The sequence below is a fragment of the Cervus elaphus genome, chromosome 13, assembly GCF_910594005.1.
Source record: "Cervus elaphus chromosome 13, mCerEla1.1, whole genome shotgun sequence".
Classification (NCBI taxonomy): domain Eukaryota; kingdom Metazoa; phylum Chordata; class Mammalia; order Artiodactyla; family Cervidae; genus Cervus; species Cervus elaphus.
In genome coordinates, this window is record NC_057827.1 from 10,214,406 (window position 1) to 10,426,355 (window position 211,950).

Here is a 211,950-nt window from a genome sequence, read left to right on the forward strand (position 1 = left end):
CAGGACTGCACTTTCTCTTGAGGCTCTAGGGGAGAATCTTTCCCTGCCTCTTTGTGTTTTCTGGCCATTGCTGTGAATCCTGGGTATTCATTGACTTGTAGCTACATCACTTCAATCTCCTTCTCTGTTATCACATGATGTTTTCCCTCTGTGTCTGTTGCTGCTGCTGCTGCTAAGTCACTTCAGTCGTGTCTGACTCTGTGGGACCCCATAGATGGCAGCCCACCAGGCTCCCCTGTCCCTGGGATTCTCCAGGCAAGAACACTGGATTGGGTTGCCATTTCCTTCTCCATCCCTGTGTGTCTATCTGTATCCAGTTTCCCTCTTTTTAAGTATACCAGTCACTGGATTAGGGCCCAGTCTCATCCAGTATGACCTCTTGTTGTTGTTGTCTGTTGTTTAGTCACTAAGTCATATCCCATTCTTTGAGACCCCATGGACTGTAGCCCGCCAGGCTCCTCTGTCCGTGGGGATTCTCCAGGCAAGAATCCTGGAGTGGGTTGCCATTTCCTCCTCCAGGGGATCTTCCCAACCCAGGGGTCAAAACTTAGTCTCCTGCATTACTAGGTGGAGCCTTTATCGCTGAGCCACCAGGAGAGACCCAGTATGAGCTCATCTTAGCTTAATTATATCAGCAGGGACCCTATCTGCAAATAAGGTTGCATTCACAGGTCTGGGTAGGCGTGAATTTTTGGGAGGGACACTATAAGTCAGTACCTTTATTATTTCCCTTTAGGTGTTTACATGTAATGTGATATGTAAAAAACTTAAATCTTAGTGGTTTTTTAAAGAGAAGTGATTAGCTTCATGTGTGTGTATATATATGTGTGTGTGTGTGTGTGTGTGTGTGTGTGTGTGATCTATGAGAACACAAGTATATTCTCAAGATTTTTTAAAGATACTTTAAAAAGAAATTCTTTCCTGTTTAAAATTGTTGTGGTATGAATAATTCTGTCTTTTAGAGAGGAGGCAGTAAATTCAAGTTTTCATGTCATTACAAGCATGCCTCATTTTACTGTGCTTCACTTTGTATTTTGCAGATGCTGCATTTTTTACAGGTTCAAGGTTTGTGGCAACCCTGTGTCATCCAAGTCTTTTGGTGCCATTTTCCCAAAAATATTTGCTCACTTTGTGACATTATTGTAATTGCAATATTTCACACCTTCTCATTATTATATTTGTTACAAATATAAAGCTGCTAACAGATGAGGAGTTGCTGCTTATGGATGAGCAAAAAAAGTGGTTTCTTAAGATAAAATCTGCTCCCAGTGAAGATTCTCTTAAGATTGCTGAAATGACAACAAAAGATTTAAAAATATTTTATAAGCTTAGTTGATAAAGCAGTGGCTTTAACATTTTCAGCATTGCTGAAGGCTCAGATGATGGTTAGTATTTTTTTAGCAATAAATATTTCTTTATTACAGTATGTAGGCATAATGCCATTGCACACTTACAGACTACAATATAGTGTAAATGTAACTAGTTTATATGCACTGAGAAGCCAAAAAGTCAGTGTGATTCCCCTTACAGTGATACTTGCTTTACTGTGATAATTTGGAACTGAGTCCAGAGTATCTCCAAGGTCTGCCTGTGAGGAATTTGTATACTGAGAGTGTAACTGTATTCTGCTGGTGAGTCTGTCCGTAAGGCAGTCTGAAATGTCATCCTTAAAACATTTTTAAATGATCCTTTTATAGATAAATATAAGGAGACTGAACCTACCAGACATTAAAATATAGTTTAGTGTTAGTCACTCAGTCCTATCTGACTCTTTGCAACCCCATGGGCTGTATGTAGCCTGCCAGGCTCATCTCTCCATGGGATTCTCCAGGCAAGAATGCTGGAGTGGTTTGCCATTTCCTCCTCCAGGGTGTCTTCCCAACCCAGGGACAGATCCAGGGTCTGTTGCAAACAGTTTCTTTACCATCTAAGCCACCAGGGAAGCCTAAAATATATTTTAAGGCTGTGTTAATAAAACAGATTAGTACTCATTCAGGTAGAAATAGAAAAATCAGTGGAACTAAATAGAGGATGGCTTAATCATTATAACAATGAGATGCTAATATTAACCAAAGAGAAATGCAGAGGTCAAAAAGTTTGGTAACAGAGTTGGGGGTATTCATTGGGGCGGCGGCTTCTATTTGAAAGAATGTATCTTCTGCTTATAAAAGCAAAAGACCAGAAATATCTGGTTAAATGTCAAAATATACATACTCATAGTATATGTGCTAAGTTACATGTATACTTCTGGAAAGAATGGGCCATATTCATGTTTACAGAAATGAAACGCCTACAATAAAAAACATCAGAGTCTCATTTGTTTAAGGAAAGAAGTCAGGGAAGGAGTAATGCACACACTTAACATATTTATATATGCTTTTGTAACAATATGTAACAAAATTTTGTAAAATATGTAACAGCATATAAGAAAATACTAATAGCAGTTGCCCTGGGAAACAGATGTGGAGTAGAAAGCTTGACTTCTCATTGTATATCTTGTTTTACTCTTACTTTTTAACTGAATACTTTTTTTTTTTTCGTTAAAATTACTTTTTTTTAAAGAAAAGAAACCTGATTCTTTATTGTTTCTAGGTGTACATAAATGCTAAATGCACTAAAAGCCATGCTTATATAGATGTGTTTTTTACCTGTGTTTCTGTATAAGATTAATAAGGAACCGTCAACCCCTTGTTATGTGTAAAATGAGAAAAAGGCAATCTCATGTGTATGCTGAGTGTTGGGATTTCAGAGATGCTACATGTATAACTAAACTTTAGGTGTAAGTCAGTCTGTCCTACCCTCACTGAAGCCCTAGTATTGGTGAAGATGACTGATGCTGCAATGTGATAACTTTCCTGGCTGTTCAGAGTATCCAGAGCTGTCCTGAGTTAGTCCATAAGGGAAAACACAAAACTAGTGATACTCACACAATGAGTTCCTAGTCTGTAACTCCACCTCTTCTCCAAGTAAATACATATGTGTGTTCAAGTGAGCACCATTTATTTAATCTAAATTTATAAATCAATAAATTATGAATCTATTGTTTTAACTTAAAATAGATGCAGCAAAATACATACATATATGACTTGAATTTTCACAAATAGCATGTTTATGAAACCAGTACCTGAATCAAGAAACATTACTGGCACTCAGGAGTCCCCCTGGGAACCCTCTCTAGTCATACTCACCGGTAGCCTTTTATGTAAATGGATCATAGAGTATATGTTCTTTTATATATGGCTTCTTCAATGATATTTGGAAGCATGTTCTAATTTATTTTTTAAATAATTGCCAAGTAGTTGCATTTCAACTGTTACTAGTAACAAAATACTTATAATTCCTTAAAATTGTATATGGCACTCCCAGTGTGCTAGGATGATGAAATTGATAGTGGTTGAAACAAAATAGAGACTGAAACAGGTTATACAGGACCTTGTGTAATTGGCCCCAACCTGTTTCTCTAGCCTCACCTATGGTTCTCCCCCAACCCAGTCTTAGGAACACCACCTTTTGCCTTATAAATTTGTGAAGCCCCATCTTTTTGCCTTTTGTTGTGGGTTTTTACAATTTTATTTTTTGGTTAAGCCTCATCTTAAATGTTGGACCTGTGAAAACTCCTCCACCTGTTTTGAACCATTAGATCCTACCTGCTTTGTATTCTCTTCACTGTGTTCTTTCCTATATCATAGCATTTGTCACATTATGTTTTAATAGTTTTTTAACAGCCTCCATTTGCCATGTTCTTTTTACATTGTCCCTTGTGAATAGCATCATGTCTGCCCCATTATAATAAACAAAACCACAAGTGTTGAATAAATGAGAAGAGATCCTCTCCAAGGACTTGATAGTCTCCTGGGGCAGACAGGTGAGCAAAAACTTAGAATCTTTAACTTGAACATCAGTTACACTTTCCATACACCAGCTGCTGTTCCAAGTGCTCAGATTATCCTCATAATAATAGGCAGGTACTATTATGATCCCTGTTTTGCAGATGAGATTAATTTGGTAAGGTGACAGAGTCAAGATAATGCATTTAGTCAGTCTAGTTCCAACCTCCTCTCCATAACTGACTGACTGTCTTCAAGCAGGGGGTGATGCACTGTTAATATTAGCATTGCTGCTGTGAGCGTGGTGAGTGGTATGAAGAGAAGCCCTGCTGGCAGGCTAGCTTAGGGCCAATTCATTCACGACCTTGTGTGCTGTGCTAAGGAGTTTTGACTGTTTTGTGGGCAGTGGAGAGCCCATGTGGTTTTCAAGTCAGTGACTGGTTTTGTGTTTTAAGAAAGTGACTTAAATAGCACTATAGTACCAGTGGCTAGGCAGACAAGTAGAAAAGACTGGAAAGAGTCCTGGGAACATCCCGCTGGCGTCAGGGACAAGGAGAATGGAGGAGGAGGAGTAAAGCCTTCTTGCTGAATTTCAGCATCAGGCCCCTCCGTCCACAGATTCATTAAAACTCGAATAAAGAGCAGTGCGCCATGCAGGGACTGACTTACAGTCCAAGAAAGACAAGGTGTTAGCCAGTCTTTGGCCTGAGGGACCCTAGACCCACCTGAGGACAGGATGCCACACTGCAGGGGGATTAATTAGGGACGTCTGAGTGTTGACAGCCAACCCCCACCCCCACCATTACACTTTTCCCCAGAAAATTAGAGGAAATGTCCATGGAGTCTGACCAACCTAAGAGAAAAGTTCTAAAGATACAGTGTTGTTCAGTCACTAAGTCATATCCAACCCTTCGCAACCCCATGAACTGCAGCATGCCAGGCTCCCCTGTCCTTCACCATCGCCCAGAGTTTGCTCAAATTTGTGTCCATTGAGTCCATGATACTATAACCATCTCATCCTCTGCCTCCTTCTTCTTTTGCCTTCCATCTTTCCCAGCATCAGGGTCTTTTCCAATGAATCAGCTCTTCACATCAGGTGACCAAAGTATTGGAGCTTCAGCTTTAGCATCATTCCTTCCAATGAATATTCAGGGTTAATTTCCTTTAGGACTGACTGGTTTGGGGGGCTTCCCCAAAGAAATTATTCCACCAAGCCTGCCAACTCTGAAATCCAGTCACAAACTTCACCCATGGGGAGAGTTTCTAGTTGGCATTTATGTGTCCAACTCTTAGAAAGGAGTGAATAGCCAAGGAACACAAGGCATTTGTGGAAAGTCTCTTTAACATTACAGAGCCTAAAACAAGACAGACTAAGCAAGGAGGAAATTAGTGATATCTTCAGAGATAAATGGTTATAAAGATATTAGAATATTCAGGAGGAGAAATAAACTTCTTATAAACAAATAATGCAATAGCAGAAATGAAAAACGCAATAGAAATGTAGTAAGTTGAGGAAATCTTCAAAAAGTATAACAGCAGGACAAAAAAAAAAAAAAACTTGGAAAATAGAAACAACAAAATTTTAAGACAGCTCACAAGATTGTATAACTGAATAGTAGAAGTTCTAGATAGAAAAGTAGGAGCAGAGAGGGGGAAGTACCAAAGAAGTCCAGGAAAAATTTCCAGAACTGAAAGACCAAGTCTTTAAACAATATACGAACATACAACTGGGAGAAAAAAAAAAGCAAACTAAATTTTATGAAGAAGGAAGAGGATTAGCCTGCGTTCTCACTTGCACTTGTGTAGTGGGAGATGCTCCTGCTGCTATTCCCGGAAATAGGGAAGTGGAACATCACAGATTGTGACGTGTGAAGTGGAACTCCACAAAGAGAAAGAGTTTTGCTCTTAACCGGGTGACTCAGGCACTGTCTTCAGCACGTGTTGACGCCCAGCAGACAGACAGAAATCCCGTGTTGAAAATTAGAAGATCCACATTACAGCAGGAGTCATTTGCATAGGGCATTAAGAAATTCACGGAAGAAGGTCTGACCTCCCTGAGACTGGAGAGAGGAGAGGAAAGAGGCCTGGGTGAAGAAGGAAAGTGGAAAGAATTCCAGGGACAGGAAAACAAGAAATACTTTGTGGAAACTCAGGTCAAGTAGGGCTTGAACAGGGAAGTTTATGTGGAGTTTAGTATCTGAGAAGACTCTGGGTGTTTTAACCATCAGGAAGCTCTCGGTCACTTGTGAGAGACCACGTGTGGACCCAGGCGTGCTCAGGAGAGGAGGTGGACACCACGAGGACAGTGGTTTTCAACTGATCTGTGTCCTCTGTCCCTCTGAACACTGGGATCTGTCGTGGTGTCTTTGAAATGCCTGTGTTGGCATGGATCTGAACGCCGTCCCCAGAGGCAATGTCTGGTCCTCGAGCCCCGGCAGGGGCTTGGACTTGAGTCTCACCTCCCTCCTCAGGTCCCAGCCAGCCCACTCGGACTGCTCAGGGGTGTGGGAATGTGATCTTAAACATGAGCTTTAATTGGTCTTTTATATCATTTGTGACACCATATAGAGTTATCTTGCTTTATATTAAAATACTCACTTGAAAATTGTGGTCGATAAAATGCCTTTTCTAACTGTATTATTAATCATAGCTCAGACTAGCAAACCAACTTGTAAGTTTTTCTGATTATTCTAAGGAAAGTGAAGCTGAACAAAGCAGATCAAAGCCATCACAGTTAACCTCCTAATTATTCGGCTCACTAGTATATTTTTTTAAGATATAGAAAAACAGGGGTCCCCTTCTAAATTTGCCATGACGTTAACCTTTCCAAGTAGATTGATTAAACTGTAGTGCGGTTACTCACCACATTGGGTAAAATACATATTTATATATATATACCATGGATTGCTTGCATTTTTTTTTCCTCTTTGGGATTTTTGCTATTTTTTTTTTTCAAGGTAGGTATAGTTTCCTAATACTTAGAGGAACTGAGAAATGGGATGTTATCAGGGTATGATTTCCTTACCAGTGAGAAAAGTTTAAGCATTTTTAGTCTGGTTTGAGACAAGCGTCTCCCTAATCATTGAAAGCTGCAGAGTTTAAAACATGGGTTTATATTATAGATATTGTCTAGGAGTGGGGATTGGGGTTGTCTGTGGCATTATGACAGCATATGCTTTTTTTAAAAAGTGCTTTAGACCTCCTGCCAGACACACTTCTCTCCAGAGGCCCACAGAGTGAACACGCCAGCAGCACATTTATGATTGCTTATGACTTTGTTTTTTAATTTCTTGAGCAAGTTTTCCTGCAGTCAAACTTTTTTTTTTAATTTGCTAAGAAGGGAAGTTTATTTTTCATTTCTAAATTGCTGACTTTTGTTTGTTGATGTCTATAAAAGATAAGAGTAGTATAGCCCACTATGGTAAAATAGAATTGAATTTTTGACTGCCAATTTTCCTGTAAATTGTCTTTTAAATTTTTTTTTCTGGTTTAGCTATTTTTTTTTTTCTTTCTGTAATAAAGTGGAAAGATTTCCCTTACTCACTAGATTGTTGACAAGTAAATCATTTTTGGTATCATGTAGCATTCTTTGTTTGAATATGGCACATGTCCTCTTGTGTGTTGCTTTTAATGTGTGAAATGAATGATTTTATGGTTATATGGAAGGGAAATGAGTGGTGGACTAGGAGACAAAATTGATTGGCAACCGCATTTCCCTATACAAATGAGTTTTATTACAAACTAATAGTGAAACCAGAGTAACATTAAGGAGTAATCACAGACAGCCCAATTCTCTGAAATGTCTGTTTGGGTAAAAAGTATGTCAGTATGAGCATGAGGATTTGGGAATGGACCTTGAACAGCACTGCACTTCCTGGATCAGCATGGAGAGTGAAGAAACCACTAAGATTCCATCAGAAGTAGTTCTTTTAACAGCATTGTAAAAAGTTAGTTAACAGGATTGTTTGTTTTGTTCTTTAATAGTCTGTTATGGAGGGTGGCTACAGGGCCATCTGCAGCAAAGGTATGTCATCCCAGTTGTTGTAGGTCAGTGGTGACATGCCCACTGTAGGAGGTTGGACTCACAAACACAGCAGCGGGATAAGTAGAATACATGACACGCGAACTCATGCCATCTGTGTTTTCCACCCGGGCTGTGCTACTTGATTTGTGAACCAGTGGATGAGAAAAAATCACTGTGGTATATGAAGAAAAGTGCCTTGGGACCATCCAAGATCAGGGTTTGAGGTTCCAAATGTATTCTGTGATTTATAAGCTAAAACTTTGGGTATGAGTTCTTTGGTCTGATCATGTGTAATCAGCAGATAATACATAAATGAACTTTATATTATAAACACAATCAGAACTTTGTTCCCTTTTAATAGCTGAAAAGTTGTTCCTTTTTAAAATGTAGCATAGTTTTAAAATGATTTTTCTCATCATAAATTACTTATTTGCCATGATAGTTTATTCTTCCATGATATTTCCTGCTTTCTCTTGGCTTGCAAATGGGTTGTTAGTAATTTGTACCTATGTCTCATAGTTACTTGGAAAACATACCTACTTTTTAAACTATACAAATCATTACCTTTTATGCTTTCAAGAAACATGTTTGAAAATTCCTTTATCATCAAAGCCAAGACTGAAGCCATAAGCCTAGACTCCATTATGTGCCAAATTTAGTTCACTTTTCCTTTTATTGCCCCATTTAGTTTTCTGGCCATTATTAATTTCATCTGAAGTCATTAATCAAAATGTTGTTCCCCCCCAAAGCTTCTAGGAAGCTTCTAGCTTCCTTTAGAATATATGACTTATACAAATTTTACTTTTGCCTTTTAGATGCCATTTTATTATCACCATTTTATTTGTTAGTTAGTCTTAACTCCGTTTCACACTGTATCCAATGAACTAGTCTCAATTTTGGTTCCTCTTGGGTAATGTTTCCAAGAGGGAAGTCTAGGGTACCTCTCAGCAGTTTTTCTAGGAAGAGGGATATATTTTCTGAGACCTCATATATTGTGTATCAGAATGTCTTTTGGTTACCATTCATTTTGTTGACTGGAATGACAACTTGTTTGGGAATAGTTTTTGTGTTGCAACTTATCTTAAACTGTTGCCATTTTGTTCTATTGTTTTCTATCTCTAGCTTCTGGAAGAGAAAGCTGAAACCATCCTCATTTGATTATTTTTAGGTTATCTGATTTTCTGATGGCTGTGTCCAAAATAATTTATTGTCCTTGAAATTCAAGAACATCCTGAGGTTCTCTCTAGGTCTGGCACTGTTTTGAGTATTCTTGCCTGAAACAAGATGAGTCTTACATACCATCCCAGATATGTTCTCTGGGTTCCCTTTTGCCGTGCCTTCATGGCAAGTGTTTACATTTCATTTTTAAATCATCATTTATTTGCAGATTGAGCTTCTGCTTTCTAATCTCCATGCTTACTTTCCTCTCTTAACACCCTCAACTTTGTTCTCTTTTCTGTGTATTCTGGTGGAATATCTCAACTCTACCCTTATTCACTGGAGATGGAAATGGCAACCCACTCCAATACTCTTGCCTGGAAAATGCCATGGACGGAGCCTGGTAGGCTACAGTCCATTGGGTCGGGAAGAGTCAGACACGACTGAGTGACTTCACTTTCACTCTTCACTTTCATGCATTGGAGAAGGAAATGGCAACCTACTCCAGTATTCTTGCCTGGAGAATCCCAGGAACAGAGGAACCTGGTGGGCTGCCGTCTATGGGGTCGCACAGAGTCGGACACGACTGAAGCGACTTAGCAGCAGCAGCCCTTCTTCATACCTGATTTGATTTTCTCCAATGTCAGTTCAACTCATCATCACCTCCAAAGCAGGTTTAAATTATGATTATTTTTCTACTTCCTTGTAATCTCCTTTCATCCATCTCTTCATATATTACCTGCATTCCAACTCCTTGTTTTATCTCATCCTGAGCACTCCTTGATGCCTTATGTTTTTATTTCCTGGAGAACTTATAAGACTTAACACTTAATAAGACTTAATAATTAAGTTATTATTAAGAACATTCTTTTCTACATTTTTGGTGCACTCAAATAGTAAAAATAGCTGTCATTTTCTGAGTGCTTAATTTTTACCACATAGTAGTAGTGTGAAGTTGCTCAGTCGTGTCCAACTCTTTGCAACACTGTGGACTGTAGACAGCCAGGCTCCTCTGACCATAGGGTTTTCCAGGCAAGAATACTGGAGTGGGTTGCCATTTCCTTCTCCAGGGGGTCTTCCTGACCCAGGGAGCAAACCCATGTCTCCCTCATTGCAGGCAATCTCTTTACCATCTGAGCCACCAGGGAAGCCCATACTATACTAAATACTTTCCAGACATTTTTTTCTCATTTAATCCTTAGGACACCCTTCAAGGAGTAATTATTAACCTTATTTTACTCATGAGGAAAAAAGCATTTAAAAATACTAAAAAGTCCAATGTCAGACAACCCAAAATTAATAAATTGAAGAGTCAAAGTTTAAACCCAGGATTCTCTGGCTCCAAAGCCCGTTTTCCTTACCTCACTATACTATCTTCTCTATAAACGACTTTCATATTTTAATAAAATATTCAAAAGAATAACACTCCCCTTTTTACTGGAGATTTTTTTTTCACTGCCACATTTTCTGTCTTCCAGTTCCGATCTATGTCTTCATTCAACCTTGTAATGAGAGATCACTGCAAATGCGGGTCCTCTTCCTGTCCCTACGCTCCAAGTTATGAGCAGTCTGTAGGCCAGTTACAGTGGTATTTGCCCCCTGGAGAGGTTGTGTAGTTGAACAGCAAGGGCACCGGGTTTGAAATAATGAAAAACCCAGATTCGAAGCCCACTTGTGCTATGTGGCAGCCGTGGACAAGTTACTTCGCCCCTGTTAGGGTGTCACCGTGCGTGTCGGAGGACGTGCCGCCCCAGGTGAAGTCCCTGCCACCGTCAGCACGTTGTTGACTGCGGTGGGTGGCGGCCTGCGGGCCCACCCGCCCCGGCCCAGCCCGGGCGCCGCGCACCCAGCGGCCATGAGCCATCCGTGTGCCAGGATGCACCGCCGCACTGGCCGCCTGGCCCGCGTCCCAGGATGCACCGCCGCACTGGCCGCCTGGCCCGCATCCCAGGATGCACCGCTGCACTGACCGTGTGGCTTGGCTTGGCGACGGAGCCCGGCCTCAGGCCAGAGAGAGAAAGCTGCGGAGCGGGTGTGGCTCGGGGCCCGGGGTGCCTCGAAGGCTGAGGTCAGTCCCGGTCCGGTCCCCGCGCAGGCCGTGTCGGGCCTTTGTGCGGACGCAGGCCGAGGCCATGCCCTGTCCGCCGGTGAGCCGTGTACCAGGCCCCTTGCCGCGCAGGTCGAGGCCAGGTCCAGCCCCGGCCTCCGGCAGGCCGCAGCCCTGTCCAGTCCTGGGCTGAGTCTCCGCCGTCTCGCTGCAGCCCGCCTGCCGGCTTTGCAAAGTCGGTTAGACTCGTCCCAGGACTCCAGTGCCAAGCGGGTTTCCCTCTTTGTCTTGCCCTCATGGGTTTTTGTGAATTGCTGGGTTGGCATCTTCTCACTCAGGTGACTAGGGGTCAAGTCCACATTTCTGCGGAGTTCAAGGTAAGGGAGTCCGGGAGACTGTCCGGAAGTGGACTCAAGGCCTAGACTCGATTCATAGACCGCTGTGCTCTCTGTATCCCTGGCCAGCACTTCTGAGGGGCCTTCGTTTTTCTCAGGTGAAAGTTTTTATCCCGGTGTGACTTTAAGGAAACTCTTAACAATACCCTTTTTTACTCTAAAATGCAACCAAATGTATCAAGGACCCAGTATGTGTTTACACCCGGTTGTGAGATTTGGGGGCTGGGACCTCAAAGATGAAAGAGGCACCCATCCTATTCCTCATAGTCATAGCTTATAGGCCTAAATCACCCTATGATCTTTGATGTTTATTCCAGTTTTTCTTTTACCCCATCAGAAAATGTGGGGTAAAAGAAATCATTTAAATTTAAATCAACTGAAATGAGGGGGGTGGTGGAATTTGAAACTGTAGAAAGGGTAAACTGATCCACTTAGGTTGGTTTGCCTACTGTGAATTGTGCCTTATCTTCCATTAATAGTTCAGTAAACAAATTTAGTAGGTCCAGACCAGCATTTTTTAAGATTAGAATAGACAATAGAGTACATTATAAATAGTATGGATAAGTATTGTTTTGTGAAACTTTGAGTTGAGCATACATGCTCAATTGTGTCTGACTCTTTGTGGCTCCATGGACTGTAGTCCACCAGGCTCCTCTGTCCATGGGACCTTTCAGGCAAGAATACTGGAGTGGGTTGCCATTTCCTCCTCAAGGGGATCTTCCCAACCCAGGGATTAAACCTGTTTCTCCTGAGTCTCTTGCATTGCAAGCAGACTCTACCCACTGAACCACTGGGGAAGGTTTCAGTTATGTATATTTAATAGGTATATTTGTACTAGGTTGTGATGTAAAGTATACTTATTGTGGATTACATCTTCAAAATTGTTACAGGTTTAGATCAAGACAAATATGTTACATGTATAGAAAGTAACTTTGCAGTAGTAATAATTTATCTTGATATCAATTATTTGCAAAGATTGAAACTATGAAAGAGTCAAATGGTATTTCTGCCCTAATTAGCTCCATGTTTTATAATTACTACACAGGGTATTAGCATGGCATGTGTTTGGGTATCTGATCCATCATGTTCATTGTAAATCATTGCTGATGTGTAAGGAATGGAATGGCAAAATTGCTCCAATATATGAGATCAGTCACTCTAGTTGTTGCTGATAACAGAAGCCACAAACCATCATTGTTATGGCAAAAATATGCATGATTTATAGGTTATGTCTGTTGTTGCTGTGTGTGACCATATGAAGATCTTTGCTTTACATTTTCTCTGCTAAAATTCAGTAATGAAGTTAAACAATCCAAGAGTTTTCTGGTCTGTCCTAATTATGATGTTACTTTTTCTGAAAACTTGATGCAGAGCATATCTGACGTCAAAGGGGTTTTGTTATTGAAAGATGTTTTTCTTTTCAGCTTTGATAAGAGATTTTTTTAAATTTTTAACTAAAATTTAAAGCTCTTAATGGTTGTTGTTGTTCAGTCACTAAGTCATGTCCAGCTCTTTGCAACCCCATGGACTGAAGCATGCCAGGCTTCCCTGTCCTTCACTATCTCCTGGAGTTTGTTCAGATTCTTGTCCATTCAGTCAGTGATGCTTGCTATAATAATTATTTTTGCATTTTATATTTGTGTTTATTTGTTGACTAGTTGATTTTGATTTTAAGGATTTAGATAACTTGAAGTTTGGACTATAGTTGTTGAAACTAATTTCCCAGTGTATGATTTATTCTCTGATGTGTCTGTCTGACATTTAATTTTAACTGGCTAATATTTTATTTTGCAAATGGACCTTGCAAAGAGTGTACCATCATCAAGCAATCTACTTTTTTTAACCATACTGATTGGTAACTACTATGATAGGAATTCCACAAACGTATGAATTAATGAACTCTATAAATTATTCATATAAACATTTGGTGATACATCTTATTAGTTTTTAGCAAAACAATTTTTATACCTGATTTATTTTAAGAGGAACTAACATTTGGCAGTTTTATTCCAGAGAAATGATAAGGCATCTATTTTAAAAAGAGATAAGTGAATGGAAGTCATCCTGTCCTATTGGACACTTTCAAACCGCACCCAACAGTGAAACAAGTAAAGTGATATCTAAATTTCTATTTCAAAACCAGCCTAACACAAAAGAGGTTAAGAAGGCAGGGGATTGTTTTTCCTCAGTTGAGATCTCAGTAGAAACTTGTGAGGGGCACTTTATAATCAGTTTGGTATGTGGTATTTTGCTCATATCCCTTTAGTCTCTTCTAAAGTGTTAGACTCCAGCATTCACTGTGTAGTTCAGTTGATCTGTTAATAGAGCAAATGACTGCTGACATTCAGGGAATGTGCTTGCCTTTTCCAGCAATAGCCAAAGTTTGAGATCCTTAAGTAGCTAGAAAGCAGGGACCATCGCTTGTTCCCTGTGCCTTGTTCACTGTGATTTCCTATTTTCAGGCACATAGGAGGTGCTCAATAAATAATTGTTGAAGGAATGAAAATACCATGGAAGGAGGAAGAGCAGCAGCAGAAGGTACATACAGCTTAAAACATAGGAGGAAAGAGTATTATCAGATCCTTAACTAGTATTTACTGAGGGTCTCCTATGAACCTAGTAGTGTTTCTGGGGTGAGATCTGGGCTCACGGGCTCTTTCCAGCTTAGGGGAGACAAGGAATATACTGATAAATTTGAGTTACAAGAGGATTTTTGTGCTGTACTGTTAAAGAATGGGACTGCACATAAAATGCGCCTGACAGTGTGACTTGGATGATAAGTGTAAAGAGAAAGGTTGATTCAAGCTGCTTTGAGAGGCAATGTTTCCCAGAGGAAATGGGTGGGGCTTGGATAAGGACGGATGGCAAGCGGGGCATGAGCATAGCCACTGGCTCACCCCAAGGGGAGATTGGTATTAGGGGACAGTGGGGAGCAAAGTGGGACAGGCTGCCTGGGGGTCATATTTTGGAGAAGAGGCTAGGAAATAGACAGTCATGGAAGTTAGATTTCATGTAACCAGCATAAAGAAGTTGTAAGTTCTGGAGCAAGGAAGTATTTTGTTGAAGGCTGTGTTTTTAGAGTGCTCTAAAGGAGGAGCTCTCCCTCAGAGACTAGAAGGGGACAGAACACAGACCCCAGGACTAGGATTTCAGTACTACTTTCAGTCACATCACAATGTTCTAGTCACTGTGGATGCTTTGGTGGCACAAAAGCAACCAATGAGGGGAAATGCATTTGTCCTAGCACTTCATTTTAGGAAGGTCTGGAAATGACCAAAGGGTGTCCACACCTGTTCAACAGCCACAAGCCCACACGTGCTCAGTCTCAGCCTCAAGCCTGGTCTGTGTTTCTAATGCCCTGTGGAGTAACAAAGTCAAATAAGGAGAGATAAGTGTGAATTCTTGTTCTTGGGAATGAATCTTAGTTGCTGACATCAAGAAATTTAGTCCAGCTTATGTTTTTCATAAAGGACTTCATCCTGCCTTTTAAAAACTTGCTCCCAAGAGTTCACAAACTGAAGAGAGTTGCCCATCCTTGGTGGGCTCAGGTTGCCAAGCACATCTTCTCTTGGTTCTTTGTTGGCACATGGTGTGTAGGGTATGGGATAAGAGGGAGAATGCAAGTGAGAGGGAAAAGATAGACAGGAAGCTCCTTGAGCTCAGAGGTCTCACCTTCATCTTTGTGTTTCAAGCAACTTATTCAATTACATGTATTGAATGAATGATGACTGGATAGATAAGGGACATTTTGTTTCCTGATTGTCTGGTACGCATAACATGGTGTCAATGGCCCAGATATTTATTCAAACACTCATCTCCTTCCTACCTCTTTCTTCACACCTGTTTGGTGCTGGTGCAACTCATAAGGTATATGGAATGCTTGGCACAATGTTGGATTAAGGGAGTGTAGATGTTAAAGCTACTAATTCAAGCCTTCACAGACTGGAACAATCATGGGGTTAATGATTTTGAGGATGAAAAGTTTATCTGCTAACTCCAGTCTGTTTCCTGATGCCATACTGTGCAGTCTGAGCTCCTCATTTAAAATCCATGGCTTATGCTTGCATGCACAAAGGCTACGTAGTAGTAAATTTTGAAGTCTGTCGCCTCTATGGTCCCACTGTATGCCTGGGTAGAGCATATAGATATACTTGTACCACATGTACATGTGTCCATTTCCCTCTGCACTCTTTATTATAGCGTTAGTGAACAATACTGCTCATCTCTGTGAGTATGCATCTGTATCAGTTTGGGAAGTCACTGTGTATTTTTATTCTTGAGATCCTTAGATCCTTCAAAACACATAATGTTTTATGTCTGGCACATAGTATGAACTCAGTAAATGCATGCTAAGTGAGATAATGAACAAATACTCTGTTCAGAGAATGGTCATGGGTGCTACTTGAAAACTTTATACAATCCTTATACTCAAGATTTAATTGGAGAGACTAAGTCTATGTGCAAAATCTAAAGTCTATTATTAGGAATAAACATAGGAATAAAGCATATAGATTAAATATATTAATAATATTGGTTATTATAATCATAGCTAAAATTTACAAAGTGCTTACTATGTGCCAGGTACTCTCCTAAGAGCTTTGATGGATATTAACTAATTTAATGTTTTCCTAACTCTGTAAGATATTGCTGTTATCATCCCCATTTTGCAGTCGAGAAACCGGAGAAACTGAAACTTAAGTGACTTGCCTGGAGTCACACAGTCAGCAAGAAAAAGATCACAAAATGAGCACAAAGAGGCACTGGGGTTCAGCAGCAAAAACTTTCTGGAGGAGACCAGTTGAGGTGTGGCCTGCCCCATCACCGAGGCACAGACCATCTGGTTGGCCCTCACCAGGGGTGGTAAATGAGGCTGTGGAGAGCCTGCTCACATAGCCAGATAACTGTTTCTTGAAAGAGATTCTCTCCTTTGAGGAGAAAAGCAGATAAACGCTACTAAACTTACATTTTCTACTCTAGAAAATTAAGTTAAGGTTTGGTCTCAAATATAACACGCAGCTTAGAATATCAGAAGCTGCCCTGCTTCCCTTTCCTCCATGTCCCACCACATGCAGCTGGGTACCCTCTAGTCCTTGCTAGCAGAGCTGTGGCACCCTATCTAGAGGTCTGCTTCCCACTAGGGCCCAGAGTCCGTTTTCCTGTGTCCTGCTTCCTCTGTGTTCCTCTTCTGAGTTCCTAAGTAGCCCTCCAAAGTCCTGATTGGATTTGCCTGCTTTTATCCCCTACCCCTTTTTTACCCTGTGAACTATTCTTTACACTCTTTCTTACTTCAGTAACATTTAATGACAAAATTGCTTTGTGTATAAAAACTCATCTGTTTTTTAACACATGTCTTATTACTCCCCTCAAAACCTCTCCACTCTTATCAGGCTTACTTGCTTACATTTTATTGTCAGAGGTAACATTCACTTTTTAAAATGTAATGAATCATTAATATTTTAATAAATGATTTAATATCTATTAATGGGGATTCAAATATATAAAACTGATTTACTGCCTTGAGTCCTATAGTTTTCTAATAAAATGAAACAATATTTTCTGGAAGTGACACCCACACATGCATCTTGCTCTGTCTTTCTTCCTTTGTATTCCCTGTTTTCTGTCAGCAAGGAACTGATATATTTATCATGAGGCACAAGTGAGAAAGAGGAAAAAGAAAAGCTTTACTTTAGGAGTCCTCGAAGGACCATGTTTGTGTTTATCTTCCTCAGAGAAACTCCTCAGAGGAACTCAGGCTAATGATTCCCCCAAGTCACAACCAGCAAACCTCCAGAATTCCTCACTTCTACCCTTCTTGCTGTTGTCCTCTGTTGTACAGGTTTTTCACCTGTCTCTAAAGAACGAGGAACTATACCTTGTCCTTGACTCAAGAAATATAGCAGAATGTGAGATTCTTTTGATGATTGAGAAGCTATGAGCTATGTATAAATACTTCATCTTTGATTTGTACATATGTCTTATCAGTAGATGACATATATTTAGTTATACAATTGACAAACAAACAAAAAAACATGTGGTCCTACAGTACTGTTTTGGCTTATTTAATTCTGAGAAAGGGAATCCAGAGTGGAGTTCAGAAGTATCCTTCTCCCCAGATATCTACAGAGTGAAACTGAGTGTTGGTTGCCCACAAGTTGGGGTGTTAACTATTGACATGTATTGAACAGCTCAGCACGGTGCTAAGCTCCAGGGATATAAGGATGTGTGAGGCATGTTCCAGAGGAATTCCCAATGTAGTGGGGACTGCATACATGCTCGGTCGAGTCCAGCTCTCTTGCAACCCCACAGATTGTAGTCTGCCAGGCTCCTCTGTCCACGGGATTATCCCAGCAAGAATACTGGAGTGGATTGCTATGTCTTCCTTCAGGTGGTCTTCCCAACCCAGGGATCCAACCTGCATCTCCTGTGTCTCTTGCACGCAGGCAGATTCTTTACCGTTGAGCCACTAGGGAAGCCCATGTAGTGGGGAAGCAGATACAAAACCAGCTAAGTTGTAATAGTAGAGTGCTGTAATATAGTTATAAACACACAACAGGGTGAGCTGAGAGCTGTGGGACTTGGCAAGGGAGTCAGGCTTCCATCAGGTAAGAGAGAGCAGAAAGCAGCCAGTGGACAGGCATGGAAGTTGCCTGCTTCTTTTGCCTGGAAAGTAGTGGGAAAGGGCAAGAGGAGATTCTAAAGGACTGGTTGTCTCCTGTGACAAATCTAGACAGAGTATTAAAAAGCAGGGACATCACTTTGCTAACAAAGGTTCATACGGTCAAAGCTCTGGTTTTTCCAGTAGTCATGTACAAATGTGAGAGTTGAACCATAAAGAAGGCTGAGCATCGAAAAATTGATGCTTTCAAATTGTGGTGCTAGAGAAGACTCTGAGAGTCCCTTGGACAGCAAGGAGATCCAACCAGTCCATCCTAAAGGAAATCAGTCCTGAGTATTCATTGGAAGGACTGATGCTGAAGCTCTAATACTTTGGCCACCTGATGCAAAGAGCCAACTCATTGGAAGAGATCCTGATTCTGGGGAAGATTGAGGGCAAGAGGAGAAGGGGGCAACAGAGGATGAGATAGTTGGAAGACATCACCTACTCAACGGACATGAGTTTGAGCAAACTCCAGGAGATAGTGAAGGACAGGGAAGCATGGTATGCTGCAGTTCACAGGGTTGCAAAGAGTCAGAGACAGCTTAGCGACTGAACAACAGACTAGAAAAGTACAGTGTGGGGTAATTCTGCATAGTCTCCTGGAAAGATCTGATAAGATCTGAACCACAGTCTGTGCATTTAGTGCCCACTCTGCTGAAAGATCACTGCCTGCCAAATGAGCTTTAAAATTTATGAACCCTTTAATAGAAAAAATCTGAGAAGAGAAAACCAGACTAGGAGAATTGCATAAGCAAGTGTTGAGTGAGAGGGCCTTGACCAGTTTTCCTTGTTTGAACTAAATTCATTAGGGAAATTTGAGAAACTGTAAAGTTTCAGAGAACTTCAAACTGGCATTTTCCCCTTCTCTGCTTCTAGTCAACTTTTATTTTGCTGTCAGCTATTAAGCTGACAGAAGAAGAAAGCTGTCTTTCAGCGGTTGGAGTCAGCCAATGAGGAGAGCCTCAAACCAGGTTTTCAGGGAGGCGGCACTGCCCAGACCTCCTGGGAGGCGAGGTTCGGCTTGTGAGATGGACAGGAATCAACTTGTTGAAGCTTTTTTACTTGTCAGAGCACCTTTAAATAATCCACGCTTGCAGCTGTTTCATCTTCCCAAAGGAAAGTGAAAATGGTCCCAAAAGGTGTAACATCTCAAGCTCTGTAAAATGAGGGCCACCTGCCTTTACAATGGAAGTGTCTGAAGCAGGCAAACAACATTTACATCATACCACTAAGTTTGTCTTTCCTAGTCTGTGATGATTGTTCTTTGAGACACAAAACAAAGCGAATCACATCCAACTATTCTAAAAAAAAAAAAAGATGACCTGATTTTTTGAGTCACATTATGGTTCAGAAAGGGGATTTTTTTCAATTGCTAGGAAACAGGTGGAAAAATTGCATTTCTGAGAGTGATGCTCCTCAGTTAGTTTTGTGGTGTGGTGGTGGTGGTCGTAGTGGTGGTGATTTAGCTAGCAAAATCCATGCCCACGTTTCAGGCTTCTGGAGAGTAACGCGCTGTCAGACCAGCTCAGAGGACTGTGTAGGGCTGTCAGCAGTGTTTTGGGTCTCTCTCTGCCACTAAACCCCTTCCTTTTAATACAAAGAACAAGAGTATCCTGAGTAGTAGTTGACGAATGACTGTGTGCGCTGAAATGCAATAATGATGAAGCAATTGATGCATTTGTAATTCACTGTCTCAATGGATTCCACTCTTCTCCTCCCCAAGTGGTGAAACAGGAAACAGCATCGCATCAGGAATAACCTGAAGGTGTCCTCCAGGAGCCGAGCCCCACGTCACTGATTGCCCTCAGTCAGAAATCTTGACCTGCAACTTTAGAGGGTGGGTCTCTGAAAGTATTTCAGAGCTTACACAGCAGTGAGGTGTGTTGCTCTCTGATGAGAACGAAGCTGGCTGGAGCACTGGGAGTCTGGCTCTGACTCTCCTCACAAACCAGGGGCATCTTTGTGCACTGAAGTTTCAGAAAGGTAGGCACCATCTTGTGGATGTTGTTATTATTTGAGCACCTTCAAAACCAAGTTAGCCTTGACCCTGTGTATGTGTGTGTGCGTGAGAGAGAGAGAGAGAGAAATGATCAAAATGTTTGTTTTTTGGCCTGAGGCGGGAGAGAGACAGAAAACAGAGGTTCAAAGCCATTTGCTTGATAAGTTTGTAGTAGTGGAGAGTAAACGGTGAATTCAAACTTCTACTTCTAGCTTGTATTTCTTGCTCTTTGGCAAGTTTAAACTGATTCATTGAAGGCACAGGAAGAATTGTTCAGAGAGTGAAATCACACGAGGCCGAACGCTCTGTCAGAGTAGCTTGATTTATTTGGAAAGCCTTGACTCAAGCTGTAATGAAAAGAGTGCCTATGGATCTCCAGGCAACACGGAGAAGGCCATTTCAGACTACTTAAGAATGTCATAAATTTGGAACAAGGCAGAGCTTGCTCATCTCACAGTGACAAGCTTTTTTAAGCTTGTTCCATCTTGAGGGAGATAATGTCATGTCTAGAAGACATTAGCTGATTAATTCTAAAACTTCCAGCTTTGTGCAGAAAAACAAAACAAAAGCAAAACTTTATTTTTTCTAACCCATGTTTAGTGAGGATGTTCTTTTGAGCAATTTTATTTCCTGAAAAGCCTTATACAGAGCAAGGGAAAGAAATTTGGGAAACTTTCTGGGTGATGATTCATTCAGTAATCTGTAATATACAAGGTCTTTCTCCACTACAAGTGAGGGTTCAGACTTTAAACAACACCTTTCATTTCCCTCCCCTACAAGCCTTTTTTAAAAAGGAGGTTTCCACTTAAAATGTCATCAGTAAAAGGGACAAATTCTTAAAGAGGAAAATAGATTCAGATAATAATTGTATAGTCTATTAAAAAATTTCTGTCATTTCTAAAAGCAATCACCTTAATTTACATAAGTTTGAAGATAATTCTGGGTTTAGTGGTAAACTGCACTAATTGAGTCCTTATTGTGTATTTATGCATTTCACATTTAATTCGATGAGACAAGACTCATGCCATTTTCAGATAAGGAAGTTTAGTCTCAGTGAGATTTATAGCAGCATAGTAGGCAAGTGAGAGAGCCAGAACTCTGTTGCCTTTCTGCACACAGGAATATATGTATGGTTGGAGCCCTCTGTATTCCTATCCTTTTCCATCAGCTCTTTATGAGTCCTTGTCACCTGGAGGAGTTTCTGAATCCATAATAAAATGCAAATTTTGATATCTGATAGAGCAAAGGACCAAGTGTCAATCTATATTTGCTTCTGCTCTGGGGGTGAAGTCATGATGAAGTTGACTGAACATAGACTGGAAAGGCAGACAGACCTAGATTTGAATCCCTGCTATGTGACCTAGGCAAATTAGTGAAATTCCTCAAACCTCAGTTTCCTTATTTTTAAGCTGATTATAGTAATGTCCATCACATAGCCTTGTTATAAGGACTAGAGAGACAAATAATGAAAGTGCCATCTGCATGATTGAAAAATGGTAGACTTTCGATCAATAATAGTCATTTCTCCAGTAACTTGTTGATGCTTTGACATGGTGGATCCTGTTCTGGGCATGGGGATATCAGCAGTGACAACAGAGGCAACACCCTGCCCTCATGGAGCTAACTGATGCTTATTTATTATATCATTGTGTGACTGACTTTCTGTGAAAATCACATTATGATTATGGTGGATACAGTCTGGCTTTGACGTAGCCTCTGAAGCAGGGTGATGAAAGTCCTGTGCAAAGATTCCCCTAAAACATAGTAAAATCAGGCAAAAAGCGAAAACATCAGATACTTCTTTTACAGAAGTCAGTTTGTTCTGCTAATCATTTCAGAGTTAGAGGTCAGGAAGGATGTGCTTTTATGCAAACATTTACACACGCGCGTGCATGCACACACACACACACACAGAATTCATCTGAGTTTTCCTGGGCCCAGAAAGCCACAGTGGAAGCATTACTGACAGGATAGGTGTGGGAGGAGGGTCTGGCTCCAAGAACTCATGGAACAGAGTGTAGTGTGGCAACCATTCATTTGCTTTAGATCCCAGGCCATCTACTCAAGAGCCCTGGGCTTTCCAGGGCCTCCCCAGTGTGAATTTAGGGACAAAGCCTGAACTGGAGATAATATACCTTTATAAAGACAGATTGGGGGCAAGAGCAATTGACTTACTTACCAGCTAAAAGCCTGGAGTTAAGTATGCCACTTGGCATCAAGAATGGTATTTTGGTATCTGTCCCTAACTTTGAATCCCAATGAACTGCAGATCATATCAGAGAGATACTAGAGGGACACAGGGAAGCTCCTTCTGAAATCCAGTGCAACTGTATTCTTCCTTTTCCTGTCAACACCTGCATACCCCATACCAGTGACCTTGTTGGTCTTACACACCCTGAGTTTTTTTATGTAGTTGGTAGACCCAGAATGACTGAACAACTCTGTGTCAGCCCAGACCAGAGAGTCGGCATTATGAAAGAAGGCTTTCTAAAGTGGCAAGACTTACTTTTGTAGGTCCAGTGCAACAATCAGTCTCCTCATTTTATGGGTCATGTTGCCTTAAGATTGTGTCTTGTAGCAAGGATTTTAAAGGGTGAAAATATAAACTAAGTTAAAAGCCTAATTAAGTTAAGGCATAGGTAATAAACCCTCAAACAGCAGGTGGATGGAGAGATTAAGAATCTTTGAGGAACTAAAAAGCCTCTTGATGAAAGTGAAAGAGGAGAGTGAAAAAGTTGGCTTAAAGCTCAACATTCAGAAAACCAAGATCATGGCATCTGATCCCATCACTTCATGGGAAACAGTGGAAACAGTGGATGACTTTATTTTGGGGGGCTCCAAAATCACTGCAGATGGTGATTGCAGCCATGAAACTAAAAGACGCTTACTCCTTGGAAGGAAAGGTATGACCAACCTAGACAGCATATTAAAAAGCAGAGACATTACTTTGCCAGCAAAGGTCCATCTAGTCAAGGCTATGGTTTTTCCAGTGGTCATGTATGGATGTGAGAGTTGGACTGTGAAGAAAGCTGAGCACCGAAAATGGATGCTTTTGAACTATGGTGTTGGAGAAGACTCTTGAGAGTCCCTTGGACTGCAAGGAGATCCAACCAGTCCATCCTAAAGGAGATCAGTCCTGGGTGTTCATTGGAAGGACTGATGCTGAAGCTGAAACTCCAATACTTTGGCCACCTCATGCGAAGAGTTGACTCATTGGAAAAGACCCTGATTCTGGGAGGGATTGGGGGCAGGAGGAGAAGGGGATGACAGAGGATGAGATGGCTGGATGGCATCACCAACTCGATGGGCATGAGTTTGAGTGAACTCCGGGAGTTGGTGATGGACAGGGAGGCCTGGCGTGCTGCGATTCATGGGGTCGTGAAGAGTCAGACACGACTGAGCGACTGAGCTGAGCTGAACTGAACTGAACCTTATATAATACTGTAATAGCCAGAATTCTCTCCAGGGATTTCTGTGGGGGACAGATTTTTTATTGTAAGTGGACTGCAGCAATCACTGTGTTTTGAAACAGTTAAATTATTTTGAAATTTCATTGTTATCAGACCTTAAAGTCTGCGGAAACCCATTAACAAATGGAAGAGAGCTGTGTAAGAGGGAGTGTGACCTTGAGATACATTTCTCCTTTCCCAGGTAGGAGGATTTAGAATTTCCCAGACAGTGAGTGTTTATATGCTGCTCAAATAGAAAATGTTTTGGTTCATTTTATTTACTTATTTTACTTTACAGCATTGTATTGGTTTTGCCATGCATTGACTTGAATCGGTTCATTTTAAAAACCATTTTCTCTTTATTTATTTATTTTTTGCCCACATGGTCCCTGGCAAGTCTTTGGAGAGCAGTTGTGCAGTGTTCTAAGGAGTGTGAACTGCACTGAGCTGATTCCTAGCTGGCATTTAGTGTACAGAAATTCCAACTCAATGAAAATGTTCCCTTTTTTCCCTGAATTATATCTTCAGGAAATACCAGGAAACTGAGATGCTTAACCAGAATTTCCAAATCCCTCTGCTCAGGATTGATATACACAAACATACCCCACACAGACACACACACACATGCACACACATGACATAGACACAGACACACACACATCCACACACATTCGTGTGCATAATATAAAAACAAAATCAAAAGATACATACTTTGTGTGTGCAGCAAAAGTTTAGTTCTCATGTCATAGAGTGCAATGGATTGGGCCTTCTGCCCTCTGAAACATGTGATGTGTGGTCACTGGGCCTGGAGAAAGGAGAAATGGAAGCAGTTTTCTAGCTTTTTAAAAAACTGAGATATAATTTACATATTAGTTTCAGATGGTGTTACATAATAATTTAATCTTTGTATATATTGTGAAATAATTACCAAATACAATTCTCATTAATGGGAAGACTGTAAAATTCACAGCTAATACATATATTTAGGTTATTTGAAAAGATAAAATATTACATTGAGGGATTTGAAATCATTTTTACTTACATTTCCATGTTCTAAAATGAAGTAATTAGGAAGGGAAAATCATATGCCACAATCCACTTGTTCTTTATAGAGTCCTTGCGTTCAAACACAAGGCCCATTTCTTTCGTTTGGTTTCATTGGCCAGACATACTTTAGCAGATAGTCAATAAGTACTCACTGGTTAGACTGACAGGCTGAACAATAATTATTTAAAGATTCAAGCAAAAATTCTAAGAGCCTTTTCTTCAATAATGAAGATTACTTAACATCATTTAATAACTAAATTGGCTTCAATTTCTTCACCTCAAATTTTGTTTTCTCGCTTGACATCTGATTAAAACTTTAAAGCTGTAAAATATGCTGATGCTGAACAAATCTCACTGTACAGATGAGCAGTTTTCACGTGTGATGTTCCCATCACAGGCTCACTGTCACTTCTGACCTTAGATCAGCATTACAGACTTGTAATGAGCTCCTCCTGTTCCATTAGCTGTAAGTGGCTTTCCCTTGCTTGTTTCCAGTGTATCTGCTTTCTGTGAATTCTGGTCTACAACCACCTGTGGAAGAGAAAAACTTCAGAACTTTGCTAGATGATGACTGTAAAATAATATTCAGGTTGGACTTTCCTAATTTTTTTCACAGGTTACATTTTAGTGGTGGTTTTCAAACCTTTTTGTTTGTTTGTTTTTTGATGATCACTGATGGTAAATACTTTTAGATCTCCACTTTGAATGCACACACACATTAATTGGAAAATGTTTCCGAAACAATATTTGATATGTATTGATGTTTTCTCTTTTATTCCATTCCACTCTATAACCTTTCTGGTCTGACCTAATAATTTTGTAGCTGGTGCGTGCATCACTCATGTCTGACTCTTTGCCACCCTATAGACTGTAGCCTGCCTGGCTTCTCTGTCCATGAGATTCTCCAGGCAAGAATACTGGAGTGGGTTGCCATGCCCTCCTCAAAGGGATCTTCCTGGCCCAGGGATCAAACCTGAGTCTACTGTGTCTCCTGCGTTGCAAGCAGATTCTTTACCACTGAGCCGCCAGGAAAGCCTTTGTAACTGGTAGTGGTTCTCAATACTAGCTGAAAGGGAGAATTAACTATGGAATTTAAAAAAATATATTAAAGTCAAAATCACACTAGACCAATTAAAAAGACTAGAAATTCCAAAAATAGACCTCTGTTTTACATATCAGATGCAATACATTAACTCCAATACATATTAGACCCTTGATTTATAACATTATAGATACTATAAGGAAAGAATGACAATTTGAATATCTATATGGAGAAAATCTTGTTTCTAAACTCAAAATATATAAAGATCTAAGTGTTAATATGGATGTGACAGGTACAACAATAAACTTTTGGATCTGTGCTCTTCGGTACAGTAGGAATTGAATATCATATGATGATTTTGTTTACTTTGCAAACATCTTTTTCCTTTTGGTCATCCTTAAGACGTTTGTAATTAAATTTCACCAACATGAATGACACAGGGGAACTTGAAACCCCTTCTTACAGCACGTGGAACCAGCAGCCTGCCCCGTGGGTCAGCCCAGCCCCAGTTCCGCCACTGTTCTCTGGGTTCCCAAGTGCTCCTGCTTTACAGAATCAGGTTACTGTGTGTTTGCAGAAAAAAAAAATTGAGGAAATACTCAATAAATTTTGGTTTAGAAAAGAAGGAATTTTAAAAAGGCTTAGAAACCTGTAGATCCCACCCCATGATCAGTAGAGTAGCAGCAGGTTGAATTGGCACATGTTGGACCTTCCCCAGCCAGGGAAGGGGAATTGGTGCTACACCTGATGTGGCACTGACTTGGGACCATGGTATGTGTCAGCGTGGTGTTTTCTTTGATTCGCAGCAGCTAATGGCAGAAATCAAAGAGACAAATGATAATCATATAAATATATATTGGAAAGAAATTTAAGGATGCCCTTTTCAAAAGAATGTATATTTGAAAAGTGTGGAAACCTAGGGAAATTTTTATTTTTAAATAATATGTTACATTTTCATATAATGTACCCAGGATGTTTTTCCCTCCAGGTACTTTTGCAGGCAAAAGATCCGTAAATTTAAAGTCATGGTTTTAATCATTAATTCTCCCAGAAGTGTAATTAGTAGATGAGATATTTTCCCTGTATTCTAGACTTTGCAAATACACCGCGTGTCTCTCTTTGTCCCCGTCTTGCTGTCTCTGTCTTTCCCCCATCTACTTAAAATCTGGGTGTTATATGCATTTTTTTTCATTAAGGGACTTCTTGCATTAGATAGCCCTGGACAGGAATGAGTAGTTCTTTTCAGTTTTGAGATCTTACAAGTTATTTTCTTTTGGTGAGTAAGTAGCAGCAGCTGGTGGCCATAGACAGTGAAGTTGCCCTGGCTGAGGAAGGGACATGACCTATCCCTTTTGCTCAAAGGAGGAAACAGTAACTATGCCAGCAGGTGCCCAGTTTCCCAATCTCATGTCAGCACTACTTGCTAGGTGGAAATCTCCCGTCTTTTGTTCTTTTTTAATGATTTCTGAGTCAAAGGAGAGAGCTACTGGGAACATGTAATTGAGATTTTTTTTCTGCACTTCTTCACTGCATCCCTATCCTCTGCTGTAGGCCCTCACACCCATACATGCCACCCTTATCTAAAGACTATGGGAATCTTTGTCATCTTGTTCTTTTCCAAGGGATGCTTCCTTCTGCAGAGGCAGCAGAAAATCTTTCATAAACAAATATTTTAAATATTAAAATTGGGGGCTTGCTTCATCATGTTGCCCTGATAACACCGAAGTGAAAGTCGCTTAGTCAAGTCCAACTCTTTGCAACCCCATGGGCTATAGCCTGCCAGGTTCCTCTGTCTGCAGAATTCTCCAGGCCAGAATACTGGAGTGGATAGCTGTTCCCTTCTCCGGGGGGATCTTCCCAACCCAGGGATGGAACCCAGGTCTCCCACATTGCAGGCGGATTCTTTACCTTCTGAGCCACTAGGGAAGCCTTCCCTGGTGAGCCACTAAGTCCTTCCCTAAAAGTAACTTGCCTCCTCTTTGTCAGTGAGTAAGATAGATGTTCCAAATTCCTTCCTTTTAAAAAAATTGTTTATTTATTTTTGGCTGTAGTGAGTCTTCATTGCTACACACAGATTTTCTCTAGTTGTGGTGTTTGAGCTTCTCAATTGCAGTGTTTGGGCTTTCTCTTATTGCAGAGCAGGACTCTGTGGCTTGCGGTCTTCAGTAGTTGTGGCACATGGGCTTAGTTGCTCCATGGTATGTAGGATCTTCCTGGACCAAGGATCGAACAAGTATCCCCTGCATTGCAAGGTGGATTCTTAACCATTGGACCACCTGGGAAACCCCCAAATTCCTTCTTGATCAAGATGTGGCTGTGCACCCTTCTATAGGTTTCACTTTCTGTCATAGAAGATTCCTTTGTTGATACTGCACAGGACAAGTACCATGATGTAAGAAATCCTGCTGATACTGAGAAAATTAATTACCCACCCTGTCAAGGAAATGAATTATCCCTCAGAAAAGCTTTTCCCGACTAACACTTGGTCAAGTAACCTCAATACTGATCAAGGTATTGTAGGAAATCAGTGAATGATGACTGGCTGTGGTGCCACCTGGAAGTCCACAGTACTGTTGAGGAGGAAATGTAAATAGCGACCACAGTACCAACACCTGCAGTTTACTGGGCACTTACTATATACCAAGCATTATGATTTAGTGATTTAGACACATGGCCTCATTAATCCTGACCTAGATTTTACAGACATAAAAATTGTTATACCTGTTTTACAGATGAGATCATATAGCTTTAAAGGGGTGAGGATGTGTGTTCAGATTCCCAAACACTTATTCTTGACAGGCCAGTAGGCCTTGGGTTCCTACACGTCCTGTCCTGAAATTCTGTCCCAGTGTGTTGTGGGGGAGGTCTGGGCATCCCCCTTGTGATCTTTGGGGAGGTCGGAACCAGGTGACACTACCCAGTACAGCCTCTCCAGGGCTTGTGTCCAGGCTGTCTGTTTAGCATAGTTTGTGTCTGCTATGTGGGCTTCCTTTACTGAAAGAAAAATACGAAATCAATTATCTTTTCTCAGTTGTGAGAGATGTGAACTTCATGGCAGGAAGGCAGCTTTGAAGGACAGGAGGTGTCCCATTCCTCTCCCTTGGAGAATCTTTTTAAACTTAGCATTTAATTTTGCTATTTAAGATTTAAGGATTCTTGCCCCTACCCAATAAGGTCAGGATAAGAAGATAGTATCATTATATAACATTGATTCTGTACTTCACTGTATTCAGATATTTTTACATACCTAATCACTCTTAATCCACAACAGGTTCTTGTAGAATTAGCACCATTTAATTGTAATTCAGATGAAGATTCAGAGAGGCTGAGTTGTCCAAGACCATTTAGCTATTAAGTGACAGATTGAACCCAGGCCTTCTGACTCTAGATCAAAGGTTCTTTCTTTTCAGCTATTTGAAAGACAGTGAGCTACTTGAAGTGGTGTACATAGCACTGCATTCCTTTTTTTTTTTTTTAATTCTTTGATTGCAGGTTTGTGATTTGTATGGTAGTCTTCCTGACCTGAGACTAAGTGAGGCAGGAGCTTCTGCAGACTCTGCACCCAGCCAATCCTCCAGTTTCTCCAATGGGAAAACTTGAGACAGAATGAGGGCCTCGCCTTGGGCTCCTCTGAGTCACTAGCAGCAACAGTGCTCTCAACTCCCTTGCTTTTGCCTACATCACTCATTTGTGCCTGGGACTAATAACAGGGTAATTTGTGAAGCAAGATGTGTGACTCACCAGACAAGGGAGGAGAGCCTGTGAGGAAGGACTCGGAGGAGAACAGCAACGTACTTGACAGCAGCTGGAAAGGATGTGCTGACATGATGCTAATTGCGTTAAGATTTCTTTCCATTGCAACACCATTTTCTGGTTACCCAGCTATTAATTTGTATTTTAGGCTTCTAAAGTTAGCTTTAGCTAAAAGGGGCAGGGCAGGGGGAAGAGAGGAAGGGAATTCTACCTTTGAAGGCAAAATTATCAAATCTGTATTGTTTTCTCATAGATTTCTTCTCAATCATCTTGGACCCCTTTTCTTTGAACCCTAGGATTTGCATTTTTCTGAAGCTTACCTATTGTGTAATGTTGCTTTATATCCTTCTGATTTCAGCCGTACCTGTTTTTGTGTGAGCTCCTATCCGTGTTACCAGTCTGAACACACTTCATCAGTAACTTGCCTTTCTCTGTACTGAGCTGGCCTTTGGCAGTTTTTGTCAGTTAATGACTAGGTCAGAGATGAACCAGAGACCAGGTAAAAGTGAAGAGGCATCCAGGAGAATTACTTTTTGGTGACTACTGCCTCCTTAAATGCCTTTTGCTGTGTTATCTTTATTATCTCCAGAATCTAAAGTCAGTTTATAGGTCTCAAGAATCTGTCTTCCTGTTAACAAATAAGCACATTTAAAAATTTTAGTTACCTGTTTGTGTGTATAGAAAGGCTGTGATAAGTTTTACCTAGGTAACAAACTTGCCTTATTTCAAATCAGCTATTAGTTTTTGTGTTTGAAACATTAACTTAAAACTTAGCCCCTTAAAAAAAATAAGGTGAAATAAATCACCTTAATAACATCCTTTAGTCATGGGAAGCTGGGTGCCTACTGGGAAAGCAATAATTTACAAATCTAAATACCCAGAATTTTGCTGTTTTAGCATATCAATTATTGTTTTCATGTTTCATCTAGATTTTGTCTTTATAAACATGCTCACACATATATGTATATGATTAAAATAGCATGTTATATAGATCATATACTATCATGTGCTCATAGTATAGATGTAATTTTGAATTTTCTTTTTTTAAATATGTTATAACACTTTTCATGTTTATAAATTTCATGTGTGTGTTAGTCACTCAGTCGTGTCGACTCTTTGCAACCCTTGAACTGTAGCCCACCAGGCTCCTCAGTCCATGGGATTCTCCAGGCAAGAGTACTGGAGTGGGTTGCCATTTCATTCTCCAATAAATTTCACAACTTTTAGCATTAATTGAGTATTATTACATAAAATTAACATTTTAAAATGTATTTAAACATTTCAGATTTTAAAAATTCATTATTTACTAACACTAAAGTGTTCTTTATTAACTAGGGTTTAAATTTTTTTATTCAGATAGCACATATTTCTAGATAGGCTTAAACATTTTAGTGTCTCCTAAAATTTATTATTCCATTCCAGGACAGTGGTATCATTTATGTTGCCACCAGTAACATAGGAATGTAATGGTTTTATATTTACATGTAAATGGTGTATATAAAACATTTACAGCATCATTAGCACTGAGTGTTATTTTTAAATTTGTCTTCTAATTTAGTAGGTGTCATGTATAGAATTTAGGAAGTGAAAGTTCATTTAGTTCCTCTCTTTAGAAGGGCAATATGGTATTTAATAGCTTAACTCCAATTTACAATTTAACAGGCATATAATACAGTCATTTACAAATATTTGCTCACTTTATCATTTTAAAAACTTCATCAATGTAGTACTATTATTATTTTGGTTTTGTAAATAAGGAAATTGTCATTAGTTGTCCAAGGGCACATAGCTAGTTAAAGTGTCAGAACCTAGACTGTCTGTCTTCAAAGTCCATGTGATTGACCACTGTGTTATACTGGCTCTGTCATTATCTATTGAAAACTTACTGTTTCTACAGTTTCTGTAGGCCAACTTACAGATACTATTGTGAGCAAAACAACTGTAGTCCTTGCTCTAGTAGACCTTGAAGTCTGGGGAGGGTAACGGACTCTTGTCAAATCAACATATATATAATTACAAACTTGATACATGTTACGAAGAAAAAGAATGCAGTAATGGAAGAATCTAACAGGAATGTTTCTTTTAGCTGTAGGAATGATGGGGTCAGGGGTCATGGAAAAGTTTGATAAAGATCTTACAGGCACTCAAATTGAGACTTGAAGGATAAGGAGGAGAGAGTACTGTGAAGATGGATGAACCAAGCATTCTAGGTAGAAGGAGAAGTCTATGCACATGCCCTGAGGCAGGAAAAGAGTTGGCTTCCTTTGGCTCTAAGGGCCATAAAGTCAACCAGCTTGCTTGTGGGATCAGAAAGTGAGGGGAAGAGGAGCAGAAGAGAGCCTAGAAAAGCAGACTGGGGGTCCAGTGGTCCAGGGCTGTGCGACAAGTTTCTCCCTCATAGAAGTGAGTGTGCATACTGGGGAAGAGTGTGAGAGTGTGCCCTGAGAGAGTGCGCACTGGGGAAGAGTGTGAGAGTGTGCACTGGGGAAGAGTGTGCACTGAGAGAGTGTGCCCTGGGGAAGAGTGTGAGAGTGTGCACTGAGAGTGTGCACTGAGAGAGTGTGCCCTGGGGAAGAGTGTGAGAGTGTGCACTGGGGAAGAGTGTGAGAGTGTGCACTAGAGAGTGTGCATTGAGAGAGTGTGCACTGGGGAAGAGTGTGAGAGTGTGCACTGAGAGAGTGTGCATTGAGAGAGTGTGCACTGGGGAAGAGTGTGAGAGTGTGCACTGAGAGAGTGTGCACTGAGAGAGTGTGCACTGGGGAAGAGTGTGAGAGTGTGCACTAGAGAGTGTGCATTGAGAGAGTGTGCACTGGGGAAGAGTGTGAGAGTGTGCACTGAGAGAGTGTGCACTGGGGAAGAGTGTGAGAGTGTGCCCTGGGGAAGAGTGTGAGAGTGTGCACTAGAGAGTGTGCATTGAGAGAGTGTGCACTGGGGAAGAGTGTGAGAGTGTGCACTGAGAGAGTGTGCACTGAGAGAGTGTGCCCTGGGGAAGAGTGTGAGAGTGTGCACTAGAGAGTGTGCATTGAGAGAGTGTGCACTGGGGAAGAGTGTGAGAGTGTGCACTGAGAGAGTGTGCACTGGGGAAGAGTGTGAGAGTGCGCACTGGGGAAGAGTGTGAGAGTGTGCACTAGAGAGTGTGCATTGAGAGAGTGTGCACTGGGGAAGAGTGTGAGAGTGTGCACTGAGAGAGTGTGCACTGAGAGAGTGTGCCCTGGGGAAGAGTGTGAGAGTGTGCACTAGAGAGTGTGCATTGAGAGAGTGTGCACTGGGGAAGAGTGTGAGAGTGTGCACTGAGAGAGTGTGCACTGGGGAAGAGTGTGAGAGTGCGCACTGGGGAAGAGTGTGAGAGTGTGCACTAGAGAGTGTGCACTGGGGAAGAGTGTGAGAGTGTGCACTGAGAGAGTGTGCACTGGGGAAGAGTGTGAGAGTGTGCCCAGGGGAAGAGAGTGAGAGTGTGCACTGAGTGTGCACTAGGGAAGAGTGAGAGTGTGCACTGAGAGAGTGTGCACTGGGGAAGAGTGTGAGAGTGTGCACTAGAGAGTGTGCACTGGGGAAGAGTGTGAGAGTGTGCACTGAGAGAGTGTGCATTGGGGAAGAGTGTGAGAGTGTGCACTGAGAGTGTGCACTGAGAGAGTGTGCCCAGGGGAAGAGTGTGAGAGTGTGCACTGGGGAAGAGTGTGAGAGTGTGCACTGAGAGAGTGTGCATTGGGGAAGAGTGTGAGAGTGTGCCCAGGGGAAGAGAGTGAGAGTGTGCACTGAGTGTGCACTAGGGAAGAGTGAGAGTGTGCACTGAGAGAGTGTGCACTGGGGAAGAGTGTGAGAGTGTGCACTGAGAGAGTGTGCCCAGGGGAAGAGTGTGAGAGTGTGCCCAGGGGAAGAGTGTGAGAGTGTACACTGAGAGAGTGTGCACTGGGGAAGAGTGTGAGAGTGTGCACTGGGGAAGAGTGTGAGAGTGTGCACTGAGAGTGTGCACTGAGAGAGTGTGCACTGGGGAAGAGTGTGAGAGTGTGCATTGAGAGAGTGTGCCCAGGGGAAGAGTGTGAGAGTGTACACTGAGAGAGTGTGCACTGAGAGAGTGTGCCCTGGGGAAGAGTGTGAGAGTGTGCACTAGAGAGTGTGCATTGAGAGAGTGTGCACTGGGGAAGAGTGTGAGAGTGTGCACTAGAGAGTGTGCATTGAGAGAGTGTGCCCAGGGGAAGAGTGTGAGAGTGTACACTGAGAGAGTGTGCACTGAGAGAGTGTGCCCTGGGGAAGACTGTGAGAGTGTGCACTGAGAGTGTGCACTGAGAGAGTGTGCACTGGGGAAGAGTGTGAGAGTGTGCACTAGAGAGTGTGCATTGAGAGAGTGTGCCCAGGGGAAGAGTGTGAGAGTGTACACTGAGAGAGTGTGCACTGAGAGAGTGTGCCCTGGGGAAGAGTGTGAGAGTGTGCACTAGAGAGTGTGCATTGAGAGAGTGTGCACTGGGGAAGAGTGTGAGAGTGTGCACTGAGAGTGTGCACTGAGAGAGTGTGCCCTGGGGAAGAGTGTGAGAGTGTACACTGGGGAAGAGTGTGAGAGTGTACACTGAGAGAGTGTGCACTGAGAGAGTGTGCCCTGGGGAAGAGTGTGAGAGTGTGCACTAGAGAGTGTGCATTGAGAGAGTGTGCACTGGGGAAGAGTGTGAGAGTGTGCACTAGAGAGTGTGCATTGAGAGAGTGTGCCCAGGGGAAGAGTGTGAGAGTGTACACTGAGAGAGTGTGCACTGAGAGAGTGTGCCCTGGGGAAGAGTGTGAGAGTGTGCACTGAGAGTGTGCACTGAGAGAGTGTGCACTGGGGAAGAGTGTGAGAGTGTGCACTAGAGAGTGTGCATTGAGAGAGTGTGCCCAGGGGAAGAGTGTGAGAGTGTACACTGAGAGAGTGTGCACTGAGAGAGTGTGCCCTGGGGAAGAGTGTGAGAGTGTGCACTAGAGAGTGTGCATTGAGAGAGTGTGCACTGGGGAAGAGTGTGAGAGTGTGCACTGAGAGTGTGCACTGAGAGAGTGTGCCCTGGGGAAGAGTGTGAGAGTGTACACTGGGGAAGAGTGTGAGAGTGTACACTGAGAGAGTGTGCACTGAGAGAGTGTGCACTGGGGAAGAGTGTGAGAGTGTGCACTGGGGAAGAGTGTGAGAGTGTGCACTGAGAGTGTGCACTGAGAGAGTGTGCACTGGGGAAGAGTGTGAGAGTGTGCATTGAGAGAGTGTGCCCAGGGGAAGAGTGTGAGAGTGTACACTGAGAGAGTGTGCACTGAGAGAGTGTGCCCTGGGGAAGAGTGTGAGAGTGTGCACTAGAGAGTGTGCATTGAGAGAGTGTGCACTGGGGAAGAGTGTGAGAGTGTGCACTAGAGAGTGTGCATTGAGAGAGTGTGCCCAGGGGAAGAGTGTGAGAGTGTACACTGAGAGAGTGTGCACTGAGAGAGTGTGCCCTGGGGAAGACTGTGAGAGTGTGCACTGAGAGTGTGCACTGAGAGAGTGTGCACTGGGGAAGAGGGTGAGAGTGTGCACTAGAGAGTGTGCATTGAGAGAGTGTGCCCAGGGGAAGAGTGTGAGAGTGTACACTGAGAGAGTGTGCACTGAGAGAGTGTGCCCTGGGGAAGAGTGTGAGAGTGTGCACTAGAGAGTGTGCATTGAGAGAGTGTGCACTGGGGAAGAGTGTGAGAGTGTGCACTGAGAGTGTGCACTGAGAGAGTGTGCCCTGGGGAAGAGTGTGAGAGTGTGCACTAGAGAGTGTGCACTGGGGAAGAGTGTGAGAGTGTGCACTGAGAGAGTGCACACTGGGGAAAGGCAGTGAGAACTGCCTGCAAACACAGCTGGAGTTGCTTTGGACAATAAGCCACAGGCAAAGCCATCTCCTCCTGGGGTTTCTTCTGCACACAACAGCAAGTGGTGACCCTTCCTGTACTTTTCTAGGAATTAAACATTACTGGTTCATTATTTGAGTTAGGAAGGGGCTATTTAAGTTCAGAACCTAGATCAAGGCATATTGTGCTGTTTTCTTACAGAGCCAAGACAAACATGGCCTGAAGAGAGCAACACCAGGGAAGAGCCTTGGCTTGAGAGAGAAAGTGACCCCTTACAGATGCCAAGTGCCTTGTTGGCATTTTAAGGGTTTATTAGCTCTGCTTGAAATTTTTCCATAATGTTTACTAACAGTGAAAAAGTATTGTCTTAAGTAGAAAGTGATAGCTGGCTCATGGAGACATTAACCTATGCTTTGGAATCAGTGGAAGCAAAAATGGAGAAGCACATCTTCCTGAAATCTCCAGTCTACTTTTAATCTCTAAGCAAACTCTATGTACAGCATCAGAAGGGGAAAATGAGAAGGCTCTTCTCATTTCAATTTCAGAGGCTTTTTGTTCAGTATAACTTTAGTTTTTGTTAATTGGTATTAGAGTAAGCACATAAAGTTTGTTAGACTTTTCCATCAAGTCACTAAGCATTAGAGAATGAAGGTTCGGCCAATAGGAAGAACTCTAAAGATTATAGGAATCACGGCTGTAGGAAGCAGTCACGACCCCTGGGCTGGGATAGAGTACACAAGGAAGTAGCCCCCCAGGCTGATGTGCAGACCCTGTTGAGAGAGCATCAGTTCAGTCAATTCAGTTGTGTCTGACTCTTTGCGACCCCCTTGACCATAGCACGCCAGGCCTCCCTGTCCATCACCAACTCCTGGAGTTGAAAGCGCATACAGAGTTGCTGATGGAACCAGAAACTTGTTCTGAGAACCCTCAGAACTTGCAAGAAATTTGCTCTCTAAGGTGCTGTCAACTGACGAGTGTTTCTTTGCAGATACGTGGCCACAGAACTCCTCGGGAAGGTGCTGATGCGTTCTGCTGGCTGCCGGGGGCTCCTGGAGCCTTCACTGGAAGCACACCCTAGCCAAAAATAAAACTCTCTGATCCTGCAGTGTCTCTCCACCACTCCCTACTTACAAAGCTCCTGGGCCAGCTGGCAAAGGGAAATAGGTAAAGGGACTAAAGGGGTCAGAATCATTTCACAGAGCAGGCAAACAGCATCAGAATTCAGTGACTTACATGAGATAGAAGTTTGTTTCTCTTGCACATAACAGTCCAGATATGGGTAGACTGGGGCTAATGTGCTGATTGGCTTCAAAGGTTGCTCCAGGTCTGCTATCCCCATTCCAACTGTCGGGCAGGAGAGAAACCAGGGCATGCAGCTTGGTCTTTGGGAAGATTACCCAAATCAGTTCTGTTCCTGTGTCGTTGACTGAGACATGGTCATGCATAACCACATCTAGCCATGCTAAAGGGAGGTTGGGAAATGTTGTCTTGCATGGCAGGGCAGCCACGTGTCCAGGTTAAATTTGGGGGTTAGGGTGGGGGTCTGTAGCTAAAAGTCAGTATGCATGGATACCTAGGACATCCTGATACCCCCTCAATGGCGTCTTCAAGGTGATACCATGTTTTTGCTACAGATCCTCAGAAAGTTTCCTTTTAGTCTCTAAATCTATTATGAATTTCTTCAAGGCTTTAAATTGATACAACTGTAAAATTCAATATGAGAGAATTAAAATTGTTTTTTTCTTGTTATAAGTTAATTCTTTACCTAAAGTATAGGGCTTTTTTTCCTTCTCTTCAGTTTTCTAAAGTTATAAGCCCAGATATTTATTAACTTTTTATGCACTAACTTAGTCATGATAAATATCCTTCAGAGTTAAGTTGCTCTGTCCTTTGCATTGTCTTATTCATCTAAAAAGGCACAACTTAAAATGCTTTTAGAATAGGAATTTACAGTTGGCACAGTTCACAGGAAGCAACTAGGTGCTTGTATTTTTCTTTATGTTTTATCTTAAAGGCATAAACCAGTTGTTTTGACTGAGTTAGTAGAGTTATTTCCAAAGGAAAAAAATAAACTGAAGGTAAATAAACATGTTTGCCTGACCTTCTGCACCAAATTTTAAAAGTTGTTTTGCAACTAATAAAAATGAAGTTGTACATAGTTAAATTAGATATCATTTTTGACCATAGTATAAACCCTCCATTGATTCATTCAGTAGATACTTACATTGTGTCTACTGTGTGGCAAGCTCTGGGTATACAGCAGTGAATGAGTTGGGCAAGATTCTTGCTCTTCTGGAGCTGACTTTTCTTCACCAGAAAACCCTGGTCCCACTTAATCCAGCTGGTCACCCAGTCTCAAAAACTCTCACCAACTCTCATATCCTCCAACCATAATAGTACTCAAAGACCAAGAATATTGATTCAAGAGGGTCTCTCTTTCACTCACATTGCTCAGGAATTTACCTTTACTTCAGTTAAACTTATTTTCTTAACTTCCTATTTCTCATCACCATCCTCTATCTGAGCAATTTTTTCTGTTCTGTAGAGACGCTTTCTTTCATTCCCCTCACATCCAAGAGATATTCTGTAGAGCTATCTCCTCAACTGATGCGGTATTTATAGTTGGGATTGGATTGATAGATAGCGGAACCTATCCAAAACCTCAGCCTGATTTAGAGTTCTTACCTCAGCAATAGTTTGAATAACACATTTTTTCAGAACTTTACAAAAATGTTGCTTCAAATAGTGATAAACTTGTAACCCAGATGATTTTATTTCTTCAAGTCCTAAGGTCAGATTTAATAGTGTGTGTCTAAGAAAGTGGCTTAGCAGGCTACTTTCACCCTGCTGGGTTCTGTATCCATGAGGTCAGAAAATAATGAGTCATAAAACCCTACATGCATTAGATGGTTTTCCTGCAAACTACTGACAGCTGGAGTTGAAAATAGGGTGTAAAATTTCCACAGTATTAGTGGGAAAACACAGCTGGGTTAAGATGCCACCTCCATTACTTCCCCAAGTAAAAGGAAATAACTCCAGGTACTTTACTTGCAAATATTTCCTATTTTAAAAAATAGCTTCAGATTTTTTTATATAGGTAAAAATTGAAGTTCCTTCAGATATTCTTTTTATGTAAATAGGGATTTCAGTACTTAGAGAATGTACAAAGGATGGGAAAATGGAGTTTGAGTAGCTGATGAGAAAAAAAGGGGACTGAGAATGGCCAAGGAGTAAATGAATACATTTGCTTCCCAGAGGACTCTAAGCAGAGGCGGAAGAGTTGTCAACACTCTTGGAGATTTTCAGTTGCCAGAAAAGCCTAGATTTCAGCCAAATTAATAAAGATGGGAAGTGGGCTATGAGTTTGATATGATATTTAGTGAGCTTCTCAGAGTGTTCAAAAGTGAGTGAGTCATGGGTAGGGTCCCAGAATGAGATTCATTGTTGCAAATGCTTAGGACTTGCTTTTAAGCAGTAACTTGTGGGGTTTTAAAAACACAGGGATCTTTCCATTTCACTTTGTTTCTATCTAAGGATTGTTTAAATATTATGATACTTAGTTAACACAGCATCAGGTACCATTCCACTCTGTGTAGATAATATTTGTCATTCACCAAGCTTTTTAAGGCTGTCTCAGGGAGGCCAATAGTCTATGTTACGCTGAACAACCAAAAAATGTTTAAGTAATGACTGAGCGCCACTGTCAACTTTGAAGCATAGTATGCAAAACAGGAGCAAATATGGGAGAGAAAGAAAGGAAAGGGGACCAATGAGTGTCTATTGTGGGCAAGAGAGATGGTGGCTAACCAGAGGGAGAAATTGACGGATGCTACAAGCTACTTGCCCCTCCTCAGTTATTCAGGGGAGTTCCTGCTTCTCCATTTGGAAATCCTAAGAACAGGCACTGTTGCTAAGTTTATGGTTCAGACAGTTGAGTTGGAGCTGTCCCTTTCTCCTAAAAGAGGGTAAGGAAAATGCTAGGTGTATCAGTCATCACTCTTGATTATAAGCAGTGGAAGCCACCTGTTTTCTTATTACCTTAAAAAAAAGACTTCACTGAAAGTGACTCACAGCACCAAAGAAAGGGTGCTAGGTCAAACCTGGACCACGGTAGAAACCGGTGATCAGGAGGGCAGGAAGCCAAGAGGTGACAGCTGACTTCTCAGCAGCAGCAGCTGGGTAGAATGCCATCTGCTGCCACACTGCCGCTTGTCCCTGTCTGCTCCAGATTCCAAGTCCAGGGTAAAGCATCCATTTGGTCAAGCCCAGGCCATCCCAGGCCAACAGCCAGCAGATGGAGAATTGTCCACCTTGACTTTCATAGAGGGAAAGGCATGGCGCCAGCTCCACACACAGTAATGACTTCTCTGCTATCATGAGGGCTGGGTGTCCTGCTCGCTCCAGAATGGCATGTCTTAGAGTCAGGGAGGGCTGACTATGAAGGATGCCCGCAGTCCTGGAACAGGCCTCTGGCCCTAAGACAGCTGCTGAGAGGCTAAGAGACTGTGACTCGCTTCCTGCTGCTAGACTGAAACGACAGGAAGGAGGAGGAGAGTGCTTGTCGCAGTTTAACCCCAGATCGCATCTCGAGAGCAGGCATGGTAGAGAGGCTAACTGGAGGAACAGCCTGGATGAGTAAAGCCACTGCCCAGAGCTGGAATGTTGGCCTGTGGGCATCTATTGAACAATCTATACCAAGGGCTATCATCTGGGAGAACCACTTCTTAGAGGAGTTAGTTGATTTTTACTTTTTAAAGACTGAACGTTTTTCCTTACAGAAAGCTGTTAACTTTAAAATCATGCTGAAGTCTGAATCTGGATATAGTCTTTCCTTCATTTACTTCTGTTTCTGAGTTCATATACACAATTTTTTGTTTGTTTTATTTTGTTTTGGCTGCACTGTGCGGCTTGAGGGATCTTAGTTCCCTGACCAGGGATTAAATGTGCATCCTTGGCAATGAAATGTCAGAGTTCTAACCAGTGTACTGCCAGAGAAGTCCCCTTGGACACAGTCATGACTCAGGTGAATTTGGGACATAACTCTTAAACCCCTTAAATGAAATGATAGGAAGCTTTAACATGAAGTTCAGGCTGAGCCATGGATTAAAAGACATAAAGGTTTAAAGGGGATGAAGCTTAGAAGGGGAGTTTTTAACATTTTTTTCCTTTAGATGTAGCTCACATACCATACAATTCACTCATTTAAAGTGTGAAATTTAATGTTTTTTAGTATATTCTCAGAGTTATGCAATCAACACCACATCCAACTTATGAACAGTTTCATCACCCCAAAGAAACTCTGTACCCATTAGCAGTCACTCCCCATTTCCCCCCACACCTGTTTGTACACCCTACGAAACTACTAACCTGTCTGTTTCCATACATTTGCCTGTTCTGAACATTTCACATGAATAGAATCATACAATATATGCCTTTTGTGCCTTGTTCCTTTTATTGAGCATGTTTTCAAGAGCATCCATGTTATAGCATTATTGTTGCTGTTCATTCTCTAAGTCATGTCGGATTCTTTGCAATCCCATGGACTGCAGCACACCAGGCTTCCCTGTCCTTCACTAACTCCTGGAGTTTGCTCAAACTCACATCCATTGAGTCATGATGCCATCCAACTATCTTTTTGTCTGTCGCTCCCTTCTCCTCTTGCCCTCAGTCTTTCCCAGCATCAGGGTCTTTTCCGGTGAGTCAGCTCTTTGCATCAGGTGGCCAAAGTATTGGAGCTTCAGCTTCAGCATCAGTCCTTCCAGTGAATATTCAGGACTGCTTTTCTTGAGGATTGACTGGTTTGATCTCCTTGCTGTCCAAGGGACCGTCAAGAGTCTTCTGCAGCATCACAGTTCAAAAGCATCAGTTCTTTGGTGCTCAGCCTTCTTTATGGTCCAATTTTCACATCCATGTATGACTATTGGAAAAACCATAGCTTTGACTAGATGGACCTTTGTTGGCAAAGTAATATCTCTGATTTTTAATACACTGTGTAGGTTTGTCATAGCTTTTCTTCCAAGAAGCAAGTGTCTTTTAATTTCATGGCTGCAGTCACCATCTGCAGTGATTTTGGAGCCCAAGAAAATAAAATCTGTCACTGTTTCCACTTTTTCCCCATCTCTTTGCCATGAAGTGATGGAACTGGATGTCATGATCTTAGTTTTTTTCATGTTGCATTTCAAACCAGCTTTTTCACTCTCTTCTTTCACCCTCATAAAGAGTCTCTTTAGTTCCTCTTTACTTTCTGCCATATTCTAAATACAAGTCCCTTATCAGATCTATGATTTTCATATATTTCCTCCCACTCTGCGGATTTTCTTTTAACTTTTTTGATGGTATCCGTTGAGAACCAAAAGGTTTGTTTGAAAACCAAAATTTCAATGAGGCCAAATTTATCTGTTTTTTATTTTTGTGCTTTGGGTGTCATAAGCAAGAAAGCTTTGCTTAACCCAAGGTCATGAAGATTTACTCCTACACAACCTTATAAGAGTGTTATTATTTTAGCCCTTATATTTAGGTCTGTGCTTCCATTTTGAGTTAATTTTTGTGTATTGTGTGAAGAAAAGATTCTTAACTCTTTTGAAGCAGCAATAATTGATATTTGGTGGCAGTACATGAAGAAATAGTAAATAATGTAATTTTTTCTCAGTTTGAGCTACATTTTCCAGGGGATCACTTGCAACTCTGAGTTCTTTCTCTATATGTTTTTTGGTTGTTGGGTATTAAAGTTACTAGGCTTTCAACAAATCTCATTTTGTTGCTCGCATATTATTTAGCATGGCAACTCCTATATAACCATTGAAAGCTATTTTTTAGTTATGTTTCACACTAGACAAAATAATCTGTACTGCCTGGAGATGCATTTTAGGAGTTAGCAAACTATTCTGTATAAAGATTATTATAATAATACCAAAACAAACTCACTGCCACTGCTATTTGTTTCCTGAGTCATAGTTTATTAAATTTGGAGCCAATAATGTAATGAACTTGCTGAGGCAAACTTTTAGGAAGAAATAGGTTTGCCTTTGCAGGAGTAGCTCATTCTGATGCAATGAAGGACACAGGCCTGGAACGAGGTTTGTCTTTGATGAGAGAGACTCCTGTTGCCTGGTTTCATTTCTAAGATCTGTAGGAAGTTTGAACGTTAGTTGTAGTCTGACTCAAAGACTTGTGCTTGCTCTTGTTCTGAGCTGTATCTGACTGTGCACTTCATCATAGATTTCCTCTTGATTCCATATTTGGTCAGGTATGTCAGATGGCCCAGGCAACCAGTGCATTCAGTTCCCTGAATCCTTAGTTTGCTTGTGGAAGTGTGTTAATTCTTTCCTCCTAACAACTCTTTCATCAGTTCACACTGTCTCTTCCTGAGCCCAATCCAGGTCAGTCCTCACTCAGTTGTAAGCTCCCTAAAGTCCAGGATCACCCCTTTCCTTTCTGTAGCCTTCTAAACTAATGGAAAGTATTCAATAAATCTCCTTGATGACCTTTATTCCACCATATTTGCACAATTTTGTGACTGTATTAGTGGTGCTTATCCTCCTCCAGAGTAGAAGTTATAGTAAAATGATTAATACTTGAAAAAGAAAGCAGCCCTTCTCTTTCTCCACACAAGCCTTGAAGGTGTAGATGTGACTAGGTTCTTGCCACTTTGAATGTGCATGTCTCTGAGCAGTGGATGAGAAATGAAATAAAATAGGGAGTATCTCACCAGGGTTAGTTGTTTGGTTTTGGTATGGACTTTTCTGAAGGATATTGGAGTCCACACTCTGGAATTCCTCTTCATCTGAAGTCAGAAGTCTGTAACGTCAGTACTCCTCTCTCAACCTCGCCTCCGACAGAGTCTTCACGCTCTTTCGGGTGCTTAGTCTCCTTCCCACCAGACTTGTTCTTTGACCTCCAGCTGCTTGAATTTTCTGTTTTTCCCCTCGTTCTCACTTCTTTCTTGGCCTGTCTTTATGCTCTGCCCACTTTGGATCTCATGTGTAATCTTGTGAACAGCATTGTTATCAGCATGTTCAGCTCCCTGATGCCACTGCTCTTTGCAGCTTCCCATTTCTAACTGTATCTACTATCTCAAACTCAAAATTGCTCGAGTCTTCCAGTGCCCTGAAATGTGCATCGTAACACTGCCAGAGAGCAGCCATGTGTGTGCCTGGCTGCGGGTGGGAGGAGGGGTTCTGGGGGCTGAAAACCAGCTCTCACGTGCTGCGTCCAAGGGCTGAGTCTGCCCAGAGGGGACACTATCCTCTAGTCAGCACAAAGACACCACATGGGCTCACAGAGAACCTAGATGCCCAAGCAGCCTTCCTAAAGTATCTGATTATTTTATTCCTCTGCATAATCCTCTTCCTTGGTTCCATTAGCTAAAGCCCAAGCTCCTTAGCATGGATTGCAGACCCTCTGTGACCAAGTTTGAACTGTCTCACCAGGCTTTTCATGACAGTCACCGTATGGTTAATTACCCAAACTGGGGCACTCCTGAGAGGAAGGGGCACTGTTAGTAATTATGGCAGGACAACAAACTGAGGCTCTGGGCACCAGTGTGTGACCAAGCATCCCACACCTTGAATTCTTACATTGTGGCTGAACCACACTGCTGGTGGTGTTCCATGGGCACTGGGTTATATCAGTCAAGAGATTTTGATAGAGTTATTTTGACTACCCTATAGTGAATCTGAGGACATTTTTACTTCTTTCTCTGATTAACTATTGAATGATGAGGTCAAAACATCCTCAAGATCAAAATGTCAAGATTAAAATTGTCGTAGCACAAATGATGAGACTGGAGCGTCTGTATGTTCTGTGTTTCTAGTTACTTGATCAGTGTCCTTTCTTTCCTTAGAACTTCTATTTCCTCTTTCCCATTTTCCTCCTTTTCTGTGGTTTATTTCCATTTATTGTCCAAGGCTTCCCTGGTGGCTCAGAGGGTAAAGTGTCTGCCTGCAATGCGGGAGACCCGGGTTTGATCCCTGGGTCGGGAAGATCCCCTGGAGAAGGAAATAATAACCCAATCTAGTATTCTTGCCTGGAGAATCCCATGGACAGAGGATCCTAGTAGACTACAGTCCACGGGTTTGCAAAGAGTCAGACACGACTGGGCAACTTCACTTCACTTCACTTCATTGTGCAAGACATCCCGAGGGTCACCTGTCCCAGGCCTTGGCTGGGCTTAGTGCTGATCGTCGTGTTCCACAGCACTCGCTGTGTGTATGTCTTAGTCACTTAGTCGTGTCCGACTCTTTGTGACCCTGTGGACTGTAGCCCGCCAGGCTCCTGTGTCCATGGGGATTCTCCAGGCAAGAATACTGGAGTGCCTTGCCATTCCCTCCTCCAGGGGCTCTTCCCAACCCAGGGATTGAACCCAGGTCTCCTGCAATTCAGGCAGATTCTTTACCATCTGCGCCACCAGGGAAGCCCTCAGCACTCACTACAAACATGTTTTATTGTACCTAAAAAAAAGTGTGTCAGTCATTCAGGCCTGCCTTGCCCACAGAATATAAGGTCCTTAGGGGAGGAGCACTGGATTTTTAATCTTTGCATCCTCAGTGCCTAGCACAGGGCTTGACAAATAATGGGATCTCTAAATATTTGTTGACATGGAGTAATTTGAATTCTTCATTGTAATACAAAGTTAAATATACTTGTCCTTTGTCTCCTAGAGAAATTCTTAGGATACCTACTTGGAGATTTTATGAAGTTGGCCTTTGGCATATTGAAGTTGTAGAGGTTATTGTTAAATTAATTTTCATACAATAGAAATATATAAGAGGAAGATACATTCCCATAATATTAATGTATGTTGTGCCAAGAGCATGAACAGTGGTGTATTAAACTTCAGTTTGCCATGCCATGACCAAAACTGTTCTGAGAGTTTCTGCAGCATGATACCTGTTTAATACAATGAAGAACCATGACGTCCATTAAATAATAGTACTTTGTTCTCACCCTCTGTTGAGAACTCTCTAGTTTAGGTATTTTGAGTAAAGGTGTCAGTGTTGTCTCAGTTTTAAGTATTTGTTTTATAAGTCTAATATATTCTTTTTTCGTCTTTTAGAATGTTTCAGACATTTAAAGAATGGTTTTGGTTGGAAAGATTCTGGCTTCCTCCAACAATAAAATGGTCAGATCTTGAAGATCACGATGGACTCATCTTTGTGAAGCCCTCTCATTTATATATGACTATTCCATATGCTTTTGTCTTGATAATTATCAGACATTTTTTTCAAAAGTAAGTAATGTTTGTGTGTCTTTCCTCTCCATTCCCCTTTGCCCCACCTCTAGAGTAAAGAATTTTGGTAAGATCCTTAAAGAATCTTAATCTGTTGCTCAGAGGTCACCACTAATGGGCGCTCATGAAATCAGATGCACACTAAATGTTGTCTAGAAACTGAGCAAATGAGAATCAGAAATTCTGTTTCCACAAGTACGTGAGTTTTACAGTGAAGGAAATTGAGGTTGGGAAAGGTTGAGGATCACAGAGCTTATTAGAGTCAATGACGGTAAAGAACTTGGCTCATCTTCCATGTACCATGTGGTCTGACAACAGACATGCACGCCCGTGTCCTTTGTCGGCAGTATTAGGAGAGTACAGCTAGTGGATGCGTTATCGTTTTAGAATGCCTATAAAATAGCAGAAATGGCTCATTAAAGACCAAACAGTATTGTTCTATAGCATAGTTTAAAGGTTTTTTGAAAATTTTAATAGCAAGCCTTCATTCCAAAGGATAAGGAAATCAAAGAAAAAATATCAATTTGCTTTCTCAGAAAAAGTGAACTTTTCTTTTTCTTAATTTACTTTAAATAGATATTACTTCCAACCTTTTTATTAAAACCGTACTAGTGTCATGGTAACTGAAGATAAATGTTCATCTATAATTTTGGTAGTTGTCTCCGATTAATTTTTTTTGGAGCAAAAAGAATATTCAAATGTCAAGAGTTAAGACAAAATCCCCAATAGCTCAGTTGGTAAAGAATCTGCCTGCAATGCAGAAGACCCCGGTTCAATTCCTGGGTCAGGAAAATTCGCTGGAGAAGGAATAGGCTACCCACTCCAGTATTCTTGGGCGCTTCCCTTCTGGCTCAGCTGGTAAAAAATCCATCTGCAATGCAGGAGACCTAGGTTCGATCTCTGGGTTGGGAAGATCCCCTGGAGAAGGGAAAGGCTACCCACTCCAGTATTCTGGCCTGGAGAATTTCATGGACTGCATAGTCCATGGGGTTGCAAAGAGTCGGATTCGACTGAGTGATTTGCAGTTTCACTTCACTTTCACTTTCTTTCAAGACAAAATCTGATAAAGATCATTTTGTCCAAGACTAACTGTGGTGCAGATCGCACGTTTTTAACCATTTGCAGGGTTCTCATCTTGAGGGTTTGGTTTCATGGATTGTCCAAGAGGTTTCTGTACAAATAACAACTTTACTTTGGCCAGCAATGTGCTATTGATAGGGGGAGGAAAAGAAAGCTGCTTGATATCACTGAACTCTAGCTGAGAATGTTTAACAATGTTTTTCGTTTTTGACAGTTAATTCTGCTTTTACTCACATGTTTAGATTTGTCAAAGAATGCCTAAATTAGAATTGTGCTACTGCACTTGTAAATTAGCAAATTACTCTGCTGTCCTGAAATACTTGCTTTTCTTGAGTAGTGTCTGATGATCTTTGAATTTGACATCCAGGTTGTACACTTGCAGATTTCCTACTTTGGGGTGGACAGCTCCATTTTCAACGTTTGATCAGACAGTGAACTAGAAAAGTGTTTTTGCTTGCCAGAGCAGCATAGCTGTAGAAGACCAACTTGCTGTGTCCTGGTCTTGTCCTTTCCAACAATGATCAGAAAGGAATCAAATCTTCTTTTAATCCTTAGGGCCATTCTTACTTCTTCTCAAGGGGTTAAGTATAGTCTTTCCTACCTCCTTATAACTTTAACTCCCAATAACTCAGCCTTAGTTTTTTCCATCCCATGACACTAGAAAAAACTCTTTGTTGCTCCAGTGATCTCTTATCTCTTTTTTTCATATCTTTTCATATCTCTTTTAATGCAAAAGAAGGAAGGAAAATTTAACATGAGAGCAAGATCATGCTTTTTGAAGTAGAAATTAATATTTTTTCAAGGCTTCTATGTAGTTTGCATTAGATTAAACTGCTTAGATCATAAGATATTACTTACACCTTGCATTTGAATAGAAGCTTATAGTTTAGGAGATATATAAAATCATAAGTGGTATGATCTCAGTCAGGAAAGTGAGAGCTCAGTGAGCTGGCCAAGGTCACATGGCCAGTAGGCACGTGTAGGCAAAGAGTAGACTGGGATGAGCCCACGTGCTGTGATGCCAAATTCAGGGCTGATGGGCTTTTATTTTCCCTTGAACCAGGACTTCTAGGGCTTTCACAGTGAAGTACTCCTGATGGCAAAGACAGTAAATTAATATCCTTTGGAAATATAGAAGATAAGGCTTAAGGGGATGATAGCAAATGTGAACTTTCCTATCAAAACCTCATGTAAACTTGATACCATGTTTCAGCATATCCTGTGATATCACAAGAAAGCTTCTTTCTTTCGTCCTGCATTTATGTTTTTGCTATACCTCCTCATTCTAGGAAGTGACCCGGAGTTGTGATTTGTCTGGCTCATTTTTATCCTAGGCAGGAGCCATTCACAATGAGAAAGGGCCCATCCCAGAAAGGAGTAGAGAAATAGAGAGATGAAGAACAAATAAGTCAATCATTTGAAAGTTACTGACATTTGCTTTCTATTTAGAATTTCGTTTCCTTACAAGTTTTAATTTGTGCCTTATGTTTTGATTTTTTGAGGGGAGGGGTCTAGAATAGCAATTACTAACTAGTAGATCCAGATTCTTCTATACATTGTTCTTTGTGTCTTAAGTATGACTTAGAGGGGATCTAAGCTACTCAAATTTAATCACTTGTGAAATAAGCACATTATCTCAGAGTAAATTATGGCCCTGGAAGTGTCCAAGGCAAGGGTAAGGGTGGTAAAATCAGAAGGTAAACTTTTTTTCTTTTACTTTTATAATTTTGTTTATTTATTTTGTCTGTGCTGGGTCTTCATTGCTTTGAGGGCTTTTCTCTATTTGCTGCAAGCAGGGGCTACACTCTAGTTGCAGTGCACAGGCTTCTCATTTAGGTGGCTTCTCTTAACCCTAGGGAACTCAGGCTTCAGTAGTTGCAGTACACGTTGGGCTCAGTAGTTGTGACTTGTGGACTCTAGAGCACAGGTTCAGTAGTCATGGTAAATGGCCTTAGTTGTTCCGCGACATATGGGATCTTCCAGGATCAAGGATTGAACCTGTGTTTCCTGCAGTAGTAGGCAGATTCTTTACCACTGAGCCACCAGGGAAGCCCTTTTCTTTTACTTTTAATGATACAATGAATAGGTTTCTGGCCTCTGCCATTTCTACTGAGCAACAGGAGGACATTAAGGGTTCTTTAAAGAAGGGTAGGTGTAGCAGTTTACAGGAATTGAAAAAGGATTGTTAGTATCTTCAGTTGAAAGTCTCAAAATACATACATTGGACTTAAATGTTATCTGAGACTTGCATTGCTTCAGATCTTTATTCTTTCATATAAAACCCTCTGATTAAATTCTGATCACAGAGCCTTTCAATTCTTAGGAACTGGGAGTCAATGTTAATGGCAGTAGGCTATTGTTTCTGTCTAGGAGAAGTATTTAAACTTCACATGCTTAATAAATGCCTAGGCTTGCCTTCTTCTTTATTCCATAAGAGAATATTGAGAAAAAAAAAAGTATGTGTAGAGTAGTGCTCTGGGATTGCTCAGCTTTTGGCTCACAGGTAACTGTTGCAGTGCTAAGTGAAGAGGTGTCTGAAAGAGGCCATCTGAGGGCTCAGTTCTGCAATAGTAGCAAACCTGTGACTCATGCCCTGGTAATTAACCTAACTTTGAACCATTCTACATGGGAGTAGAAGCTCACATTCTCTTTTCTTCCTCTTAGATTTTCCCCTTCTATTCCATATCAATAAAATGAAAGTTCAGGCAAGTTCATGTCTAAGGTCCTTATAGAGCTAAGACCTGTCATTTCCTTCCTTTTTTAAGTTCAGTTTATCAAATATTTATGTGCTTCTTTATTCTCTCCTTTTTAAAAATAAGTTTTTAATTAAGAACCTATTCATATTTACGTATATTTACATAAGTATAAGTGAATATATAAGTAAAAGGTGAATTGATTGTCTAGATTCTTTTGAAAAGAAATATAATGCTAAAGTAGCAAACTGTGCTTACATATATACTTCCTCTGTTTTACGGAAAATGTTATTTCTGTTCTTGAAGCCTGGACATGTTAACAAACAGGACTATTATTTCTCTTTCTTCTTTAAATTTATGCTTTGACTGTAGACATTTTCCTCATATCAGCAAGTATGTTATAGATCTGTATTTTTATCCATTGTGTATGCTTATCTCCACATGACCCTCTAGAGGGAAATGTTATACTTTATTTGGCTTTGAAATGTATAGGCCATTTCCAGGAGAACTTAGGCCATCTGGAAGTTAGATTGGCTTATACACATTTTATGCTGGCTTCCTTGGTGGCTCAGATGATAAATGATCTGCCTTCAATGTGGGAGACCCAGGTTTGGTCCCTGGGTTGGGAAGATCCCCTAGAGAAGGGAATGGCAACCCACTCTAGTATGCTTGCCTGGAGAATCCCATGGACAAAGAAGCCTGGCTGACTGCAGTTTATTGGGTCGAAAAGTGTTGGACACGACTGCGCAGCTAACACCAAGGCTAACTAATACATTTTATCAGAGTATTTTAGTAAAATTTATTTTTTTTTTTAATTTTTGGCCATACCATGCAGCATGTGGGATCTTAGCTCCCTGATCAGGGACCAAACCTATGCCCCCTACATTGGGAACTCGGAGTCTTAACCGTTGGACTGCCAGGGAAATCCCTAGGAAAATTTTTATTCAACTCCATGGTTACAAAAATGAATTTAAGAGCTAAATGATCATTTATAACTAAAATTTCCAGCATTTAATTACATACAGAAACTTCTGAGTACTAGAATAGCCTGACCTAGCAGACAATGGAGCCTTTGTTAGAACTAAGGGAAAAATAGGGACATGTGATTTTTAATCAGCTTTATTGAGGTATGATTTACATATAAGAAAGTTCATCCAAAATTTGATGCATTTTGACAAATGTATACAGTCGTTTAACTATCACCACAATTATGATGTAGAAGATTTCAATTGGCTGAAAACATCCCCGTACCCTGTGTAGTTAATTCTCTTCCTACCTACTGCCTCCTTGCAATCACTAAAATGCTTTGTCAGTATAATTTTCCTTTTTCAAGGATTTCCTATAGATGGAATCATATAGATTATAGTCTTTTGTGTCTGATTTCTTTCATTTAGCATAATGCTTTTGAGGTTTTTTTTTCATGTCATTATATGTATCAGTGATTCTTTGTCATTGCTGAGTAGTCTTTCAACATGTTGCTATACTGAAATTTATTATCCTTTAACTAGTATGGAAATTTGGATTGTTTACAGCTTTGGCCTCTTATGAATAAAGCTTCCGTGAACATTTGAGTAGAAGAATTTGTGTAGGTATATGCTTTTATTTCTCCTGGTAAATAGCTAAAGTATTCTTCAAAAGGCATTGTTAATGTAAATATATATCTATACAATAGATTATTTGGCAATAAAAATGAATGAACTTCAAATGCATCCAGATACATTGATGGATCTCAAAAACATTACTCAATGGAAGAAGCCAGGCACAAGCAACCACATATTATATGATTCTATTACATTAAATATCCAGGAAAGGCAGTTATGAAGACAGAAAGTAGAGTAGTGATTACCTGTGACAGGATTAACAGGGAGCAGGGATTAAAGTAAATATATATGAGGTATTATATTGGAATTATGAAAATGTCCTAAAGCTGATTCATGGTAATAGTTGTACCACTTGGTAAATTTACAAAAAAAAAAAATCACTGAATATTATACTTGATATGATGAATTATAGGATATGTAAAAATGCATTAATAGTTATTTTTAAAAGATGTCAATAAAATGGAGCAGTAAATCAGATTAGGAGAAAATCTATACAAGACATTTTGTATATATTTGATGAGGGACTTAAAGTCAGAATGTGTAAAGAACTCATAACTTAATAACAAACAAAAAGACTTGATTTTTTTTAAATGGGCAAAAGTTGGAGCAGCAGTCTCACCAAAGGAGATACTAATAACAAGTAAACACATAAAAGATGTTCAATATCATTAGTCATTACCAAAATGCAAATTAAAACCACTATGCATTGGAAGTTAACAAAAATGTCAGAGTAAGGACCTCTGAAAATTTTCTCCTTCATAAAATCAGGAAACTAGCAAAGATTGTCAAATTAACTTTTCAGAATTCAGAATTAACCAGAGGCTTGCAGCAATCCAGAGAGTGTTATTTAAGAAAAACAGTTGACTGTCGGAAAGAGCAGCAAGCTTTGTGGCATTTTGACTTGCCCTATTTCTATCCTTAACTTTTCTCCTCTCTGATAGCCTTGAAAAACCAACAGCGCACAGTTTCAGTGGAAACCAGCAGCCTGGTAACCACTGAAGGAAGCAGAACAGAGTTGGAGCGCCCTCAAACCATCATTCCCAGAGAATTGTCCTTCTCTGACCTGTCTGCTGCTTCTTTGAACTGTCTTTATTTCCCTTTTCCCTTGGGAAGAGATGGGTTACTTGTCTGAAACAATTAGAGACAATTGATTAATTTTGGAACTGCCTACTGCTGCTGCTAAGTCACATCAGTTGTGTCCAACTCTGTGCGACCCCATAGATGGCAGCCCACCAGGCTCCCATCCCTGGGATTCTCCAGGCAAGAATACTGGAGTGGGTTGCCATTTCCTTCTCCAGTGCATGAAAGTGAAAAGTGAAAGTGAAGTGGAAAAGAAAAGATATACCCATTTGAATGCAGAGTTCCAAAGAATAGCAAGGAGAGATAGGAAAGCCTTCCTCAGTGATCAATGCGAAGAAATAGATTAAAACAATAGAATGGGAAAGACTACAGATCTCTTCAAGAAAATTAGAGGTACCAAGGGAACATCTCATGCAAAGATGGGCACAATAAAGGACAGAAATGGTATGGACCTAACAGAAGCAGAAGATATTAAGAAGAGGTGGCAAGAATACACAGAACTATGCAAAAAAGATCTTCATGACCCAGATAACCATGATGGTGTGATCACTCACCTAGAGCCAGATATTCTGGGATGTGAAGTCAAGTGAGCCTTAGGAAGCATCACTATGAACAAAGCTAGTAGAGGTGATAGAATTCCAGTTGAGCTGTTTCAAATCCTAAAAGATGATGCTGTGAAAGTGCTACACTCAATATGCCAGCAAATTTGGAAAACTCAGCAGTGACTATAGGACTGGAAAAGGTCAGTTTTCATTCCAATCCTAAAGAAAGGCAATACCAAAGAATGTTCAAACTACCACACAATTGTACTCATCTCATATGCTAGAAAGTAATGCTCAAAATTCCCCAAGCCAGCCTTCAACAGTACGTGAACCATGAACTTCCAGATGTTCAAGTTGCATTTAGAAAAGGCAGACGAACTAGAGATCAAATTGCCAATATCCATTGAATCATTAAAAACCAAGAGAGTTCCAGAAAAACATCTACTTCTGCTTTATTGACTATGCCAAAGCGTTTGACTGTGTGGATCACAACAAACTGTGGAAAATTCTTCAAGAGATGGGAATACCAGAACACCTTACCTGCCTCCTAAGAAATCTGTATATAGGTCAACAAGCAACAGTTAGAACCAGACATGGAACAACAGACTGGTTCCAAATTGGGAAAGGAGTACAACAAAGCTGTATATTGTCACCCTGCTTATTTAACTTCTATGCAGAGTACATCATGTGAAATGTCGGGCTGGATGAAGTCCAGGCTGTAATTGAGATTGCCAGGAGAAATATCAATAACCTCAGATATGCAGATGACACCACCCTTATGGCAGAAAGCAAAGAAGAACTAGAGAGCCTCTTGATGAAACTAAAAGAGGAGAATGAGAAAGTTGGCTTAAAGCTCAACATTCAGAAAACTAAGATCATGGCATCTTGTCCCATCACTTCATGGCAAATACATGGGGAAACAGTGGAAACAATGACAGACTTTATTTTCTTGGGATCCAAGCTATGACCAACCTAGAGAGCAGAGACATTACTTTGCCAAGAAAGATCTGTATAGTCAAAGCTATGGTTTTTCCACTAGTCATGTATGGCTGTGAGAGTTGGATTATAAAGAAAGCAGAGCACCAAAGAATTGATGCTTTTGAACTGTGGTGCTGGAGAAGACTCTTGAGAGTCCCTTGGACTGCAAGGAGATCCAACCAGTCTATCCTAAAGGAAATCAGTCCCAAATATTCATTGGAAGGACTGATGCTGAAACTGAAGCTCCAATACTTTGGCCACCTGATGGGAAGCTGACTCATTGGAAAAGACCCTGATGCTGGGAAAGATTGAAGGCAGGAGAAGAAGGGGACAACAGAGGATGAGATGGTTGAATGACATCACCGACTTTATGGACATGAGTTTGAGGAAGCTCCGGGACTTGGTGATGGCCAGGGAAGCCTGGTGTGCTGCAGTCCATGGGGTGGCAAAGAGTTGGACACAACTGAGTGATTGAACTGAACTGAACTGAGGGTAGTGGATAACTAGTGGGTCAAACAATAAACAAAAAGCTTTCCTTTTTAAAAGATAAGCTGGGAAATATGTCCATAGGGGATTTTGAAAAGCTCTGACATACTCTTGGAAGTTAGAAGGCCACTTGAATTTGTAGAGCTTTGGCATGCCCAGGGCCACCCACATGATAAAGAAAAGTATGATCAAGAGGTGAGTCCAAAGCTCTCACCTCTGGATGACCTTAAGGCTTTGTGCAAACAGGAAGTGAAGGCTAAGGCAAAGTTGTCCACTGCCTGGTTGAGTGTTGAACGTGTCCCCTGAAGTGTACATTATCCCCTTAGCAAACACTGGAAGATTTATTGGTTCCAGGCATTTAAGGACATCTCTGTCTAATCGTTAGTAGACCACTAAGCTAACCTAATAAAGACTTCAGTGCCCACACATAAAGAATATAAACTTTACAGATCAGTTTAAAAAAGTAAACAACAAATGGACAACAAAAAACAGCAAGAACAACAACAAACTCTGAAGAGGGGGATATTCTGATTTCCTGAGTTGCCACATTATATTAGTAAGCATGTCTACTTTTAAGCAAAAATTATGACATGCAAAAAAATAAGAAAGTATAGCTCATACACAGGAAAAAAAAAAAAAAAAACAAAACAGCAGTCAATAGAGTGTGTCCCTTACAAAGCCTGGATGTTAAACTTATTAGACAATACTTTAAGTCAACTATTTAAAAAATGTTCAAAGAACTAGAGAAAACCATGCTTAAAAACTAAGGAAAGATAATTGGGGAAAAAAATGATGAAAGTGTTAAAATACAACTGACTGAAGAGACTAGAAACTTACAAGTTCAAACTGGTATGAAAGTTAATACATACATGCTTACATATATAAATAAAAGATGGAAAAGGAAAAAAAAAGTCACTAAATTAAGAATATCAGTAAAGAGATAAAATTATAGATTATAAAAAGAAATCAAATAGAAATTTAGGACTTGATAAGTACAATAACTCATATTAAAAATTCACTGGAGGGCCTTTACAGCATTTTTGGGCAGGCAGAAGAAAGAGTCAGCAATCTAAGGAACAGAAAAAAAAAAAAAAAGAATGGAAAAATGAAGAACCTCAGAGACCTGTGAGCCCTGATCAAGCATAACAACATATGTATAATGGCAATTCCAGAAGAGGAGGAAATGAACAGGATAAAAAATATTTGAAGAAATAAGTGGCTAAAAATTTCTCCAAATCTGATGACAAACATTAATCTGTAATTTGAAAAGCTAACCAAACTCCAAGAAGAATAAGCTTAATTAAAGAGATTCATATCTAGATATATCATAAGCAAACTGTTGAAAGAATCTTGAAAGCAATGAGAGGGAAGCATATTATCATGTAACAGTGATCTTTGATGAGATTGAGTTGATTTCTCATCAGCAACTGTGGAAGCCAAAGGCAATAGGAGGAAAAATTACAAGAAAGAAAAAACTGTCAACCAAGCAAAATTATCCTTCAAAATGAGAGAAGATAAGACATTTCCAGATAAGCAAAAACTGGAAGAATTTGTTGCTAAGCAGACTTACCCTATGATAAATACTAAAGGGAGTCCTGGTCACTGTAAGCAAAGGATGCAGACAGTACTTGAATCCACGTGAAGAAATAAAGAGCACCAGTAAAGCACCCACACAAGAAATAAAAGAATAAATGCATTTTTTTGGTAACATGTTTTACTCCTGTCTGATTTGAAAGACAGCTGCATAAACTAATAATCATAAAAGTCTGTTGATGAGACCACAGTTTATAGGTCCGTAATTTATATGACAATAGCAGCAGAGAGAGGGGAGGTAATGGAGTTCTGTATAGTGCTTAAATTGTTTTATTATTAATCTGAATTAGGAGATTATAAATTCAGATGTTAATTGTAATCCCTATTTTTAAAAATAATAAAAAAGAATTAAAAGAATACACTAGAAAATATCTGTTTAACACAGAGAAGATAGTAATGAAAGGATAGAGAAACAAAAAAGTGGAAACTGTATAGAAAATAAATAGCAAAGTGGCAGGTATAAATCCTGTCTTATCAGTAATTAAGTGTAATTTACATTAAATGTAAATGAATTAAATACTCCAACTAAAAGATAGGAGGACTGGGTAGAAATGTTAATATATGATCCAACTATATAATTTCTATGAGAGACACATTTTAAGTTCAAAGACATAAATAGGTTGAAAGTGAAAGAATGAGAAAATATATATCATGCTAGCAATAACCAAAAGAGAGCTGGGATGACTATACTTGGTTGTTGTTTAGTGTCTAAGTCGTGTCCGTCTCTTTGCAACTCCATGGACTGTAGCCCTTCAGGCTCCTCTGTTCTTGGCTATACTAATACCAGGCAGTTTAACAGCCTTTAAATTGTTGCTGGAAACAAAGGATATTTTATACTATAAAAGGGTAAACATATCAAGATGATAGAACAATTGCAAACATATATGTACCTAGCAACATAGTCCCCAAAACATGAAGCAAACAGAATTGAAAGGAGAAATAAACAATTCAACAATAATAGCTGTAAACTTCAATACCCCATTTTCAATAATGAATAGAACAACTAGGCAGAAAATCAACAAAGAAATAGACTTGATCAACTGAATTTATAAATGAATTATTATGAATTATAAATGAACTAGACCAAACACACATCTATAGAGTGCATCACCAATAACAGCAGAATACAGATTCTTCTCATGTGCACAAGGAACATTCTCCAGAATAGACCATGTGTTAGGCCTTAAAACTAATCTCAATAAAAGTGAGAAGATTGTAATCATACAAGGTATGTTTTCTGACCACTATTAAATGAAATTAGAAGTCCAAAACAGAAGGAAATTGAGAAATTAGCAAATATATGGAAATTAAACAGTATACTTCTAAATAACCTATGGGTCAGAAGAGAAATCACAGGTAAATTAGAAAATACTGTAAGATGAATGAAAAAGAAAGCACCATACCAAAACTTATGGGATTCAGCAAAAGCAGTGCTTACTAGGACATTTAGCGCTATAACCACATATATTTAAAAAGAAAAAAGATCTCAAATCAGTAATCTAACCTTCTACCTTAATAAAGAAGGGAAAAAAGCAAACTGAATTTATAACAAGAAAGTTAAGAAATAATAGAAATTAGAATATAAAATCAATAAAAGCCAGTACACGCCCAGTAGAATTGCTAAAATTAAAAAGACTGGCAATACCAACTGTTGGCAGAGATATGGAATAACTGGAACTCTGGCACATTATTGATGGAAATGTAAAGTAGCATAGAGAGTTTGGAAAGCATTCACTAAGTTCTTTTAAGTGTATACTTGCCGTACAACCTATCAATCCCATTGCTAAATATTTTCCCAAGAGTCATGCCATTTTTCATTAGTTAGAACTTTCAATAGGGGACATAATAATTTCTTTAAAATAATATCACCAAAGAAAATAATAACAAAACATTTATCTCAATCTCTAGTAGTCTTAAAAATGAAACTGAATAGAATGGTTTATCCTGGTTCCTGGATCTTGTATATAAATATATTTGAGTTTACATAAAATGGATTTTAGAACTATGCAAGTACAGTTGACTCTTGAACAACAAAGGTTTGAACTTCAGGGTCCACTTGTAAGCAGATTTTTCACAGTAGTAAATACTACAGTGCTAAATCTACGGTTGGTTGAACCCATAGATGTGAAACCTTGAATAAGGAGGAAACACTTAAACCTAGGGGCTGACTATAAGCTATGTGAAAAGGATTTTCACTGCACTGTTAGCACCCCTCAACCCTGTGTGTTTAGTCAAATATATTTTGTATTTTAAGTTATTGCTTGTATAAAGATCTCAAATTTTGCTCTTTGAATTTCTGTAAGGCAGATATTGGCTTTAGGTAATCTAATGACTGATCTTTAATTTGGAATCTAAAGTTACAGCTTGACTTTCCTGGTGACATTGTAGATTCATTCTCAGATTTTGAACTTGAAAAGCAAGTGTTAGTTTCTCAGCCATGTCTGACTCTTTATTTTGTTTATATTTTCATAGGTTTATTGCTTCACCTCTAGCAAAAACATTTGGCATTAAAGAGGAAGTTCAAAAGAAGATTACACCAAATACTGTCTTAGAGAATTTTTTCAAACATTCCACAAGCAAACCATCTCAAGTAAGTACAAATTCTTTGTTTTGGGATTTAAAAATCTCCTTTCTTAATACTTCCATCATCTGTTGCTTACCTTATCTATGAAAAAAGTTCAGTTGAGCAGCAAATAATTTATTTCATTTGGATTTTTTTCCTCTGTTGATAAGTTACAAAGCATTCTTAGCATAATATAAAGTGACACAATAATAATATACAATATATTTATAATGATAGAAAGTAACAGATATTTAACTAGTGTTGAACACTGACAATTTGGGTATAAAGATCAAAATTTAATTTTCAATGGTAGGATATATACAAAGTATACCAATGAAAAGGGATCATTATTAAGGCAGAGTAGCCCATATCTGACACTTTTGATGACTGTGACACCATCAGTACACACGGCGCACATTACAAAAGTATCTCTTGGGGTGGCTTTCCTGAGCAGAACACTTTATTTTATCCAAGGCTTCAAAATACTCAGAAATACTCTGTGCTCCTGCCCACTCCCCAGAGATGGAATCCTTAGGAGAGTCACAATTTTCTTCTCTATACGAGAGGTACTTGATGAAATGTTACAGTGCACTGCATGTTTACACCACAGAAAAAGACTTTAACCTAAAGGTTATGTAAAAATAGTAGTGTCCAGGCAAGTCTAGTTTCATTATACCCCACATTTAAATGAGATGAAATAAAAACTTCTCTAAAACTGGCATATCCTCTCCGACAAATACAGACATCTCTCACTAGTAATTTTAAAAGTCAAAAATAATGTGCTACTGTGGTTTTAGGATAGATAGATTTTTAAGGTCCTGAACTTATCTGCTGAATTCACTTGCTTTTTCTATGACACTTTCTGTCACTGGTCAGGTGGGCTCCCTGCACAAATAAACATACTGAAATCTGGCCATATAGCACCAGGCATCATGTTCAGAATTATTCATGGCTAGCCAGCACTGTCTTTTAACTTGTCTGCCATCAGCTTCTGTATGTGCCTTTTTTTCCTAAAATGAGGACAGTCTGATAAGCCGTCTCTGTGTGTTCTTTATTTCTACCTGCTTGAAAAGACTGAAGTCATTCACCTAAATACTGCTGTTACCACTGGTGGTAATGCTTAAGCATCATTTTACATTTTTCAGAGGGGAAGTTATTTAGTTGTGTTTATGAAAAGTTAGGACTCTCTCAGAGAATCCTTATTATCCTTTGTTTCTATCTGAGAATAATTAATAGGATTATTATCTGAGAATAATTTTAAAATATGTAGAAAATTTGGCTCTTAGCAAGTTTCTCAGCTATGAAGATAAATTAGCCACCTGACAGTTAAAGAAAAATGAAGAAAAGCTGAAAGAGATTTAGAGATTAGGTCATCTTTCTTCTTTACAATTGAGATGAGGAAAGTAAGGTCAACAGAGGACCTGTCCAAGGTCATGCAGCTAATTAATGGCTGAATCCAGACCTGGACCCTGGCCCAGGACTCCCTGTCAAGTGCCGCTTCTACTATGCCTAAGTGATGTCTTTAACTGTGTACAGAATGTTGAAAATGTATTTCAGAGGCTGGAGCTATGTTTGTAAGTAATTATTCTAGCTCAGTTGACAATACAGCATGGCTTAATGTAGTTATAGTTTGGACATTTGCATCAGGTAATAGAGGAAATGTTATATATCAACCCCCAAGTGTTAGAAAGCTTCCTCTACTAAACTATGAAGATGAAGGGACATAATTAAGATATCTAATTTATATTGCTCATAGATTACAAAATCAAGGTAGTATTTGTATAACAGATCAAGATGACAACAAGTTGGCCAGTAAAATGCCCATAGAATAAAAGTACTAGAACCTGGGAAGATAGAATATAGTAGAAGAAGGCAAAGTAAATGACTTAGTAGTGATTTCAGATGTGGAAACAAAATGATACCACAATACTTCCACACATTAACTTGGCCAATGTCATACAGACAGCAGTTTTGCTTAATTAATAGCTGAGCTAAGAAAAGTTGCTGGGAAGACTAAAATAAAATGTGCTGGTTCAAGGAATGGGTGGGTATCACCTCTAACAAAGTATTCCAAATCTGTAATCACAGGGCACGCAGTGGTAATACAGGTGCTTAACATCTGACTTTATTAAAACAACTGAGGACACAAATCAAGGATGCTTCTTCAGCTGCTACAGACTGCACCAGAACAAACAAAAACAGTTCAGATACACAGTATCAATTCTATGCTGGTTAGCATAGAGGATATAACATGGTGTTGATGAGGTCCAAAAAGCTGTACCTGTGAACTGCCACTGGAGTTTTGTTCTGTCTCACACACTTTGTGACTGTGTATGTGCAGCTGTGTGTCCACTGTTTATATATCTGTATGTCTCTCTCTATGTGTATCTCAATGACAATTTCAAGGTGAAATTCAGAGAGAGAATCATGATAACTGATAGAGAATCATGAGAACATACCAATAGCTCTGGCCAACAGATCACTTTTCCTGCTGTTGGTAAAATGAAATAACAGCAGAACTTATTAACAAGGCCTTTTCCTCTGCAAGAATACAATGAGAACTGTTGCAGAACAAATGAATGTGTAGTTCTGAAAGGTGATCTAAAGAAAACGTGGTGCCTTAAGACTGACATAAAGCAGGTATTGTGGTCCATAGTTGGAGAAGAGTCCATAGGGGCATTCCAGTTTGCTAGTTTGTCTCAAACATGGATTCACACATTTTTAGAGCAAAAGGCTCTCTAGCTCTCCAGGCCAGTTTATTTTATGGGTGAGACATGTGAAAGACAAAGAGGTTGAGTGGCTCCTCCATGGTCCCAGAGAGTTGGTTTTTGCATCAAGTAGCCAGGCCTCGTGGCCCATTTCAGGCCACACTGCTTCTCTCCTAGGTTCTGCCCGAGAGCCTTTCCCTTCCATGGATACATTGTCTGTAGTGTCCAGGCTAAAAACACGAATTGTGAGAACAGACTGTGTGTGAAGGTGAGCAGATTAACCCCTCTGCCTCAGTGTCCCCTTCTGTGAACTGAGTGTGTTAACAGCAGTTACCTCATAGGACTCTCAATTCAGGGATTGAATTGAGTACTTAGGATACTGCCTGGTACACAGTCAAGGTCAGCTCTTGTTATTCATGGGCTATACCTATCATGTAGACTTCTAGAGGAGCATTCTCAAATATATCTTCCCAACATTAATTATCCCAAGGGAACATCAGTTGTTTCCTAAGTATGCTTGTTTGTATTCCCATAATATCTTACACAACTTTCTGTACCTAGTAGGTGTTCAATAAATGTTTGTTTTGTATATTAATAACAAAATACTACTAAAGACTTCTGTTTGCAAGAGGACTTCTATCCCAAAAATATTGTAGATATATGAGGCCAGTGTTGTCAGGACTTTGAATCAGATTCATCTGTGCTCCAAATCAGGAAAAAATGCTTCAAATCATGTTTGATCAGTATCTTCTAGATGCATTTATTCATCAGGTGTCTGTAGAAATGATGAGGTAGTAAAATTGGATTGTTCTCGGATCTCAGGAAATTCTACTGTGAGAACAGGAACTGTACTCATTGCTGAATCTCCAGTGCCTAGAATAGTGACTGGCACTAGTGAGTAGAGGCTCAGTAAACATTGGTGATGATTGAATGAATAAAACTTTTAAAGCAGTCAAGCTGGACCCAGAGCCCTTTCAGTCTCAGAAGGTACAGAATATAGTGCTGCTGCATTTCAGAATATGTTCTGCTGTGGACCAAGCAATAGGATTTAAATTATATCTTCTGTTTGGGGGAATCTATTCATGCTTGTAAGTTATTTTAGGAGTAGAGAAATATTTTTTTCTGAAATGATTTTCAGTGTATGGTCTTCTTTCTGGGTTCAGCCATAATCTCTAACATTGATGTAGCACATGATAGATGATTAGATAGAGCCCTGAGATCCTAAATCACTCCCACGAGACAGGATGCAACCACTCATTGTCAATGCCCCATTTTCCACAGCGGGTCAGAGCACACAGCTCAAGGCTGCAGAGCTAGGAAGTAGCAGAACTTGATCTGTTTTTAGTTCCCTGCCATTCCTACTGCATTCTGTTGCCTCAAAACCTGCCGTGTTCTCTCCTCCTGCAATAGGGCTGTGACAAGTTTGGTGCCACCTGGGAGAGTGTATCCAGACCTCCAAACTTGTCCCATCTGGAGTGCAAGGTCCTTGCTCTGGGGACCTCGCTGAGAGAGGTCAGGGATAACAGGGCAAAGTAAACACTGTCTCCACCTCCGCTTACTCCTGGTGCTTCATACTTGACACACTGCAAGAGGAAGACTTCAAAATGCAAACATTCTGTAACCTACAGATAAATTCCAGGCAAGGCCCTCCTTGCTGTGGCCCTGGCCACATCTTTCCTCCTCACTTCCCTGCAAGACCTCTTTCTGTCCCTTGAGTGCTCCCAGTTCCCCTTTGCTGTCATCCCCAGGTGACTGCACAGACTGCCAGGACACTTCCCTTCTTCATCTTCTCCTTCTTGGGACTTTTTTCAGGGTTTAGCATAAGTGTAACTTCCAGGAATTGCCTACATAAAGTTAGGTCCCATGGTACCCTGACCGTCCCCTGTTTCAGCACTCATAATTTATTAGAATTATTTGTTGCGTTTTCTGACTTCCTTACCAGACAGACTTTACCTAATGAAGGGGAGGCCCTGTAAATACTGATCTTGTTCATTTAGATCTTCAATGCCAAGCACAATGCCTGCAGGAAATATTCACTAATGAATACCTGCCATTTTAGGGCCATCAAAAACACAAAAACAAACCAAAACAACAAAGAACAGCGGGTGAAACCTTGGCCTATAAAATAATAGTATTAGAGATGACAGTTTACAGGGAAACAGTATAATATGTCTTGTCTATGTTTTGTTTTACTTTCTTTCTCTTCAGATTAAGTAATAGGCTTGCGGTTATCTCTGGGTCAGGAAGATCCCCTGGAGAAGGGAATGGCAACCACTCCAGTATTCTTGCCTGGAGAATTCCATGGACAGAGGAGCCTGGTGGGCTACAGTCCATAGGGTTGCAAAGAGTCAGACACGACTGAAGCGACTGAGCATGCATTAAGTTAGGAGTAAACTGAAATATTTCTTGTACTCAGCGTTGCAAAATGAAAGATCAAGAAGACTGGTGTCTTAAAAAAAATTACAGAGCTTATTTCCTTGTGGAAGTGGAAAGTACTGTAGGTTTAGCATATAAAACATGCCCATGTTGAAAGAACACAGCTTAAAATACCACCAGGAAGCAGAGCTAGTTCTGTCAGTCGTTTTGGGTTCTTGTTTGGCCCTGGGAGAACTTCAGATTTGTGATCTTTGAGCGAATCTATCATCTACATTGTTTTCAATTGTAAACCATAACCTGCAACTTCTGCCTTCCAGAAGAGAAGCAGTCATCATTATTATAATCTAAAATCCTTATTTTTTATAATTGGAATTATTTAAGGTTGGTTAAAAATATGCTGCTGTTGTTGTTTAGTTGCTAAGTCATGTCCGACTCTGTGCAACGCTGTAGGCTGTAGCCAGCCAGGCTCATCGTCCATGGTATCTCCAGGCAAGAACACTGGAGTGGGTTGCCATTTCCTTCTCCAAAATAGGCTGTGCATATGATTAAATGTGAAAGTTTTGGATCTATTAGAAAGACTGTATAAAGTAACAGAAAGGGCAGGAGTCTGAGTTCATATCCTCACTTTGCTACCAGTTTTAGGTCTTGGACAAGCTGTTAAAACTCTCGGAGTCCCATTTTTCTCACAGGAAAAAATACAGAGATTGGGTTTTATTGACATCTTAAACTATACTACTCTACATGGAACCTGCTGCTGCTGCTGCTAAGTTGCTTTAGTCATGTCTGACTCTGTGTGACCCCATAGATGGCAGCCCACCAGGCTCCACCGTCCCTGGGATTCTCCAGGCACCTAGGAGGCCCTAAATAAAATTGGCTGAAGAAGTGAGCCATGTATGGAACTTGAATGTATGGGTTGCTACCAACTTACGGAGAATTGGTCTTTCTTACCAACTGAGTTTTTTGGGAATTAACATTCTCTCTGTTTTGGGATGGATGTGTGTGATTCCATGAAAAAAAGGGGTAAATGCACTGGCCCAAGGTTTAATGCAGAATCTCTCTCGTCCCCAGTGCACAAATGCTTGTAACTCAGTCTCACTGTCTCTTGCTTGCCTGCCAGCCTGCTCTGCTCTTAGGCACTCACTCTTTTGTTTCATCCCCTTTCAGACTGATATTTATGGACTGGCAAAGAAGTGTAACTTGACAGAGCGCCAGGTTGAAAGATGGTTTAGGAGTCGGCAGAATCAAGATAGGCCTTGCAGGATGAAGAAATTCCAGGAAGCTTGGTAAGAAGGATAGTTAAAGCTTTTGAAATGGTACCGTTTTGTATGGAGCAGAACAGTCATCTCAGAAAGAATCCTGAGGTTGCAGCAGAAGAAGGGTTTGAAACTGCTTTATCACTTATCACATGAATCAAGAGTTTCATGCTAGCCACTCATCCACCTCTTGTGCTTCACTTTCCCTCTTTATCAAACAAGGTAAGACATGAACTGTCTCAGTTAAACAGGAGATATTATGTACTTATCTTGAAGTCCAGAAAAATCATAAAAATGTCTTAACTGGTATTTATCTTTTCTAGGGTAGCACTTGGCCTTAGCTCACCAGACTATCTCCTGTTTCCAATCACATTATAGATATTCTGTCACATTATAAGAGTAGAGAAGGTCTGAGAGGGTGCTGTCCTCTTCTCTCAGTACTGGTGGAGAGGACTTTCTTCTGTCTCAACTTGACTCTTACCCTACTCCTGCTTGTGGACTGGACAACCAGTTCCTCTGGGTTTCCCCACTGGTTTAGCAGGAGGTCTGGATGGACTGGGCACCACATAGAGTTTTTGCAGAGCTGGCTACTTCAGATACATTCCGAGGGCAGTGTGACTTTATCACACTTATTTTTGGCTTTATTAAAATTCTGCTTTTTCCTCTTCTTCAGAGTATTATAGTACTTTAGGTCACTCCCTTCGTGGCAAAAACTGACACCTGTGCCAAAAACAGGGTCTGCTGCTGCTGCTAAGTCACGTCAGTCGTGTCCGACTCTGTGTGACCCCACAGACAGCAGCCCACCAGGCTACTGTCCCTGGGATTCTCCAGGCAAGAACACTGGAGTGGGTTGCCATTTCCTTCTCCAGTGCATGAAAGTGAAAAGTGAAAGTGAAGTCGCTCAGTCGTGTCCGACTCTTCGAGACCCCATTAACTGCAGCCTTACCAGGCTCCTCTGTCCGTGGGATTCTCCAGGCGAGAGTACTGAAGTGGGGTGCCATTGCCTTCTCTGTTGTGACCCCATGGACTGCAGCCCAGCAGACTCCTTCGTCCATGGGATTTCCCAGGCAAGAGCACTGGAGTGGGTGCCATTGCCTTCTCCGTTGTGACCCCATGGACTACAGCCTACCAGGCTCCTCCGTCCATGGGATTTCCCAGGCAAGAGGACTGGAGTGGGTGCCATTGCCTTCTCTGGAAGAGGGTCTAGGTCATTGCTATCACTTTGTTCTTCTTCTTTATATCCAGACCAATAAATGTTAGTTGGGTTGTGTTTGATGCCACATTCTACACACCAATAGCATTCCTTCACTTTGCCTATTTCTTACGGTCCTCAGATTGCCTAATGACTTTCACCAGATATATTTGTTTTGATGGTGAAATAGATAGGGATTTGGTATAAGACTCTCAAAGAAATCAAGCCTGTGAGAGGCTAAACTTTAATGACTTACTTTAACTACCTATACATTCCTGAGTACAGTCATCCAGATGTAAGGCTGGTGATGTATATTTAGAAGCACAGATCAGTTCTTCATAGTGTCTTCAAGATGAACATTTTTTTTTTTCTGATCATGGGCTTCTATTGCCTTTCCCACAGCAGCTGGAGGTATATGACCTGGTTTGTTTTCTGTTTATCCCTGATTATTCTGATTATTCTGTTTATTGCGAGATTAGTTAATATTGTGTTGCCACTATGTCAGCTTGGCCCAGGTGAATCTCTCTTGACGATCACCACAAAACACTACAAAGTGGAACTGGTTTCACATTACATCTTTATTTTTCTGTTATCATTCATTCTCTCTAGCAAATGACTCTTATCTTAAATAAAAAGTCCCAAGCAGGGACTAAGTCTCTGCCTCAGAGCTGAATCATACTCCAGTGAAGGAGTATGGTAATTTCTTATAAATCATAATGCCTTACAGTTTATAAATAATCTTGGTTTGAGCCTCCCTGTCAGTCACAGTGTGGGGCAGTCAGGGAAAGCGGGACTGGCCTTGTTTGAGAAATGAGAAACTGCACATTCTCTAGTTTATGTACTTGCTCAAGGTCACCTGCTGCTGGGGGACCTGTTGCCCTCAGATATTCTGACTCCTGTGCAGCCCCTGCTACCTAATGCTGACCTCTCAGAAGCAGGGGCCCCACGTGTCAAGTAACTGGGTCGAAAGAGTCCAGCATTGGGAGTCTGACTGTCAGTGAGTCTGCCGAGAGTCAGCCACAAAGTTCAGGTTAGGGAAGGGAATTATGAGTTGCCATTATCAATCGTCAGGCAACGCAGAGGGTTGTGTGGACCATCTTCATGGTAAGTGGAACTACCCTAGATCCTGTGGGCATGTAGATTTTAACAGGGAAGTAGAAATGGAAGGTATGTCACTGGCCCAAAGCAACTAATCAGGGAGATAAGACTATCACTTACGAAACTGCAACATCTGTTGTTCCATTCTGTCCAATCGCACATGGTGTACACAGAGCCCACAGCTACACATAGTCTATATGTGGAACATAGTCTGTAGTCATGTTCAGGTGTCCTCTGGGCATTCAAAGGAGATGGTGTCAGCAGGGCTGGATACATTAGACAAAGGCTTTCTAGAGGTCAGGCGTAAGCTGGACCTTGAGGGATGGGTCAGATTTCCACAAGAAAAGAAAGCATGATTTGAGGGCAGCATATTTTAAGTAAGGCAAGACAGGAAGCAATACAGTATATTTAGGAGACTGAAGTGAACCCACAAATAAAACGTAAGCTTTACCTTGTTGTTTAGCAGTGTCATAAATTTCCTATGTCAGTGAACTGTTAAAAGTTATTATGGATCAAATAAATAAACTAAAGCAAAATGCCAAGCTCTTTAATTGTGTAGGGACTGCACTTTATTCCCTTACCTATGAGATGTACTACAGGAAACAGCAAGACATACCTAGCCCCAGGCATTTTGGAAATCTCAGGAAACTTATTCCCCAACACAGAACTCTTACAAATTACTCTCCAACAGGCCAACACTTCTCCACAATACCAGGATGGTTAATCTCTGAACACCTTAAGTTCAGTGTATTGTTTCCTAGATTACTTAAGGATGACCCCTAAGCCCTGTCTTACAGCATTCAGGATTTTAATCCATAGTGAATCCTTATTTTTAAGTCATATTCCATATTAACTGATCACTTTTCTTTTTAAAATAAGTATTTCCATTTAGCAATGAGAAATTTACTTAAAACACCAAGCAATTTCCAAATGGGCTTTCCTGGTGGCTCAGTGGTAAAGAATCCACCTGCCAATGCAGGAGACATAAGAGACACAGGTTCAGTCCTTGGGATGGAAAGATCCCCTGGAAGAGGAATAGCAACCTGCTCCAATATTCTTGCCTAGAAAGTTCCATAGATAAAGGAGTCTGGCAGGCTATAGTCCATGAGGTCACAAGGAATCCAACATGACTAAGCATGCACGCACACAATTTCCAAGTGCCTGGTGTGTCTCATGCTGGTGGGAGGCACTCTTCTCCTGCCAGTGGACCGCCACTTGCCCAGCTGGCCACTGGGCAGGTCCACTGCCTGCTCCATTCTGCCCTGCCACCGTGGAGAACCATGTCTGTCCTGTCTTATGTCACCTGAGTTCCCTCTGTCTGGCTCCTCCCTGATCTCACTCAGCAGCCTTCATCTTTCAACTTTGCCATCTGTGTCTAACCAGTCAAACTTTCTTCCAAGAGTTTTTTTTTCCCCCTCACAATTATGTTTGTTTCAGCCATTCCTGGAAAAAAGGACATTTTACTGCTTTAGGTTCATCTGAAGCAAGGAAAATTAATGAAGCACAATTAGTCAATTGCTTCACAATTAGTGAAGCATGGCAACTCCCAAGCTTTTTGGTTTCAGGACCCCTTTGTCCTCTTAAAAGCTATTACAGAACCCAAAGAGCATCTGCTTGTGTAAGTTATACCTACTGATGTTTCAGTTTAGTTCAGTCATTCAGTCATGTCCAACTCTTTGCGACCCGATGAACCGCAGCACCCCAGGCCTCCCTGTCGATCACCAACTCCCAGAGTCCACTCAAACCCATGTCCATCAAGTGGATGATGCCATCCAACCATCTCATCCTCTGTCATCCCCTTCTCATCCTGTCCCCAATCCCTCCCAGCATCAGGGTCTTTTCCAATGAGTCAGCTTTTTGGCCTCAGGTGGCCAAAGTATTGGAGTTTCAGCTTCAGCATCAGTCCTTCCAATGAATACCCAGGACTGATCTCCTTTAGGATGGACTGGTTGGATCTCCTTGCAGTCCAAGGCACTCTCAAGAGTCTTCTCCAATACTACAGTTCAAAAGCATCAATTCTTTGGCACTCAGCTTTCTTTATAGTCCAACTCTCACATCCATACATGACCACTGGAAAAACCATAGCCTTGACGAGACGGACCTTTGTTGACAAAGTAATGTCTCTCCTTTTTAATATGCTGTCTAGGTTGGTCATAACTTTCCTTCCAAGGAGTAAGCGTCTTTTAATTTCATGGCTGCAGTCACCATCTGCAGTGATTTTGGAGCCCAGAAAAATAAAGTCAGCCACTGTTTGCACTGTTTCTCCATCTGTCTGCCATGCGTGATGGGTCCAGATGCCATGATCTTAGTTTTCTGAATGTTGAGTTTTAAGCCAACTTTTTCACTTTCCTCTTTCACTTTCATCAAGAGGCTCTTTAGTTCTTCTTCACTTTCTGCCATAAGGGTGATGTCATCTGCATATCTGACTGAGGTTATGCAGGGCAATCTTGATTCCAGCTTGTGCTTCCTCCAGCCCAGCATTTCTCATGATATACTCTACATATAAGTTAAATAAGCAGGGTGACAGTATACAGCCTTGATGTACTCCTTTTCCTATTTGGAACCAGTCTGTTTTTCCATGTCCAGTTCTAACTGTTGCTTCCTGACCTGCATACAGGTTTCTCAAGAGGCAGGTCAGATGGTCTGGTATTCCCATCTCCTTCAGAATTTTCCACAGTTTATTGTGATCCACACAGTCAAAGGCTTTGGCATAGTCAATAAAGCAGAAATAGATGTTTTTCTGGAACTCTCTTGCTTTTTCGATGATCCATTGTATGTTGGCAATTTGACCTCTGGTTCCTCTGCTTTTTCTAAAACCAGCTTGAACATCTGGAAGTTCACGGTTTATGTATTGCTGAAGCCTGGCTAGGAGAATTTTAAGCATTACTTTACTAGCGTGTGAGATGAGTGCAATAGTGCGGTAGTTTGAGCATTCTTCGGCATTGCCTTTCTTTGGGATTGATGTTTACTGTACTAGAAATGGAAACTAAAATATAAGACTACACAAGCACATATGTCATCAGCTATCAGAGCAATGATATCATCACAGGACATGTAGCCTCTAGGAAATGCCACTGCACACTTGGGAGGAAATGAGAGTAAGAAATAAGACAAATAACTTTTCATTATCATTATGAAAGTGTTTTGATGTCAGAAATCCCTGACTTTGAGAACCCCTGGAATAGTGTAATAGACCTGATAGGGCTGGTCCAGGAGGATGTGAAACTTGGATTTTACTCTTGCATCTGATTGGGACAGATTTTATTTTCTTGGGCTCCAGTATCACTGTGGATGGTGACTGCAGCCATGAAATTAAAAGATGCTTGCTCCTTGGAAAGAAACCATGGCAAACCTAGACAGTACACTGTCGCTGCTTAAAAAGCAGTGACATCACTTTGCCAGTAAAGGTCCGTATAGTCAAAGCTGCATTTTTCCCATCTGTCATGTATGGATGTGAGAGTTGGACCATAAAGAGGACTGAACACCAAAGAACTGATGCTTTCGAATTGTGGTGCTGGAGAAGACCCTTGAGAGTCCCTTGGACTGCAAGGAGATCAAACAATTCAATCCTAAAAGAAATCAGCCTTGATTATTCATTGGAAGGACTGATGCTAATTCTTTGGCCATCTGATGCAGCAAGCTAACTCATTGGAAAAGACCCTGATGCTGGGAAAGATTGAAGACAAAAGGAGAAGCAAGAGGCAGAGGGTGAGGTGGTTGCAGGGTATCACCGACTCAATGGACATGAATTTGGGCAGACTCCAGGAGATAGTGGACAGGGAAGCCTGAGGTGCTGCAGTCCATAGAGTCGCAGGGTCCCATGACTCTATGACTTAGTGACTGAACAACAATACTGATTGTTACTATACAGTCTTGGGTGAATTATGTGATCTCTCTCAAGCTTAACATTCTTTAGTCTTCATCTCATCTACCTTCTAGTGTTGTTGTGAGAACCAAGCAACAACCCACAAAAGGAGTTACTTCATAAGCTTGTTGTAAAGAAGAAAATATGGCATCACACAAGTATGCTTAGCATGGTTCCTGAAACAGGATTAAGAGGTCAATACATGTTTGAGACGCAAATGCTTTGAGATGTGCCACCAAGCTTATGGCTTCCTTTGGGCCTGGCAGATCTCATCATCTCATTTTTGTACTTCCTGTTTGGCCAGAATAATTAAGGATCAAGGAAATGCTCTCTACATTTAAGCACACAGCTTTGCTGAACCAGCAATAAATGAAACAAGTGGGAACAATTCTCAACTGGCTCACTTTATGGTTCAACTTTCTGAGTAATTGAACCCTACATTTTTCCCTAATCTGTTGCCATGAAGGAAAACCATCATGTAGCTTAGAAGCAGTGACAGTTTTCCGGAAACACTACTGGATTCAGGGTTCAAAGACCTACATTACTGCCTTGACTGTGTCACTACTTGGCTGTGTGAACTGAGGAATGGCCTCCAGTTTAGTTCAGTTCAGTTGCTCATTCATGTCCAACTCTTTGTGACCCCATGGACTGCATCATGCCAGGCCTCCCAGTCCATCACCAATTCCCGGAGCCTACTCAAACTCATTCCATCACGTCGGTGATGCCACACAATCATCTCATCCTCTGTTGTCCCCTTCTCCTCCCGCCTTCAATCTGTCCCAGCATCAGGATCTTTTCCAATGAATTGGTTCTTCACATCAGGTGGCTAGAGTATTGTAGTTTCAGCTTTAGCATCAGTCCTTCCAATGAATATTCAGGACTGATTTCCTTTAGGATGGACTGGTTGGATCTCCTTGCAGTCCAGGTGACTCTCCAGAGTCTTCTTCAACACCGCAGTTCAAAAACATCAATTTTTCTGCACTCAGCTTTCTTTATAGTCCAACTCTCACATCCACACATGACCACTGGAAAAACCATAGCCTTGATGAGATGGACCTTTTTTGACAAAGTAATGTCTTTCCTTTTTAATATGCTGTCTATGTTGGTCATAACTTTCCTTCCAAGGAGTAAGCGTCTTTTAATTTCATGGCTGCAGTCACCATCTGCAGTGATTTTGGAGCCCAAAATAATAAAGTCAGCCACTGTTTGCACTGTTTCCCCATCTGTCTGCTATGCGTGATGGGACCAGATGCCATGATCTTAGTTTTCTGAATGTTGAGTTTTAAGCCAACTTTTTCACTTTCCTCTTTCACTTTCATCAAGAGGCTCTTTAGTTCTTCTTCACTTTCTGCCATAAGGGTGATGTCATCTGCATATCTGAGGTTATTGATATTTCTCCTGGCAATCTTGATTCCAGCTTGTGCTTCATCCAGCCCAGCAAAGTAGTAAATATAATCAAAACATCCCAGGTAGTTCAAATGGTAAAGAATCTGCCCGCAATGTGGGAGGCCTGGGTTTGATCCCTGGGTTGGGAAGATTCTCTGGAGGAGGGCATGGCAACACACTCCAGTATTCTTGCCTAGAGAATCCCATGGACAGAGGAGCCTGGTGGGTTAGAGTCCATGGACTTGCAAAGAGTTGGACATGACTAAATGACTAACACACACACACACACAAACATATACAAAAGTAGGAAGTCTGGCTTAATAAGCTGTGTATGCTATGTATTCATCACCAACTTTAATAATTATCAACTCAAGGCTATCATGTGTCATCTCTGCCCCCATCTGCTTCTCTGTTACCAGATTTTTTTTGTATGTGGATAATATTTTTCTTTCAATTTTATTGTGATATATTTGGCATACAGCACTGTATAAATTTAAAGTGACTTACCTTACGAATGTTGTGAAATGATTACCATAGTCAGTTTAGTTAACATCTGTCATCTCACATAGATACATAAAGGAAAAAGAAGAAACAATTTCCTTGTGATGAAAACTTTTTGAATTTATTTTCTTAGCAACTCTCAAATATACCATATAGCAGCGTAAATAGAGTCATCATGTTATACATTACATTCACAGTACCAATTTAATTAATAACTAGAAGTTTGTCCCTTTTGATCACCTTCATCCAGTTACTCTTGAAGATCACATTTGAAGCAAATATCAGACATTGTGTGATTCATTTGTAAGTATTTTAGTATGTGTCTCTAAGTGATAAGAACTGTTTTAGATATTGTGTGTGTGAGTGTGTGCGCTCAGTCATGTCAGACTCTGTGACTCCATGGACTGTCGCCCAACAGGCTCCTGTGTCCATCGGATTTCCCAGGCAAGAATATTGGAGTGGATTGCCATTTCCTCCTCCAGTTGATCTTCCCGACCCACGGGTCAAACCCGCATGTGTTGAGTCTCCTGCATTGACAGGCGTATTCTTTACCAGTATGCCACCTGGGAAGCCCATTTTAGAGATTGTCATACCTCAAAAATTTATTTAATAGCAGCAGATATTCAATCACTATTCAGGTTTCCTTGATTGTCTCATACTTTTCTTTGTAGTTTGTTTATTTGAATCAGGCTCTAAATAAGACCTGTGCATTACAATTGGTCTTTTAAGTGTCTCTTAATCTATATATATCCCTCTCCATACATGAGAAAAAATTCTTTTAACATGTGCTTTTCAGAAAGATAACTAAAGTCTGGCCACATAGAAACCTTTTCACTGGGAATTAAATTTGGATGAAGTGAGTAATTAGATAACAGTATTATCAAACAGGTCAGTTTTCATTCCAGTCCCAAAGAAAGGCAATGCCAAAGAATGTTCCAGCTACTACACAATTGCACTCATTTCACATGCTAGCAAAGTAATGCTCAAAATTCTCCAAGCCAGGCTTCAACAGTACGTGAACCGTGAACTTCCAGATGTTCAAGCTGGATTAGGAAAGGCAGAGGAACCAGAGATCAAATTGCCAACATCCACTGGATCATCGAAAAAGCAAGAGAGTTTCAGAAAAACATCTACTTATACTTTATTGACTATGCCAAAGCCTTTGACCGTGTGGATCACAGCAAACTGTGCAACATTCTTGAAGAGATGGGAATACCAGACCACCTGACCTGCCTCCTGAGAAATCTGTATGCAGGTCAAGAAGCAACAGTTAGAATCAGGCATGGAAAACAGACTGATACCAAATAGGAAAAGGAGTACGTCAAGGCTGTATATTGTCATTCTGATTATTTACCTTATATGCAGAGTACATCATGCAGAATGTCAGACTGGATGAAGCACAAACTGGAATTAAGATTGCCAGGTGAAGTATCAATAACCTCAAATATGCATATGATACCGCCCTTATGGCAGAAAATGAAGAGGAACTAAAAATCCTCTTAATGGAAGTGAAAGAGGGAGTGAAAAAGTTGGCTTAAAGCTCAACATTCAGAAAACTAAGATCATGGCATCCAGTCCCATCACTTCATGGCAAATAGATGGGGAAACAATGGAAACAGTGAGAGACTTTATTTTCTTGGACTCCAGAATCACTGCAGATGGTGACCACAGCCATGAAATTGAAAGACGCTTGCTTCTTGCAAGAAAAACTATGACTGACCTAGGCAGCATATTAAAAAACAGAGACATTACTTCGCTAACAAAGGTCCGTCTAGTTAAAGCTGTGGTTTTTTCAGTAGTCGTGTATGGATGTGAGAGTTGGACTATAAAGAAAGCTGAGCACCAAAGAATTGATGCTTTTGAACTGTGGTGTTGGAGAAGACTCTTGAGAGTCCCCTTGGACTGCAAGGAGAGTCAACCAGTCAATCCTAAAGATCAGTCCTGCATATTCATTGGAAGGATTGATGCTGAAGCTGAAGCTCCAATACTTTGGCCACCTGATGCAAAGAACTGATTCATTTGAAAAGACCCTGATGCTGGGAAAGATTGAAGGCAGAAGAAGAAGGGGACGACAGAGGATGAGATGGTTAGATGGCATCACCAACTCAATGGACATGAGTTTGTGCAAGCTCCAGGAGTTGGTGATGGACAGGGAGGCCTGGCGTGTTGCAGTCCATGGGTTTGCAAAGCGTTGGACATGACTGAGTGACTGTACTTAACTGAACTGATTATCAAACATCATTTATCATGTGTCAGGAAGTAGGCTAGGCATATTAGTGATAACAATAGCTTAACACTGGTTGCTTAGTTCATACCAGGCACTATACCATAATTTTTCATAAGTTATCTTCAGTATTTTTACATTTGGAGGTTAGTTTTGTTATTCCCATTTTATGGATGAAGAAATTAAGACTCCTTGAGTTAAGTGACATACCTGAACTTTTAGCCATCCAACAAGTGGCAGAATCAGGATATTCACTTAGATTTTTTTCTGACTCCAGAATGTGCATTCTTTCCAAACTGTTATACCAAATATTTTTCTCCTCAGATGTCAGTCACCTTAACAAGTGTTTTATTTCTTTTGGCAGCTGGCGATTTACATTTTACCTAATTATTACCATTGCTGGAATTGTATTTCTTTATGATGTAAGTTTTCTTTTTGATATATCTTTGACTGTAATTTGTCTTTAATTTTAAAAATTCCTGCTTATGAATCCCTTGAGATATACTTTCAATAAGGTAACCAGCTTTTAAACCTCTACTCACTCCAATCACTTGTTTATGAAGACTTTCATTACTTGCCCATCAGAAATCAAATCTCTCCTTATCATATTCCCTTTGCATTGTCTGTTACAGTAATTATTAAATGATTATCTCATTAATTGATGTATAAAATTAATAGTAAATTGTTAACAGAAAAAAAGATAACTAGCTTTTGGGGATGTCTCTAAAGATTCTTTTAAGATTTCTCTTAAGATATTTTGTTGCTATGTATATTTCAAGAGTTTTTATTGCTACAGAAGCAGTAATCTAATTGGTCCAGAAACAATTTCATTAGAAGAGGCACTTGTTTGAAATAAATAATTTCCTTTGAGAATCAGGACTATTATTGATCCCAGACTCACTAGAACTGTTGCATGTCACAGAGGTATTGTATAAGAACAAGTAGAAATACCTGCGGAAGCAGGAAGATACTGCTGGGGGAGCAGGAATGTGATGAAAGTATCTCACTGTGCATGTTTCCTCCCTATCAGCAACATCAGGAAGGGCTTAGGTTTCTGCTGAAATCAGCCTTTGACTCTGAACAAAGTTTCTCTTGGTTCCTTGCTTTTTTCAGAAACCTTGGGTATATGACCTGTGGGAAGTTTGGAATGGCTATCCCAGACAGGTAAGTCCCCCTGATATAGTCCCTCCCCTCCTCAGCAGCTTGCTCCCTGAGTTCGGCCTGAGTCCCTTCCTGCTCTCTGTCCACGTTCATGCAGTCCTTAGAGCTTTGTCTACTGGAGCTTACTCATTCGTGTTCGTTACTTACCCATCACTTGTCTAATTCCTTTACTTTGTTTATGGTTAATGTAATTATATATTTAAATTTACCATTTTACTGTTTATTTTCTACTTGTATCACTGGATACATTTCCTTTTTTGGTACTCTCTTATTACTTTTATAGGACAGTGAAGTTTTTAAAATTATTATTTTTTAATTTTTTTAATTAATTAATTTATTTATTTTACTTTACAATATTGTATTGGTTTTGCCATACATTGACTTGAATCCTCCATGGGTGTACAAGTGTTCCCCATCCTGAACCCCCATCCCACCTCCCTCCCCATCCCATCCCTCTGGGTCAACCCAGTGCACCAACCCCGAGTACCCTGTATCATGCATAGAACCTGGACTGGTGATCTGTTTCACATATGATAATTTACATGTTTCAAGGCCATTCTCCCATATCATCTTGCCCTCGCCCTCTCCCACAGAGTCCAAAAGACTGTTCAATACATCTGTGTCTCTCTTGCTGTCTCACATACAGGGTTATCGTTACCATGTTTCTAAATTCCATATATATGCGTTAGTATACTGTATTGGTGTTTTTCTTTCTGGCTTACTTCACTCTGTATAATAGACTCCAGTTTCATCTACCTCATTAGAACTGATTCAAATGTATTCTTTTTAATGGCTGAGTAATAGTCCATTGTGTATATATACCACAGCTTTCTTCTCCATTCATCTGCTGATGGACATCTAGGTTGCTTCCATGTCCTGGCTACTATAAACAGTGCTGCAGTGAACATTGGGGTTCAAATTATTACTTTATTTCTTCCCTTATATTAGCTTTTCAGTTATGCAGGCATTAGTGGTAAAGAACCTGCTTGTCAGTGAAGGAGATAAGAGACATGGGTTCAATTCCTGGGTTAGGACGATTCCCCTGGAGGAAGGCATGGCAACCTACTCCGGTATTCTTGCCTGGAGAATGCCATGGACAGAGGAGCCTGGCGGACTATAGTCCATAGCGTCTGAAACAGTCAAACACGACTGAAGTGACTTAGCATGCATGCACACATTCTTTCAGTAGTTTTCCCAGACATTACCTTTTGCACTCTTCAGTTATTAGAGTCTAATACAAACTGATGCTCTTACCTCTTTCCAGTCAGTGAAAGGCCATCAGACTGCGCCTGTGTCCTCCTTGAGACCTTTAAAGCCTGCGGGTCACGACTGTGACTGATCTGTAAATGTCAGTGTGCCCTCTCCTTGCTGGCCCTGGCGCCTTGCACTTCCGCACCTCCATCTGGCGCTACTATCCTCATGGCTGAAGGAGCCCCTTTGGCTTGCTTGTCTGGAAATATCATCATTTTACCCTATTTTAAAAAAGTTTTCCTGGGCATAGAATTCTAGGTTACTAGTTATTTTCTTTGAGCACTTTAAAGATGTCATTCCATTGTCTTCTGGATCCCCTCAGTTTCTTTAATTTAGTTGTCCATTTTATTTTTGCTTCTTTGAATGATATCTTTTTATTCCTCTGTTTTAAACATTTTGTATTTGTCTTTCAGCAGTATGATTGTGATAGGCATAAATGTCATCATCTTTGAATTTATCCTGCTTATTGTCCATAGTAATTCTTGAATATGTAGCTTGATGTCTTAAGTACATTTTGAAAAATTCTTAGTGGTTGCTTCTGTTCTTTTTTCTCTCTCCTCTCTTTCTGGAATTTCAATTTACAAGGGTGCTAATATGCTAGACTTTTACACTAGGTCCCAAGTCTCTTACATACATTTTCTCATATTTTCTATCCTCTGCCTCACTGCTTCAATCTATAGGAACACAGTTCGCCACAGATCTCTTGCATTTCTGCATGTCATATGAAGTGAACCACAGGCTGACTTCTGTTCATACTGTATTGTCTTTTGAAAGATGTTTGTATGGCAAACAAGCTTGGAAGATGGAGGCAGTCTCTCCTCTGGAACAGTGGATATACATATTATTGTCCATTATGAAAGATTTAGGTTCCCTATTTCGGGATTCCTCTCTGGTAACAAAACCCACTGCATGTGCAAATGTCACTTCAGTTCAGTTGCTCAGTCATGTCCAACTCTTTGCGACTCCATGGACTGCAGCACGCCAGTCCATCACCAACTCCCGGAGCTTACTCAAACTCATGTCCATCGACTCAGTGATGCCATCCAACCATCTCCTCCTCTGTCGTCCCCTTCTCCTCCTACTTTCAATCTTTCCCAGCATCAGGGTCTTTTCTAGTGAGTCAGTTCTTCACATCAGGTGGCCAAAGTATTGGAGCTTCAGCTTCAGCATCAGTCCTTCCAATGAATATTCAGGACTGATTTCCTTTAGGAAAGACTGGTTGGATCTCCTTGTAGTCCAAGGGACTCTAAAGAGTCTTCTCCACAGTTCAAAAGCATCAATTCTTTGGCACTCACCTTTCTTTATAGTCCAACTCTCACATCCATACATGACTACTGGAAAAACCATAGCTTTGACTAGATCGACCTTTATTGGCAAAGTAATGTCTCTGCTTTTTAATATGCTGTGTAGGTTGATCATAGCTTTTCTTCCAAGGAGCAAGCGTCTTTTAATTTCATGGCTGCAGTCACCATCTCCAGTGATTTTGGAGCCCCCAAGATAGCCTGTCACTGTTTCCATTGTTTCCCCATCTATTTGCCTTGAAGTGATTGGACTGGATGCCGTAATCTTAGTTTTCTGAATGTTGAGCTTTAAGCCAACTTTTTCACTCTCCTCTTTCACTTTCATCAAGAGGCTCTTTAGTTCTTCACTTTCTGCCATAAGGGTGGTGTCATCTGCATAGCTGAGGTTATTGATATTTCTCCTGGCAATCTTGATTCCAGCTTGTGCTTCATTCAGCCTGACATTTCGCCTGATGTACTCTGCATATAAGTTAAATAAGCAGGGTCACAATATACAGCCTTGACAATATACTCCTTTCCCAATTTAGAACCAGTCTTGTTCCATGTCCAGTTCTGTTACTTCTTGACCTGCATACACATTTCTCAGGAGGCAGGGAAGGTGGTCTGGTATTCCTATCTCTTCAAGAATTTTCCAGTTTGTTGTGATCCACACAGTCAAAGGCTTTGGCGTAGTCAATAAAGCAGAAGTAGATGTTTTTCTGGAACTGTCTTGCTTTTTTGATGATCCAGTGGATGTTGGCAATTTGATCTCTGGTTCCTCTACCTTTTCTAAATGCAACTTGAACCTGGAAGCTCTTGGTTCTTGTAGGGTTGAAGCCTGACTTAGAGAATTTTGAATATTATTTGGCTAATGTGTGAGAGAGTAGAAATGTGTGGTAGTTTGAGCATTCTTTGGCATTGCCTTTCTTTGGAAATGGAATGAAAACTAACCTTTTCCAGTCCTGTGGCCACTGCTGAGTTTTCCAAATTTGGTGGCATATTGAGTGCAGCACTTTCGCAGCATCATCTTTTAGGATTTGAAATAGCTCAACTGGAATTCCATCATCTCCAGTAGCTTTATTCGTAGTGATGTTTCCTAAGGCCCACTTGACTTCTCATTCCAGGGTGTCTGACTCTAGGTGAGTGATCACGCCATCGTGGTTATCTGGATCTTGAAGATCTTTTTTGTATAGTTCTGTGTATTCTTACCACCTCTTCTTAATATCTTCTCCTTCTGTTAGGTCCATACCATTTCTGTCTTTAATTGTGCCCATCTTTGCATGAACTGACCCTTTTGTTTAGCTATGGGAATTGGAATGGGAGAACTGGCCCAAATATTGTTAATCTGGCAACTATAGGACTGTGAAAAATAAACTATCCTTTATCTCTGACCCAGGAGTCTCATATATCCTACCAGCATTCATGAAACTGTGACAAGATAACTTGCAAGTAGGGTAAAATCACAGACACTTCACAGCTCTGGATATTTTCTACTTCATGTCCTCCGGATCACTAGTACATTTTTCAGCAGTGTCTAATCTGCTCTGAAACACATCCTTTGAGTTCTCAATTTTAGTTATGGTATTTTTCAGTTCTCAAATTTTCACTTAATTCTTTTTCATGGATTCCAGTTCTCTATTAAAAATTCTCACTAATTTTTAAAAATAACCTAAAAGACCTAGTTAATTTTAAAAGTCATAGCCTGATAAATCCAATATCTTGATCAAGTGTTTTCTTTCTTATTCCTGTCCCCTTTTGCTTGATAACTTTTGGTTGAATGATAGACATTGCATATGAAAAATTATACTTAGGAATGATATTATCTACCCCCTGAATGGACTTATTTTCGCTTCTGTTAAGCAGTTAGAGTTGAGACAGATCATCTTAAGTTTTATATGTTTTGAAGTGATTTTATGTGAATTCCAGTCTTTGTAAGGGCAGATATATTTATATATAACTCATCTGTATTTCTAGGGAATTCTCTTAGAGTGGTTTTAAATAAAAGGTTATAGTATTTACCAGGACTCCTTTTCCTTGGCTGGCCCTGAACATCAGTTTGCTTCCTCGCACTATAAGATTGCCGAAAGTCCTACTTAACTTCTGCTTAGAAATTTGAGCTGGTGTTTTCTAGAAACTCTCTTTTATTTATTTCAATTGAACTTTTTCTGTGTTTGAAATAACATTGTGTTTGAATATCTAGATATTTTCTTTTCACTATATTTTTAAGATAAAGGAATGTTTATACCTCAGAGAATATAGAGAGTATAGTCTCTGGGCTCAATAGTGCTTGTAAATCAGCAAACATGGACTTTATGCTATACATAGGTGTAGTTTTCTTTGAAATTATCCTGTGTAGCATCTGTAGTACTTCTTGAATTAAGGATGCACTAAAATAAAAGATTACATTTAACGCATTTTTCTTCTCTTTGAAATTTTGGCTCCATGGGATGCTTCAGGATGCTTTGGTTGTTCCTTGGTACCTTCAAACAGATATTATCTGTACTTTTCCATATTTTTGAAGTAGTTCTCACTAGGAGGGTTAGTCTCATACAGACAGAGTCTCAAAAGGACTCTCCTTTATGATGTTTGTTTGTCATAGAAGAAAGCAAAAGTTCTCTTTCTTTTATGGCCTTATCAAGGATGATGTGTTGATCAGAAAACTATTCCATTTAATGTATTAGCCTTACTCTTCACTTCTCAGGTGTGCCAGTTTATGCTGGTGCATAATAAATCATCACCAAAACTTAGTACTTTAAAACAACAACCATTTATTTGCTTATGCTATGGATTAGCAATTTGGGCTAGGCACAGCCAAGCAGTTCTTTTCCATCTGGTGTTAGCTGAGTTCATTAATGTATTTTCAGTTAGGGGAATAGGGGATTAGGGGATAGCACATGTGCCCTCATTTGTATTTTTGTCAGTGGACATCTTGATTCTCTACTTTGTGGCCTCCAGCAGGGTAGCTCAGGTTTCTTGTTGTTGTTTAGTTGCCCAGTCGTGTCCAACGTTTTGAGACCCCTTGGACTGCAGCACACCAGGCCTCCCTGTCCCTCACCATCTCCCAAAGTTTGCCCAAGGTCATGTCCATTGCATTGGTGATGCCATCCAGCCATCTCATCCTCTGATACCCTCTTCTCCTTCTGCCCTCAGTCTTTCCCAGCAACAGAGTCTTCTCCAATGAGTCGGCTGTTTGTATCAGATGACCGAAATACTGGATGCTTCAGGATCAGTCCTTCCAATGATTATTTGTGGTTGATTTCCTTTAAGATTAACTGGCTTGGTCTCCTTGCTCTCCAAGGGATTTTCAGAAGTCTTCTCTAGCACCAGAGTTCAAAGGCATCAATTCTTTGGCACTCTGTCTTCTGTATGGTCAAGTTCTCACAACCGTATATGACCACTGGGAAGACCATAGCATTGACTATGTGGCTTTTGATGGCAGAATAATGTCTCTGCTTTTCAACATACTGTCTAGGTTTCTCATAACTTTCCTGCCAAGAAGCAATTGTCTTCTGTTTTCATGGCTGTAGTCACCATTCTCAGTGATTTTAGAGCCTAAGAAGAGGAAATCTGTCACTTTTTCCACCTTTTCCCCTTCTATTTGCGATGAAGTAAGGGGGCCGGATGCTATGATCTTTGTTTTTTTAATATTTAGTTTTAAGCTGGCTTTTTCACTCTCCTCCTTCACCCTCATCAACAGGCTCTTTAGTTCCTCTTCACTTTATGCTATTAGAGTGGTATCATCCACATGTCTGAGGTTGTTGATATTTCTCCCACATACCTGATTCCAGTTTGTAATTCATCCAGCCCGGCATTTCTCATTATGGGCTAAACATATAGGTTAAGCAAACAGGGTGACAACAGACATCCCTGTCGTACTCCTTTCTAAATCTTGAACCAATCAGTTGTTCCATATAGGGTTCTAACTGTTTCTTCTTGACCAGCATACGGGTTTCTTAGGAGACAGGTAAGATGGTCTGGCATTCCCATCCCTTTAAGAGCTTTCTGCAGTTTATTGTGATCCACACAGTCAAAGGCTTTAGCCTCATGTTTCTTACTTGGTGCTTATGAGGTCTCTGATTGCATCATATTTGCTATGTCCCCTTGGCCAATGCCCAGAATTCAAATTCCTGGTCATGTTGGAGGCAACTTTACCAGGACATGAATATGAGGTGAGATTCATTGAGGGCATTAACATTACAACCCATCACACCAAGTAATATAATGTCTCAGCTTATTTAAAAGAAGCACACCACCCCTTGCCTTAAAGAAAACTCTAGCCGTAGGAATTTCATTCTATTTTTTAGGAGACATTTTTAGACTACCTAAATAATTGTATATATTTTACTACCGTCCCATTTGAGAATGGGCCAATTTGGGTCACCAGCTTGTCACCGGAAAAGAGGTTAGGACATCAGATTTGAGTAACTCAATAAACATAAAACCAAGGTATTTTGTTGAGCCAGCAAAAGAACTTTTCCATCTAATTTAACTCTCAGTCAACTAAAAGAATGCAGTTACACCTGTTGTAGTTTTATTAAATTTTAAACAAAACATTTAACTTGATTTCGGAATTCTTGTCCCCCTTTTTAGAAAGAAAATGCCTCAAAATATTGTCTCTAATTCCTTCTCAGAAGTTGAAATGTAAAACATTATTATTTGAGAGGAATTTGTGGTATATAAGCTTCCCTGGTGGCTCAGCTGGTATCAGAATCCAGCTGAGAATCCCCCTGCAATGTGGGAGAAATGGGTTCGATCCTTGGTTTGGGAAGATCCCCTGGAGAAGGGAAAGGCTACCCGCTCTAGTATTCTGGCCTGGAGAATTCCATGGACTGTATAGCCAAATAGGTATAAACAATATTTTTAATCCTGAAAATGAGTTGTTTATATGGTGGCATTAAAATAGTGAATACTCTTATTTTCCTCAGCCCTTGCTGCCATCCCAGTACTGGTACTACATTTTGGAGATGAGTTTTTATTGGTCTCTCTTATTTAGCCTTGGCTCTGATGTCAAGAGGAAGGTAAGTGTCTTATTTACAAAGATGCTTTATCCATTTTTTTCAAAAATGTTCATCCCCCTTCCCCAAATCTAATCTTTAAATTATATATTTTTGTGTTCTTAGTTCTTGTTGATAGGTTTTTTTTTTTTACTTTTATAGCACATAGAATAGTGCAAATATGCTCACTCTTTGGTTACTTGATAATTTGTAGTGAAATATAAAAACTTTAACTTTGAAGTTCTACTCTTGTTCGATGAGAAAAGGACTCTCCTTTATGATGTCTGTTTCTTTCTCTTGGTTTGGGAATTTAGTGTTCTTCAGTGCAAAGAAAAGTGCTAGTAGTTTTAATTCTACAACCATATCTTTTAGTTGATTATAGACTACTTTATTCTTTGATGTATTCAGTGACTTTGAAAACATTTTTTTTGCTCTGCACTCTCCGTTCAGTCACAGACTTTCTTGTGTGCGTGAGCGGTACAGGTCAAATGACAAATACTCTTGGCATGTACTTTATATGTTATACTCTACATAAAAGATCCATTTGTAGCAAAATTCGTATGATAAATAAAATTAAGTGGAATTCGTATTAAGGAGCTAAAACCAAGCTGGCTTGACTAAATGATGTTTAAGTGATGGTGTACATTATCTACCACTAAGGGGCACAGTCAGCTGCTCACCTGAAGATCTAAAAAGAAACGTACAGAATAAACCATAAGAACATAGTGTGGAAAATCTGACTGAAATGATTTCCTTTTCCAGAAAACTTGATCGCTATAGTTTAATTATTATTAACTTAGGTTAGGCTAAGAATACACCAAATTTTAATTGAGGCATTTTCTCAAGGGATAGAATTGAAAATAATCATTATTTAGAAGGTCTTTAATAGACAGACTCAGGTAGGATGACCCCGTAATCATCCTTTTCCCACTTTTGAGCCTTTGATTTTTTTCAATAGTTGCTTTCTCTTTATTATATACAGGTCCATAGCACCTTTCAAAAAATTAAATATAGATTTACATCATATATTTTAAAATATATTTTTTCAGAGACAAAAAATTGTTAAGAATTGGGTAAAGCACAGGCTCTGAAGTCACACTGCCTGAGTGTAGATCCTGTCTTCACCACTCACTAACATTTTGAGCTAGTTGATTATATTCACTAAACTTAATCTTCTCATATATAGAGTTAAAAATAGTTTCTATTTCCTCCAGTTGTTGTGAGGATTAAACAAGTTAATCCATATAAATCACCTTCTGGTATATAGAAAGTACTCAATAAATTAGGCTGTTATTGTTCCTTTTTTTTTTTTTTTTTTTTTTACTTTGGCTACAAGGAAACTGAAATTTTAAGTTTTTTTAAAAGCATTAAAAAAATTTTTTTAATGAGAAGTCAAGTGGGCCTTAGGAAGCATTACCATGAACAAAGCTAATGGAGGTGATGAAATTCAGGTTGAACTATTTCAAATTCTAAAAGGTGATGCTGTGAAAGTGCTGCACTCAATATGCCAGCAAATTTGGAAAACTCAGCAGTGGCCACAGGACTGGAAAAGGTCAGTTTTCATTCCAATCCTAAAGAAAGTCAATGGCGAAGAATGTTCAAACTACCGCACAATTGCACTCATTTTACGTGCTAGCAAAGTAATGCTCAAAATTCTCCAAGCCAGGCTTCAACAATATGTGAACCGGGAACTTCCAGATGTTCAAGCTGGTTTTAGAAAAGGCAGAGAAACCAGAGATCAAATTGCCAACATCCATTGGATCATAGAAAAAGCAAGAGAGTTCCAGAAAAACATCTACTTCTGCTTTATTGCCTACACCAAAGCCTTTGACTGTGTGGATCACAAGAAACTGGAAAATTCTTAAAGAGATAGGAATACCAGACTGCCTTACCTACTTCCTGAGAAATCTGTATGCAGGTCAAGAAGCAACAGTTAGAACCAGACATGGAACAACAGACTGGTTCCTAATTAGGAAAGGAGTATGTCAAGACTGTATATTGTCACCCTGCTTATTTAACTTCTGTGCAGAGTACATCATGCGAAATGTCAGGCTGGATGAAGCACAAGCTGGAATCAGGATTGCTGGAAGAAATATCAATAACCTCAGATATGCAGATGATACAACTCGAAAGGCAGAAAATGAAGAGGCTCTTTAGAGTCTCTTGATGAAAGTGAAAGAGGAGACTGAAAAAGCTGGCATAAAACTCAACTTTCAAAAAAACTAAGATCATGGCATCTGGTCCCATCACTTCGTTGCAAATAGACGGGGAAATGATGGAAACAGAGACTTTATTTTCTTGGGCTCCAAAATCACTGCAGATGGTGACTGCAGCCATGAAATTAAAAGATGCTTGCTCCAAGAAAAGCTATGATCAACCTAGGCAGCATTGCTGACTACATGACAAAGGTCCATGTAGTCAAAGCTATGGTTTTTCCAGCAGTCACGTGATGTGAGATTTCTTTCTATAAAGAAAGCTGAGCACTGAAGAATTGATGCTTTTGAACTGTGGTGTTGAAGACTCTTGAGATTCTCTTGGACTGTAGGGAGAACAAACCAGTCAATCCTAAAGGAGATCAGTCCTGAGTATTCATTGGAAGGACTGATGCTGAAGCTGAAGCTCCAATACTTTTGCCACCTGATGCAAAGAACTGACTTATTGGAAAAGACCCTGATGCTGGGAAAGATTGAAGGCAGGAGGAGAAGAGGATGACAGAGGATGAGATGGCAGGATGGCATCACCAACTCGATGGAAATGAGTTTGTGTAAACTCTGAGAATTGGTGATGAATAGGGAAGCCTGGTGTGCTGCAGTTCATGGGGTCACAAAGAGTCGGACACGACTGAGCTACTGAACTGAACTGAAAAACATTTTAATGAAGATATTCACATACCATACAACTCTTCTATCTAAAGTACATAATACAATGGCTTTTAGTATATTTGCGGGATTCTGCAGTCACACTACAGTCAATTCTATTTCCATCAGCTAAGATAGAAATTCTGTACCCTTTAGCAGTCGCTCCCCATTTCTTCTAACCTCTACAGACCCAGGCAGCTGCTAACCTACTTTTTGTTTCTATGCATTTGCCTCTTTTGGATATTTTATATAAATGTAGTTATACAATATTTGTGGGTTTTTGTATTAGGTTGATGCAAAAGTAATTGTGGTTTTGCATTGTTGAACTTTCCCATTTGATATTGGAATACATTCTTAAATAAATTGTGATAATATTATACATCATTGTAATGCACATTTCTCACTGGTTTTTTTGCTAATGACTTATTACTTGCTGTTTATTTTATATTTATTTTAGACTAAGGAAATGATGTTAGGCAAAAAGAAAATTTGAGCATTTTTCTTATTCGAGTTCAAAATGGGTCATAAAGCAGCAGAGACAGCTCGCAAGGTCAATGACACATTTGGCCCAGGAAACTGCTAATGAACCTTCAGTGCAGCGGTGGTTAAAGAAGAGGAGAGGAGAGGCAAAGGAGAGGAGAGCCTTGAAGATGAGGAGCGCAGTGGCCAGCCTTCAGAAGGTGACAAAGACCAACTGAAAGCAGTCGATGAAGCCGATCCTCTTACAACTACTTGAGAAGTTGCTGAAAAACTCGGTGTTGACCATTCTGTGGTCTTCTGGCATTTGAGGCAAATTGGAAAGGTGAAAAAGCTCGATAAATGGTGCCTCATGAACTGACTGAAAATTTTTTTTAAAAATCATTGTTTTCAAGTGTCGTCTTTTTTTATTTTACACAACAACAGTGAACCATTTATTGATCAGTTTGTGACAAGTTATAAAAAGTGGATTTTATATGACAACCAGAAATGACCAGCTCAGTGGTTGGACTGAGTAGAAGCCCCAGATCACTTCCCAAAGCCAAATTTGCCCCAAGAGAAGTCATGGTCACTGTTTGGTGGTCTTCTGCTTGTCTGATCTACAGCATTCTGAATCCGAACAAAACCATTACATCTGAGAAGTATGCTCAGCAACCTAATGAGATGCATCGAAAACTGCAATGCCTGCATCTGGCATTGGTCAACAGAAAGGGGCCAGTACTTCTCCATGACAAGGCCAAACTGAATGTCGCACAACCAACACTGCAAAAGATTAACAAATTCGGTTATAAAGTTTTGCCTCATCGACCATATTTTCCTGACCTCTCGCCAACTGACTACCACTTCTTCAAGCATCTCAACAACTTTTTGCAGGCAAAATGCTTCCGCAACCAGCAAGAGGCAGGAAATGCTTTTGAAGAGTTTGACAAATTGAAGCACAGATTTTTATGCTACAAGAATAAACAAACTTATTTTTCACTGGCAAAAATGTGTTGATTGTAATGGTTCCTATTTTGATTAATAAAGATGTGTTTGAGCCTAGTTATAATGATTTAAAATTCACAAAGTCTTCAGTTACATTTGCACCAACCTAATATCTGGCTTCTTTCACTTAGCATAATGTTTTCAAAGTTCATTCATGTTGTAGCATGCATCAGTATTTTATTCCTTTTTATTAATGAATAATATTCCATTATGTGGAAATATTACATTTTGTTTATCTATTTATCAACTGATAGATATCTGGGTTGTTTCTGACTTCTGGGCTATTATGAATAATGCTACTGTGAGCATTTATATGAAAATTTTTACATGAACATACATTTTTATTTTTCTCAGATATATACCTGGGGTGGAATTGCTGTAGTATATAGTAGTCCTATGTATAACCTTTAGGGGAATTGTCAGACTATTCAACAAAGCAAGCATACCATTTTACATTCCTACCAGCAGTGTATAATAGTTCCAACTTCTCCACCTTCTAGCCAGTGCTTATTTTTGTTTGTTGCTTTGTTTAGTATTAGCAAAATACTTCGATATTTCGCTAATGTAGTTATTCCACTTTTATTTGTTACTTATTTCATATGCAGTAACACTTATTTTAATAGTTGTGTAATTTTATTGCATCTGTCTTGGAATTAGGCAGGGAATTAACAATAAATGTAAATGTACATAGGAATATGCTTATGTATATATATGTCTTTGTCTATGTGTTTAAAGTGTACATATACCCAATGTAGAGCAGTGGGAAGAACAGCAGATATTAGGACTTAGATGGCAACTGTTCAGTGTTACCTCAAAGTTAAATGACTTCATCAATGAGGATAACACTTGTTCTGTCTCTATCGTAAGAGCTGTGTTTAAGGATGAAAGTGAAAGCATTTTACAAATTTCAAAATATGCAGATGTAAGTTGTTAGTTTTTTTTTTGTTTTTTTTTTTTTTTCTTTTAAAAATATGGAACGCTTCACGAATTTGCGTGTCATCCTTGCGCAGGGGCCATGCTAATCTTCTCTGTATCGTTCCAATTTTAGTATATGTGCTGCCGAAGCGAGCACAAGTTGTTAGTTTTTAAATTATTATTGTTATCTATTCAACTGATTGGAAAATAGCTGCATGTACTTAATGGTGTCATTTGCCCTCATTATGTAGGATTTTCTAGCGCATGTCATCCACCACCTGGCTGCTGTCAGTTTGATGAGCTTCTCTTGGTGTGCTAATTATATTCGCAGTGGGACCCTCGTGATGATTGTCCATGATGTGGCCGACATTTGGCTAGAGGTAAACGTTTGCCATTAAAAAACTAATAACAGTACCATGTCCTGGGTTAACTGTGACTCTTTACAGGAAGAACTCTGTGAGTGATTTAGCGGAGCTCTCAGTTCTGAAAACACCTGAAGTGTGGATATCTCTAGGTCCCCAGATCTTTCAAGCTCAAAGAAAGGAAAGCTTTCAGTTTTTAGTTTCTAATCTTTTTTCTCCCTGGTAGTCGAGAGAGAGGGGTTATTTTATGGGATTCTATTTATGCAACTTGTATGCAGATATTAGCTTAGGAAGTAAGCTGAGGTATCTGAAGAAAAAATGAATTCTCATCTTTTAAAAGGAAAACCTGGACTATGGCATTGTGGATTTTTAAAGCTGATTGTCTCCATATATTCACTTAAGCCAAAGCTAAATAGGCACTAAATGCTTGCACTGCCCTGCAGGGTTCCTCCTCCAGCTTTAAGGAGTGAGAACTAATGTTTATTTAAATGATATTTATTTTCTAAGGAAGCAGTGTTTCAGAGCAGGAGACTTTAAAACAAGAGTCTTCCTAATCTCGAGCCATACAAAATGTAAGAAACAAAGCAAAATTAGGATTGTTTTCTCTACATGTTTCTGTTGTGTATTGGTTCTGTTAACCCTGAGACAGTGGGTCCTGCTATACTTAGAGCCACATTGTTCATTATTTACATATACTCATTTATAATGAAAGTGAAAGTTGCTCAGTCGGGTTTCCGACTCTTTGTGACCCCATGGACTGTACAGTCCATGAAATTCTCCAGGCCAGAATACTGGAGTGGGTAGCCTTTTCCTTCTCCAGGGGATCTTCCCAACCCAGGGATCGAACCCAGGTCTCCCACATTGCAGGTGATTCTTTACCAGCTGAGCCACATGGGAAACCCAAGCTGGGGGAAATGATACTAACATATTGCATTCAGGATCACCTCTTAAAGGGCTAATAATTAAATGTACGTTAATATAGAAGAAATTAATTTAATAAGATCTTGTTCTTTTAGATCAGGATTCAGCAAGTTCAGTTCAGTTCAGTCGCTCAGTCGTATCTGACTCTTTGCGACCCCATGGACTGCAGCACACCAGGCCTCCCTACCTATAATTAACTTCCGGAGTCCACTCAGACTCATGTCCATTGATCAGTGATGCCATCCAACCATCTCATCTTCTGTAGTCCTCTTCTCCTCCTGCCTTCAATCTTTCCCAGCATCAGGGTCTTTTCAAATGAGTCAGCCCTTCACATCAGGTGGCCAAAGTATTGGAGTTTCAGCTTCAACATCAGTCTTCCAATGAATATTCAGGACTGATTTCCTTTAGGATGGACTGATTGTATCTCCTTGCAATCCAAGGGACTCTCAAGAGTCTTCTCCAACACCACAGTTCAAAAGCATCAATTCTTTGGTGCTCAGCTTTCTTTATAGTCCAATTCTCACATCCATACATCACTACTGGACAAACCATAGCCTTGCTGGATTCAGCAAACTTTTTGGCAAAAAGCCAGGTAGTAAATCTACCTTTGTGGACTTCATATGATCTCTTGTCACATTCTTCTTTTTCTGTTGTTTTTCCTTTTCTTTTATACTCCTTTAAAAATGTGAAAACCATTCTTAACTCAAGGGGCTGAGCAGCTTTAGTCCCTAGGCTGAGTTGTAATTTGCCAAACCCTGTTGCAGATGTAACCAGAAGTCATTTGAAGACATTTCAAAGCAACTGGCTACTGTTAAAATTGGCTAAGCACAGAATTGTGTTTCTTGTATTTAACCATAATTAGACATGTAAATCTAGTTCTAAGGGTAAAGATTATTATATGTGCTTCAGAGTAGCAAATGACTTAGCAGAAGGAGGATTATGCCAGTTCTTCCATGTGTTGCTCTCTAAATGTAGCCGTCTCTGTTATAATCACCTCCTCCTCCAATCATATCTCAGTAACCTTCCTGAAAATTAAGACCACATTGGCTGTGACTTTAAAACTTTATGCTACTCTGTTCTTCTAGCCCTCTAGTTCAACTGCCTTTGGTGTGTGTCCACCATAAAAACAGCTTCATTGAGTTACTAAAAGGGAGATTTAGGTGTTAGGACTGGGAATAAGCACCGTGTTGTTCCTGCCTACCCTGACATTGATATGACATAGGTTCCCTAGGTGACCTGGACAAACCACTTAATGCTTTGTTTTCTATCCTCAACTGTAACATGAGAAGTCATATTTATACCTTAGGATATATTATGATATATATATATATACATATATATGATATATCATATGAATATATATATATATATATATATTCATTACTGTTTGAAACTGTTCTGAGGTCCACAGGTAAAAAGAAGGATAATAAAATGTCAAACTCAAGTCCCTACATGGGTAAACTATGAGAACAGCTTCATGGTGTTAATGATCATGAATCATTCTTAATTTAAAAGTCATGATCTAACTTGAGGTTCAGTGAGCAAGGCCAGTACCTTCTATCAGCTGGTGGTAGAAACAACATTGAATAATAGTATAGGGCCTATTTTTGATGTTCTCCAGGAGTACCTATTCCATAGCTTCTTTGAATATTTTGTTTTAGTGTTCGTCCTCTCAGTTAAGTTCTAATTCAACTCACCCAGACAGAGTACAAATTTTCCCCCTGTTTAGACCTTCCAAAAGATGGAGACTGAACAAAAGAGTTATTGGGTCATTTCCTAGTTCTTTCTTTGCAAGGAAGAACAGCCTCAACATCTACAGTTTTTACTCATAGGCAGTCTTGTGCCTTCTTCATGTATCTTTATGATCCTCTTTTTCTACATGTTAAGCTTGGATCCAGGACCCAACACTTTAACAGTATCTTGACTGCAAAGGAGAGAGGTAACTGTCTGATATCCATCTTTGCACAGTCCAGGATAGGTGGCATGTACATGGGCCCAAAGAAGTGCTACTTTGCCAACTCAGGTGGCTCTCTTCCCATCTATGCACATCTCCAGCTTCCTGCCAGGCCTGGCTGTGGACCCTTCAAACAGCTCCCTATACTCCAAGCCCTGTAAGCTTCTGGCTTTCTCCCCATGCCCAAGTTGTGCCTCGCCGGCATGCCAGCCTTCCATTTCAGCAGCGAAGGCTACTTCCTTTTGGGCCTCTGCTAACACAATAGCCTGATCACATTCCTACCCCTTGGTAAATAGGGAAAAGTATGGAAAATGCAGTGTAAACCATTCCTGAAGTGTAATAAGCTGCTTCTCTTGTTCTAGATGGACCTTGACTTTCCTGGGAGATTTCAGTTCTAAAACTGGCAGGCCTAAGCCACACTTCTGCCCAGCTTCCACCCCCAACTTCAGACACTTTCCCATTCAGCCTTGAGCTACAATGGATAATGCAAGAGAATCCTCATTACATTAATACCACATTAAACAGCACTTTCTGTAATTCTTTTTATGCAACACAAATCATATGAACACTACAGACTAGCATGAAGTAAGCAGGAAAAATCAAGTGCTTGAAACTCTGCTTCAACCAGGTTAGGGCCCTAAGGGCTGCCTCTTAACTCCATTCTCTGTATCATCCGCCTGAAAGTAGCTGCCTTGATTGCAGCGTGCCCAGCCCAGCCCCGGGCTTCACTCATATCCCAGCCTTTCTTCACTCCAGCTCTCCTCCCAGTTAAATGGAGGAGTTCAATAAATGTCAAGCTAACGTACATGCTAAAAGTAGTTATGCTAATTTGTAGTGCTTATGTAATATTACACTTGTAATATTGTAATACAAGAGTAATATTACAGTCATTCTAACTAATTTTTTAAATGTTGTATTATGCAAGGTTCCAAACATATGACAAGGTAAAGAATATAATGGGCCCAATGGACCCACCATCAAGCTTTAATAGTTATTAATGTGGCCAATCTTATTTCATCTACTTCTTATCCATAACCCAACCCCCACCAAGATTTTGAAGCAAATCCCAGATATAATTTAACTTATAGATATTTAATTTTACATGACTATCACCCTATCTGAATGCAATTTCTTTCTGTTTTCTCAGTCTGCTAAGATGTTTTCTTATGCCGGATGGAAGCAAACCTGTAACACCCTGTTTTTCATCTTCTCCACCGTGTTTTTGATCAGTCGCCTCATTATTTTTCCCTTCTGGTGAGTAGACAAGGTGCTGTGCATGCCTTTGGTCACTATGCTGAGGTGCCCTTGCATGCTGTTCAGGTTGGGGCATTGCCCTTTTTTTCTCACACTGATCTCCAGCTATTTGTGCCAGGTTTAGCTGGACAGAAGAATGTGAAGGGGCCATTTGTATAGATAATTAAAACCACACCTTCCAGTGTGAAAGGCTTGCTACAAAGGAAGATAAAAGATGTGTGACCAATGGAAAGCAGCATCTCATACTTTGTGTCTGCTTTCATGAACATGGATCTTTTTTGTGATTAACAACTTTTCCAGTTATTCAGTGAAATGTCATTGGTCAATTATCAGTTCTTTAAAAGAGAGGCAAATTCTGTGTTAAAATTGCAATAGTTATAACCACCATTAATTGAATGCCAGGCATTGGATTAGGCCCTTATACATCTTGGCACTAGCTATACAGCAAACCATAAAGATGAGTGTCATCACTTCCACTTCACATTTGAGGAAACTGATGCTGATTTCATTCTTCATGATCTCTGGTCCTAACAGTGGTTTGGACCACTGGCTCTTGCTCAGTCTGTTGCTTTTGTTTAGCCAAGAGCTGGCAATGTAGAACTTACGTTGTGTCTCTCCTGACAGCCTTTCCTTCAGCAAGTGTAATTTCCCATGTGTCGATTGACAGAAACCAGAGGAAAAATGTGAGGAAGACTTTAAGGGTTTGGAAAGAACAGCTTAAAACTAACTGTAGTTTGGGGCTAGCCTAGGCGTTTCAGATACTCTCAACAGAAAAACTAGTGTTGTTGGAAGTCCTAGGTTCCAGGGAAAAGAGATGGAGACCCAGGATGGAGACACAAGATTCCTTGTGAGAGGAGAGCACACAGGAAGACTGCTTAGAGCGTTCAGTGGGTGCTGGCCACTCTGCGGAAGCCAGCTGCGTTCTTTAACACAGGACTGGGTGTCTTGCTTAGATACTTTTTCTAGATAGGAACATCAGAGTGCAGTGACGAATTTCATGGGTACAAGTCAGTCCTGGCTGCAGACTTATTACCTGTGTGATCTTGTACAGGTTAGATCAATTTTCTCTGCTTCAGTTTCTCATCTGTAAAATGTAAGGATTGTCACGAAGCTTAAGTGAGATAATAAATATTAAATAGCCTAGAACAGTGTCTGGAACATAGTAAAGACTCAGTAAATGCCAGCTGTTATTACTGAAATTACTAATGAGTCTCTGAGAATTTGAAGTTTAATCCAGAATCAAATTTTAGATGCATGTTTAAGATGCTCTTCTTGGTTTATGAATCATACTACCATCACTTTCACTTTGGCTGATCAAGTGTATTTGTAAAATTAGAATATTGTACAATATTGATAGGATAAGAATTGACTTGCAGATAGCAGTTAAGTTGTGGCTTTTTAGTGTCACTTTCATGGTGCTCTGAATCTAGCATATGCCCACTGCTTATTTTGTTTCAAAGGTACCATGTGTTCCAATTATTTATAGCTGTGTAACAAACCTTCTAAAAAGCTTAGTGGCTTAACACAGTAGTGAGCAAATTTTTTCTATAAAGGGCCATAGAATAACTGTTTTAGACTTTAAGAGCCATATATGGTCTCTGTTGCATGTTTTTCTTTGTTTTGTTCTATTTCTTTTACAATCCTTTAAAAATGTACCAAACCCAGCTTAGATCACTGGCTGTAGAAAAAAGCTCTACAGGCCAGACTTTATCAGTGAGCCATAGTTGACAGGCTTCTCTCTTAAAATAACACATTATTATTATCATTATTATTACCTTTTATGGATCTCGGAGTTAACTGACCTCATTTACATGGTTTTCACTCACGTGGTTACAGTCAGATGGTAACTGGACAGTAGGAGTTAGTGTTTTCTTGAAGGCTTCCTCAGGCACAGGGTTCAGGTGACACCCATGACATCAACTGGTTGATGTTGGTTGTTGGTTGAGACTGCTGCAGGCCTGTCAGCTGGATTGCATGCCCATGCCCCTTCACTGACCTGACCTCCTCCTAGGACAGCAGATGGATTTTAAGGGTGAGCAGTTCAAGAGAGAGCTTGGCAGATGCCGTGTTTCCTTTTGTAACTCAGCTTCAGATGTCATAGCATGTCGTGTCCAACCTCATTTTCTTCATTGGATCCAGGTCACTAAGCCCAGTTCATATTTAAGGGAAGTAAAATTAGCCTCCATTTCTTGTTGGGCGTACTTTCAAATAATTTATAAACATATTTTAAAAACACATACCATGGAAGTTCTCAGTCTAGAGAACCCTCTGAAAAGTTTCTAAGTATTGCTTTGTGATATTGGTTGATTTGTGATTCAGCAACAAAGGATCTCACCTAGAACTTTACTTTAATGTCTCAAAATCAACAGGCAAGCTTACCCTAGCCTCACAGACAGTTGAACATCAGGTTAGGGTTGAGTGATTGGGAGACGGTATGTTACTTTCCCACACACCCTCAACTTTAAAATCCTAGACATAAGAACTCATTCTCTTGCCAGCGTTTCTGGATTTCAAGGAGAATTAGTTACATGCATTTGGCATTTTCTTGATCTTGATATTTTGCTGAATTCAGCAGCTCACTGCAGAGGGCAGCCAATACCACGGTTTGCTGTCTTCAGAGAGTTGGGCTGCAAATAAACCAGTATTAGTAGACTTGAGTATAAAAATTTCTTGTGGGTGAAATTTTTTCTGTACTGATGTTGACTGATCCTCATTTGGAGGGTTAAAGAAAACCTCAACAAGCTATTGGAAGTTTGGGAGCTGGGTTTTTCATGGTTTTCAAAAGCATTGGTTGTAGTGTATTACTCTGGCTTAAATAGCTATCCCATCAGCTTGAACCTGTTACACAACCATCTTGTGGTGCCAAAGAGGAAAAGTCAGTTCCTTGTTGTTAGTCTGGCTCCAGACATCTGTCTAAAATTTGTAACTCTGCAGATTCACTTCTTAAGGACATTTTATTAGTCCAGATTTGTTGGGAATTTACCGTGGACCAAACAAGGTGCAGACAAGAGGCCCATTTCAAAAGTCAGACATTTTAGAGGTGCTGTGGGAGGCGGTTCGCCATCCAGTTGCTCTGTTCTTCCCAGTTGTTTTGTTGCACGTTTTGTGGTGAGATGAAGGACTGAGTGTGGAGAAGGCTGCTGGGTGGTGCCATCTGAAAGGGATCTGAAACCTGAGGAAGAGAACAGGAGTTTGACATCACATGTGTCTTTCTCTTTCTTCTCCTTTCCCCATTATTCCCTCAGCTTCATGAATTTCCTTATGTGTTTGTACAACTGTGTTGCCAGTTCTCCTCTCCTCCAGTTTTCAGGGAACTTATTTATAGCCATTTTTCAGTCAATGTCAGCAAGAGTTAACTGCTTTGATTTTCTAAGCATTGCTACTGTCAACATGAGGTAGACATTCCCGTTGGCACTGGCCAAACTGCTTTAATTTCTTGGTTACCCTATTTATTTGTGTTTTTCTTCAAAAGCGTTTAAGTTTCAGGCTTATGTTTTTCACTTTGTATTCCCATCTATTGTATTAAAATAATGGCTGCTATATTTGCGAATTATTGGATGTATCTCTCTACTTTATACAAATACCACCTGAAAATCATTCCCCAACCCAGGGATCCAACCCAGGTCTCCCGCATTGCAAGCGGATTCTTTACCAACTGAGCCACCAGGGAAGCCCATTCAGTGAAAAAGATCCTCCTAAGGTCAGATAAATGATTCCCCTGAATCCAGACAGTTTTTCTCCTTAAATAAAAAGACATTGATTTAGTCCAAGATGGTTGATCTGAAGGGAAGGAACATGTTTCAGCTGATGTTTACAGGTAGCAATGCTGGGTCATTCCTTCATTTCTTGAACTCATCATTAGATGTTCTGAGGAGCTCACAGATAGATGAGATGCAGTTCCTAGCCTGCAGGAGTTCATGATGGCAGTAGAAGAGATCTTTGTATCCACCACCTTATTCATATATTTGAGAAGTATTAATACTGACCTGTATTTTTTGAATATTCCAAAAATAAAATAATAAAACATTTCTTTCAAATCAAAACTACAGTAAGATATCTCCTCACACTGTTCAGAATGGCTTACCATCTTTAAAAAGTCTACAAATAACAATTGCTGGAGAGGATGAGGAAAAAAAGGAACCCTCCTATATTCCTCCACTGTCAGTGGGAATGTAAATTGGTGCAGCCACTAAGGAGAACAATATGGAAGCTTCTTAAAAAGCTAAAAATAGAGCTACCATGTAATCTTATAATCCCACTCCTGGGCATATAGGAAAAGACGAAAATTCTAATTCAAAAAAATACATGTACCTCAGTGTTCATAGCAATACTATTTATAATAGTCACAACATGAAAGCAATCTAATTTGTCCACTGACAAATTAATAGATAAAGAAGATGTGGTACATATATACAATGAAATATTACTTAGAAGTAAAAAGGAATGAAATAATACCACTGTAGCAATATGGATGGACTTAAAGAGATTATCATACTAAGTGAAATGTCAGAGAAAGAAAAATATCATATTATATCACTTATATGTAGAGTCTAAAAAATGATACAAATGAACTTACAAAGCAGAAATAGACTCACAAACATAGAAAATAAAGTTATGGTTACCTAAGGAGAAAGTGAGGGAGGGATAAATTAGCGATCTGAGGTTAACAGATACATACTACTATATTTAAAACAGGTAAAAGGCTAAGGCCTACAGAGGAATCGTATTCAATATCTTAAAATAACCTATAATGGAAAAAAATCTGAAAAAGAACAGATACATATATGTATATAGCTGAATGACTTTGCTATCCACTTGAAACTAACACAGCATTGTGAATTAACTATACTTCAATTTTAAAAATGGTTAAAAAATAAAACATTTCTAGCTGTGAAAAATAAACAACTTCCTCACCTCCAAGGATACGTATGCTAGTGGTAACTTTATTTCGCCACCACTGGTTCACGGGACCTTGGGCTTCATCTTTTGATGATCCAGGTCTCACTGGTATCAAAAAATGGTACCCTGAGAAGCCTCATATGAAAAAGAATTTTGTGGGCGATAAGACAGTATAAACCCTTGAAATGGCTGTTAAAGAGAGAGGACAGTTTTAACAAGACACAACAGAGCCAAAAGCCTCTAGCAGTGCTCTCAGGTGATGTCCATCAGAGGGAGACTAGAGTGAGGACAAGATAATCTTTTTCTTTCCTTTTAATGCCTGAGGCCTCAGTTCTAAACAGTCAGTCAGGGGCAAGCCAGGGTCTGCCAGTGTCCCAGTCAGCTTCCACGCCCGCTTGGAGTGTCAGTGTCCTTCCCTCAGTCACCAGAGGAGACGAGGGACTGCGCCAGGCCAGAGGGCTTTGTTGTAGCTGGGGCTGCTCCCTGGGATTGCCCTGCAGATGCCTATCTCAGAACTAGACTTTCCAGTCACACGGCTTCTGGAGGAGACAGCACAAGTCACCGGCAAGTGTTTGCTCAGAGTCTCCCTCGCGGGCGGGAGTCGGGGGGCGGTGGGGGGGAATGGGGCGGCAGGCGGGGGGATGGGGGGGGTTGCGGGCGGAGGTGGGGGAGCTTCTCCCACACCCCACCGGCTTGGCACTTCTGCTGCTGTTTGTAAACTTATGAAAGACAACTACCACAGTCCATAGAACTTTAGAATGAGGGGCTTTATTCATTATTTAGTGCAACCCCTTTATTTGTTTGTTTGTATGGAAATCACTTCAAGCTTGCAGAATAATTTCAAGCATATTACAGAGAACTCGTACCTGTTCCTTTTACCCAGATTTACCAATTAACATTTCCCTGGTTTGCTGTATTTATTTCTTTTTCTCTCTCAATACACACACACACATACACGCTCACGTGTGTGTGTATATGTGTATATATATATACACACACATTTTTTTCTGAACCATTTAAAGTTGAAATCATCATGCCCTTTTAATCCTAAATAGTTCAATGTGTGTTTCCTAAGGACAAGGACATTCTTCTACGGAATCTTCCATCAATTTTAAGAAAGGTAGCAATCTACCAGATTTGGCCAGGATCACATTTTGCATTCAGGTGTCATCTGCCTGAAATAGTCCTTCTTGTGCTAGGTACTTCTTGCCTTTCATGTCATAGACATTGTCGAAGAATTGCAACTTGGTTTATTTTTCACGTGAGAAGTTAAGATAGTTCTAGGATCGCACAGCTAGTTATGAAAGGATCAAGACTAGAAACAGGACATTTGAAACACAAAACAAGTATGTTTCCAACTAAGTTACTTAATTTGATAAGATAGACATGGCTGCCTTGCCTAAGTTTTAGAAAGTTTTCTTCAGCTATTTGGTCATTTTGAAATATAAGCTGTCTCTAAAATGTAAGATAGGCAATTAAACACCTATAGAACCAATATTTGTTATCCTGTAAAGGCTTAATACTTACACCCACAATTAGCAAGAAAAAAAGACCTTTAATTTTTATTAGAAAAAAACAATTTTTGGTGGTTGCCTTATCCAGCCCAACAAAACCAACTATTTATACCAACAATGTGATTTTTTCAAACCATGTAAACTTTAGCAATTGAAAGAGTAAAGATGGGTAACAAAACCCAAAACAGAGAAAAGGCCAAGCTTTGCCATCCATAGGCACCATGGTAGTGTGTCCATTTGGACAGGTTAAAGACTAGTGTACAGAGCAGAACTGAGGAGTATTCTCTGCAAAAGGGGAGATTCCATAGGCCCCACAAGGTAAATGTGCAAGTGTTTCTGTGTTCACAGATGTCTGCATACCTGATACATGTGTGTTCAGGACACATACTTGATACACATGTGTTTGGGCCACACAAAATTTAGACAGGCAGATATGTTTTGTTTTTTTCCTTCCTATTCTTCTTTTGGTAAAGGATGAGAAGAGTTAAGGCTGAGAGATTGGACTATCCTTTAGGTATCATTCTGGATCTCACCCCAAAAGATCTCCCATGATTTCCACTTTTTGTTTCAGTTCAGCTTGTTACCTGCTGACTATGTAAACCTGTGGAGCCTTAAAAAAATATTCATGGCCAGGTTCTAATTCAGACCAATCAAACTGGAATCTATAGACTGGACCCAAACACTGTGTTGCCCTCCATGTGTTATTAACTAGCCCTTTGCAGTCGGAAAGAGAGTGGTGGTGGAAAGTCATCTCATCATAGCGGTGGTCATAATAATGTTATAACTACCATTTTTGAGTGCTCACTGTATGCTAAGCTCTTCCCATTTGTCAACTCATTTAATCCTCATGACAACCTGATGAGGTGAGTTCTGTTTTATTACAGAAGAAACTGAAGCCCAGAGAAGCCAGTAACTTGCTGTAGATGAAACATCTACAAGGAAACCATGGTCCAAATGTAGCAGGCTCCAGCGCCCCTGCCATTGACTGACCTCTCCTCTCTGCAGTGGCTTCTCTGGAGCTGTTTGCATTAAATGGCAGACTCTTCCATTTCTAGAACTCTTAAGTTTGCAAAGCTTACTCTGTGTTTCTCTGGAGCCTCTCAGTCAGAGAGGTGGGGTTAGTTCTACCCAAGGAACAGGAGATTGTATAGTTTGCCAGGCAAAAAATAGCAGCCTCAGTCCCGGAGCCCAGCTCTGATGATGCTAGGCCAAGTATTGTTTTTGTTGTTCAATCGCTAAGTCGTGTCTGACTCTTTGAGACCCCATGGACTGCATACAACACACCAGGCTTCCCTATCCTTCACTATCTCCCGGAGTTTGCTCAAATTCCTGTCCGCTGAGTCGGTGGTACTATCTGAACATCTCATCCTCTGCCACCTCCTTCTCCTTTTGCCTTCAGTCTTTCCCAGCATCAGTGTCCTTTCCAATGAGTCAGCTTTTTGTATCAGGTGGTCAAAGTATTGGAACTTCAGCTTCAGCATCAGTCCTTCCAATGGATATTCAGGTTGATCTTCAGGATTGGCTTGTTTGATCTCCTTGCAGTCCAAGGAACTCTCAAGAGTCTTCTCCAGCACCACAATTCGAAAGCAGCAATTCTTCAGTGCTCAGCCTTCCTTATGATCCAGTTCTCACATCCATACATAACTATTGGAAAAGCCATAGCTTTGAGTATAAGGGCCTTTATTACTCTCCTTCCTAAAACCTGCAGAGCTTCCCAAAGCTCTTACAGGGAAGGCCACACCTCTGACCTTGGCTTTCTAGGCCAGTGGGAGATGACTGCATTCACCAATCCAGCTTCATCTTACACACCCAACCCACGTCACCCCTCCTCCTCCCCATCCCACCCCCTGCCCCCACCCACCTTGCCATACCGGTCTTCTTTTTAGCCCTTGAATTTTCCATAATGCCTCCACCTGAGAGCTTTGTACATGTCACTCTCTCCAACTCTGTCTCCCCTTCAGCTATAGAGAGAAGAGGGAAATCTCCCTTCAGTCAAAACCCTGGAATATTCTCCTTTATTCTTTTCTTTTTTTCTTTGCATGGACCACAGTTAGTTTAATTGTATGTTTAGGTAGTTGTTTACATTCTTGATAGGATGTATAAAGGAGGTATTTTTGAGTAGATTTCTTTGTTAATTTTGACATTGACAAATTCCCATTAGGGGGCCTTGTATGGGACCAGGTCCTGGAGTAGGTGATGGGAGAATACATGTGACATGAAGGCGTCATGGCCACTGCCTGTGGAAAGCTTGCTGACTAATGAGGAGTCAGCTCATATAAGAGCTTTCACTGTAAGGCAGAGTGAATCAGCCCAATGCTCTAAAGAAGCTCGTAGCAGAGGAGCCCTGAAGAAAGTTATAAGAGGTGATCAGGAGAGATTTTTTTGTAGATAAGTCCATGCTTTGACAGGTGAGCATTTCAGATGAAAAAAGGAAGTGCATTCTAGACTGAGAGAGTACAGAATAAGGCACACAGTTGCTTAAAGACCCAGCAAATCATAATAGCAAAGAGGCTTTATTTATATTATTTCCCTTAATCCCTGTGGATGCAGGCACCAAAATGTAAGCCCTACTAGGTCAGGAATTTCAGTCTGCTTTATTCATTCTGGCTCCCACAAAGTGTCTGGTATCATTTTGGTGCTTAATAAATATTTATTGAATGAATAAGGTAGGTACTCATTGCTTCCATTTTACAGTTTAGAATATACACAAAGAAGTGACTCAGCTTACATAGAGTCAGGATTTTAAGAAAATATTGAGGACATATTTTATAATGTTAGGGGTGAGAAAAACATTTTAAAGCATAATTGATAATATTGGTTACAGAAGTGTTTTAAAATTTATTTGTCAAGAAAATTATAAACAAAGTTGTAAAAATCAGACCATGTGATATTATTTAACATGATTAAAAAGTAATGCATTATCCTTAATATATAAAGAGCATTTAGGAGTCAGCAGAAAAAGTAAACATCCCCCCCCCCCCAAAATTGAACAGATACCACAAAGAAGCAGTTCACAAAGTACAAATAATAATAATAATTTAAAAAAACTCATATATATCTTCATTTCACAAGAAATAAATATGTAAATATATAAGCAGTATAATGTTGTTTTAGGTAAAGGCTGTCAGGCTACAATGTTGATCAAGATCCCAGGAAGCAGACACTCTCATATACTGGGTCTAAGAATATAAATTGGTGCAGTCTTGATGGAAAGCATTTAGCAATACACTCCAAAATATAAAATGAATATACTCTTTGATTCAGAATTTTAGCAACTTGGGAGGAAGTGAACAATTTAATCAAAATGTCTTCACAAGTAACATTCTCACAGTGTTCTTCATAATGTAGTGAAAATTTGGAAACAAATGTCTGTCAATAAGAGATTAGCTAAATAAATTATGATATCTGTAAATGGATTTCTGTGCAGTTGTTACATAGAATGGTATATAGTAGGGGCTGGCAATTTGTAGGCAAAATCCAGTTCAGTGAACTATTTTGCTAGTAAAGTTTTATTGGCACACAGCCACACCTATTAATTGATACATTGTTTATAGCTAGTTTCACACTGCACTGGTCACTTGAGCAGTTGCAACAGAGACCAAATGGCCCAGAGGCCTGAAATATTTATTATTTTTCCCTATTAAAAAATGTTTGCTGATCCCTAATTTATAAATATGTTCATTGGCATGGAAAGCTCTCTGTAACATGTTTGGTTGCTAAGTCATGTCCAACTCTTTTTGTGACCCTATGGACTGTAGCCCACCATGCTCCTCAGTCCATAGGATTTCCCAGCAAGAATACTGGAGTGGATTGCCATTTCCTTCTCCAGGGGATCTTCCCAACTTAGAGATCAAAACTCTGCCTCCTGCATTGGCAGGCAGATTCTTTACCCCTGAGCCATCAGGGAAGCCCAAAAGCAGGGTACAAACTCACAAGCATAGTGTGCTCCTATTATATAAGATCATATGGTAACAGGGAAGGGGAAAATACTTTATAAAAATGTGTTTTTAAGAAAGATGTTTTGAATTATGTTTACCAGACATAGCATGTACTGAGTTACCTGTGAGTTGTGAGATTTTAAGTGATTTTTACTTTAACCTCTTCATATTTTCTGTAATTCCTAAGTTTCTAAAAAAAATTATGTAAGTAAAATGGATAAATGACTATTATATTGAGTTCAGAGTTCATATCATTGCTTTTTGAATAAAAGTCTTGAATTAACAACTCACAAAAAAAGGAAATAGAACTACTAAGGGAACTGTCAAAGGTTGCAAATAATGCAAGCTGAAATTGTTTTATTTTTTAAATTAGCAAATTTTAAAGCCAATTGGTGCTGGCTGGAGTGTTTAATAAAACTCTTCTTTCATAAATTGCTTACGATTTTGGAAAATAATATGGCAAAGTCTTATTAGCTTTTAATATAACCTTGAACTTCTGTACTTTTACTGTATACTTTGGAGTAGTATTCTCATGTTTAGGAACATACATATCTAAAGAAATAACCTTTGATTTGGGAAATTGTTCAAACACCTGTTGCAGGAAGGGGGAAAATGGGCTGTTGTCTAACACTCAGAAATGAATTGTCCGAGGAGACACATGTGCTGACAAAGCAAGAGACTTTACTGGGAAGGGGTGCGCGGGCGGACAGCAGCAGGTGAGGGGATCCAGGAGGACTGCTCTGCCACGTGGCTTTCAGCCTCGGGTTTCATGATGATGGGGTTAGTTTCCAGGTTGTCTTTGGCCAGTCATCCTGACTCAGAATCCTTCCTGCTGGTGCACGCATCACTCAGCCAAGATGGATGCCAGAGAGGATTCGGGGAGGTGGTCAGACATGTGGTGTCTCCTTTTGACCTTTCCTGAACTCTTCTGCTTGGTGGTGGCTTATTAGTTCTGTGTTCTTTACCAGGACCTCCTGTCATAAAATAGCTCATGCAAATGGTGGCTCTGGTGCCTGGCCAAGGTGGGCAGGTTTAGTCAGTGTGCTTCCCCTAACAACTCCCCCCTGAGACTTCATACTCAAGATACTTCTTGGGAACTGGGGCAGAGGTCTCTTTCTTCTGTAACTTCTTCCTGCTGTGCATGAGCACAGACCCTGCCTAGCAGAGTAGAAGTCTCTCTTAACCTAAGTCAGGGTATTCTTTGCCTGAAACCAGCATTCATCCTTGTAGGAACAGCAATTTAGCCTGAAACTGTTGGCCTCTGTCAGAGATGAAACAGACAGGGACCAAACAGGAGGCCTAAACGGATGGTGGTCATCACTGGGCCCCAGAAACAGAAGGCAACATTTGGGGTGAGGGCTGCAGGGTGTGTGACTTTCTTCTGATTGGTTGGTGGTGAACACAGAGTGGTACTCCAGGAATCTTGTGTTCAGCCTGAAGTTACCATCCTCCACTTGGGCGGGGCCCTGTTCTGCAGAAGGACTCAAAGATATTGTTATGCATATTTCTTGAGTAGGAACCAGGACTCTGCCTCAAGGCTGTTCCACCGTTTTGATTGCTCCTCCTCTGTTTCTGTATCCCTCCCTTCCCTAATCAGCAACTGTTTGAATCTGCCTTTTGGGACTCAGGGAAGGTCAAGGAGGCTGAATGAAGCCTAGATCCTACAGACAAGAAATGGAGAACACAGAACAGATCTGTACTCTAGAGCCCCACAGAATTCTGCTTAGTTTTAATTCAGGGAATTGTGAAACTATGACTCTGATAACTTCCTGTCAAAATGGGGCATAGGACTGCCTCAGTTTGGAGAACAGTCACTGAACTGGAAGTATTTCTGAGTTCCAAGTCCTAGATCTGAGTTTTGTATGATTAAAATCTCAATCTCTTGGTCTCCCATTTTGGTGTAACAGACTCAACTAGAAGGAATTGGAGTGACAACGGGAATTTTAATAGACAGAATAAATCTCATTTCTTTTCAGAAGAATAAGCATGAAACCAGGTCTGGACCTGGCACTTTAGGGACACTTGTAGCCAGGTAGCCAGTTGCCTAGTTTTATAAAAAGTAAGGTTGCAGTTATTAGCTTCCTACAGACATTGTTCTGAGAATTAGTCTGAAATTACACCCATACTGTGACCTACTTATTTCCATGGATGTCTGAACCATAGCTACTCTATTTTGATTTTTAATTGTGATATTCTCCTTAATAGCCAAAGCAGATATTACAATTAACAATGTTAGTGTTTTTCTAGGTATAAGAAAATGCAAGGATTGGGATTCATAAAATCTTTTCCTGAAAATATCTATCTGAAGGACTGTTCTTCCAGTTTTTCACAGAGCACAGAGTGCCTCATTTTTTTATCTCCACCCTGAACTCCTTTTAGGGGTGTTAAACGTCAGCAGCTGCAGTGGCTATGATTTGATCTTCGCAGAGGTAGATGGCACATGCCAGTTGATAGGGCCCCTTCATGGTCATAAGCTTGACCATGATTTTGGGGGCACATCTCATGACCATTTTGTCCCACGGTACTGAGAATGCTGACAATTCCCAGGTCTGGCAGAGATTTCTCTGACAGGCCTTTCAATGTGCTATTACTGGACTAGGCCATAAAGCAGTATCCAAAATTCTCTGGACCACCTGTCTTACTAACCTCTTGGTCCAGGAAAACATTCCCTCTTATTGCTTCTTCCCATATCTAGAGTTACATTGTTATCATCATCAATCTCATATGAAACTATATATTATCAGAGGCTCAGTCACACACTTGGTAATGTAAGAAACAGCAATTCTGTAAAAAAGGCGAAATACAAATAACATAGCCAGCAGTGTTAGTAAAGTCATAAGTAAGAATTAAGCTAGAGCTTCCATTAGAAGCAGCCCAGTATATCCCAGGTCATCTGACTTAGTCTGTTCCATACAAATCCTTATCTTCCACGGAAATTATATATTGGCACTGTCTATAAGGTACATAACCCAGTTTCCTAGTGTTACTAGATTGATTATCCTTAGTATGACTTATTTGTTCCCAGCATAGAGGAGACTTTAAACCTAAATTATCATAGCCTGGTGTTATCTATATAAATCCATCCTGTAATTGTGGGAGATATTTTTCCTTTGCTGAAACTTTGCTTATTGCTCTGATTGAGCTTGAGTAATAGAAGAAAACTCAAATTTATGGCCAGGGTCAAAGCAGGCATTATTAGTTGGCCAGGTGAGGAGATCCCATCCAGTAGTATCAGTAGTGACCTGAACATGATTATAATTTTCCTTTTAAAGTAAATTTCCTCAGGGCCAACCAATTTGAGCCTTGGCTTGAAGAAATTCACCAAGGTAACCTAGAACTGGACACAGGTAATTGGCCACAATCCCAACAATTGGACTGATTTCTAAAAGTAGCATAGGATCAGGCCTAGGATAGAAAAGCTTTTGATTTATATGCAAAGGTCCAAGAAGTTGAGAAAACATTATAAATGGTTGTATGAATCAGGTGCAACATCCTGGGCAAACTGTCTCTCTCTGATGTTGTCTTCTTCTCATCCTGGTGTAGTGCAGTTTCTCCTCTGGGTGTCATTTTATGGTGAGATAAGGTCAGCTGTCCTCTCTATAGACTAGTCCAGTATAAGGGCCTTTGGAAGTGGAAATTAATCTAAGAGTCAGTTTACCTTCAATTTCACTGTGAATGAGCTAGTTAAGAGCACCTGATAAAAACGTCCTTCCATCCAGATTGGAGACAGTCCATTAAATTATGTCCTTTTCCAGTCCTGGTTGTAGGTTGTGAGGCATCTGTTCTTCGTCCAAAGATAGATTACTGAGATAAGCTTCAGAAACAAACTTAGGGTGTCTCTTAATAATTCAAGTAAATTTTGCATTAATATACCCTAACAGCAAAGAACTATCCAGGAAATGGATCTTAGTAGATACAGACCTTCATTAACAAACTGAGATTTAACATTTATTGAAACATCTTTTTCTCCCTAAAATCACCCTCATTTTTACCAGATATAACCAAATTAAGACTAGTTTGTTTGCGAAATAGTTCTGGTCTCAATAAACCTGACCTGATGATTTATATAACCATAATTGATCATAGACTTTTTGCTTTGCTGCAACTTTTATAGAGTCTCAGACTGAACTTTTAAAATAAAATCTTTCAGGGCTAGGAAAGTCATGCCAAAGGCTTATCACAGATTTTGCCTAACAAATCTGGGTGAAGTCTTCACTTTTCAAGGTCTCAAAAATTCCTTGAGATTTCTGTACTTGCTAGTGACATAACCTTCCTAACTTATCTGGTAAAGTTATTGGAAACCTAAGAGTTTCCATCTCTGGAGGGGTCAGATAGAAAAGATAATAATTTCCATTTGTTTATAATTTTACCAAATTAATGTCATAATTAGCTTGAGGTGAATATTTCCCCTACTCCTGGAAAACACTGATTCAAACCTGTAAATTTTTTCAGATAGAAACCATAAAAGTTATAAGCATATTCACCAGTTCAGTCCTTTTGTTAACCTTTGTAAAGTCATCAGGTTTCCCATTAGAATACCAGAACATGACAGAATTTTAGGAACTCCATATGAGTTCTGCTGCTGCTGCTGCTAAGTCGCTTCAGTCATGTCCTACTCTGTGCGACCCCATAGACAGCAGCCCACCAGGCTCCCCCGTCCCCGGGATTCTCCAGGCAAGAATACTGCAGTGGGTCGCCATTTCCTTCTCCAATGCATGAAAGTGAAAAGTGAAAGTGGAGTTGCTCAGTCATGTCCAACTCCCAGCGACCCCATGGACTGCACTCTACCAGATTCCTCCATCCATGGGATTTTCCAGGCAGGAGTACTGGAGTGGGGTGCCATTGCCTTCTCCGCACGTAAGTTCTAGGATATCTATATTAGTAACATTTATCATACAATACAACCTGAGAGGATTTATTATGCATTTGATAATAATTCCTTTGTAATTTAACCAACCAAATAAACACAACTAGTTTAATATATCTCTCTTTGGGATGTTTCAGGGGCCCTCTGAAGCATCCCAAAGTTAACTAGAGGTCAAAAGAACTTCAATAGAATTTGATTTAGGAAATTTTGTCCCCAAAAAATCAAAAGGGTTTAGAACAGTCAGTCAGATTTAGCCAATGCTGGTGGGTGTGTCACTTAGCTTGCATGTGTCACAATGGGTATAAATACCAAGGCTCAAAGTCTAGTGAAAGTGGATTCTGCCATCTTGGACTTCGTTGGTTCTAACCAGTTTTCCTGTGGCTAAGTCATTCCTAACAAAATCTACTTACCCAACTAATTGTAATCCAATCTTAGAAAATCCTTATCATGCATAACTCACTCATTTCACTTCTTTTTCATTTCTCACAACTTTTCTTACTAAAAACACTTCTCTGAAAGTTTTTTTCCACATTGTGTTTGTTCCTTTTCTTGTTAACAAGTTTGTTTAACAGACAGAATACAGTCTTATTTGACCTCTAGTAAATCTAGGTACAACAGAAGTGTTATAGTTACTGATGGTTCTAAAGACATGTCTATATAACCACTATTAATTTAATATTGAATATTTCCTAGTTCACATGAACCTGAAATTCATTTAGCTTAATTTGGAATTGTTTGCTTTGTAAGCACTTACATTTGTTTAAGCCATTTAAATAGAGCTCATTTACAAATTAATCTCAACAATATTATCCAGAGACAAAGACACATACTGAGACACACACATATCCAGACAACCACAACACAAGATTTGGCTTCATTTTCTAAACTTAGTCATGAATCAGATATTACAATATAAAATTCACTAGTTTATAAATAACAGTTGGGATAAATAACATATTTAAAAGCTTCTTCCCATTTGCCCTTCAGTCTTAAGAATTAGAGATGGTCTAGATTAGTGTCCCTGAGAGCCTGATCTCAAGGCAAGGAAGAGAAAACCAAGCTCTAACAAAACAGCATCAGGTCTAAAGAAAATGGCAGCCACACAAAGCAAAATGGCCATCATAAATCACAACACAGAACACATACACATACCCAACCATCCCAATCAGACACTCCCTTAAAGGCAAGATTATATTCTCTCAGAAAACCTCCTATAGAGACAGAACTTCAGATCCAAGTTCTAACAGAGTGAATGAAAGTAATCTCAAGTCTTCAAAGATTTCAAAGGGAGGAAAGGAAGCTAGGCTGAAGGAAGACGGGGTAGGAGGCGGGATGGGGGAGCAAAAGGGGTGACCTTATAGACGTCTCTTGCCACCTGCAGATACTCAGGTGTTATGGGACTTCTGGACCTCCAGAGAAGGGAGGACTAGAAATCGGCCCTACCAGAAACCAGGACAGACCAGAACAGAATCAGAATTCTAGTTCTCTCCCAAGCAGAGGTCATTGGCCTCTGATCCTCAGCTCAGTCTGAGGCCCTTTGAGCAGACTCCTGGGTCTAAGACTGGGGGACTAGAAAAAATGGTAGGATAGGAAGGGTTAAGGAGAGGGAAGGTGAGAGAGGTCAATAAAGTCTCTTGTTCCTTACCTGGTCTGGGCACCCTGGCCAGTTGTCTGCGTCAGGAGGAGACCAAGGACAAAAGGGTCCTGGTTGGAGCTGCTGGGTCTGGTCCATCAGCAGGCAAGCGGTCCCCAAGCACCCTGAGTGGTCAGCATGTCAGTCGTGGTGAAGAAGAGTCCCCACCAGAGTCACCATTTGTTGCAGGAAGGGGGACCCCTTCCAGGGCCCAGAAGCAGGCTCTTGTTTAACAGCCAGAAACGAATTGTCTGAGGAGACACATGTGCTGACAGAGCAAGAGGTTCTGTTGGGAAAGGGCCCCCGGGCGGAGAGCAGTCGGCTGAGGGAACCCGGGGGGCTGCTCTGCCCCATGGCTCGCGGTCTCAGGTTTTATGGTGATGGGATTAGTTTCTGGGTGGTCTCTGACCAATCATCCTGACTCAGAGTCCTTCCTGGTGGTGCGCACATCGCTCCGCCAGGATGGATGCCAGTGAGGAGGATTCTGGGATGTGATCAGGTACATGATGTCTCCTTTTCACCTTTCCCAGACTCTTCCGGTTGGTGGTGGCTTATTAGTTCCATGTTCCTTACCAGGACCTCCTGTCGTAGAACATCTCATGCGAATGGTGACTATGGTGCCTGGCCAGGGTGGGCGGATTCAGTCAGTGTGCTTCCCCTAACACGCCAAATTGTTCAAACAGTGTAAACTTTTTTTAAAAAAAAAACATAAAGTGGGGGTTTATTTAAGTAAGGATACGCTCTCAGGGAGAGTGAGCAGGCAGGTGAGGAGCTGCCACACTGGATTTCTTTGGTAAACTGGTTATGATGGGCATAGTAATGAAGGGGCAGGATATTCACTAAGGAGGAATTTGAGGGGGGCATCTTCCCCAATTTTCATGCCTGCTCCATTTTCCTGAGAGGAGGAGGGATTTTTGTCCTTATTTAGCTTAGATCAGAAGTGTCAGTGCATCATGGGTACTTCTTATCTATAAGGCTAATTTTATTTGTAATAAGATCATAATGAGCAAAAGGTTACATTTGGACACAGGAGATTCCCACCTTTTCCCACCTTTCTTTGTCTTCTGTTCAGACCCTTATCATCCAATTTCGTATCAGTCTGAGGATTTCTGCTTTGCTTTGTCTGCCTATGGATCCCTGCTGTTTACAAGCTGCGTGATTTCCTGCCACCTGGTCCCTGTCCCCATTTCTCTGCTCATATCTAGCTACCTGCATGCTATAAGATTTCCCCCTCAAGGAGTCTGGATTCTTAAAACCTTATAAGTAGCAGAGGGACTGATGGTCCATCTTCTGTAACTGCTTCAAGCTGACCATGGGCATTGTCCCTACCTGTGGGTCCAGATCTCCTTGCTGTTTGTCAGAGATAGGGTTCTAGGGATTGTGTGTAAACTGTTTTTGATTTAAAGCTAAATGAAACTGAACATAAGATCCCACAAGTGATACTTTTACCACAATGGCAAAGTCTCTACAGAATAATAATAAGTGCTGCTGAAGATGAGCAGCAACTGGCATTCTCATTCTTTGCTGATTGGGATGCAAAATAGCCATTTTGGAAAACAAGTTTTCAGTTTCTTGGAAAGTTAAGCATATGCTTGGCAGTGTGATACCCAGTAATCCCACCTGTATGTATTTACCCTTGAAAAATGAAAACTCACGTGCACACAAAAACATATATATTACATAAATATTTATAGCAGTTCTGTCCACAATTGTCAAAAACTGGAAAAAAATGCAAATGGTGACTAATGGGTATACCCACACAATGGAATACCACTCACTAGTTTACAAAAATAGTGCTATTGATACCCACAACAACATACATGACTCTCAGAGGCTCTGTGCTGAGTGAAAGAAGGCAATCTCAAAAGCTGACACACTGCATGATTCCATGTATATGGCCTTCTTGACAAGATGAAATTAAAGGGGTGGGGAATAGATAAGTGGTTGCCAAGTGCTAGGCCTTGGGGGTATGACTATAAAGGTTTGGGGGTTGATGGAACCACTCTCTCTCTGTACTGTGGTGGTGGTTACACAAATCTATGCTGTTATTGTAATTTGTAGAACTGCACACCCCCAAATAGTCAATTTTACTATATGTTAATTTAAAAATAAAATTTAAATATATGTAAGAAAAATTAGAAGGTAATGCACAAAATTGCAGTATTTTTTAAAATTGTAATTCTATGGGCAACTTTCTTATTTTTCCAATTTTGTATGAACAAACTATTTTTATAATTCAAGTAATATACTTACAAACATGTCTAAACAGCAATGTTTGCAGTTTGGGAAGACAACAGATAGCCTTCATACTGCAATTGTATCTGAAGGCACTGTGCATCCTGGTCATTGAGGGCAGTTCATATTGTGTCCAGGAGTCTGTTTATGAAATTAATAAAGTATTCAATTCACTTTAGCAAGTGGAAGTAAAATAATAGAATTTTTGCTTCTTTAAAAGTCTGTTTTATCCAGAAAATTTACTCACGTAGAATTTCCCATTTGCTTTTGATGCCAAATAAATGAGACTGTGTCCAAAAGGCAATAATAACCCTTGCACACATGCATTATCTCGTATTCTCCAATCCCAGGAAGGTGAGTGGGGTTAGTATATACAGTTCTCTTTGCAGAGAAGAAACTGAGGTAGAGGAACATTTGTGACTTTCCAAAAATGATATAAAAGGTAATATTACCATTTTTTTTTGAGTCTTTCCTGGACATTATTAGAAATAAAATAAATGTTGTATGCCTTGGGAGAAAAAATACTTGTTTCCTCACTGAAAATTCAGAAGTGCTTTGACCGTAATGAAACATTCTCATTTGTTTGGTTTTTCAGGATTTTATATTGCACGCTGATTCTGCCTCTGCACTACCTTCAACCTTTCTTTTCGTACATCTTCCTCAACCTACAGCTCATGGTCCTGCAAGTTCTTAATCTTTATTGGAGTTACTTCATCCTGAAGATGCTCAAAAGAAGTATATTCACGAAGGTAAGGGCCGTTCAGGTTTTATTGCTCTTAGCAAGTAGATTTCATTGCCGGAACAAAGGTGAGGCCCAGATGATGGAACATTCTACTTAATTTATACTTAACCAGAATTTTTTCTTGATTTGATCGTCTTGATGAGAATTTCTCCAAAATATTTTTAAAAATATTATAACAGAGATTGAGAATTTGTCTTTTCAAGTTCTTTATGTGTGACAGGCCCCTAATAAGTAATTTTGAACATACAAATGAATAAACAATTTTGGGAAAGAAGTCACAGCATTTTGGATGGCCAGTTACAAAATAATTTATGAATCTGTTTATGGTCATTAAGTAGATTTCCAAGGTGTTCTTAAGAAATTGCTTTTATTAGAGGACAAGGATTTTCTGGAAAATTTTTATTCAAGAATTGATTGCTGCTTCTTGAAGAAAGTCCTAACGAGTCTAAATTTGCTCCAGTTTGGGGCAGGCTAAATTATGGTGAGAGTTCAGTGCTGTTTCAGATCCTTAGTTCACCTTGGCTGATCGTCCAATTTGTGCATAATGCTCTCCCCCTGAACTTTCTTCTCTCTGAAATTTTGTCCATCATTTGCTGATACTCTTTTTCTGAAACTATTTTCTTCCCTAAGAAATGAATAATACATTTTAGACAATGGAAGGGAATTTTTTTGTTTGTTTGATTTAGAATTCTAGTTTTTAATTTCAGAACAGTGGAGGAGATGGCTTAAAGAAATGAATAAGACACAAATCGTTGCTTTTGGGGAAACAACCCAGAATCTAGTTGGGGAATATTCATCTACTAGCAACTATATTTGTTATATAGAATGTCCTGTGCTGAAGAGAGGTCCCAGAAACTTGTGAAAAACAAAAGAGAAATTGACTCAAGGTGACCAGGGAAAGTTTGGTACAGATGGAATTTGACTGGAATTTTTAAGGCAAGTTAAAGAAAAAATCAAGTCATAACTCCTTCCTTGCCTGGAAGTCATACATATGAGGGAATTTTAATTAAAAATCTTTCAAGGTGAAAGTTACAGCTGGCCCACTTTTGGGTGTTACCTAATCCCTGTATAACATAGCATTGTATCATGATCAGAATGAGTGACATATGTAACAGATGTGCTTATAGTTTATCTGATAAGCTCATTTTTAAAATGAAATCTCTGGTTAATTTATTTTCCTACTTTAGCACTTATGTCTCAAAGATCATTAAAAAGTTGACAAGTAAAGTTCAGGTTGCCATAAATGACCTCTAGGTCTTCTAAATCTAGACAAAGGTATTAGAAATTAGGCTTCATCTGGATTAATCCCAAATCAAATCTTGAATTTTTTTTTAACTAAATTGATGATTTGAACTTGTTTTCCTGAGAAAAGATTCTTTTCTTTAGCTGAAATGGCTTAGAAAATAAACCTCTCATTGAATAATTCTAGTTTATTAATGTTCTCAATAGTTTTTCTATGATCTCTGCAAAAATTACTTCATCCCTAAGTGTCAGGTACAGTTGAAGTAACTGAATTTGAGCAGTTAAGACAATCTGCATATCCAGGGGTTGGAAGGAAGGCAGGTCACTGAACTGAGCCTGCCCTGCCTTCAGGTCCAGCCTTCCTAGAGCTCCTGTCCCAGTCAGAAGCGGTTCCCTTTTTAACTGGTCATTGTTGTTGTTCAGTCCCTAAGTCATGTCAGACTCTTTGCAACACGATGGACTGTAGCCCGCCAGGCTCCTCTGTCCATGGGATTCTCCAGGCAAGAATACTGGAGTGGGTTGCCATTCCCATCTCTTGGGGATCTTCCTGACCCAGTGATCAAACCCACATCTCCTGGTGAGTGACAATAATTACAGGCTTGGAAGGGATCCAGGCAGAACAAAACTTGGAAACTAGAAAATACTCTTTTTTGGTTTCATCATGATTTTCATATTTCTGATCTCTAATGGGTAATACCAAGCCTGATTAAAAACCCTGTGGGTTGGGGAGCTGTGGACAGGAATTCCTGATTTCTCATGCCGTACTTTGGAAAAGCTGTTTCCAATTGCAGTTTGACAGCAGCAGTGGAGGCCCCCGCGGCCCTAATCCTTGCAGCCCTTATGACTTCAGCTGGCTTGCATGTGCACTCTGTTTTCCACAGCAGTGGCAAATCTGGCTGTGAAATCAGCTTCTTCCTCCAAAGCCATAAAGCCGCCTTTTAAAGAATGCTGTTTGAAAGCGTAGTTGCATTGCAAAGGGGAGGAAAGAGATAGAGGCAGGAGCTGAAATTTTTAGAGGACAGCTAACAAGTCAGTTTTCAATTCTGTTTAGTAAATAGTTAGCATTTAACACATAACACAATTGTTACTAAGGTGATTAATTCTTGATATTTATAAAATGGAATTGCAGAGGTTTGTAGGCCTCCAAAATATTTTTTAAAATCTTATAACAGACATTGAGAATTTGTCTTTTCAAGTTCTTTATGTCTGACAGGCCCCTAATAAGTAATTTTGAACATACAGATGAATAAACAATTTTGGAAAAGAAGGCACAGTATTTTGGATGGCAAGTTACAAAATAATTTATGAATCTGTTTATGGTCTCTATGAATTTGCATGGTAGACTGAAAAGATTAAAGTGATTATTCTTTAAAAAAATAGTGATTTTTTAAGAATAGGAATAACTTATTTTCCCTAAGCAATAGGATTTCTGCATGCTTATGATGAATTTGCTACTTTAGAATAACAATATTGTTGTAATTTCAGGAAACTAACATATAAACACCATGGTTAGCAGGCAGCTTGCTGTTAAGAATAAGAATTGGCATCGAAACTTAACTGGTTCCTATAAAATGGAGAATTTTGTGATGAACTACCAGCCCACACATCACATCGGGAAGTATGATGGGCTGACATATTCAGCTTACTCTCTTTGCAAACATGAGAAGTGCTTTCAGAGGAAATTAGAAGAAGCATAGCATGCTTTTGTTTGATATTACTTAGAACTTGATCATTCTTAAGTTTTTGTTTTCTTTCTTCTAAATATCATACCGGGTGCTGGCCAACTCAAGCATGTTTCTGTGACATCTTAGACTGGTACATCGCCAGAACATGGAGGTGGGACTGTAGCCTGCAGCTGTTACAGCCAGGCTGGAGAAGCCAGTGCCTTGGCAACTGGCCCTAGCCATCTGCTCTTGACAAGCAGTGTCTCTTAAGTTCACAGAATGACACTTCAACACATGCAGAACTATTTTAGTTAGGGAAAGGAACACTCTAATAAGGGAAACTGAGGAAACTGAGGCTCAACCAAATTCACACAGTAATTGCATGGTAAGGTCAAGACTAAAAGACCGTGAATCTTTTAACTTATAATTGTTGTTGTTCAGTTGCTAAGTCATGTGCGACTCTTTGCAACCCCATGGACTGCAGCATTCCAGGCTTCCCTATCCTTCACCATCTTCTGGAGCTTACTCTGATTCATGTCTGTTTGGTTGATGGTGCCATCCAACCATCTCATCCTCTGTCGTCCCCTTCTCCTCCTGCCTTCAATCTTTCCCAGCATCAGGGTCTTTTCCAATGAGTAAGCTCTTCGCATCAGGTAGCCAAAGTACTGGAGTTTCAGCTTCAGCATCAGTCCTTCCAATGAATATTCAGGACTGATTTCCTTTAGGATTGACTGGTTGGATCTCCTTGCAGTCCAAGGGACTCTCAAGAGTCTTCTCCAACACCACAGTTCAAAAGCATCAATTCTTTGGCACTCAGCTTTCTTTATGGTCCAACTTTCACATCAATTCATGACCACGTAACATCATACTTTTGACTATATGGACTTTTGTTGGCAAAGTGACGTCTCTGCTTTTTAATAGCTGTTGGTCATAGCTTTTCTTCCAAGGAGCAAGTGTCTTTTAATTTCATGGCTGCAGTCACCATCTGCACTGATTTTGAAGCCCAAGAAAATAAAGTCTGTCACTGTTTGCATTTTTTTCCTCATCTATTTGGCATGAAGTGATGGGACTAGATGCCATGATCTTTTTGAATGTTGAAATATTTTTAAAATTTTGTTTATTTTTTATTGAAGGATAATTGCTTTACAGAATTTTGTTGCTTTCTGTCAGACATCAATATTAACCAGCCATAGGTATATATATATATGTCCCCTCCCTCTTGAACCTCTGGAGCAGGACCAGATTAGAGTCTGAGCTGCCTCCACAGCAGGTCCAGAGACCAGTGTAGTGTTGGAGGGCATATAAGGGAGGCGAGCTGGACTGTGACTCCAAGTGAGGGAAAGGACACTGACAGCAGAGACACAGAAAAAATGTATTATTTTCATATTTTGAATGTTGAGTTTTAAGCCAGCTTTTTCACACTTCTTTCACCTTCATTAAGAGGCTGTTTAGTTCCTCTTCACTTTCTACCAAAAGGGTGGTGTCATCTGCATATCTGAGGTTATTGATATTTCTCCCAGCAGTCTTGATTCCAGCTTGTGCTTCATCTAGCTTGGCATTTCGCATGATGTATGCTGTGTATAAGTTAAATAAGCAAGGTGACAATATACAGCCTTGAGGTACTCCTTTCCCAATTTTGAACCAGTCCATTCTTTCATGTCCAGTTCTAACTCTTGCTTCTTGACCTGCATACAGGTTTCTCAGGAGGCAGGTCGGGTGGTCTGGTATTCCCATCTTTTTAAGAATTTTCCAGTTTGTTATGATTCACACAGTCAAAGGCTTTAGCATAGTAGATGAAGCAGATGTTTTTCTGGAATTTCCTTACTTTTTCTATGATCCAAAGGATGTTGGCAATTTGATCTCTGGTTCCTCTGCCTTTTCTAAACTCAACTTTTACATCTGGAATTTCACAGTTCAGGTACTGTTGAAGCCTAGCTTGAAAAATTTTTGAGCATTACCTTGCTAGCATGTGAAATGAGCACAATTGCAGTAGTTTGAACATTCTTTGGCATTGCCCTTATTTGGATTGGAATGAAAACTGATCTTTTCCAGTCCTGTGGCCACTGCTAAGTTTTCCAAATTTGCTGACATATTGAGTGCATCATTTTAGCAGCCTCATATTTTAGGATTTTTTTTTTTATCTTTTAGGATTTGAAATAGCTCAGCTGGAATTCCACCACTTCCACTAGCTCTGTTGGTAGTGGTGCTTCTTAAGGCCCACTTGACTTCACATTCGAGGATGTCTGGCTCTAGATGAATGACCACACCAGCATGGTTATCCAGGTCATTAAGACTTGCCACCTGGGAAGTCCTATAATACTTAACCTTTCCTAATTTTTCAGGGAAGAAGATTAATAACAAGAAAATTAATTTAAAACAGTTTAATAGAGTAAAAAATAGTACAGAAACAAACTGAATAATCAAAATAGTCGATTAAAACATAGGTCCTTCGATTTGTTTTTGAACTTTTTAAAAGCATAAAACAGTTTTGTAATTATTTTTTGAATGATTTTTAATCTTTACTTTTTACCTCCTAGTAAAGAAAGCATGTAGGGTAATAGCTAAGACTAATGGCTCTATGCAGATTTGTATCTTGAGCATTATTATTTCTCTTCATTGCCTCAGTTTCCTCACCTATAAAATGAGGCTGATAATATTAGTGCCTGCCTTGTAGGAGAAAGCCCTTAGAAGAATGTCTGGCACCCAGTGCCCATATGATAAATGTTAGCTGTCATTATCATTGTCACTGTTACAAGGCAGCACTATTCCTTGTGCTGAATCCCAGAGACCCTGTGAGTTTCAAGTGACCTGGCCGTTTACTTGCAGTCAAGGTCTCCCTTCCATTTGCTTAGATAAAGCTATACAGCTGATGTCAGAGGTCAGAGTCCTTGACTTTCTGCCAGTGGCTCCAGTGACAGTTTCCTAAGCTGTCTTCTGCCAGTTGACTTTCACAACTCACATTCTAGATAGTACTTTTGGACACATTCACTCAGATATCAGCATTTTAGGGAAGAAACACAAAATTTGTAACTTCAAAGAAGACTTCAGTTCTCTTTTCTTAGTCGGCAATAGTGGATGTAAAAACAGCTGAACAAGACATGATAAAAATATCACAAAGACTGACCACTGAGGTAGAGTGTTATAAAAATGCTATTGGTTTATATTTCCATATGTCTGGGTATTATGTAGATTAATTTGTTTAACAATCTATTCAAGGAGCAACAGTGGAATCTATGAAATTTGATAACAAAAATAATTTTTCAAAGTTACTGGACTCAAAGAATTTCAAACTTGAATGTTCTTCTATACTTGATGTTCAGTCCAGCCACAAATAGAGAATCGCATAGGATTTCGGAGCTGGAAGAGACTACTAAGTGTCTGCCAGGAAACCAGGATCCCCTCAGGGTGCTGCTGCTGCCACCCCCTGACGTCCATGTGGATGGTTGTCTCTGTTGTCTGGAGGAGGGGAGAGCTGAGTGAGGAACGCATGCAGTTCACCCAGGGCCACACAGGACTGGGGGTTCTTGAGGTTAATGCTGTTCTCTGCCTCCCCAGGAACAGTGTACATCTGTGTGTGTGTGTTTAGTGTGGTTATGGTCACTTCCCACAAACTTCATGATCTTGTCATTGACTTTGCTTGGTTACCTTGGCAAATAATTGGTTAATTCCAACTCTTCATAGAGGCTACTCTTCAGAAAATCTCACTGAGGGCAAATTCCCATTGGGAGATTTTCTGGCTTAAATCAATCATAAATCTCTTTTACACCTGAGTGTAGAGCTGTTTAAAGAAGTCAAAGATAATAAAAGAGAAAACATATCTTGAGTGAGGACCAGGCCCACGAGTAGACTGGCCTCTTCTAAGCTGCATGCCCCCAACGGAACCCCTGCTGCTTTGCCCTCTACTGAGAGGCCTCCACAATAGGCCCACATGTACAGCCAGGGCCCCGAGGTGGTTGCTTGGGAGAAGCCCCAACTTCACATTCACAGTGGAGGTGGAAGTGGCACACAACTGGAAGGAGAGGATCACCTGCCCAAAGGGTAATTGGAGGCGTGGAGGGAGGAAGGGACTTCCTAAGGCCATGCAAATCCAGACTGGAACTGCCAGCATCCTTCTCAAGGAACACCTCTTTTTCACGCTAGGATAGCATTATGCAGGCATTTTCTTACACTGGCACGGGTCAATATGTTTTCTTAAGGTATTTGGTGATTCTTCCATTGGTTTTTTTCTAAACTGTTGCTTATTTCTGTCAAAACAGTCACTGGGAGGCACACAGCAAGATGCCCACACCCAGTCACTGTGAGGCAGCCCCTCTTCCTGTGGCTGAGGACAGCAGTGTATCTTTTCAGCTCTTAATTCCAAGCACACTGACCTCTGAGGGAGAAAGATTATATTAGGATTTTTAAATAAGGAAAAACGAGATTTTATTTCTGTTTTCTTCAATCTACCCTCTGTTCCTTTGGAATCAGGCATGGAAAGTGGCTGGGTATTGGTAGCTGAGTGGGGCCTATTCCCTCTAGGAGATTTCAGCTGCTGAGTGTCTCTTTAAAAATGACAAACCTCCCTTTCCTGCAGTTGCCCATGAACTATGTAATTATATGGTGCTTTTCCATACTTACTTTATCAGATATTGGCTCCCTATGCATACTCTTAAGTTTCTTGTCTTATCTGTTTTCTAACAATGGTTATCAATATGCTGTTCTTGGAGGTACTGGACTACACAGGTTGTTTGATGGACAGGCGGTTGACTGAAGCTGTTGTGGAAGGAAGGCTCCAGTCCGGGTGAGAGCTGTCCCATGAAGTATTTTGAGGACAGCAATGGCTGCTTAAATCCTGCCTTTATTTCCTCTGTCCCAGATGTTGACATGATGCTCCCCTCATAGTGTATTGCTGAAGTTGGATAGGAAGGGGGGCTATGGGGGAAGACCCAAGTGAAAATAGAAGAAAGAAACTCCAACATCTCTTGTACTCATGTTTTTTAAAAATAATTTCACAAAATGGAATGGGTTTTTATATACTCCTAAAAAGAATAAATATTCTTCATTTTATTATTGGAGAAACAGATGCATAAGTACATGCACATAAACACACATACATACACAAGTGTTTTATATGGAACTTGAGTTTCGGTTTCTGTATCAGCCTACACAAGGGGACAAGCACAATTCATGGCTTTTAATAAATCTACACATTCACACCAGAATGTGAAAGTTTTATTAATGGGCTCTTGGGCCAGAGAGATTGGTAAGAGCACATGGGGGGAAGAGTGTGCCTGGCCGATCCTGTCCCTGTTATTCTCCCACAGTTTTCTGTGGCTATTACCCCTCCGTGCCCCTACTGCATAAGACTCAGGAGAGGGCTTTACGTAACACAAAAGGAACCTTATTCCTTAAAATTCATTTTGCTTGTAGATATGGATAAAACTAGTTCATTTTTAAAACATTTTCATTTTGATTTATCATGTGGGTTTTAGCGCTTGAATGATTTATGATGCAGATGGCTTTATCTGAGTTCTGTTTAGGGAATAGGAAGCATACCATCTGTGGAACTCTGACTTTCATTGGAGCTATTTTCTATTTTCTGCAATTAGTGTCTCCTTGCCACACGTGTCAGGCTCAGGAAATCTTAAAAGCAAGCAGCACCGGGTACATGCTCCCTTCCTATGGCTCTGAAGTGTATCTTGCAGGCCTGCCCTGAGTCCTATCATCTCCTCAACATTGCTCTGAGCAGCTCAGGCCTGTAGGTGTGCTTCTGTAATGTTTTAGTGTGAACCCGGAAACCGTGGTCAGGTCTTCTGAGGGAATGGGATTGGCTGTTCTTCCTTGTTGGCTGGGTTGGGCCCTTCAATCCCATCACTGGAGCACTATGTTGAGGCCTGGCCACAATGAGGTTGCAAGCTAAGGTGAGTACTGGTCCTACTCAGTAGCTTCACTAGGTGGCTACTTACATCATGATTTGATAGAAGCCAATCAACCTTTCTGCACCCCCAACAATCAATTTATCTACTACTTTGGGTGCAAGATGATATGAAGAGTGTGGAGAAAGTCCAGCCCCAGGGAGGCCCCAGGATCTCCGCTATCCCGAAAAAGAATAATGAGGGGGAGGTAAACTCAGTGAAGATGTAGAAGAGACCCAATCAGACTTTATCTCCTTTCTGTAGCCATTGTTTCTTCTCCATATCACGTGTTAGGATGAGTGTGTATGTGTGTGGATGCATATACAGAAGGCTTTAGGGGTTCTCTGGGATTCCACACGTGTGAGGGAGGGAATGGAGCTGAACTGGGCAGAGGGAGAAATTAAAATATGGTGCAATTGCTACCAAGGCCTCAGCCCACCCTCTAGAGCACCCTAGAGCTGAGTGGCCCTTCAGAGATATTACAGCTAAAGCAGTGGGACCAGACCTCTGTACCCCAGCATTAACCTGTCACTGGATGTGGGCTGCCCTCTGGAGGAGGGGCATGGCTATGGTCAAAGGAGCTCCCTTTAGCCATGGATAATACCAGATAAGAGCACAGCTAGAAGCTCTCACGGCTGGGAAATCAGAGCTGTGGTCCTGAATGGGCTTCTGGGCTGTGCATCATAGGGTCCATGTGGCCTCCAATCTCTGCCTGCCTTACTGCAAACCTAACACCAGCCCCCACAAAGAGAACTACATCTACCCTCTGTAGGGAGGCAGACTAGAGGTCAGCGGGTATGGGTTCCCAGACACTTAGATGTGAAGCCTCAAAGAAGTTATTTATTTTTCATCCTGTTTTCTTTCTTTTTTAATTGAAGTGTAGTTGATTACAATATTATATTAGTTTCAAATGTACAACAGAGTGATTCAATATTTTATAAATTATATTCCATTTAAAGCTGTAACCAAATAATGGCTATATTTATTTCCCCACGTTGTACAGTATATCTTTGTTGCTTACTTATTTTCTACATAGTAGTTTGTGTCTCTTAATCCCATTTCCTTATCTTGCCCCTTCCCACTTCCTTCTCCCCACTGGTAACTACTAGTTTTACCTCTGTGTCTATGAGTCCATTTCTGTTTTATTATATACATTCATTTGTTTCATCTTTTGGATTCCACTTGTAAGTGATAATGTAGAGTATTTGTCTTTCTCCATCTGACTTACTTCATTAAGGTCCATTCATGTTGTGAGTAGCAGAATTTCATTCTTTTTATGGCTGCATAATATTCCATTGTGTATATATACATCCACCACATTCTTCTTTATCCATTCTTCTGTTGATAAGCACTTAGGTTGCTTCCATGTCTTGGCTATTGTAAATAATGCTGCTATGAGCATTAGGCTGAATATATCTTTTCAAATTAGTGTGTTTGTTTTCTTCTGATATATCCCCAGTAGTGGAGTTGCTCAGTCATATGGTAATTCTGTTTTTAGTTTTTTTGAGCAAACTTCACACTGTTTTCCATAGTGGCTGCATAAATCTACAATCCCACAAACACTCTGTGTGTGTGTGTGCACGCACATGCACTCTGTTACTCAGTCATGTCTGACTCTTTGTGACCTTGTGGACTATTGCCAGCCAGGCTCCTCTGTCCATGGGATTCTCCAGGCAAGAATATTGGAGTGGCTTGCTGTTTTCTCCTCCAGGGGATCTTCCCTGACCCAGCAATCGAACCCATGTCTCCTGAGTCTCCTGCATTGGCAGGTGGGTTCTTTACCACTGAGCCACCCAGGAAGCCCCACAAAATTGTACTAGGATTTTAAATGGTAACTTTGCTGGGTAGGGTATCCTGGGTTGCAGGGTTTCCCTTTCAACGCTTTTAGTATATCATGCTACTGTCTTCTAGCTTGCTATGTTACTACAGAAAAATCAGCTGTTAGCCTTATCATATACAAAGGGTTCCCTTGTATCTCTTTGTTTTTCTCCTGTTGCCTTTAGAATTCGCTCTTTGACTCTTCCCATTGTAATTATGATCTTTCTTGGTGTGTGTCTGTTTGGGTTCATCTTATCTGGGACCGTCTGTGCTTCCTATACCTGGATATCTGTTTTCTTCTTCAGGTTTGGGATGTTTTCAGCCATAATTTCATTAAATACATGTTCAATCACCTTCTCTCTCTCTTCTCCTTCTAGGATACTTGATGTTATCCCAATGATCCCTTAAACTGTTTCCATTAAGAAAAATGGTTTTTTCTTTTTGCTGTTCTGATTGTGTGCTTTCCATTATTCTGTCTTCTAGTTGACTTATGTGTTCTTCTGTATCATCTGGTCTGCTGTTCATTCCTTTCAGTGTTTTGTTTTTTCATTTAAGTTATTGTATTCTTCAGTTCTGACTGGATTGTTTTTATACTTTCTAGTTCCTTGCTAAAAGTTTCACTGTGTTCATCTGTTCTTTTCCCTAATTCAGTTTGCATTCTTATTAGTAATGCTTTGAATTCTTTATCTAGTAAATTGTTTATTACTGTTTAATTAGTGTTGTTTTTTAAGGGGGATTCTCTTGCTCCTTCAGTTGAGGCAAATTCCTCTGTCTTATTTTGCTTGTCTTCTTCTCTCTATGAAATTAGGTAAAATAATTACCTATCGCAGTCTCAAAGGGGTGTCCTTATGTGGGAGCATCCCTATGCAGTCTGCATGTGCCCAGTGGCCTTGTTGGGAGAGCTGGGTTTGGCACGAACATAAGTCATGCCTTTCATCAGGGTGAACTGGCAGTTCCCACCTTGGAAGGAAGTGGGCCTGGAGAAGGAGGAGCTAGAACCAAAGTCATGTGAGAGGTAGCACTTCCACCTCTGCCTAGTGGGTGTCACCCCCTTGTTGGTGCTTTTGCCATTACTGTAAAAAAAGCCACAGATTCCCAAGCACAGAGTTTAGTTAAGGCATTTCAAAAGTACAGCTCTGCAATTTTATTGAAGCTGTGGTTGCAGATGTCATTCCCAGAGTATATGGAAGTGCTGTGGCAGAGATTATTCATAATTTTATCCTCTTAGCATATTTTTATCATTGTCAAAGTTTATTTTGTTAAGTAATCCTTGCAATAATTTGTGAGGCCTGTACACCAAGGCCAGCTGCTTACTGTCACTAATGGGTAAATCATGATTAATTCATGATTCATGTTTCAAGTTGTTGGAGCAGAAGCTCTGTCTAAGTGTGTGCTGTGTCCTGGCCCTGGCACCCTCAGCTCATAAGGGTAGCAGAGTTGGAGTAAGAGAGGCTGGGTACTCAACAAGGGTCATGGCAGGGGTTGTGGCGGCCTGGCTGCCATCAGAGATGAGATCTGCCTCTGTTTTATGTCTGCAATCGCCAGGATTGGCTGCCTGCTCCCTGTTCAGTTGCCACTTAAGATTTGAGCTGCCACAGCATCTCATCTTTGAGATTTTCCTTGGTTGTGGTTGCCCGTGCTCCCGTGTGGAGTTGCAACACAAGGCAAACAGGGCTGGGGTATTGGCTCAGCTTGTGCTGAGGGGCATACTAGGGTAGTCACAGAAAACCAGTCAGACAGCCATGTGGTCTCAGTCCACTCTTTCTACCCTGCCTTGGGAGCAAGCAAGTATTCCCACGCTTCTCATGAGCAGAGTCTAGCTTTCGCTCAGACCTTCTATTCGTGTTACCAGTCCTCCTACTAGAAAAGGGATTTCACCTTCCCTCTGTTGGACCCAGGGCTGAGGTGGCCAATATGTGCCTCAAACCACTCACTCCCCAGGAAGCACCTCCTCCCATGTCATCTCCTTTTCCTCTGAGTCCCTCCAGGGCCCAGGTCCAAATGCAATTGCTTCTCTTTCCTTCCTGCATGTGTCTTCCTTACAGTCTTGGTTGTACAAGAGGTTTACTGCCAATTTTCACTTAGATTTCAGTGAGAATTTTTCCACATGTAGGTGTATTTTTGATGTGTTCATGGGGAAAGGTGAGTTCTGTGTCCTCTTTCTCTGCCATCTTGATTTGAGTCTCCACCTTTCATTCTCTAATTCAAGTTGGTAACTGCCTACCTTCCTTACAGGGTTGTGGTAAGGATAAAATGGTGATCTAAATGAAATTCTCCCTCACAGCTCACAACCTTGTCATGGGAAAGGGGCTTGTGTAAGTCAGTGAAGCTATGAACCATGCTGTACAGGGCCACCCAAGACATACGAGTCACAGTGAAGAGTTACGACAAAACGTGGTCCACTGGGAGAGGGACGGGCTCCTCTGAGCGACTGAGTCACTCCAGTATTCTTCCTGCGAGAACCCCACAAACAGTATAAAAAGGCAAAAAGATTGGACACCAGAAGGTGATCTCCCCAGACTGGATGGTGTCTAATAGGCTACTGGGGAAGAGCAGAGGAAAATTACAAATAGCTCCAGGAAGAATGGAGCGGCTGGGCCAAAGCGGAAATGATGCTCAGTTATGGATGTGTTTGGTGATGAAAGTAAAGTCTGATGTTATAAAAAACAATATTGCATAGGAACCCGGAGTGTTAAATCCATGAATCAGGTAAACTGGATGTGATAAGCAGGACATGGCAAGAGTGAATATCAACATCTTAGGAGTCAGTGAAATAAAATGGACAGGAATGGGGGAATTTAATTCAAATGACCATTGTATCCTCTACTATGGGCAACAATCCCTTAAGAAAAAATGGAGTAGCCCTCTTAGTCAACAAAAAGTCCAAAATGCAGTATTACTTGCAATCTCAAAAACAAAGGAATGATCTCAGTTCGTTTCCAAGGCAAACTATTCAGTATACAGTATTCCAAGTCTATGCCCCAACCACTAATGCTGAAGAATCTGAAATTGACTGGTTATATGAAGTCCTACAAGACTTTATAGAAGTAACACCAAAAAAAGATGTCCTTTTCATCATAGGGGATTGGAATGCAAAAGTAGGAAGTCGAAAGATAATTAGAGTAACAGGCAAGTTTGGCCTTGGAGTACATAATGAAGTAGGGCAAAGGATAACAGAGTTTTGTTAAGAGAACAAACAGATTATAGCAAACTCCCTTTTCCAACAACCCAAGAGACCACTCTACACATTGACATCACCAGATAGTCAATACTGAAATCGTACTCTTCATTCATTCTTTCAGTCGCTCAGTCGTGTCCAACTCTTTGCGACCTCATGAATTGCAGCACGCCAAGCCTCCCTGTCCATCACCAGCTCCCAGAGCTTACTCAAACTCATGTCCATTGAGTTGGCGATGCCATCCAGCCGTCTCATCCTCTGTCATCCCCTTCTTCTCCTGCTCCCAATCCCTCCCAGCATCAGGGACTTTTCCAATGAGTCAACACTTCGCGTGAGGTAGCCAAAGTATTGGAGCTTCAGCTTCAGCATCAGTCCTTCCAGTGAACACCCAGGACTGATCTCCTTTAGGATTGACTGGTTGGATCTCCAACCAGTCTCCAGTCCAAGGGACTCTCAAGAGTCTTCTCCAACACCACAGTTCAAAAGCATCAATTTTTCGGCACTCAGCTTTCTTCACAGTCCAACTCTCACATCCATTCATGACCACTGGAAAAACCATAGCCTTGACTAGATGGACCTTTGTTGACAAAGTAATGTCTCTGCTTTTTAATATGCTATCTAGGTTGGTCATAACTTTCCTTCCAAGGAGTAAGTATCTTTTAACTTCATGGCTGCAACCACCATCTGCAGTGATTTTGGAGCCCAAAAAAATAAAGTCTGTCACTGTTTCCACTGTCTCCCCATCTATTTCCCATGAGGTGATGGGTCCAGATGCCATGATCTTAGTTTTCTGAATGTTGAGCTTTAAGCCAACTTTTTTACTCTCCTCTTTCACTTTCATCAAGAGGTTTTTTAGTTCCTCTTCCCTTTCTGCCATAAGGGTGGTGTCATCTGCATATCTGAGGTTATTGATATCTCTCCTGGCAATCTTGACTCCAGCTTGTGCTTTATCCAGCCCAGCGTTTCTCATGATGTATTTTGCATATAAGTTAAATAAGCAGGGTGACAATATACAGCCTTGACGTACTCCTTTTCCTATTTGGAACCAGTCTGTTGGTCCATGTCCAGTTCTAACTGTTGCTTCCTGACCTGCATACAGGTTTCTCAAGAAGACGGTCAGGTGGTCTGGTATTTCCATCTCTTTCAGAATTTTCCATAGTTTATTGTGATCCACACAATCAAAGGCTTTGGCATAGTCAATAAAACAGAAATAGATGTTTTTCTGGAACTCTCTTGCTTTCTCGATGATCCAGAAGATGTTGGCAATTTGATCTTTGGTTCCTCTGCCTTTTCTAAAACTAGCTTGAACATCTGGAAGTTCACGGTTCACATATTGCTGAAGCCTGGCTTGGAGACTTTTGAGCATTACTTTACTAGTGTGTGAGATGAGTGCAATTGTGCAGTAGTGTGACCTTTCTCTGGCATTGCCTTTCTTTGGGATTGGAATGAAAACTGACCTTTTCCAGTCCTGTGGCCACTGCTGAGTTTTCCAAATTTCCTGGCATATTGAGTGCAGTACCTTCACAGCATCATCTTTCAGGATTTGAAATAGCTCCACTGGAATTCCATCACCTCCACTAGCTTTGTTCATAGTGATGCTTTCTAAGGCCCACTTGACTTCACATTCCAGGATGTCCGGCTCTAGGTGAGTGGGAGTGATCACACCTTCATGATTATCTGGGTCATGAAGATCTTTTTTGTACAGTTTTTCTGTGTATTCTTGCCACCTCTTCTTAATGTCTTCTGCTTCTGTGAAGTCCATACCATTTCCGTCCTTTATCGAACCCTTCTTTGCATGGAATGTTCCCTGGGTATCTCTAGTTTTCTTGAAGAGATCTCTAGTCATTCCCATTCTGTTGTTTTCCTCTATTTCTTTGCACCGATTGCTGAGGAAGCCTTTCTTATCTCTCCTGGCTATTCTTTGGAACTCTGCATTCAAATGGGAATATATTTCCTTTTCTCCTTTACTTTTCACATCTCTTCTTTTCACAGCTATTTGTAAGGCCTCCTCAGACAGCCATTTTGCCTTTTTGCATTTCTTTTCCATGGGGATGGTCTTGATCCCTGTCTCCTGTACAATGTCACGAACCTCCGTCCTTAGTTCATCAGGCACTCTATCAGATCTAATCCCTTAAATCTATTTCTCACTTTCACTGTATATTCATAAGGAATTTGATTTAGGTCATACCCGAATGGTCTAGTGGTTTTTCCTACTTTCTTAAATTTAAGTATGAATTTGGCAATAAGGAGTTCATAATCTGAGCTACAGTCAGCTCCCAGTCTTGTTTTTGCTGACTGTATAGAGCTTCTCCATCTTTGGCTGCAAAGGATATAATCAGTCTGATTTCAGGGTTGACCATCTGGGATGTCCATGTGTAGAGTCTTCTCTTGTGTTGTTGAGGGTGTTTGCTATGACCAGTGCGTTCTCTTGGCAAAACTCTATTAGCCTTTGCCCTACTTCATTCCATACTCCAAGGCCAAATTTGGCTGTTACTCCAGGTGTTTCCTGACTTCCTACTTTTGCATTCCAGTCCCCTATAATGAAAAGGACATCTTTTTTGCCTGTTAGTTCTAAAAGGTCTTGTAGGTCTTCATAGAACTGTTCAACTTCAGCTTCTTCAGCTTTACTGGTTGGGGCATAGGCTTGGATTACCATGATATTGAATGGTTTGCCTTGGAAATGAACAGAGATCATTCTGTCATTTTTGAGATTGCATCCAAGTACTGCATTTTGGACTCTTTTGTTGACCATGATGGCTACTCCATTTCTTCTAAGGGATTCCTGCCCACAGTACTAGATATAATGGTCATCTGAGTTAAATTCACCCATTCCAGTCCATTTTAGTTCACTGATTCCTGGAATGTCAACATTCACTCTTGCCATGTCCTGTTTGACCACTTCCAATTTGCCTTGATTCATGGACCTAACATTCCAGGTTCCTATACAATATTGCTCTTGACAGCATCAGACCTTGCTTCTATCACCAGTCCCATCCACAACGGGGTATTGTTTTTGCTTTGGCTCCATCCCTTCATTCTTTCTGGAGTTATTTCTCCACTGATCTCTAGTAGCATATTGGCACCTACCAACCTGGGGAGTTCGTCTTTCAGTATCCTATCATTTTGCCTTTTCATACTGTTCATGGAGTTCTCAAGGCAAGAATACTGAAGTGGTTCGCCATTCCCTTCTCCAGTGGACCACAGTCTGTCAGACCTCTCCACCATGACCCATCTGTCATGGGTGGCCCCACATGACATGGCTTAGTTTCATTGAGTTAGACAAGACTGTGGTCCATGTGATCAGATTGGCTAGTTTTCTGTGATTATGGTTTCAGTGTATCTGCCCTTTGATGCCCTCTTGCAACACCTACCTCTTACTTGGGTTTCTTTTACCTTGGACGTGGGGTATTTCTTTATGGCTGCTCCAGCAAAGGGCAGCCACTGCTCCTTACCTTGAACGAGGAGTATCTCCTCATGGCCGCCCCTCCTGACCTTGACTGTGGAGTAGCTCCTCTCGGTCTTCCTGCACCCGGTGCAGCCGCTGCTCCTTGGACGTGGGGCTGCTCCTTGGACGTGGGGTTGCCCCTCTCAGCTGCAGCCCCTGACCTTGGGCATGGGGTAGCTCCTCTCGGCCACTGCCCCTGACCTCGGGTGTGTGGTAGTTCCTCTTGGCTGCCGCCCCTGACCTCGGACGTGGGCCAGCTCCTCTCGGACGTCCTCTCGCCTCCTTTATGGCGTTCCCCACTTCAGGACACCATAAAGAGGTATCCATCATGATTGACTATATTCTTCTCATCCAAAAATGGAGAAGCTCTATACAGTCAGCAAAAACAAGACCTGAAGCTTCCTGTGGCTCACATCATGAGCTCTTTATTGCAAAATTCAGGCTTAAATTGAAGGAAGTAGGGAAAAAACCACTAGACCATTCATGTATGACCTAAATCAAATCCCTTGTGATTATACAGTGGAAGTGACAAATAGATTCAAGGGATTAGATCTTATAGAGTGCCTGAAGACCTATGGATGGAGGTTCATAACTTTGGGTAAGAGGCGGTGACCAAAACTTTCCCCAAGAAAAAGAAATGAAAAAAGGCAAAGTGGTTATCTGAGGAGGCTTTACAAACAGCTGAGAAAAGAAGAGAAGCAAAAGGCAAAGGAGAAAGGGAAATATATACCCACATGAATGCAGAATTCCAGAGAATAGAAAGGAAAGATAAGAAAGCCTTCTTAAGTGAACAATACAAAGAAATAGCAGGAAGCAGTAGAATGGGATAAACTAGAGATCTCTTCAAGAAAAGTGGAGATATCAAGGAAACATTTCATGCAAGGATGGGTATGATAAAGAACATAAGAGAAGCAGAAGAGATTAAGAAGAGGTGGCAAGAATATACATCACTGTACAAAAAAGGTCTTAATGACCCAGACAGCCATGATAGTATGATCACTCACCTCAAACCAGACATCCTGGAGTGTAAAGTCAAGTGGGACTTAGGAAGCATTGCTATGAACAACCAATGGAATTCAAACTGAGCTATTTCAGATCCTAAAAGATGATGCTGTTAAAGTGCTGCACTCAACATGTCAGCAAATATGGAAAACTCAGCAGTGGCCACAGGACTGGAAAAGGTTGGTTTTTATTCCAGTCTCAAAGGGCAATGTCAAAGAATGTTCAAAGTACCACACAATTGTACTCATTTCACATGCTAGCAAGGTAATGCTCAAAATCCTTCAAGCTAGGTGTCAACAGTATGTGAACCAAGAAATTCCAGATATACAAGCTGAGTTTAGGAAAGGCACAAGAACCAGGGATCAAATTGCCAACATCCATTGGATCATAGAAAAAGCAAGGGAATTCCAGAAAAACATAAACTTCATTTACTATGCTAAAGCCTTTGTGTGGATCACAACAAACTCTGGAAAATTCTTAAAGATATGGAAATATCTGACCATCTTACCTGCCTCCTGAGAAACCTGTATGCATGTCAAAAGCAATAGTTAGGACCTTACATGGTACAGCAGACTAGTGCAAAATTTGGAAAGGAGTATGACAAGGCTGTATATTTTCACCCTGCTTATTTAACTTTTATTGTCACCCTGCTTATTTAATTTATATACATCATGCAAAATTCTGAGCTGAATGAAGCACAAGCTGGAATCAAGATTGCTGGGAGAAATATCAACAACCTCATATATGTAGATGATACCACTCTAATGGCAGAAAGTGAAGAGGAACTAAAGAGCCTCCTGATGAAGGTGAAAGAGGAGAGTGAAAAAGCTGGCTTAAAACTCAACATTCAATAATTAAGATCATGGCATTTGACCCCATCACTTCATGGGAAATAAAAGGGGGGAAAATGGATTTTATTTTCTTGGATTCTAAAATTACTGTGGATGGTGACTTCTGCCATGGAATTGAAAGATACTTGCTCCTTGGAAAGCGATGATAAACATAGACAATGTATTAAAAAGCAGAGACTTAACTTTGCCGGCAAAGATCTTTCTCTCATCTCCTATAGAGAAGGCGGCCCTCCTGGATCCCAGTCTTCACAGAAGGTCCTGTAAGTGCTGACTGCCTCTCTTCCCCATGTGTTCCAGAGGCGTCCTTGAAGTTAGAAGTCTGTCTCTGGCTCAGAGCTTCTCAGCAGTGAATACACTAGAGACATCCTGGGCCAGGTAATTGTTTGTTGTAGGGGCTGTCTGGTGCATTGTAGGATGTTTTAGCAGCATCCCTGGCCTCTACTCACCAGATGTTAGTGACACTCTCACCCATAGTTATGACAACCAAAAATGTCTCCAGATGGTCTCAAATGTTCCCAGGTAAAAATCTCCATGATTGGGAATCACCTCATATTTGCATATATATCCTTTTCCCCTTTCGGTAGAGGTAAACCATGTTTTCTCCCTCAAGCACAGAAACAGTTTTATTTACTTACTCCCTCCTGTTTTTTGTGTTATTGTTTTCATGCATTTTAATTGTATATAATAATTATATAAATTCAATATAGTTTTAATTATATGATTATATAAAAAGCAAGTATATGTAAATACTAGTTATATGTATTATAAACTCCATCTTATATTGCTTTTCTGCTTTGAACAGTTAATTATTTTAAAAATTTTAAAATTTTAATGTATTTTATATTTCCCTCCATATATGTAATTTCTGGCTCTCTTCATTCCTTTCTGTAAATATAAGTGTCCATTTGGTAGCAGTTTTGTTTTCTTTTTTCTGTTCTTTCTTCCACAGGAAGACACTCATTTCTTGTAGTACAGGTCTGCTGATGAATTATGTCAGTTTTTGTCTGAAAAAGTCTTCAATTTTTCCTTTTTTATCTACTTTTTCTTTTTTCCCCTTTCTTTTACTATTGTGAAGATGCTGCTTCATTGTCTTCTGGCTTACATACTTTCTGGTGAGATATTGCTGTCCTGCTAGCTTTATTACTCTGAATAATGTATCTTTTGACTGATTTTAAGATTTTCTCTTTAGCACTAGTTTTCATGATTAGGACATGTCTCGGTATGTTTTTATGCATGAGGTTTGTTGAGCTTCTTCAATCTGTGGGGTTTATAATTTTCATCAAATTTCAACAAGATTTTCAAAATTTCTTCTGTCATCCTTTTTCTGTCTTCTTCTGGGACTTCAATTACCACTTTACTGGCCCACAAATCATTGCTGTTCTATTCATTTTCAGCCTTTTTATTTTTGATCAGTTTCATTTTGAAAATTTTCTATTGCTACATCTTCAATTTTTAATCTTTTCTTTTACTGTGTCAAACCATAGTTAAGCCTATTCTCTGTGTTTTTAAATTTCAGATGTTCTATTTTTCATCTCTATAAATTACATTTTGATCTTTTTAATATCTTCCATTTCTGTCTTTATATTAATGTTTTTCTCTACCTCCTTGAATATGAGACATAATTTATAATAATTATCTTAGCATCTTTGTTTGCTAATTATGTCATCTCTAATAGCTCTGGGTCTGATTCTGTTAACTGAATTTTCTCTGTGTTATATGACATTTTCCAACTTCTTTGCAAACCTGGTAATTTTTTATTGGATTCCAGACATTTTGAATTTACTGTGTTAGATGCTGGATATTGTTGTATTCTTTCAAATCGTGTTTTGTGGGGTTTTTTTTTTTTTTTTTGGTAGCACAGCTAGTGTATTTTAGTTTTGCATGAAGTCACTTTACTTGTAATAAGTTTGATCCTTTTAAAGCCTGCTTTAGCTTTATGAAGATGAGAGTAGAACAGCCTTTAGTCTATGGCTTTTAAGTGGAGTCCTCCATAGTATTATCCTTACTGCCTGTGTACAAAGAGTTCTTTCCACTCTGGGTGGTGAGAAGACAACAAATGGCCACTCAGCGTGGGCTCCAGAGGTTGTTTTGCTGACTCCCTTCTGGTGGTCCTTGGCCTGGTCTCCAGTAGTTTCCTTACATACGCGCACTGATCAGTACTCAGCCAAAGGCTGGAGGGGGATCCCACTGCAGATTTGTGGAGCTCACTCTCTGTGTGACTCTTTTCTTACCAGCATTCTGCCCCATGAATTCTAGCGCCCTTGGCTTTGTTGAATGCTAGCCTCTGTTTCCTCTCCTCAGTGGCACCGCTGGGCTCCATTTGGCATTTTTGCTGTGCTTCAGCTTTTGGAAGCTTCCTCCAGGTGGTAACTGGGACAGTTGAGGGACTTCCCTCCTTCATTTCCCTTTTCTCAAGAATCACAGTCCCAAGCAGCTGATTGACCAGTGTCTAAAAACTGCTATTTTGCATATTTTATCCAGTTTTCTATTTGTTTAACATGATAGAATAATCTAGTCCCAATTTTTCCATAATAGCCAAAAGCAGAAGTCACGGTATTTTATTTTCTAAATAGCTATACTTAATGTGCTTCCTGAGATGTACTATTTTACTTTTCAAATAAGTACAACTATTTGGTGAATCCTTCCTTTTTCCTGATTAAAAGCTCAAGGTCAGTGCTATCCAATTAAAATATAATGTGAGACACATACATAATGTTAAGTTATCTAGTCATGTAATTGTAAAAATAATTAGTTAAAAATATATTCTATTTAACATTATACAAGCAAACTATTATCATTTCAATTTTGCCTAAGGTAGATTTTGTCTGGTATGTATTTTAATCAGGGGAAGATTATAAGTCTTATCTAAAGCTAATATAGTCATTCAGCAATCAGTACAAAAAAATCATTAATGATATATTTTTCATCCTTTTTTCATAATAAGTCCTTGAAATTCAGTGTGCGTTTTACACATATAGCATCTCTGAGTTTAGACTGACCACACTTAAGAAAGCACACGTGAATGGCTGGCTGCTGCATTGGGTGTTATATCTCCTGGCTTTAGACTAGCAATTATGCTTCTTGACCACTGCATATGCAACAGGAGGTGGGATATGTTCTCATGGGGTCCTTGGTGTTATATTCAATTGTAACATGCTGGCTATACCTCTTTCTTTCCACTCAAAAAATCTTTCCAGTTTGTGAGCAAGGAAGGAAGATAGATACTATTCTCAGGATCATTATTTTTAAAGCAGTTATTTGTCTTATTTTTCTTCCTTTTCTGCAGGAGCCTGCCTTTACTTCTTCTGTTTCCTTCTTTCCCCTCACTGCTCATCTCCACGTACCACTCTTATCTCTGTACCCGGTTCTCCCTCTCAAGTTCTGCCACTCCGAGTCTGACATTTCCTATCTTGCACACCTTGGGACCCCCTTCTCTTTAGCAAGGGTTATGAACTTCCAGGTCATTAATTGTTTCACTTTCTCTTTCTGGGGGTAATTTTGTCTGTGCTGCTTCTAAGTCCTGTACTCCCACGCTGCTTGTTTTTCCAATCTCCTCTTCCTGCTCCCTTCCTAGAAACAAGCTAGAGGACTATGGGAGCTCACTGGAATTTGTGATTTTTTTCTTTTTTATCCAGATTCTTCTTTAAATGAACACTGGTTTCTTCTAGGTATGGTCTGACTAATACAAGGTCACGAAGATCTGATGTTCTGTGAAAACTACAGTGCATCAATGCATAGTAGCTTTGCTTTGAGTTGCTGGTAGTTCACATTAGCTGTTAATTCACATTGAGCTTGAAATTGATTAAAACTCTAAGTGTTTTTCACATAAGCCAAGCCACATTTCGTCTCAGAATTGTCTGGTGATGATAGTGACTTTTGTGAAAGTTATATTCCTTCTTGTTAAACTTCATTTTGCTTGACCAACTTATCATTTGAGCCTTTTATTTAAAGAATGGGAAAGTATGACATTTGGTAACAGGTGCATAAATGTTTCAGAAGACCTTTTGTCCAAAAGGCCTATTAAAAGAATTCAGAACTATCCTGTGTAATCTAGTTCATGGGCGGGGGGGGGGGGGGGAGTTATTTTTTGGCTCAGGAGAAGACTGTAATCACATTTAAGATAAATGAAAAATAAGGTATCATTCTGGACCTCACTCCAAAAGCTCTCCCAGGATTTCCACTTTTTGTTTCAGTTCGGCTTGTTTCATGCTGACTCTGAAGTTGTAGTTACAACTTCACCAAACTGACCTGTGGAGCCTTAAGAAAAATATTGATGGCCAGGTCCTAATTTAGACCAATTATACTAGAATCTACAAGGACTGGACCCAAACACTGGAGATTTTGGTAGTCCTCTGCTTCCCTATCATCGTAAGTGATTCTACTCTGTCTCTCAGGTTGAGAGCCACTAGATCGAGTGGGGAAACCCAGCTGTGTGTGTCCTTTCCACTCTGCACAAATGTCCCTCGACATTTCTCCCATCGCTGAATCTGTTTTCTAAAAAACAAAGATAGCTGCATTCCCCCCCATGTCCTCAGCAAATACTCCCGTTGTGCAAAAAATTGACAAGAGTGGTAGACTTCATGTTACATAGCTCTTCTATGCTGAAAAATCCTTACAAATAAAATGTTTAAACAAGGCACCAAGCACTTTGAGATTATTTCCTTTGTAGAAAACCAGAGTTCTGTAAATAGTACATTTCTCTGGAGAATTAAAGACATGAGTCATTTTATAAGGTGACTTAATAATTATTTTTAAACAACCGTCTGTTACATAAAGTGAGACTTACTGGTAATTTTATATTGCCCTTCTGGACTAAAAAGACTCATGACTGTGAGTTAAGGAAATAAAAATTGTTTGCAATCTTGGAATTTTAAAATGTGAAAGACCCTTAGGCAGCCCTCTGCTTCAACTTCTTCTTTCTACAAAGAGCAGCAATCTAGAGAGGGTGACCTAAGCAGCCACCTGCTAACAACAGAGTGGTCCCTGACTGTCAGCCACAGCATCACCAAGAGCTAATGAGACAAGCAGCCTCTCAAGCCCCACTAGATACTTTCTGTATGAGAATCTGTATTTCATAAAGAACTTTAGGTGATTCATATGTACATTAAAGTTTGAGAAGCACTGGTCTAGAAATTTCATATTCCAGATAACTGACAGGAAATGTCCATGTATAGCCAAGTTTCAGAGAATCCAATTTAAATTTAATGCAGCTCCTTTGAGGAGAAAAAAGAAAAGGGAAAAACTCAATTGTTTTTTTTTCTGTAAACTTGTCAACTTGGATAATAAGAACTAATATAATAGAAAGGAATGTATTTTGATAGTAGTTTAGAAAATTAAATTCTTTTATTGAATACACTTTTTTTCATTCAGTTAAAGCTAAAAGTTTCTTTCAAAACAGCATAAAGTGCTTATTATAGTGTTCTTTGTTTCACTGCCAACTGTGGATTTCGATGTGGAGCCATTCAAAAAGCACTGGGACATTATGAGTCATTCATGACCTCCTGGGCTTTTGACATTACTGTAAAGCCACAGGTCCCGAGCACAGAGTTTAGTTAAGGCATTTCAGAAGCACAGCTCTGCAATTTTATTGAAGCCATGGCTGCAGATGTCATTCCCAGAGTGTATGGAAGTGCTGTGGAAGAGATTATTCATAATTTTATCCTTTTAGCATATTTTTTCTCATTGTCAAAGTTTATTTTGTTCAGTAATCCTTGCAATAAGTTTTGAGGCCTGCACACCAGGGACTAGCTGCTTACTTTCACTAATGGACAAATCATGATTAATTCCTAAAGGTGTATATATTCTGGAATCTTAAGATAGAAACAAAATTACACAGAAATAAAGCTAATAGTATAGACATCCTCAGGGCCTGACTTTAAATGTGTGCTCACTTTCTCTGGGTGAATATGAAAGTGGTAAGTTGTGTGTTAATGGAGTGGTGCTGTCTGTGTTACACATAAGACAGTCCAGAGTAGGGTGGTGGCTGTGGGTGGGAATAGGTACTTGTAAGATATGCAGAGTAGTGAAGGGTTTGGTGCCATGTCACATGAGGATAAACTGAAGAAAATGAGAATATTTAGCTTGAAGAGGGGTTAACTTCAATGTCTGAAGGAAGCACATAGACCCCTTTTAGATAGAGGCAGATTTTAGCACCATATGAAAAAGAAACAGTAATGAATTACTGAAAATGTACAAGCAGGAGAATGTACATCTTCTGCTCTGGTTGTTAAAAAAAAGGCATATCAACATCATGTAGAAATTAGATTGTGTGTGGGTGTGTGCTCAGTCGTGTCCAACTCTTTGCAGCCCCATAGACTGCAGCCCACCAGGCTCCTCTGTCCATGGGGCTTTCCAGGCAAGAATACTGGAGTGGGTTGCCATTTCCTCCTCCAGGGGATCTTCCTGATCTAGGGATCAAACCCACATCTTCTGCGTCTCTTGCATTAGCAGGTGGATTCTTTACCACTGAGCCACTTGGGAAGCCCCAGAAATTAGATAAGCTTAAAAGTCCCTCCAAATCTGGAGGCCTCTGGGCACCATTCTTTCTTACGCAATTGCCCCTCTACACCTGGAATTCTACCGCTCCAATCCAAGCCACTGACATTTCTCTCCTGGTCTATGACCACAGCCTCCTAAGTGTTCTACCTGTGGCCACCCTGGCTTCTTTCCAATTGTTTCCACACAGCAACAGAGAATACTGTTATATATAAACCAGTTTCCACAGAAAGCAGAAGATTTCTGAGGATACAGACCTTGTCTTTTGTATCATATATGTTCCTAATACTTCAAACAGTGCTACACTGCAGCTTCCATTGGGACATAGAAGTAACTTGGAACTTTTGAACATGACCTGTTAAATCCATGCCTACTCCCTGATTTCGTCTTAGGTCATGCATCATCTTTCTTATCACATTTTAGCTGTACTGCCTTTCTGATCTCTGAGCATGCCATTCATCTCAGGGCCTTTGTCTTCTTCATGAAATGCCTGCCCCATCTTCCCTGACTACTCCTCCTTAACCTTCCAATAGAGCCTTTGAGTTCCATTTCCTTAGCAAGATCTTCCTTCCCATCTAAGTGAGGTCCCCAATTTGTATTGTGGTATGTACTCTCTACTTCTTGATACTTGCAAATGTGTGGTTACATATTAATATGTGTTTGATTCCTTAGGGTTTGGCTCACTGAACATAGTGTAAGTTACTTGAAGACAGACTGTTATATCCCCAAAGTCTTACACAATGCACAGGGGCTCAAGATACATCTTTTGAATCAGTGGTTCTCACTTGGGGTGATTTTGCCCCTGCCAACACCTGCCAGGACATTCCCAGGTGGCTCAGTGGTAAAGAATCTGCCTGCCAATGCAGGAGCTGCAGGAGATATAGATTCAATTCCTGGGTCGGGAAGATCCCCTGGAGGAGAAAATAGCAACCCACTCCAGTATTCTTGCCTAGATAATCCCATGGACGGAGAAGCCTGGCAGGCTACAGTCCATGGGGTTGCAAAGTGTTGGATGTGACTGAGCACGCATGAAGACATTTTTGGTGGTCACAACTGGCATCTAGTGCAGAGAGACCAGAAATGCCTACTATTAACCCTCCTACAATGGGCATAACAGTCCCTATAGAATTAACTGGCTGACAATGTCAAGAGTACCCAGGCTGAAATCCCTGGAATGAATAGGTAAACTCCTCTCTCCTTTTGTTGATTTCATTTTGTAGTTGGTATTGATCCCAAATTGTCCCTTGCTTTCCGACCTGACAGTGTCATCCTATACAGGGAAAAGTTAGGTTTTTGTAAGAACAGTCAAACACACTATTTCTCGAGTGCCTAGCTTTCCATCGGAGAAGGCAATGGCACCCCACTCCGGTATTCTTGCCTGGAAAATCCCATGGGAGGAGGAGCCTGGTAGGCTGCAGTCCATGGGGTCACAAAGAGTCGGGCACGACTGAGTGACTTCACTTTCACTTTTCACTGTTATACGTTGGAGAAGGAAATGGCAACCTACTCCAGTATTCTTGCCTGGAGAATCCCAGGGATGGGGTCGCACAGAGTCGGACATGACTGAAGTGACTTAGCAGTAGCAGCAGCAGTAGCTTTCCATAATTAACTTCATCTGGAAAGTTCTAATGGATTGAGAGAATGAGATTGCCACTAATTGTTTAGGTGTGAGTAAAAGTCACTCAGTCGTGTCTGACTCTTTGCGACCCCATGGACTATACAGTCCAGGCCAGAATACTGGAGTGGGTAGCCTTTCCCTTCTCCAGGGGATCTTCCCAACCCGGGAATCAAACCCAGGTCTACCACATTGCAAAGAATCTCCCGATTCTTTACCAGCTGAGCCGCCAGGGAAGCTCAGTTGTTTAGATGTAACTGGGAGAAAAATGCTGGCTTTGGTGGTGCTACACCTTTCTGTTCCTTATTGGCTTTGTGCGAGGTGGGCTGGGAGGGGCACTCTGGGTGAGGCAGTGTGGACTGTGGTGGATGCTTGCTCCTTGTCCATTCTAATTCACCTAGTGACCAGTTCTCTCTCCTTACTGTTCTGCTCTTTCACCTTGCTGAATGTTGGGTCTACCCCAGCGGAATCATTCATGTTCTGGAGGCAGCCAATTCTCACCTCCTGCCCTGGGAACACACCTTTCTCTCTTAGGAGCTACATGGGTTCTCATCTTTAATTCAAGCCTCTGCATTTATGAGGAAGTCTTCCAAGGCTTCTACTTAAGGAAACATTTCATTCAGCTCTGTAGTCAGTCTAGGACACTGCTTCCCAGCTTCCTCACCTCAGGCACCAGAGAAATTAACATTTGAACAGCACACAGGGGGAAACTGACAGGACTACCCAAAGCAGGAGGAGCCTGGGGCTTTGCTAGTTGCCCCAAGGCCTGAGAGGGTCAGTATCTCAGCATATCTTTTAACCCTCTCCTGGAACATCAGTTGGGAAACACTAGTATATTGATAGAAAAGCCCCACTATACTATGACTGCCCAGCTATAAGCCACTTATGTATTTCCTTTTGAAATTTGGCTGGTGGGTGGGAGTTATCTAAAAGTAAATCATATTTCTCTATCCATAGAGAAAGGCAGGCTATTTTTAAATTTTCCTTATTCAGGAATCTTGCCAACAACAGCCATCTGGCTTCTCTGAGCCATGGAAGCAGCACTGTCCAGCGGGAGGTGTCTGCAGTGGCCATCACAAGTCTTGCAAGGTACTACTGCAGAACACTGTGGGTCAGCAGAGGTCTTTCAGGGCCCAAACCTGTGCAGCTGCGTCTCAGAGGGTCAGCTGTGCTGCCCAACTTGGCTGACCGCTCTGCCCTCCAATTCTGAGGTCCTAGGCAGGGACTTGCCAACAAAACAGTTCAGCTCAGCATCTGGATGTGACCGCAGAGATTAGATGTAACTTGTAAACCACTAAAACAGGAGCTCAGGGATCTGTGTCAAAGAGCCCCCCTGCGTGTGATAAGCTGGGAAACAAGGTCTCCCATGAAGGCCTGGACCGAGGATGACCTGGCAGTTTTGCCTGGAGCAGCTGTTTGGATGGGAGTGCCATGTGCTGAAACATGAAAGGCAGAGAAAAATGGTGGTGAAGGAACTTCCCTGGTGATCCAGTGCTTAAGATTCCACCTTTCCGCTGCAGGGGGCACAGGTTTAATGCCTGGTTAGGTAACTAAAATCCCGTGTGGTGCAGCCAAAAAAAAGAAAGATAGTGTAAGTGGAGCCTGGAGTATTACAGGCCTTAGGCAGCTGAGAGGAAATGGTCTGAAGTCTGAAAGGAGGTCTTTGCTAGGATACAAATTCGGGATTACCTGAATTCAGATGGTATTTAAGATTCTCATCTTGTGGGCTAGGTTCATTCATTCACTCACTCACCAAATATACACTGGGTGCTTGCTGAGTGCTGGACGGCATCACCTCAGAAAATCTAGAGGAGGAAGATGGCACAACCCAGTATATTTCACCCCCTCCTCTCTCCTCTCTTCCTCTGCAGAAGGAGCCACGGAAGCTGATGCCCTTCCACCCATGCTTTTAGATGCTTGTTATGTTTGGATATAGCCAGAATTAAAGTATTGCTTTTTTGTTGTTAAACTTTACATATATGGTATGATTTAGTTTATATAGTTGTACGACTTTTTTCTTGACTCATTATAACATGATTCATACTGACAAATGTTACTATGAAAGTGAAAGCTGCTCAGTCATGACTGACTCTTTGCAACTCCATGGACTATACAGTCCATGGAATTCTCCAGGCCAGAATACTGGAGTGGGTAGCCTTTCCCTTCTCCAGGGGATCTTCCCAACCCAGGAATCGAATCCATGTCTCCCGCACTGCAGGTGGATTATTTACCAGCTAAGTCACAAGGGAAGCCCAGGAATACCAGAGTGGGTAGCCTATCCCTTCTCCAGCAGATCTTCCCAACCCAGGAATCAAACCAGGGTCTCTTGCATTGCAGGCAGATTCTTTATCAGCTGAGCTATCAGAGAAGCCAGTGTTACAGTGGATCAGTGCGTTTGCCTCCTGTGCAGCATCCATCATGGAATAGTCTAAAATCTGCCTATCCTCCTGTTAACATTCTTCCATCTGTCTCCTGGTGAAACGTGCCAGAGTTTCTCTACAAGTAGAATACCTGAGTCAAGTTTACCAGATGCTTCCAATTTGCCAAACTAACTGTATGAGTTGCTCTTTTTTATTTATTTTTTTAATTGAAGAATAATTGCTTAACAGAATTTTGTTGCTGTTTTCTGTCAAACCTCACATGAATCAGCCATAGGTATACATATATCCCCTCTCTTTGAACCTCCCTCCCATCTCCCTCCCCATCCCACCCCTCTAGGTTGACACAGAGCCCCTGTTTGAGATTCCTGAGCCATACAGCAAATTCCCATTGGCTACCTATTTTACATATGGTAACGTGTTTCCATGTTACTCTTCCCATACATCTCACCCTCTCCTCCCCTCTCCCCGTGTCCATAAGTCTATTCTCTATGTCTGTTTCTTCATTGTTACCCTGTAAGTAAATTCTTCAGTACCATTTTTTCTAGATTTAATATATATGTGTTAGAATATGATACTTATCTTTCTCTTTCTGACTTACTTCACTCTGTATAATAGGTTCTAGGTTCATCCACCTTGTTAGAACTTACTGAAATGTGTTCCTTTTTATGACTGAGTATAATTCCATTGTGTGTATGTACCACAACTTCTTTATCCATTCATTTGTCTATGGACATCTAGGTTGTTTTCATGTTCTAGCTATTGTAAATAGTGCTGCAATGAACAATGGGATACATGTGTCTATTTCAGTTTTGGTTTCCTCAGGGTATATGCCTAGGAGTGGGATTGCTGGATCATTTGGTGGTTTTATTCCTAGTTTTTTAAGGAATCTCTGTACCATCTTCCATAGTGGCTGTATCAGTTTACATTTCCACCAACAGTGCAAGAGCATTCCCTTTTCTCCACACCCTCTACAGCATTTATTGCTTGTAGACTTTTTGATGATGGCCATTCTGACTGGTATGAGGTGATATCTCAATGCAGTTTTGATTTGCATTTCTCTAATAATGAGCGATCTTGACCATCTTTTCATGTGTTTGTTAGCCATCTGTATGTCTTTGGAGAAATGTCTGTTTAGGTCTTTTTCCCACTTTTTGATTGGATTGTTTGTTTTCTGGCATTGAGCTGTATGAGCTGCTTGTATATTTTGGAAATTAATCCTTTGTCTGTTGTTTCATTTGCTATTATTTTCTCCCATTCTGAGGGTTGTCTTTTCACCTTCCTTATAGTTTCCTTTGCTGTGCAAAAGCTTTTAAGTTTAATCAGGTCTCACTTGTTTACTTTTGTTTTTATTTCTGTTACTCTAGGAGGTGGGTCACAGAGGATCTTGCTTTGATTTATGTCATCAAGTGTTCTGCCTATGTTTTCCTCTAAGAGTTTTATAGTTTCTGGTCTTACTTTTAGGTTCTTAATCCATTTTGAGTTTATCTTTGTGTATGGTATTCAGTTCAGTTCAGTCACTCAGTCATGTCCGACTCTTTGGGGCCCCATGGACTACAGCACGCTAGGCCTCCTTGTCCATCACCAACTCCTGGAGTTTACTCAAACTCCTGTCCATAAAGTTGGTGATGCCATCAAACCAATTTATTCTCTGTCATCCCCTTATCCTTCTGCCTTCAATCTTTGCTAGCATCAGGGTCTTTTCCAATGAGCCAGCTCTTTGCATCAGGTGCCAAAGTATTGGAGTTTTCAGCTTCAGCTTCAGTCCTTCCAATGAATATTCAGGACTGATTTCCTTTAGGATGGACTGGTTGGATCTCCTTGCAGCCCAAGGGACTCTCAGGAGTCTTGTCCAACACCTCAGTTCAAAAGCAGCAATTCTTCAGCACTCAGCTTTCTTTATAGTCCAACTCTCACATCCATACATGACTACTGGAAAAATCATAGCTTAGACTAGATGGACGTTTGTTGACAAAGTAAAGTCCCTGCTTTTTAATATGCTGTCTAGGTTGGTCATAACTTTCCTTCCAAGGAGCAAGCGTCTTTCAATTTCATGGCTGTAGTCACCATCTGCAGTGATTTTGGAGCCCAAAAAAAAACAATGTTTCCATTGTTTCCCCATCTATTTCCCATGAAGTGATGGGACCAGATGCCATGATCTTAGTTTTAAGCCAACTTTTCCACTCTACTCTTTCACTTTCATCAAGAGGCACTTTAGTTCTTCTTTGCTTTCTGCCATGAGTGTGGTGTCATCTGCATATCTGAGGTTATTGATATTTCTCCTGGCAATCTTGATTCCAGCTTGTGCTTCATCCAGCCCAGTGTTTTTCATAATGTACTCTGCATATAAGTTAAATAAGCAGGGTGACAATATGCAGCCTTGACGTATTCCTTTCCCTATTTGGAAGCAGTCTGTTGTTCCATGTCCAGTTCTAACTGTTGCTTCCAGACCTGCATACAGATTTCTCAAGAGGCAAGTTAGGTGGTCTGGTATTCCCATGTCTTTAAGAATCTTCCAGAGTTTCTTGTTGTCTACACAGTCAAAGGCTTTGGCATAATCAATAAAGCAGAAATAGATGTTTTTCTGGAACTCTCTTCCTTTTTCTATGATCCAGCAGATATTGGCAATTTGATCTCTGGTTCCTCTGCCTTTTCTAAAACCAGCTTGAACATCTGGAAGTTCATGGTTCATGTACTGTTGAAGCCTAGCTTGGAGAATTTTGGGCATTAATTTACTGATGTGTGAGATGCATACTATTGTGTGGTACTTTGAACATTCTTTGGCGTTGCCTTTCTTTGGGAATGGAATGAAAACTGACCTTTTCCAGTCCTGTGGCCACTGCTGAGTTTTCCAAATTTGCTGGTGTATTGAATGCAGCACTTTCACAGCATCATCGTTTAGGATTTGAAATAGCTCCACTGGAATTCCATCACCTCCACTAGCTTTGTTCGTAGTGGTGCTTCCTAAGGCCCCCTTGACTTTGCATTCCAAGATGTCTGCCTCTAGGTGAGTGATCACACCATTGTGACTATCTGGGTTATGATGATATTTTTTGTACAGTTCTTCTGTGTATTCTTGCCACCTCTTCTTAATATCTTCTGCTTCTGTTAGGTCCACACTATTTTTCTCTTTTATTGTGCCCGTCTTTGCATGAAATGTTCCCTTGGTATCTCTAATTTTCTTGAAGAGATCTCTAGTCTTTCCCATTCTGTTGTTTTCCTCTATTTCTTTGCATTGATTGCTGCTGCTGCTGCTGCTGCTAAGTCACTTCAGTCGTGTCCAACTCTGTGCGACCCCATAGATGGCAGCCCACCAGACTCCACCGTCCCTGGGATTCTCCAGGCAAGAATACTGGAGTGGGTTGCCATTTCCTTCTCCAGTGCATGAAAGTGAAAAGTGAAAGTGAAGTTGCTCAGTCATGTTCGACCCTTCAAGACCCCATGGACTGCAGCCTACCAGGCTCCTCCATCCATGGGATTTTCCAGGCAAGAGAACTGGAGTGGGTTGCCATTGCCATTGCCTTCTCCAATTGATCACTGAGGAAGGCTTTTTTCTCTCTCCTTGCTGTTCTTTGAATTCTGCATTCAAATGGGTATATCTTTGCTTTTCTCCTTTGCCTTTTGCTTCTCTTCTTTTCTCAGCTATTTATAAGGCCTCTTCAGACAACCATTTTGCATTTTTGCATTTCTTTTCCTTGGGCATGGTCTTGGTCCCTGCCTCCTGTACAATGTCACAAACCTCCATCCATAGTTCTTCAGGCACTCTGTCTAACAGATCTAATCCCTTGAATCTGTCTGTCACTTTCACTGTATAATCATAAGGGATTTGATTTAGGCCATACCTAAATGGTTTATATGGTGTTAGGAAGTGTTGTATGGTGTGAGGAAGTGTTCTAATTTCATTCTTTTACATGTAGCTGTCCAGTTTTCCCAGCACCATTTATTGAAGAGGCTGTCTTTGCCCCATTGTATATTCTTGCCTCCTTTGTCAAAAATAAGGTACCCATAGGTGCATGGGTTTACTTCTGGACTTTCTGTCTTGTTCCATTGGTCTGTATTTCTGTCTTTGTGCCAGTACCATACTGTCTTGATGACTGTAGCTTTGTAATATGATCTGAAGTCAGGAAGGTTGATTCCTCCAGCTCCATCCTTCTTTCTCAAGACTGCTTTGGCTTTTTGAGGTCTTTTGTGTTTCCATATAAATTGTGAAGTTTTTTGTTCTAGTTCTGTGAAAATGCCATTGGTAATTTGATAGGGGTCATATTGAATCTGTAGACTGTGTTTGGTAGTATAGTCACTTTTACACCATTGATTCTTCCTATTCAGGAACATGGAATATCTCTCCATCTGTTTATGTCATCTTTGATTTCTTTCATTAGTGTCTTATAATTTTCTGTATACAGTTCTTTTGTCTTCTTAAGTAGATTTATTTCTAGATATATAATTCTTTTTGTTGCAATTGTGAGTGGGATTGACTCCTTGATTCCTCTTTCTGATTTTTCATCATTAGTATATAGAAATGCAAGTGATTTCTGTGTATTGATTTTGTATCCTGCAACTTTGCTAAATTCACTGATTAGCTCTAGTAATTTTCTGGTACTATCTTTAGGGTTTTCTATGTACAATATCATGTCATCTGCAAATATCAAGAGCTTTACTTCTTCTTTTCCAATCTGGATTCCTTTTATTTCTTTTTCTTCTCTGATTTCTGTAGCTAGGACTTCCAGAACTATGTTGAATAATAGTGGTGAAAGTGGACACCCTTGTCTTGTTACTGACCTTAGGGGGAATGCTTTCAGTTTTCGCCATTGAGAATAATGTTTGCTGTAGGCTTATCATATATGGCCTTTACTATGTTGAGGTGTTTTTTTCTATGCCCATTTTTTGAAGAGTTTTAATCATAAATGGGTGCTGAATTTTATCAGAGGCTTTTTCTGCATCTATTGAAATTATAATATAGTTTTATCTTTCAGTTTGTTAATATGGTGTATCACATTGACTGATTTGCGTATATTGAAGAATCCTTGCATCCCTGGAATAAACCCAAGTTGATCATGGTGTATGAACTTTTGATTTGTTGCTGAATTGTTTGCTAAAATTTTGTTGAGGATTTTTGCATCCATGTTCATCAGTGATATTGGCCTGTAATTTTCATTTTTTGTGTTGTCTTTGGTTTCAGTATCAGGGTGATGGTGGCCTCATAGAATGAGTTTGGAAGTGTTCCTTCCTCTGTAGTTTCTTGAAAGAGTTTTAGAAGAATAGGCATTTGCTCTTCTCTAAATGTTTGATAGAATTCTCCTGTTAAGCCATCTGGTCCTGGGCTTTTGTTTTTGGGAGATTTTTGATCACAGCTTCATTTTCAGTGCTTGTAATTGGGTTGTTAAAAACTTCTGTTTCTTCCTGGTTCAGTCTTAAAAGATTGAACTTTTCTAAGAATCTGTCCATTTCTTCCAGGTTATCTATTTTATTGCCATATAGTTGTTCATAATAGTCTTTTATAATCCTTTGTATTTCTGCATTGTCTGTTGTAACCTCTCCTTTTTCATTTCTAATTTTGTTGGTTTGATTCTTCTCTCTTTTTTTCTTGATGAGTCTGGCTAAAGGTTTGTCAATTTTGTCTGTCTTCTCAAAGAACCAGCTGCTAGTTTTATTAATCTTTACTATTGTTTCTTTCATTTCTTTTTCATTTATTTCTGCTTGGATCTTTATGATTTTTTCCTTCTACTAATTTTGGGGTTTTTTTGTTCTTCTTTTTCCAGTTGTCTTAGATGTAAAGTTAGGTTGTTTATTTGATGTTTTTCTTGTTTCTTGAGGTAGGATTGTATTGCTATAAACTTCCCTCTTAGAACTTCTTTTGCTGCATCCCATAGGTTTTTTGGGGGGATTTTTTTTTTCAGGTTCTCAATAATTTTGGTCCATGGGCTTTATTTATTTTTTATTTATTTATTTTAATTGGAGGCTAATTACTTTACAGTATTGTAGTGGCTTTTGCCATACATTGACATGAATCAGTCATGGGTTTACATGTGTTACCCATCCTGAACCCCCCTCCCACCTCCCTCCCCATCCCATCCCTCTGGGTCATCCCAGTGCACCAGCCCTGAGCACCCTGTCTCATGTACCAAACCTGGACTGGAGATCTGTTTCACATATGATAATATACATGTTTCGATGCTGTTCTCTCAGATCATCCCACCCTCACCTTCTCCCACAAAGTCCAAAAGACTGTTCTATACTTATGTGTCTCTTTTGCTGTCTTGCATATAGGGTTATTGTTACCATCTTTATAAATTCCAAATATATGCGTTAGTATACTGTATTGGTGTTTTTCTTTCTGGCTTACTTCATTCTGTATGATAGGCTCCAGTTTCATCCTCCTCATTAGAACTGATTCAAATGCATTCTTTTTAATAGCTGAGTAATATTCCATTGTGTATATGTACCACAGCTTTCTTATCCATTCATCTGCCGACAGACATCTAGGTTGCTTCCATGTCCTGGCTATTGTAAACAGAGCTGCGATGAACATTGGGGTACACATGTCTCTTTCAGTTCTGGTTTCCTCGGTGTGTATGCCCAGCAGTGGGATTGCTGGGTCCTATGGTAGTTGTATTTCCAGCCTTTTAAGGAATCTCCACACTGTTCTCCATAGTGGCTGTACTAGTTTGCATTCTGACCAACAGTGTAAGAGGATTTCCTTTTCTCCACACCTTCTCTAGCATTTTTTGTTTGTAGATTTTTGGATAGCGGCCATTCTGACCAGCGTGAGATGGTACCTCATTGTGGTTTTGATTTGCATTTCTCTGATAATCGGTGGTGTTGAGCATCTTTTCATGTGTTTGTTAGCCATCTGTATGTCTTCTTTGGAGAAATGTCTGTTTAGTTGTTTGGCCGATTTTTTGAGTGTGTCATTTATTTTTCTGGAATTGAGCTGCAGGAGTTGCTTGTATGTTTTTGAGATTAATTCTTTGTCAGTTGCTTCATTTGCTGTTATTTTCTCCCATTCTGAAGGCTCTTTTCACCTTGCTTATAGTTTCCTTCTTTGTGTAAGAGCTGTGTTTTCATTATCATTTGTTTCTATAAAATTTTTTATTTCCCTTTTGATTTCTTTAGTAACCTGTTGGTTATTTAGAAACGTCATTTAATCTCCATGTGTTTGTGTTTCTTACAGTTTTTTTCTTGTAATTGATAATCTAGTCTCATAGCATTGTGGTCAGAGAAGATGTGTGAAATGATTTCAATTTTCTTAAATTTACTGAAGTTTGATTTGTGACCCAAGATGTGGTCTATCCTGGAGAATGTGCACTTGAGAAGAAGGTGTATTCTTCTGCATTTGAATGGAATGTCCTGAAGATATCAACAAGATCCATCTCATCTAATGTGTCATTTAAGACCTGTGTTTGCTTATTAATTTTCTGTTTTGATGATCTGTCTATTGGTTTGAGTAGGGTGTTAAAGTCTCCTACTATTATTGTGTTACTGTCAATTTCTCCTTTTATGTCTGTTAGTGTTTGTTTTATGTATTGAGGTGCTCCTATGTTGGGTGTGTTGATATTTACAATTGTTATGTCTTCCTCTTGGATTGATCCCTTGATTATTATGTAGTGTCCTTCCTTATCTCTTGTAATCTTCTTTATTTTAAGATCTATTCTGTCTGATATGAGGATTGCTACTCAAGCTTTATTTTGCTTCCCATTTGCATGGAATATATTTTTCCATCCTCTCACTTTCAGTCTATATGTGTCTTTAGGTCTGAATTGGGTTTCTTGTAGATAGCATATATATGGGTCTTGCTTTTGTATCCATTCAGCCAGTCTGTGTCTTTTGGTTGGAGAATTTAATCCATTTATATTTAAAGTAATTATTGATACATATGTTCCTATTGCCATTTTCTTAATTGTTTGGAGTTGATTTTGTAGATCTTTTTTCTTCTCTTGTGTTTCTTGATATATATATAAGTCCCTTTAACATTTATCATAAAGCTGTTCGTTGGTACTGAATTCTCTTAACTTTTGCTTGTCTGGAAAGCTTTTTATTTCTCTGTCAGTTTTGAATGAGATCCTTGCCAGGTACAGTAATCTTGGTTGTAGATTTTCCCCTTTCAGTACTTTAAATATATCCTGCCATTCCCTTCTAGCCTTCAGAGTTCCTAGTAAAAGATCAGCTGTTAAACATATGGGGTTTCCCTTGTATGCTACTTGTTGCTTCTCCCTTGATGCTTTTAATATTCTTTGTGTTTAGTCTTTGTTAGTTTGATGAGTATATGTCTTGACATGTTTCTCCTTGGGTTTATCCTGTATGGGACTCTTTTGTGCCTCTTGGACTTGATTGACTATTTCCTTTTCCATGATGGGGAAATTTTCAACTATAATCTCTTCAAAAATTTTCGCATACCCTTTCTTTTTCTCGTCTTCTTCTGGGACCCCTATAATTTGAATGTTGGTGTGTTTGATATTATCCCAGAGGTCTTTGAGACTCTTCTCAGTTCTTTTAATACTTTTAACTTTATTCTGCTCTTCAGGAGTTATTTCTACCATTTTATCTTTCAACTTACTTATTTGTTCTTCTGCTTCAGATGTTCTGCTATTGATTCCTTCTAGAGTATTTTTAATTTCAGTAATTGTGTTGTTTGTATATTTATTCTTTAATTCTTCTAGGTCTTTGTTAATTGTTTCTTGCATTTCCTCCATTTTGTTTTCAATGTTTTTGATCATCTTTACTATCATTATTCTGAATTCTTTCTCAGGTAGTTTGCCTGTTTCTGCTTCATTTATTTGGACTTCTGTGTTTCTAGTTTGTTGCTTCTCTGCCTTTTCATTATTCTTTTTTAACTTATTGTGCTTGAGGTCTCTTTTTCCCAGGCCTCAAGGAAAGTTGAATTCTTTCCTTGAAGGAGGTTGAATTCTTTCTTCCTTTTGGTTTCTGCTCTCCTTAGATTGGTCCAGTGGTTTATGTAAGCTTTGTATAGGGTGAGATTTGTGCTCACTTGTTTGTTTGTTTGCTTTTCCTCTGATGGGCAAGACTGAGTGAGGTCGTAATCCTGTCTGCTGATGATTGAGTTTATATTTTTGTTTTGTTTGTTGTTTAGATGAGGTGTTCTGCACAGGGTGCTACTGGTGGTTGGGTGATGCCGGGTCTTGTATTCAAGTGGCTTCCTTTGTGTGAGTTCTCACTATCTGATACTCCCTAGGGTTAGCTCTCTGGTAGTCTAGGGTCTTGGAGTCAGTGCTCCCACTCCAAAGGCTCAGGACTTGATCTCTGGTCAGGAATGAAGATTCCACAAGTGGTTTGTTATGGCATTAAGTGAGATTAAAACAAGTCCAAAAATGAGAAACCAAAGATGATCCCCAGACAAATGGCAGTTACAAAATCGGGAAAATAATAATTAAAATAATGGAATATATATACACACACACACACACACACACACACACACATCCATTAGCAAAGTCAAAACAGCCCAACAAAAATATGTAGATTGAACTGGGGAACAAAGGAAATAAAAAGTTATATTTACCAGTTAAGAACAAAACTAATTAAAGCACTAACTGGAAAACAAAACTAAAGCAAGGTGCCAAGTGGGGAATAAAGCAATGAAAACAAAACTAACAAATTTATTGAGAGGAAAGGAAAGAAAGAAAAAAATAGATATGCAAAATTAAGTTGAGGTAGATGAAGGAGATTTATATACATTAAAGATTAACTGCAAGGGGAAAAGAAAAGTAGGAAAGGCAAACAAAGGAGTAAATGTAGAAAAAATATAATAGGTTTTTAAAAATTAAAATTATGAAAAAGGGAAAAGAAAAAAATGGAAGAAGAAAGAAAAAAAAGGATAACTCCACAGAACTTCAAAAGCCCAATGTAGAGCAGAGGTTTATAACAACAATAACAAGCGTGACTGAATATATACATATACATATACACACATAAGCAAAATCAAAACAGTCCAATAAAAATAAAGTACAATAGATTGACCCGGCGAACATTGGAAACCAAAATTATATCTACCAGAACAAAACTAACTAAAGCACAAACTGGAAAACAAAACTAAAGCAAGGTGCCAATTTGGGAATAAAGCAATGAAAATAAAGCTAACAAATATGTTGAGTGGAAAGGAGAGAAAGAAAAGAAAGGAAGAATAGAGATGCAAAGTTAAATAGAGGTAGATAAAGAAGATTTATGTATGTTAAAGATTAACTGCAAGGAGAAAAGAACAGTAGGAAAAGCAAACAAAGGAATAAATGTAGACAAAATGATAATAGGTTTAAAAAATTTAAAATTAAAATTAAAAAAAAAGAAAAAGGAAAACTCCACAGAACTGCAAAAGCCCAACACAGAGAAAGAGGTTTATAACAACAATAAAAAATGTGACTGAGAAAAAAGAAATGGCTTAACTGGGTTTCATAGTGCAATAAAATCAACAACTACAACAGAGGGGAAAAAAAGGAAAAAAATTCCAAAAGATTCTACAGAACAAGTCAAAACATAAGAATAATAAATGTTTTTCTTGAGTCTCTGCTGTTAGAGTCCTTTCCCTCGCTGGGAGTCACAGTCCACCTCACCTCCCTAGGATGCCCTCCAACACTGCTGATCTCTGGACTTGTTGTGGGGCAGCTCAGATTCCAGTCTGGTCCTGCTCCTGTGTGTCCTTGCCTCCAGTGCCCACAGCTGTCAGAACTAGTGCGTTTTCTTTTGTGGGAGCTCTCAGTGGCCTTTTGTATATTCCACAGACAGAGTCTGCCTAGTTGATCGTGTGGATTTAATCTGCAGCTTGTGCAGCTGGTGGGAAGGTTTTGGGTCTTCTTCCTTAGTCACATTGCCCTTGGGTTTCAACTATGGTTTTATTTCCACCTCTGCATGTGGTCATACACTGGGGTTTGCTCCTGAGGCTGCCCTGGAGGGCTTGGGTCTGCCCCTGTGAGGCCAGGTGTGGAGGTGGTGCAGCTGCTTGGGTCGCAGGGGTTCTGAAACCACCAGGTACTCAGGGGGGTTGGCGGCTAGGGCAGCAGGAAATACAGTGCTCTAGAAGGGTGTGGCGACCAGTGTTGGCCAATATGCTCCAGTATTCTTGCCTGTAGAACCCTCCTCCCTGACAGAGAAGCCTGGAAGGCCACAGTCTACAGGGTCGCAAAGAGTCAATACGACTGAAGCGACCCCGCGTGCATAGATGCAAGACATTTTTTGCCTGTGGCAGCTCTGCCCCAGTGAGAGTTGAGCGTGAAGGTGGTGCAGCTGCTTGGCTTGCAGGGACCCTGGCGGTGCCAAGTGTGCAGGGACCCTGACTGCCTCTGCGGCAGGAGTCATGGCCCGTTCAGAGTCTTTTTTCCAGCCTTTCGTAGCTGGCGATCAGAAGGCCTCTTTGGCCAGCCTTTCTCCATAGCTCTGCACCTTCAGGCCCTTTAGACGGCTCCCTTGCCTGGGGTCCTTCTCTGTTGTTCAGTGAGTCAGGAACATAGAGGGCCCCCCTGGGTGGGGTCCTACTCCGTAGATCCGAACATCGGGCACTTAAAGCAGCCCCCTGGGTGGGGTCCTAGTCTGTAGTTCAGCGCATCAGGCACGTAAAGGGGCCCCCTGGGTGGGATCCAACTCTGTAGTTTGGTGCATTGGGCACATAGAGGGGCCCCCTGGGTGGGGTCCAACTCTGTCGTTTGGCACATCAGGCACATAGAGGGGCCCCCTGGGTGGGGTCCTAGTCTGTAGTTCAGCGCATCAGGCACATAGAGGGGCCCCCTGGGTGGGGTCCAACTCTGTAGTTTAGTGCATTGGGCACATAGAGGGGCCCCCTGGGTGGGGTCCAACTCTGTAGCTCAGTGCCTCTCTATTGTTCAGCTGCCATGACTGGCGTGTGGGGGGAGAGAGGCTATGGTGATGGCTCCACCCCCTAACGCATGACTCAGCAGTATCGCCTTGCTTCTGTGGCTGCCTGACTTTGTTCCACAGGCGTTTCCCCCTGCAGTCTCCTTCCTCACATCCCCTCAACCCGTCTCTCCGCAGTCAGCAGCAGCCTTCGCCCTGGGATTGCTCCACAATCCCTAAACTCCAGCTCCCAGTCATTACACCTTCCAGGGCACCTGTGCCCCTGTCTGCTGCTGCAAGGACTGTCTGATTCTCATTCCATTTAGGCTGCCACAGATCAGCTGTTTCACTCGCAGCCTTAAATGTTACTCCTCTGACTCAGACAGTTGCCCCGATGTAGGGATCAGACTCCTGCCTCAGTTCCCCCACCCACTGAGGGCTGGTCCAGTTCTACTGTGTGTGTCTGTACATGATCAGTCATGTCTGACTGTTTGTGACCTCATGGAATTTAGCCACCAGGCTCCTCTGTCCATGGAATTCTCCGCAAGAATAATGGAGTGGGTTGCCATTTCCTTTTCCACCAATCCTGCTAATATTCCTGTTTCTCCCCCTAGTTCCTTTGTCCTGCCGAGTTTTGCGTGGCTCTATATATTCTTTTCCTCTGGTCAGGTCCTCCTGGCTGCTCTCAGCTGGTGTTCTGCACGCACTTCTGGGTCTGAAAGTGTATTCCTGATGTATCCGAGGAGAGAGATGTACTCCACGTCCACTGACTCCTCTGCCATCTTTGAGAGTCTGTCTTGCCCCACATCCTTGCCATCAGACATTTCAATAGTTACCAGTTTAATGAACATGAGATTTTATCTTATTTTAATTTTCATTTTTCTCACTACTAAGCTTGAGCATTTTGTATAATTGTCAATAGCCATCTCTTCTGTGAATCATCTGTTTGTATCTTTTGTCTGCTTTTCTGTCATGTTGGATTTTTTCCCTTAATGGTGCGTATGAATTCTTTGTTTGATGCTAACGTTTGAAACAAACTTTAACATTTAGATTTTAGTACACATTTTCTGGGCTGAATATTTAACCCTCTGTCTTTTCATGGTTATTTCCTAAGTGTTGCTTACTTAAATCCTGAAGATTTTTTCAAAATGGTATATTTTTGCCCAATTAGAGTTGTGAAACTTTCAGGCTATTGCATTTAAAACTGTGTTGAAAGGATGCAGAATGTGTAGAAAATACACTAATTTTAATGGTCTTAATCCCTAAAACAAAGTATGTTAATGATATCAAATCATTTTCTACGTCACAATTTGATGATTACCACAGAGTCTTTTAAATTTATTTTCAGGTAATATAGAGATTATGAAAGAAATCCATGCACTTTTATCAAGAGCCACATTTTATAATCTGAGTTCTTCTCCACTAAACTGAGTCACTGAGCTGGCTGGGATCAACTACTATAGCTTTACTCTCTTCTGGAAAATAAATGTGACTGACCAGATGTTCTCCAGAATCCACTTATCCCTAAAACTTACTTTTTCTCTTAGAAGTTCATTTTTTTAAAGAAGTTCATTTTTAAAAGCCTACAAGCCTTAGAAAAGTGAAATAATTTCTTAAGGAAATTAGGTATATAAATAGCAAGTGTAATGAAAATAAATACCGTCTGTGGAAAATAGAATGTATTTTATATTGGTGAGTTGAGACAGTTTAAATAAAAAGCAAAGCAACCTTTGATCCTGGTTCTGAAGATCAAGAAGAGGCACTCTATGTATACAAACCAGTCACAAACAATTGGGAGCCATGAATAAGCCAGCTATAGGGTATGTTTTCAATACTGCTTTGACTCCCACTCAGGACTGAGGAAGCTGAGACATGGCCTTGGTCCTGTACTCTGTGTCTGAGACATTTGACACCAGCCAGAGCAAATTACTGTGTGATATTACAGGTTCGAGCATTTTTTCATGAGCCCCCCTCCCAAAGTAAAAGGATACATAGGAAAAGTTGGAAGTGTGTCCATTGCTTTAGGATTCTCCTGTGCTTGGGTGAATGAGTCTTTGAACGTGGTTCAGTTAAGCTCTGTGCCCCTGCTCCTAGAACATGCCTTTCAAAGGGGAAAGTTGGCTTCAATTGCCTTTAATCTAGGGGAGATCATTTAGGTCCCAGTTGCAGAATTTCTGTTTCTCTCAGGGTGTGGGATGTTCTCAGACAGACTGATTGCACACCTTCCTTCACAGTGACTGTGACTTCAACACCATCCTCTGAATGCAAGTCTTCTCTGCCCTTTTGGAGTGCCAGGCTAATGATATTTGCCGGTACTGGTACCAGTGGTGATGTGGGGCTTCCCAAGCCCTTATTAAGATCAGTATTGAGTTCTCTTTTCTACAGGTAACTTGTTCTTCATTCTTTTCACCATCACTTTGTATAACTGAAGGGAGTTGCTGAGGAGAGGAAGGAGGTACTTTTAAAAGACCTTGCAAAAGTTATACTCATGAAGTTCCAATTGTGGAATGAACAACATTGATAATATGTATTCTAGAGGACCCACATCATTTCTGGAAAACAACCAGTTGAATATTAGATATCTTTGCTAATTCCATAAAGTTATCTAACATTATCAGAATAGTAATATGATGTCTGTAATGACACAGCTAACCCTTCAACAAGGGCAGCTGGCAGGAAGGTAACAAGGAGCGTGTGTGCTCCAGCATGCTTAGCACATGCGAGAGTTGTGCACCCAGTGACTACAGTCCTTTGGTTGCTGAAGCCCAGATTCACCCTTTACTCTTCAAAGAAGATCCTTGGATATTTTTGGATCCTTCTTTTTGCATGGATTTTCTTGGGTCCTTGATGATTTGTGGGACGGGTTAGGGCCAACGAGTTACATGAGACCAGTTCTGCAAGCTCAGGGACAACTAAGAAATAGGGAAGTAACGGGTGCTGGTGTGCAGAGAGCAAGCAAAGAGAAGGCAATACAAGAAAAGAAGCTGGCTGATTCCAAGAGAAGACTCACTGCTGCTGGTACAAGCAGAGTCTTTTCATCTCATCAAGGCAGACAGATAGAGTTCCAGAAAACACTGTGCCTTGACTTTTAGCAAGTATTTATTATTAGATTCCTTGTTCCCCTAGAGCTTGCTTGACTTATTTTTCATTTTTATTAAGTATTGTAATTTCTGGAAAAGATTTACCTTGTGAGAAGGTACTTTGCAGAATATAGATTGTGGTTTATATCTTAAAGTTTCTGGATTTCAGCCCATTTAGAAAAGTGTCATTTTTTTTCTAGCACACCTTAGTCAAGGTTTTTTAAACTGTGGGTTGAAGATCATTAATAGGTTGCCAAATCAGTTTTGTATCATTTTTAAATGAAATAGAATAGAATGAAGTATGTCAGTGTCTGTCTGACTCTCTGGATGCCCTGTCTCTCCAAGTATTCCAGCAGGGGTTTGTAGAGCACTGTGGTTCAAACTATCTAAGTTTAGATCAGGGCTTTCATTCTATCTGCTGCTCATGATTGTGTGACCTTGAAAAAGTTACTTAACCCCTCTGCGCCTCCTTTTCCTCCCTATTAAAGAGAAGGGTGCTATATCCTAGGGGTGCTGTGAGGAGAAAATGGTATTGTTCATACTAACTGCTTAGTTTGGTGCCTGGCACATGGACATTTATAGTGTGGGTGTCTATAGCACCTTCATTTATAATTACCAACACTTGGAAGCAACCAAGATGTCTGTCAATACATGAGTAGATGCATAACTGTGATATGTGCATCCAGACAATGGAATAGTCTTCAGCAGTAAAAAGAAATGAGCTATTAATTTATGAAAAAACTTGATAGCTCATTTCCTTTTGTTTAACAATGTTTGTTACTAAGCTAATTTTAAAAGCTAAATACTGTATTACTCTAACAGCAAGGCATTCTGGAAAAGACAAAACTGTGGCAACAATAAAAAGATCAGTGATTGCCAGTGATTAGGCAGGAGGGAGGGATGAACAGGCAGAGCATAGAGGATTTTCAGGACAGTGGAAAAAATTAACCCTTTAAAGATTTCATTACTGTTGTTGTATTACAGGTAGCATATACAAGATGAAATTGAATATAATATGAGGTTTTATTAATATTTATGAACACCACTCAATTTCCAGTTTACATTATTAAAGTTTGTATAATGTGCAACCATTCATCATTCATCTAACAACTCTTACTAACAGGAAATCCTTTCTGAGCTTCACCACCAAGGGCAGTGGTTCTCCATTTTATTGGACCCACACTCCCTTCACTAGCCTGAATTTAAATTCCTAGGTAATAGCACTCACCTAAAAGCATAATTTCAAAAAAGTAATATAATGCCACAACTGTAATAAAAAAGAAATAAGATGAAAGACATTTCTCATAAAATATGCACTTCATGTGTAATGTGTACATGAGAGCACTAGAGAATGTACTGTGTTGACAGGTGCTATGTTTGCTTATATGGAGACTCACCATGAGTGGGGCAGCTGCAAATTCAGATGATGCCGTCTTCAATGCCACTGGTAGAGTTGCTATCCGTGACATGGCTTTCTGAAACTGTAAAGTTCTGAACAAAATGAAGTATAGTCTTCCTTTGATTTATGTACGTAATTGCATTCCTGAAGAATTGAGAATATATTAACAGCCATGCAAGAATTCCTGTGCCTGAATGTAAAATGGAATTAGGTTCCAGGCCTGAATAATTACAAATGCAGGTCTGGCAGGACATTTGGATGTCATGCACATTGTAAGATGTATGGCATCCCTAGCCAATGCTTACTAAAAGTCAACAGTGCTCAGAAAGTCAATCTTTCTGACTGTGAGGATGTCATGCATTTCCAAAGTCCCTATATGGTCCAAGCCCTCTTCTTAGAGGTGAGGGTGCTGAATGAAGGATGTGGCTTCAGGCTATGGTGAGCATCCTCCAAGATGAATTTATCTCTCAGCTAAAGCAGCTACTCAAGTCCTGAGAAAGGGGTGGAAATGGACTTCCCTAGTGGTCCAGTGGTTAAGAATACACCTGCCAATGCAGGGAACACAGGTTCGATCCCTGGTCCAGGAAGATCCCATGTGCCGCAGAGCAACTAAGTGCATGTGCCACAACTACTGAGCCCGAGCTCTGGAGACTGAGAGCCCCAGCTATTAAGGCTGCATGCCACAACTACTGGAGCCTGTGCACCTGGAGCCCGTGCTCCACAAGGAGAGAAGCCACTGCAATGAGAAGCCTGTGCACCTCAACTAGAGAGCAGCCTGCGCTCTGCAGCTAGAGAAAGCCCGAGTGGAGCAAGGAAGACCCAACACAGCCATATTAAGTAAATAAGTAACTTTTAATGGAGTGAAAAGATGCTTGTATGCCTTTCTAGGAAGAAATTAGGGGTGGAGTCAGTGGTGATTCAGACGGTAAAGAATCTGCCTGCAGTGCAGGAGACCCGGCATCAATCCCCGGGTCAGGAAGATCTCCTGGATAAAGGAATAGTAACCCACTCCACTATTCTTGCCTGGAGAATCCAAGGGACAGAGGAGCTGGTGGGCTACAGTCCATGATGGGGGGCAGAGGCGGGTTACAAAGAGTTGGACAGGACTGAGTGACTAACAGTTCACACTTTCATTTTCAGGGAGAAATTAGTTTCTTTGTTCTGATTCAGATTTCCCCTTGTTCCCTACAAAAATCATTTAAATAATGACAAGGAGAGCCAAGGGGCATTGTTCATGAAAGCAAACATCAACCAAGCATGGCCCTTCCCTGAAGGACTCTGTCTGCCGGGGGCAGCACCCTGATCCTGGCTCCCAGCCAGTTGTGGGAAGGTTGCCTTTCTTTGTTGCGTCTTAACTGATGAGATGCCAAGTTTATTCCTCAGGGTTTACAGTGAGCTTTGTTTATTTTGAGACCCTTTCTGTGTTGTAGAAAAGAGCAGAACGTACAGAAAAGAGCCTATGAAATTGTATTTCTGTGATTAAGACAGCAGAACGTGTACATCGGTGTTGGTGTTGGTGTTATTTAGGCCTTTGTTCGCACAAAGAAGTGTTTGGTTACACATACCCCAGGAATCTCCAGAGGTGGTCAGTTTTAGTCTTCAGGTCACAAGAGGGAAAACCTTTATGGTTATGGATGTCATTTTGAAAAATGATGTGTGAGGAAACAGTCTCACGGTCCATAGTTTTTTCTGCTCTAGGTTAAGGTTAATAGATATGTTTGTGAACCAGCTTAGAGTGTCAGAGATCATGTCCAGTGCTGGCCTTGCACAGAACTTGAGTTCTTGGTATTGTTTTAATAGTTCACACCATCTTTATCTTTTGTAGTGAAGTCTGATCTGTGACAGTTCCATCTGCCTTCCTTGGGAACAATTTTATTCCACTAGGAGTTTTCCTGGCAAAATTCCTTTCAGAACACCATGAAGCCAAGGAAAAACATATAACTCTTTATTAAGAACTGTCTTGGAAGGACATTCCTGCATAAAGAAAACAGGAAACATCCTATCCCTCAAAGTAAAAATATCCTGACAACCAAAATGCTCACATGAGTAATACTTTACTTAGCAGATGTTTACTGGGGAAACCATCATGTTTGCTTTATAACAAGAAATACTCTGGTTTTATTTTTAAACTTATCATCAGTAAAATATTTTTGTACTGTTGTACAGTTCTGTGAATTTCAACACAAGTGTAGGTTTGTGTAGCCATTGCTATAATCTGGATATAGAATAATTCTATCACTCCAATAGCTCCTCCCTCCACCCCAGCTCTTGGCAGCACTTATCTGTTCACCATAAGTGAACAGTTTAGTCTTTTAAAGAATGTCATGAAAAAGTACATTAGTATGTCTTTTGGTAGGTAACCTTTTGAAACAAACTTTTGACTTAAAACCTTTGAGATTCATCCAGTATCTTTTTTTTTTTTTTTTTTTTCCAGTGGGTTTTGTCATACATTGATATGAATCAGCCATGGATTTACATGTATTCCCAATCCCGATCCCCCCTCCCACCTCCCTCTCCACCCGATTCCTCTGGGTCTTCCCAGTGCACCAGGCCGGAGCACTTGTCTCATGCATCCCACCTGGGCTGGTGATCTGTTTCACCATAGATAGTATACATGCTGTTCTTTTGAAATATCCCACCCTCACATTCTCCCACAAAGTTCAAAAGTCTGTTCTGTATTTCTGTGTCTCTTTTTCTGTTTTGCATATAGGGTTATCGTTATCACCTTTCTAAATTCCATATATATGTGTTAGTATGCTGTAATGTTCTTTATCTTTCTGGCTTACTTCACTCTGTATAATGGGCTCCAGCTTCATCCATCTCATTAGGACTGGTTCAAATGAATTCTTTTTAATGGCTGAGTAATATTCCATGGTGTATATGTACCACAGCTTCCTTATCCATTCATCTGCTGATGGGCATCTAGGTTGCTTCCATGCAAAATAATCTTGAGAAAGAAGAATGGAACTGGAGGAATCAACCTGCCTGACTTCAGACTCTACTACAAAGCCACAGTCATCAAGACAGTATGGTACTGGCACAAAGACAGAAATATAGATCAATGGAACAGAATAGAAAGCCCAGAGATAAATCCACGAACCTATGGACACCTTATCTTTGACAAAGGAGGCAAGGATATACAATGGAAAAAAGACAACCTCTTTAACAAGTGGTGCTGGGAAAACTGGTCAACCACTTGTAAAAGAATGAAACTAGAACACTTTCTAACACCATACACAAAAATAAACTCAAAATGGATTAAAGATCTAAATGTAAGACCAGAAACTATAAAACTCCTAGAGGAGAACATAGGCAAAACACTCTCCGACATAAATCACAGCAAGATCCTCTATGACCCACCTCCCAGAATATTGGAAATAAAAGCAAAACTAAACAAATGGGACCTAATGAAACTTAAAAGCTTTTGCACTACAAAGGAAACTATAAGCAAGGTGAAAAGACAGCCCTCAGATTGGGAAAAAATAATAGCAAATGAAGAAACAGACAAAGGATTAATCTCAAAAATATACAAGCAACTCCTGCAGCTCAATTCCAGAAAAATAAATGACCCAATCAAAAAATGGGCCAAAGAACTAAACAGACATTTCTCCAAAGAAGACATACAGATGGCTAACAAACACATGAAAAGATGCTCAACATCACTCATTATTAGAGAAATGCAAATCAAAACCACAATGAGGTACCATTACACGCCAGTCAGGATGGCTGCTATCCAAAAGTCTACAAGCAATAAATGCTGGAGAGGGTGTGGAGAAAAGGGAACCCTCTTACACTGTTGGTGGGAATGCAAACTAGTACAGCCGCTATGGAAAACAGTGTGGAGATTTCTTAAAAAACTGGAAATAGAACTGCCATATGACCCAGCAATCCCACTTCTGGGCATACACACTGAGGAAACCAGATCTGAAAGAGACACGTGCACCCCAATGTTCATCGCAGCACTGTTTATAATAGCCAGGACATGGAAGCAACCTAGATGCCCATCAGCAGATGAATGGATAAGGAAGCTGTGGTACATCCAGTATCTTATAAATATCAGAAGTTTGTCTCTATTTATGGATGTACAACTGCTTACTAATTTACTTGTTGAAAAACATTTGGATTGCTTTCAATTTTTGGCAATTATGAATAGAGTTTTTGTAAACATTTGCTTTTGTGTAAACATTAATATTGTATCTGACTCTAGGATAGATACTCGGGTAGGAATGCTGAGACAAAGTGTCTATGCCATTTTGCATTTCCATCAGCAATGCATAAGAGTTCCTTCCAGTCACTCTGCATCCTTGTCAGCACTTGGTATTCTCAGAATTTTTAATTTTCATTCTAATTTTAGAATAAAATTATAATTTAAATTTTAATTTAAATTAAATTTTTAATTTAATCATGATTTTAATTTGCATTTTCCTAATGGCTCATGATGTTGAACATCTTTTCATGTGGACAGCCTGTATCCTCACAGAAGTGTCTATTTTTATATATTTTCCCATTTAAAAAACTTTTTTCGTATTGTTACGAGAATTTTTTATTATCCTACAAGTTGAATATGGGATTTGCAAATAATACTTCCCAGTTTGCAACTTGTATTTTTATTCTCTAAATTGTTTCTTTTACAAAGCAAAAGTTTTTAATTTTGATGTAGTACAGTTTATAATTTTTTTAATGGAATATGCTTTTTGTATCATGTCAAAGAACTCATTACTCAACCCTAGGTTGTACGTTTTCTTCTGAAAGTTTTGTAGTTTTATATTTTACGTTTAAAGCGATTCGTTTTATGTTAACATTTGTATAAGGTTAAAATTTACTTTCTGCCTATGGATTTCTAATTGTTTCAGCATCATTTGTTGAAAAGACTACCCTTTCTCCATTAAATTGCTTTTGTACCTTTGTCAAAACTCAATTGGCCATATTTGTGTGAGTCTATTTCTAGATTCTCTTTTCTGTTTCATTAATCTATGTGTTTACCCCTTTGCTAATACCATCCAGTCTTTATTACTGTAACTTTATAGTCAAGTCTTAAAATTTGGTAATTCAAGTTTTCCAATTTTGTTCTCCTTTTTCATTGTTGCCTTCTCTATTCTAGTTCCTTTGCATCTCCATATAAATTTTAGAATCAGCTTATCTGTAGGAAATCTTGCTAAGATTTTAAATGGTATTATGTGGAATCTATACATAAATTTGGGGATAATTAACACTTTTACTGTATTAAAACTTCCAAGTCATGAACATAGTATGTCTCTTTAGTTATTTAGATCTTTGAGTTCTTTTATCAGAGTTTTGCAGGTTTTACATGAAGATCCTATACATGCTTTGTTATACTTGTACCTAAGTGTTTTGTTTTGCAAAACTATTTTAATTTTCAATTTTAATTTTTAATTAAAAAATTTTAATTTTCTGTTTTAGTTGGAAATTTCTAGTCATGTTGGTTTACTATGACTGCCGTAACAAACTGCCACAAACTTGGTGGCTTAAAACAACAGAACTTTACTTTCTGAAGTTCTGGAGGTCAAAAGTCTATGATCAGTTTTGAGTAGAAATCAAAACTGTGTGGCAGGAAATCAGTTCTTTGGCTCTTCTAACCACTGGTAGCTGCCAGCATTCCTTGGCTTATGGCTATATCACTGCAGTCTCTACTTCTGTCTTCATATTCCTTTCTTCTGTGTCAGATCCCCTCTGCCCCTCTTATGAAGCCATGATCATCTCTCATCTCAAAATCCTTAATTTAATCACATGTGCAAAAAACTTCACCATGTAAGGTAACCGTCACAGATCACAGGAATTAGGACATAATATTTTTGAGGACATTTTCAGCTTACTACATGAGAAGGAAATGGCAGCCCACTCCAGTATTCCTGCGTGGAAAATCCCATGATTGGAGGAGCCTGGCAGGCTACAGTCCATGGGGTCACAGAGTCGGACATGACTGAGCGACTTAACTTACTTACTAACTTACATTTACATTAGCGTTTAGAAATCAAGATTGTGTGTGTGAGAGAGAGAGAACACAGAGACACACAGAGAGACAGAGATTGTGTATGTTGACCTTTTATGCTGTAGCCTTAGTGCTAAACTCATATATTAATTCTAGGAGTTTTGGGGTTGATTCTTTATATTTCTATATAAATAATAATGTCATCTGCGGATTTTCTTGGCAGTCTAGCAGTTAAGACTCCATACTTTCAATGTGGGGGGTCCAAGTTCGATCCCTGGTTAGGGAACTAAGATCCCACATGCCATGTGGCATGAGCAAAAAAAGTAAAAAGTTAAAAAATAAATGTGTCATCTGCAGATAAAGATATTTTTCTTTCTTCCCAATTTGTATGACATTTGTTTCTTTCTCTTGCCTTATTTCATTGACTAGAATTTCCAATGCAATGTGAATAGGAATGGTGAAAGTGGACATCCAGACTTGTTCCTAGTCTTAGAGGGAAAGCATTCAGTCATTCGCCAACAAGTAGTCCTTCTTTGCAGAGAAGTTTTCAAAGTTGTTGTTTTTTTAAAATCATGATTGGATGTTGAATTTTTTCATATGATTTTTGTCCGTCAATTAATGTAATCATTTTTACTTCTTTATATTATTAATATGATGGGTTCATTCAGTTCAGTTCAGTTCAGTCACTCAGTCGTGTCCGACTCTTTGCGACCCCATGAATCGCAGCATGCCAGGCCTCCCTGTCCATCACCAACTCCCAGAGTTTACTCAAACTCATGCCTGTCAAGTCGGTGATGCCATCCAGCCATCTCATCCTCTGTCGTCCCCTTCTCCTCCTGCCCCCAATCCCTCCCAGCATCAGGGTCTTTTCCAATGAGTCAACTCTTCGCATGAGGTGGCCAAAGTATTGGAGTTTCAGCTTCAGCATCAGTCCTTCCAGTGAACACCCAGGACTGATCTCGTTTAGGATGGACTGGTTGGATCTCCTTGCAGTCCAAGGGGTTACATTCACTGATTTCCAAACATTGAACCAGCTTTGCATTACTGGGACAAACCTCATGGTGTACTATTTTTTATACATCACTAGTTTCGGTTTGGAACATTTTGTTGAGGATTTTAAAGTCTATGTTCATTAAAGATATTGGTCTGTAGTTGTATTTTCTTACACTGTCTTTGTCTGGTTTTGGTATCAGGGTAATCTGGCCTCATAAAGTAAATTGGGATGTGTTCCCTCTTCTTTTTTTCTGGAAGAGATTTGGTGTTTTTCTCCTTTATATGTTTCATGAAATTTGCCAGTGAAGCCATCTGTTCTGATGATATTCTTTTTCAGAAGATTTTAAACTACATATTTTTTTTTCATAGTTTTAAGACTACTCAGGTAACCTCTGTTTTCAATTTCATTGATTTCTCATCTCTGTTATTTCCTCCCTTTTGCTCACTTTGAGCTTATTTTTCATTTCTTTTTTCCCCTAGTTTCTTAAGTTGGAAGCTTATATCAATAGAGCCTTTTCTTCTTTTCTAATATAAGCATTTATAAGGTATACATTTCCTTTTGAGCACTATTTTAACTACATGAACAAGTTTAATATGTTGTATTTTTATTTTAATTAAAAGTATTTTCTAGTATTTCTTGAGACTTACTCTTTTGATCCCTTGATTTATTTATAAGGTGTTGTTTAATTTCCAAGTGTTTTGAAATTTCCGTATTATTTTTTGATACAATTTCTAGCTTAATTCCATTAGGACATGAAGATACTTTTCATAATTTCGATTAAGTTTGTGAAGGTTTGTTTTATGATTCCTGATATGTTCTGTCTTGGTGAATGTTTGGTTGTGTGGATGAATATGTGTTTTCTCTGAAGGGAGTCATACCTCTGAACCGGGCCCATTTGTTTGCTTATTCACCGAAGAGTCTTTATGGAAAGTTGTCACTCACAGCCCATTGTTTTCTTTGTCTAGAGCATCCGGGATGTGAGGAGTGATAGTGAGGGTGAGTATGAAGAGGAAGAAGATGAGGAAGAGGAGGAAGAGGAGAAGGAAGAAGCCACGGGAGGCAAAGAGACAGACCATTTGAAGAACAGCCTTGGGGCCGACAGGCACCTCATCCCCAATGGTCAGCATGGCTGTTAGCTTGAGACCCGCATAGTTCCCAGTGCCCAGCGCCCTACAAGGGCTGCCGGGAGCGGGACGTGCGCCCTCCTCTACCGCTGTGGCCTTGACCCAGAGGGACCGCAGATTTTGCCCTTCCTTCCTTCTTTATCACCACCTTCCCCCTCCTAAGATGTATTTAACAAAATGTTGTTTTTGTGTTAAAATGTTGAATATAAGCATCCCAGTGGACTTTACTGGAGTTAGGACTCAGGCTTCAAAGATTTCTCCAGAGAACCCTTCTAGTTCTAATTGTGCCCATTCATGCATTTGAGACACTTGGAGCCAACTTGGTTGTGGGCCTTCCCCTTCCCACCTTGCCTGTGTTCATGATGATTTGAGAAGTGCTAAGGCAACCCACTTTTTCCAGGTGTGTTTGGCCACAGAGATAACTCACTTCCCAAAAGTGAGCTAGAGATAGCAAAGGAGCAGTGGTGGCAGGACCAAACTAAGGGGCCAGGCTTCAGGGCTCACAGGCCCCCTTCTGCTGTGGACAATATTTAAGCCTTCCATTCTGTGTGCTGCATCTCTCCAATGGGAAGAACCAGGCGTGCCCTGTCCCCTCACAGGGATGGAGTAAGGATCAAATGAGATAATAATGGGCATGAGAGCACATACTGTAGCTGTGGTGTTCCTATTACCAGACCCTCTCTCCACCGTGACCCCAGCCCTGACCTCTCTCCACTCTGACCCCAGCTCTGACCTCTCTCCACTCTGACCCCAGCCCTGACCCTCCTTTCACCATGACCCCAGTCCTGACCTCTCTCCACTCTGACCCCAGCCCTGACCCTCTCTCCTCTGTGACCCAGCCCTGACCCTCTGTCTACTCTGACCCCATTCCTGACCTCTCTGCACTCTGACCCCAGCCCTGACCCTCTCTCCACTCTGACCCCAGCCCTGACCCTCTCTCCTCTGTGACCCAGCCCTGACCCTCTCTCCTCTGTGACCCAGCCCTGACCCTCTGTCTACTCTGACCCCAGCCCTGACCCTCTCTCCTCTGTGACCCAGCCCTGACCCTCTCTCCACTCTGACCCCAGCCCTGACCTCTCTCCACTGTGACCCCAGCCCTGACCCTCCTTTCACTGTGACCCCAGCCCTGACCTCTCTCCACTGTGACCCCTGCCCTGACCCTCTCTCCACTCTGACCCCAGCCCTGACCCTCTCTCCACTCTGACCCCAGCCCTGGCCTTCCTTTCACTGTGATCCCAGCCCTGTTTGGGAGAGCAGCCTGGTGAAACTTGACACTGAATGGGCCTAAACAAAAGGCATAGTCTTGAAGAATTCCTTTTAAATGTGTCTGGAGACACCTGGAAATGCAAGTACCCAGAAAGCTGTTTCCACTTTATTTGGTGACTGTTTGTTAGCTCTCCAAAGGTAATTCTCATGTCCCCCAGGTTCTTGTCCCTCAGGCTCCATGGCCAAGAGAAGGGAGTTTGGGCCCCACTCCTTGTATGTTGCTGGTTTCTCCTTGTTTCCTCTCTGAGAGGGATGCATTCCTGCTGTGTCCTGAGCCACCCCCTCAGCCAGCAGAGCTACCCAGCAGGCCATGGGGTCCACAAGGGCACTGGACCAGGTCAGGCTGCTCCCCGAGTCACCATCATTCAAGAAGCCCAGCATCTGGGATGCAGCTTGCACCTGAGCTCCTGAGCAAAGGAGGTCTTGGAAACAGAAGGAGATGCTGCACTATAAATCTCTGCAGTCCAAGCCAACCAGAGTGCAAAGCAGTAACACAGAACAAGAGAAAGTCTGGAGAACGTCCCCGATAAGGTCTGAGTCAGCATCAGCTCCTGGGCCGCCTACTTCTTTGGAAGGACAGGTAGGGGCTGGTAGGTCAGTAGACATCTCTCAGCCCCCACAGGGGTGCTTCATCTGAGGCTCGCATTCAGGCCCCCCAGGCTTTCTCAGGTGGCTGACTGAGGAGAGGCAGAACCTTGCGGGGGAGGAGCTGAGCAGAATATGCAGCTTTTCCCCACCCAGTCTCTCATATTTTTTGGTCACATTTGCATCTTCATCCTGTTTTGCTGAGGGTCCATATTACAAAGCCAAGTAAGTGGAAGCTGAGACCACAGGGACCAGTGAAACCCACACAGGCTCCACCAATGGGAGCCGTAGCCCCTGCAGCACAAAGGACACTATATATGGTAAAGGTGTTGGCAGTTTTGTTTTGTTTTTTCAGTAAAAATATATATTTTTAAACCTTCAGGATTCTTTCCCAACAAAATTTCTTTTTGAGGAATTGTTAGAACAACAGAAAAAATGTGTCGGGTTTCTCTGTATAATATCTGCTTTTATGAATACAATAACATTATATGTATAATATATATTATAAACCTCAAATGCCTCCAGTTACAGCTGTTCAAGCATAGCTGTTGAATTATTATTATTTTTTTCTATTTTTGGTGAAAGGTCACACTAAGATATTATTTTTATTTTCCAGTTAACAGAAACATTTTCCTTGATTTATTTTGGTCTCTGTACCAAATATCTTCTTGCTTGAAGTAAAAAAGTGTTTAGTTGTTGCATTATCCTCCAGTTTTTTTTTTTTTTTTTCTTATTTGAACATCGAAAGTAAAATTGATAAGCAAACTCCAACTGCCTATGGTAAGCTGGAAGCACCAAACTACCTCCAAAGAGGTAGAGATTCATGTTCTGTAATATCTTTTAGGGCTTTTGTGGTTAATTTAAGGCTGACCTCTCTTATTACAGAAAACAAAAGCTCATACTATACACCAAATGGCTTTATAAAAATGTAGCCCACCATGCCACCAGTATTATTGTAATGGTAATGATTTGCAATAAAACAAAGAGCCCTGCATGTGTGGTGATTGAGTAGATTCATCTTGACTTCCTAGAGATTATTTCTGGTCTTATTGAGTGGTGGAAACAAAGACTTGCCAGTCTTCTGGAAAAACCCTGCAGGGAATCAGGAGGAACAGTGAGGAGACCAGAGCCGAGTTAGGACCTGAGGGCCACTGGCCTTGGGATACAGACACCAGACAAGGAGACACATGGGCCAGGCCTGACAAGGGCAAGTGCACAGTGTAGACAGACAGCAACTTGTGGACTGGAGACTAGCTTGAGCCCTCTGACGTGCGGTCCTGAGGAAATGCTGAAGAACGTGGCCCTAAAGGTGTTTTCTCAGCCCCCTTTTCTGCATCTGCCCTTCAAAGGAAGAGGAAATAGGGTCTGTTGATGGTTCAACTGGCTGTCTTTCAGAATTACCTGTTGAGCTTAAAAACACACCTTGCCTACTCCACATTTTATTTCATACTTCTGGGATGAGAATAAAACTGCATTTGAACCAAGCCCAGGTACTTCTGAAGACCAATCAGGATTCTGTGTGACCCCCACCTAGTTTTAGTCCTATGTGGACTTCGCATGCATGCTGTCATGTCTTACTAGCAGTTTCATATACTAATAAATGAGAATAGGCATTGATATAGAATATTTACTCCAAAATAAATCCAACTAAAATATTCAAGGAAAAAAGGAAACCTGAGAATAGTCAAGACAAATAGAAAACACTGTAAGAGTGATACACTGGTTAGTACAATGGCAGTGTTGTTGTTTAGTCACTAAATTGTATCCAACTCTTTTGCAACTCCATGGACTTCCAGACTCCACTGTCCATGGGATTTCCCAGGCAAGAACACTGTAGTGGGTTGCCATTTCCTACTCCAGGGGATCTTTCTGACCCAGGGATCAAACCCACATCTCCTGCATTGGCAAGTGGATTCTTTACCACAGAGTGACCAGGGAAGCCCAAATCACCAAATCCAAATTTATGAGTAATCACCTCCATATGATTATCTCAATAGATGCAGAGAAAGCCTTTGACAAAATTCAACATCCATTTATGACAAAAACCCTCCAGAAAGCAGGCATAGAAGGAACGTACCTCAACATAATAAAAGCCATATGTGATAAACCCACAGCAAACATTATCCTCAATGGAGAAAAATTGAAAGCATTTCCCCTAAAGTCAGCAACAAGAAAGGGTGCCCACTCACCACTACTATTCAACATAGTTTTGGAAGTTTTAGCCACAGCAATCAGAGAAGAAAAAGAAAAGGGATCCAGATTGGAAAAGAGGAAGTAAAACTCTCAGTGTTTGCAGATGACATGATCCTCTACATAGAAAACCCTAAAGACACCACCAGAAAATTACTAGAGCCAATCAATGAATATAGTAAAGTTGCAGGATATAAAATTAACACACAGAAATCCCTTGCATTCCTATACAGTGAGAATACAGAGAAATTAAGGAAACAATTCCATTCACCATTGCAATGAAAAGAATAAAATGCTTAGGAATAAATCTACCTAAAGAAACAAAAGACCTATATATAGAAAACTACAAAACACTGATGAAAGAAATCAAAGATGACACAAATAACATGGAGAAATATACCATGGTCATGGATTGGAAGAATCAATATAGTGAAAATGAGTATACTATACAAAGCAATCTATAGATTCAAAGCAATCCCTATCAAGCTACCAAGGGTATTTTTCACAGAACTAGAACAAATAATTTCACAATTTGTATGGAAATACAGAAAACCTCGAATAGCCAAAGCAATCTTGAAAAAGAAGAATGAAGCTGGAGGAATCAACCTACCTGACTTCAGACTATACTATAAAGCCACAGTCATCAAGACAGTATGGTACTGGCACAAAGACAGAAATATAGATCAATGGAACAAAATAGAAAGCCCAGAGATAAATCCACACACCTAAGGGCACCTTATCTTTGATGAAGGAGGCAAGAATATACAATGGAGAAAAGACAAATCTCTTTAACAAGTGGTGCTGGGAAAACTGGTCAACCACTTGTAAAAGAATGAAACTAGAACACTCTCTAGCACCATACACAAAAATAAACTCAAAATGGATTAAAGATCTAAATGTAAGACCAGAAACTATAAAACTCCTAGAGGAAAACATAGGCAAAACACTCTCTGACATAAATCATAGCAGGATCCTCTATGACCCACCCCCCAGAGTAATTCAAATAAAAGCAAAAATAAACAAATGGGACGTAATTACACTTAAAAGCTTTTGCACAATGAAGGAAACTATAAGCAAGGTGAAAAGACAACCTTAAGAATGGGAGAAAATAATAGCAAATGAAGCAACTGACAAAGAATTAATCTCCAAAATATACAAGCAACTCCTGAAGCTCAATTCCAGAAAAATAGATGACCCAATCAAAAATGGGCCAAAGAACTAAACAGACATTTCTCCAAAGAAGACATACAGATGGCTTACAAACACATGAAAAGATGCTCAACACCACTCATTATCAGAGAAATGCAAATCAAAACCACAAGGAGGTACCATCTCACACCAGTCAGAATGGCTGCTATCAAAGTCTACAAACAATAAATGCTGCAGAGGGTGCAGAGAAAAGGGAACCCTCTTACACTGTTGGTAGGAATGCAAACTAGTACAGCCCACTATGGAGAAGAGTGTGGAGATTCCTTTAAAAACTGGAAATATAACTGCCATACAACCCAGCAATCCTACTGCTGAGCATACACACTGAGGAAACCAGAACTGAAAGAGACACATGTACCCCAATGTTCATCTCAACACCCTTTACAATAGTCAGGACATGGAAGCAACCTAGATGTCCATCGGCAGATGAATGGATAAGAAAGCTGTGGTACATATACACAATGGAATATTACACAGCTATTAAAAAGAATGCATTTGAATCAGTTCTAATGAGGTGGATGAAACTGGAGCCTATTATATAGAGTGAAGTAAGTCAGAAAGAAAAACACCAATACAGTATATTAATGCATATATATGGAATTTAGAAAGATAGTAATGATGACCCTATATGCTAGATTGCAAAAGAGTCACAGATGTAAAGAACAGACTTTTTGACTCTGTGGGAGAAGGCGAGGGTGGGATGATTTGAGAGAATAGCATTAAAACATGTATCTTATATGTGAAATAGATTGCCAGTCCAGGTTCAACGCATGAGACAGGATGCTCGGGGCTGGTGCACTTGGATGACCCTGAGGTATGGGATGGGGAGGGAGGTGGGAGGGGGTTCAGGATGGGTAGCACATGTACACCCATGGCTGATTCATGTCAATGTATGGCAAAAACCACTACAATACTGTAAAGTAATTAGCCTCCAATTAAAATAATTAATTAAAAAAATAAATACATCCCATGTAAAAACAGAGTACCAGATTAGATTTTTTAAAATCCCAACTATATGCTGTTTATAATAGATATGCTATTAATATAAGCAAAGAGAAATGTTGAAAGTAAAAGGAGGGAGAAAGGTATACCATGCAAATTCTATCTCCCCAAACCTGACTTAGCTATTCTAATATCAGACAAAGGCAAAAAGAACTGACATGTATTAAGAAGAATGTTTCATGACAGTGAAAGGGATCAGTCCGGAAATATTTAAAAATTAAATCTGTAGACGCTGAATAATATACCTTTAAAATATATATAGTTTACAGAATTAAAAGGCATAACAAAGTCATAATCATGTTTGGGTGGTTTTAACACACCTTTCAGTATGTGATAAAACCAGCTGACCAAAAAGCAATAAGAATATAGAAGATGTGAACAATTAAATGAACAAAATTGACCCAGTTGATATATGCAGAGAGAACACTGTACCCAACAAATGCAGACAGTTATTCTCTTCAAGTGCACTTGAACATTTACCCAGGTTGACCACATGACAGCCCTTAAAACAAATCCCAAAACATTTTAAAGATTTTAAATCTATAGAGTATAATCACTGATCACAGTGAAATTACTAGAAAAAAGTCACATATTTTTAAGTTAAGCAATGTACTTCTAAATGTAGCAAAGAAGAAATCACAATGGAAATAAAACATTTTAAAATGCATAATAATAAAAAAACAATAAAATGTGAGATTCAACTAGTGATAAATTTAGAGGAAATTTTATAATATTAAAAAAGCTTTTATAAATAAAGAAATCAATAATTGAATGTCTCAAAAACAGTAAGAAGAGAAATTAATAGAATAGGAAACACATGATAGAGAATATCATAAAAGCAAAAGTTGTTTCTTTAAAAGAAAAAAAATTATAAAATTCAAGCAAGACTGATTAAGAAAGACACAAATAATATTAGGAAATAAAAAGGATCTGCCATTATAGATTAAGCAAATATTGAACAAATAATAAGAGAATATCATGAACAACTTTATGTCAATGAACTTCCCTGTTGGCTCAGGTGGTAAAGAATCTGCCTGCAATGTAGGAGACCCAGGTTTGATCTCTGGGTTTGGGAAGATCCCCTGAAGAAGGAAATGACAATCCACTCCAGTATTCTTGCCTGGAGAATTCCATGGACAGAGGAGGCTGGTGGGCTACAGTCCATGGGGTCACAAAGAGTCAGACACGACTTAGCAACTGATATCATGAAGAACTTTATGTCAAAAGTTTAATTTGTCAAATTAAAAAACTTTAATTTGTCAAAATGAGCACAGGAAGAAATAGATATCCAAATAGTCTTCTATACAAAACAAATAACGAATTTTAAAAATATACTCCCCCAAATCTTTAGTCCCAGATGGCTTTTCCAGTGAATTCTTCCAATATTTAAGGAAGAGTCAGCACAAGTATTACAGAAACTTTTCCAGAGAAAAAAGGAAGGAACGCTTCCACATTTGTTTTGCAAGGCCAGCATAAACTTGATACTAAAGTCTGACAAGATATTAGGAGAAAAAGACCCAACAAACATAAGCTAAGTCATTCAGAATCTTAGGTGCAAATTTTCTAAACAAAAGTAACTGATAGTACATGACAAACAAGTTTGGTTTATTTCAGGAATATGTGGCTAATTTACTATATGAAAATCAATGTTGTTAACCATTTTAAAAGAATAAAGGAAAAAGCCAAATTTTCAAAACCCTTATATAAAATTCACCCCCACTCATTAAAAAAAAACTCACAGAAAAGTAGGAAAGAATTTCCTTTATCTGATAAGCAACATCTTCAAAAAGTATAAAGCCAGTATCATATAATCCTGTTAATAGTGAGATATTGAGATTTACCCCCCTGAGATTATTATCACTGAGACAAAAATGTCCGCTATCTTCAAGGAGTCACATCATCCTGAATATATTCAACATTACATTTTTCATTTCAGTCAATGTAATATTTAATAAATAAAAATTATAAGACTCAAAAATAAAAAATAAAAATTGTTATTGCAAACATAAATGCAAAAAATCCCCACACATTGTGTTGTGTGTAAATTTAAACAAAAATGCCAAAGATTAAGGCTGGCTAAAACAATATCTGTAAAGGAGCATCTTAATGAAGCAGGTTAAATGATAATAAAGAGCTTCTATTTCTCAAGACAGCATTAAGAGAGTGAAAAGGCAAGCCATAAAGTGTTAAAACTGACAAAGGGCTCATATCCAATATATGTGAAGAAGTCCTACTCACACACCCAAAATACTGACAACTCAATAGAAAAATGAGCAAGGCACTCAACAAACACTTCACAAAATGCCGTTTCTAAATGACCAATAAACATATGAAAAGGTGCTCAATCTCATTATTAGAAAGACTCATGGTACCGGATGGCAATCACATGGAACAATGGAAACTCACACACTGTTGGAGAAGTGTAAACAGTTATAACCACTTTGAAAAACCGTTTGTCATCCTTTCCTAAAATTGAACATATGCACATATAACTGAGCAATTTCATTCCTAGGTACATATCAGAAGGACACACACAAGAGCACCAAAAGAATGCACGTTAATGTTCACATGAGCCATGTTAATAGTAACTCAGAGGGGCACTTCCCAAATGTCCATCAAGAGTAAGGTGGATATTGTGGTCTATTTATACTAAGGGATGCTGTGTCACAAGGAAAATGAACCAACTGGTACTTGCAACAGTATAGCTTCCTCTTACAATCTTCATGTTTAGCAAAAAACTCCAGTGGAAAATAAATAGGTGTTTTATGTTTCCATTTTTATAACGTTCAAAAACAGATAAAACCAATCTATGATGGTAAAACTCAGAGCAGAGGTTACCTCTGGGGAGAAGAGTGGGGTGGTGCCTGGATGAGGCCTGAAGGGACTTCGGGTGCTGGTGATGTTCTGCTTTTTGACGCAGGTGGTGCTTCCATGCGTGCGTTCAGTTTGATCCATCAGCAAACTGTACACTTAGGATTTCTATGATATTCTGTATATACATTAAAATTTCTTGAAAGTTGTTAAAAATGGAAAAGCAGAAACTAGCTACTTTTAAGTCCTTACCTTTCTAAGACAGCTGATGTTTATAGAGACGAAACTCTCTTCTTTTTTAATATAAATTTTAATACCAAAAATACCTATCTTAAGATACACATAAATGTCCATAGTCTTACTACCATGTAATCCCCATTGGCATCTAAAATAATTGCTTCCCAGGTGGTACTAGTGGTAAAGAACCTGCCTGCCAATGCAGGAGACTTAAGAGACATGGGTTCAATCCCTGGGTCAGGAAGATCCCCTGGAAGAGGGCATGGCAACCCACTACAGTATTCTTGCCTGGTGAATCCCATGTACAGAGGAGCTTAGCAGGCTACAATCCATAGGGTCGCAGAGAGTTGGACATGACTGAAGCAACTTAGCGTGCATGCATGCAATGAGTAATACATGTACATAATTGGAGCATTCAAACAATGCAGTAATAATGTAAATATGTATTAATACTAAATGAAAAGTGAAAAGCTCTCTGCAAAAAGGAAGCACTCTTAACATTCATTGATGCCATGCAGAAACATGAGTATTTAGCCTGAATATTTTTTGCTATGCCAGCTCCCCAAACATCCCCAATGCAGCCTGTTTTTGAGACAACCAAGCTGATTGTCCATGGCAGTAAGACAGAGCACCTAGAGAGGAGTGGCACTGAGCAGTGAGGGAAGGGCGAGATCGGATTATTTTTGAGAATTTGAAGTTTGTTTTACTCGTCCTTCTATGCCTAGACTTAATTAGGATCAGCTAAGGAACACATGTAACAGTTTAGGACTGTCAAAGGCAGCAGGGTTTTAGGGTGAGGGGTTCAAAGAGTCATACTATTTTATGCAGTTTTTTAAACTATCTGGGGATGTTTTCTATTGAGTTGGGTCTTGAGAGACTGTGAACACCCAGAGGGTGCACCTTTAACTAATTTGCACTAAGGCTCCATATAGGCACTTGGCAGCACTGTAAAATACACTCTTGAAACACCAAAGTCTGCACTCTTAAGTCCACACACTGATCTGTTCCTTGCTTTTTGCTCACCGGTGCATTGTAGGGATCTTTCCTCATCAGCACATGTAGATTTCCTTCGTTTCTGTAACAGTTGCCAGTAATCCTTAGAAATTTATCAAGTGTTTAACCAGTCTTATATTGCTGGTCACTTGAATGGTTTCTAGTTTTTAGCTTTTATAATACTTCTGTAAATATCCTTGGGAGGTCATATCTAACTCAGGTTTAAAAATCCCCACTCTATTATTTACTATGTAACCTGGAGCACGTCTCTTGATCTCTTCACTTTCAGTTTACCTCTCTGTAAAATGTGCAGAGAGACTTCATTCTGTCATTTTGAGGATTAAGTGAGATGATCCATATAAAGCATTTTTCAGCCCACCTTCACATAGTAAAGCACTCAGTAAATGTCAACTCTTCTAATTGTTCATAATTCCCATGGGGTAAGTTTCTACTAGTGAGATTCCTAGGTCAAGGCACACACAGTTTTCATGTTAATAGATACAAATTGCCTTCCAAAAAGGTGAACAAATTTAAGTTCTACTGACAGTGTTTGAGAGTAGCAATTTCTCTGAAATGGGAATTATCACTTTTGACCTTTTCTCGTCTAAGAGTTTTAATATCTCACTGTTGTTTTGACTTACATCTCTTTAATGTGAATGAGATGGAACATTTTTGTTTCTTTTACTTGCTTACCCATTTTTCTATTGGGTCATTTTCCTTAGGTTTCTATGAGGCCATTGTAAAGAAATTGACTTCTCTGTCTTTTCATTTTCTTTAATTTTCTGTGTTTGGGGTCTCCTTTCTGCAGGCTGGAAAGTTGTAGTTTTTCTTAATTGTGGAGCCTGCCTCTTCTGGCTGAGGCTGGACCTTGTGAAGGTCTCCTGGTTGGGGGACTTGTGCCTGTGTTCTGGTGGATGGAGTTTGATCTTGTCTCTCTGAAGGGCAGTGCTGTGCCGGTAGTGTGTTTCGGGATGCCTATGGGTTCGGTATGGCTTTGGGCAGCCTGTCTGCTAACGTTCAGGGTTGTGCTCCTGTTTTGCTAAGGATTGGTATGGGGCATCCAGCCCTGGACCTCGCTGGCGTTTGGGTGGGGCTTGGTCTTAGTGTTGAGATGCAGGCCTTTGGGAGGGCTCCTATGTCCTATGGGGTCAGGAGTTCTCTAGTGGTCCAAAGTCCTGGAGCTGAGTCTCCCACCCCTGGAATTCAGGCCCAACCCCTGCCTATAGCATCAAGGCCACACAGCATAGAAGACAGAACCCCTAGACTAATGGTGAAATAACTTTTAACAGCCCAAGACCACTCGAAGAGATTCACACACTTACAGAGAAGGAAAGGGGGGAAAGGAAGAAAAAGGAAAAAAAAGATAAAAAGAAGAGTCAAAAGAGAAGAGAGCAATCAAGCCAATAATTAAACCCCCAAATGAAAATAGATGCTAAATCTATTAATAGACTTGCAAAGATAATAAAGCTGAAAACAAAAGATAGGACATTGATTTCTATCATTTCTCGCATAAAATTCTGTTTGCCTTTGGTCTTATGATTTTATATGTGGTGATTTTGGGGAGTTCAATCATGATTCTTAATTTTTCCAGTAGTAATGTACATCATTCTTTTGCTATAGTCTCTGGAGTCTGCTTCCTGCTTAGAAAGTCTTCCCTAAACAAAATTCACAAATAAATACATAAAATATACATAAAAATATACATAAATACATAAAAAATCAATCAGCTTTTTCAATCAATCAAATCTTTTACAGCTTCCATGGATTCACTGATTCTCTGTCCCAGCTAGCATTTATTTTGTTGTAAGAAGTAAGATGGAAAGGGATATTTTTTTTAATGGCTTGCTGGTTTTCCTCCAAGGCATTTGCTGAATTTTTTCTTTTTTCTTATATATGAAATGCCACTCTTAAATTCCCGTGTGTATTTTGCGTCTCCTGCCTCTGTGTACTTTCCATTCTGTTTCTGAAGTACTTATCCTATACTCTCTTGTTTTAGTTTGAGTCAGTGACTAAATTGGTTTTCATATGGTTGAGTCAGTGACCCATCTCTTCTCTTTTACTTCCAAAATTCATCGGCCCATTTTATTTCCAACATTTGTTTTATTACAAGCTAGAAACCGTTGTTACGTTCCTCCCCCTCAAATCTTGATGGTATGCTATTTTGAGATTGTTTTAAATTTATAATTAATTTATGGGAGTTACTGTTTTGAGTCATCCTATCCAAGAGTAATGTGTGTATTCCTATTCAGTTAAATCCTCTTTTGTGTCTTTCAGTAGAATTGGGAGATTTTGTTCACATCGACCCTGAACATTTCCCTTAAGGTTTATACCAAGGTAATGTATCTTTTTTTATTATTATTAAAAATATGATCTTTACTTCCTTTGTATATAAAGGCATATATATATGTATATATATACACACATGTATAATATTTAGAAAATTTACTGATTTTTGTATGTTAGTTGTGTAGACTGACGGTCTACTTATATTCCTAATGGGTTTTCAGCTCTTACTAAAAATCAGGAATGGATGTGAATATTGAATTACATTTCTTGGGGTGCTGATCTAGTAGTTGCTCTTTACTCTGTTAATGTGATCTCATATTAGTTTCTTACTACTGGCTATCTGCCTGCAATGCAGGAGAGCCGGGTTCGATTCCTGGGTTGGGAAGATCCCCTGGAGGAGGAAATGGCAATCCACTCCAGTATTCTTGCCTGGAAAATCCCATGGACAGAGGAGCCTAGTGGGCTACAGTCCATGGTGTCACAAGAGTCGGACACAACTTAGTGACTAAACCACTGGACTAGCCTGGCATTCAGAGAACCAACTCTTGGTCATGATGTTTTATTTTAAAATTTACTGAAAATATTTTTTTGCTAATATTCTGTTGAATATTTTAGAATGAATTTTTAAGATCAGAAAGAGACACGTGCACCCCAGTGTTCATCACAGCACTGTTTATAATAGCCAGGACATGGAAGCAACCTAGATGCCCATCAGCAGATGAATGGATAAGGAAGCTGTGGTACATATACACCATGGAATATTACTCAGCCATTAAAAAGAATTCATTTGAATCAGTTCTAATGAGATGGATGAAACTGGAGCCCATTATACAGAGTGAAGTAAGCCAGAAAGATAAAGACCAATACAGTATACTAATGCATATATATGGAATTTAGAAAGATGGTAACGATAACCCTATATGCAAAACAGAAAAAGAGACACAGATGTACAGAACAGACTTTTGGACTCTGTGGGAGAAGGCGAGGGTGGGATATTTTGAGAGAACAGCATCGAAACATGTATATTATCAAGGGTGAAACAGATCACCAGCCCAGGTTGGATGCATGAGACAAGTGCTCATGGCTGGTGCACTGGGAAGACCCAGAGGGATCGGGTGGGGAGGGAGGTGGGAGGGGGGATCAGGATGGGGAATACATGTAAATCCATGGCTGATTCATGTCAATGTATGGCAAAAACCACTACAATATTGTAAAGTAATTAGCCTCCAACTAATAAAAATAAATGGAAAAAAAATTTTAAATAAAGTATTTTTCTACAGTTTTCTATTTTTTGTTCTAAATGTTCTTTGTATAAATATTGTGTAGAGCTGATAAAGAAAAAATTGGAAGGTTCTTTTCTTGCTCTTTTTTTGCTTTATTCTTTCCCTTATTTTTTTTATTGCTTGCTCTGAGTATTGCATTTTACATACATAACTGATCACTGGTTTTGGCATTTTTACAAGTTCAAGTGAAGTGTGAGAATCTTATTTTCCTCTGTCTCTTTACCATCCTCCATTTATAATTGTTTAAATATTTCCTGCATATACTTTGAGAAGCACATCAGATAATGTTATAATTTTTGCTCCAGTCCTCAAACTTAATTTAGAAAAGTTGAACAAAGAAGGCTACATCTTTGCTTTTACCCATATCCTTTTTGTTGTATTCTTTTCTGTCTTGAAGTTCTATGATTCCTTCTTTTGTTGTGTTTTTCTGTTTCAAGGGCTCTCTGAACATTGTTTAGGGTAGGTGCTTATAATATTTCATTTCCTTTACCTAATAATATTTTTATTTTCCCTGCATTTCTGAAGGACCGGTTCACTGAATATAGAATTACAGAATAAATATATACATAAATAACTATCAAATCATAGTTATTTTCTTTCAGCACTTGGAAACTGCTGTGTCACTCCTTCTGGTCTTCATGGTTTCTGATGAGAAATCTGCTGTGATTTGAATTATTTACCCCTATTGATAGGTATTATTTGTGTCTTGCTGCTACAAGAATTTTTCCTTTGTTTCTAGTTTTTAAGTTTGATTATGACATGTATTGATAATGAATTTCTTTGGGTTTATCCTATATTGTGTTTGCTTAGCTTTTAAAATCTGTATGTTTATGTCTTTTACTGAATCTGAGTGATTCTCAGTAATTATTTATTTGAATGTTTTTTCAGCCCCCTTTTTTTCTCCTTTTCACTTGGGACTCAAAGGACACAAATGTCAGCACTTTCATTAGACTCCCATAGGCCTCTGAGGTTTTGGTTTGGTCATGGTTTTGGTTTTAATTTTATTCACTCTATTTTCTCTTTGCTGTTTAGACTGAACAATTTTTACTGCATTAATTTCCAGATCATGAATTCTTTCCTCTATCCTCTCCATTTTGTTGTTGAGAGAAACAACGTAAAACTCCACTGAGTTTTAAAATTTTGGTTATTGAATTTTTTAATTCTAAGATTTCTATTTGGTTTTCATTTATATCTTTATTACTTTGCTGAAACTTCTTCACATTTCCATTTGTTTCAAGCATGTTTGTAACTGTTCCTTGAGGCATTTTTAAAATTGAGAACTGCTTTAAAATGCTTGTCAAGAAGCAAATAATAAAATGAAAGTAGAAATGAATAAAAGTGAAAGCAGAAACAATAAGAAAAGGCAATAACATGAGCTGATGCTTTGAAAAGAGTCGATAAAATTGAAATACTTAAAAAGATAATATACCATAATCAATATCAGGAATGACATTGGTACTACAATTATAGACCTTGAATCTTTTTAAAAAGGTAGTAAGGGAATACTATAAACAATTTAATTTCAGAAATTCAATAACTCAGAAGAAATGGACCAATTCCTTGAAAACTGAAACCTACTACTACTTAGCAAAGGTAAAGTAGATGACTTGAGTAGCACTGTACCTATAAAGGAAATAGAGTTTCTAATTAGAAAGCCCCCAAAAAGGAAATATGCTATCCCATACAGTTTAACTTATAAGAATTACCAAACCAGTTTTACACAATCTCTTCCAGCAAAATAAGAAGGTGAAAACATTTCTGAACCCAGTATTGCCTCAAGAATTACCACAAATACAGTACAAAAAATACACTCATCTATCAAAATATCCCATGACTTTGATGTAAAATTCCTCAACAGAATGCTAACAAATTGAACCCAGCAGTGTGTTTTTTAAAATGATATACCATTACCAAATGTGATTATTTCTGCTATGTGAGATTGGATCGATGTTTGAAAATCAATTACCTTAAGCTACCATATGAACAAGTTAAGAAAAAATATATATGATTTATCAATCAATGCAGGAAGAGCACTGGACAAAATCTAACAAACACATTATGAAAACTCTCGTCATTCTAGTAATAGAGGGAAATTCTTCAACTTAATGAAGAGCACCTACAAAGTTACCTACAACTAACATCATAGTTAAAGGAAAACAATGCTTTCCCCCTAAGACTGTGATCGAGGCAAGGATGTTTCCTCTTAGCACTATTATTCTGACCACCTGGCAACATGACATTGGAAGTCCTAACTGCTGTAATAAGACTGTAAAAAGAAACAAAAGGCTTACAGATTGAAAAGGAAGGAAAAAACTCCTAATTTTCTGATAATATTCTTCATATAAAAAATACTAATGAATCTACAAACTGCTCACAAAATTTCACCACATATGAATTCATCAGGTCATAAAATCATCATACAAATTATTAACTGAAATTCTACTTATTAAAAATGAACATGTAGAAACAAATTTAAAGCATGATGCCATTTCTAGTTTCCCAATAAAATGAAAAACGTAGCGTTCAGTTCAGTTCAGTTCAGCTCAGTTCAGTCGCTCAGTCGTGTACGACTCTTTGCAACCTCATGAATTGCAGCACGCCAGGCCTCCCGGTCCATCACCAACTCCCGGAGTTTACTCAGACTCATGCCCATCGAGTCGGTGATGCCATCCAGCCATCTCATCCTCTGTTGTCCCCTTCTCCTCCTGCCCCCAATCCCTCCCAGCATCAAGGTCTTTTCCAATGAGTCAACTCTTCGCATGAGGTGGCCAAAGTATTGGAGCTTCAGCTTCAGCATCAGTCCTTCCAATGAACACCTAGGACTTATCTCCTGCAGGATGGACTGGTTGGATCTCCTTGCAGTCCAAGGGGCTCTCAAGAGTCTTCTCCAATACCACAGTTCAAAAGCATCAATTTTTCAGCGCTCAGCTTTCTTTATAGTCCCAACTCTCACATCCATACATGACCACTGGAAAAACCATAGCCTTGACCAGATGGACATTTGTTGGCAAAATAATGTCTCTGCTTTTTAATATGCTGTCTAGGTTGGTCATAACTTTCCTTCCAAGGAGTAAGCGTCTTTTAATTTCATGGCTGCAACCACCATCTGCAGTGATTTTGGAGCCCAAAAAAATAAAGTCTGTCACTGTTTCCACTGTCTCCCCATCTATTTCCCATGAGGTGATGGGACCAGATGCCATGATCTTAGTTTTCTGAATGTTGAGCTTTAAGCCAACTTTTTCACTCTCCTCTTTCACTTTCATCAAGAGGCTTTTTATTTCCTCTTTACTCTCTGCCATAAGGGTGGTGTCATCTGCATATCTGAGGTTATTGATATTTCTCCTGGCAATCTAATTCCAGCTTGGGCTTCTTCCAGCCCAGCGTTTTTCATGATGTACTCTGCATATAAGTTAAATAAGCAGGGTGACAATATACAGCCTTGACGTACTCCTTTTCCTATTTGGAACCAGTCTGTTGTTCCATGTCCAGTTCTAACTGTTGCTTCCTGACCTGCATATAGGTTTCTCAAGAGGCAGGTCAGATGGTCTGGTATTCCCATCTCCTTCAGAATTTACCACAGTTTATTGTGATCCACACAGTCGAAAGCTTTGGCATAGTCAATCAAGCAGACACAGGTGTTTTTCTGGAACTCTCTTGCTTTTTCGATGATCCAGCAGATATTGGCAATTTGATCTCTTGTTCCTCTGCCTTTTCCGAAACCAGCTTGAACATCTGGAAGTTCTTGGTTCACGTATTGCTGAAGCCTGGCTTGGAGAATTTTGAGTATTACTTTACTAGCGTGTGAGATGAGTGAAATTGTGTGGTAGTTTGAGCATCCTTTGGCATTGCCTTTCTTTGGAAATGGAATGAAAACTAACCTTTTCCAGTCCTGTGGCCACTGCTGAGTTTTCCAAATTTCCTGGCATATTGAGTGCAGTACTTTCACAGCATCATCTTTCAGGATTTGAAATAGCTCCACTGGAATTCCATCACCTCCACTAGCTTTGTTCGTAGTGATGCTTTCTAAGGCCCACTTGACTTCACATTCCCAGATGTCTGGCTCTAGGTGAGTGATCACACCATTGTGATTACCTGGGTCGTGAAGATCTTTTTTGTACAATTCTTCTGTGTATTCTTGCCACCTCTTCTTAATGTCTTCTGCTTCTGTTAGGTCCATACCATTTCTGTCCTTTATTGAGCCCATCTTTGCATGAAATGTTCCCTTGGTATCTCTAATTATCTTGAAGAGATCTCTAGTCTTTCCCATTCTGTTGTTTTCCTTTATTTCTTTGCATTGTTCGCCGAGGAAGGCTTTCTTATCTCTCCTGGCTATTCTTTGGAACTCTGCATTCAAATGGGAATATATTTCCTTTTCTCCTTTGCTTTTCACTGCTCTTCTTTTCACAGCTATTTGTAAGGCCTCCTCAGACAACCATTTTGCCTTTTTGCATTTCTTTTCCATGGGGATGGTCTTGATCCCTGTCTCCTGTACAATGTCACGAACTTCCATCCATAATTCATCAGGCTCTCTATCAGATCCAGCCCCTTAAATCTATTTCTCACGTCCACTGTATATTCATAAGGGATTTGTTTTAGGTCATACCTGAATGGTCTAGTGGTCTTACCTACTTTCTTCAGTTTAAGTCTGAATTTGGCAATAAGGAGTTCATGATCTGAGCCACAGTCAGCTCCAGGTCTTGTTTTTGCTGACTGTATAGAGCTTCTCCATCTTTGGCTGCAATGAATATAATCAATCTGTTTTCAGTGTTGGCCATCTGGTGATATCCATGTGTAGAGTCTTCTCTTTTGTTGTTGGAAGAGGGTGTTTGCTATGACCAGTGCGTTCTCTTGGCAAAAGTATATTAGCCTTTGCCCTGCTTCATTCCGTACCCCAAGGCCAAATCTGCCTGTTACTCCAGGTGTTTCTTGATTTCCTACTTTTGCATTCCAGTCCCCTATAATGAAAAGGACATCTTTTTTGGGTATTAGTTCTAAAAAGTCTTGTAGGTCTTCATCGAACTGTTCAACTTCGGCTTCTTCAGTGTTACTGGTTGGGGCATAGGCTTGGATTACCGTGATATTGAATGGTTTGCCTTGGAAATGAACAGAGATCATTCTGTCATTTTTGAGATTGCATCCAAGTACTGCATTTTGGACTCTCTTGTTGACTATGATGGCTACTCCATTTCTTCTAAGGGATTCCTGCCCACAGTAGTAGATATAATGGTCATCTGAGTTAAATTCACCCATTCCAGTCCACTTTATTTTATTATTTTTTTTCCACTCCATTTTAGTTTGCTGATTTCTAGAATGTTGACATTCACCCTTGCCATGTCCTGTTTGACCACTTCCAATTTGCCTTGATTCATGGACCTAACATTCCAGGTTCCTATGCAATATTGCTCTTGACAGCATTGGACCTTGCTTCTATCACCAGTCCCATCCACAACCGGGTATTTTTTTTTGCTTTGGCTCCATCCCTTCATTCTTTCTGGAGTTATTTCTCCACTGATCTCTAGTAGCATATTGGGCACCTACCAACCTGGGGAGTTTCTCTTTCAGTATCCTATCATTTTGCCTTCTCATACTGTTCGTGGGGTTCTCAAGGCAAGAATACTGAAGTGGCTCGCCATTCCCTTCTCCAGTGGACCACATTCTGTCAGACCTCTCCACCATGACCTGACTATCTTGGGTGGCCCCAAACGGCATGGCTTAGTTTCATTGAGTTAGACAAGACTGTGGTCCTGTGATCCAGTTGGCTAGCTTTCTGTGATTATGGTTTTAGTGTGTCTGCCCTCTGATGCCCTCTCGCAACACCTACCATCTTACTTGGGTTTCTCTTACCTTGGACGTGGGGTATCTCTTCACGGCTGCTCCAGCAAAGCGCAGCCACTGCTCCTTTCCTTGGACCAGGCGTATCTTCTCATGGCCGCCCCTCCTGACCTTGAACGTGGAGTAGCTCCTCTCGGCCCTCCTGCGCCCGTGCAGAAGCCACTCCTTGGAGGTGCAGTAACTCCTCTCGGGTGGGCCCCTGACCTCCGGGTTGGGGTAGTTCCTCTCGGCCGCCGCCACCGAAGTGTAACATATTCAGGGTCTGTATACTGATATTTGCAAAATTCCAAGAAATAGAAAAAGACTTGAAAAATAGGAGATAAGTCCTATGTTCATGGATTGGAAGACTCAACTTAGTAAAGATGTTGATTCTCTGCAAATTGATGTCTAGTTTTAATAAAGTTTCTGTCAAACCACCACTGAATTTTGTTTGTTTTTGTGGACATCAACAAGCTTTTTGTAAAATCTATATGGGAGGGTATGGCGGTAGAGTAGGTAAAACAACTGTGAAAAGAATAAGGTGGGAGGAAAACCTTTGCCTGATACTAAAGCTTACTATATAGCATTACAGTCATCAGGACAGAGTCGTATTGGTAGAGGGATCTCTGTGTGTCTGTGCGCTCAGTTGCTCAGTCATGTCTGAGTGTTTGTGACCTCATAGACTATAGCCCACCGAGCTCTTCTGTCCTTGGAATTATCCAGCCAAGAATACTGGAGTGGGGAGCCATTACTGATAGCTTACCGTGAGCGGTGTTGGATTCGTGACCTCCGAAGAAGAGAAATTAGCTTTGGGACCAGAGATGAGGCTTCAGGCACTTATAGCTTCATGTGGCAAAAGTTTCATTACAGTGAAAAAGGGACAGAGAAAGCATCTGACACAGAGAGTGCCCCACCTGCCAATCTCATCAAGGCCTTTTATATACTTTTCAGTTGGTACTAACAATAGAAAGGTCTTACAGACCCACTCCCACAGCATGTATCTTAAGATAACAGGATTAGTCAGAAGGTTCTTAAAGAAAGAGAAACGTGTCCTCCAGCAAGATACATTGTTGTTATATAACTGTTAGTACAGAGTTTAAGGAAAAACATACTCCTGAGTAAGATGAGTTGTTTTATTGTGTAATCATTAGCTCTGGGCTTAAAGAAAGTTAGTCTTAGAAGAAATAGATTGTTGCCATAACAACTCAGAGTTTAAGGAAAAAAATCTTACATGACTAAGAAGAAGGAGTGTAGGAAAAAAAAGTTTGTCCTTTACTCCTCTTCAAGAGTCCCAGACTCCTTAGTCACATACCTAAGAATTAGCTCTCTCATTCCCTTCTCCAGACGATCTTCATGACCCAGGGATTGAACCTGGGTCTCTGCATTGCAGGTGGATTTTTTACCATCTGAGCCACCAGGGAAGCCTGTCAAGGGATAGACACATAGATGAATGGAACCAAAGCGAGATCCCAGAAATTTATCTACACAAATATGTCCAACTTATTTTGACAAAGGTGAAAAGCCACTCAAACAAGGAAGGATAGCATTTTCAAGAAACTGTGCTAGAGAAACTAGACATTAAATGAGCCTCAACCCAACTATCATGGCTATATGAATCACAGACTTAAAAATGTAAACTAAAAACTGTTAGAGAAAAAAAAATGGGAGAAAGTCTTGAGGCAGTCTTGTGCTGGACAAAAAATTCTTATACTTGACACCAAAAGTATGATCCATAAGAGAAAAATATTGATAAATTTTACCTCATCAAAATTAAAATATTTCCTCTGTAAAAGACTTTGTTAACAGGATGAAAAGGCAAGCATATCTACAGAGTAAGAAGAAGTATTTGCAAATCATAATATTTGACATGGGACTTGTATGCAGAATATACAAAGAACTCTCAAAATTCAATATCAAAAAAACAATTGAATTAGAAAATGGGGAAAAGTTATGAACAGATATTTCTATTCATGAGGATATATAGATGGAAAATAAGCACAGGAAAAGATGTTCAGTATCAATAGTCATTTGAATTTACAAATTCAAACCACAATGAGATATTACAACATTCTTCCCAAAATAATTAAAATAAAAAACATTGATAACACCAAATGCTGGTGAAGAGGCAGAGAAACTTCATCACTCATTTATTGCTTGCAGGAATGTAAAATAACCATCCACTCTGGAAAACAGTTTAGCAATTAAAAAACAAAAAACAAACTAAAGAGGTAACTACCGTATGAATCACAAACTGCACCTGAGCATTTAGCCCTGAGAAATGGAAGCTTCAATTAACACAAAAATGTATATATATGTGTGCACAGTAGATTTATCAATAATAAGTCCAACTGGAATTCCATCACTTCCACTAGCTTTGTTTGTAGTGATGCTTCCTAAGGCCCACTTGACTTCACATTCCAGAATGTCTGGCTCTAGTTGAGTAATCACACCATTGTGATTATCTGGGTCATGATCTTTTTTGTACAGGTCTTCTGTGTATTCTTGCCACCTCTTCTTTTTTTTTTTTTAATTTTTCATTTATTTTTATTAGTTGGAGGCTAATTACTTTACCATATTGAAGTGGGTTTTGTCATACATTGACATGAATCAGCCATGGATTTACATATTAGGTGGAGAGGGAGGTGGGAGGGGGGATCGGGATCGGGAATACATGTAACTCCATTGCCACCTCTTCTTAATATCTTCTGCTTCTGTTTAGGTCTCTACGATTTCTGTCCTTTATTGAGCCCATTTTTGCATGAAATGTTCCCTTGGTATCTCTAATTTTCTTGAAGAGATCTCTAGTCTTTCCCATTGTATTGTTTTCCTCTATTTCTTTGCATTGATTGCTGAGGAAGGCTTTCTTATCTCTCCTGGCTATTCTTTAGAACTCTGCATTCAAATGGGTATATCTTTCCTCTTCTCCTTTGCTTTTCACTTCCCTTGTTTTCACAGCTATTTGTAAGGCCTCCTCAGACAGCCATTTTGCTTTTTTGCATTTTTTTTTTCTTGGGGATGGTCTTAATTCCTGTCTCCTGTACAATGTCATGAACCTCCATCCATAGTTCATCAGGCACTCTGTGTATCAGATCTAGTCCCTTAAATCTATTTCTCACTCCCACTGTATAGTCATAAGGGATTTGATTTAATACTGGGCTGGAGGAAGCACAAGCTGGAAACAAGATTGCTGGGAGAAATATCATCAGATATGCAGATGACACCACCCTTATGGCAGAAAGTGAGGAAGAACTAAAGAGCCTCTTGATGAAAGTGAAAGAGAAGAGTGAAAAAGTTGGCTTAAAGCTCAACATTCAGAAAACTAAGATCATGGCATCCCGTCCCATCACTTCATGGCAAATAGATGGGGAGACAGTGGAAACAGTGGCTGACTTTATTTTTCTGGGCTCCAAAATCACTGCAGATGGTGATTGCAGCCATGAAATTAAAAGATGCTTGCTCCTTAGAAGGAAAGTTATGACCAACCTAGACAGCATATTAAAAAGCAGAGACATTACTTTGCCAACAAAGGTCCGTCTAGTCAAGGCTATGGTTTTTCCAGTGGTCATGTATGGATGTGAGAGTTGGACTGTGAGGAAAGCTGAGCCAAAAAATTGATGCATTTGAACTGTGGTATTGGAGAAGACTCTTGAGAGCCCCTTGGACTGCAAGGAGATCCAACCAGTCCATCCTGAAGGAGATAAGTCCTGGGTGTTCATTGGAAGGACTGATGCTGAAGCTGAAACTCCAATACTTTGGCCACCTGATGCGAACAGCTGACTCCTTGGAAAAGACCCTGATGCTGGGAAAGATTAAGGGCAGGAGGAGAAGGGGACGGCAGAGGATGAGATGGTTGGATGACATCACCGACTCAATGGACATGGGTTTGGGTGGACTCCAGGAGTTGGTGATGGACAGGGAGGCCTGGCGTGCTGCGGTTCATGGGGTTGCAAAGAGTTGGACACAACTGAGCGACTGAACTGAACTGAACTGAACTCCAACTGGGGCCAAGAAGAGGAGGTTCATCGCTGATGGCATCTTCAAAGCTGAACTGAATGAGTTTTTCACTGAGGAGCTGGCTGAAGATGGGTACTCTGGAGGTGAGGTCCAAGTTACACCAACCAGGACAGAAATCATTATCTTGGCCACCAGGACACAGAATGTTCTTGGTGAGAAGGGCTGGTGGATTCCAGGAATTGACTACTGTGGTTCAGAAGAGATTTGGCTTCCCTGATGGCAGTGTAGAGCTTTGTTTTGAAAAGGTAGCCATGGGAGGTCTCTGTGCCATTGCCCAGGCAGAGTCTCTGTGTTGCAGACTGGTTGGTTCTCCTCCTTCCCGTGCAGAAGGCCTGCTATGGTACGCTGCAGTTCCTCGTTGAGAGGGGCCAAAGGCTGTGAGGCAGTAGTGTCTGGGAAACTCTGAGGACAGAGGACTAAATCCAGGAATGGCTAAATCCATGTGGATGGCCTCATGATTCACAGTGGGGACCTGCTAACTACTGTGTTGAGCCTGCTGTGTGCCATGTGCTGCTCAGACAGGGTGTGCTGGGTGTCAAGGTAAAGATCATGCTGCCTTGGACCGAAGTGGTAAGACTGGCCCTAAGAAGCCTCTGCCTGATGACGTGAGCATTGTGGAAGCCAAAGATGAAATACTGCCCACCACCCTCATCTCTAAACCAAAGGGTGGGAAGCCTGAGCCGCCTGCATGCCCCAGCTGGTACCCACAGCAAATAGGTCTCCTTGGCCACTGGATCTGGAGTTTGGATGCTGCTCTATAAAGATGTTTAATAAAAATTTTTTAAAAGAAAAAAAATAATAACTCCAACTGGAAACAATTCAGTTGTTCTTCAATGGATGAATGGTTAAACAAATTTGCACATCTGTATCATGGAATTCTATTCAGTAATAAAAAGGAATAAATTATACACAACAACCAGGATAGATCTTAAGGAAATTTTGCTGAGTGAGAAAAACTGATCTCTAAAAGTTACATACTGAATGATTCCATTTCTATAATATTCTTGAAAGTGACAGTTGCTCAGTCGTGTCCGACTCTTTGTGACCCTATGGACTATACAGTCCATGGAATTCTCCAGGCCAGAATAATGGAGTGGGTAGCCTTTCCCTTCTCCAGGGGATCTTCCCAACCCAAGGGATAGAGCCCAGGTCTCTTAAACTAATGTAATCATAGACCTGAGAAACAGATGAGTTGTTTCTAGGAGTTAGGATTTGAGGGAGGGTTGGCTCCAAAAGGGTAGCCCAAGGGAGCCTTGTGGTGACAGAGCAGGATCTCAAGATGCTAGATGCACAAAGCTCCTATGTGACAAATTTCATAGAACACACACACACACACACACACACATACATGCACATGATAGTTTGTACAACTGGCAACACCTTAATAAACTCTGTGGGTTGTACTAATGTCAGTATCATGGATTTGATATTATAGTCATGAAAAATGCTACCTTTGTGGGATTAGGGGTACAAAGTACAGAGGACCTACTATATGTTTTTCCCTACCTACTGTAAATCTTCTTCCAAATTAGTTTCTTAAATTTCCTTGTCACATAATTCCAGCTTCTGCATCTTCTCAAAATTGGTGTTTGTTGATTGTATTTTCTCATTCAAGTTGAGATTTTCTGACAATGATTTTCAATTGAATCCTGAACACTGTGAGTATTATGTTATGAGACACTAGCTTTTATTCAGATCTTCTGTCTTATCAATGCCTGCTTACTGCCTCCTGGAGGTGGAAGTCCAGCGACCCTACTTTGCCTGTGCTGACACCCAGGGACAGAAGGTGCCCCGTTACTCAGGGTCCCCACTAGATGTTCGCTGACGCAAATACCACCCTGGTGCTTCTCCCACTGACACTGCAGAGTGGGATAAGGACTCACTGTTGTTGGGAGGCCATAACAGTCTCTGACGCCACCAACCCCCTGGGCGGGAGTGTGTCTTGTCACAACTTGTGAGCGTCTAGGCCCCTCTCATATTTTGGTGACAGGAGTAGGGTGAGGCCCTTGTTTTTTCCACGGTGCTTGACTGGAGTAGGGGAGTTGTCACCTAGAAGTGTTCCATCTTGCTAGACTGCCCCTTCCCTCATGTTCTAGACAGAGAGAGCAAGCTTTATGGAGGGCTGTCTGTGTCACTGTTATTTCTGGATTGCCGGCTTCTCCACCTCCCACCGTTGGACACAGGAGGCGAAAGAAAACCCGATGAGCCTGCCTCTGTGTTGTTCTTTGGTCCTGAGGTCCCAGCCAGCCTGACTGCTTTTCTCACCTCTCTGCGTCTTCTTGCGCTTATTTGATGTATAATATCCAGAGGTTTTAACTGTGCTTAGTGGGAAGAACAGGGAGAAGTGCATTTACTCCATCTTTTCCAGAAGACTTTTGTTTAATAAGTTAATTCCATTTACTTTATTGATATAATATTTATATTTGTTATAAATTCTCTGTAATCTTATTTTCAGTTTTAAAAAAAGTTGTATTGGGGTATAGTTGATTTTAGTTTCTGCTGTAGAGCAAAGTGAATCAGTTTTATATATCCACTCTTTGAGATGTTTTTCCCATATAGGTCATTACAGAGCATTGAGTAGAGTTTCCTATGCTATATAGTAGTTAGCTATTTGGGCTTCCCTGGTTGGTCAGATGGTAAAGAATTTGCCTGCAATGCAGGAGACCTGGGTTCCATCCCTGGACTGGGAAGATCCCCTGGAGAAGGGAACGGCTACACATTCCAGTATTCTGTCCTGGATAATTCCATGGACAGAGGAGCCTGGCAGGCTATAGTCCATGGTGTCACAAAGAGCTGGACATGACTGAACAACTTTCACTTTCACTTTACTGGGTTGGCCAAAATGTTTGTTCAGGTTTTTGTATGATATTACAAACCTGAATGAACTTTTTGGCCAACCCACAATATTTTATATATAGTAGTGTGTATATGTCAATCCCAATGCCCCATTTTATCCTTCTCCCCCATTCCCCTCCCTGATAACTATAAAATTGTTTTCTACATCATGACTCTATTTCTGTTCTGGAAATAAGTTACATTGTGCATTTTTTTAGATTCCACATACAAGCAACAGCATATGACATTTTTCTTTCTCTTTTGACTTACTTCACTCAGCATGACAGTCTCTAGGTCCATCCATGTTGCTGCAAATGGCATTATTTTGTTCTTTTTATGCCTGAGTAATATTCCATTGTATATATGTACCACATCTTTATCCATTCCTCTGTTGATGGACATTTAGGCTGCTTCTGTCTCCTGTCTACTGTAAATAGTGCTTCAGTGAACATTTGGGTGCATGTATCTTTATGAATTATGATTTTCTTTAGATTTATCCCTGGTAATGGGATTGTGAGGTCATATGGTACTTCTGTTTTTAGTTTTTTTAAAGGAATCTCTATAATGTTCTCTATCATGGCTGTACCAATTTACATTCTCACTAGCAGTTTAGGAGGGTTCTCTTTTCTCCACACCCTCTCCAGCAAATATTGGTTGAAGATATTTTGATGGTGGCCACTCTGGTTGTGCTAGTGGTAAAGAACCTGCCTGCCAATGCAGGAGACTTCACAGACGTGCGTTCCATCCCTGGGTTGGGAAGATCCCCTGGAGGAGGGAGGGCCTGGCAACCCATTCCAGTATTCTTGCCTGGAGAATCCCATGGACAGAGGAGCCTGGTGGGCTACAGTCCATGGGGTCGCAGAGTCAGACACTGAAGCAACTTAGCAGGCATGTACGCTCTCTGGCCAATGTGAGCTGATACCTCATTGGCATTTTGATTTGCGTTTCTCTCCTAATTAGTGATATTGAGCATCTTTTCATGTGCTTTATGGCTGTCTTTGGAAAAACATCTATTTAGATCTTCTGCCCATTTTTTGATTGGGTTGTTTGTTTTTGTTATTGCGCTGCATGAGCTGTTGTATATTTTAGAAATTAATTCCTTATTGGTCACTTTCATTTGCAGATATGTTGATTGCCTTTTCACTTTGTTTATGGTTTGCTGAATTCTCCCTCCTTTCCTATGTTCTGTTAAAAAAAAAAATTTAATAAACAGAAACCTCAATTAAATAGGATAGGAGACCAGAAAGGGGAGCTCTCACATCCTATGATGACAGCAGAGCCCAACAAGAAGAAAGACCCGGTAAGAACTGGTCAAATATTTAAACTGCACAGAAGAAAATGCTAAGCTAAAAATCAGTGAAAAAACGGAGAGGATACTCCTGCAGTACCTTAGTGTTGAGACAAAGACCCACCAAGCTCTCAGAGGAAAGGCCAGAAGCAGTTTCCATGTTTACACTCTAGGACCTGAGGTGAGCCAGATTCAGACTGATCCTTAAGCTGCTCACAAGGGATATGCTTTAAATATAAGCACATAGAAAGTTTGAACTAGAAGCATGGAAAATAATTTACCACAGAAAAATTTTCCAAAACTAAAATGCAAATTCACCATAGTGGAAGACTAAAATTCACCTCTTTTAATAACAGAAGCAACAGACCACAAAATATTTAAAAAAAGATTCACGTACAGATGATCTGAATAAGACAATCAACAAACTCGATCTAATTAACACATAGAGAACATCTGGTAAAGTGTTAACATTCTTGTCAAGTACACAAATCACAATCAACTATATGCTGGGCCAGAAAGAAAGCCACAGTATATTTCTTTGTGACAGGACAGAGTATGTTCTTGTTCATAGAAAACAGTAACTATAGTATATTAGAAAGTGTCCAGCTGCCTAGAAATTAAAGACTATAGTTATAAATAACCCAGGTTAAAAAATTACAAACGAGAACTTGAACATATTTTTAAACTAACTGGTTTGTTTATTTTGGCTGTGCGGGGCCAGTCGTGGCTGTGTGCAGACCCTCTCTGGTCATGCTAAGTGGGTTTCTCATCGTGGGGACTTTTCTTATTGCGGCACCCGGGCTCAGCTGCCCCGAGGCATGTAAGGATCTTCCTGGACCAGGGATTGAACCTGTGTCCCCTGCACTGGCAGGCGAACTCTCAACCAATGGACCAGCCAGGAAGCCCTGAAAATAGGTAAAATGAATGATAAAGCAGGGGCTGAAGGACAAAGGCAGATGAAACAGAACAGCCCACAGTTCTAGGGACCTATGCCACACTGCAATAGGACGTGAGGCTAGTGTATCGGCTAGTGTCCAATCGGGAACAGAAACCATACGTGATTTAAACAAGGGACGTTTAATATAAAGCTATACTATTAAGCCATGGTAAAAGAGAAAATATAAATTACAGCGGAGACCTAGGACTGAGGAAGAGTGCCCAAGGGGGAATAAACTTGAAAGTGTTATCAACCATGGTCCTTGGACTCTAATCAGTAGAAATGAAGAGGTCCGATGAGCAATTCAGGTAAGACTTCACTGTGAGAACATGTTAACAGCTGCCTAACTGGGTCTTGGAGGAGAATGGGCTGGTTCTTTAAATGGGCTGAGGGTGGGGACATTGGTGGGTCTGTCCAGAGGAGTGGTTTAGGTGGTCTTCTCACACCCTCGGGGCGGTGTTGTAAACAGGAGTCATGCTCCTGGCACTTAGAAGAGGCCGTTGATTTGTGGCCTTTTGGAATGTTATTGCTCATAATTGCCGCATTCGCACCCGCATACGGTTATTTTGAGTCCCTTATAGCTTCTTGGTACTCCATTGCTGGAGGCGACATCTGTGTGCAAGTGCAAGCGCTTCAGGAGAGGGTCCCAGGTCCCAGCCTACCTCCCACCCCTGGTGGAGAAGTTGCCGGCCTCGCCTAGAGCAGAGCTGGACCACAGTTGCTGAGCCAGCAGAAAGCAACCCTGGGGGCAGACGAGCCACAGCTGGAAGTTGGGCGGGAAGCGTGCGAGAGGAGCGGAGGCGCTGACGCAGATGGGAGGCCAGGACTGCGCCGGCTCCAAGAGAGCCTCGGGGAGCAGGCCCGGCTGGGGTTGCCGAGGGAAGCGCGTGCTGGGCGTGTGGCTTAGGTGAGCATCGCTGGGTGCCCCCCTCGCAGTGCTGACTCGGTGCGCAGCCCCTGGAAGCAGCAGCACCGCCCCTTCCCATGGTGGTCTCCCTCCAGCTGTCTCTCTGCCGAGAAAGGTTACTGTCTGTCTCTCGCTCTCTTTAGTCGCTCAGTTGTATGGACTCTTGCGACCCCATAGACTGTAGCCTGCCGGGCTCCTCTGTCCATGGGAGTCTCCAGCCGAGAAAACTGGAGTGGGTTGCCATTTTCTTCTCCAGGGGATCTTCCCGACCCAGGAATCGAACCCAGGTGTCCTGCGTTGCAGGTGAATTCTTTACCGACTGAGCTATGAGGAAGCTGAAGGTTACCATGGTGCCCCCTTAACGGGAGAGCTGCTTCAGAAGCTCTGTCTGCGGTTTCAGAGAACACTGCAAGGTGCACCGGGGCTCAGAGGCCTGAACTGATAACTGGTACCGTTATTTACTTTTGGTAAATAGTACTGGTTCAATTGGAGATATATATGGAAAATGTATCTTTGCCCATTCTTGCACTATGTGCAAAATTAATTCTATTGACAATGAATCTAAATGTTAAAGATAAGAAGGAAACATGGATTTTTAGAAAGATTTCTAGATTTCAGAGCGCTTTCTAGCTTTTCAGAATGTTTTCTAGATTTTAAGAAGAAGACATAGGCTATATCATCATTACTTGGTAATAGCCAAGTATTTCTTAAGAGGATATGAAAAGCACTAATAAAGGTGACATTTTTTAAATTGGACTATGTTAACATTTAAAACACCTGTTCTTCAGAAACCTGGTGGCTCAGTGGTAAAGAATCTGACTGCCAATGCAGGAGACACAGGAGACAAGAGGTTGGATCCCTGATCCTGGAAGATCCCCCATGCGGCCACGCAAAGTGACTAAGCCCCTTCACCACAGCTTTTGAGCCTGTCCTCTGGAGCCGGGAGCTGCAGATGCTGAGCCTGTGTGCTATATCTGCTGACACCCGAGTGCTCCAGAGCCCACGCTCTGCAGGAAGAGAAACCACTGCAGTGAGAAGCCCTTGCACCATAGCTGGAGAGCAGCCCCCACTTGCTACAACTAAAGAAAAGCCCTGGCAGCAACAAAGACCCAGCCAGTCAGAAACAAATGAATACAGTGACCCAGTTCCATGAGCAGACCTGGGCTCAGAAATGACAGGACTTGGCCTAGGAACTTTCCTATTTCATCCTGTGAAGCTTGTACTAATATCACCAAAGTCATCCCTATCACCATATATTTTTATTTGAAGATAAATAAAATTTCAAGTTTATTTTCTCAACATAGGTGAGTTCTATCTGAAGGAAATCCTGCTATTGGGGACTTACAGGGAAATCTGGACAATTTCCAAACTTCACTCTGTAAAAATTTCCCTTGCAGCTTTCCCTTTAAAGGGTCATAGTCCCACTCACAGTTCAGTTAGGAAGAATTCGGTCTACATGCAGATTTTTCAGAAATATTCGGATGCATCAACCTATGTACACCTTTGTTCTGATCCCTTTTTTTCTCTGTAGAGTATCTTCCATTCTAAAAATAAACCACATGGTAGTATGAGATTGGTTTCATCACTGGGCACAATATTTGAATCAATTATAACAAGATAAGTAGTAGTTACAATCAACTTTATTGTTGTATTTAAAAAACTGTCCTTTTACACGAGACAAAGAGCATGGGCTCAGCTTATGTATTAATATTGGCTTGAACACATGTATCTAATTTAATTCCTTTTCAAAAGTCCACTAAAACTAAAATAGCAGATTTCTTTAAAAAAAAAAAAAAGACATAAACCCATAAGATGGGGAGAGCTAGATAGGCACCATTTTGGAAGCTGAAAAACAAATGAACAAATCAAAACCAATTTAATAAGCACACGAGCACTGAGCCCCTAGAAAGCAGTGGGAAAAACTAAGCATTAATTTGAATTATCCTGCTGAATCTTTAAAATGCACAGGAAATGGCACCATCACATACCTCTGGAGCTAAAAGTGAGAAGTGTGTGTGTGATTTACTTAGTCGTGTCTGACTCTCTGAGATTCCATTGACTATAGCTGGCCAGGCTCCTCTGTCCATGGAATTCTCCAGGCAAGAATACTGGAGTGGGTTGCCATCCCCTTCTCCAGGGGATCTTCCCAACCCAGGGACTGAACCCAGGTCTCCTGCACTGCAGGCATCTTTACCATCTGAGCCATCAGGGAAGCCCCAAAGTGAGAAGGATCTTACCCTAAAATAAAGATAACATGGGTGAATGATCTGAGAGCAGTTTCATCTCTAGATCCTTCTTCCCACTCATGTTCCTGAGCACCCCTATGGAATTCTGCGTGTTTATTCTCTGGAGCAGGTAAAACAGAGAGTCTAGAAAGGGAGCATCAGACTAGAAACAGGCTTAAGTGGCCGTGTGCACACGGAATGGTAAATGCAGAGGCAAGGTTTGTTTCCTGCCCAGAGTGCTGCAGCCAACCTCGCCCTCCAGACTCTCTTAGAGAATTCTTCTCTGAAGAATCTAACCAGCCCAACAGGAAAAGACAAGATACTGACCTCAGAAGCTTCCCCAAAATATTCCTGTGATACCACTGAACAGTGATGTTCAAAGTCAACAAGTCCTGCCTACAGACCCAGAGTTTCAGTGATCATTTTAGTTCCTCTTAATTAGAAGCAGATGAGGGAACATCATCAGACATCTGAGAAATACCTCAGAGAGAGGTATATTAGTTTCCTAAGACTGCCATAACAAAGCTGTTTAGTCTGGGTGCCTTACACAACAAAAATTTATCTTCTCACATTTCAGAAGACTGGAAGTCTAAGATCAAGGTGTCAGTGGGGTTGGTATCTTCTGAGGCCTTTCTCCTTGCTTGGAGATGACCATCTTCTTTCTGTGTCTTCACAGGATCTTCCCTCTGTGTAAGTCTGTATCTTAATCTCTTATAAGGATACCAGTCATGTTGGATTCAGCTTAGTTCAGTTACTCAGCCGTGTCCAACTCTTTGCAACCTCATAGACTGCAGCACACAGACTTCCCTGTCCATCACCAACTCCCGGAGCTTGCTCAGTCTCATGTCCACCAAGCTGGTCATGCCATCCAACCATCTCATCTTCTGTCATGCCCTTCTGCCTTCAGTCTTTCCCAGCATCAGGGTCTTTTCCAATGAGTCAGTTCTTCGCATCAGGTGGCCAAAGTATTGGAGCTTCAGCTTCAGCATCAGTCTGGATTCAGATTCAGCATCAGCTTCAGCATATTGGATTAGGTCATCCTAATGACCTCTTTTAAACTAATATCCCCTTAAAGACTCTATCTCTAAAGACAGTCACATTCTGTGTTAAGACTTCAACAGATGAATTTGAAGGGACACAGTTTAGCCCGCAATAAGATGATAGGGACCAAGAGAAACCAAATGCAGCTGAGGGAAACCCTGTGCAAGAACAAGAAACCTATTAATCTTAGAGATGTAAGAGAAGAGATTGCATCCATTAAATAAGAACAAGATACCATTAAAAAGAAATATTCAGAGAATGGGAAAGTGTTCTTGAAAGTTAAAAACATAATAGCTGAAATGAAAACAGTAATATTGGTAGTATACCAACAATAGTGTTGGTAATATTGGAAGATAAACTCAAGGAAATCTTCTAGAAGGTAGAGTAAAAAGAATTGGAAAACAGGATGAAATATTTAAGAAAATGCTAAAAACCAATCCAGGAAGTCCAATATCCAAATAGTAGGATTTCCATAAAGAATGTTCAGAATAAACAAAGAGAGGCAATCACCAAGAAAAGAACTCATGAACTACGAGAATTCCCTTCTGGCTAAATTGTAAAATGTCTCAAAGACCATCACTCCCACCCTAAAAATGAGAAGAAGCAAGATAAGCTACAAAATAATGGTTTAAAACCATGATTTTTAAAAAGCTGAAGTGCCTGTGTGTACAAGAGAGATGAACAAAATTCTAGAAAGTCCTAAGTCCTTTTTAGGAAGGAAGATACCCACAGCTGATTTCATCTTGGTTAGAGCTGTGGGAGGAGGAAGAGTCTTCCAGACAAATTTAATATCCATATATCATGGTCACTTACATACATGGTTAATTACTTTAAAAAATCTAGGTGAGAGATCAATTCAATGGGGAAAAGAGCTTTTTCTTGCCTTTTTAAAAAACAATTGATGCTATGAAAACTAACCAGATGGGGAAAAGATAAACCTTTTCACACCAGAGACAAAAATTAATCTGAAATGGGTCATAGATCTAAATGTAAAAGCTAAAACAATAGAACTACAATAAAAGAAAAATATGCTTATAACTCTAGTGCAGACAAAGATTTTTAGGTTGGACATGAGAGACACTAGCCATGAAGTAAAATATTAAATTAAAAGTCTCTGCTTACTAGAAGATACCAATGCAATAGCTGAACACAGGAAATGTCTCCAAATATCTCCAAGAGAACTGATAAATATACTAAAGCATATTTATACAATGGAATCTACTCAGCAATAAAGGAATAAAACTAGAGATACATGCTACACATGTATGAATCTCAAAAATATTATATTGGAGAAAAGACATCAGATGAGAAAGATACATATTGCATATGAGACCATTTATGTAATGTTCAAAGATAAGAAAAAATTAAGATCATAGAAATCCGAAAATGGTTGCCTCTGGGATAGGGGGCACTGACTAGAAAGGGGGAGTGATAGAACTTTCTGGGGTGATAGAAATGTTCTATATCATGTTTGGCAGTTACACAAGGGTATTACATTGTTCCAAAATGAACACAAGATTTGTTCACTTTATTGTTTGTAGTTACATCTCATCAAATTGTACTGAACTCTGAGCAAACTGGGAATATAAAAAAATTTCCATAGCTTGGTAAAAAATTTCCCTAGCTTGGTCTACAAACAGCTACAGCTAACATCATACTTAATGATGAGAAACTAGCTTTCCCACTAAGATCAGGAACAAGGCTAGGATATCCCATCTCACTGCTCCTTTCAACATCATACTAGAAGACCTATCTATTGCCTAAGACAAGAAAATAAAATAAAAAGTGTATAGATTGAGAAAGAAGAAATAAAGCTGTCATGGTTATGTATTGGTAGAAAATAAAAAGAAAAAAAAAAAACCCTCAGAACTTATAAGTGATTATTACAAGATTACAGGGTATAGGTTTAATACACAAAAGTCAATCAGTTTCCTATATAATAGTAAAGAATAAGTAGAAGTTGAGGTTAAAACTCAATACCATTTACATTAAATCTCCAAAATGAAATACTAAGGTATAAACCTAACAAAATATGGATAAGATATTTATGAGAAAAACTGTAAAATTCTGATGAAAGAAATAAAAAAACTAAATGAATGATATTCCATGTTCATACCTCTTAGGATATGAAGTGAAAGTCGTGTCCGACTCTTTGTGACCCCATGGACTATACAGCCCATGGAATTCTCCAGGCCAGAATACTGGAGTGGGTAGCCTTTACCTTCTCCAAGGATATGAAGGGAGACTCATTATTGTCAAAATATCAGTTCTTCTCAACTTGATCTACAGATTCAAGGTAATTGCAATTAAAATCGCAGCAAGTGATTTTGTCACTATTGACAAATTGATTTTAAAGTTTATATGGAGAGGCAAAAGACCCAGAATAGCCAATTCAGTATTGAAGGAGAACAACTTTGGAGGGTTGACTCTACCTGACATCAAGATTTACTATAAAGCTACGGTACCAAAGACAGCATGCTGTTAGTGAAAGAATAGATAGTGCAACAGAATAGAGAGCCCAGAGATATATTCACACAAATATAGTCAACTGATCTTTGACAAAGGATTTAAGTTACTAGGATGAAGAAAAGATAGTCTTTTCAACAAACGGTACTGGAACAACTGTATATCCACATGCAGAAGAATGAATCTAGATACAGACCTTATATCTTTCATAAAAATTGACTCAGAATTGTTGATAGACCTAAATGTAAAACAAATAAAAACTATAAACTTTTTAGAAGAAAGGGAAAGTGTTAGTCGCTCAGTTGTGTCCAACTCTTTGCGACCCCATGGACTATAGCCTGCCAGGCTCCTCTATACTTGGAAATCTTCAGGCAAGAATACTGGGATGGGTTGCCATTTCCTTCTCCAGGGGAATTTCCCAACCGGGGATCAAACCCAGGTCTCCCACTTTGCAGGCCAGTTCTTTCCTATGTGAGCCACTAGGGAAGGGGAAGGGGAAACTGTTAGTTGTGGAATGTGGGATTTAGTTCCCTGACCAGGGATTGAACCCAGGCCCCCTGCATTGGGATTACGAAGTCTTAGCCATTGTACCACAAGGAGATCCCTTTAGAAGATAACAGGAGAAAATCTAGATGATCTTGGGTTTGGTGGTGACCTTTTTAAGACTCAAAACCAAAAGCATGATCCATGAAAGAAATACTTGATAAGCTGGGATTCAGTGAATTACACACTTCTTGTCTGTGAAAGACAGTGTTAAGAGAATGAGAATTCAAGCCACATACTGGGAGAAAATATTTGCAAAAGAAAAAAAAAAGCCCCACATCTGATAAAGGTCTGTTACTCAAAACATATGAAGAACTCTTAAAATTCAACAATAAAGAAAGTAAACAGCCAGATTTTAAATGGGTTAAAATCTTAAATCCTCACCAAAGAAGATATTCAGATGTCAAATAAGTATGTGCAAAGATGCTCCATATAGAGGTCTCCACTAGAATGAAGTAATCAGGGAAATGTAAATTAAAACACTGAAATACCTCTACACACCTCTTCAGTTCAGTTCAGTCGCTCAGTTGTGTCCGACTCTTTGCGACCCCATGAACCGCAGCACGCCAGGCCTCCCTGTCCATCACCAACTCCCAGAGTTTACTCAAACTCATGTCCATTGAGTCAGTGATGCCATCCAGCCATCTCATCCTCTGTCGTCCCCTTCTCCTCCTGCCCCTCAATGCCTCCCAGCATCAGGGCCTTTTCCAATGAGTCAACTCTTTGCATGAGGTGGCCAAAGTATTGGAGTTTCAGCATCAGCATCAGTCCTTCCAATGAACACCGAGGACTGATCTCCTTTAGGATGGACTGATTGGATCTCCTTGCAGTCCAAGGGACTCTCAAGAGTCTTCTCCAACACCACTATTTGTGTGGAGAGGGGAGGGCTATGAGAGAATCTCTGTATTTTCTGTTCAATTTTGATGTGAACTTAAAACTGCTCTGAAAATGTAGTCTATTAAAAATGTGTTGAACTAAAAAACAAAATGATTCCAGAAAACTTCTCTGAACTGAAGGATAAGTGCTGTACGAGTGAAAGGGCCCACCCGGTGTTTTGCACAAAGTGTGAAAACAGACCCACACCGAGGTGCAAAATCATGAAATTTCAGAGCACTGTATGGGTCAAGAGATAAAAAGCAGGTAACATACAAAGAATTATGAATCAGAATGACCCTGGACTGCTTAACAACACTGGACATAGGATAATAGGGTGACAATGCCTTCAAAGTTCTGAAGAAAATTACCTTCAACCTCAAGCTGTATACCCAGTCAAACTGTCAAATAGGAAAAAGCAAAAAAAATATTTTTTCAGATACACAAGTTCTCAGAACTCTCTCTTATGTCTCTGCATGCTTCTTAGGAGACTACTGAGGATGTGCTTCACCAAAATGAGAGGAGAAAGCAAGACAGAGGAAGATGGGAGTCAGGAACCAGGACATCCCAGAGAGGAGACTGGTGAAAGGGTGCCCAGAGGGGCATTTTCAGGGAAAGCTGCCAGAAGGAGAGCTGACTACCAGACGCAGCATGTGACTCAGGAGAGACTGTCATCACCACAGTAACACCACTGTAGTACCTCCATAACCTCAGCACAGGATACCCCAGAGTGAGGCCCAAGCTCTTACCTGTTCTTCATTTGCTCTGACCGTGTGCTGACTGGGGCTTCCCTGGTGGCTCAGAGACTAAGAAATCTGCCTGCAATGCGGGACACCGGGTTCAATCCCTGGGTCAAGAGGATCCTCTGAAGGAAGTGGCAACCCACTCCAGTGTTCTTGCCTGGAGAATTCCATGGACAGAGAACTCTGGCGGGCTGTTGTCCATGGGGTCCCAAAGAGTGGGACTTGACTGAGGGACTACCACTTTCACATGTGCTGATTAAATTCCTGCTCCCCCTCCATGCCCTCCTGCCTGGATCGGCTGAAGACACTCATTTCACCCCACAGAAGTGTTCTCAATTTACTCCTAAGATTTGGAGATAGATTTGTCAAAAACTGCTAGCCTGCTAAAGTTTCATGTGAAACTAAGGTCAGGGGCAGAAGATGAGGGAAGATGTGAAGCTGTGAGGCTGAAAAATAAGGGGCAAATTCCTGCTTCTTTTACCTTTTGTTTTATTCAAGCCCTCTGTGGATTAAATGGTGTCCGCTGATTCAAATGTTAACCTCATCTGGAATCACCTTCACAGACACACCTGGAAACAATTTTTAATCTGGGTGCCCCTATGGCAGTCAAATTTGACACATAAAATTAACAAGGGGGCTGCTAGCAAACTGGCCTGACCTTGGTCCCAGAGGGAGACATTATCTTTATTATCCTGGTCAGTTCCAAGGATTGTTTGCTGTGCAAATATCCTTTAAAAGACAGTCTTTTTTTTTTTAACTTCTTGTAAAATTTTATTTATTTTTTATTGAAGGATAATTGCTTTACAGAATTTTGTTGTTTTCTGTCAAACCTCAACATGAATCAGCCATAGGTACAAGTCTAGGGCAAAAGTGATCAATGACTCTTGACAAGACTTGCAGAAGTGAAAAAAGGCCCCTGGTGGAATTCTCTTCCAACAGCTGTGGCAAGCCTAAAAATAAGTTACTAAGTATCCCATTCCGTTCTCTGCATAAGACTGACAGAAGACAAATCCCTGCCCATTGGAGCCATTCTAGGTATACTGGAGTGTGGGGAGACCTGTTTCTAGGACTTGATCATAAACTTGCCCTCATACTTTCCCAGAAAATGCCCTTGGGAAACTCTCAGATGAGCTGAAATCAAACCAAGACTTGGGGACACTGTTCAGTTTCTTTTTTCTGGAAAGCCTTTTCCTAGCAGAGGTTCTACTGGTATTCAGTTTCCCCACATTCAACAATGTATTACTTGGGGATACATATGTTGACTTAAAAAGAAAATACAACCTGTATGTTGAGAATTATGTTTTATTCAGCAGACTTTCTGAGAACTTCACCTCCTATGTCAATCTTTAAACTTGCTTCATTGGCCTAACTATTGCCCCAAGTAATTGTTGGTCAGGTGTCTCTGTGTCATTTTCTTCTGACCTATTAAATGTCTGTTTTACTTGTCCCATTTAAAAATAACCATTTAGGGACTTATTTGGCGGCTCAGTGGTTAAGACTCTGGCACCCCCAGTGCTAGGGGCATGGGTTTGATTCCTGGTCAGGGAATGAAGATTTCCCCATGCCACAGGGTGCAGCAAAATACAAATAAATAAATTTTAAAATGAAAATGAAAATAATCATCTAAAGTTTTAAGGGGATAAGTCCCCTTAAAATTTCTACCTTGTTGGAAAGGAATCTCTAGACCTTCCCTACATTTTTTTTCTGTTAATCAACCTATATAACATTAATTATTTAAGGATTATTTAATGATTATTTACTAGCATCTGTAAGACACATTGAGGGGAAGAGGAGAACACAACATTTCCCAAACTGGTTTTCCTGTTTGTTTTAAACTAAGGGAGTTCTAAAAAAAAAAAATAAATAAAATAAAATAAAATAAATAAATAAATAAACTAAGGGAGTTCTTAGGTTAACCATCATATACATATGTGTGTGTGTGTGTGTGTGTATATATATATATATATGTATATGGCTTCCCTGGTGGCTCAGTTGGTAAAGAGTCTGCCTGCAATGCAGGGGACCTGGATTCGATCCTTGGGTCGGGAAGATCCCCTGGAGAAGAGGATGGCAACCCATTCCAGTATTCTGGCCTATAGAGAATTCCATGGACAGAGGAGCCTGGTGGGCTACAGTCCATGGAGTTGCAAAGAGTTGGATATGACTGAGTGACTTTCACACATAAAATAATACACTTTTATTTTCCACCTTTTGATTTTTTACATAGTTACCAAAAAATTTACCAATTTTCCCCAATTAAAACTCTCTCCAATTTAAAGCATCTATTATCTGGCCACTAATGAGATATATATTAATAGTGACTCAAACCAATCAGACGCAAGAGGCTTCCCCACAAGAGAAAGGGGAGGATGCTGTCTAAACAAGACCCTAAGAGAGTTTCCTCCCAAAAACAGTCTAAGAAAGTACAGGCCTTCATTATACAGGCTGGCACAACGAAGGTTAATATGACCAAAAAAAAAAAAAAGCCTGAGAGATTGTCTGCCAAATGTACACCATACCTGTACATTTTGGATGACAAAGACCAAGTTTTCAAAACATAGCTACAAAAACATGCATGCATATGCATGCGAACACACACACACACACACACACACACACAATGCTGGCAGATCAAGTAGAACATTTACATTTCAAAGGCACAGGAAGAGAAACACAAGTTCCCCCAGAAGGGCTTTTGTTTTATTTAAGGTCAATATTCTGAAAAGATGCTTTCATCAAGCTGGCTTTTTAATTTAACTGTGTATGCAATAAAAGAGCCCCTGGCTAGGGTATTTGTCGGAGGCTGGCAATCTGTTGTTCCTTTTTTGCCTTGTTTTGAAAGCTTTATTCCCCATTCAGAGGTTGATTTGTTGAAATAAAATTGCTAGTGTAGCCAATTTAAGGAAAAATGACAGGCTGGTCTTCCCTTAATTACCATCCAATCCTACTCAGGGTTCTTTCAACTGAAGATGAAACTGTTGCAGGAAGGGTGACTCCTTCCAGGGCCTGGAAGTGGGCTCTTATCTAACACTCTGAAATGGATTGTCCGAGGAGACACATGTGCTGACAAAGCAAGAGACTTTACTGGGAAGGGGTGCGCGGGCGGACAGCAGCAGGTGAGGGGACCCAGGAGGACTGCTCTGCCACATGGCTCTCAGCCTCGGGTTTCATGGTGATGGGGTTAGTTTCCGGGTTGTCTTTAGTCAATCATCCTGACTCAGAGTCCTTCCTGCTGGTGCACGCATCACTCAGCCAAGATGGATGCCAGAGAGGATTCGGGGAGGTGGCCAGACATGTGGTGTCTCCTTTTGACCTTTCCTGAACTCTTCTGCTGGGTGGTGACTTATTAGTTCCGTGCTCCTTACCAGGACCTCCTGTCATAAAATAACTCATGCAGATGGTGGCTCTGGTGCCTGGCCAGGGTGGGCGGGTTCAGTCAGTGTGCTTCCCCTAACAACTCCCCCCAAGAGACTTCATACTCAAGATACTTCTTGGGAACTGGGGCAGAGGTCTCTTTCTTCTGTAACTTCTTCCTGCTGTGCATGAGCATAGACCTGCCTAGCAGAGCAGAAGTCTCTCTTAACCTAAGTCAGGGTATTCTTTGCCTGAAACCAGCATTCATCCTTGTAGGAACAGCAATTTAGCCTGAAACTGTTGGCCTCTGTCAGAGATGAAACAGACAGGGACCAAACAGGAGGCCTAAACAGATGGTGGTCAACATTGGGTCCCAGAAACAGAAGGCAGCATTTGGGTGAGGGCTGCAAGGCATGTGACCTTGTTCTGATTGGCTGGTGGTGAGGCAACAGAGCGGTGCTCCAGGAAATCTTGTGCTCAACCTGAAGTTACCATCCTCCACCTGGGTGGGGGCCCCTGTTCTGCAGAAGAACTCAAAGATATTGTTATATTTGCATATTTCTTGAGTAGGAACCAGGACCCTGCCTCAAGGCTGTACCACCAATAGATTGTTCCTCTGTTTCTGTATCCCCTAGCTTCCTTGATTAGCAACTGTTTAAATCTACACTTTGGAACTCAGGGAAGGTCAAGGAGGCTGAATGAAGCCTAGATCCTACAGACAAGAAATGGAGAGCACAGAACAGATCTGTACTCTAGAGTCCCATGGATTCCTGCTCAGTTTTAATTCAGGGAACTGGGCAACTATGACTGTGCTAACTTCCTGTCAAAATGGGGCATAGGACTGCCTCAGCTGGGAGAATAGACATTGAATTGGAAGTATTCCTGAGTCCCAAGTCCTCGATCTGAGTCTAATATCATTAAAATCTCAAACCCTTGTCAACCATTTTGGTGTAACAGACCCGATTAGAAGTAGTTGGAGGGGTGACAACTGGAATTTTAATAGACTAAATAAATCTCATTTGTTTTTGGAAGAATAGGCCTGAAACCCAGTCTTGACCTGGCACTTCAGGGAGGCTTGTAGCCAGGTAGCCAGTTGCCTAGTTTTATAAAAAGTAAGGTTGCAGTTACTAGCTGCCAGCCGACATTGTTCTGAGAATGGTTGTATCCAAGCCTGATACAACTCAGAAAATGCAAGTGTTTAGCAATATAAGGTCTAGTCTGAAATTACACCCATAGAATCACCTAGTTATTTCCTTGGATGTCTGAACCATAGCTACTCTATTTTAACTTTTAATTGTAAAATTCTCCTTAATAGCCAAAGCAGATGTCACCATTAATGATGTCAGTGTTTCTCTAGGTATGAGAAGATGCAAGAATTGGGATGCATAAAATCTTCTCCCGAAAAGATCCAACTACCTGAAGGCCTATTCTGCCAGTTTTTCCCAGAGCAGAGTGCCTCATTCCTGATTTCCACCCTAACTCCTTTCAGGGGAGTTGAAGGTCAGCAGCTGCAGTGGCCATGATTTAGTCTTTGTACAGGTAGATGGCAAGTGTCAGTTTTCAGCTGGCAGGCCCCCTTCTTGATTAAACTTGACCATGATTTTAAGGGGGGCATTTCATGACCATTCATCCCATGGTGCTGAGAATGTCCATTCTCAAGTCTGGCAAAGATTTCTCTGACAGGCCACTCAATGTGCTATTACTGGACTAGGCCATAAAGCAGTATCCAAAATTCTCTGGAGACCTGTCTTACTAGCCTCTTGGTCCAGGAAAACATTCCCTCTTGTTGCTTCTTCCCATATCTAGAGTTACACTGTTACCGTCATCAAGTCTCATATGGAACAATATATTATTTTATCAGAGGCCTCAGTCACACGTTCGTCAGTGTAAGAAACAGCAAATTTGTAAAACAGGCAAAATACAAATAATATAGCCAGCAGTATTAGTAAAGTCATAAGAAAGACTTAAACTAAGAGCTCCCATTAGATGTAGCCCAGTATATCCCAGGTCATCTGACTTAGTCTACTCTGTACAAATCTTTATCTTCCAGGGAAATTATATATTGGCACTGTCTATAAGGCACATAGCCCAGTTTTTTAGTGTTACTAGGTTGATTATCCTTAGTATGATTTAATTAATTTGATCTCCAACACAGAGGAGATTTTTAAACCTAAATTATCATAGCCTGGTGTTATCTATATCAATCCATTCCCTAATTGTGGGAGATTTTTTCCCTTTGCTAAAACTTTGCTTGTTTCTCTGATTGAGTTTGAGTAATAGAAGGAATAGAAGAAGAAAACTCAAATTTACGATCAGAGTCAGGGCAGGCATTATTAGTTGGCCAGGTGATGGCATTCCATCTAGCAATATCAGTAGTGACCTGAATATAACTATAATTTTTTTAAGTAAATTTTCACAGGGCCAACTAGCTAGAGCCTTGGAATAGAGAAATTCACCAAGGAAACCCAGAACTGGACACAGGTAATTGGCCACAAACCCAACAATTGGATTGATTTCTAAAACTAGCATAGGATCAGGCCTAGGATAGAAAAGCATTTAATTTATATGCAAAGGTCTAAGAAGTCAACAAAACATTATAAATGATCATGCATATCAGGTCCAGCATCTTGGGCAAACTGTCTACCTCTGATGTCATCTTCTTCTCGTCCTGGTGTAGCACAGTTTCTCCTCTGTTTGAGCACCACTTTAAGGTGAGATCAGGTCAGCTGTCCTCTCTATAGACCAGTCCAGGGTAGGGGCCTTTAGAAGTGGGAATTAATCTAAGAGTCAGTTTCCCTTCAGTTTCACTGTGCATGAGCCAGTGAAGAGCACCTTATTTAAAGGTCCTTCCATCCAGGTTGGAGACAGCCCCTTAAATTATGTCTTTTTCCAGTCCTGATTGCAGCTTATGAAGCATCTGACCTTTGTCCCAAGATAGATTACTGAGATAAGCTTCAGAAACAAACTTAGGGTGCTTTTTAAGAATTCAATTAAATTTTACATTAATATTGCATAACAGCAAAGAACTATCCAGGAAATGAGTCTTACTACATACAGATCTCCATTAACAAACTGGGATTTAACATTCATTGAAACAAACATCTTTTTCTCCCAGAAATCACCATCATTTTTTACCAAATGTAACCAAATTAAGACTTGTTTGTGATGTAGGTATGGTCTCAATAAACTTGGCCTGATGATTTATATAACCATAGTTGATCATAGAACTTTTTGCTTTGCTGAAATTTTATAGAGTCTCAGACTGAACTTTTAAAGTAAAACCTTGTAGGACTAGGAAAGTCATGCCAAAGTCTTGTCACAGATTTGCCTTACAGAGTGCTCTTCTTATGTTCTCAAAAGTTCCTTGAGATTTCTGTACCCGTTAGTGAGATAACCTTGCTAACCTACCTGATAAAATTACTGGAAACCTAGGAATTTTCAATCTCTGGAGGAGTCAGACAGAGAGAAAATATAATTGTTTTGTTTGTAACATTTAATTTTACCAAATTACTGTCACAATCAGTTTGAGGGGATGGTTTTCCCTACTCCAGTAAAACACAGATTCAAACTCATAATTTTTTTCAGATAGAAACTATAAAATTTATAAGCATATTCACTGGTTCATTCAGTCCTTCTGTTAACTTTTATGAAGTCATGAGTTTTCCCATTAGAATACCAGGACATATCAGAATGTTAGGAGTATCTATATTAGTAATATTTACCCTACATTATAACATGAGAGGATTTATGACTCATTTGATCATATTTTCCATGGAATTTAACCAAATAAACACAGTTAGTTTAATATCTCTCTTTGGAATGCTTCAGGGGCCCTCTAAAGCAACCCAAAGTTAGCTAGAGATCAAAAGAATTTGATTTAGGAACTTTTGTAAAAAAAAAAGAATCAGTCAAATGGGTTTTAGAACATTCAGTCAGATTTAGTCAATGCTGATGGTGTATCATTTAGCTTGCTGATATGTCACAATGGGCATATGTACTGAGGCTCAAGGTCAAGTGAAAGTCAACTCAGCCATCTTGGACCTAGTTGGCACTAACCAGTTTTCCTATGGCTGAGTCATTCCTAACAAAAGCCATTTATCCAACTAATTATAATCCAATTTTAGAAAATTTTGATCATGTATAACTCTTTTCAGTATTTTTTTCATACTTTCTTCTACTGAAAACACATCTTAGTTTCCCTATTTTCCACAATGAAGTACATTT

At 40.2% G+C, this 211,950-nt stretch overlaps 1 protein-coding gene, 1 non-coding gene and 1 pseudogene across 3 annotated transcripts; 2 read left to right on the forward strand and 1 right to left on the reverse strand.

Moving 5' to 3' along the window:
- Positions 1-19,907: 19,907 nt before the first annotated feature.
- CERS3 (ceramide synthase 3) lies at positions 19,908-167,618 on the forward strand. 2 transcript variants are annotated; one of them, XM_043922615.1, is made up of 11 exons: positions 19,908-20,092; positions 45,271-45,444; positions 57,970-58,087; positions 64,309-64,427; positions 75,028-75,085; positions 75,777-75,827; positions 83,281-83,373; positions 88,835-88,963; positions 92,968-93,074; positions 112,756-112,909; positions 166,669-167,618. In XM_043922615.1, exons 2-11 carry the CDS (start codon positions 45,272-45,274, stop codon positions 166,837-166,839), a joined length of 1,173 nt encoding a protein of 390 aa, XP_043778550.1. In that variant the 5' UTR covers positions 19,908-20,092; position 45,271; the 3' UTR covers positions 166,840-167,618. The 2 variants fall into 2 exon arrangements, with proteins under 2 accessions (XP_043778550.1, XP_043778551.1); XM_043922616.1 differs by lacking the exon at positions 19,908-20,092 and adding an exon at positions 36,309-36,380.
- On the reverse strand, positions 88,634-88,740 carry LOC122707281. The gene has a single exon (XR_006344793.1). It is a non-coding gene; the product is annotated as a U6 spliceosomal RNA (small nuclear RNA).
- Positions 167,619-187,001: 19,383 nt separating the features above from the next.
- Positions 187,002-196,299, forward strand: LOC122707023 (annotated as a pseudogene).
- The last annotated feature ends 15,651 nt before the right edge of the window (positions 196,300-211,950 follow it).

Bases quoted from the DNA above. Each gene is read 5' to 3' on its own strand.
- CERS3 (XM_043922615.1), top strand. From the start codon at position 45,272: ATGTTTCAGACATTTAAAGAATGGTTTTGGTTGGAAAGATTCTGGCTT. The intron at 58,088-64,308 runs GTAAGTACAAAT...ATCCCCTTTCAG, and splicing joins CCACAAGCAAACCATCTCAA to ACTGATATTTATGGACTGGC. The intron at 75,828-83,280 runs GTAAGTCCCCCT...TATTTTCCTCAG, and splicing joins GGAATGGCTATCCCAGACAG to CCCTTGCTGCCATCCCAGTA.